At 44.5% G+C, this 288,358-nt stretch overlaps 1 protein-coding gene across 1 annotated transcript; it reads left to right on the top strand.

The window, feature by feature from the left end:
• Positions 1-151,182: 151,182 nt before the first annotated feature.
• On the top strand, positions 151,183-285,234 carry IBTK (inhibitor of Bruton tyrosine kinase). The gene is made up of 29 exons (XM_040428692.1): positions 151,183-151,344; positions 152,717-153,347; positions 165,127-165,223; positions 166,588-166,712; positions 168,063-168,173; positions 170,105-170,275; positions 178,454-178,571; positions 178,657-178,837; positions 178,931-179,054; positions 180,092-180,269; positions 181,951-182,104; positions 184,872-185,480; positions 187,829-187,915; positions 206,970-207,052; positions 207,144-207,181; positions 208,940-209,036; positions 209,609-209,710; positions 222,835-222,952; positions 225,390-225,450; positions 226,905-227,032; positions 236,587-236,693; positions 237,193-237,341; positions 238,611-238,774; positions 239,198-239,290; positions 246,827-246,952; positions 262,112-262,258; positions 274,027-274,089; positions 280,491-280,623; positions 284,808-285,234. Exons 2-29 carry the CDS (start codon positions 153,027-153,029, stop codon positions 284,931-284,933), a joined length of 4,011 nt encoding a protein of 1,336 aa, XP_040284626.1. The 5' UTR covers positions 151,183-151,344; positions 152,717-153,026; the 3' UTR covers positions 284,934-285,234.
• The last annotated feature ends 3,124 nt before the right edge of the window (positions 285,235-288,358 follow it).

The raw sequence follows: 288,358 nt of genomic DNA, 5'->3' as shown, positions 1-288,358 counted from the left end.
AACCATCAGTTTTGTCCTAATGCATTCTGAATGGAAAGCAATCCGTTCAGTATGCATCAGGATGTCTTCCGTTCCTTCCTTTGTATGGTATTTGACCGGAGAAAATACCGCAGCTTGCTGTTGTATTTTTTCCTGACCAAAAGCCCGGAACACTACCGCACTTGCCGGTCGGATCTTGCAGCGTTGCCAGTTTTCCGGTCTGTGCCTGTGGCGGGACATAGGAGGACAATAATAATGAAGAAAACTCCAGCAGTTATGATGCAAAAGGGTGAATTTTTATTGAAGTGCAGCCTTTACATACAGTGACGTTTCGGCCTGATATGGCCTTTATCAAACTGTTGCCACTTAGAGGAGATAAGGAGGTATATAAGATATCTGCGCTCAAAAGACAGGAGTAGCGTGCAATTGCATGGGTTAGTAGATGTGGGACATAGGAGGAGCTATTTTTGCTTTTGATCGTTGAAAAAATTAAATACCGGATACGATTTTCCGGATGATACCGGATGAGACGGATCCGGTATATAACTATCGGAAAAAACAAAACTAACGGAACCGGAAAAAACAGATTTCCGTTTGCATATGGTTTGCATGAACTGCCTGCCGGATCCGAACAACGCTAGTGTGAAAGTACCCTTAGGCCTCTTTCACATGGGCGAGATTTCCGCGCGGGTGCAATGCGTTAGGTGAACGCATTGCACCCGCACTAAATCCGGACCCATTCATTTCTATGGGGCTGTGCACATGAGCGGTGATTTTTTACGCATCACTTGTGCGTTGCGTGAAAATCGCAGCATGCTCTATTTTGTGCGTTTTTCACGCAACGCAGGCCCCATAGAAGTGAATGGTGCTGCGTGAAAATCGCAAAGGATCCGCAAGCAAGTGCGGATGTGGTGCGATTTTCACGCACGGTTGCTAGGAGACGATCGGGATGGCGACCCGATCATTATTATTTTCCCTTATAACATGGTTATAAGGGAAAATAATAGCATTCTTAATACAGAATGCATAGTACAATAGGGCTGGAGGGGTTAAAAAAATTAATAATAATTTAACTCACCTTAATCCACTTGTTCGCGCAGCCCGACTTCTCTTCTGTCTTCATCTTTGCTGTGCAGTAGGAAAAGGACCTGTGGTGACGTCACTGCTCTCACCACATGTTCCATCACATGACCCATCACCATGGTGATGGATCATGTGATGAGCGCAGTGATATCATCAAAGGTCCTTTACCCAGGTCCTGAAGAAAGAAGAGAAGCCGAGCTGCGCGAACAAGTGGATTAAGGTGAGTTAAATTATTTTTATTTATTTTTTAACCCCTCCAGCCCTATTGTACTATGCATTCTGTATTAAGAATTCTATTATTTTCCCTTATAACCATGTTATAAGGGAAAATAATAAAATCTACACAACACCGAACCCAAACCCGAACTTCTGTGAAGAAGTTCGGGTTTGGGTACCAAACATGACGATTTTTCTCACGTGTGTGCAAAACGCATTAAAATGTTTTGCACTCATGCGGAAAAATCGCGCATTTTCCCAAGATGCACCCGCATCTTATCCGGCCCAAAAATATGACGCCCGTGTGAAAGAGGCCTTAGACTGTTCTCTTCCTTTCCATTAACTGCCCTTTTCATAATCCTTAACCAGTCTCCAGGTAATTTTATCCAAGTGTTTGATCCCCTTCCAAGGAGTACATGAATTCTGTCATGCGGCTCAGACCAGAGTGGGAGTAAAACACTATTCCTTGTCCATGTAAGAAAAGCCCACCTCTATGATTTGTGCAGCAGACACCAGCATCCTTTGTCCTCCTTGCATTTTATACAATGACATTTTCCTGTACTTCACTCCCCTCTAGTGGAACAAATATGTGACAGAAATGTATTCAGAGTGTACTTCTAATGTAGAATTCCTGCACTGATTAATAACTCCCTGTTAAAGTGTGTTTCTTCACAAAGTCATAGATTTTCTGTTTCTGTACTTAATTTATTTCATATTGTTTTCTCCATTTAGAGATGTAGCCACTTTAAAAATTCAGTTACAGTTGGAAACAGCGGCTTAGGCTACTTTTACATTATTGTTTTGGCATTCCAGTTTTGAGATCCGGCAGAGGATCTCAAAACCGGCCCAAAATGGTTCCGTGTAGGGCCAATGCATTGTGAATGCTGTAAGCTGCTGTTTTCTTTCCGGTCATTGAAACTGAACAAACCAGATCCATACCTAAAAACAATGTAATTCAATGGTGCCAGTTCCGTTTTTTGGGGGGGATCCTAAAAAAAATGGATCCGTCACCCATTGACTTACATTGTTTTTAGTAATTGAACCGATTTGTTTCATTTTCATTTAACACAACTGCATCCTAACGGAACAGATGCATCCTGATGTGTTAAATCAAACTGAACCATTTTGGTCTGGTTTTGAGATCCTCTGCCAGATTTCAAAAACCGGACATCAAAGTGCATATGTAAAAGTAGCCTTAGCTCCACTCCACTAGCATACGTGATGCAAAGGTGTGGTCCACTTACTGACGAAATTTCAGAAATGGCATAACCTGATGTATAATGCCATAAAAATCGATACCTCAGCACAATGAATAGCAATTGATACTGATTGTAAACTGGGGCCACAGTTCCCAAGATAGTGGTGGTGCAGAGATTTACCCATGTGAACACCTCCTCAGCTGCGTTCTCTTCTGTGCACATGCTGACAGCATTCACCACAGGTGCAGATGCAGAAAATCTCCTCTATCTGTGCATGCACTGAGAACGTTCAAGTGCCTGTGCCAAAGAGAGCACAGCCAGGCAGTCATATGGGTAAATCATGTGACCGTCGTTATCTTGGCCGCTATGGATGTGGCAGATGCCATCTCTAGTGTTTACACTTGGCACCTATAGGCAACGCTGTCGAGACTTTACATACAGCTTTCTAAAAAAAAAAAAAAAAAAATACCTAATAAAATATATTACAAAAACACCCTCACTGTCCCTAATAAAATATATTACAAAAACACCCTCACTGTCCCTAATAAAATATATTACCAAAACACCCTCACTGTCCCTAATAAAATATATTACAAAAACACCCTCACTGTCCCTAATAAAATATATTACAAAAACACTCTCACTGTCCCTACATATTAAAATAAATGTTTCACTTTAATAATATTATTTAGTTCTATAACCTCAAATCTATGTTATTTTATTTCACCACAGTCCTTTGGTTTAAATTGCCAATTAAAATTTACATACAATAAGAAAAAACTGGCCATAAGTATCATATGTATCATATGGACCCAAGATGTAGTTTTAACCTGCAACAGTGTCTAAAGTTCTTGCTAGCTGGGGTTTCATGTCAAGTATTGTATGACTTTGCTTTCCATAACACAGTCTCTTCAAGAAACCTTGATCGGGGATCACCAGTGGTTCAGATACTGAATTTGATCAGGCCTTCTTGAGTGTTTATCTAAGGTTACGATAAATGAATAACGTGCAAATTATGTTTTACGTGTAGAAGAGTTTTGAGTAAAGTTGTATTTAGTTGCAGTGCCAAGTTCAAGCTCCTATCCTCAGAAGGAGACGTGGATGACAGCCTGGGCATCCATCCAAACAATACAACTGTCATGGTTTAGTCTTATTCGACAAGTCATGGATAGTGTCAAGACCAAATAACAAAGTGAAGGAGAGTTACTGCTTATCTTATGAGGAGTGGATGGTACTGTACTCAAAGGGCTCTCTCCATTTTCCACAGAGTGTGATATCTGTTAAATTGCTAAGAGACCCAACTCCTCACCAACAATTTGAGGAATAGCTGCGTACAGTGGCGTGTGAACTTCTACACTGCCACTTCATATAACTCTACGTGACATACAGAAACAGGAAAGTGAGTTCCTCCAGCTGAGAATGTTCTAACCTTTATTCCCTAAAGATTCCCAACATGGAACTGCAAAAATAAAACTCTCAGGATGCTATGATAGTTATAGGCTTGGAGTTGTAGTTTTGTACCAGTCAGAGAGTTACAAGTTGGAGACCAGTGCTTTAAAGCAGTTCTTCTCAGACTCTGTGGCAAGTCTCATTGGAGTATTGGCCACCAAATTATGTTAGGGCTCAGCTGTGGAGCTACACTTCTAACTGGAGTAATTCATAACTGCTCTTTCTCTTTGGCAGGATGTATACAGTTGCAATAAAAAGTATGTGAACCCTTTGGAATTATATGGATTTCTGCACAAATTAGTCATAAAATGTGATCTGATCTTCATCTAAGTCACAACAATACACAATCACAGTCTGCTTAAACTATTAACACACAAAGAATTAAATGTTACCATGTTTTTATTGAACACACCATGTAAACATTCACAGTGCAGGTGGAAAAAGTATGTGAACCCTTGGATTTAATAACTGGTTGAACCTCTTTTGGCAGCAATAGCTTCATCCAAACGTTTCCTGTAGATGCAGATCAGACGTGCACAACGGTCAAGAGTAATTCTTGACCATTCCTCTTTACAGAACTGTTTCAGTTCAGCAATATTCTTGGGATGTCTTGTGTGAATCGCTTTCTTGAGGTTATGCCACAGCATCTCAATCGGGTTGAGGTCAGGACTCTGACTGGGCGACTCCAGAAGGCGTATTTTCTTCTGTTTAAGCCATTCTGTTGTTGATTTACTTCTATGCTTTGGGTTGTTGTCCTGTTGCAACACCCATCTTCTATTGAGCTTCAGCTGATGGACAGATGGCATTAAGTTCTCCTACAAAATGTCTTGATAAACTGGGGAATAAATTTTTCCTTCGATGATAGTAATCTGTCCAGGCCCTGATGCAGCAAAGCAGCCCCAAACCATGTTGCCCCCACCACCATACTTCACAGTTGGGATGAGGTTTTGATGTTGTTGTGCTGTGCCTCTTTTTCTCCACACATGTTTCTTCCAAACAATTCAACTTTGGTTTCATCTGTCCACAGAATATTTTGCCAGTACTGCTGTGGAACATCCAGGTGCTCTTGTGTAAACTGTAAACGTGCAGCAATGTTTTTTTTGGACAGCATTGGCTTCCTCTGTGGTATCCTCTCATTAAATCCATTCTTGTTTAGTGTTTTACGTATCCTAGATTCGTTAACAGGGATACTAGCATATGCCAGAGACTTTTGTAAGTCTTTAGCTGACACTCCAGGATTCTTCTTCACCTCATTGAGCAGTCTGCACTGTGCTCTTGCAGTCATCTTTACAGGACGGCCACTCCTAGGGAGATTAGCAGCAGTGTTGAACTTTCTCCATTTATAGACAATTTGTCTTACCGTGGACTGATGAACAGCAAGGCTTTTGGAGATACTTTTATAACCCTTTCCAGCTTTATGCAAGTCAACAATTCTTAATCGTAGGTCTTCTGAGAGGTCTTTTGTGCGAGGCATCATTCACATCAGGCAATGCTTCTTGTGAAAAGCAAACTCAGAACTGGTGTGTGTTTTTTATAGGGCAGGGCAGCTGTAACCAACACCTCCAATCTCATCTCATTGATTGGACTCCAGTTGGCTGACACCTCACTCCAATTTGCTCTTGGAGATGTCATTAGTTTAGGGGTTCACATACTTTTTCCACCTGCACTGTGAATGTTTCCATGGTGTGTTCAATAAAAACATAGTAAAATTTAATTCTTTGTGTGTTATTAGTTTAAGCAGACTGTGATTGTCTATTGTTGTGACTTAGATGAAGATCAGATTACATTTTATGACCAATTTGTGCAGAAATCCATATAATTCCAAAGGGTTCAAATACTTTTTCTTGCAACTGTATATTTACCCTAACATAGATCCTAATTTTCTCCACATTTGGTATGGTAATTTATGAATCCCTCACCATTACATTAACAAATACAAATACTAAATATACGTATGAAGTGCCATCAAGACAAAATTGACCTCTAACCAAAAGATTAATAGACTTTTCTTTCATTATTCAGATTTCTCTGCTTATATCCATTGTATTAAAGTATTACAGTCCTCTACTTGTTCAATATTCAGCTTTTATAATCATATTTTTCATTTTCTTCTAATTTATTGGGTCACCTCATAATAGGCCAAAGATATAATAGCTTCAGTCTGGTCATTTGTGCTTGAAGTAAGAGGTCATGTCTAAAATGAAACATGTTTCTTTATCACATAACTGTAATTTCAACAATTACATGAGAAAAATTCAGACCCTGGAAAACTCTGATTCTTGTTCCTATAGAATGATTAGGACCTTTCACCGCTCCTGACATGCCAGTTTTAATAGCTTCATGCATTCCCCATGTAATAACAATTCCAGACCATATATTCTTATGGCTCTATGTTGTGCCATTCCTTTGTTATTTCTAAAAGAAGTTATAAATACATTTCTAGCATTCTGCAGTAAGGGTACAGAGGGGTGGTAACCTGTTGTGGGTGTGTACCTGCACAGTCTGACAATGGCAGAACTGATTGGATAGCGTGAGACTATGCATGTATACCCCCCCAACAGGTTACCACCCCTCTGTACCCTTACTGCACACTGCTTGCAATTCATTTATAACTTCTAGTAGAAATAGTAAAGGAATGGCTCAACATAGAGCCATAAGAATAGATGCTCCGGGAATTGTTATTACCAGGAGAATGCATGAAGCTATTAAAAAAAAGCTTTTCACTTGCTGTCTGTATGGTATTTCTTGTCTGCTAAATCCTTTATTCTTAAAAAATATGCCAAGAAAGTTGTCTACTGCTTCACTATCAGGTCTAAAGTTAGATGTTTGATGTTGCCAAAAGCTTCTTTTAAGGCCGCAAACAGCGGGTCAACAATATACTGGCAGTGGCTGTTTGTGCACCGCATGTAGTGCGGAATGGAGGCACGGAATCCCATGGAAGGACTACGGAGTGCTTCTGTGGGCTTTTTGTCCGTGCCGCCGCACCTCAAAATGGTAGTGAATGCACTACTTTCTTGCGGTGAGGACATTCGGATGCAGATCACGGTAACCATTTAAGTGAATGGGTTTGCATACGGCGGGCACTTGGTAGGGAACGTGCACAGCCAACAATAACCGTGTCCATGAGGCCTTACTCTTTGGCCTCTTTCACACAAGTGTATTGAAATCTGTCTATATTCTGGCTCCAGAATATGCACAGATTCCAGATGTTATATCATCAAGATGGTCATCAGTATTGCTTCAGTAATTCATGTGGATTTACATGCGTATTCCTCCTTTCCTTTATTTTTGATGCACCCCGATAGACTATAATGGGCAAATTTGGAAGCAAAGACACAAAAAACAAGGGCATGCTGGACAATTCAAATATTAATGGAAATTATACACCCATGTGAACAGTCCTATTTATTACCATTAGCAGTGGAAATACGTACCATACAGTATATGGTTTTCAAATACACTTATGTGAGAGACCTTTCTTCTAGTTTTTGTTATACATTTTTCAACATTGGCATGACAAGGACTTATGTATTAGGACTATACAATTTGTATTAAAGGAATTGTTCAGCAGTATTACAGTACTTTATATGTCTCACAGTGAGTTAAAAATAAAAAAAGAAGCCATCCTCACCGGAAGATCGATGAACAGAACCAGGGAGCCAGAACAGAGTGGTTGGCAGCAGGTTAATATGACTTTTTCAATAGGTACAACATGCTACAGTTCATAAAATCTGTTGTGCCTTTTCATAGGTAAATACATTCATATCCAATTCATTGCCTTTAAGAGCCATGCTCGACTATAGTTGCAATTTTGTATGTCTTGAGTAGGCCAAATTAAGGTCACACAAAGGTTTATACTCTTCAGTGTTATTTTTCTGGTGAATGTACCAGTCTGAGAAAAGGCCTCCTTGTTTACTTTTAAATTTATGACGGCAGATAAAGATAAGCTCTATGCAGCTGGTGATAATTACCTATACAATTAGGCATTTATTAATGAAGCAAAATATATAATATGTATGTATTCATTTATTGAGCCTTAGTTAGTCCTTAGCATAAGACAATCAGTAGGACATATATATATATTTGTTTATATTATATTGTTATATGTTACGAAGACAACATGTATCCAGTATATTGTATATATTTCTCATTAGAAGAGTGTCTGTGAAGATGTGTGTTTTGTAACCATTAATCACATCTTTAGTATGACAGAGGAGGTACTGATATCTCTGTGAGAAAACAATGCCATTTACGATCCATAAATCAACAGTGTGAGAAACATTAAGTGAGACGCCTAGAGGTCTGTCTCTAATTGCTACAAGTGTCAGAATTAATCTCTATAGCTTTGAATTAAAGCTTGTAAGGTCAAAATGTATATTCAGACTTACATAAGTTAACCCTTTATACTATGATGCAAATAGCTTATACAGTAGTGCCACCTAGGTATCAGTAGGTGACATTACAACAGTAGCAAAAGTGCATTCTGGGTAATGTTATGATGTCACATTTTTTATCAATGATCACGCCCATCCGACAATGATTGGAAAGTTCCAAACTAGGAAGGTGTGTCTAACTGATAAGTTTATGATCATAAGCCATACACAGGAGCAGAAGGAGAGAGGAGAAAAAGAGGAGAAGGAGAAAGAGAAGAGAAGTGGAGCTCTCTAGAGGGGTTTATCAAGATGAAAGCCATGGTGAGATGTGCTATGATGGACCACTCAGCTTTCCTAGGAGCAGAAGTGAGATTTCTATTAGGACTTGGTAAGAGACACAGAAAATGATATTTCATTTTATTAAGACTAATTTGATAGTGTGGGTGAAATTATACCATCTAGATTGGCGAATAAATAAATAATTAAATAAATTGATCATCTCCATATTGAGATGTAGTCTTAGGATATTGTGAGGCTTCATTCTGCCTGCAGAAGAATCTAGACTCATAATCTAGCAAAGCATTAAATGATTGCTTTTTTATATATATATATATATATATATATATATATATATATTGATAGAACATTCTTTGCCAAGCTAAGTGATGGATTCCCACAGGAAAGATTTATTTCAAATCCTTTCCATTTAAGATCCTAGATCCGTGTTATTTGTCTTAATAGTCTTACCAAAGTTATATGTGTGAAAATAGTCCAGGATGGGGCGGAAGGATACAGTTATCTCTTCTAAGTTATATCCTTGAATGGATTTGCCCATCTTGAAGTCATATGATGTGTAGTTGGTTAGGGGGGGCAGAATGTATTTAGCATTCTATATTGATGTCTAGGATTAGACATGCCCATCTTGATATCATAAGGTTTTCTCTGAACAGAAGTAATATATATAACTTATGTTCATATTTTGATATCCTAACCTAATAATAGCTTGGTTATAATGTGACAAGTTATTTCCACTCACATGTATTGTTAAGCTTGTAATGCTTTATATTAACGCTATATATATTCATTTGCATGTATCATTGTGTTTATTTACTTATATATGTTTATAACCTTGTAACCAATAAATCTGCATATTTTTATAATACCTGTGTATTATTGTATAATGCAGAACTACATTTTATCATTAACATCATCTCACATCAAAAATAACTTATTTATCTGAGGAAATAGTCTGACTCAGAGGTGAATTGTATCAATTAGGTTGTCTACAATTCACCAGGTCATGATTTTAAGAATTTATGACAAATTTTATAAATTTAATTTTTTTATGGTTAATTATTTTTATGACCATAATTAATAATTCTTAATTGAATTATTACCCACCGACAAATCCCTAAACTCAGGAAGCAGCAAATTTGGGACATTTCATGTTAATTTTTTTCCTCCTCAAATTCTAAGGGCCCTACATTTATTTATTTTTTTCATTCCATATGAGGGATTGTTTTTTGAAAAATGAGTTGTACTTTTTAATGACACCGTTCAATATTCCTTATAATGTATTTTGAAACTGTCAAAAAATATTGGTGGGGTACAACATAAAAACATGCAGTTCTGCCATAGCTGTTTGTATTTATGGGGTCATTTATCAAACTGGTGTAAAGTAGAACTGGCTTAGTTGCCTATAGCAACCAATCAGCTTCCATCTTTCATTTTGGACAGCTCCTTTGGAAAATGAAAGGTGGAATCTGATTGGTTGCTATAGGCAACTAAACCAGCTCTACTTAAATTACACCAGTTTGATAAATGACCCCATTAGTTTTTACTGATCCCAGCCACTGAGGGCAGGTGTAAGCTATATAATACAGCTGATGCCTGCTGGGTTTGGAGCATACACAGACCATGAGCCCACCTTGAGCATACAGGTACACAAGGGAGTTAAGCACAAAGTTAGGTGCCGTCTTTAAGTGTTTAAAGAACACCAGTCAGCATTCCTGACGTCTGTTTTAGTAAACCCTTGTACTTTCCATAATATATAATTCTGGATCATGTTTTATGTTAAACTCTTCATTCTAGTATTCTGCTATTATTCCTATTAGGAATTTATGAATAAATTAACATCTGGGTGGTTTCAATTGTCAAATAGCAGCATTCCTAGGAACCAATCTTCTTGGTAATTGCCCTGTCTACATATGCCAGCAGTCACCCAATGAACGAGCAAATACTCGGCCCTAGCTTTTTCATCATATTTATGTCAGAAACTAGTGTAAATAATGGCTGAACTCTACAGGCGCTCTGAGTTTGGCGCATGAAGAGCTGGAGGAGACATTGTGCTTCTCCGGCAGCACAGGCGTTATCAAACAGGGCCTTAGGGCCCTATTAGAATGATTTTTGAGGCAATTATCTGGAACAAGTGTTCATAGGAATGCTCATTCATGATAATTGGCCTCTATAATTGAGCTAGTGATCAGTTGATAAACCAGCAAAAACTTCTTTGTCGGCTGATTTGCATCTTTCATCAGAATAAAAGTTGTACGATTATCGGCAGAACATCTTCCTGTGTGATCAGGGATGTGCTGCTGATAGTCAATAGAACTGAATGAGGGAGGAACATCTGCAGTAGCAATAATTCCTCCCACACTCACTTTGCATCGACCTGTCTAATAGGTCGATTGCTCGCAAGCATCCTATCCTAAGGCCCCATTCACACGACCGTATTTTTACTCCGCATCCGATCTGCATTTTTTGTGGATAGGATTCAGACCCATTCATTTCAATGGGTCAGCAAAAAATGCGCACAGCACACAAAAATGTTTATCATCCACTGGCTCTTGTCCTGCCCAAATATCGGGCAGTATAATAGGGCCCTTAGGGTGCATTCACACGACCACAAGTGTTTTGCGGTCCGCAAATTGTGTATCCACAAAACACAGATACCGGCCTTGTGCGTTCCGCATTTTTCGGACCGCACAAGGCCAGCACTATATAGAGAATGCCTATTCTTGTCCGCAACCGCGGACAAAAATAAGACATGCTCTATATTTTTTGCGGGCCGCGGAACAGAACAACGGATGCGGACAGCACACGGTGTGCTGTCCACATCTTTTGCGCCCCATTGAAATGAATGGGTCTGCACCCGTTCCGCAAAATTGCGGAACCGATGCGGATCCATTTATACGGTCATGTGAATGCACCCTAAGACTGTGTTTGGACAACCCTCCAACTGTTAATTTATTGATGACCAGAGAAATTGAAGTTCACAAAGTGGACTTTGATCCTAATTTCAGGGAAAATTCGATTTGCCACAAACCTGAATTTCCCCACGCTTCGTGACAATGAATAGATTTTTCCTGAAATGGTGGTAAAAAAACAAACAAATCATACTTACCTCATCCATTTGAGCGCAAAGAGTCCGCTGCCACCATCTTGATTGAAGGCACTCACTGAGGCATTTAAAATGGCCAAGGGGAAGAAGGTCAACATCTACACAGACTCAAGGTATGCTTTTGGTATTGCACATGACTATGGACCTATTTGGTGGGCCAGGGACTTCCTAACATCTGCAGGCCAGCCTATAAAGAATAAAGACTCTGTACTAGAACTTATGAACTCTCTTTTGTTACCAGAGGAAGTTGCCATCATCAAGGTCAAGGCACACACACTGTAAGTATGCTCAAAAAAATGACTGGTCAAGCCCCTCCTGAGGAACAAGAACTTTGGGCAAAGCACGGGGCCAAGGTTGATGAACAAGGAATCTGGAGAAACAAAGAAAGGACTTGTTTACCTCGTCCAATGTATCCTGCTATGGCACAGGAGGCCAATGGGCCTACCAATCTGTCTAAAGGTGCTATGATAAGTGTTGTAAATGCTAGTTGGATTGCAACAGGGATTGCGTCGGATCCTCAATCACCTGCTCACATCCATTGGGCCTGATGAAGGGCTACATATAGCCCGAAACGTTGGCTAAAATTATGTTCAGCTGAAAAAAATCACATAATACTTCACCTGCAACTTTGGAGTGCTGTAAATTTGTTTATACAACAAGGGTTTTTCACAGTAGCAACTCGGTTTGTACAAGGGTGCATGATTTGTGCATTGAATAATCCCAGTCAAGTGGTGAAGACTCCAAGCAAGCACACCCCAAGGCCATTTTACACCTTTCAGATATTGCAGATAGACTATATACAGCTACCTAAGGTAGGTGTGTATGAGTTTGTTCTTGTGTGTGTTGATCTCTTTCAGGATGGCCGAAAGCCTTCCCAGTAGCAAAAGCAAATGCAAAGAATACCGCAAAGAAATTGGTCAGTGAACTGATATGCAGGTACGGTGTTCCTGAAGTCATTGAGTAAGATAGGGGGTCCCATTTCACAAGAGAAGTAATGAGGGAGGTCATGCAGGCGCTAGGGGTCACTCAAGCGTTTCACACGGCCTACCATCCCCAAAGCAGCGGCCGAGTTAAACGCCTCAACGGCACATTGAAGTTAAAGATCCAGAAAGCCATGCAGGAAACCCAAAGACCTTGGCCAAAATGCCTGCACCTCGCCCTATATTCTGTTAGGACCACTCCCAACTGAAAAACAGGACTGTCTCCTTTTGAGATCTTAATCACTGAGACAAAAATATTCATCCTTCTTTTTTTAATGAGATGGGACATAAGTTTGTTTCCTTTGTCGCCATGTGCATACATTTAGTATTTTAGGAGTTGCAAGGATTTAGCGGCTTTGATATTGAGAAGGTCTTTGACCTTCTGTCTGAGTAAGGTTAAGGCTGTCCAGTGAGTCTCAAATTGTGTGGTTTTTATGGAGTTTTTCCTGTGCTTGAATCTGGGCCATAAGGGAATTAAGTTCTTTTGTGTATTGTTTTTTAACATGCGATCCTAAAGCGATAAGTTCACCCCTAATAAATGTTTTGTGTGCTTCCCATGTTATAGGTATAGAAACATTAGGGGTGGTATTGAGGTCAAAGTATTCCTCCAATTTTTTGCTTAGTTTTTATATATGAGTTGGGGATTCTAGGAGGGTATTATTGAGTCTCCACGTCCATGCTTTGGGTGGGAGGCATTTTAGGGACAGTGACATCACAATTGGGGCATGGTCTGAAATTACTATATTTCCAATATCAATTCTGCTAACAGATTGTATGTGTGATTCTGATAGGAATATGTAATCTATACGGTGGTATGTATTATGAACTCTGGAGAAGTATGTGAAGTCTTTTGTTGTAGGGTGTATGAGTCTCCACATATCAGTTGAATGCGCATCCGCAATTGCCATTATAAGTTTTGACATTTGTCTTTTTGAAAATCTATTTGTTTTACCTTCCGTTTGGTCCAAGGAGATATTAAGATCTCCTCCCACTATTATTACCCCTTCTGCATAATCTCTTAATTTTTTAAGAGCTTTAATGATCCACTGAATTTGGTTCTTGTTCGGCGCATACATATTTGCAATCGTAATTTTAGTGTTCAGTAACCCCTGAATAATTAGTAGCCTACCTTCTGGGTCTATATATGATTTTGCAAGTTGAAATGGTATGGAATCTCTGATAGCTATAGATACGCCCCTTGAAGCTGATGAATGTGTTGAGTGAAACCACTGAGAGTATCGCAAGGAGGGTAATTTTGGTACGTGATTGTGGCGGAAATGAGTTTCTTGCCAAAGTATTATGTCAACCTTCTGTTCATCTTGATCATATTGTAGCTGATTAGAGCCTGTTATGCTGGTATAGGCAGCTGCTTCGTTGAGGAGCTCTTAGATCAAGCGTCCATCTCGGCTCGTGGCTAGCTCCGCCCCCCGCCTTTTGAGATTTTGTTTGGGTGCGCTCCCAGGCTTGGGTTGTACTTCCCCCAGCAGTTACAGATGAACAATAACAATCTCGCTGGGTATGTCCAGGCCCTCACAAAATGGCTTGAACATACTCATAAACAAGTGTTTGCTACACTTCCAGATCCTGACTCAGTAGTAGTAACTCACAGCTTGCAGCCCGGAGACTGGGTGGTGATAAAGAGGCATGTGAGAAAAGGACTAGATCCAAAATTCGATGGTCCCTTTCAAGTACTGTTGACCACCCACACTGCTGTAAAGGTTGAAGGAAAACGCAACTGGATACACGCTTCTTATTGCAAGAAAGTCTTGGAACTACAGGATGAAGATCCTCCTGCTGACAGTGGCTCTGACCCTGAGCGTGTCAGCAGGATTTCGTCCACTGAATGATGAATGGGACAATGCTTTGATACTGCACCATCAGGTGCTGTTTGAAGGACTGAATGACATTGAAAAATTGAGGGACTGTTGGATCTGTACTCACAGTCCTGTGAGTTCAGCCAGTATGCCCTATTGCGCCGTGCTCCTCAATTTTTCTGAATTGACTGAACTGGTCAACTCTACTATCTTTTTCTCAGGCATGAAGCAGGTTAGTCTAAAACTAGAGACAGGGAAGCACCCTTACCCGTTGCAGGATGGGCTGAGCCCCCCTGGCTCATGGTAAACAGATCAGGGCCACCAGTTGATTATAGCTCTACCTCCTGGAACGAGAACATATGGTGCAATGTGTCATGCTTTCCAAGTTGGACACCCGCGTCTGCCGGCTCCGGCATCTTTCCGGAGCCCTGGCTAAGCACGCTTTACCCCTAGCTCCCCTGCAGGTCTTGCTCCGCCCATTAAGCCTATTTAAGATGGCGTCCTGCATCCTTTCATCACAGCGTCGGTGTCCACAGGATTGCAATTATATACCAGGGTAAGCTCCTTATACTTTTGGCTTTCTCAACCTTTCTTCATTTATTATCAATGGTCTCTGTTGTTCTCTGCCGCCTGCTCCATCCCTGTACCACCCAGGGCTCTGGTCTTGATTATGTCACTTCTACTCACTAATTTCTATTTATCTATTCAGCCTGTGTTTTTAGCCACTCTTGTGGTTCTAGTATTTAGGGTGGTGGTAACCCCCTAATTGCATACCACATACTTCTGCACCTATGGCATGCTTTATTGCCCGATTATGTATCTGTTATCATGTACTTAGATTTTCTGTATGAATATGAATTATTTACAATCATGTATTCTTGCAACTAATTGTAAATTATTATATTACAATCATGTATTGTTGCATTTGATTCAATCATGTACCACATTTAATTAATTGTAAATTATTATATTTTCTTATTAGCCCGACGAAGGGCTACATATAGCCCGAAACGTTGCCTGAATTTATTATAACCATGTCCGGCTGAATAAAAATCACTGATTATTTCACCTGCAAGTCTGAAGTGCTGTCGATTTGTATATTTACATTCCAAGTTGGACTCACTATTATTGTTTGCAAATACAGTCGAAGGGTATGTCTTTTAGTCCTCATAACAAATTCGGCTGCAATGACTCTAACCCGAACAGCCTGGTTCAGTGTGTTGGTATAGATCCTGTAAAGGGTAAGAATCTGGCCTGAAACAACCATACCTTAGTTGATTTAATTGCTGGAATAACCTCTAACTCCTCAGAGGGTCAGGAAAAGGAACAAAAACTGGCAGAAGGTGTCCGACTGGCCAAATAGATAACTCATTTGTTTAATAGTACAGTGGTTGCAGTCCCAGAAGATATATTCCTGGTCTGTGGGCATAAGGCATACAAGTGGTTGCCCAGAAATGTCACTGATCTATGTACAATTGTCCTGCTTACTTCTGCAACTTTTATAATACCCCATTCCAACAACGCTGTACCTAAACATACTCTGTATCGAAGGGCCAAATACAATACACCCAGACTAAATGGTAAACCTCACGTAATAGAGATGAGCATCTCCAATAAGATTTTCAGTACCGTGCTCTTGTACCCATGGTAATGCAGATGTGGGACAAGCTAGTGGTGGCAACTGATTATTTGTATGATCAGATTTGGGAGGTGTTAGAACTCATGAACACCTCTAACATTGTCCAGAACCAGATAATCATTGTCACCAATCAACACACCTTGGTTTTAGACTACCTGACAGCAAAGGAAGGAGGTATGTGTCAGGTTGGACCTGCATATTGCCATTATATAGATCCCCCAAGGTAACCTACAGGTAAAAACTGGAATAGAAAAGGTGAAAGCCATGAGAGACAAATGGTTACAGGAAAATAGTGCAGACAAAGACTCATGGTGGGGAGGCACCTTTTCCTTCCTCAACCCTGCCAACTGGTTCAAAACTTTGGGAGGGTGGTTCATGGGAATTCTTCAAACAATTGTCCAAGTCGCCATAGTGATCCTCATAGCATATGTATTGCTTAGGCTACTGTTTATGTGCACAAACAAAGTATGTACCAAAAGAAGACATTATAGAGACTATTGAGAAAATCTTCTGTCCTGCGCCAGCTGCAGAACTGAAGATATCTCAAAATGGGGGATTTGTGTGAGATGGAGGTCAGTGTCTTAAATGGAGCTTACAGGGTTAATCTAAAACACGGCATGAAAAGGTCGGCTCATGTGTGCACCCACATCCCCCCCTTCCCCCCACAGTTTCCTCCTTCCTTAGCAGAGGTATATGTCTGTGTCTCAGGAAGTGCGGGGGAGAGGGGGAGGAATGGAAACCTACATATGGTCTTATATGGTCTTGTATGGTCTTATGACCTATATCTTATAACCGCAAATGTCATGTTTGTCATGTGATGGTTTTTCTTTTTAGAACCTATATATTGTGAGCTTGTCTTTAGAAAAAGAGAAATCTGATACAACTACATCCAAAGTATGTATCAGTTTCTCCGAGCCCTAGTATTTCTTTTCATTTGGATTCCAACAATTATAGGTAAAGGGATATTTCCCTAACAGCGGAATTTGGTCAGGAACACATAGTATTATAAATCATTGACATGCCGTAAGGTCCAGTTATAAGAGCAGAGTTCAGGACAGGAAATCACACAGTCAACTCGATCATCTGAATCTTACCTAAGGCTCCATTCTGAACAGACCATAGTCCAGTGATGGCTAACCTCTGGCACTCCAGCTGTGGTGAAACTACGACTCCCAGCATGCTCCATTCATTTCTGTGTTCTGAGTTCTGAGAATAGCCAAACAAGTGGGAGTCATAGTTTTACCACAGCTAGAGTGCCGGAGGTTAGCCATCACAGCCATAGTCCAACAAAATAAGCAGCTATTAGGCCCCATTCAGACAACCGTATGGCTGCAGTGCCTGTGTTGCAGACCGCAAACCGCAGGTACGCAATACACGGGCATCGGCTTTGTGAACTCCATGCTGCAGTGCGGACCCATTGACTTGAATACGTGTGCGATCCACAACATATGACAAAAAATAGCACATATCCTATGTGCAGAGGCACAATATCGGAAGCCCACGGAAACACTCGGAAGCCTTTCTGTGGGATTCCGGGTCTGTGCCTCCACATCGCAAAAGATAGAACATGACCTATCTTTTGCTGTATGTTGTGGATTGCAGACCCATTCAAGTCAATGGGTCCGCAGTGCAGCACGGAGTTCACATGGCCATCTGCGGTCCGCAATAAGGACATGGCGGACATACTGTTGTCTGAATGAGGCTTCCTTAATTAGTTATATCTGTGTGTGGTATCTGGGGCAGGGGTTGTATTCACAGTACAGCTATGAATCCTCCATAAACTGTGCTGCCTATAATAAATATAATATTATAACCTACGTATATTAAATAGCTTTATAAAAACCTCACTTGATTTTCTGACCTTTACATAGCTGACTTTTCATACTATTTATCCCGCACCATCACCTGTCTATACTGTTCACACAAATCATTTCTATAAATGCTCAGTCAGTAGTGTGCAGGAAATATCATGTAACTCACTTCAAAACAAACAAAGTTGAAAGGTCTTTTGTAAGCACAACCCTTGAATAAGAAAACTATCTGGAGGGTTGTATTACACTACTCAGGTACTGTGACGGCAATCGTATACTGCGCTTTTCACTTTCAAGCTTAACAAAGACTTGTGCTCCTCTGTTTTAATTAATAATTGCTCTATAGGTGTTGTCTGACGTAAACTTCACAATGATGGCAAAGTGATTCTGGTAATCTCATCAAAGTAGCAACCAAACCACATGGTGACAAACAATAAACATGACCGTATTCATGATGTTTCCCTGTGATACAATGACCTGCATAGGTGTAGTAAATCTAATAAAACAAATCATTTTACAGTGTTACAGACTGTTCAGAGCAGTGGAGGTCAACCTGTAATATTATTGGAGCCTCAACTATGGCCATTGACTCCATCAAAGAACATAACCTCCTAACCCCCTCAAGACCAAGGCAGTTTTCACCATAACGAAGCCACACTTTGCAAATCGGACATGTTTCACTTTATGTAGCAATAACTCTGGAATGCTTTTATTTATCGAAGCGATTCTGAGATTGTTTTCTCGTGACATATTGTATTTCATGTTAGTGGTAGATTTCAGTCAATATGTTTTACCTTAATTTGTTTAAAAAAAATCCCAAATTTATGGAAAATTTAAACAAATTCACTATTTTCTAAATTTGAATTTCTCTGCTTTTAAGATGGATAGTGATACCTCATAATATAGTTATTATGTCAAAGTGTGGTTCTCTGTGACACGAGTTGCCTTCTTGCTCACTATTGTGCTCTGGCGTACTGGCTACGGTGGATTCCGTGTAGGTTGGTTGCCAGGGGCAACGTGTAGTGGTGGCAACCTGTGTGTGTTCTGTCTCTTCATTGCTTTCCCCTCCCTTTCTCCTGGTTTGTGTGGGGTTAATGTCTTGGTCTGAGTGTGGTCACTAGGTGCTTTATTTTCCTGTTTCCTGTAGTCCTGGGGGTCAGTCTGTCTACAGTCTTGTTGGGTGCTGGAGCTATGCACCTGACATGGGTTATTCCATCTGCCCTGTCTTTGTGGCCACCTAGTAAGACATCAAGGTCACCTTGTCTAGTTCCATGTCTGGTCTGTGACCGCCATATGTCGCTCCGCATGGGGTCCAGACTTCTGCCTGTCTGTGCAGCTCTGCCTTTGACCGCCATGTGTCGTTTCCGCATGGAGTCCAGGCATCTGCTTGTTGCTTCCGTGTCTTGTCTATGACCACCATGTGTCATTCTGCATGGGGTCCAGACTTCTGCCTGTCTGTGCCTTGTGTGAAGCTCTGTCTGTTCGCCCATGGACTAACTCTGCATGGGGAACAGACATCTGCTAGTCTGTGTTTACGCCTTCGGTGAGAGGGCTCCTGGGTTCTCCTGAGGGAGGACATCTCTGTCTCATCTGTATTTGTTTAGTGTCTAGGTCTATGTTAGCCTGGCAGTGCTTAACTGCTTCTGATCCTGTCTTGTATGTTCGTCCTTTGGGTAGACGGCTCCTGGGTTCTCCGGAGGGAAGACATCTAGTCTGTGGGCAGCTCTGCCTGTGACCAACATGTTTCATTCCGCATGGGGTCCAGGCATCTGCTTGTGTGCCTGTTTGGGTAGCTCTGCGTGTGACCACCATGCATCCGTTCAGGGGCGTAGCTAGAAATGACTGGGCCCCATAGCAAAAAAAAAATTATGGGCCCCCCCTCCCGGATCTCCCACCCCAACATCCCCACACCACACTAAAGGGATTCTGTCATCAGATTTAACCCCTCTAACCTAAACATATGCTCATGTCCAGACTAATAAGAAGAATCCTAAGCTGGCCTTATTAAACCTCACTGTGGCTCTATTTGCCCAAAAAACTGGTTTTTATAACCTGTCAATCACTTACTTAAGGTGCCCAAGGTGAGGTCTGTTAATACAGGGTGCCCGGCCGCACCCCTTGCTGTCCGTTGCCCAGCGCCGCCTTCCCTGTCTTCAGTGCCGCCTTCTACAGCTCAGCGCCGCCTCCGCAATCCTCCCCGTCCCAGACGGCAAGGGGTGTGGTCGGGCACCCTGTATTAACGGACCTCCCCTTGGGCACCTTAAGTAAGTGATTGACAGGTTATAAAAAACAGTTTTTTGGGCAAATAGAGCCACAGTGAGGTTTAATAAGGCCAGCTTAGGATTCTTCTTATTAGTCTGGACATGAGCATATGCTTAGGTTAGAGGGGTTAAATCTGACAGAATCCCTTTAAATAATGCAGCTGCGCCTCCCAGGCTTGAGCAGGTAAATGTGTGAATATGGATTAGGGAAGATGCTGAGATCTGGCTGTACCTCACTTTGAGGTACAGCCGGATCTCAGCATCTTCCCTATTCACACATATACCTGCTCAAGCCTGGCAGGCGCAGCTGCATTATTTAATAGTGTGGTGTGCGCCCCCCCCAACATAATAAACATTGGTGGCGCAGTGCGCCCCCCCCAACATAATAAACATTGGTGGCGCAGTGCGCCCCCCCTCCCTAGTATAATAAACATATAAACATTGGTGGTGCAGTGCGCCCCCCCAACACCCCAGTATAATAAACATTGGTGGCGCAGTGCGCCCCCCCCAACACCCCAGTATAATAAACATTGGTGGCACAGTGCGCCCCCCCCAACATAATAAACATTGGTGGCGCAGTGCGCCCCCCCTCCCTAGTATAATAAACATATAAACATTGGTGGTGCAGTGCGCCCCCCCAGTATAATAAACATTGGTGGCGCAGTGCGCCCCCCCCCCCTCCCTAGTATAATAAACATATAAACATTGGTGGGCAGTGCCATGAGGGTTAAAAAAATAAATAAAAATTAACTCACCACCTCCAATTGATCGCGTAGCAGCCGGTCTCCTGTACTTTCTTCAGGACCTGTCAAAGGACCTGTGGTGATGTCACTGAGCTCATCACATGATACATCACATGATCCATCACCATGGTAATGGACCATGTGATGGAGGCTGGAGCTCAGTGACGTCACCACAGGTCCTTAAAAAGAACAGGAGACCGGCAGCAGCTACGCGATCAATTGGAGGAGGTGAGTTATTTTTTTGTTTTTATTTTTTAACCCTCATTGGCACTGCCCACCAATGTTTATATGTTTATTATACTGGGGAAGGGGGCCGCACTCAATGTTTATTATACTGGGGGGGCCGCACTCAATGTTTATTATACTGGGGGGGCCGCACTCAATGTTTATTATACTGGGGGGGGCCGCACTCAATGTTTATTATACTGGGGGGTCGCACTCAATGTTTATTATACTGGGGGGGGGGCGCACTCAATGTTAATGAAGATAACTGACCTGTTAATACAAATACAGGAGGCGGGTGCCGGAATCAAATAGCGGCACCCGACCTCTATGACAGGGAGCGGCACCTGAGGGGTTAACTGCTGCTGATCGCAGCTCCCTGTCATAGAGGTCGGGTGCCGGCTATGTGATTCCGGCACCCGCCTCCTGCATTTGTATTAACAGGTCAGTTATCTTCATTGGTGGCGGCGGCGCAGTGGCCACAGCCCCTCCCCCGGCCCTGTCCCTCTTCTTATTAGCCGCGGCGGCAGCAGCACAGGGGGGAGGGAGAGACCATCTGGAGCCCTGCCCATATCACAGCGCCACGCCTTGCCCACTCGCCAAATTTTATTTTTTTTATCCTCAGTCGCGGCGGGCCCCCAGTGGCGTAGGGCCCCATAGCCATTGCTATGGCTGCTATGGCGATCCCTACGCCACTGCATCCATTGTATATGGGGTCCAGGCAGCTGCTTGTGTGCTGGTTCTCGTTTGTCTTGTCTGTACTGTGTCCTGTGTGGTTTGTTGGGGTTCCAGTACGTGTGCCTGGGTTCCAGTCCTTGTTTGTGTGGACTGCTGCTGCTTGCACCATCAGTCTCTGCAGGTAAGTGGCCAAGTGCACCGGGACCATCCTGAAGGTGCGACCAGTGATCTCTAGACTAAGTTCCTCCCACCATCTGGGCTCTGTGAAGAACAGGGCTCACTGAGTCTCTGCCTTCTGGGTTTGGCCCCAAGTTAAACTGGTGCACTTGGTCCAGTTGTTTTTTCTGCCACTGGTCCCTTACCTGCTGATCCAAATTTCTCCCATGTCTGTATCTTGGTAAAGGGAATCTGTCACCTGGTTTGAGCATATTCAGCTGTCACCATTGGCATGTACAATAAACTACCTTATTTCCTGCAGTGGTCTTCTTTCTTCTTTTCATGGTTTCATTTTGATAAAAAAGCGCTTTTTGTGTTATGCAAAAGCGTGCCCAGAGGGGCGTTATTCTTCATCTCTTGAGCCCAGTAATGCTCCCCTGTAGTGCCCATCCCGCCTTAATTTCTAGCCCAAGCTACACCCCTGGCTTCTTTCTTTCGGCCGCCGGAAATCTCGTGCAGGCGCAGTACCGCCGACTGCCTGCGCCTGTGCGATCAAATAGCTCCTGAGGGCAACAGCTTTAAAAGTGTCACTGGGCTGCACGCTTTTTTATCAAAATGAAACCATAAAAAGAAGAAAGAAGACCACTGTAGGAAATAAGGTAGTTTATTGTACATGCCAATGGTGACAGCTGAATATGCTCAAACCAGGTGACAGATTCCCTTTAATGAAGAATTCATTTTGGTCACTGTCAAGTCTTTGTCTCTGCTTATTTTGGTGTGCTTGCCTGAGATGTTCTAGCGGTCGGTAGGCCCCTCGGTAGAACATGACATTTTACTTTACATTCCCCATAAGTCTACTTTATGTTGGCATCATTTTGTAAATGTAATATTATTTTTTGGGATGATAGAAGACTTAGAATTTTAGAAGCAATTCAGTTAAGTCATTTTGTGGGGCTTACATAGTACCCATAAATGACTCAATTTTAGAACTTACTCCCCTCAAAGTATTCAAAACTGATTTTACAAAGTTTGTTAACCCTTTAGGTGTTCCACAAGAAAAAGCGAGGTGAAATTTAAAAATTTCTCTTTTTTTGGCTGATTTTTTCCTGTAAAACAGCAAGGGTTAACAGCCAAACAAAACTCAATATTTATTACCCTGATTCTACAGTTTACAGGAACACCCCACATGTGGTTGTAAACTGCTGTATGGGCACACTGCAGTGCGCCGAAGGGAAGGAGCGCCATATGGATTTTGGATGACAGATTTCACTGGTATATTTTTAAGTTGCCATATCGTATTTGAAGACCCCTTGATGCACCCTTACAGTAGAAAGTTCCAAAAAGTAACCCCATTTTGGAAATTAAAGGATAAGGTGAAATTTTTTATTAGTGCTATTTTGGGGTACATATGATTTTTGATCGCTCGATTGTGAGGCAAGTGAACCACAAAATGTAGCACTGTTTTTATTTTTTGTTTTTTAACGGAGTTCTCCTGACAGGATAGATCATGTGTTGCTTTTATAGAGCGGGTTGATACGGATGCGACAATACCAAATATGTAGAAAAAGGGGGTCAGTCAGCACATCCCAATGCGCAGGGGCACGTTGCTATGGCTGAGAACAACACAGTAAAACAAAACATGCAATGCAACAGCTCTCTGCAAACCAAATAAAGTACAAAAATGCATAATAATTGCTAATGCTATACTTATAAATTAGAGATGCTTGACAAATCATTTTGTACAAAATTATCTGAGCCCGTCTGCCGCACGTCAAGGCGATCTCTGTAAGACGGGAACCTAACACTAAATTCTACCAGTTATGTGCCATGACGGCTACCATACAATTCAGGGAGTGTAGGTTCCACATGCATGCTGGGCCTGCTTTAATTTCTGTCATCTTTGGTGCCAAAATGGCCTCCATTATATCCAAGGAATACAGGTACCAACGTGCATGCCGGGCCCACTCCACACCACTCTTGGTGCCAAATGGCCACCAAAGAATGCAATGAGAGTCCACAACTATATCTCTCCTGGTGCCAAATGGCTTCCAGTGAGTGAGGGGGAGCAGGCCAAGCTACTGTATATACTCACACTAATTAAAATCAATAATAAATGAAATGTGGAGGGGCACTCGCTAGATGGGAATAGGTAATAAAACACTTGCATAAAATAATCGCATAAAATAATTATTTAATACTCTATATATAGTAGTACATAAATGCTAAAATGACATAAAACCAGCAATATAAAAATATCTGACGTATAGTGGTGTAGCTAATTGGAATAAAAATCTTGCAGACCCCCGTATCTCTCACAAGTCCGCAATCACCACATATAACCACAAAAATGCCACTTGATGGTAGGACATTACCATAGATATTGCACAAGCCCGCTATGTCCCATAGTGTCACGACCATGGTTATGGTCGTGACTCTTTGCATGCAGTTGTCAGCGGTTTGTTCTACGTTGTCAACCACAGGTGAGGGCTCTGAGTTTGTTGCCCCACGTGTAGTTGCCGTTGGCAACATAGTGTGTTTGGCAGTGTAGCAGCTGGAGCTGGTGGCTAGGCGGCTCGCTGTCACGGCATGCGGTTGCTTCTGGCAACGTGTGATTTTAAGTGTTCGCTTTCTATGTTTGGTGTTAGGGAGTTTGTTCTGTGTACACTTCTCCTTTAAGTGACACTTACCTTGTTTGGTGATGAAAGGGTTAACTCCTTTCCTGGTGGCTGTGGCTGCTTGGGCTATTTAGCTCCTGCTGGAAGCCAGAAGTCTGAGGGGTACTCCAGCCATGCCTTATGCTGGAGTCATCCTCCTGGTCTTATACCATCTGTCCAGTGAGGGCCACCCTTGTGGTCATAAAAGTTATGCATGATGTTAAGTTGATGTTGTTATCCTTTTTATGTGTATTGCAGCTATGGATGTCCTGGTTACCTGTGTATTTAATGTGTGTGTGCTGTGTCCTTAGTGTTTGTGTGGACAGCAGTACTGGTGCATGGGTTCCAGTCAGCGAGGCTGTGGCAGGTAGGTTTGGAACTGGTGTAGTTCACCTGCCATATATCTATATGTCTGTATATGTTCCCCCTTCCTTGCAGCTTGGCCAGTGAGACCCCTGTTCGTCCGTGTCTTGGAGGAACAGGTCGTCTTACCCTGCTCCTTGCACAGGGCTTTTCCTTAGGGATAGTAGGGACCCTAGGTTCCAGAGTATGAGCCCTCCTACCATCTGGGTTGGCTCATACAGTTAGGAGTAAGGGTCAGTATTAGGGACGCGATAGGAGGTGACCTGCTCCCTGATCCTGTGGTCCTGGCCTAGCAGCTACCCGATTCCATAACATTGCACGGATGAGGGTTTCCCCCACTCTCATCCGTGACACATAGGTAGTATGGTACACAGAATCCGGATGAATGAAAGCAGGTTAATAACAGCAGGATCGTAATCCTAAATGGTGTATTTGATGGAGGGTATACTCCTCTTCAATTCAGGTACACGGTATCTAATAAGCAGTACTATGATGGTACATTACCGCTCCTGAGCTCTCCAGTTATCGGTTGTGGAAGTTCCTTAGTTTGGCTTACCCAGCGCAGCGTCCCGTGTGGTTTCTGAGTCAAACGTAGCGTCCCACGTGACTCTGCAGCCGCTTTCTGAAGTTGGTCTTCAGTTTCCTTGGTCCTAAATTCCCTCCACCTCCGCTACCATTAACTTGGAGGTAAAGATATCAACGGGAATGTAGCATCAAATGTCCATAAATAAATTCATGAGCAAAAAGTCTAATGTCTAGGCAGCATTCAGTTAACGGGGTAGATCATGTGACATTTTTTAGAGACAGTTGTTATGGATGCCATTTTCTGAAAGTCATATTTCTTATATTTTTATAGCGATTGTCTTATCTGGGGGCTTTTTTTTGCAGGATGTGGTGATGGTTTCATTGTTACCATTTTGGGGTGCATATGTCTTTTTGATCGCTCGCTATTACTCTTTTTGTGAGTCAAGGTGACAAAAAATGCCACAGTTTTTATTTTTTTTATTTTTTAACGGCGTTCATCATGTGAATTTTTTTATATTTTTTTTCAACTTTTATATTTTTTTTATTATTAAAAAACACTTTTTTTTTTAACTTTTTTTTTTTGTCCCACTGTGGGACTTTTACTTTTCAGGGTTTGATCCCTGTTTCAATGCAGTACAATACTTGCTGGATCTCCTAGGCACCTGTAGCTGGCAGACTCCGATGCCTGTATATGGCATCGGGGCTGCCATAGCAACCATGGTTCCCCTGTCAGCGTTGACCATGGCATGTGAAGGGTTAATCTTATGGTATCTGCGTTTTCAGCAATGCCAGTGGATACAACAAAGGCCCGGCTGTCAGTAACAGCCAGGCCCATGCTGATGATCGTGTGGGTGCAGCTCTTGCACCCGCCCGATTACATTACGTACAGTCGTGGCCAAAAGTTTTGAGAATTACATAAATATTGGAAATTTGAAAAGTTGCTGCTTAAGTTTTTATAATAGCAATTTGCATATACTCCTGAATGTTATGAAGAGTGATCAGATGAATTGCATAGTCCTTCTTTGCCATGAAATTAACTTAATCCCAAAAAAACCTTTCCACTGCATTTCATTGCTGTCATTAAAGGACCTGCTGAGATCATTTCAGTAATCGTCTTGTTAACTCAGGTGAGAATGTTGACGAGCACAAGGCTGGAGATCATTATGTCAGGCTGATTGGGTTAAAATGGCAGACTTGACATGTTAAAAGGAGGGTGATGCTTGAAATCATTGTTCTTCCATTGTTAACCATGGTGACCTGCAAAGAAACGCGTGCAGCCATCATTGCGTTGCATAAAAATGGCTTCACAGGCAAGGATATTGTGGATACTAAGATTGCACCTCAATCAACAATTTATAGGATCATCAAGAACTTCAAGGAAAGAGGTTCAATTCTTGTTAAGAAGGCTTCAGGGCGTCCAAGAAAGTCCAGCAAGCGCCAGGATCGTCTCCTAAAGAGTATTCAGCTGCGGGATCGGAGTGCCACCAGTGCAGAGCTTGCTCAGGAATGGCAGCAGGCAGGTGTGAGCGCATCTGCACGCACAGTGAGGCAAAGACTTTTGGAAGATGGCCTGGTGTCAAGAAGGGCAGCAAAGAAGCCACTTCTCTCCAAAAAAAACATCAGGGACAGATTGATCTTCTGCAGAAAGTATGGTGAATGGACTGCTGAGGACTGGGGCAAAGTCATATTCTCCGATGAAGCCTCTTTCCGATTGTTTGGGGCATCTGGAAAAAGGCTTGTCCGGAGAAGAAAAGGTGAGCGCTACCATCAGTCCTGTGTCATGCCAACAGTAAAGCATCCTGAGACCATTCATGTGTGGGGTTGCTTCTCATCCAAGGGAGTGGGCTCACTCACATTTTTGCCCAAAAACACAGCCATGAATAAAGAATGGTACCAAAACACCCTCCAACAGCAGCTTCTTCTAACAATCCAACAACAGTTTGGTGAGGAACAATGCATTTTCCAGCACGATGGAGCACCGTGCCATAAGGCAAAAGTGATAACTAAGTGGCTTGGGGACCAAAACGTTGACATTTTAGGTCCATGGCCTGAAAACTCCCCAGATCTTAATCCCATTGAGAACTTGTGGTCAATCCTCAAGAGGCGGGTGGACAAACAAAAACCCACTAATTCTGACAAACTCCAAGAAGTGATTATGAAAGAATGGGTTGCGAATGCGATCAGTCAGGAATTGGCCCAGAAGTTGATTGAGAGCATGCCCAGTCGAATTGCATAGGTCCTGAAAAAGAAGGGCCAACACTGCAAATAATGACTCTTTGCATAAATGTCATGTAATTGTCGATAAAAGCCTTTGAAACGTATGAAGTGCGTGTAATTATATTTCACTACATCACAGAAACAACAGAAACAAAGATCTAAAAGCAGTTTAGCAGCAAACTTTGTGAAAACTAATATTTGTGTCATTCTCAAAACTTTTGGCCACGACTGTAGTTGCTTACTAGCATCTAATACAGCTGTTTTACCAGAGAAGTGGCCTTGATTGGTTGGATCTGGAGTCTGAGACATTGTATGTTGAGTCTAGTTTCAGCATACAGTCAAGTAATGCCGGCAAGGGACCAATCAGAGTGGTCCCTTGTCGACGATCACTCCGATTGGTTAGTCTGTGCAGACTAACCAATCGGATCGCTGCAGTGTTAAAATGCCGGTTTCAGGCTCTGATCTGCACTCTGCAGATCAGAGCCTGAAATCAGGTACCATATCCTTCGTGCCCCCAATCTGTGCCCCCAATATGTGAGCCCCCTGCCCCGATCTGTGCCCCCTTCTGTGCACCCTGCCTCACCCTTTGCCGGCCGTGCACTGTGTATGTGCCGGCCTGACCCCATCCATGGCCTCTGCGACTGCCCCATCTATGTCCCCTGCACATCTGTTTCCCCTCCCCAGCCCTCGTCTGTGCTCCCTTATGTGGTCCCTCTTCTGTATCTGATGGCGGCGGCTCTGTTCCTGAGCCGCCACCATGAACAGCGAGTGTCAGCTGTATGCTGACACTGCTGTAACCCCTTAGATGCTGTCAGCAGCATCCAAAGGGTTAGCAGAGGGAGGGGGCTCCCTCTCTCAACCATCGGGCTGCCGCACTGCGATGGCAGCGGCCCGATGGTTGCCATGGCAACCGGACACCTTGCAAAGGCATCCAGTGTTGCCATCTATCATTGCAAAGTATAGTAGAGCCATTAAGCACAACCGGATCTTCAAGATCCAAGTGGGACTTGATAAAAAAAAAGTGTAAAAATAAAAAAAGTTAAATAAATAAATAAAAAATGTAAGTGAAAAATAAAATAAATTGCCTTTTCCTATATCCTTTCATTTATAAGAGATTAAAAAATGAAAGAAAAAAAACTACACATATTAGGTATCACCACATCTGTAAAGATCGGCTCTATAAATATATCACATGATCCACCCTGTCCGATAAACACCTTACATAACAAAAAGTGCAATACCAAGCGATCAAAAAGGCGTATGTACCACAAAATCATACCAATAAAACTGTCACCTCATCCCGCAAAAAATGAGCCCCTATATAAGAAAATCGCTTAAAAAATAAAAAAAACTATAGCTCTTAGAACGTGGAGACACTAAAACATCTTTTTTTGTTGTTGTTTCAAATATGCTATTATTGTGTTAAAGTGAAATAAATTTAAAAAGGATACATATTAGGTATCACCGCATCCGTAACAACCAGCTCTATAAAAATATCACATGACCTAACCCCTCAGCTAAAAAAATTCTAATAAAAACAGTGCCAAAAAAGCCATTTTTTGTCACCTTACTTCAAAAAAATTGCAACATCAAGCGATCAAAAAGGCGTATGTAACTATGTACCACAAAATGGTACCAATAAAACAGTCACCTCATCCTGCAAAAAATGAGACCCTAACTAAGACGATTGGTCAAAAAATAAAAAAGCTATGCCTCTCAGACTATGGAGACACTAAAACATAATTTTTTTGGTTTCAAAAATGCTATTATTGTGTAAAACTTAAATAAGTAAGAAAAAGTATACATATTAGGTATTGCCATGTCCGTAACGATCTGCTCTATAAAAATATCACATGACCTAACCCCTCAGGTGAACGCTATAAAATTAAATAAATAAAAACTGTTCCAGAACAAACAATTTTTTAGTCACCTTGCCCTATAAAGTGTAATAATGAATGATCAAAAAGTCATATGTACCCAAAAATGGTACCAATAAAAACATCAACTTTCTCTGCAAAAAACGAGCCCCTGCACAAGACGATCGGCAGAAAAATGCTTTATTATGTAAAACTGAAACAAAGAAAGTAGACATATTTGATATCATTGCGTCTGTAACAACCTGCTCTATAAAAATAGCACATGATCTACCCTGTCAGATGAATATTGTAAAAATTTAAAAATTTAAACGGCGCCAAACCATTTTTTGGTTACCTCGCCTCACAAAAAACGTAACATAGAGCAATTAAAAATCATATGTACCCCAAAATAGTACCAATAAAACTGGCACCTTATCCCCTAGTTTCCAAAATGGGGTCACTTTTTGGGAGTTCCTACTGTAAGGGTGCATAAGGGGGCTGCAGATGGGACATGGCATCTAAAAACCAGTCCAGCAAAATCTGCCTTCCAAAAACCATATGGCGCTCCTTTTCTCCTGTGCCCTGCCATGTGCCCTTACATCAGTTTACGACCACATGTGGGGTGTTTCTGTAAACCACAGAATCAGGGTAATAAATATTGAGTTTTGTTTGGTTGTTAACCTTCGATGTGTTAAAGAAAAAAATGGATTAAAATGGAAAATCTGCCAAAAAAGTGAAATTTAGAAATTTCATCTCCATTTTCCTTTTATTCTTGTGGAACATCTAAAGGGTAGTATTGATCGAGCATGCTCGGCCGAACACCTGTTCAGCTTGAGCATCTCAATGCTCGGCACATGGCGGTACTCGGTTGAGTACCGCATGTGCTCGAGCACCATGCTCGAGTCCCCTCCCCGCACGTTTCTTGGCTGCTACGCAGCCAATAAACATGCAGGTAAGTACTGCCCTCACTGTAATGCTAGTAGCAATGTTGGCTACTGGTATTACAGGGATTGGCTGGCCGGAACGCGTCCTGGAGTGCTATATAACACCCAATGTCGCATGTTTGGCTCATTCGTAGTCAGGGAGAGCTAAGCATAGGAAGGGACAGAGAGTGTAGGGAGTGTAATTGAATATTTTTTGTACAAAAACGTTTCAGAGACCCAAAATTCCTTGTAAGGACTATTGTGTGTGACAGCAGCAATACATGTTTGTAGCGCAACCTGCGCTATATTGCTCAGTGTTAGGGTGAGCTGTGCATAGGAAGGGACAGACAGTGTAGGGAGTGTAATAGGAAGATTTTTATACAAAATCTTTTCAGAGACCCAAAAGTCCTTTTAAGGACTACTGTGTGTGACAGCAGCAATATATATTTTTAGCGCATCCTGTGCTAAATACCGTGAAATAGGCCGCTGCGGACAGTTAAATTATTCACACCACATCTCCTGTGTAAAGTGTGCTCATTCCTAAAATATCAGTGACATCCAGTGTACTTTTTCCGTAGACGGTGTCCGCTGCGGACAGTTAAATTATCAGCGCCACATTTCCTGCTTAAAGTGTGCGCATCCCTAAAATATCAGTGACATCCAGTGTACTTTTTCCATAGGCGTTGTCCGCTGCTGACAGTTAAATTATCTGTGCCACATCTCCTGTGTAAAGTGTGCGTATCCCTAAAATATCAGTGACATCCAGTGTACTTTTTCCGTAGACGGTGTCCACTGCGGACAGTTAAATTATCCACGCCACATCTCCTGTTTAAAGTGTGCGCATCCCTAAAATATCAGTGACATCCAGTGTACTTTTTCCGTAGACGGTGTCCGCTGCGGACAGTTAAATTATCAGCGCCACATTTCCTGCTTAAAGTGTGCGCATCCCTAAAATATCAGTGACATCCAGTGTACTTTTTCCATAGGCGTTGTCCGCTGCTGACAGTTAAATTATCTGTGCCACATCTCCTGTGTAAAGTGTGCGTATCCCTAAAATATCAGTGACATCCAGTGTACTTTTTCCGTAGACGGTGTCCACTGCGGACAGTTAAATTATCCACGCCACATCTCCTGTTTAAAGTGTGCGCATCCCTAAAATATCAGTGACATCCAGTGTACTTTTTCCGTAGACACTGCGAACAGTGTCATTACCTGTGGTACCTGTCCTGAATAACGTTTCCTCATCACAAATACCTTTGTACATTTTTTTGCGCATACACTTCCAAATCCTACGCTACTGTACGTGTGATATACTTTCAAGTATATATCACATTTAAAATGAAGAAGGTGAGCAGTAAGGGACGGGGAAGTGGCAGTAATACTGATGGGGCACGCAGAGGCCGTGGCTCTGGGCGCGGAGAAACTGTGCCTGCTGCCAGAGCACAAGAACCTTTCAAATTAATGGTATTCTTAGATATTAATTCAGGTACATTATAGTTGCATCACATAAACCAAGAAGAAAGTGCGTTACCTTTAGAACATAACTTTTAATGATAAATAAAATGCCCATATGTGAATAGTGCAAATTAAATGAACAGGGTATAACTTACCCCAATTTTGGTAGGTTTGTAGTGGTCTAGGGAGGGGAAAGGATAGTGGGGGACGGGGGCTGCTGGGTCTCTGCCACTACTATGCACCCTACTTATAGAATCCCTATCCTAACCACCGCACACCTCCTGTACCGTCCCTATATGCCTCCCTGAACAGTGCAATGACTGCCCAGCTTTGTCCTGAAGGGGAAGGGAAGAGGGGGGTAGGAGACCCTAAATCACAAACCCTTCACCAGATGTTGTGTACCCAGGTCCCTGGGACACAACCAATCTAACACAACGCTTGGATTAGAAAAAAACATGCGTCCTGCATATCCAGGCACTCAGGCGTCACAGATCATGTGGATACCCATATTCAGTGGTATGAATAGATGCTGGACTCTATACTTGAAAGACACCATATGACAACCCGAAGCGTTTCTCTGGTCTTACCAGTTCATCAGGGGCCTTGACACATTGGTCTCAACAACAAAAATGGACTATCCCTCCAAAGGAGGGGTCAACACAAGCATCACAACAAAGTACACAGTAACCAGTAACGATAACTGTCTCGGTATTAATGTCAATTCACAACCTCCCAGTGTATTGGCGATGTACAGATATGCCAAAACTACATAGGGCGATTTGAACAAGAAGATTACTTATCTTAGGCTTATTGCACACGACAGTATATTTTCACGGTCCGCAAAACGGGGTCCCGTTTTTCCGTGATCCGTGACCGTTTTTTCGTCCGTGGGTCTTCCTTGATTTTTGGAGGATCCACGGACATGAAAAAAAAGTCGTTTTAGTGTCCGCCTGGCCGTGCGGAGCCAAAGGGATCCGTCCTGAATTACAATGCAAGTCAATGGGGACGGATCCGTTTGACGTTGACACAATATGGTGCCATTTCAAACGGATCCGTCCCTATTGACTTTCAATGTAAAGTCTGGAGTCCCTTTTATACCATCGGATCGGAGTTTTCTCCAATCCGATGGTATATTTTAACTTGAAGCGTCCCCATCACCATGGGAACGCCTCTATGTTAGAATATACTGTCGGATATGAGTTAGATGGTGAAACCTCATTTCCGACAGTATATTCTAACACAGAGGCGTTCCCATGGTGATGGGGATGCTTCTAGTTAGAATATACTACAAACTGTGTACATGACTGCCCCCTGCTGCCTAGCAGCATCCGATTTCTTACAGGGGGCCGTGATCAGCACAATTAACCCCTCAGGTGCCGCACCTGAAGGAGTTAATTGTACTATCATATCCCCCTGTAAGAGATCAGGGCTGCCAGGCAGCAGGGGGCAGACCCCCCCCCCCTCCCCAGTTTGCATATCATTGGTGGCCAGTGCGGCCCCCCCCTTCCTCCCTCTATTGTAATAATTCGTTGGTGGCACAGTGTGCCCCCCCCGCCCCCCTTCCTCCCTCTATTGTAATAATTCGTTGGTGGCACAGTGTGCGCCCCCCCCCCTTCCTCCCTCTATTGTAATAAATCATTGGTGGCACAGTGTGCGCCCCCCATTGGCCCCCCTCCCTCTATAGCATTAACAACATTGGTGGCCAGTGTGCGGCCTCCCATCTCCCCCCCCCCCCGATCATTGGTGGCAGCGGGTTACTAGCAATAGTACAATAGTAAAAGATTCATACTTACCTGGGAGCTGCGATGTCTGCTTCCGGCCGGGAGCTCCTCCTACTGGTAAGTGACGGTTCATTTAGCAATGCGCTGCACAGACCTGTCACTTACCAGTAGGTGGAGCTCCCGGCCCGACACGAACATCGCAGCAGCAGATAAGTATGAATCTTCTACTATTGTACTATTGCTAAGTAACCATGGCAACCAGGACTGTAGTAGCGTTCTGGTTGCCATGGTTACCGATCGGAGCCCCAGCGATTAAACTGGGACTCCGATCGGAACTCCGCTGCCACCAATGATGGGGGGGGGGGAGAGATGGGAGGCCGCACACTGGCCACCAATGTTGTTAATGCTATAGAGGGAGGGGGGGCAGATGGGGGGCGCACACTGTGCCACCAACGAATTATTACAATAGAGGGAGGGAGGGGGGGGGGGGGCGCACACTGTGCCACCAACGAATTATTACAATAGAGGGAGGGGGGGGCCGCACTGGCCACCAACCTATTATTACAATAGAGGGGGGGGGGGCCCCACTGGCCACTAATGATATTCAAACTGGGGGGGGGGGGGAGGGTCTGCCCCCTGCTGCCTGGCAGCCCTGATCTCTTACAGGGGGCCGTGATCAGCACAATTAACCCCTTCAGGTGCCGCACCTGAAGGGGTTAATTGTGCTGATCACGGCCCCCTGTAAGAGATCGGGTGCTGCCAGGCAGCAGGGGGCAGTCTTGTACACAGTTTGTAGTGTATTCTAACTAGAAGCGTCCCCATCACCATGGGAACGCTTCTGTGTTAGAATATACTGTCGGTTCTGAGTTTTCACGAAGTGAAAACTCAGCTTTGAAAAAGCTTTTATGCAGACGGATCTTCGGATCCGTCTGTATAAAAACTAACCTACGGCCACGGATCACGGACACGGATGTTAATCTTGTGTGCATCCGTGTTCTTTCACGGACCCATTGACTTGAATGGGTCCGTGAACCGTTGGCCGTGGAAAAAATAGGACAGGTCATATTTTTTTCACGGCCAGGAAACACGGATCACGGATGCGTTGCAAAACGGTGCATTTTCCGATTTTTCCACGGACCCATTGAAAGTCAATGGGTCCGCGAAAAAAAACGGAAAACGGCACAACGGCCACGGGTGCACACAACGGTCGTGTGCATGAGGCCTAAGAGAGACAGGCAGTGGACATGTTCCCAAGATTGCAGGCCTAGCGATATGTTTCCCGCTGGCCCGGCAGCTGGATCCCGCGTATGGCAGCACCGCTCCAACAGCCGGCACGGCCGCACTATTTAAAGCCGCCCGCGCTGTCCAGAGACCGCCCATCTTTCCGATCACATGACCCATCGCGTGACCACAAACGTCATGGTCACGTGGGGTGTCATGTGATCGCAGGTCCTGCGACCACACTGTATCGGAATAAGGTATGCGGGGAGGCTGCCAAATGAGGGGCGGGCAAGAGATGTTCAAGCCCCGCCCACCTCTCCCACATACAAGAGAGACCCTACTGAGGTAATAGATATTAACCCCCGTAGGGATAGAGCGGTAACTAATGTGCGGGGGTTAACTTAAAGGGCAATGTATCCCCACATCTTATATTAAACTAGGATGTCAAATCCATCTATAGGGGCAGCTTTTCAACACCTAGTAGTGTCAGAACAGTTGCCCAGAGTATTTAACGCCAGTGGAGGATTCAAAGGTTCTGAGCTGAAATCATTCACATCGCCCCCCACCAATCACCTTACTGATGCATTCACTAATCATGAAAATGTCAAAGAATGTAAATATGTGTCTGCAGCAAGATAGACAGAGTAATCTGAGCCTATGTTGAGAGTTGCGCAGGGGGCTTTGGGTAATTTCAAATGAAACAGCCAAATGAAAGCTGTTCATTTAGACCTCTCGGTTGGACACTTTTTAGTTTGAAAATCCACCAAGTTTCTCTTCGAAGGATTTTTTGGTCCTAATCTCCCCCCCTGGACAGGGGTAGGACTACTTCAATGCCCATAAACCGGACCTGTGAATAGTCCCCCCCATGGGTCGATGTCACATGGCGCACCAGGGGGGTATCTCTTCCTTGGCGTAGATCCCCCAGGTGTTCCCCTATCCTCCTGCGCAGCTCCCGTCTTGTCTTGCCCACATATTCCAGGCCACAACCACATTGTGCCCGGTATATTACCCCTCTTGTACGGCAATTCACGAATTGTTTAATATCATATGTTTTGTGGGTCACATGGCTCCTGAAAGCGTGGCCCTGCCTAATATACGGGCATGCGATACATCCACTACAATGGTACGAGCCACGAGGTGGTCTCAACCAAGTTGTTGGTACTGTAGTTGTCCCAGAGTAGTGGCTATGTACCACATGATCCCGTATATTGCATCCTGTGCGGTAAGTTACTTGAGGATTGGGGGTCACCACTTTGGCTATATCTGAATCCAGCAAAAGGGTTTCCCAATGTCTTGTCAGAATTCTTTTGATCTCCTACGCCCCCATATAATAAGTGCCAATCAGGCGTATCACATTTTTTTCGCTACGGGGTCCATTCGGATGCAATAGACCTGTGCGATCAGAAATGAGTGCTCTTTGGTACGCCTTTCTCAACACATAGTCCGGGAAACCTTTTGCAAGAAACCTCTGACGGAGGTCCCCTGCCTATTCCTTAAACTGCCGGATGGTAGAACAATTCCTCCTCATGCGGAGGTATTGTCCCATGGGGATCCCTCGTTTGAGTGGCTCCGGATGATAACTCCCCCAATCAAGAAGGGAGTTAGTGGCCGTCGGTTTTCTAAACGTTTCCGTGCACATTTCCCCCTCAGGTCCTCTATCAATATGAATGTCCAGGAACGGCAGGGACTGTACAGATGTCTCATATGTGAACCGCAGACCCAAGTTGTTTGCATTAAGGTCTCCACCAGTTGTGAGAAGGTGTTCACCGACCCCCGCCAGATAATAAAGATGTCATCAATATATCTGGCCCACTGTCACGGCTGTATGTGAGCAACAAGAGCATGCACAGAAAATAGAGCTACTGATCGGACCCAAACTAGGGAGGATAAAGGTTACCCCTGTCAGACCCTCGAAAGCTCTCCCTATGCTGCTAAGCCCATGCCCGGATCCAAATGGTGGAAGGAGGCATGCCCGCGTACCTAAGACTGATGAGCACTGTAACCCCTACAATAGTGGAAGGGGCACGGCCACCGGTGCCATGCTCAGTATATGGAGGAAACCGTGGTCGCCTCGGATCCAGTCAGAAAACACACAGATACACAACAATGTCTGCACACTGAAGAGGATGCAGCCGCAGTGAAGACAGATCCAAAGACAGGCTGGCAATATCCGGAGTACTTGCTGCAGCAGAACACAGGTCCAGTGAAAGGATAGCATGCAAGGGAAGATACTCAAGCAAGAGCTACAACCCAAATGAGAAATATAATCCACACCTACAATAGGAGGAGGGGGAATATAAAGGCAGGGAAATCAAACGCAGCTGGGAGGAAGGAAACAGAAAACTCCTCCCAGCTCTAGTAGTGACATCATCACAGGGGTGGAGAAACAGAGCTGTGAGAACGTCCCAAAGCTCTGGTAGTGACAGTACCCCCCCCTCTACGGGTGGACTCCGGACACCCAGGACACACCTTCTCAGGATGAGCCCTATGAAATGCCCTGATGAGGCGAGTGGCTTTAATGTCCGACACCGGAACCCACATCCTCTCCTCAGGACCATAACCCTTCCAATGAACGAGGTACTGGAGAGAACTGCGGACAATGCGAGAGTCCACAATTCTGGAAACCTCAAACTCCAGATTGCCATCAACCAAAATCGGAGGAGGAGGCAAAGAGGAGGGTACCGTGGGCTGGACATATGGTTTTAAGAGAGATCTGTGAAATACATTATGTATCTTCCAAACCCGTGGAAGATCAAGACGGAAGGCAACAGGATTGATGACTGACAAGATTTTATAAGGCCCAATAAACTTGGGACCCAATTTCCAGGAGGGAACCTTCAGTTTAATATTTCTTGTAGACAACCACACCAGATCACCCACACTCAGGTCCGGACCAGGCACACGTCTCTTATCAGCCACACGCTTATACTTCTCACTCATCTTTCTAAGATTACTCTGAATCTTTTGCCAAATGGTAGACAAAGACGAGGAAAATCTCTCCTCCTCAGGTAAACCAGAAAGAGCCCCTCCCGAGAATGTCCCAAACTGCGGATGGAACCCATATGCACCAAAGAATGGCGACTTATCAGAAGATTCCTGACGACGGTTGTTCAGAGCAAACTCAGCAAGAGGGAGAAATGAACACCAATCCTCCTGGTTCTCTGCCACAAAACAGCGCAAATATGTCTCCAGATTCTGATTGAGGCGCTCAGTCTGACCATTCGACTGCGGGTGAAAAGCAGAAGAGAAGGACAGCCGAACCCCCAGGCGAGAACAGAAAGCCTTCCAGAACCTGGACACAAACTGCGTGCCTCTATCGGAAACAATATCAGAGGGAATGCCATGCAATTTAACAATATGGTCGACAAAAGCTTGTGCCAACGTTTTAGCATTGGGTAAACCAGGGAAAGGTACGAAATGAGCCATCTTGCTAAAACGGTCCACCACCACCAGGATCACCGACTTCCCTGAGGAACGAGGAAGATCCATGATAAAGTCCATGGACAGGTGTGTCCAAGGACTGGAAGGTATGGGTAACAGGAGAAGGGAACCTGAAGGCCGTGAACGAGGGACCTTAGCGCGAGCGCACGTCTCACAAGCAGCCACAAAACCCTCCACCGACTTACGAAGAGCCGGCCACCAAAATCTCTGAGCAATGAGATCTTCCGTGGCTCTACTCCCGGGGTGACCAGCAAGAACAGTATCATGATGCTCCTTGAAGAGTTTGTGACGTAGCTCAGGAGGCACAAACAACTTCCCAGAAGGACAACGGGCAGGTGCCTCAGTCTGGGCAGCCTGGACCTCGGCCTCCAAATCCGAATATAGAGCAGAAACAACTACCCCCTCCGCCAAAATGGGACCCGGGTCCTCTGAGTTTCCTCCTCCCGGAAAACAGCGAGAGAGAGCATCAGCCTTCACATTTTTGATCCCAGGGCGGAATGTGACGACAAAATTTAATCTGGAGAAGAACAGAGACCATCTGGCCTGTCTCGGATTCATACGCCTGGCCGACTCCAAGTATGCCAGATTCTTATGGTCGGTAAAAACGGTGATAGGGTGCCTGGCCCCCTCCAACCAATGGCGCCATTCCTCGAAAGCCAACTTGATGGCCAACAACTCCCTATCTCCCACATCATAGTTTTTCTCTGCCGGGGAGAGTTTTTTAGAGAAAAAGGCACAGGGTCGCCATTTGGCAGGAGAAGGGCCCTGGGACAAAACCGCACCCACACCCACCTCGGAAGCATCCACCTCAACAATAAAAGGTAAGGAAACATCGGGATGCACCAAGACGGGAGCAGATGCAAAACTCTCTTTAATCTTAGAAAAAGCTGCAAGCGCCTCCTCCGACCAAGAGGAAAAATCCGCCCCCTTTTTTGTCATGTCAGTGAGGGGTTTGACAACAGAGGAATAATTCAAAATGAACTTTCTGTAATAGTTCGCAAAACCCAGAAAGCGCATCAATGCCTTCTGATTCTCAGGAAGCTCCCACTCAAGTACAGCACGGACCTTCTCCGGATCCATGCGAAAACCAGAAGCAGAGAGGAGAAAACCCAGAAATTGAATCTCCGATACCATAAAAACACATTTCTCCAGCTTGGCGTACAATTTATTTTCCCGCAGAATCTGCAGAACCTGAAAAAGATGATCCTGATGGGTCTGAACATCAGGGGAAAAAATCAAAATATCATCAAGATACACCAATACAAATTTCCCCATTAAATGGTAGAAAATACTGTTAACAAAATGCTGAAAGACGGCCGGAGCATTCATCAGGCCGAAAGGCATAACGAGATTCTCGAAATGCCCATTAGGGGTATTAAAGGCTGTTTTCCATTCATCCCCCTCTCTGACCCTGACCAGGTTGTACGCGCCCCTCAAATCCAATTTGGAAAAAACCTTGGCCCCAACAATTTGGTTGAAGAGGTCCGGGATCAGAGGAAGGGGATAGGGATCGCGAATCGTGATACGGTTCAGCTCCCTAAAATCTAGGCAAGGTCTCAGAGAGCCATCTTTTTTTTTAACAAAAAAAAAACCAGCGGCAACAGGTGATTTTGAGGGACGAATATGCCCCTTATCGAGACTCTCGGAGATATAGGTTTGCATTGCGATTCTTTCCGGTTGTGAGAGATTGTAGAGGCGAGCTTTTGGCAGCTTGGCGCCGGGAATGAGGTTAATGGGACAGTCAAACTCCCGGTGAAGAGGTAGCTCCTGAACACCGCTCTCGGAAAACACGTCCGAGAAATCAGAGAGAAATGATGGCACAGTTTTAGTAGACACCTCTGCAAAAGTCGCTGTAAGACAATTCTCTCTACAAAAGTCACTCTACTCATTTATTTGCCTTCCTTGCCAATCAATAGTGGGGTTATGTCTAGTGAGCCAGGGTAACCCCAAAACTAGAGGAGAAGGCAATCCGTTAAGGACAAAACTAGATATATCCTCCACATGAGTGTCACCTACAGCTAACCGGATATTGTGAACAATGCCCTTCAGAGATCTCTGTGAGAGTGGAGCAGAGTCAATAGCAAAAACAGGTATATCCTTTTCTAATGTGCAAACCTGAAAACCATGCATGGCTACAAATTGAGTATCAATAAGATTGACGGCCGCTCCACTATCAACAAAAATCTCACAAGAAATGACTTTGCTCTCTAGCGCCACCCTGACAGACAGGAGAAAACGGGAACTGCAGGTCAGAGGAAAAGCATCAATTCCTACATCAACTTTGCCCAAAGTAGCAGATGAAGCAGAGTTTGATGATTTACCTTTTGAGTTTTTTCTCTTATTATCGCTCTTAGTACAGTTCAAGAATCTCCTAGACGGACAAACATTTGCCAAATGACCTATGCCCCCACAACAAAAACACACCATACTCTGAGGACTAAATCCTCTTTTATCAGGGGCAAGTCGACCTAGCTGCATGGGCTCCTCCTCAGAGGGGAGCGAGACAGGATGAGGCCCCTGCACACTGAATGAGTCCGCACCACTGCCCCTAGACTGACAATGGCTCGACAGAGAGGTCTCGTTTCTTTCTCTTAGACGCCTGTCAAGGCGTACCGCCAATGACATGGCAGACTCTAAGGACGTTGGTCTCTCATGGAAAGCAAACACATCTTTCAATCTCTCTGAGAGACCATGACAGAACTGACTCCGGAGTGCAGCATCATTCCAACCTGAATCAGCTGCCCATCTCCGAAATTCAGAACAATAAAGCTCCGCAGACAGTTTGCTCTGGCTTAAAAAACGTAAGTTAGATTCGGCCAGAGCAACACGATCCGGGTCATCATATATCTGCCCCAGGGCCACAAAAAATCCTTCCACGGATCGAAGGGAGGGATCCCCTGATGGCAGCGAAAAAGCCCAAGTCTGAGCATTACCCCTGAGCAGGGAGATGACAATCCTCACCCTCTGCTCCTGATTACCAGAGGAATGTGGACACAAGCAAAAATGGAGTTTGCATGCCTCTCTGAAGCGAACAAAACTCTCACTGCCCCCGGAGAACGTTTCCGGAAGTGAGACCTTTGGCTCGCAACAGACTCCATGGGCCGGAGCAGAGCCCAATGCTTGAAGCTGAGTCATAGATTGACGGAGATCCGCTACCTCCAAAGAAAGACCCTGCATGCGGTCAACCAGGCCAGAAAGCGGATCCATGTCAAAAAAGACGGTTTTGGTGGATTATAATGTCACGGCTGTATGTGAGCAACAAGAGCATGCACAGAAAATAGAGCTACTGACCGGACCCAAACTAGGGAGGATAAAGGTTACGCCTGTCAGACCCTCGAAAGCTCTCCCTATGCTGCTAAGCCCATGCCCGGATCCAAATGGTGGAAGGAGGCATGCCCGCGTACCTAAGACTGATGAGCACTGTAACCCCTACAATAGTGGAAGGGGCACGGCCACCGGTGCCCTGCTCAGTATATGGAGGGAACCGTGGTCGCCTCGGATCCAGTCAGAAAACACACAGATACACAACAATGTCTGCACACTGAAGGGGCTGCAGCCGCAGTGAAGACGGATCTAAAGACAGGCTGGCAATATCCGGAGTACTTGCTGCAGCAGAACACAGGTCCAGTGAAAGGATAGCATGCAAGGGAAGATACTCAAGCAAGAGCTACAACCCAAATGAGAAATATAATCCACACCTACAATAGGAGGAGGGGGAATATAAAGGCAGGGAAATCAAACGCAGCTGGGAGGAAGGAAACAGAAAACTCCTCCCAGCTCTAGTAGTGACATCATCACAGGGGTGGAGAAACAGAGCTGTGAGAACGTCCCAAAGCTCTGGTAGTGACACCCACATCATCACTGGTACGGTGAGCGGGCTAGGGGGGTCAGTGAACACCACCTCCTTTTCCCACCAGCCCAGGGACAAATTAGCATACGATGGGGCACAGGGACTCCCTGAGATGGTGGTAGTAGGACCCATCAAAGACAAAATAGTTACATGTCAAAGTAAAATGTAACAACTTCAAGACGAACGCATTATGATTGGCAAACTGGCAGCCCCTAGTGGTCAGGAAGTATTCCACTGCCCTAAGGCCCAAATCGTGCGGAATGGAGGAGTATAAAGCTTCCACGTCTATGGATGCTAAAAGACAATCATCTTCCAGCATTACTCCCTCCAATCTTGCCAATAGGTCACTGGTATCCCTCGTATAAGAGGGTAGTGCCTTAACAAAGAGGGCCAATATCTGGTCCACATAGACACCCACGTTTTGGCTGAGGCTGTTGATTTCTGAAACAATCGGCCGTCCTTTAAGGGGGGATGTTCCCTTATGAATTTTTGGTAGTGAGTAGAAAGTTGCTACTATATGGTACTGACATTACAGGAATACAGATTCATCCTGAGATATGAGGCATTGATCCTTCGCCTCTTTTACTATTTGATGAAGTTGTAATTGATAATGTTTAGTCGGATTTTCCTTCAGTCTCTCATATGTTTCTGAATCAGACAACAGCCTCAGACACATGTCCTTATATTGTGGGGTATCTAGGACCACAACATTGTCCCCCTTGTCAGAGGGTTTGATCGACAAATCTTTATATTTTTCAAGATTCCTTAGCGCCAGATGTTCCTCTCTAGTGCAATTAAATGCCTTTCTAGGTATCATCAGATGATCCAAATCTGTGAGGACCTGATGTAAAAAAACATACATACAGGTGGCATCTTAGTGCTTTTATTTCTTAACGATGTAAAGGGGCCTTTGCCGTCTAGTGGGTTGCTATCAGTCAGGCTGAAGAGAAGACGCACGTCCTGCAGAATATCCTGGGAAACACCTAATTCCCTACTCTCCTGTTTTTCAATCAAGGAATAATGTTTAGACCAGCGGAGCTTCCTTACGAACAGGTGTAAATCTTTCACCCAATTAAATAAGTTAAAAGATGGTGTTGGCACGAAGGAGAGGCCTTTATTGAGAATATCAATTTCCATTGATGAGAGAGTTCTTTCGGACAGGTTCAGGATCTGTGTGGAGGATTCTGAGGAATATTGGTGTCCGGGGGTGATTTTCGTAGCCGCAGATGATAGGGCACTGTTTGATATAAAAAACCCTGACTACCACTATCTTGACTCCCTCTGCCACCCCTTCCTCTGAACCTGCCCCTTCCTCTTCCTCTATTTCTATTCCCTCCGTCCCTTACCCCCTCTGAGACCTCAATATCACTTAAATAAACATCAGAATCTACCTTTTTATGAGGATTAACAGTTACCTCCAGGGTTGTATATACACTGTTATCTCGAAAATCCTGTAGGTCACAATTAAATTGTTTATGTTCCCGTTCCTTCAAGTAATTCAAATTAGTCTATTGTGTTTTTCAATTGGAGCTCCTTACTTACAAAGTCGGGCTCCTGTTTAAATTTGTTTATCGTCTCAATTAAGCCTTTCAGGGAAGAGTCCAGTTCTTCCAATTTGAGTTTTTCCTCTTCCAGTAGCAGGTTCATAAAACGGAGGGAGCTCTTAGTGGCATCCTCCTCCCACTTAAGGGTGAGTCTAGAACTTCTACACCTGCTTGCTGGTAATAGAGGGATCCGCAGGCCCCGGGGGACTATTTTCTGTCTGATGTAATTCTCGAGGGATTGTACCTCCCACCAAGAAGTCACCTGTTCCTTATATGCTCTAGTCAGCATCTTGAATGCCGCTTTAAACGAAGGAGTATACTTGGTTAATGTGAGGGCCTTCTCAGAGAATACATCATTAACTGCATTCAGCCGTGATGCCTGCTGCCAGAGCACAAGAAAAACAATCATCCACGATACCTAGCTTCATGTCCCAGTTTGCAGGGCGGCACAGGACAACGCTCACAAAGTCAGTCCAGTGCGAGCAAGTGGTCGGTTAGATTGCAGCAGATAATGCTTCCAGTTGGTTAAGCACCACCCTGTCTTTCACCAAGTCCAGTCTCAGTAGCCAGGAGTCTGGTCAACACAATCCTCACCCTGATCCTCCTTCCTCCCACCATGTACAGTCTGGCCAAACAAGTGATCCCTCAATCAGATATTCCGAGGACCTCTTTTCATCGCCATTACTTGATTTGGCCCTCTCGCCAAGCACGCTTGAAGAGGCACATGAGATCTTTTGCCATGATTCCCAACCTCTTGAGCATCCACAGTTACAAGAACATGACGGTGGGGAATAGCAATTAGTGTTTAATGAGGTGGATGATGATGAGACACATTTGCCAATGAGTCAACCGCAATTACTGTCTCAAGAGGTTGATGAAGAGGATGAGACACAGTTGTCAATCACTGAGGTTGTGGTTAGGTCAACAAATCAGGAGGATGATCAGAGTGAGGAAGTGGAAGAGGCTGGAAGAGGCAGTGGGGTGCCAAAAGGTAGAAGGCGTGCCAAACAGGCCCGCAACTGTTCCACGGAGCACCCCCTTGCGGAAATCTCCCTTGCCAAGGGTTAGATGTTCCGCAGTATGGCGCTTTTTTGAGGAAAGTGGGGACGACAAAAGACTAGTAGTTTGAAACCTGTGCCATACGAAAATTACCCGGTCCGTGAACACTAGCAACCTTACCACCACCAGCATGATCCGCCACATGGCTTCCAAGCACCTCCTCTTCCCCTGTGTTATGTGCCGGCCAATACCCTGTCGAAGGCGCAGGCCGGATGCCTCCCATCCTTCACCAGCACCATCAGCGACCACATCCACTTCCATGTCCCAGCGAAGCATCCAACTGTCATTACCCCAGGCCTTTGAACGCAAGCAAAAATACCCAGCTACCCACCCACAGGCCATAGCACAAAATGCGCAGCTTTCCAAATTACTGGCCCTGGAAATGTTGCCATTTAAGCTTGTGGACACTGAGGCCTTCCGCAGCCTGATGTCGGCGGCCGCCCCGCGTTACGCAGTCCCCAGCCGCCACTATTTTTAAAGGTGTGCCGTGCCCGCTTTACACCAACATGTGTCCCGTAACATCACACGTGCCCTGACCAACGCAGTTACTGGGAAGGTCCACTTAACCACAGACACATAGAAAAGTGTATTCGGCCAGGGACACTACATTTCCCTGACGGCACACTGGGTGAATGTTGTGGAGGCCGGGAGCGAGTCATATCCTGGGATGGCATAGGTGCTACTGACGCAAAGGATTGCGGGCCCTATGTCGATCAGGGTTTCCGCCAGCACCTACGTTAGTGGCTCCAAACCCCACTTCTCCTCCTCCACTTCCACCTCCGAATTATCCGCGTGCAGCACCAGTCAGTCATCAGTCGGTAACTGGAAGCAGTGTAGCACTGCAGTGGGGAAGTGGCAACAGGCCGTGCTGAAGCTGATATGCTTAGGGGACAAACAGCACACAGCCGCAGAGCTGTGGCAGGGGATACCTACAACCAGGCATGGTTGTGTCTGATAATGGACGTAACTTGGTGGCGGCTTTGGAGCTCGGCAAGATCAGACACATCCCATGCCTGGCCCACGTGTTCAACCTTGTGGTTCAGCGGTTTATCAAAACCTACCCCAATTTGCCTGTGTTACTGGTGAAGGTGCACCGCGTGTGTGCACATTTCCGCAAGTCATCAACAGTTTCAGCCGGTCTGTCAGCGCTGCAGCAGTGCTTGAAATTGCCAGCTCTCCAGCTGTTGTGCGACGTGAGCATGCGCTGGAACTCCACATTCCACATGTTGGCCAGGCTTTGTGAGCAGCAGAGGGCAGTAGTGGAATACCAGCTGCAACTTGGTGGTCGCCTTTCCAGTCAGCTTCCGCTATTCACAAGCGAGGAGTGGGCATGAATGTCTGACCTCTGTGAGGTTTTAAGAAACTTTGAGGAATCAACACAGATGGTGAGCTGTGATAACGCTATTATCAGCGTAACTATCCCACTTCTGTGTCTACTCAAACTCTCGCTGCTCACAATTAAGGATGACGCTTTGCATGTGGAAGAGGTGGAAATGGCGGAAGACATTACACAGGGTGATAACCAGACCACTCTTAGTTTGTCTTCTCAGCGCGAATTGGACGATGAAGAGGAGGAGGAGCAGGAGACGGTTGCCTCCGCTACAGAGGGTAGTACCCATGGAAGTTTAATTCCATCTGTTCAGCGTGGGTGGGCAGAAGAGGAGGAATAGGATGAGGAGATTGAGAGTGATCCTCCTGATGATGACGGTGAAGTCTTGCCTGTTGGTACTCTGGCACACATGGCTGATTTCATGTTAGGCTGCCTTTCCCGCGACCCACGCGTTATACGCATTTTAGACAACATGGATTACAGGTTGTTCACCCTTCTCAACCACCGCTACAAAGAGAACTTCTCATCTCTCATTCCTCTGGTGGAGGGGACGAGCAAAACGATGCAATACCAGAAGATCCTTGTTAAAAAATTGCTCCAAAAATTTCCATCTGATAACGCTGGCGGCAGAGTCCGTAGTTCCTTTGCCAACCGAGGAGGAGAGACAAGGGGAACACACAGCAGTTCCAACAGAGGGAGGGCAACACTCTCCAAAGCCTGGGACAGTTTCATGACACCCTGCTAGCACCCTCACCCTGATGTGCGGCCTAGTGTCACAAGGAGCAAAAAATTTTGGAAGATGGTGAAGGAGTACATAGCAGACCATGTCAGCGCCCTCAATGATCCCTCAGTGCCTTACAACTACTGGGTGTCCAAGCTGGACACGTGGCACGAACTGGCGCTCTACGCCTTGGAGGTGCTGCCCTGCCGCCAGCGTTTTATCTGAGTGGGTATTTAGTGCTGCTGGTGGCATTATAACAGATAAGCGTATGCACCTGTCAACTGAAAATGCTGACAGGTTGACTCTTATAAAAATGAATAAGGCCTGGATTGACCATTACTTCTCAACTCCACCAGAGGAAAGCTAATGAACATAAAGGCATTTTAAATGTGTTGTTTATAATGTACTGAATACACTGTATTCCCATGCCCCCTTTCCACCACAAACAAGGGTATATGGTTGAATCTTCCTTTTCTCATCCTCCTTCTACTTTTCCATCATTAGAGATGGCTTTGTGGTTCGCCCGGCTGTCGTTTTGCAGCAAACTTTGCGCGTTTGCGATTCGCCGAACATGCAAACATATGGCGATATTCTTGCCCGCCATATTCTTTTACATTGTGAAGAACTTTGACCCATGACACATCCATCAGGTGGTAGAGGACAGCCAATTGAGACGTTTCAGCACATGGACACAACCCCACCCTCTAAAAAATACCCGAGCTGGCAGACATTTTACATTCAGTCTTTTGCCAGTGTAGGGAGAGGTTGCTGCGTGGAGCAGGGACAGGCTGTTAGGGACACAAAACGCTATCTAATAGGGCCACAAAAGTCCTTTTAAGGACTAGTATAGGTGTGCTATCGATAAGTGTGACTTACTGAGGGGTGTAATATACTTATAATATACTTTCTAACATAGAAAGTAAATTATAGTGGAATTGTATTGTGCAGCAGTTGTGTGCGGTTCTGCTGCGATACTGCAGCCACACAGAGTGCCAAACGCTATTGGAACAAATAATTTCTACTGGTGTGATTTACCAGTTGCCCCCCCAAAATACTGATTGAGGCAGGGGTGTTATATACCAATAATATACATTATATATAGTGCATTTAGTTAGTGCAGCATTTGTTTGCGGTTTTGCTACATTACTGCAGCTACACAGAGTGACAAACGACATTGGAACAAATAATTTCTTATGGTGTGATTTACCAGTTGCCCCCCAAAAAAACTGATTAAAGCAGGGGTGTTATATACCAATAATATACTTTCTATATAGTGCATTTAGGTTGTGCAGCATTTGTTTGCGGTTTTTCTGCGTTACCGCTTCTACACAGAGTGACAAACGCTATTAGAACAAATAATTTCTACTGGTGTGATTTACCAGTTGCCCTCCCAAAAAACTGATTGAGGCAGGGGTGTTATATACCAATAATATACTTTCTATATAGTGCATTTAGGTAGTGCAGCATTTGTTTGCGGTTTTGCTGCATTACCGCATCTACACAGAGTGACAAACGCTATTGGAACAAATAATTTCTACTGGTGTGATTTACCAGTTGCCCTCCCAAAATACTGATTGAAGCAGGGGTGTTATATACCAATAATATACTTTCTATATAGTGCATTTAGGTAGTGCAGCATTTGTTTGCGGTTTTGCTGCATTACCGCTTCTACACAGAGTGACAAACGCTATTGAAACAAATAATTTCTACTGGTGTGATTTACCAGTTGCCCTCCCAAAATACTGATTGAGGCAGGGGTGTTATATACCAATAATATACATTATATATAGTGCATTTAGTTAGTGCAGCATTTGTTTGCGGTTTTGCTACATTACTGCAGCTACACAGAGTGACAAACGACATTGGAACAAATAATTTCTTATGGTGTGATTTACCAGTTGCCCCCCAAAAAAACTGATTAAAGCAGGGGTGTTATATACCAATAATATACTTTCTATATAGTGCATTTAGGTTGTGCAGCATTTGTTTGCGGTTTTTCTGCGTTACCGCTTCTACACAGAGTGACAAACGCTATTAGAACAAATAATTTCTACTGGTGTGATTTACCAGTTGCCCTCCCAAAAAACTGATTGAGGCAGAGGTGTTATATACCAATAATATACATTCTATATAGTGCATTTAGGTAGTGCAGCATTTGTCTGCGGTTTTGCTGCGTTACCGCATCTACACAGAGTGACAAACGCTATTGGAACAAATAATTTCTTATGGTGTGATTTACCAGTTGCCCCCCCCCCCAAAAAAAAAAAACTGATTGAAGCAGGGGTGTTATATACCAATAATATACTTTCTATATAGTGCATTTAGGTAGTGCAGCATTTGTTTGCGGTTTTGCTGCATTACCGCTTCTACACAGAGTTTCAAACGCTATTGGAACAAATAATTTCTACTGGTGTGATTTACCAGTTGCCCTCCCAAAATACTGATTGAAGCAGGGGTGTTATATACCAATAATATACTTTCTATATAGTGCATTTAGGTAGTGCAGCATTTGTTTGCGGTTTTGCTGCGTTACCTCTGCTACACAGAGTGCCAAACGCTATTGGAACCAATAATTTCTACTGGTGTGATATACCAGTTGCCCCCCAAAAAAAACTGATTGACGCAGGGGTGTGATATACCTTCTTCCACAAATACTGCTCTTCTATCGGAAGTTGCAGAAGGTGCGTGCAATTACGTCAAAGGACGCACCAGACTTGGTTGAGTGGCTCACTCAGCCTTCCGCTTCTGCACCCTCCTCACCCACTCTATCTGCACCCTCTTCACTCTCTGCTGTGTGCACCCCCAAAGACACCACCACCACCACCATAGCCCCTCCACTCGAGTCAGAGGAATTATTTTCCCATCCATTCCCAGACCTTACCGATGCGCAGCCATTCTTGGCATCGGATGAGGAAGAAGAGGTAGCAACGGCCACCACCCAGCGGTCTGACGACAGTACCTAGATCAGCCCAAGGAGGGTGGTCCCCGCTGTTGCTGCCTACTAATGTATTTATTTATTTATATTTACTATGCGAAGATTTTTGTGCAATTTCTTTGGTGATAGTTAAGGCTCCTTGTGGGTCCGCAATTCTTTTTTTTTATGTCCGGTAACAATTTGGTAGCCCCCTTACTAATGTATCTGGAACGAGCCATCCACCATGCACGGTCACATCTGGCGCTCCCAGGAAGCCGGCACATGGCTCCGCAGTGTGGGCTTTTTTTTAATGTGCTGCCATATGCAGCCTGTGCTGTCAAAGCATAAGTCGCGGTAAGTCCAACACGCACCTAGGGACGACCGCCTTAAGAAGGCACCTGGCCTCCCATCACTACACCCAGTGGGAGCAACACTGTCAGAACCCACAAAGACACACTCCTGCTGCTCCACGTCCTGCCTCTTCTTCTTCTCCTTTCTCCTCCCATTTGTCCTCCACTCCACCGTTCACCATGCTGTTGTTGCGTTCAACTGGCAAAAGGCAGGCTTCCGTGGCCCAAATGTTTGAGTGAAAAAAGATGATGACGCCAGATAACCCTCTTGTCCAACTGCTAGCCCGCCAACTACTGTCATATAAACTGGTGGACTCGGAGGCCTTTAGAAAATTTGTGGCCATTGACACACCGCAATGGAAGGTCTCCTTAAGGAAATATTTCTCCCAGCAGGGCTTCCCACAGCTATATGGCCACGTTCAGCGGCAAGTGAATGTATCTCTGACACACAGTGTTGGTGCCAAGATACATCTGACCACAGACACGTGGTCTAGCAAACACAGGCAGGGAAGGTACATAACTTTTACTGCCCACTGGGTGAACCTTCTGACGGCCGTCAAGCATGCAACCCGTGGCACCCGTGTGGATTTAGTGTTACCGCCACAGATTGCGTGCAGGCCTGCCTCTTCTTCTCCTCCTCCTACTCCATCCTCCGTCTCCTCCTCGGCTGACTCCTCCTTTTCCACTGCTACCGCCTCTTCCGATGCACCCCCCAAGCTCCCCAGAACCTATTCGACGTGCCAGGTGAGACGTTGCCATGCTGTTGTCATGCCCTGCTCAGGTTATGTGCGGAGGTCTGCCAGGTTAGCAGCACGTGTGTAGTTTTTTGTTTTGGTTTTGGAGTTGAGCTCTATCCGCCTCCCTTCAGGTGCACTGGGTGGGGTCGTTTGTATGAGTTTAAATTACGCCCCTTCCCAGTGTCCTTTGTGGGATATAGCTTCTATATTGCTCAGAGGAAGGAAGGAAGGATTTGCTGTTTCTGCTCAGTAACAAGATAAGTTGATTTTGTTTTCTTTTGTTTTCTGTCTAGGCTGTTAGTGTCACGGCTGAGGATGGGGGAAATCCTCAGCCGTGCGCTGCCATGTGCTGTAGGCCTACTCGGCCAGGAGAACGGGATAGGGAGCAGGTCACCTCCTACAGCGTCCCTACCCTGACCCTAACTCCTAACTGCATGGGCCGACCTTAAAGGTAGAAGGACCCATGCGCAGGAACCTCGGATCCCTAACTCACCCTCCGTCCGGTCCCTGCGCTAGGAGTCAAGGTAAGACGACCTACTCCTCCTAGGCATGGAGGAGCAGGAGTCTCAATGGCCAAGCTGTTGGGAAAAGGGGAACTCATACAGCCTTACGGAAATGACAGGCGAACTATTAGTTCCACCAACCTGTCACAGCCTTGCTGACTGGATCCCTGCGCAAACAGGAATCCAGAACCGTAAGCTGCACCAAACACATAGAAAGGTCCCAACAGAACATAACATACAACATCAACACACAGCAGACATAAACATAAGGACAATATCTTTATGACCACAGGGGTGGCTCTCACTGGCAGATAGTAACACAGGAGGCTGCTCCAGCAAGCATGGCTGAAACAACCCCCTGAGCCATGCTAACAGTGAGGCTTTATAGGCCAAGAAGCCACACCCCACAGTCAGACACACCCAGTGACACACACACACACACACACACACACACACTGGGAAGGGAGTTAACCCTTCCAGCACCACAGAAGGGAAAAACACCACTTAAAAGGGAAGTGCACACAATACATAAAACACAGTGTACACCATACACACACACCTAACATAAAGGTTGCTAGGTGTAACCCCATGCCAAAGCAGCAAGCTGCCTAGCACCGCTCAGGCTGCTTAGCTGACAATGCTGAACACAACTAGTTGCCCGCGGCAACCACAAGTGAGGCCACAAAGAGCGACCCTCACCTGTGGTTGAACACACAAACTAAAACCGCAGGCAACCCCATGCGGTAAGGAGTCACGAACATAGCCATGGCCGTGACAGTTAGAGAGACACCTGCCCCCTCCAGGACCTGAGGAAGAAGGTTGTCTCTTTCCCCCTTTCACTATCTTATGGATTTTAGGGAATCTTCAGCCTTAGGCACAGGGGCACGTTTATTTCCACCTTTAGCGTCTGAACGTGGGCACAGAAGTCTAGGGAGAGCTGGTAGGGATTAGTCAGGAGGTGACCTTTATCCCCAGCTTCTGGCCTAGACACTTTTTTGTGGTTTTCTGTTGTATCTTGTATCCTGTCCAGCGTGACAGCTGTGCTGCGGCTGTTGTGCCTGGAAGCCAAGAGCCACACCGGTCCTGCACTCCTTTCAGCTTTGCGGTCACAGACCGATCAGTGGCTAACCCTGCTCAATTTGACACTTGGTAAAGTGGTGTGCGACAACGGTGCAAATCTGCTGAGCGCGCCGAAACAGGGAAAAATGACACGTCCTGAACTTAGTCGTGCATCGATTCATTGCCAAATACCCCAGGCTCCAGGACATCTTGCGGCGAGCCAGAAAAACCTCTGGCCATTTTAGAAGATCTTACACGGCAATGGCTTGCCCGTCAGACATCTGATTTGTGACTGCCCGACGCGCTGGAACTCCACCTTGTATATGCTTGATAGGCTGCTCCAGCAGAAACGTGCAGTTAACGACTACCTGTACAAACTCTGCGGCAGGACAGGTTCTGGGGAGCTTGTTTTTTTTTCACTGCGCCAGTGGCTTCTCATATGCGACACATGCAGACTTCTGCGGCTATTTAATGAGATCACCAAGCTGGTCAGTTGCAGCCAGGGCACCATCAGTGACATCATACCTTACGCCTTCTTTCTGGAGCATGCATTGCGTCGTGTCATTGATCAAGCCGTCGAGGAGCAGGAGCAGGAAGATAAGGAAGTCGCAATGGTGGATGAATTCCCAAGGGTGGCTACTCCATCTGAGACAAGTCAACAGGAGTCTGAAGAGGAGTCAGAGGAGGATGGTGCTGGGGCGGAGGAGGAGCAAGAAGAGCATGCTTTAAACGTTTCTGGGATCCCTGGTATTGTCCGTACCTGGGGGAAGGAGACCGAGGACGACATTATCCTAGACGATGAGCAGGAGTCAGGCCACTCCACCGCTTCCAGTTTAGTGCAAATGGGGGCCTTCATGCTCCAGTGTTTGAAGAGGGACCCCCATATAAAAAGCATAAAGGCCAAGGACCAGTACTGGGTGTCAACGCACTTAGACCCCCAGTACAAACACAAAAAGGCGGACATGTTATCAGCATCACAGAGGGCTGTCAGAATGGAGCACTTCTAGGCCTTGCTTCGAGAAATGCTGCATTCTGATTTTGGGGGCACTGGCAGAGGAATTTCCACTCACAGAGAAACAGATGCGGGTACCAATCCAACAGTGCATGCAAGAAGAGGGAGGTTTGAAGATGTGTTGGTCACTTCGGATATGAGATCATTCTTGCAGCCAACCCATCGAGAGCTGCCCTCTGGATCCAGCCTCAGGGAACGTCTAGACCGACAGATGTTCGACTACATCGGGTAACGGCCGGTGTGGACGCTCTGAGAATCGAGGAACCCCTGGACTACTGGGTGTGCAGGCTTGACCTGTGGCCAGAGCTGGCACAATTTTCCATGGAACTGTTGGCTTGTCCCTCATCCAGTGTTCTGTCCGAAAGGACGTTCAGCGCAGCAGGGGGGATCGTGACCGAGAAGCGCACTCGCCTAGCTCACAACTATCTCACATTTCTAAAAATGAATGAGGCATGGATCTCGGAGGAATTCAACACCTGTGACGACCACATTTAATTGAATTTCCTCATGCCAGCCCACAAATATCCGCCACCACACAAAACAAATATTGGTCCCTGTCTTAGGTAAATACAGCGGCATAAAAGGCCTTTTCTGTCCGTTGAATGCCTAATTTTTTGAGCCTCGGAGGAATTCAACACATGTGACTACCACATGTTTTAACTATTATCATTAGGGTTTTTTTCAAAAGGGGGGATTTCGTTAGCCATGTTTTAATCCAATTTTATATTTTTAGTTCTTTTAAACATATGTATTTCACCTGTATTTGTACTGGCCTTCAGTAAAATTGATATCTATTGACAGTCTAATAGACCTCTAGCCACATACTTACTTGTTCTTTTATGTATGCTGAATGCATAATTTTTGGGGCCTGTAGTACACGGGCCTGCTGGAAAATTGATATCCAATGACCGTGTAATCTACCTTCAGCCACATACTTACTTGTTCTTTTATGTACGCTGAATGCATAATTTTTGGGACCTGTAGTACACTGGCCTGCTGGAAAATTGATATCCAATGACCGTGTAATCTACCCCCAGCCACATACTTACTTGTTCTTTTCTGTACGCTGAATGCATAATTTTTGGGACCTGTAGTACACTGGCCTGCTGGAAAATTGATATCCAATGATCGTGTAATCTACCTCCAGCCACATACTTACTTGTTCTTTTTTGTACGCTTAATGAATAATTTTGTCGGCCTCAGAGGAATTCAACACCAGTGAAGACCACGTGTTATCGAATTTCAACTATTATCATTAGGGTTTTTTTTCAAGAGGGGGGATTTCGTTAGCCATGTTTTTAATCCAATTTTATATTTTTAGTTCTTTTAAACATATGTATGTGACCTGTATTTGTACTGGCCTGCAGTAAAATTGATATCCATTGACTGTGTAATTTACTTCCGGCCACATAATCATTTGATCTTTTCTGTCCGGTGAATGCCTAATGTTTGGGGCCTGTAGTCCAGTGCCCTACAGTAAAATTTTTATCCATTGACCACATAATGTACCTCGAGCCACATAATCAGAATTTCTTTTATGTCAGGTGAATGCCTAATTTTTAAGGCCTGTACTCCCGTGGCCTAAAATAAAAAATTTCTAGGCTCCAACAGTGCACATTTCAGAGAATTTCCCTTTAAGACGCATAAAAATGTACTCTGATTAAGATACATATTTTTTGTTGGAATTTCTGTGAATTAACGTCCCGGCCGATGTTTGTCCATCACTATCGATCATATCAACACATGCTTATTCGTCACATATAATGCCCTCGCATATAATGTTTTACAGGGTCAGCTTACCAGCAGGCCCTCGCATATAATGTTTTACTGGGTCAGCTCACCAGCAGGCCTTCACCTACAATCATTTACAGGGTCAGCTCACCTGAAGGCACTCACATATATTGTTTTAGAGGGTCAGCTCACCTGCATGCCCTCACCTACAACCTTTTAGAGGGTCAACTCACCAGCAGGCCCGCACCTAAAATATTTTACAGGGTCAGCTCACCAGCAGGCCCTCGCATATAATTTTTTACAGGGTTAGCTCACCAGCAGGCCTTCACCTACAATCTTTTACAGGGTCAGCTCACCAGCAGGCCCGCACCTAAAATCTTTTACAGGGTCAGCCCACCTGCAGGCCTTCACCTAATTATACCTAATAGGTAATTTGCGCGCATGCTGCCTTGCTTGGATGTGGTAGCCGTAGCTGTTTCTCAGGCTCCCTCTCCGGAATCAAACCATAATTCCCCCATTACCCATGGTCACCATGGTTTGCGCTTAAAATAACAGGCAAACATCCGAATGGATCGTCACCGTCATGGGGATCTGCGATCAGCCCCAGGTTATCTAGAGTCACCAAAGCGGAATCTCAGAATGGTTTGGATAAGTAAAAGATTCCAAAGTTATTACCACATAGAGTGACACATGTCAGATTTGCAAAATTAGACATGGTCACAGGGGTATCAATGACACTTGGTCATGAAAGGGTTAAAAAGGTTTACTGATTTTTCCACATTCCCGTCTGCCTGTGCCTGGCAGTGTACTGCATATGAGAAGTCAGGTAAGCAGTCTTATCAGTGCAGAGGATATATTCTGGTACTACACATTAGACATCCAAACAGCACAAAAATGATAAAGCACAGAATATTTTCATATTCAAGGCTATGAAATAATATATGAAGTACATTGCAGAATTGTTGCTGATACTTGATACACAGATTGATTCTGTTCAAACAAGGTTCTACATGACATAGGCACAAGGATAGAGATGCAGATATAAGGAAATCAGGGGAAGCAATGTGACATGCAAAGCCTAACAACCACACGGAAGTAGCCTTAAATAGCAAACAAATCACATACAAATGTAGACTTCTACTAAGACTCTGGTGTGTCCATGATAATAAAATTTAAAGGGGTTGTGCAGTGGGTAAATGTTGATGATCTATTATCAGGATTGGTCATCACTATCAAATCGGTGGGGGTCCAACTACTGGCACCCTCTGCTGATCAGGTGTTTGAAGTCGTAGTGGCACTCATGCCGCCATCTCGCTTGCAGGGGCAGCGCAGTGTAATTACAACGGCTCCATCCCAGATATGACATTGATGACTTATCCTGAGGATAGATCATCAATATTTACTCACTGCACAACCCCTTTAGCATTGTAGTGTCACATATCTTCAACTGAGTGTGCATATGAAAGGTAATGTACTAATCTACAGAAATGTATCTCCTGACGAACAGTCATGATGCCATGGATGTTGATAAACACTGAAGAGTGACTCTTTAAGGAAACAGCCAGCTTGGTAAACTCAATGATACATGGAGATTGGTTGATTGCATATGCTGATGACAATTCACAGACTTGTAAAGATAGTTTTTCTCATGAGAAAGAACAATGGCTAGTCAAGGGAATGTCCCATGCATATCATTTTGAGTTTAATGAGGCAGATTTACTGATAGTAGTACAGATTACACTGTCTACATGGGTCGAGAATCCGTCAGATAAATGCTAATGAGCATTCATAGGAACGCTCGTTAGAAATTTCAGTTGTGTTCAAAATAATAGCAGTCAGACATCACTAACCCGATCAATTACTGTTTTTGGTAGAAATGATATTTCTACATGGCAAATAATTTACTAGCAGGTGTAGTAGAGTAATAGAAATCCAACAGACCCAACAGTCATGACATGCATGCTGCTGATTCTGTGTAATTGAATCACTAATTGAAAGGGGCATGTTCAAAATAATAGCATTGTGGAGTTCAATTAGTGAGGTCATTCATTCTTTGAAAAACAGGTGGCAATTATTGCCCTTATTTAAGGAAGGAAGGAAGGAACCAAATGTTGCACATGCTGGTTACAGTGCATTTCTCTCTGAAATTCTGAGGAAAATGGGTCGTTCCAGACATTGTTCAAAAGAACAGCATACCTTGATTAAAAAGTTGATTGGAGAGGGGAAAACATATAAGGAAGTGCAGAAAATGATAGGCTGCTCAGCTAAAATGATCGCAAATGCTTTAAAATGGCAACCAAAACCTGAAAGACTTGGAAGAAAGCGAAAAATGACCATTCGAATGGATAGAAGAATAGCCAAAATGGCAAGGACTCAGCCAACAATCAGCTCCAGGAAGATCAAAGAAGGTCTAAAGCTACCTGTGAGTACTGTTACAATTAGAAGACGTCTATGTGAAGTCAAGCTATCTGCAAAAAGCCCCCGCAAAGTCCTACTGTTGAAAAAAAAACGCGTTGAAGAGGTTACAATTTGCAAAACAGCACATTGACTGGCCTAAAGAGACATTTTGTGGACTGATGGAAGTAAGATTGTTCTTTTTGGGTCTAGTGGCCGGAGACAGTTTGTCAGACGACCCCCAAACACTGAATTAAAGCTACAGTACACTGTGAAGACAGTGAAACATTGTGGCACAAGCATCATGATATGGGGATGTTTCTCATACTACGGTGTTGGGCCTATTTATCGCATACCGGGGATCATGGATCAGTTTGAATACATCAGAATACTTGAAGAAGTCATGCTGCTGTCACTACCAGAGCTTGGAGGAGTTCTCACTGCTCTGTTTCTCCGCCCCTGTGTTGAGCTCTTTACTTTCTGTTTCCTTCCTCCCAGCTGTTCCTCCTGCGTTTGATTTCCCTGCCTTTAAATCACCCCTCCTCCTTTTGTAGTGTGTGGATTATATTTCTCATTTGAGTTGTAGCTCTTGCTTGAGTATCTTCCCTTGTATGCTATCCTTTCACTGGACATGTGTTCTGCTGCAGCAAGTACTCCGGATATTGCCAGCCTGTCTTTGGATCCGTCTTCACTGCGGCTGCAGCTCCTTTAGCTAAGTGTGCAGACATTGTTGTGTATCTGTGTGTTTTCTGACTGGATCTGAGGCGACCACGGTTCCCTCCATATACTGAGCAGGGCACCGGTGGCCGTGCCCCTTCCACTATTGTAGGGGTTACAGTGGTCATCAGTCTTAGGTATGCGGGCATGCCTCGTTCCACCATTTGGATCCGGGCATGGGCTTAGCAGCATAGGGAGAGCTTTGAGGGTCTGACAGGGGTCGCCTTTTATCCTCCCTAGTTTGGGTCCGGTCTGTAGCTCTATTTTCTGTGCATGCTCTTGTTGCTCACATACAGCCGTGACAGCTGCCTGTATGTGAGGACCTATCCTGGCGTCCCAACATCTCGTCTATCATAAAGAAGGCTCACCAGCAGCTCTTCTTCCTTCGACAACTGAAGAAGTTCGGCATGGCACAGGACCTACTGAAGTCCTTCTACTCCTGCACCATCGAGTCAGTCCTGTGCTCATCTCTCCTGGTTTGGTATGCCGTCTCATCAGCCAGTGACAAGCGCAAACTACAAAGGGTCATCAGCTCGGCGGAGAGAACTACCCGACTGCCACTACCATCCCTTGACTCTATCTTCTCCGACAGACTGCGCTCCAGGGCTCTGAAAATATCCAATGACCACTCCCATCCGGGCCATCATCTCTTCAGACGTCTAAAGTCCAGCCGCAGGTATCAGGCCATCCCTGCAAGGACATCGAGGAGGCTGAACACTTTCTTCCCAACGGCCGTCAGACTGCTGAACTCACCACGCCCCATCACCCGCTTATAACCCCTCGCCCCTGCTGTGCCCATCGCAGAACCTTATCCCCCCCCCCCGTGTGTTCCCCACCGACTCTTGTCAACTACTAGTACTATGCCTGTACCTGTGCCTAACCCAATTCCGGACACGATCGATTGTGTCGTGTTTGGCGAATAAAGCTGATTCTGATTCTAGAAAAGTGTGTAAAACTGTTGGTAAATGTGATGCATAGCATACACAGCATTTTTTTTGCGCAAAATGCACCAAAAAAGTGACACATTTTCAATGGTAAATCTGTCCCAATGTTCCTAAAGTGTACCTATACTTCTCATATAGTGACATATTAGAGGATTTGATCGGTAGGGGTCCGAGTGCTAAGCCACCCACCGATCGCTAACACAAGGAGAAAGAAGTGCTCACACAGATCACTCTCTCCCTTTGCTAAAAGAGATGGATTGGAGACAGGTTCATAAACTTTCTACTCACCCTTGAGTGCCATCACTGCTCTAGGGGTAACGATAACGCCCCCATTGCTCCTAGAGGCTAATTTGCATATTTCTCAGTAGTGATGGACGAACATCTGCCGGGACGGTTCGCGATCAAATGTTCGCGAACCGCAAGTTCGCGGCAGGTCCCATTCATTTTAATGGCTGGCGAACCTGAAAAACCTTCAGCTCATATTTGCAGCCAAGAAATAATTACTAGAAGTGCACAAATAATCCCACAACATGGACAGTGACATACCAGATGTATTATTCGAATTTGTGATCTCCATAAAAAAAAATTTTCAATGCGAAATATCGGCAATATAATTTTCGCCTACGCGCATGCGCAAATGCACTATACAGTACCCAAATGCACTATAAAGAAAGTATATTGGTATATGACACCCTGCTTCAATAAGTTTTTTGGGGGGATGACTGGTATATCACACCAGTAGAAATTATTTGTTCCAATAGCGCTTGTCCCTCTATATACCTGCAGTATTGCAGCAGAAGCGCACACAACTGCCGCACAATACAAATGCACTATAATATACTTTCTAACATAGAAAGTATATTATAACATTGTACAAGGAAGGCAATCCATTAGAATATACATGAAGATAAAACATAACCTTTAATGATTTTACTATGAGGGTCCATTCACACGTCCGTAAGTGTTTTGCGGATCTGCAAAACACGGACACCGGCAATATGCATTCCGTAATTTGTGGACCGCACATCGCCGACACTATAATAGAAAATGCCTAATCTTGTCTGCTATTGCGTACAAGAATAGGACATGTTCTATTTTGTTGCGGAAACGGAAGCACAGATGTGGAAGTGCGGATCCGCAAATGCGGACCCATTTTGCGGACGTGTGAATGGAAAAGATATTCTTCAAAATGAAAATAAATTAAATTATTAAAGTTAAGCAAAAAGCATAGATGTGGTAGGCAATAACAAGTGCTCGGCGGCACCAAATCAGAAACCATATGTCTTACCACAATCCGGGGGGTTCCAGTGCACATCGATGAATCCAAGAGGGAAAGCAAAAAAAACATCCATCCCTGGGCTAGATGATGATGTGGTATGAAGGACAGGGTGGGCAAAGAACTGTCCCTGATATTGCCCTACAAGGGGGTGCTATTCTGGCCCTGATAGCCTAACCACAGACCACCCGCCCTGATTACAGCGACCCCGTCCGGAACCTCACCCTATATAAAAATGGCCCTAGTAAGCCCCTAGCCCCTAGGCCCCTGACTTCCAGGTGATCACCATATAGATCTATGTTTTTGACTCATTATAAAAGTATAAGTATATCACACACCTCTGTGTATCACACCTATTGATAGCACACCTATACTAGTGCTTAAAATGACTTTTGTGTCAGCTAGCGTTTGGTGTCCCTAACATCCTGTTCCTGCTCCACACAGCAACCTCTCCCTACACTGGCAAAACACTGAATGTAAAATGGCAGCCAGATCAGGTTTATTTATAAGGTAGGGGGTATGTCCATGTGCTGAAATGTCTCAATTGGCTGTCATGTACCACCTGATGGATGTGTCATGGGTCAAAGTTCTTCACAATGTTAAAGAATATGGCAGGCGCGAATATCTCCATATGTTCGCATGTTCGGCGAATCGCGAACACGCAAAGTTCGCCGCGAAACGACCGCTGGGCGAACCGCAAGGCCATCTCTATTTCTCAGCAATACAGGCACAGATGAACATGAGAACAACACAGATGCCTTCAGCTGCCAAGCGCACATGTAACAGGTCAACCAGTTTCATAGGTACAAAACTGCTGACAGATGTCTTTTAAGATATATGTTCATAATAAAAGCTGATGTAAATATTCCAGTTTCTGGTGATACGTTTGTTGCACATGTTCTGAGACACTGTACTGTAGCCATCTGTTGAAGCTAGCAGTGAGGTATTCGTCGAGGTATTCTAACAATATTAAAACATTAAATCAAAAAGAAAAACTTACTTTAGTCTTATAGTTGCATGTAGGTCTCTGTGTTTTGTAAGCCAGAGGTTTTGGTCACAATTAGTTATTCAGTGAGAATTAATATAGGGAATTATATGTATTCTCGACTCGACTTTGTCCATTTTCATTTGGAAATTGCTGGATACATAGCTTTTCATAGCTTTTTTTAGTCTGTATTTATGGTCTATGGTATTTTGTGGTACACAAACCACGGATCCTAAAAATATGTATACTGACCGGGTGCATGCCGCATTTACATAATAGAACTGCCTATTCTTGTCCACAAAACGAATAAGAATAGGAAATTTTCTATAATTTGCGGAACGGCAGCACCAATGCATCCATGTGCTGTCCACATTATTTACTGCTCCTAGAAATGAATGCAAACAATGCGGATCAGACATGGACCGAAAATACGGTTGTGTGAATGAGGCATTAAAGAGCTTAAAAATCTAAACACAACTTGTTATTTTTATGTCTATTTTATCCATACAAGTGACTGGTCAATAGGAGAATATACAGCTAAAAAAAACACAGACATGATGCTGGCATGAACTTTAAAGCGAACCTTTCACCTCATTTTCACTTTATAAATTAGCAACAGTACCTTATAGATTATCTTCAGTGTGTTCTTATACATGTTAGTGCCGCTTTCCTGCGATGTTTATTCTTGAAAAAATCGTCTTATAAAGTTCACATTTCCAGCTCCAACAGTCACGCAACAAGTCAAGGGGGTATCCCTTCCCTCACCTCTGGCTGTACCTCCCCTGCCCTAACCCCGCCTCTATGCTCTGTAATTGACAGCCGACTCAGTCGCCGGGACCGCGCTTGTGAATCCACAGGAAATGACTGTGATGCGTTCCACAGTGGAACGCATTAGAACTCTATTATAGGATTGTTACTATGCGTTCCGTGGATTGAAGCAGGGGGAGGTGTGGACTCTTGAGGGGCCGCTGTGTGCTGGTGAGTTTGGGCAGACAAGGGAGTGGAGGCGTGCTTGATGAGAGGGCAGGGTATACTGGGAGGCGCTAGTTCCAGCATGTAAGCTGGTGGGTGGAGCGCACCAGGGAAGGTAGTGCCGATGCGTTCCAATGTGGAGCGCATCGGGAAGGAAAGGGGGCGGGGTGTGGAAGGCGGACTTCCTATATGGGCGTTACTGTAGATAGGGGAGCGCGCGGACGGGAGGGAGAGCAGACAGGCAGGCATTGCGTACGGCGCATGCGCGATTCTGTTACAGGATCGCGCTTGTGTCTGCAAAAAAGACGGGCGGCGAATGAGGAGGACGGCGCATGCGCAGGATTCACAAGCGCGGTCCCGGCGACTGAGCCGGCTGTCAATTACAGAGCATAGAGGCGGGGTTAGGGCAGGGGAGGTACAGCCAGAGGTGAGGGAAGGGATACCCCCTTGACTTGTTGCGTGACTGTTGGAGCTGGAAATGTGAACTTTATAAGACGATTTTTTCAAGAATAAACAGCGCAGGAAAGCGGCACTAACATGTATAAGAACACACTGAAGATAATCTATAAGGTACTGTTGCTAGTTTATAAAGTGAAAATGAGGTGAAAGGTTCGCTTTAAACAATCCAGTCTCTGTTTAATCTCTGTATTTCATTTTTACAACATTATTTTTATTGGTTTAAAAGGCAAATAACAGAGTGAAAATATTACATACCATTATATGTATACCTTTGTGCCCTTTTGTTAAAGTGGTTGTCTGGGATTTTTATATTGGTCCAGGATCAAATGTTACCACTTGAATGGGACTAAGCTGCACATAAGCCATGTGACCGATGGACATGTCATCACAGGCTGAAGAAGAGTGCTGTCACCTCCATGTTTTAATTCAATATGTGAGAGAGAAACTAAATGCCTCTTCAAGTGGGGACCTACTCTAACTTTGGCGTGGCACTGTGCGGCGACTATCGTGCCCCCACACTGCTCCAGCAGGTAATGGGACCCAGCAGCCACACAGCGTCCTCACTGTGCGGCAAAGCCACCTAGGCTCTGGGCCCCATCACTCCACCAGCACAGCACAAAAGCAGTGACGGCCACCGTCCAGCACCGCATAATGTGAACAGGTGCAAAGAGCTCACCTGTTCACAGCCTCTCAGGAACACCAACTGAGAGGTGGTAGGAATTTATAAACCCTTTGCAGACTTCTGCTAGTTAAAAGCACCTGAGCCGAATGGGGAGGAGTGCTGATCCAGAGGGGGTAAAAAGAGAAGTCTATACAATGTATTCAATATGTGAGAGAAAATCTGAATCGCACATCCCCAGTTGGTGTTCCTGAGAGGCTGTGAACAGGTGAGCTCTTTACTTAGTACTTAGTTGAAGCACCTTTGGCAGTGATTACAGCCTCCAGTCTTCTTGGGTATGATGCCTTAAGGTTTGCACACCTGGATTTAGGGATTTTCTGCCATTCTTCTCTGCAGGTCCTCTCACTCTCTGTTAGGTTGAATGGGGACGTCGGTGGACAGCGACTTTCAAATCTCTTTCGAGATGTTTGATTGGGTTCAAGTCAGGGCTCTGGCTGGTCCACTCAAGGACATTCACAGAATTGTCCCTAAGGCACTCCTGTGTTGTCTTGGCTGTGTGGTTAGGGTCATTGTCTTGTTGGAATGTAAACCTTCGGCCCAGTCTGAAGTCCAGAGCACTCTGGATCAGGTTTTCATTAAGATTATCTCTGTACTTTGCTCCATTCAGCTTTTGTTCAACGTTGACTAGTCTCCCTGTCCCCGCCACTGAAAAACACCCCCACATGATGCTGCCTCCACCATGCTTCACTGTTGGGATGGTATTGGTCAGGTGATGAGCAGTGCCTGTTTACTCCAGAAGTGACTCTTAGAATTGAGGCAAAAATGTTCAATCTTGGTTTCATCAGTCCAGAGAATCATGTTTCTCAGAGTCTGAGTTCTTAGGTGCTTTTTTGCAAACATCAGGCTACTCTGCCATAAAGGCCAGATTGGTGGAGTGCTGCAGTGATGGTCGACCATCTGGAAGTTTGTCCCATCTGTACAGAAGATCTTTGGGGCTCAACCAGAATGACCATTGGATTCTTGGTCACCCCTCTTGCCAAGGCCCTTCTACCCTGATTACTGTGTTTGGTGGGGAGGCCAGCTGTAGGAAGAGTCATTGTTGTTCCAAACTTCTTCCATTCAAGAATTATGGAGGCCACTGTGCTCCTGGGAACTTTCAGTGCAGCAGAATTTTTGGACCCTTCTCCAGATCCACAGTCCTGTCTCTGAGCTCTACAGGCAGTTCTTTCATCATGGCTTGTTTATGGCTCTGATATACATTGTCAGCAGTGAGACCTTATATAGACAGGGGTGTATCTTTCCATGTCCAATCAACTGAATTTACCAGAGGTGGACTTCAATCATCTCAAAGATGATAAAGAGAAATGCGAGGCCCCCGGAGCTAAATTTTAAGTGTCATAGCAAAATGCCTGAATAAATATGTCTATTCCTTTTTTATAAATGGGGAAACATTTTTTTTTTTTTTTAGCACAAGGCCGCAACATAAGAAAATGTGAAAAAAATGAAAGGGTCTAAAGACTTCACATTTGCATTGTATAATGATAAAACTGCTCGGCAAGATCCATATCACCATCCAACAGCAGGGCACAGAATCCTGTATATCTTAGACTTTAAAGGGAACCTGTCACACTGTACATGCAGCCTGATTTCCCAGCAGTAGGTTATAGAGCAGGAGGAGCTGAGCAGATTGATATATATACAGTTGCAAGAAAAAGTATGTGAACCCTTTGGAATGTATGGATTTCTGCACAAATTGGTCATAAAATGTGATCTGATCTTCATCTAAGTCACAACAATAGACAATCACAGTCTGCTTAAACTAATAACACACAAAGAATTAAATGTTACCATGTTTTTATTGAAAACACCATGTAAACATTCACAGTGCAGGTGGAAAAAGTATGTGAACCCCTAGACTAATGACATCTCCAAGAGCAAATTGGAGTGAGGTGTCGGCCAACTGGAGTCCAATCAATGAGATGAGATTGGAGGTGCTGGTTACAGCTGCCCTGCCCTATAAAAAACACACATCAGTTCTGGGTTTGCTTTTCACAAGAAGCATTGCCTGATGTGAATGATGCCTTGCACAAAATAGCTCTCAGAAGACCTACGATTAAGAATTGTTGACTTGCATAAAGCTGGAAAGGGTTATGAAAGTATCTCCGAAAGCCTTGCTGTTAATCAGTCCATGGAAAGACAAATTGTCTATAAATGGAGAAAGTTCAGCACTGCTGCTACTCTCCCTAGGAGTGGCCATCCTGTAAAGATGACTGCAAGAGCACAGCACAGACTGCTCCATGAGGTGAAGAAGAATCCTAGAGTGTCAGCTAACGACTTACAAAAGTCTATGGCATATGCTAACATCCCTGTTAGTGAATCTACGATACGTAAAACACTAAACAAGAATGGATTTCATGAGAGGATACCACAGAGGAAGCCACTGCTTTCCCAAAAAAAAAATTGCTGCACTTTACAGTTTGCACAAGAGCACCTGGATGTTCCACAGCAGTACTGGCAAAATATTCTGTGGACAGATGAAACCAAAGTTGAGTTGTTTGGAAGAAACACACAACACTATGTGTGGAGAAAAAGAGGCACAGCACACCAACATCAAAACCTCATCCCAACTGTGGTGGTGGGGGCATCATGGTTTGGGGCTGCTTTGCTGCATCAGGGCCTGGATGGATTGCTATCATCAAAGGAAAAATTCCCAAGTTTATCAAGACATTTTGCAGGAGAACTTAAGGCCATCTGTCCACCAGCTGAAGCTCAATAGAAGATGGGTGTTGCAACAGGACAACGACCCAAAGCATAGAAGTAAATCAACAACAGAATGGCTTAAACAGAAATAAATACGCTATCTGGAGTGGCCCAGTCAGAGTCCTGACCTCAACCCGATTGAGATGCTGTTGCATGACCTCAAGAAAGCAATTCACACCAGACATCCCAAGAATATTGCTGAATTGAAACAGTTCTGTAAAGAGGAATGGTCAAAAATTACTCCTGACCGTTGTGCACATCTGATCTGCAACTATAGGAAACGTTTGGTTGAAGTTATTGCTGCCAAAGGAGGTTCAAACAGTTATTAAATCCAAGGGTTCACATACTTTTTCCACCTGCACTGTGAATGTTTACATGGTATGTTCAATAAAAACATGGTAACATTTAATTTTGTGTGTTATTAGTTTAAGCAGACTGTGATTGTCTATTGTTGTGACTTAGATGAAGATCAGCTGTAAAGGAAGGACCGGCACTCGCGCTTGATTTTAGATGCAGAATTTAATTTCCAGTCACATATTAATTCATAGTGACGCGTTTCAGCACTCAGAAGTGCTTTCATCAGACTATGCACAAGTATCCTCATGACATGTCTTAAATAACAAACAAATGCAAAGGAACTGACGTCACATCACTGACTCCTCCCCCTGACAAGATACATTAATAGATAGGGAAGCTCCGTGAGTCTCCATATGTTGCAATGGAAAAAATCCCATAATTAGTTCCACTGAAAAGGAAGAAAAAAAGGATTTTAAGTATCAGATCAGACTGCTTATATTGTATTCATGGTTCAAACCTCTTGGCTCCATTGTTTGCAAACGATGGATCCAATACGCTTCTTTTTTCAAAAGCAATTTATTTCGATCACCACCACGGCGGGATAATGGAACACTTTCAATCACCTGGTAGCGTAATTGTGCTATGGTATGCTATTGTATTGTATGCTCTCATGAAAATAGTATGGTACGGGGAGCAATAAATTACCCTTTCTGATGGTGGACTTTTGTTTGCTCAGCCTATCTTTAATTCTCATAGAGGTTTCACCCACGTATAGTAGTCCACATGGACATTTCAGGATATAAATGATAAATCTGCTATCACACGTGAATACACCTCTTATGTGATCTGATCATATCTTAGATGAAGATCAGATCACATTTTATGACCAATTTGTGAAGAAATCCATATCATTCCAAAGGGTTCACATACTTTTTCTTTCAACTGTATAGTTTTGTAGGAAAAGATTCCTCATAATCTCCTTCTAGACTTAGGAGTCATGTGGGTGGTCCTATCAGTGACTGACATACTTCTCTGTATAAAGCAAATAAAAAACGTATGGCAGCACACCATTACGCATGCAAACAATAAAACTAATGATTAGGGATTATTCTGGATTAAAGTGGTATTATACCTACTATACATGAAAATGGAAGCTCTTGCACACATTTTTGATCAAACATGTGTCGGGCCCATCTACCGGCATCAAGGTGGCTTCCGAAGATGGGTACCTAACGCTAACAGAACTGCCTCTCCTGGGCCTAACCTAAGCCTACAATGTTCAGGGCGGTGTAGGAACCAGTTATATATGCTCAGAAACCCTGGGCAGATGGGCGGGGGTGCTCAATCTAAAGGAGGGAGCTCCCCTCCAAGCATACTACAAGAAAATTTAGACTATCACATCAGAAGTCACAGGTCCACATCCATAAAGCTAGCATGCAGGCAGCTAACCAAAAACATAAGGTAGCACACCATTACACATGCAAACAATAGAACTAATACTTCTCTGTATAAATATGTACACAGAGATTGTTGTCAATCACTAATAAGACTAAGCATTGAATGGGTAGAGATATAGGGGGTCAGTTATTAAGACCAGCGAGTTCCATCTTTTCACTTTGCACATACTCAGTTCTGGTATCAACATGAAAAGGTCTCTATACATGATATGCAGCAGTGAAATGATCTCTAAAGTACATATGCTGATAGGGAACACTTTTCTTTAGATTTGGACAAAAAAAACGCATGAGTTCGCCAAAAACAGCATGGAAACTGCAAGCAAAACGCACATGCGTTTTTTTGCTTATTTTTCTTTTCTTGATTATGTATGGATATATGTATTATTGAGGATATTCAGTATATGATGTATATCGATTTTCATTTGAATCGAATTAATTTAAAGGGATCTTAAAGTTCCAATTGTGAAAATCCAATCCGGAGATTATTTTAAACCTTAAAGGCAGAGTTATGGGATATATAAGGGGTACTCTTGGCAGCAACATTATACCACTGAAGAAGGAGCAGACACAATACAGCTCCGAAACGCGTCTGGTTGCCATTAAGTATCCCAATATTCAGCAGAGGATCGATTATATTATGCTGGCATAGACAATCATTTCGAAAATTACCAAAGCCACCTCAACACAAAAGGAAATCGATGTATAAATTCCTACTTCCTTCACTTCTCAGTCAGTAGCGGAGAAGCACAGCAACAACAAATCCCACGAGATGACAACGGGATCTTGAAGTTTGTAGCAGAGCCGCACGGCAGCGGTAACCTCACGAGACATCAACGGGATCTCGGAGGTAAGCGCAGACTAGCTGTTCAACATGTGGGACGCATGACACCCAGAGAAACCCTACTATTAGTGAGTACCGCACAAGTTTGTGAAGGTTAAAGAACTAAGTTGTGTTGTGTATATATTCCAAAAACAAGTACAGTGGGATATTCCACAATCGGATTAACATTATGAACATCATAATTATGGGCATACCTTATCATTTATGACATTGATAATTTTTATGTGGGACTTTGCACTGCGGTTATTTGCACATATGGACAATTCCTGCAATATTAGCCTAACCATTGCTTTGTTTTAGGTATATATTGGTTTTAGCCTAACATCCGGATTTTATTAATAAGTGTGTGATTTTTACAAACGTGTAAATTTTATCGAATCTTACCACCATTGTTTTATCGATTATTAAAAGTGCATTCAGCATGAAAGAAAGATAGTGAGTGCCGATCGTCTATTTTTACTGCATTTATTTACGTGATTGGAGGTGTCATATCGATCTGAGCACCTACCATTTCCTCTGGGTCAGTTGTGCCACCCTAATATATACAATCTAATTTATAACAGTATTCTATTACAGCCTATCCTTTCCTAGACTGCCATCTAGTGCCCTCAAAAAAATTACTACTTACCATTAGTGTCAGTTTTAATATAAGGGTTTATTGTAACTCTTATTAGAATAGGTCCTTCTTTAGTTATATATATTTAATTTCAATAATATTCATAGATAATAATCATTAATATTTATAATATTATAATATTATTTATAATATAGATATAAATTATCTCTTCAAAACATGTCTGATGAGGGCATGGAAATGGGGATAGAGCAGGAAATTCCTACACCTGCATTTCCTGAGGGAATTTCAGCTAATACTATTAAAGATTTAGTTGATAAATCTATACAACAAGCTCTTGGATCTGCTATAGCATCGCTTGACGACAATATTAATAAATCCGTGGCCATGGCGATGTCAAAAGCTAAACAGATCTCTGAACCCAATATCCATCCTTCGACGCCTTCCGACCAATTTTGGTCGGCAGATGATTTGGCCACACACAGACCCGGGAAGTCCACCCAGTAGCATCATAATGTGGACAATGATGACTCTCCTGCTAAATATATGGCAGGAGAAAGTGTAAATATTTCTAAGACCCCGTCTCACCACGGTGGTCCAGCCAAACAATCTTTCCACGCACGTTCACGACCCTCGGCCCAGGAGGAAGAATGTCTTAAACGGACACATACAACCTTTAGATGCAATAAGCCAGATTCATATGTAGACTACTCTAGCCAAGAGTCATCCGAGGCGTTTAATTCCTCAGATGCTGAATATGCATATGATAGTGAGGAGGCTGAATATGATTGTTTGGATGAAGAATCCCCTATACAAGATAATTCTGTATCAATTATATTGGATACTCAGGGTTTACCTTTCTTTACACCAAGCCAAATAAAACACCCCAGATAAGGGGATTGGGCTCCGTTACCCCAAGTAGCAAAGTATGTGGCATCCCTAGTAAATAAACCTTTGGATAAGGTTGATTGCAATAAACTTAGGGTGGAATTCCCTCGCCCTTCTTTGCCTTCTAAAGCATCTGTTACTCCAGATATTGAATCGACCCTCTCAAAGTATTTATTAAAAACAGGGAAGCACCCAGAAAAGGGGATAGATAGATCTTTCAAATCTATCCAAGATAAATTATTAGATTTATTGGGTCCATTGACCAAAATAATAAACATGTCAGAACAATCCACATCTACTGGTGAACCAGTTAACACAGAGGTGATTGGGCACAGAGAGCTATGTGTATACTAGGGAATACCAATGCAGCAATCTGCTCTGAAAGGTGTAAGTCTGTGTTGATACGCCTAGACCAGGCATGCTCAACCTGCGGCCCTGAAACTGTTGTAAAACTACAACTCCCAAAATGCCCTTCTGTAGGGTGATAGCTGTAGGCTGTCTGGGAATGATGGGGGCTGTAGTTTTGCAACAGCTGGAGGGCCGTAGGTTGAGCATGTCTGGCCTAGACCCACAGCTCGTCCACCTGGCACATAATGACCCAGACCCTACAAGTGAAGGTGTTTTATTTGAAGATTCTTTTCTAAAAGATCTCAATAAATATGTAGGGCTTTTTAATTCCCTTGATAAGGCCCAGACATCTCTAAAAAGGATTTTTAATCCTCGTGTTTTCGGAAAGGCCGGGAGAGGAAAGGGCCCTAACATGCCTCAAGAGAGGGTTCAATACCAACCAGCACCCTACCAACCTCCCCCATTCTTCCCAACCAGAGGAAGACCTTGGCGAGCACGTGGTAATAGAGGATTTCCCAAATCTCGCCCTCTCACAGGTAAGCCTCAATGTTTCTCATCTATCTATGATACCGCTAAAGGGCAGGATTCAGTATTTTCCCCATGTCTGGTCCACGATAACATCCGACCAATGGGTACTCAATACTGTATCGGGGTATCACCTAGATTTCATTAAAAGTCCAATACAGATACTGTACATCTGTCAAGGCGGGGAGTGGGGGAAACCCCCCACCATACAATGTAACAAGGATAATGGTAGCAACTAGGCCAGGACGCCGGGATCAGGGCGCAGGTCACCTCCTATTGCATCCCTATTCCTCTCCCGAACTCCTAACCGTATGAGCGGACCCTGATGGTGGGACGGCTCATACACTGGATACCTAATATCCTGAGTCGCCCTGGAAACTCCTCACTTAGGAGCAGGGGAGAGACGACCTGTTCATCCACAACATGGAGGAACAGGAGTCTCTAAAGGCCAAGAAGCAGGGAGAGGGAAACACATACAACTTAGGAGATGGCAGGTAAGCGAAACCAATAACACACTTACCTGCCACAGACACACTGACTGGAACCCGTGCACAAGTGCTGGTGTCCACACCAACATTAAAGGACACAGCACACACCACAAATCACACAGGAACCCAGGACACCATAGCTGCAATGACATGGGACAGTTGAAAGTCTAGTAAACATGACACTAAACACCACCAGACATGTAACACCAAGCTAGACATACAAACTGAACATAACCCACTCCATACAAATAGGGACAGGAAGGGAAGGAGACACCACGATGACATAGAACATCTATGACCACAAGGGTGGCCCTCACTGGAAAGATGGTAAAGCCAGGAGCAGTGAACCACCAGCACACACCAAGCCTGGAGGAACACCCAGCTTCAGACATCCAGCAGAGGCTAAATAGCCCAAGCAGCCACAGACACAAACCCAGTGTTCACAAAACACTAGGAAGGGAGTTAACCCTTCCAACACCAGACAGAGGAAGGAAGCCACTTAAAGGGGAAGTGCACACACAAGCATGCCAAACCACACGCTACCACCGGCAACAGCATGCGTGGCAACCATGTCACGGCAATCACCCAGAAGGCCAAGACACTGCCACTGCATGCTTTCACAGCAACACGTTGCCGCGGGCTACCGCAAGTGTGGCAAAAGTATCACAGCTCAAGCAAAAGGCCGTGACAACATCTACCTCACCAGATACTTTTTTCCAAAATAGACGAACATCTGGTTCAAACAGAAATAGAGGAATTATTTTAAAAACGAGCGATAATTCCTGTCCCATACTTGACACCAGGTTTTATAAGCAACATCTTCCTGGTCAAGAAAAAAGATGGCAGTCACAGACTGGTGATAAACTTACAGAATCTCAACTACTTCCTTACATTTCACCATTTCTAGAGGGTATCCATCTTTTGCTGGACCTTTTACTTCACAATTATTGGTTAGTGAAGATAGACTTAAAAGATACATATCTTACTGTCCCCATTCACCCTTCTTTCCACCAATTTCTCCAATTTGTCTGGAAAGATCAAAAATGGCAATTTACTTGCCTCCCATTCGGCCTTTCTTTGGCCCCATGGTGCTTCACCAAACTGATGAAACCCGTGGTGGCACTTCTCAGAAGTCGAGGGGTTCGTCTGATCATATATCTGGACGATATATTGATCATGGCTTCTTCCCTCGAACTCATTTATCGACATCTACATTGGACAATAACTCTTCTTACAGACTTAGGTTTCCTTATAAACTACAAAAAAATCAGTTCTGATTCCTTCAAAAGAACTGGAATTCTTAGGATTTCTTATAAATACTCAGTCAGATCTATTGAGCCTTCCTGCTCGGAAGTTGCATACGATTCACAAAGAAATTCGTGCTATACTGTCCAGAGAACTAATATCTTTAAGAACGCTTGCTCGCATCGTAGGGTTTACTTTCTGCCTCGATCCAAGCAATTCTCCCTGCACCTCTTCACTACAGGGCTCTCCAGAGACTAAAGTCTCAACATCTCAGGGAAGGTCAGAATTATTCAGATCAGATTCCGCTATCTGCAGACGCCAAAGAAGAATTGACTTGGTGGCTCCATCACGTTCAGGACTGGAACGGGAAAGTGATCTTTTCTTCCAATCCAGACTTAGTGATAGAATCGGAATGCGAGTCTTCTCGGCTGGGGCGCTCATTGCGGCCCATTATCCACAGGAGGGAGATGGTCAGAAGCCGAATCTTCCCTCCATATCAATTGCCTAGAGCTTTTAGCCAGCTCTTTCGCTTTGAAGAGTTTCACAAAACACAAATCCAACTGTTGTGTTCTTCTCAGATTGGACAACATATCGACGGTTCAATACATCAACCATCTAGGGCAGCGGTTCTCAACCTAGGGGTCATGACCCCTTTGGGGGTCGATCGGCCATTTCTGGGGGGTCGCCTGAGGCTTCCTATTGTGGGTCGCCCGCACAATGGCAGCGGCCCCTTATCCTCGCGCACAGGAAGTGATGTCCTATCACTGCCTGTGCTTGAAGGAGCCTGACGTCTGGACGGGTAAGTCAGGTCGCCTGTCTGCTGAGGTCCGAGTTTTTTCGTTAATAACACTGCCGCTGAGCACCACTGCCACCAATGATTTAATCGAGCCTGGCTGAGCCTGGCTAATTTTATTTTAATTATTTGGCTGAGCAAGGCTTATTTTATTTGGGGGGACATGAAGCACCGCTGATTTATTTATTTGGGGGACCCTGAGCACTTCTGATTTATTTATTTGGGGGACCCTGAGCACCATTGATTTATTTATTTGGGGGGGGGACCTGAAGCACCGCTGATTTATTTATTTGGGGGACCCTGAGAACTTCTGATTTATTTATTTGGGGGACCCTGAGCACCATTGATTTATTTATTTGGTGGAACCTGAAGCCCCGCTGATTTATTTATTTGGGGGACCCTGAGCACTTCTGATTTATTTATTTGGGGGACCCTGAGCACCATTGATTTATTTATTTGGGGGAAACCTGATGCACCACTGATTTATTTATTTGGGGGTACCCTGAGCACCGCTGATTTATTTATTTGGGGGAGACCTGAAGCCCCGCTGATTTATTTATTTGGGGGACCCTGAGCACTTCTGATTTTTTTATTTGGGGGACCCTGAGCACCATTGATTTATTTGGGGGAAACCTGATGCACCACTGATTTATTTATTTGGGGGTACCCTGAGCACCGCTGATTTATTTATTTGGGGGAGACCTGAAGCCCCGCAGATTTTTTTATTTGGGGGACCCTGAGCACTTCTGATTTATTTATTTGGGGGGGACTTGAAGCACCACTGATTTATTTATTTGAGGGGTACCCTGAGCACCACTGATTTTTTTAAAAAATTTTTGGGGGGGGGTACTGTGAGCACCACTGAGTTATTTATTTGAGGGGTACTGTGCGCACCACTGATTTATTTTTTAGGGGGTATTTGTTGTTTATTATTTATTTTAAAGTTATTTATTTGGTTTACAAATATTTTGTATTTATGCTAAAGTTCTGTGGTTATGAATGAATACTTGTGTATTTGAATTAACATTTGGTGTATTGGTGTCTGTGCGTGTTTTTAGTGGGTCATCATAACAGTAGCAAAATTCGTTATGACGTAGCAAGGAAAAAAATTTAATGGTTGGGGGTCACCACAACTTGAGGAACTGTATTAAGGGGTCACGGCTTTAGAAAGGTTGAGAACCACTGATCTAGGGGGTTCCAAATCCAAAATATTAGCGGATATTGCCAGAGATTTCTTGGCATTTTTGTTTGGACAAGAACATTGTCCTGAGGGCGAAATATATTCCAGGAATTTCCAATTCAGTGGCGGATTGGAATTCCCGTTATCTATCCGACTCCAGCGATTGGAGATTAGATCCACTGATTTTCAAAGAGATAGATGCTCTTTGGGGTCCTCTCCAAATAGACCTATTTGCGTCCCGACTCAATTGCCAGATCCCTTATTTCTTCAGTTGGCGTCCGGATCCGGACACCCTGGGAGTGGATGCTTTTCGTCAATCATGGCCTCAGAAATTCTGTATGCTTTCCCTCCTTTTTCTCTCATACCGAGAGTTCTTCTTCAGGTTCTACACCAGGACATTCCGTGGATCCTTCCATCCCACCAATCCAGTCTTACAGACCCATCGGGAATGATCACCCTCTCCTTCTGTCGGGTCTTCTTTCTCTAGTGGTTTGGTTGATATCCGGCCAACAACATCTAGTTCAGAACTTTCACAGTCCGCTAAAGATTTTCTAACAGAAGCTTGGGCTCCAGGTACCAGATCTGCTTACAGATCAGCCTGGAAAATTTGGGTTTATTGGTGCTCACAGCGGCATCTGGATCCCGTATCTGCCTCTTTATCCAACATCTTAAATTTTCTGTCGGATTCTTTTGAATCCGGCAAGGCTTATCGAACAATAAACGTTTATCGTTCAGCCATCTATTCTACCCATTAATTCTATTCCTGTGAGTAAACACCCATTAGTATGCCGTCTCATGAAGGGTATTCGTTTCAAAAGACCTCCTTTGCCCAGATATCAGACTACATGGGATGTATCTATTTTACTTGTATCATCTTGGCATGATAATAACGATCTTTCTCTTAAATTTCTTTCTTTTAAATTGACTGTCCTTCTATGTCTTGTATCTTTTAAACGAAGGTCTGACATTTGGGCATTAGATATATCACATAGGCAATACTCACCTCAACGAGTTCTTTTTTTTCTTATCTCGCCGTACCAAAACCGGTCTTCACTCTATATTTTACCCAGCTTTTACTCTTCAACCAAAGTTGTGTGTAGTCAGATGTTTGAAAGCTTGCAAACTATTGACTGAACCTTACCATTCTTCTTTCTCTTCTCGACTCCTGATTTCCTTTTGCCACCCTTATTTGCCAGTATCCTCGTTCACTCTTGCCAGATGGGTTAAACAAACCATGACATTAGCTGGCATTGACACTTCTATATTCGGTGCCCACTCTACTCGGAGCGCAATGACAACTAAAGCAGCCCAATACTTAAGACAGCAGACTGGTCATCTGAGACTACTTTTAAAACGTTCTATTTTAGACCTTAAAGGGACACTGACAGGGCCAATAAGCATATTGAGGTATATATATGGCAGTACAGGTCTTATAATGGGTATTACAATCATCTAAGTATCCCCCCTGTCCACATTATACATACAGTAAACTTAAGTTTTATAACCTGCTCCAACGGTCTTCAATCTGCCCAAGGGGCGGCGTTTCACCTCTCTTGCGCCCAGCCAGCCTCCCCCAACTGCCGCTTTGAAGCGCCGCCCAGCTCATGAATATTCAGTTTGCTGGGCGGCTTCTGCGGTCCCCGCTCTGAAGCGCTGCGCTTAACAGTGCCCTGCGCATGCGCCGGATCTTGTGAAGTCGGGGACAGTAAGCGCCGCCCAGCGAAGTGAATATTGATGAGCTGGGCGGCGCTTACTGTACCGGACTTCACAAGATCCAGCGCATGCGCCGGGCACTGTTAAGCGCAGCGCTTCAGAGCGGGGACCGCAGAAGCCGCCCAGCAAACTGAATATTCATGAGCTGGGCGGCGCTTCAAAGCGGCAGTTGGGGGAGGCTGGCTGGGCGCAAGAGAGGTGAAACGCCGCCCCTTGGGCAGATTGAAGACCGTTGGAGCAGGTTATAAAACTTAAGTTTACTGTATGTATAATGTGGACAGGGGGGATACTTAGATGATTGTAATACCCATTATAAGACCTGTACTGCCATATATATACCTCAATATGCTTATTGGCCCTGTCAGTGTCCCTTTAACCTCACATTTCTATGTCAGTGATATCATAATATTTAACTTGTCTTAGATCGTCTTGCATTATTGTAGCTTTAAAATTGCAATGATACGATCCTCCCGTCTACTATAAAATTGGTGATTTTCCTAATCTTATGACGGAAAATATTGATTTTATAAGGACGAGAGGCGAGTATCATCCCTCCCAAATACCCCACCCTACACTTGTTTTTTCTCTCGTTACAGGATACTAAAGATTTACACTTCAAAGGATTTTCCCATTTATTTCCTATGATCGACCGATAGTCTCTTCTAATCTCATGGTTTCCAGTTCCAGAAGTTTCTCTTTAATTGGTTTATTATCTCCAAGTTTTTGGTGTTCTTTCTGATTCGCCTGTCGAAAGAGGTGGAGCTATGCAGCACAGCAGTTTATATAGACTAAGGTTCAAGCGGTGATTAGACACCTCAGCTCCTCATTTGAATATTTATTTCTAGGCAGAATATGATATATTATTTTTATTTTTCTCTTAAAATATTCTATTATATGTAAATTTAATATTGCTATTTGAGCATTAAAGAAGGTTTAATGCAATGATACTCGCCTCCCGTCTTTATAAAATCAATATTTTCCGTTATAAGATTAGGAAAATCACTAATTGTACGGATGTGGTAAACTAAAGCTACCACTAGGTGGTGCGCTAACGAACTGGAATGTCTGTGTAAGAGCGCCTCAACGTGGGTAAAAACTGAACCTGCACGATCTATAGAGACACGCCTTCTATAGCAGTCATTATCCAATGAGCTTTTACAGCCGTTTTTCTTTTTTGTAACGTCATCACGTTCTGCCGTCACTCCCGTACAGAGCTCAGGACGGTGGGTGGGAGGAGTTGAGTTCTAGAATGTGAGTCTTTGTTTTGATCGATGGCGCAGTTGGCCAATCAGGGAACATAGAGTCTGTCTTCTCAGCCAATAAGCAGAGGAGTTTTATACCCCGGACTACGCTATTGGTGCTGGAGTTTTCATCTAGCTCTGCCCACCTCAGACTCCTAGTTTTAGTGACAGGCAGCAGCCAATAGTACGGATGCTTACTGCCAGTGTTCTGCCAGATTCCTATACCTTGCCAGAACGCTATACCGGAAGTGACGCGGCCGCACAGGAATCAGCTGAAGGAGGGCTTCATGCACATGCGCAAAACCGTACACCGTGTGTGCGCACTTGGGGGTAAGTAGATTTTCCAGCGCAAAATGTTCCATCAGATCTTCCTACCCCTGAGTGAGCACGCGCTCACAAATCATCAGGAGCAGTTCATCCTTACCGCAGAGCTGAGTGCAGAATATCGAGATCACCACATAGCAGAGCTGAGGGACACCAATATCCAGCACTCAGCTCTGCGGTGTCCCTCAATGTCCCGCACTCAGCTCTGCTATGTAGTGACCTTGATATTCTGCACTCAGCTCTGCGGTAAGGATGAAATGCTCCTGATCCCTACCCTACGCACTCAGGGGTAGGGGGATCTGATGGAACATTTTGCGCTGGAAAATCTACCTACCCCCAAGTGCGCACGCACGGTGTACGGTTTCACGCATGCGCTTGAAGTCCTTCTTCCGCGGCGCTGCAATGATTTTTTGATAATCCAGTGGATGTGCGCTTGCGCAGTGCCACACACACCCTCCTCCAGCTGATTCCTGTGCGGCTGCGTCACTTCCGGTGTGACCGTGTCACTTCCGGTATAGCGTTCTGGCAAGGTATAGGAATCTGGCAGAATAGTGGTGATTTGCTAGTCCTGAGCCTGCCGGTGTTCCATGAAAATCTGCTACCCGTGAAAATCTGCTACCCTCGTCACTTCCGGTAGTGGCGTAGCAGCATCGGAAGGCTGAGAAGAAGGTGTGTCTCCGAGATCGCCACCTCAGTGGCTGAAAAGAAGGTGTGTTGGCGCCTGCACAGAACCAACTAGGGTAGCGAAATTTCACGGGGAGTGCATGTGAACGCGCCGAGGGAGGGTAGGTTAGATTTACGGCCCACTGCGCATGTGCCCTGCCCGCAACCCTATTGGCTGGGGAGGTAGGGACATGTAACAGGTAACTCGAACAGCAGCATGTGAATGCGCTGAGGGGGGGGGGGCGGTAGGTTCGATTTACGGCCCACCACGCATGTGCGCTGCCCGCAACCCTATTGGCTGGGGAGATAGGGACATGTAACAGGTAACTTGAACAGCAGCATCTGAACGCGCTGAGGGGGGGTGGTAGGATAGATTTATGGGCCACTGCGCCTGCGCGCTGCCCGCAACCCTATTGGCTGGGGAGATAGGGACATGCAACAGTTAACTCGCACAGCAGCATCTGAACGCACCGGGGGGGGGGGGGGGGGGGGGGCGGTAGGTCACAACGCCTGATGGCGCTTCCCACAAGCTCATTGGCTGGGTAGGGAGATTTAATAACTGGTGACTAACGGTCATCCTTTGCTGAAGGTGGCTACTTTAGTGGAGCTAGTCTCAGCTGCCCTGATTGATCTCATCTGATCCATTCATCAGATTGCTCATCTGCTTGGTCTCTGACAGTGCTTACTGCAGTACGTTAGAAGGCTTACCAGGACACAAAGTAAGGATATATTTTTTTTTTTTACCAACTTTACAATCTCTGCCCCCTCAGTTCTCTATACCATCAGTGCCAGTCTGTATAGCATCAGTGCCAGTCTGTATAGCATCAGTGCCAGCTTGTATAGCATCATTGCCAGCTTGTATAGCATAATTGCCAGCCTCTATAGCATCAGTGCCAGCCTGTATAGCATCAGTGCCAGCCTGTATAGCATCAGTGCCAGTCTCTATAGCATCAGTGCCAGCCTGTTTACCATCAGTCCCAGCCTGTATATCATCAGTGACAGCCCAACTGCAGCTGGTGGTGCAGTGGTCGCAGAGTTGGTATTGACAGGCGCTGTGCTGGGGGCAGTTCTCCCTGCGGTACCGCTGGCCACCCTGCTCAGATTTGTGGAGTAGCCTGCATTCATCATGACGAGAGCTGTTACGGCAACGCAGTTGTTCTGCCAGCACAGGGAGCCGCAGTAACACTGCCAGAGCTATTCCTGCAGTCTCCGGGAATACTCCGCAGCGCCCATGTTTAGAGTAGTAGTCGTAGGATGTCTTCCTGCAGCAACTTCCCCCGCAATGTGCAGTTTCCTTTCCCGCAGCTCTGCAGCTACTTGTGGTGCCTTCAACATGAGTCGTTACACAGAATCCGTGGACATCTGCGTCATCAGCACTGCCAGAGGAGTCTGACTGCGCGCGCTGACCAGAGCAGTCTCCCCCCTCAGAAAACCCCCCCTCCCCACAACTCCCTCAGCTCTGCGCTATATACCCCCTTAGCCATATACCCAGTAAGCTACCACCGGCTGGGCTGCACTGTACACCCAATTGTCTGTGTTTATCCAGCTTTGCTGCATGATTTACCTGTGTATATGGTTGCCAATGACCAAAGCTGTCTCCCCGCGTCGCCTGAAATTGACTGGATGGCTGAGAGTGCTGGTGAAAGGGAGCCCTCTTATTGGTTCCAGACATCCAGTCACTCACTTCCTATGGATGGTTTAGTTAAAAGTTAGCTAATACAGCTGATATTTATTCCTTATTAATAGCACAGCACCAGGCACCCCTCTTATCAATCACGGCAACCCAGTTTCTTATCAAGTTCTGTAATTGTTTAATAATATTTAGTAAATAGACCCGTGCAGCCTCCTATCAAGTCACAACATTCCACTGACAATGATAGCAGATGTAGTCCATAGCAGCACTAGATAGGATGTCCTTTTCTTCCACTCTAGAATTATTCGTTTTAAGCTCTATATGCATATTGATATAGTGTACATTATCCAATTCCAAATTTGTGGATTTGTCTTTGTATAAGTAGTGTTTAGACCCCCTTTCACTTCTATCCCATATGAAGATATTTGAAGTGTTTGCAATATCTTATCTTCGTTTAAATGGGTTTGCCATTCTGAGGCACAGTGTTTTATAGATTCCCCCCTGGAGTGCAGGTACATTTTCTCTAACCACTGTAATCAAATGCTAGTCAACATCAATCATCAGACAGGGGAAAAACTATGAATCCAAGAAACAGACTCCACTCTGAATCCCTAACTATTCACTAGCATTTGATAACATTGTCTAATACAAACAGTTCTGTGTTGTAAATGTACAATGTAGACACTGTGCTGTGTATTACATTTTTCAGTACACAAAATATTGTTTTATCCTTAGAAACAATGCAGTGTACAATATACTGAGTGTTAAAGGGATCTCAGTTGCATAGCAATCTTGTATTTGTAGAGACTCCATGAAGGTGAATAATACTCCTCTCGAGATGAGAAAACAATTTTACTTAATTTATCCTTGTGTCCTTATTGTCCACTCACAGGCTTTGCATTTGATTTAGTCACTTGCCAGAGCAGTGTCCTGTCTTTTCTGACTCCCTGGTGGTGAGTAGAGATGTCGCGAATATAAAATTTTCCGTTCGCGTAGTAGGCAGACGAATTTCAAAACCCACAGGGACTCTTTCTGGCCACAATAGTGATGGAAAAGTTGTTTCAAGGGGACTAACACCTGGACTGTGGCATGCCGGAGGGGGATCCATGGCAAAACTCCCATGGAAAATTACGTAGTTGACGCAGAGTCGGGTTTTAATCCATAAAGGGTATAAATCACCTAACATTCCTAAATTGTTTGGAATAACGTGCTTTAAAACATCCAGTGTGTGTATATGATCAGGTATGATGTTGTATCGATCAGGTACTGCAAGGGTTACGCCCGCTTCACAGTGACAGACCAAACTCTGACAGACCAAACTCCCCGTTTAACGCACCGCAAACAACCGCAAACAGTCCATTTGCACAACCGCAAACTCCCCATTTGCACAAGGTTGGATACCAAACTAGCCATGTCCCGTTCCTTGTCCTCACTGACGTCATTGGAGGTCTCTTCCTCCACCCAGCCACGTACAACACCAAGGGTCCCCGAAAGGTGACAACAAGCCCCCTGGGATGCCTGCTGGGGTTGGTCTTCCACCTCCTCAAAGCCACCTTCCTCCTCTAACTCCTCTTCTTCAGACTCCTCTCTCTGCGTTGCCGCAGGTCCAGCAATCGACGACGACAAGGCTGCTTCTGGTGGTGATGGTGACCACAACTCTTCCTCTTCATGCTCATCTACGGCCTGATCCAGCACTCTTCGCAGGGCACGCTCCAGAAAAAACGCATATGGGATGAGGTCGATGATGTTGCCTTGGGTTTGACTGACCAGGTTTGTCACCTCCGCAAAAGGATGCATGAGCCTACAGCCATTGTGCATGAGCGTTCAGTAACACGGCAAAAAATCAGGGGCCGGTGTATGGAATAAATTTTAGGAACCGGGAGATGGAAAAAGATGCTTGGTCGGTCCTCTTACTTCCAATTTGGGGCACTGTGCGTACGCCTTGCAATGTACTGTGCCACCAGATATGAGTGGTGTGTTTAAGTAGTACTATTCCTATCAGTTTAATCCCTGTTACGTCCCCTATCAGGGGATGTGTATGGAATAGATTTTAGGAACCGGGAGATGGAAAAAGATGATTGGTTGGTCCTCCTACTTCCAATTTGGGGCACTGCGCGTGCGCCGTGCAATGTACTGTGCCACCAGATATGAGTGGTGTGTTAAGTAGTACTATTCCTATCAGTTTAATCACTGTTACGTCCCCTATCAGTGGACGTGTATGGAATAGATTTTAGACAACCGCAAAGAGTTGTCAATAGTTGACACACTCATGACATAAATTTTATTCCTCTATGCGTCAATCTTGGTGTAGTGATGACTGTGCTCGTGCGCACGTTTGGGAGATTGCAGGCGATGGGGGTTTTTCAAAGCCTATGGTCGTGCTGAGGTAGTTCAGTAACAGTTAAGTGACCCAGAAAACAATGATTCTGCAGTGTGGGCCCATTGTTGGCCTAGTAGGCTTTAATGATCACCTTAGATGATCACAAAGAAAATTAATGTTTTTCCTATGCAAAATTGGTCTGTTCACAATGAAGCAACGACCTTATCATCTGGGGTGTGCCAACATTGCCATTGCCAACACACTCATAGAGGTGGTCGCTTTATTGTGATACGCAAGCGCCTTCACCACAACAAGGTAACGATCACGAAGGGGAATTGACACATGTATGTGCATTTTTTTTTTGTTTTGTTTTTGCAGCCACAGTGCAGCACCAGCGGCCAGAAAAATCGATGTTTTCCAGGCGGAAAGTGCACTAAAACATTGCGGCTTGAACCCTAGTTGGTGGCGGATAAGTCATGCAAGTCATCCGGCATGCAGAGATAAAATACAGCAGCGTGTGGACCATTTTTAGCCCAAGGCAGCTCATCTCATCACCAGGCATTTTTTAGTCAAATGTATCGCCCACTGTCAGTCCCTTCGGGATCCATGCCTCATTCATCTTAATAAAGGTGAGGTAATCTAGACTTTTTTGACCTAGGCGACTTCTCTTCTCATGTGTTGATCCCATAGGCGTTTGTGATTTGAGATCATGTGCCTTCGCAAAGCAGTTGTACCTAGGTGGGTGTTGGACTTCCCACGACTCAGTTTCTTTTGGCACAAGTTGCAAATGGCATCGCTGTTGTCAGAGGCAGACACACACAAAAAATGCCACACTGCTGAGCTCTGCAATGACGGCATTCTGGTGGTGGCAACAGCATGCGTTGATTGGAGTGCTGTCTGGCTGACACCGGGTGCCGATGCATGCTGTCTGACTGGGCCACTAGATCCTTGCGACGACCTCCCCCTGCTTCCAACTCGTCTCCTCCTCCTCTCTGTCTCCCCATCTGAACTTTCTGTTCTTCTTCTCTTCGAGCGGGCACCTACGTGACATCCACGGACACATCGTCATCATCAACCGCTTCACTTGTATCTGACAACTCACCAAAGGAAGCAGCAGCGGGTACAACATCATCATCATCACACCGTACATCCATATGTGTAATGCTGCCTGACTGAGACATATCCCTGTTATCTACATCCTCTGGCAATAGTGGTTGCGCATCACTCATTTCTTCCAACTGATGTGTAAATAAACAATAGAATGGAGTGGCTCACTGCTGATTGTGGGTGGTAAGGTGCTGCAAACTCAAATTGAGGACACCCAACCTCAATTGATGAAATTAAATAAATGTCCCATTGGACATTGGACTCTCTGGTAAAACCTCCACTACAACCAGTTTTTGCATGGCCATGCTAGACTCCACATTTGGTATATACTAAATCGGAACATTCTGGATATAATTAACTGATCAAATTGAGCCAAGTGATTCGGCTTACCGGACGGAAATCCTGCTTGTATCACCGCGAGATCCAGGTGAGAGCAGTGTACAACACGAACAACGAGGCCGTATTGGCGTCTCCAGAGTACTATCGGCACATAGCCAGAAGCTTTACCCTGAACCAAACGTGGAAGGAGGTAAGAATTTTCTCCTATTCAAGGACTCTATATAATCCATGCATTCAGCTCGACTGTCCGATATGGACTGCTGATTGGGATCTTGTCTAAAAAAAACACGAGTCCTTCAAGCAGCGTATATTCATCATCCTGTGTGGATGAGTTGATAAAACGGGACAATTCAAGTGGTGTGACAATCCTTTATAGCCGCAGAAGAGGCTGTTTTTACACTTATTTATGTGGATTTTATCACTGGTTAAATCACAGTGACACAAAGCTTCACAGAAAAAAACTTTTTTCATTATTTCTTTACTATTATCGAGACACTTTCATCTGATTTGGATTCCAGGACTGAGTGACATCATCACTATTTTTGCACTTTGGCACTTTATATTTTTATCTTTATATTTATATCTTTATTCAATAGCACATTGCACCATAATAGATACAGTCTCTATTGGTGGCGCACACCACTGGCTACTATTATACCATTAATTGTTTCCATTCATCAGAAGTTACTTTGTTGCTACTTGCTGCTAATCTGTTGCGGTCCATTGCATATTCCTATTGCTTATATTGTTGCGGTCTATTGTATATTACTATTGCTTATATTTTAGCCTTGATTTGATCAAATCTTATGCATTTTATTCTATGCTATTATATGTTTTCATGTGCTAGTCTATTTTAGCCAATAGACAGATCTATTTTATCCTATTTCATTCCAATAAATATTAGTAGATGCCATAGTGTGAGTGCTCGCTCTTCTAATTTGCCTTTTATTTGATGTGTAAATAACTCCTCTGACAGATCAAGTGAAGCAGCTGTGGTGCTAGTTTTGGTGCTGGCGGCAGGCGGGCGAGTGGTAACTTGAGAGGTGCCCGAAGCTGAGCTGGAGGAGGATGGTGTGTCAAGGTTCCGAGCGGAAGCTGTAGAAGATTGGGTGTCCTGTGTTAGCCAGTCAACTATGTCCTCAGAACTTTTCGAGTTCAGGGTATGTGGCCTCTGAACACTGGGCATTATTCTAGGGCCAAAGGGAATCACAGCACCACGACCACATCAGCCCCTGCGGGGTGGCCTGCCTCTGCCTATTATTTTTTTTAGATTATTTTAGTTGTACTATGCGTGCAAGCTACTGTGACACCAGATATGAGTGGCATTGTGCACTGGCAGAAGTTGGCAGAGTAGATGCTGTAGGCCTGACAACTAACTGCTATTCAATCTATTACAGTCAAAATTTTTATTTATTTTTTAAATGTCATCTACTGTGACACCAGATATGAGTTGTGCTGGTGACACTATGCCCTTGCAGGGCCTGAAACACACACGTGTGCAGGCAACTGACTGCTATTATTTTACAGTCAAAATTGTTGTTTTTTTTTAAATGTAATCTACTGTGACACCAGATAGGAGTTGCGCTGGTGACACTATGCACTTGCAGGGCCTGAAACACACACGCGTGCAGGCAACTGACTGCTATTATTTTACAGTCAAAATTGTTGTTTTTAAAAAAAAGTAATCTGGTGACATTATGCACTTGCAGGGCCTGAAACACACACGCGTGCAGGCAACTGACTGCTATTATTTTACAGTCAAAATTGTTGTTTTTAAAAAAATGTAATCTACTGTGACACCAGATAGGAGTTGCGCTGGTGACACTATGCACTTGCAGGGCCTGAAACACACACGCTTGCAGGCAACTGACTGCTATTATTTTACAGTCAAAATTTTGTATAATTTTTTCTAATTTGCTAATTATTGTCCCGTACAGGATTTACATTTGATTCACTTGTCTACGAGTGTCCGGTCTGATCAGACTACGTAAAAGCCATATCCTTGTCTGTCATTTTTAACACTTTAAAATTTAGTAGATTTTCAACTGTACACTTTAGTGTCCAGTGTTAACGGACTTGTACATAGTTTTGCGGTTCATGTTACAGATCGCCTGATTATCATTCTTTGTTATTATTGGCAACATCGGTGTGGGCCAATAAATATACCGATATTGCTGATCATGACCGCCTTGCCCATGACGAGCCCTGCTGCCCTGGTGGGCCCACCAAGCTCTTTCTTACCTTCCCTTCATCTCCCTTGTCAAAATCTCCTGAGTCCTGCGGCCATCAGAGCGTTGCCACGGATTCACATGCCAATGCTCTATATGGCAGGCAGGCCATGAGAATTATACAGCAGCTGGAGTTAGTTGCCGGGTTCCCCCTGCACAGTCCATGCCCCCAGACCACCAGGGAATCCAAATATTCCCACTACCAGGGCATGTAAAAAGCAGGGAGTGTTTTAAAAAAACAAAATAATATTTGGTTTTAAAAAATACTAAATGTTTCAAGTTCTAAAAATTTTTAATGATCGCCACCCCATGTAACACACAATACTCCAACACACACACACTCTGCATTACATACACACCCGCTACACCAACACACACTGCATTCATTATATACACACACTACACAAACACACATACCCTACATTTACTAATGAGATACTCTCACTGCATCCATTCCACACATAGATATTTTGTAAATCCGAAAATGTTAATGGCATATATATTGTGTGCTTTTACCTTAATTTCTAAAAATAGTTATCCAAATATTGCACTTGAGGGAAGTGTTATATTTAAATATATAGGTATATATGCCCTGACATATATGCATATATATGGGCCCTTTTTATGGGCCCGTCCAGGTAGGATGTATGTGTATACATGGAGATGTACAGTCAGGTCCATAAATATTGGGACATCGACACAATTCTAACATTTTTGGCTCTATACACCACCCAATGGATTTGAAATGAAACGTACAAGATGTGCTTTAACTGCAGACTGTCAGCTTTAATTTGAGGGTATTTACATCCAAATCAGGTGAACGGTGTAGGAATTACAACAGTTTGCATATGTGCCTCCCACTTATTAAGGAACCAAAAGTAATGGGACAGAATAATAATCATAAATCAAACTTTCACTTTTTTATACTTGGTTGCAAATCCTTTGCAGTCAATTACAGCCTGAAGTCTGGAACGCATAGACATCACCAGACGCTGGGTTTCATCCCTGGTGATGCTCTTCCAGGCCTCTACTGCAACTGTCTTCAGTTCCTGCTTGTTCTTGGGGCATTTTCCCTTCAGTTTTGTCTTCAGCAAGTGAAATGCGTGCTCAAACGGATTCAGATCAGGTGATTGACTTGGCCATTGCATAACATTCCACTTCTTTCCCTTAAAAAACTCTTTGGTTGCTTTTGCAGTATGCTTTGGGCCATTGTCCATCTGCACTGTGAAGCGCCGTCCAATGAGTTCTGAAGCATTTGGCTGAATATGAGCAGATAATATTGCCCGAAACACTTCAGAATTCATCTTGCTGCTTTTGTCAGCAGTCACATCATCAATAAATACAAGAGAACCAATTCCATTGGCAGCCATTCATGCCCACGCCATGACACTACCACCACCATGCTTCACTGATGAGGTGGTATGCTTAGGATCATGAGCAGTTCCTTTCCTTCTCCATATTCTTCTCTTCCCATCACTGGTACAAGTTGATCTTGGTCTCATCTATCCATAGGATGTTGTTCCAGAACTGTGAAGGCTTTTTAAGATGTCGTTTGGCAAGCTGTAATCTGGCCTTCCTGTTTTTGAGGCTCACCAATGGTTTACATCTTGTGGTGAACCCTCTGTATTCACTTTGGTGAAGTCTTCTCTTGATTGTTGACTTTGACACGCATACACCTACCTCCTGGAGAGTGTTCTTGATCTGGACAACTGTTGCGAAGGGTGTTTTCTTCACCAGGGAAAGAATTCTTCGGTCATCCACCACAGTTGTTTTCCGTGGTCTTCCGGGTATTTTGGTGTTTCTGAGCTCACCTATAACGGGGTGCCGAAGGCGCACTCGGTCTCCCATCAGCCGCAGACCTGCTGCTTAGATTCGGGAGCGAGGATCTGTGTTTGACCTTGTTCCCAGGGCAGCTTTGCTAGCTGGGAGGCTCCCTGCTCCTAGGTCTGCCTTGAGCGCCGAGCTGATCACTCGGTGCTCGACTGGTCGGTCTGTCGGTCATGTGATGCTGGCCACGTCACATGACCCTCACTCCCCACTATAAATACAGGCAGCCTGTTGGCCACAGGTTGCCTGTTAATTTTAGGTATCTGGTGATTGTTTTGTTCCTGCATACTTACCTGATCCTGTGTTCCCTGATGATTCTCTGCCTGCTCCTCCTGTACTGTGCATCTCTCCTGGTATCCTGACCGCGGCTTCCACCTGACGATTCTTTGCGGACTCCTGTTGTACTTCTTTTCTCTCCTGGTATTTGACCTCGGCTTTTCCTGACTATTCTCTGCTCATTCCTTAGTACTGCGTAGCTCTTTAGGTATTGACCCGGTCCGTTCACGTTCCGTTATTTGTCTTGTCTGTCTTCCCAGCATGTATCCTAAGTTAGGGACTGCCGTCTAGTTGTCCCCTGTCATTAGGACTTGCGAGGCAAGTAGGCAGGGCCAGGGGTGAGGGTGGAGCGCAGTGGTCACTATCCTCCCCCCTGTGTGTAGTGTACGTTACCGTCACATCACCGGTGCGTTCCTTCTTTTTAAGAATGTTCCAAACAGTTGTTTTGGCCACGCCTAATGTTTTTGCTATCTCTCTGATGGGTTTGTTGTGTTTTTTCACCCTAATGATGGCTTGCTTCACTGATAGTGACAGCTCTTTGGATCTCATCTTGAGAGTTGACAGCAACAGATTCCAAATGCAAATAGCACACTTGAAATGAACTCTGGACCTTTTAGCTGCTCATTGTAATTGGGATAATGAGGGAATAACACATACCTGGTCATGGAACAGCTGAGAAGCCAATTGTTCCATTACTTTTGGTCCCTTAACAAGTGGGAGGCACATATGGAAACTGCTGTAATTCCTACACCGTTCACCTGATTTGGATGTAAATACCCTCAAATTAAAGCTGACAGTCTGCAGTAAAAGCACATCTAGTGTGCTTGTTTTATTTCAAATTCATTGTGGGGGTGTATAGAGCCAAAAATGTTGAATTGTGTCGATGTCCCAATATTTATGGACCTGACTGTATGTATGCCCCCTTGGCAGCATGCATCTCTATGTATTTAGTATATTATATGGGTGGGTTTATTGGTATGTGTACATATATATCTATGGATGTGCCCCGAACATCTATGGATATATATGTATACCTCTATGTATATAATATATGGTATAGGTGGGCTTATTATAATAGGTAACTGCCCCCTATATGTATGTTGGGTCCACTTATATATGTTTATAGATGTGCCCCAAGTATCTATAAACATATATGGCAAAGGAATTATGGCCAGTCTTCCCTGCCCCCCCCCCCCTCTGAAATGCGCCTGCTGGGGGGGGGGGGGGGGTGGAAGAGACTGACAGCTGGACAATTATGTCCGGCGTCGGCCTCTTCAAAGAACAGAGGATCAATAAGATCCTCTGCCCTTTGTCACCATCTCTGGCAGAGTTCCCATGCCCCTGTGTGTGTGGCTGACCTCCAGCGCTGTAATTACAGTGCCGGAGGTGTGCATCCGCTCCACAGGCGGGAGGATCAAAGGATCCCCCCGCCTGGAAGAGCGCTCCAGGATGCGCGGGCCGGCGTCATATCACCGCGCCAGCCCACGTGTTCAGGCCGGCGGCACACATGCGCGCTGCGGCACTGGGGGGGGACGGGAGCGAGCGCCACCGAGCTTAAATAGTCTGGCGGCTCTACGCTCAGCAGTTCAGTCAGACCACCCCATCTAAGAGAGGATCATCCCCTGGAGACACGAACACCCCCTGGAAAACGAGCACATCGGCTAAGTATCATTATTAACCCTCCCTATACCACCAACGATCCCCTGCATTACCCTGTATTATTAACCCTCCCTATACCACCAACAATCCCCTGCATTAACCCTCCATATACCACCAACGATCCCCTGCATTGCACTTCCCTCATTCCAATATAACCCCTGCTCCCCTGGATTCTCTCCTGCTATTTAACCCTGTAATACCTCCCCTGCTCTGCCCTAACACCCCTGCATCAACCCTGCAGTCTCTGCCCTGCAAGTCCCTGCAGAGCATTAACCCCTTCAGTGCCCTGTTCCCCTGCTCTGCCCTGTAAGTCCCTGCAGAACATTAACCCCTGTATTGCCCTGTTACTGCAGAGCATTACAACCCTGTGTACCCCGGCCTGCCAGTATTTACCCCTGCAGTGCCACAATTGTATTTAACCCCTTGTCCCTAGTAGGCACAGTGAGTTGCCAGGCGGGTGGGTTACCAACATTTGTGTGTATGTAAGTGTATTTTTGTAACTGTAGTTAGATCCTGGGGAAGACTTGGGACTGTGTTAGCGTAGCTAGGACTGTATTAGTGTGTTTGTTTACTTATATTGCTGTGTGCTGCTATAAATATATATATATCTATTCCACTGATATAGATATATATAATTATAAGCAAATATTAGACCGTGAAGTATAGTGTGTTAATAAATACCTTTTATTTAAGCACACTGTGTAGTCTTTTGTTGTAGTAGACGCCACAGAAATAGCCGCAGGTAGTTCAGTGTAGAGTAAGGTAATCAGTAGTGTTTTTTATTTTAGGCATAAATAGGCGGAGTCATCACTAGACGACTCACGCCTATTTATGAATATTAATTATTGCGATTTGCATAAATATCAATAATTAATACTAGCCCACTGCTAGGAATTTGTTTTCTATGTTTGATTTTAGTGGGGGGAAAAAACGCTTACGCGGTGAACTAGTCAGGCGGGAGGGACGTGGTCAGTGGATTCTGAGCGTCTATAGCCTGATAGTTCGGACAGGTAGAGCGTTTTGTTCAATCAGGACCAAACACAGAACAATCTCTACAGCAGTGAATCTAAAATCTTTTCTGATTTTTGTGTATTAATATTTTCTGATTCCCTTACACGCCCACTGAAGACTGGAGAGAAGTCATTACCTACAGTCGTGGCCAAAAGTTTTGAGAATGACACAAATATTAGTTTTCACAAAGTTTGCTGCTAAACTGCTTTTAGATATTTGTTTCAGTTGTTTCTGTGATGTAGTGAAATATAATTACACACACTTCATACGTTTCAAAGGCTTTTATCGACAATTACATGACATTTATGCAGAGTCAGTATTTGCAGTGTTGGCCCTTCTTTTTCAGGACCTCTGCAATTCGACTGGGCATGCTCTCAATCAACTTCTGGGCCAATTCCTGACTGATAGCAACCCATTCTTTCATAATCACATCTTGGAGTTTGTCAGAATTAGTGGGTTTTTGTTTGTCCACCCGCCTCTTGAGGATTGACCACAAGTTCTCAATGGGATTAAGATCTGGGGAGTTTCCAGGCCATGGACCCAAAATGTCAACGTTTTGGTCCCCGAGGCACTTAGTTATCACTTTTGCCTTATGGCACGGTGCTCCATCGTGCTGGAAAATGCATTGTTCTTCACCAAATTGTTTTTGGATTGTTGGAAGAAGTTGCTGTTGGAGGGTGTTTTGGCACCATTCTTTATTCATGGCTGTGTTTTTGGGCAAAATTGTGAGTGAGCCCACTCCCTTGGATGAGAAGCAACCCCACACATGAATGGTCTCAGGATGCTTTACTGTTGGCATGACACAGGACTGATGGTAGCGCTCATCTTTTCTTCTCCGGACAAGCCTTTTTCCAGATGCCCCAAACAATCGGAAAGAGGCTTCATTGGAGAAAATGACTTTGCCCCAGTCCTCAGCAGTCCATTCACCATACTTTCTGCAGAAGATCAATCTGTCCCTGATGTTTTTTTTGGAGAGAAGTGGCTTCTTTGCTGCCTTTCTTGACACCAGGCCATCTTCCAAAAGTCTTCGCCTCACTGTGCGTGCAGATGCGCTCACACCTGCCTGCTGCCATTCCTGAGCAAGCTCTGCACTGGTCGCACTCCGATCCCGCAGCTGAATCCTCTTTAGGAGACGATCCTGGCGCTTGCTGGACTTTCTTGGACGCCCTGAAGCCTTCTTAACAAGAATTGAACCTCTTTCCTTGAAGTTCTTGATGATCCTATAAATTGTTGATTGAGGTGCAATCTTAGTAGCCACAATATCCTTTCCTGTGAAGCCATTTTTATGCAACGCAATGATGGCTGCATGTGTTTCTTGGCAGGTCACTATGGTTAACAATGGAAGAACAATGATTTCAAGCATCACCCTCCTTTTAACATGTCAAGTCTGCCATTTTAACCCAATCAGCCTGACATAATGATCTCCAGCCTTGTGCTTGTCAACATTCTCACCTAAGTTAACAAGACGATTACTGAAATGATCTCAGCAGGTCCTTTAATGACAGCAATGAAATGCAGTGAAAAGGGTTTTTTGGTATTAAGTTAATTTTCATGGCAAAGAAGGACTATGCAATTCATCTGATCACTCTTCATAACATTCTGGAGTATATGCAAATTGTTATTATAAAAACTTAAGCAGCAACTTTTCGAATTTTTAATATTTATGTAATTCTCAAAACTTTTGGCCACGACTGTACACCACTGAAGAGAGAACCATCATCATTAAAGCCGAACAGAAGTCGTCTGGCTCAAGCCGAACAGAAGTCGTCTGGCTGGTCGGGAGAAGGCGTTCCAAATATTGAAGGACCTCCTCCACGCAGCAACACAGTACAACGAACAACGGCACCAAAGAAATTGGCCTCTCGTCAAAAAGTGAGTATGAACTTCTCCACACTGCAACACCTCAGCAAACATAGCACATACAACCCCATCATCCCCACCACTTACAAATCCACTGAGCTGCTATGGTCCACTTTATTGGACCAGGCATACGCTCATGATAAACTCTGCATTAATAATAGTGTGTTAAAAAAAAAAAAAAAAAACGGCTCCAAATGTTAGCCAAATTGGTTCACAGATTTGAGGATATCATTTGGAAGCCAGAACATCTTGAAACACGGCAAACTTTCACTGCAATTGTTGTGTTGAGAACATTAAACAGTTACACACATTACAAACACAATTACAAGAGAAGTCCCAGTGTACGGTCGAGAGGGGCAGGCAGATTTGCGTGTTAGAGTCTAGACTCTCGGACAAGTAGAGTTTCTACTCTGACATGGACAAGGAACTGCTCAGACTGTACACTGAGATAAATCAGTTTAGGAACAATGCGGTATCTATGGATACCATGATTGTTCAACTTCGAGGACCTGGCTGCGAAAACGCAAACCATTGCGGATTTACAGCAGGTCATTTCGAATCTGTCACGGCCTGGTGCTAACAGCATGTTGCCCACGAAACAGGTTTGTGTTTCGGGAACGGCACAGGAGGAGACAGCGGCGACGGCGCCAAGGTCTCCCACGGATCAAACATCCGACGCAGTAGACACTAGGGGACAGAAGGAACGGACGCTACATTTCACCCAAACACCCAGGGAGAACAGGTATAGCAACCGATTCCAGGAACAGGACAACAATTGGGGAGAGGAAAGCGGTTGGCCATTTACCACTTCCAATCAGCCCCTATGAAGCGACAGGTCTCTAACCTGTAAAAATGCATTCAGACTCTTGCAACATCCCTATCCATCAATTGGCAGATCCTATAGCTCCTCAACTGTCATCCCCATGGAAGATCATCACGGGGACAAAATTCGTCCTATTTACTTGGAGAATTTCCGTAGATGACTTCAGAGTTGATCAGTGGGATCACAGATGTGGGGAGTTTGTGAGGAACCAAACTGACATGATAAGAGGTTGGATAGAGGCGGGGCAAGAGGTAAGAAAGGACGATCTCATACATAAGAATCACAGGAGAAGAAGAGATCTGATAGCCATGGGACTAGGCAGAGGTGCGTTGGGAGTGGGCGCCCTGAACACTATGGATATGGAAGTCCTGAGAGGTAAACTTGGGGATGTTGCGCGACACGCCGGGGAAGGATTCGAAACCCAGCTTGATGTAAACCACGTCTTAGAGGGTTTGCAGCATTCGCACATAGATGCCACTACCTCTCTATCTTCTGCTCTACGAGAGAAGTTTAGAAGGTTAGTTGTGGGTCTCTTGGAGGAACAGGATAGAGCTCAGCTTGCTCTGGCGTGTACGCAAGTCCAAAGTGAACTCTCGGACAACTTTAAACATATTGTATCATCATTGTACGGCGGCCACTTCCCATTCAACCTCCGCTAATGAGTAAGTCCTCTTATATCTCCTTTTTCAGCCAATCACACCAACTGGTGGGTAGTCCAGTGGCACGGATGTAGGAATCTCACTTGCACTGCTTCGTCATTGGCTGCTGTATCTGGCCATCTTAGACAGGGTTACAGTGCAGTTACCCTAGGGATTGTCATAAATAACCGGACGGTACTTCATCCACAGCTCCCCTCGAGAGTTCTAACCTATGAGGGAGGCCATCCTTATCTGTTAGACACATAGGGATGTTGGAAGAAAGAGGATGCTATCCTCTGTCAAGGTAGTCAGGATCGGGTGCTTAGACACCAGTGTTGGAACACCGAGGGGTCCTGTGAGATAAAGGTCAGCCCAATACCCTCCTCCCCTAAATACTTGGGACAGGGGTATTGGTGTTGGTACCAAAGGCAAAATATGTCTTATGCAATTTATGCGACTAATTGCACCAAGAGAGAACTCCTCCCTGGAGCGTATTGCACCCGTAGTCCCATCCTAGGTTTAGATGTCGCAGAGCTACAAGGAAGGACACCAATCACCCCGGAGAAGAGACTCGACATCCGCCCTGACGTTCCCGTGAGACTCCAGAAGATTCCTCTTGGCTTTGGAATAGAACTCAAACATCTCCTGCTAGACTTCAGCCAACAAGACGAAATACTTCAGAATCTTCGAGAAATAGGCCACCATCGAACTGTCGCACGACAAGAACAATATAACGGCAATCACTAACGCCTTAGACAAGGACTCCAAGGTTTCCTGGTGGGAAAGTCTGTTCGGCTACAGTCCAAAGGCAACATCCTTCTTCAACCTATTGATACACCCGGTGATAGTTCTTCTGGTTCTAGTAATCGTCATGTACATGGCACTATGTCTAATCTACAGGAGGGTCAAGAGACTTGCGGACCATCTAAACCAGAACCAGACAGAACTTCACGAAGTTAATCGTAGGAGGCTCAGGACATAGCTCCAACAAAGTCCTGAAGCCAGAGATCGCATAGACATACTGTTTCCTATGAGGGTTCAGGATGAAAATCCAAAGCCATCCTGTGACCTCATAGTATTGTGTGTATGTATATATTATATTGTAGTAGGTTTTCCTATGAGGGTTCAGGATGAACATCCAAAGCCATCCTGTGACCTCATAGCATTGTGTGTATGTATATATTATATTGTAGTATATTTTCCTATGAGGGTTCGGGATGTACTCCTAGGCCATCCTGTAACCTCATAATATTGTGTGTAGATATATTGATTATTTGCATATGAGTTCCTTGTGTACCCATGGACACTCTAGGTGCAAGTGTGTGACAGCCATACTACAATATGGAAATGTCCAGCAATGTTGACCCTTTAAAACGTAACTTTTACTTACTAATACTATATAAAATAATACCACTGTGGTGGTTCACCAGTGAAAATTGTGAAACAAACAGACAATGAAAAACTATAAAATATGTTCCTACAGGGTAGCCAACCGTTGATGCGGTTTTCGAGGTGAGTGAACACAGGGCAGCAATGGGGAGTGTTGGGATATGTCTAACCTATCCCTATACTCACCCTGATTTATTCCTCAGCCCAGGGACGTCCCCTGATGGTGGAGACTCCCTGTCCTCGTACCTGGACTGACTGCCCTCCGTTTACCCTCCTCTTAAAAGGACAGTGCCACGGCACCCCATGAACCGACGGATACTTATCTGTGTCCCAGGTAGATCAATAACCACACGGACAACAGCCCACAAAACTGGATGGACAAGAGGATGTATATATGTAGATGTACAGATGTACGTATCACCTACAGCCTCGTGTTCAGCAGGAGGAACAGGATGGCACCAGGACGCAACCTACATCTTCTTGAATAATATGTTGGGCTTTATCTGACTGTGCCCTCTAGTCACTTGACTGCCTAGCACAATAAGTGGGGTATATCTAATGGTCCCCTGGGTCCTACACACGTTTCGGTTTGCGTCTTTGGTCCTGTGTCCTCTACTGCACCATGAGTATCTATAACTTATCTATATTTATCCATGTGTTTATGACGGTTTACCCATGACTGTTAATACCCCCTGATGAACCTAGCGATAGGGGAAACGCGTAGCGGTTTTATGAGAACCAACCTGGGAACGCACCGTTATTGATGCCCCTGTGTTTGGTTCCTTTCAAATTAAGGCTGTAGGTGATACGTACATCTGTACATCTACATATATACATCCTCTTGTCCATCCAGTTTTGTGGGCTGTTGTCCGTGTGGGTATTGATCTACCTGGGACACAGATAAGTATCCGTCGGTTCACGGGGTGCCGTGGCACTGTCCTTTTAAGAGGAGGGTAAACGGAGGGCAGTCAGTCCAGGTACGAGGACAGGGAGTCTCCACCATCAGGGGACGTCCCTGGGCTGAGGAATAAATCAGGGTGAGTATAGGGATAGGTTAGACATATCCCAACACTCCCCATTGCTGCTCTGTGTTCACTCACCTCTAAAACCGCATCAACGGTTGGCTACCCTGTAGGAGCATATTTTATCGTTTTTCATTGTCTGTTTGTTTCACAATTTTCACTGGTGAACCACCACAGTGGTATTATTTTATATAGTATTAGTAAGTAAAAGTTACATTTTAAAGGGTCAACATTGCTGGACATTTCTACATTCTATGATCCTTCTATAAAATATGTATTGATTTAGCTGGACATTCATACTACAATATGGCTGGATGCACACTTGCATCCTATAGTCATTTCCCATTGACACGGGGGTCTGTTACCTACCGGCGTCTTTGGAGGTGTAGAGAGATAGGCCAGGTTGCATGAGTCTCTATGGGTACACACTAAATTAAATTTGGCTGTATTGGGAGGGATGTGACCTGTTTGTGTGAGTGGGGAAGAGTAGATTCCCTTTACTAAGGTATTTGCAACTTTAACATCGACAATGGTGAAGTTTGTAAGGGTTGGACTGAATGGTGGTAGTTCGGGGTTCTTTCCCGCAGTTAGAATTTAGGTACTATGACATCACCTCTTACCAGAAATTCTGACCTGCCTTGTAAAGACCTACGTATCTGTCTATGGGAGAACCTCTCCAACAACTGGGTCTTCAATCAAGATGAAAGTCGTACTTGTGTTAAAAGGCCAGCCTACGGCAGTCCGTACCCTGAAGGGGGTGCTACATGGATTTAGGGTATAGTCATTCTGGAATCATTGGGAGTGACTGACACCGAAAGACTGGCACTGACATTGGGGGTGGCTGACGCCAGAAGAGCAACACTGACAAAGAGAAAGAAAGAAGTACAGTCTACGGTCGCTAAGTGGAGTGACCTAAAGACGGCGAGGGTGAAGCCATTCCGGAGTCAGGAATAGACTACTTTGGGAGTGGCTGATACCTGAAGATCATAATGAAAGATGCCAAGAAAGTTATCCATCGAGAAGAAGACGGTGTATTCGGTGAATGGAGACGTTTGATGAAGGGCAGGTCGGAGATGTTAGTCGCGATGGGTGATGTCTAGGTACCTAAGGGCCATATTACTTCAGTCCTTCCTGAACTGTCACCAAGAGTGCGATTGAGGGGACAAATACATCCAAACCCTTCCCCCAAAACGTTTATTGTCGTGTTCCCGACAACAGGGGGATTGTTGAGGGAAGTGTTATATTTAAATATATATGTATATATGCCCTGACATCTATGCATATATATAGGCCCTTTTTATGGGCCCATCCAGGTAGGATGTGTGTGTATGCATGGAGATGTATGTATGCCCCCTTGGCAGCATACATCTCTATGTAAATAGTATATTATATGGGTGGGTTTATTGGTATGTGTACATATATGGATGTGCCCCAAACATCTATGGATATATATGTATACCTCTATGTATATAATATATAGTATAGGTGGGCTTATTATAATAGGTAACTGCCCCCTATATGTATGTTGGGTCCGCTCATATATGTTTATAGATGTGCCCCAAGTATCTATAAACTCTGAAATGCTCCTGCTGGGGTGTGTGGAAGAAACCGACAGCTGGACAATTATGTCCAGCGTCGGCCTCTTCAAAGGACAGAGGATGGTGTGGCCGGAGATGGTGTGCCTAACAGGGACATGGGAACAAAGAGTTCCCATGCCCCTGTGTGTGTGGCTGACCTCCGGCGCTGTAATTACAGTGCCGGAGATGTGCATCTGCTCCACAGGTGGGAGGATCAAAGGATCCCCCCGCCTGGAAGCGTGCTCTGGGATGCGCGGGCCGGCATATCACCGTGCCGGCCCATGTCTTCAGGCCGGCGGCGCGCATGCTCAACAGTTCAGTCAGACCACCCCATCTAAGAGTGGATCATCCCCTGGAGACACAAGCACCCCCTGGACAACGAGCACATCGGCTAAGTATCATTATTAACCCTCCCTATACCACCAACGATCCCCTGCATTACCCCTCCATTGCACTTCCCTCATTCCAATATAACCCCTGCTCCCCTGGTATTTAACCCTGTAATACCTCCCCTGCTCTGCCCTAACACCCCTGCATCAACCCTGCAAGTCCCTGCAGAGCATTAACCCCTTCAGTGCCCTGTTCCCCTGCTCTGCCCTGTAAGTCCCTGCAGAACATTAACCCCTGTATTGCCCTGTCCCTGCAGAGCATTACAACCTTGTGTACCCCGGCCTGCCAGTATTTACCCCTGCAGTGCCACAATTGTGTTTAACCCCTTGTACCTAGTAGGGACAGTGAGTAGCCAGGCGGGTGGGTTACCAACATTTGTGTGTATGTAACTGTATTTTTGTAACTGTAGTTAGATCCTGGGGAAGACTTGGGACTGTGTTAGCGTAGCTAGGACCGTATTAGTGTGTTTGTTTACTTATACTGCTGTGTGCTGCTATAAATATATATATCTATTCCATTGATATAGATATACACTGCTCAAAAAAATAAAGGGAACACAAAAATAACACATCCTAGATCTGAATTAATTAAATATTCTTCTGAAATACTTTGTTCTTTACATAGTTGAATGTGCTGACAACAAAATCACACAAAAATAAAAAAATGGAAATCAAATTTTTCAACCTACGGAGGTCTGGATTTGGAGTCACCCTCAAAATTAAAGTGGAAAAACACACTACAGGCTGATTGAACTTTGATGTAATGTCCTTAAAACAAGTCAAAATGAGGCTCAGTAGTGTGTGTGGCCTCCACGTACCTGTATGAGCTCCCTACAACGCCTGTGCATGCTCCTGATGAGGTGGCGGACGGTCTCCTGAGGGATCTCCTCCCAGACCTGGACTAAAGCATCTGCCAACTCCTGGACAGTCTGTGGAGCAACGTGACGTTGGTGGATAGAGCGAGACATGATGTCCCAGATGTGCTCAATTGGATTCAGGTCTGGGGAACGGGCGGGCCAGTCCATAGCATCAATGCCTTTGTCTTGCAGGAACTGCTGACACACTCCAGCCACATGAGGTCTAGCATTGTCTTGCATTAGGAGGAACCCAGGGCCAACAGCACCAGCATATGGTCTCATAAGGGGTCTGAGGATCTCATCTCGGTACCTAATGGCAGTCAGGCTACCTCTGGCGAGCACATGGAGGGCTGTGCGGCCCTCCAAAGAAATGCCACCCCACACCATTACTGACCCAATGCCAAACCGGTCATGCTGGAGGATGTTGCAGGCAGCAGAACGTTCTCCACGGCGTCTCAAGACTCTGTCACGTCTGTCACATGTGCTCAGTGTGAACCTGCTTTCATCTGTGAAGAGCACAGGGCGCCAGTGGCGAATTTGCCAATCTTGGTGTTCTCTGGCAAATGCCAAACGTCCTGCACGGTGTTGGGTTGTAAGCACAACCCCCACCTGTGGATGTCGGGCCCTCATATCACCCTCATGGAGTCTGTTTCTGACCGTTTGAGCAGACACATGCACATTTGTGGCCTGCTGGAGGTCATTTTGCAGGGCTCTGGCAGTGCTCCTCCTTGCACAAAGGCGGAGGTAGCGGTCCTGCTGCTGGGTTGTTGCCCTCCTACGGCCTCCTCCACGTCTCCTGATGTACTGGCCTGTCTCCTGGTAGCGCCTCCATGCTCTGGACACTACGCTGACAGACACAGCAAACCTTCTTGCCACAGCTCGCATTGATGTGCCATCCTGGATAAGCTGCACTACCTGAGCCACTTGTGTGGGTTGTAGACTCCGTCTCATGCTACCACTAGAGTGAAAGCACCGCCAGCATTCAAAAGTGACTAAAACATCAGCCAGGAAGCATAGGAACTGAGAAGTGGTCTGTGATCACCACCTGCAGAACCACTCCTTTATTGAGGTTGTCTTGCTAATTGCCTATAATTTCCACCTGTTGTCTATCCCATTTGCACAACAGCATGTGAAATTAATTGTCACTCAGTGTTGCTTCCTAAGTGGACAGTTTGATTTCACAGAAGTGTGATTGACTTGGAATTACATTGTGTTGTTTAAGTGTTCTCTTTATTTTTTTGAGCAGTGTATATAATTATAAGCAAATATTAGACTGTGACGTATAGTGTGCTAATAAATACCTTATATTTAAGCACAGTGTGTAGTCTTTTGTTGTAGTAGGCGCCGCAGCAATAGCCGCAGGTAGTTCAGTGTAGAGTAAGGTAATCAGTAGTGTTTGTTTATTTTAGGCATAAATAGGCGGAGTCATCACTAGACGACTCACGCCTATTTATGAATATTAATTATTGAGATTTTCATAAATATCAATAATTAATATTCCCTTTAACAATTGCAATAATCAATATAGGTAAAACCATAGTTTATTTACACTGCACGGTGTTTAATTTGACATTTTTCAGTGTGAAATGGATTTCATCAACTGTAGATCCAAGGGGGTCATTTATAAAATCACTTGCTCCTGTGGCAAAGAATATATTGGGAAGACTATACGGGAGTTGAGGCGGAGGGTGGTGGAGCATTTGGGAGATGTAGCTATCTCCAGGGACACTACGGTCGCACGACATATCAAGAATGAACATGAGGGGAGGCCTGAGTGCCTCTCATTCATGGGCATTGAGTTGGTTCAAAAACCAGTGAGAGGAGGTAACTGGGATCAGAAAATTCTACAACGTGAGGCTAAATGGATTTACTATCTTAAGACTGTACAGCCTAACGGATTAAATGAACAGCAGAATTTTAGTTGTTTCATATAAAGGTATGGTAGATTGACCAATGTGCGTGTAAAAAAGTCCATTATCTAAGTAATAACTAGATAACTACATTCCCCTCCCCCCCCTATGGCCTCCCAGATCCCCATTACATAGCTTACGTAGCTGATCAATCCGATGCGCGAGGGTCTATTCTTGCTGCATTGGGGAGGGTGAATAGGGCTGGTCCAATCTCTATCATATAACTATTTGATGGTCTAAATCAGTTTGCTACCCCTGGTAATAACTATTAGCTTATGCGCATCCTCTTTAATATACAGTCCTTATTTATACTAAAATGAGTGTATAAGGAATTTAGGGGGGCGCTGTGAGGCGGTAGTGGGAATGCGCCGTGCGTTCCACAGGCGCATTACAGGAAGGAGGGGAGGGGTGGAAGAGCGAGGCACATTTGAAAAGGGAAGAGATGTAGGGCTGTGCTCTCCCCACTTGTTTACACCAACGGTGAGACAGCAGGATGTATGGGACACTTCTCATCATCTGAATACAGTGTGATCACTGTCTGACTGTACCTTCTCTGAGTTAGGAGTGGATATGCTACCTTACTAGTAAGTAAAGGGCTGCTTAATGGGCACTATATCTCTGGTGCTCACTGACTGAACCCCTTTTAAGTATGGATAGTAATTGTGGTTGTTTGTCTTTTGTGTTTTTCAGTATAACTTCACTATGACACTCCCCTGATCAGTCCTATGATGAGGACGAAATGTGGCATGTAGGGATTAGTGAGGGCAAGCATAGGGAATAGGTCCCTAACTAGGGACAGGTTCCGTACGGGGGTCGCCCCTATCGGGGCGGGTGCTCTGTGTCTGCTAGGCAGCCAAATGTACTAGTCCCCTTCCTAGTATAACTGTGAGGGAACCTATGTTAGGGTCACTAGTTGTTGCTGCTTACGTACAACACAGCACCCGTCCTTATCATCCTTTGCCACTGCACTGAAGGATATCATACACACCGTACATCCATCTGCAATCGACATGTCTGGAGGCGGTAGGACTGTATATTACCCTTTTTTTTTTTACTATCTTGGGCAATAGTTGGATGTGCAGGTAGTGGTTCAGTTTAAGTGCTCACTGTCAGTTGGTGTTTTTTAACCCTTCTATATTTTATGGCATATCCAGTAAAAGTTATGTTTTAATGTACTAATATACCCAGTCTACATTGGAAATTGAGCGAAATGGATAGTTAGACTTAGTAGTTACATATTTTAACTAGTTGTTAATTAAGGCAGTTAGGGTCCTTTTTTTTTAAACAGTTGTACAATGATAATTGTGTTTTATTTTTATAGGTATGTTGAAAAAGTACAACGAAATACTCAAATTCCTATGTTTTGGAGAATACCTATCCAGGTATCCGCTGATAAATTCACTTTAAAGGGTGAGTATTATAAATACAGTCATTCTTATTAATTTGTACATATAGGTTAGCAAAGAATGTAGCTCTTAATTTTCCATGCACATCAAAGATGGAGAGCTCTTCTTTGGAAATAGAAGATTTATTAAAAACGAGGAAGAAGCCTGGAGGATCTTCGTCCAATTTCATGCATCGTCCATCGGAGGACATTCAGGAATCAATAGAACACAATCGGCCATTTCCTCGAGATTCTTCTGGCATGGAATGGCCATTGATATTGCTAAATGGGTACACAATAATTATCTGTCTCGTTTGCGATAACAATGAAAGCTGTACACAGGTTAACATCTCAATTCTTATAGATCCAGGAATGTGATCAATGCCAGAAGTCTGGAAAACCAATATCAGCTCCACAGCCGTTACAGTGTATTAAGGTAAATATCTACTATAGTATAACATACCCAAGGTATTAAAAGATTGTTAAATTGCAAATTAAATATATTTGTTTCTTTAAATTAGGCATCCACTGTCTGGGAGCTTGTTGGGATTGACTTAACCGGTCCTTTCCCCAAGACAGTGGATGGTTTTCAATACATTTTGACGGCTAACGATTATTTTTCCAAGTGGGTGGAGGCTTTTCCACTGCGAACAAAATGTGCTGCTGAGGTGGGACGCCATATTTGCTCCATGGTGTATCGACATGGTTGTCCCAAGCGAATTCTTTCCCACCAGGGTAGAGAATTTGTAAATCAAGTATGTGTAATTCCCCTTTACTATTGTTTGTAACATTTATTTGGTAATTTGTTAGTTGATTGCAATTATGTTGTACAATTTTTTGGTTTTTTATTTTATTTTAGCTCAACGACCACTTGTGTACTATTCTTGGAATCGAAAGAACAGACCAACGGCCTGGATGAAAAGACTAATCATAGCATCAAAAGGCAAGTTTAATTCGATGTCTGTTTTCATTTCTGCTTTTATTAGCACTTTGATCCATTTGGTCAGTTAAAGAAACAGTAAATAGTTCTGAATACAAACCTTTTCCTTACACTATAGGGTTAACAAAACATTTTTGGTTCCAGGGCCCTTCTGCTTACTTTTAAATAGTTATTTTTACTCACATTTTCTTAAGTAATGTCGTCTTTTTGCGGGTGGACCTGTTCATGCACCGTATCCTTGACTGAGATGATCAAATCTAAACATCTCTTAAAAATCTATTCTTTTTCATATGAAAGTATTGGGAGGCTATAGGACATATGTTGGAAAACGCAGCATGGCACAAATCAACATCTCCTCCGGTGGATTTCGCAGTGCACTTGTTTCTATCGTTTTCTGCTGCAACCAGTCAATTCTGCATTACTTATAATAGCCTTTTTATAATAGCCTTTTTAATAAGTGTATCTTGTATATTTTCTTCAGCTCTAACAAAATTGGTGAATGAGAAGCAAAACAATTGGGACGTCTATTTGGACGCTACACTATTTTCCATAAGATCCAAGGTCCAATATACTACCAAATATTCACCATTTCTTTTGATATATGGGAGAGAAGCAGTATTCCCCGCCGAGGTTCCCGTTGAACTGCCGGTGAGTTTTTTTATGTGTCACCTACAGTTAAATATTATGATATAGCATCCATAAAAAATATTTATTATGCACATATCTATAATCGTTCTGCTTGCTTTATTCTACATAAGTGCCACATAACATTGTTATAACCTTAGACAGTAATTTGCTCGTTAACTATTATCTGATCAACTTTTCTGCCAAAACCGTATGTAATGATTGTGTTGACATTTAACTAATCAAAATATATGGTTATTCATAAACATAGTAATCTTAAACATTAACTGTCCTGTTTTCCATTAATAGCTGTCTGCAAATACATCAAAAGTCACTATCATTTATCTGTATAACATTTAAATCATACTCTTTTTATCTTCATAGAATGTGTCGGCAGATAAGAACCATTTGGCCCATCTAGTCTGCCCAATATACTGAATACTATGAATAGCCCTAGGCCCTATCTTAAATGAAGGATGGTCTTATGTCTATCCCATGCATGCTTAAACTCCTTCACTGTATTTGCAGCTACCACTTCTGCAGGAAGTCTATTCCATGCATCCACTACTCTCTCAGTAAAGTAATACTTCCTGATATTACTTTTAAACCTTTGCCCCTCTAATTTAAAACTATGTACTCTTGTAGCAGTTTTTCTTCTTTTAAATATTCTCTCCTCTTTTACCTTGTTGATTCCCTTTATGTATTTAAAAGTTTCTATCATATCCCCTCTGTCTCGTCTTTCTTCCAATCTATACATGTTAAGGTCCTTTAATCTTTCCTGGTAAGTTTTATCCTGCAATCCAAGTACTAGTTTAGTAGCTCTTCTCTGAACTCTCTCCAAAGTATCAATATCCTTCTGGAGATATGGTCTCCAGTACTGAGCACAATACTACAAATGAGGTCTCACTAGTGCTCTGTAGAGCGGCATGAGCACCTCCCTCTTTCTACTGGTAATGCCTCTCCCTATACACTCAAGCATTCTGCTAGCATTTCCTGCTGCTCTATGACATTGTCTGCCTACCTTTAAGTCTTCTGAAATAATGACCCGTAAATCCCTTTCCTCAGATACTGAGGTTAGGACTGTATCACTGATTTTATATTCTGCTCTTGGGTTTTTACGCCCCAGGTGCATTATCTTGCACTTATCAACATAAAATTTTAGTTGCCACATTTTTGACCATTCCTCTAGTTTTCCTAAATCCTTTTCCATTTGGTGTATCCCTCCAGGAACATCAACCCTGTTACAAATCTTTGTGTCATCAGCAAAAAGACACACCTTACCATCGAGGCCTTCTGCAATTTCGCTGATAAAGATATTAAACAATATGGGTCCCAGAACAGATCCCTGAGGTACCCCACTGGTAACAAGACCATGGTCTGAATATACTCCATTGACTACAACCCTCTGTTGTCTGTCCCTCAGCCACTGCCTAATCCATTCAACAATGTGGGAGTCCATGCACAAAGACTGCAATTTATTGATAAGCCTTCTATGTGGGACAGTATCAAAAGCCTTACTAAAGTCCAGATAAGCAATGTCTACTGCACCTCCGCCATCTATTATTTTAGTCACCCAATCAAAAAAATAAATAAGATTAGTTTGACATGATCTCCCTGAAGTAAACCAATGCTGTTTTTCATCTTTCAATCCATGGGATTTTGGATGTTCCACAATCCTCTCCTTAAGTATGGTTTCTATTAATTTCCCCACTATTAATGTCAGGCTTACTGGCCTATAGTTGCCCGATTCCTCCCTACTACCTTTCTTGTGAATAGGCACAGCATTTGCCAATTTCCAATCTTCTGGGACGACTTCTGTTGCCAGTAATTGGTTAAATAAATCTGTTAATGGTTTTGCTAGTTCGCCGCTGTGACTTATTTGTATTAATTTTAGACAGCGGACTTAGAAACTCTTCCTCTGTAAAGACACATGCATCAAAAGATTCATTAGTCTTCTTTCCTAACTGAGGTCCTTTTCCTTCATTTTCCTTTGTAAAAACTGAACAGAAGTATTCATTGAGGCTGACTGCTAGTTCTTTATCTTCTTCCATATACCTTCCTTCTTTTGTTTTTAATTTGGTAATTGCTTGTTTCAGTTTCCTTTTTTCATTTATGTATCTGAAGAATGTCTTATCGCTCTATTTCACTGACTGAGCAAATTTCTCTTCTGCCTGTGCTTTAGAAGCTCTTATAACTTGTTTGGCCTCTCTCTGCCTAATCTTATAAATTTGCCTGTCATCCTCGTTTAGTTTTTTTTTATAATTACTAAATGCTATCTTTTTGTTTTTAATGATTTTGGCCACTTCTGCTGAGTACCACAGTGGTCTCTTCCTTTTTTTGTTTTTACTGACAAGCCTAATGAAATTTTCTGTTGCCTTCAATAGTGCCACTTGTAAGTAGCCCCATTTCTCCTGGACTCCATTGAAACTGTTCCAATCTGATAGGGACTCGTATACCACTAATCTAATTTTAGAAAAGTCAGTTTTTCTAAAATCTAAAACTTTTGTTTTTGTGTGGTGTGACTCAGTCACTGTACTTATAGTAAACCACACTGACTGGTGATCACTAGATCCCAAGCTTTCCTCTACAGTAATATCAGATACCAAATCCCCATTTGTGAATACTAAATCTAAAATGGCCTCCTTCTGGGTTGGCTCCTCAACTACTTGCTGTAGAGATAATCCCATTAGGGAATTTAGAATATCTGTACTCCTGGCAGAACTAGCTATTTTGGTTTTCCAGTTTACATCAGGAAGATTAAAGTCTCCCATAATGATAACTTCCCCCATCAATGTCATTTTAGCTATTTCCTCAACTAGTACATCATCTAATTCTTTGACTTGGCTAGGTGGTCTATATATCACACCTACACGAGTTACCTTAGGATTATCAAGCTGCAAGGTAACCCAAACTGACTCTAAATTTGTCTCGCTAACTTGTATCAAATTAGATTTCATGCTATCTTTCACATACAGGGCCACCCCTCCCCCCTTCTTTGTCTTTCCTGTATAGAGAGAACCCTGGTATTGTTATTTCCCAGTCATTACTCCCATTGACCCACGTCTCAGTAACAGCCACTAAATCTATATTCTCAGATGCCATTATAGCCTCAAGTTCATTTATCTTATTCCCTAAACTGTGAGCATTTGTAGACAAGAATCTTAGCTTGTCATTTCTTAACCTTTGTGCTACTGGCATCTTCTGGCATTGTTCCGGGGGGCAGTCGGACTGCTGGATTATCACTCTTTTGCCCCCCCTTTCCTAGTTTAAATGCTCCTTAGCAAATACTTGGAACTGTTCACTGAGGGCATTCGTTCCCTTGAGAGAAAGATGCAAACCATCTTTCTTGTACAGTTCTTTTACATTCCAACGAGAGCTAACATGAGACACAAAGCCAAACCCTTGGTTCAGACACCATTCACCAAGCTATACATTGAATTCCTTAATGCGCATCTTCCTATCATGCTGAAGGTTATGCACAGGCAAAACTGCAGAGAATGAAACAGTTGATGCAACCTCCCGTATATCATTTCCAAGTGTGTGAAAAGCTTCCATTAAACCTCATTGCAAGCCAGATTATTTGTCCCAAGATGGACAATAACATCCACCTGCCTTTCCTGCTTTGCTTGCCTAACAATATTAAGGATCCGTCGTCTATCCCTGCTAGTGGTAGCACCAGGGAGACATCTCACAACACCATTTTCCTCAAACTTCACACCTCTTATGATGGAATCGCCCACCAACAGCTGCTTACTATCAGTCCTCACCTTCTCCTTTTTGTCTTTGGCTGCAGTCTTGCATACTTTAGGCATGGGAGATGATTGTTTCTCACCCACTGTGCTTGAGCCATCCTCCATGTTGCTCTTGCACTCTGAAAGTGCTGCAAATGAATTATGGAGAGCCACAGACTGTGGGACATGTCTTCTATCAACAACTCTCAGTCTACCAGAACCTGCAGTAACCAATCTTCCATTTCTAGGGGGCCTCTGTGGCAGTGGCATTGCAACTTTCTCAGCCTGAGTTTGTTTAACGGTTAATTTACAAATCTCAGATTTCAAAAATGCGATTTCCTGCTGCATTATGGAGAGCTGTCTACAGATCAGACAGCATCCAAACCTCTGAAGAGTGGAACCTGAAATAAAAGCACAACAACATTTTTTTTATTTTTTGGGTTAAACATAGAAAAATTTTTAAATGTTTTTTTCTTTTCTCATAGCTTTAGAACATCATTCTTCCAGAGGAGAATACTTATGCTTCCTTTGTAGACGAAACGAAAACATCAATGGAGAAGATTAAGAAAACAACCAAGGAAAACATCGAAAAATCACAGGAAAAACAGAAGATGAAGCATGCGAAGAAAGTGCTGAAGAAAAACAAGGTTGTGGTGTACAGTGTCAGCAATGAGGTCCTTCTTTACAATATGAGAAAGAGTGGTAGAAAAGGGGGAAGGATAGAGTGTGACTTCTCTGGTCCTTACTTTATCACGGAGCTGTGCGGCAAGGTGGTGAAACTGGCAAAGTCAGATGGGGTAACCCTTAAGAATAAGATAAACGTCGACCACATCAAGCCGTACAGAAGTGAGAGAAGCGCACTTGACATGCAGGAAGGTGATGTCGACAGGCCTGAGGCAAACAACACCTGCGTATCCTCCTTACCAAAAAGGGCCTCTGTCATCTGTTGGGCAGGACCGAAAAAGGAAAGCACTTATGAGGTATGACAACATTGAATACCTGTCTGTACAGATATATATATATATATATATATATATATAAAAGAGAGAAAGTAGTTATTTATTTTTAGATAGCATTCAGTGTGAGGGAAAAACTCCACACTGAACATAGGAGGGAAGGGGAACAGTAACTGGGCCTGGGAACTAGGGATACAACAGGTCACCTCCGAAACATCCATAATCCGGCCCCTAACTACCTATCAATATGAATAGACCTAGAAGGTATGAGTATTAATATGCAGGATACCAATAACCTGATTTCCCTATATAACCCTGGAATACGGTTCGGACCAGACAACCCATTCCGCCCGACATGGACGAATGGAAGTCTCAGGCCCAGATACAAACAACAGGGAATATAACAAACACAATACACTGAGAACATGCTTACCTTGAAGTACAGAACTGGCAACTCGAACAGTATAACTAGCAATTTGAAGCCAGGAAGAAAACCTATCAACCGAACCTCTATAAGTGAGAAGCGGGCAATTTATGTGAAACATAAATTACCATCAAGCAACACCAGTAGCAAGGGGTGTGACCTTCACCAAATAAAAGACACAATAAGATCCACAAGGAACTTGTCAATTTAACAAACGAGTTGCCAGTGTCTCAGATGTCCTGGTACCTTCCACTGGAATGTCCGTGGCACTTGTTCTATTTCTTCTTCCAATATGTACTATTGCAGTGTAAAGTAATGTTACCTGTAAGTGAATAATATTAATCTTGAATTTTTTTTAAAGCCATCAGTATATCTGAATGTCAGGCAGAGCTTAGAAGACAGAGGTAGCAGTTACTGGCTTTTAAATATTTTGTTTGACCCTGTTGGTCATTTGTTCGGCCTTGCCCTGTTGGTGTTGCCTTCCACTCTGTTGCCGTTTTTGGCATTATATTTTTTGGTATGTATGAATTTGCCACTGTTTGGCAACATGTTTTATCCATTTCCTGTTAACATGTTTGAGATTATAACAAAGAACCTATACAGGTTGAGTGGTTCCCCTTTTCATAAATGATGCATAACATAAGTGAATTGCAATTAGGGAGATTAGCATATGTAATGCTTTTTATTTCTGTTTGGGGGTTATATTTTAATTAATTATTTACTCAAATTGTGTACTATTACAATACTTAATTTTTATGAGTAGGCATACTCAACCTGTATTAGGTATGGCTCCGAAATGTATATTACCGACACAGATTTAATATTTTAATTTTTTTGTCTTAGTTCGAATGCTGTGGGAAGCTGAGGATGACGGCTCTGTGAAAGCAGTTGTGGGACCCTACAAGCTATATGTTTCATCGTTTCATACACTGCACGGGAATAATTGGCTGTTTGATGAGGTAAGAATGTACTTTAGTAATAACGGAAAGTTCAAATACCTAATAAGATTATATATGCAAGAAATATATTTTTTTCATGCAGGTGATTGATGCATACATTCATCATCTGATTGCGAAGCATCAGGCAAGTGTTAATGACATTCATTCTTGTGTTATGTTCCTTGTGTTGTTATTTTGCGTGAAAGCTTTTAACAGAAACCTGTTCGACAGTTTGATGAAGTCCTATCATCAGTGTTATTTTACGGTAAAATAGAAAAGCTTGGCAAGGTTAGTGACTTGTTAGAAATCTATTTATACATAATATATACAGTACAGACCAAAAGTTTGGACACACCTTCTCATTCAAAGAGTTTTCTTTATTTTCATGACTATGAAGGCATCAAAACTATGAATTAACACATGTGGAATTATATACATAACAAACAAGTGTGAAACAACTGAAAATATGTCATATTCTAGGTTCTTCAAAGTAGCCACCTTTTGCTTTGATTACTGCTTTGCACACTCTTGGCATTCTCTTGATGAGCTTCAAGAGGTAGTCTTCGAACAGTCTTGAAGGAGTTCCCAGAGATGCTTAGCACTTGTTGGCCCTTTTGCCTTCACTCTGCGGTCCAGCTCACCCCAAACCATCTCGATTGGGTTCAGGTCCGGTGACTGTGGAGGCCAGGTCATCTGGCGCAGCACCCCATCACTCGCCTTCATGGTCAAATAGCCCTTACTTTCAAAGTTTTCCCAATTTTTCGGCTGACTGACTGACCTTAATTTCTTAAAGTAATGATGGCCACTCGTTTTTCTTTACTTAGCTGCTTTTTTCTTGCCATAATACAAATTCTAACAGTCTATTCAGTAGGACTATCAGCTGTGTATCCACCTGACTTCTCCTCAACGCCACTGATGGTCCCAACCCCATTTATAAGGCAAGAAATCCCACTTATTAAACCTGACAGGGCACTGTGAAGTGATGATCACAACCCCATTTATAAGGCAAGAAATCCCACTTATTAAACCTGACAGGGCACTGTGAAGTGAAAAACATTTTAGTGGACTACCTCTTGAAGCTCATCAAGAGAATGCCAAGAGTGTGCAAAGCAGTAATCAAAGCAAAAGGTGGCTACTTTGAAGAACATAGAATATGACATATTTTCAGTTGTTTCACACTTGTTTGTTATGTATATAATTCCACATGTGTTAATTCATAGTTTTGATGCCTTCAGTGTGAATCTACAATTTTCAGTCATGAAAATAAAGAAAACTCTTTGAATGAGAAGGTGTGTCCAAACTTTTGGTCTGTACTGTATATGTATTTTTCTTTTGGTTACATAAATTAACTTAGCTATTTGGGTTTCTAACTTTTCTTCAGAAAAAGTTTCCTGTAGAAGATCTGTGGGTATGCCCTGTGAACGTTGGAGCGCACTGGATTTTGTTGGTATTTATTATTGGAATAATTGTAGTTAACTTTTTTTATGGTGTACTCATGTTCTATTATATTTAATGTAATTATGATAGACATCTTGATGTATCCAATTACAACCTACCGCTGTAGTAATTTTATGTAGACAGGGTTGGGCAAAAGTAGGTATACCATTGAATCTATTAAACTGATGCATAATCCACTGTTTACATCCACACTACACTATTCTTTACAAATGGCCCACTAATTTTTTAATACATGAAATATAAATGACACTTTATTGTGTTGTGAAGTTGATTGATTCCACTGTATGTCTAATTTTGGTTCAACTGGTTCTTTAAAAAAAATTCAATGTCATCCACCAAACTTGTGTTATTTCTCTACATATTTATTAGGTTGTCATCATGTCCAAGAAGGTCCTTGCATTGATGGATCCCCTGGGAAATGAAAACAGCTATATTTTAAAAGTGCAAGGGAACTGGAAGTATGGTTGTTTCTGTTAACACTTGTACCGCTGCTCAAGCTACTATTGAGAAGTTAATTCATTTTTAGTTTTTTATTAACAATATTTATGTTGAAGTATCTTCTTGAGGATGTACAAGCCAGAAGAACAAACAGCACAATGGAGCACATGGATCATGTTTCACAGCAACCAGCAGGATTCCAGTAGCTGTGGTGTTTTAATTTTGATGGTAAAAAAATTTCCAACATACTAAAAGCCAGTGCTAACAAATGTAAACTGCGCTTAAAATTTTTTATTATTATTTTACAGTTTGCCAAAGAGTTTCTACGCACACGGACTATCTCGGAAGTCAAGACATCTGAGGAATATATAAGGGATGCATGACTGGAAATAGCTTGTAGTGAAGACAGGGCGGCACTACCTTCTTGAATTCGCGGTTCCAGCGTCATAAAGGGTTCATGTTTTTCCCACCCTCACTCAGGTGAAAATATTCCAATAAGGGGCATGTTCACCTGTGATAGTAGATTTGTGGTTTACATTCTTAAGTGTCCATGTGGATTATTATATGTGGGGGAAACCTCGATGAGAATGAAGGACAGACTAAGTAAACACAAATCTACTATCCGCAAACAGAATTTATTACTTCCAATACCCCTTCATTTTCATGATAAAAAACATAATATCTCGCAGTTGAGGTATCAGATTATTGAAGGTGTATCATTACCCCGTCGAGGGGGTGATAGAAATAAATTGTTATTGAAAAGAGAGGCTTACTGGATCCATCGTCTTCAGACAATGGAGCCCAGGGGCCTCAATCGTGAGTACAATGTGTCCTGCTTCCTATAAGGCATTCGGCTTTATGCAATTAGATAAATATATTTCTTTTTTTCTTCAGCGTGATTAATCACTGCCAAAATGGACTATTGGACTGAAAATCTTCGCCAGTATAGAGTGGATATGTTTTTGCGAATTTTTTTATGCGATTTTTTTTTGCGAATTTTCTAATGCGAATATTTCATTGCGATTATTTGATATGCAAATTTTTAGTTAATGAGGGAGGCGGAGCTCCTCTGATGATGTCAGTTCCTTAGTGTCTCATTTATGTATAAATAGCTGGAGTGTAAGATGTTTCATTGCAGTCTGATGAAAGCACACTTGTGCTGAAACGCGTCACTATGCCACTTGAACTATGCCACTTGAATATGTGACTGAATAAATCTACATTGTGATCTACATCTGCGAAGTGCCGGTCTTCTTCTTGGAAATAGCTTGTGTCCTACTCCAGTACAAAGGTCTGGTATATCACACAATGGCTCAAAGCTTTGTCTTCAAACATTTTATTCATACTCAATGTGCACAGATAACATTACACCGTAAGCCTGTCTATTAGTATTAATTCACTGCAAAAACACTACATGTGAAAAAACCCATCACATGCCAATTTAACATGCTGCACCATAACATCAAATGTCTTGTTTAGTTTTTGTAGGTGCTGTATGAGTCACATCCGGATGGCCCTTCTTTTTGCCACCATAATCAAAAGAGGTGAAATCATGCAATAAGGTGAGTATATTGTAAGTACATTTTGGAATAGAACGTTTCGAAAATTATTACACCACTCCATTTACTCTTACATTGTATTGAGCGGTTCGTGTGTGCAGAATATTTTAAAGACAGTCCAGCAAGACAGACAAACTTAAACACATCCATTCGACTTTTCATGATCTGCTAGTTTTCTTTTTAAATGGTCTCCTTTCCTTTTATGCTGTATTTAGTTACTATAATGTTTTGCTTGTCATTGACTCCTGTATCTACATGTATTCACACTAACTTTGTAAATTTTTCTGTTTGTGTCAACTGTGAGGAGCACTGCGGCCTGCGGCGGAGGAGGGAGATTAAGGGGTACATGTAAGATATTCACGGAGATGGTATAGTATTGATTTTCTGTTTAATTGCCACATCTTCTACTATCTCTTTCCAACCTTTTTTAATGTATTTTTTCTGATAGTGGAATACTTTGGTACTTGTCATGGGTGACTGTAACGGTATTCTCTCTGCCTTTTATTTTTCTTTCTTCCCATCAGCCAGTTGATTGTACACTTGGCTAAAAATTCGGATGCTTCAGACAGGATGAATAGGGTTAATAGCCGGCTTCGTTCCTAGTGTGGTTATTAAATCTTTATTTTTCTACTTATCTATAAAATCCTTTTCTCGTAGCATGCATTGGGGGACACAGCAGCATGGGTATATGCCCAGTTACCACTAGGAGGCGACACTAGAAAAAAAAATAAGTTGGCTCCTCCCATCTGGGCCATACCAGGCAGGAGCTAACCACGTTTGTAAAAAAGCAGTAGTAGGAGAACCACTGACAAAGAAACAGAGAACAACAAGTCCAAAAACAGAGAAGACTGAACTATCCTGTGGGTAGGATCTGTTTCCCACAATGTATCCTAAGACAAAAGTCGTTCGATCTCCTTCGAAAATTTATTGAATTCTGGTACTTTGTTCTCTATGCGGTATGCATGCGTTTTTTCATGCATTCATGCGTTTTTTTTCTTGTGTTTGCAAAATGGTAATTTATATCCTCCCTATATGTTAAGAAATTCATAATGCTAGCACAATCAAAGATAAAAGATAAAATCGTAATACAGTCCATGAGATCTTCTAGTTTACCCATTTCTGTATATTGTCCCTCCATTCCACTGTATAAAAATGTATTTAAAACATTCTAATATAAAATGTATCAATATATAAATATATAAATATGTAAAATATAAAAACATATAAGAAATAGTACAGGGTTTATTAATTGGTGTATGGGGAATGTAGTGTGAAGAGTGGGGGCGTGGGCCCCATACACCAATTAATAAACCCTGTTGTTTTGAGGAGAGTCACGTGAACCGCCAACAACAAACATAGCGTGAGAGGCCGAGGCACAGCGTGAGAGGCCAAGATCGCATACCATTGCACCATAGGCTGAAACTCTATGCTGAAAACGCGACTTTACAATTCGATAATAAAGCAAAGGCGATATACAGGGTCAGGTAAGCCCCCAGCAGTGGGACTCCACAACGGGCTTGACCGACTGAACTGTAAGTAACCATTCAAGCGGGTACTGATTCATTTAAAGGATAACTGTCGTATTTTTATTTTTTGAAGTATTGGATTGTGGTGATTAATATCACCTTGGTGACCCTATTTCAACTTTTCACTGTGTATTCAATTACCCCTTAATTCCACATTTTTGTTCCCTGTTCTGCCTACTTTTACCTGTGCTTAAAATAGGGTTGCTAGGCATGGTCCGTCTATCTGTTAAAGGACGGAGGACGGAGAAGCAGGCTGTGTGCAGGGTCAGATTACTGACAGCCAGGGACTGTAAGTAAATGACTAAAGCCAGGTCCTCCCCAGCAGCTGATAACAGTGCCTGGGCTGTGTGCACTTCTCCCTGTCCCTGCACTTGGCAGACGCTCCTTCACTCAGCAGAGCTGGAGAATGCAGAGTTGGAGCAGCGCACAACAGGGAAGAAAGCAACATGTGGTAAGAGGACCCCTTTGTGCTGCAGGAGATTAACCCTTTAGCGGGGAGGGCTCTGGTTACTGACACTTTTGGGGGGCTATTGTTACTGGCTAGTGAGGGCAGGCGGGATTAGCCTCAGGGTGAGGGCAGTGGCGGCCATCTTAACTGAATAGTGAAATTGCAGTTTTATGCAGACTGGTTGCTAAGGGCTGAATCTTATTAAATATGGGGTAAGTCAGTCTAATAGTATCTGATTCTGGAATATCATGTTATTAGTAACTACATATATGAAAATTGAAATTAGGGTCTAAATGTGACAGTTATCCTTTACGTTATATACAAATACCAATATCAAAATTGAAAGCCTAAGCCATATGTTTGTTCTAAATATGAGCCCCATATAGCAGAATTGCCTGACATGAACTGTGTACAACCGATCTCATTATAATATCCTGGTCTACATATGAACTTGCTACAACTGGATTTATTGAAATACCTATATATGGGACTTTTGTGAAAACACGGAACATATGTGGAGTGACTTTGTGGTTTACCTACCTTTCCATGCGTGTTTTTATGGTTTTATCATTTGCTTTTAGTGTGCAATATTTTAGCTGTACAATTCAGCTCTTTTAGGCCTCATGCACACAACAGTATTTTTTCACGGTCCGCAAAACGGGGTTCCGTTGGTCCGTGATCAGTGACCGTTTTTTCGTCCGTGGGTCTTCCTTGATTTTTGGAGGATCCACAGACATGTCCGCCTGGCCGTGCGGAGCCAAACGGATCCGTCCTGACTTACAATGCAAGTCAATGGGGACGGATCCGTTTGACGTTGACACAATATGGTGCAATTGCAAACGGATCCGTCCCCCATTGGTTGCCATGGTTACTTAGCAATATAAGAAGCATCATACTTACCTGCTGCACTGTCTGTGACCGGCCGGGAGCTCCTCCTACTGGCAAGTGACAGGTCTGTGCGGCGCATTGCTTAATAATCTGTCACTTACTAGTAGGAGGAGCTCCCGGCCGGTCACAGACAGCGCAGCAGGTAAGTATGATGCCTCTAATATTGCTAAGTAACCATGGCAACCAGGACTACAGTAGTGTCCTGGTTGCCATGGTTACCGATCGGAGCCCCAGCGATTAAACTGGGACTCCGATCGGAACTCTCCGCTGCCACCAATGATCGGGGGGGGGGGGGGGGGCCGCACACTGGCCACCAATGATATTAAAACAATAGAGGGGGGCCGGGGGCACACACTGACCATCAATGATATTAAAACAATAGAGGTGGGACCGGGGGGGCGCACACTGGCCACCAATGATAATACAATAGAGGGAGGGAGGGGGGCCGCACTGGCCACCAATGAAATTAAAACTGGGGACATATTGTAACATACATTTTGTACAAGTTATTAGATAAATAGCATAGGTAGTGTTACAATTCAAAAAGGATTTTATCCTAAAAACCTGACCATTGACGCTGGATTCAAAGGTTTGAGAAATTTTCATGTGTCTACAACAGGTGCATATGGAATGCCCACATTTATAATTTCCTTTCGTCGACAGCCATGTACCCTGTAAGGTTCGTTTTTTTACTCTGAAACAAGCTGGGACTCACAGTGTTTGCTATAGTGGGCGCCTTTCGTGCTGCACACTTAATACCATTCTGTGCTATTGTTACCCAATTTTTGTCACACGCTAACACTGGAAAGTGCTTCTTAACAATGTTGCAAATTTGTGAATATTCATTGCTATATTGTGTGACAAAAATATTTTTCTTTTTATATTGCATGGTCTCGTCCATCTCTTTTCCCTTTGTTTTAACTTGTGCAGCAAGCAGCAAGACATCTCTATTCATGCTGAGAACATTTTTATTGCTTTTTAACATGTTTTTTTTTTTCAGAATAAGCTCTATATGTCAGTCTCTTAATGATGTTTTGTGCCTCAATTTCATAGGTTGATTTTTGGCTACAATTTCTTCTAGCCCTAATCAATTCCCCTTTGGGTATGTTCCTAATGGTATGAGGAGGGTGACATGATTGAGCATGTAGTAACGTGTTGCCTGATGTGGGTTTTCTATAGGTACCGGTGTATATGGAGGCTGTGGTGGAGTCCCCTACGAGGTGCAAGTCCGGGAACTCGATGTTGGTAGCACCGTGCTGAACGGTAAATTGGATACCGTTCACACATGCATTAAGATATTCCGCAAAAGATGGTATGGCCGCCACTTCTCCAGACCAAATAAAGATCAGGTCATCGATGTAACGGCCATACCACCTTATGCTGCTGAAATGTGGGTTGGTGTCGATGAGGAGAAAGCCTCTCTCCCACCATGCCATAAAAGTGTTGGCTATGGAGGGAGAGAACTTAGCCCCCATCGACACCCCCGATGTCTGAAGGAAATACATTCCATCGAACATGAAAAAATTGCGCCTCAGAAGGAAGTCCACCACAGCCACCACATACTCAGTTAATACGGCAGAAAAGTTTCCAAAGTTATCTAGAAACCAAATTAGGGAGATATTAACCAAGTTGTGTGGAATGCTTGGATATAGCGCAATTACATCCGCCGTTACCCATGAATATTATGAAGACCATTCCAAATCTTGTACTGCCTGGAGAACTGATTTAGTATCCCTCAAAAATCCAGGAATGTGTGGGATCAATGGTTGTAACAATTAGTCCACCCATTGGCATAGGCGTTCCAAATATGACCCTATGCCCGAAACTATGGGTCTCAGAGGTGGAGGAAAAATTAATTTGTTAACTTTTGGGAGGGCATGTAAAATAGGAATAACGGGAAACTTAACAAAGATGTAATCATACTCTTTTTGATTGAGAACACCTATGTCAAGTCCATGGAGTAACAAAGCTTCCAATTCCTTCTGAAAAGGGTGGAGCGGGTTACCAGATAAGGACTTATAGGTTTTATCATTATGTAGCATTTGGTGGATAAGAGACCTATATAATTCACTGTCCATAATAACCACAGCTCCCCCCTTGTCAGCCTGTTTCACCACGATATCCTCTCTATTACCTAGATTCTGGAGTGCTATAGACTCCTTTTTGGATAGATTTTTTGAACTGGCATTTTTATGTTGTAGGATGATGGTATTATTCAAAGAAACTAAATCCCTTTCAACCAGTTCTTGAAAATCTATCCAGTGCATGCGACCTAGATTGCACTGGATAGAAATCACGGTTGGAAGGGTTAAAGTTCAGTGAACAGTGAACTGGATCCGTTGGAGGAAACATATTTTTTAAAATCCAGCAAATTGTACACCTGTGACATTTCAACAAAAGACATACTAACAGGATTTAGGGTATGGTCAAAAACCGAGATTATGTTGGGAGACACTGGAGACGTATCTACATTAGAGGTAGACAGGCTGGCCGCAGCATTCCCAGTATTGCATGAATGCGAATCAATTGATTTAAAATGCTGCTGAAGGGTTAAGCTGCGAGCCAGTCTGTTCACGTCCAATATACTGCGGTATAAATCAAAATGATATGATGGAGAAAAAGATAAACCTTTACCCAATACATTTAATTCATACTGTGATAAAAAAAACTGGCAGATAAATTAATTATTTGTAGTTCATTCTCCCCCTCCTGGATCTCGCGGGGTAGCGGCGAATTACGGTGTCGTCGACCCGCTCTGCGTTTTTTGCCGCTTGCCTGTGTGTACTGAGTCCTTGTACAGGAGGGTTTCTGGCTGCCTCTGTTTGTGTCTGATTAACTTCACCTTCAGACTCCGGTGAATCAGCCTCTGTAGAGCTGAAGGAGACCCTGCGGCGGTAAGCTTTCTTGGAGCGTAGGCCTCTTAGTATTGATCGCGGTGTATGTGCTCTCATTTCTGAGCATGGGGTATATTTCCTTGCGGCTGTAGTCCAGCAAATCTCGGTTGAACTTTGATTGCTTCATTTGCATGAGGGCTTCCTAAGTATGAATAAGATCATCTTTTAATTTATCATCAAATTTGAGGAAGGCAGGATTATTGATTTGGTTAAGTAATAAATCTTGCGTAGTTTTAATTTCTTTTCTCAGGTTCTCCAATGCTTGTCTTTCGTTGCAAACAATTAAGTCCATTAATTTTAGGGAGCAACTAGAAAAAATGGATTCCCATTCCTCTAGAAAAACATCTGAGTAAATAGTAGACGGTTTCTTTTTTAGGCGTAAGCCCCGTGGGATCATTTCTTTTTCAATATATTTCTGTAGTGATGTATAGTCCCACCACGTGCGGAGCTCTTTTAATAGTAGTTTTTCCAATGTAGACATTAGTGTATCTGATAGCAAACTGTCCTGGATGTCCTGCTGTGGTCTTTCAAAAATGGCATTGATTTTAAGAAATCTTTCTTGTTCATCCTCCATCGGACGTAATGAGACATGCGCCATAATATTACCAGTTCACAGGAAGGTTATTGCAAGTGCAGGGCTAGGGAGTGCAAGCTCCACGAGTTGTGAATGTTCAAAGCAGTAAGTGTTTGCTATAGTGGGCGCCTTTCGTGCTGCACACTTAATACCATTTTGTGCTATTAAGTGCTTCTTAACAATGTTGCAAATTTGTGAATATTCATTGCTATATTGTGTGACAAAAATATTTTTCTTTTTATATTGCATGGTCTCGTCCGTCTCTTTTCCCTTTGTTTTAACTTGTGCAGCAAGACATCTCTATTCATGTTGAGAACATTTTTATTGCTTTTTAACATGTTTTTTTCAGAATAAGCTCTATATGTCAGTCTCTTAATGATGTTTTGTGCCTCAATTTCATAGGTTGATTTTTGGCTACAATTTCTTCTAGCCCTAATCAATTCCCCTTTGGGTATGTTCCTAATGGTATGAAGAGGGTGACATGATTGAGCATGTAGTAACGTGTTGCCTGATATGGGTTTTCTATAGGTACCGGTGTATATGGAGTCCCCTACGAGGCGCAAGTCCAGGAACTCGATGTTGGTAGCACTGTGCTGAACGGTAAATTGGATACCGTTCACACATTCATTAAGATATTCCGCAAAAGATGGTATGGCCGCCACATCTTCAGACGAAATAAAGATCAGGTCATCGATGTAACGGCCATACCACCTTATGCTGCTGAAATGTGGGTTGGTGTCGATGAGGAGAAAGCCTCTCTCCCACCATGCTATAAGTTTCCCGTTATTCCTATTTTACATGCCCTCCCAAAAGTTCACAAATACATTTTTCCTCCACCTCTTAGACCCATAGTTTCGGGCATAGGCTCATATTCGGAACGCCTATGCCAATGGGTGGACTCATTGTTACAACCATTGATCCCACACATTCCTGGATTTTTGAGGGATACTAAATCAGTTCTCCAGGCAGTACAAGATTTGGAATGGTCTTCAAAATATTCATGGGTAACGGCGGATGTAATTGCACTATATCCAAGTATTCCACACAACTTGGTTAATATCTCCCTAATTTGGTTTCTAGATAACTTTGGAAACTTTTCTGCCGTATTAACTGAGTATGTGGTGGCTGTGGTGGACTTCCTTCTGAGGCGCAATTTTTTCATGTTCGATGGGATGTATTTCCTACAGACATCGGGGGTGTCGATGGGGGCTAAGTTCTCTCCCTCCATAGCCAACATTTTTATGGCATGGTGGGAGAGAGGCTTTCTCCTCATCGACACCAACCCACATTTCAGCAGCATAAGGTGGATGGCCATTACATCGATGACCTGATCTTTATTTAATCTGGAGATGTATCCAATTTACCGTTCAGCACAGTGCTACCAACATCGAGTTCCTGGACTTGCGCCTCGTAGGGGACTCCACCACAGCCTCCATATACACCGGTACCTATAGAAAACCCACATCAGGCAACACGTTACTACATGCTCAATCATGTCACCCTCCTCATACCATTAGGAACATACCCAAAGGGGAATTGATTAGGGCTAGAAGAAATTGTAGCCAAAAATCAACCTATGAAATTGAGGGACAAAACATCATTAAGAGACTGACATATAGAGCTTATTCTGAAAAAAAAAAACATGTTAAAAAAGCAATAAAAATGTTCTCAGCATGAATAGAGATGTCTTGCTTGCTGCACAAGTTAAAACAAAGGGAAAAGAGACGGACGAGACCATGCAATATAAAAAGAAAAATATTTTTGTCACACAATATAGCAATGAATATTCACAAATTTGCAACATTGTTAAGAAGCACTTTCCAGTGTTAGCGTGTGACAAAAATTGGGTAACAATAGCACAGAATGGTATTAAGTGTGCAGCACGAAAGGCGCCCACTATAGCAAACACTGTGAGTCCCAGCTTGTTTCAGAGTAAAAAAAAACGAACCTTACAGGGTACATGGCTGTCGACGAAAGGAAATTATAAATGTGGGCATTCCATATGCACCTGTTGTAGACACATGAAAATTTCTCAAACCTTTGAATCCAGCGTCAATGGTCAGGTTTTTAGGATAAAATCCTTTTTGAATTGTAACACTACCTATGCTATTTATCTAATAACTTGTACAAAATGTATGTTACAATATGTAGGCTGTACAACCAATGCAATCAAATCCCGAGTTAGAAAGCACATCTCAGATATACCGCATCATGAAAACCGCAACATATCCGCGGCAAGTCTTCTTTTTGCAATAGTACATGATGCCGATATTTCTGATATGTGGGTACAAGGCATTGAAAAGGTTGATAGACCAGTGAGAGGTGGTGACAGAAAAAGGAAACTCTTGAACAGAGAATCATATTGCATTTTCCAGTTAGAAAGTCGCCAACCCCAAGGTCTGAATAAAAGATTGGACTTAATCTTGCAATATTAATATCCTGTTTTCTTTTCTTTTCCCTACTTCTTAGATATTGTTTTGAATGACTATATATATTAATTCTAGTATGTTTTTACCTGTGTGCACCTTTGTTGAGGGGAGGAGTTTCCTCTTACCTGATTATCTCAGGTGGGACGCCTCCTCCCTCCTATAAAGGTAAACCTTGCAGTGTATTTGAAACAGTCATGAGTAAGGGCTAATATTTCCCTGCCCGAAACGCGTAGACTTTGCCTTCTGTACCTGGATGATTTTATTTTGAACATTAAATAAAGTGCTTTTGGATTTCCATCAAGACAAGCTGGACATATCTTCCTTCTTCTACATATTGTCTATTGGCTCCTATTTCGGGTGAGGAGCTGTTCCGTGCTACATTTTCTACTAAAATATATACTTCCTGCCCGTACCTGGTTGTCCCTACCTGGAAACTGCACTTAGTGTATAATGCTTTAAACAGCCTCCCTCAGCAAATGGAAACTTCATCTAGAATTTAGAAAACAGTCTCACATATAATGATTGAAACCTGATCAGACGAGGGTGCTATATCTAGAACCCTTTATTACCTTACCACCCCACTGCGATTAAAGTGGCATGGTGTATAGAACACCAGATTTAACCATTGATGAATCCCCGTAAATATAAGCATTGTTTAGGAGACACAGTTACAGTGTAAGCGGTGTTTAGGAGACACGGTTACAGTATAAGCGGTGTTTAGGAGACACGGTTACAGTATAAGCGGTGTTTAGGAGACACGGTTACAGTATAAGCGGTGTTTAGGAGACACGGTTACAGTATAAGCGGTGTTTAGGAGACACGGTGTAATGACCGGCATTACACACACAGGGAGGGAAAAGGGAAAGCCCTGCCCAAGGGAGAGGGAAAGGTGGTGACCCCTGACTCACCTTGCGGCTGGCACCTGACTGCCCTGACGTCCCTAGACGGGTTCCTCACCCGTGCGGCGATCACGTGCCTAAACCCTGGTTTTCCCTAAAATGAGCCCTAGATAGTGAACGGGCCGGTGGGATCGCTAGTCCGCACCACTGACACTAAGAGGGAAACACCAGGGAGAGGACAGACAATACAGACAAACACATACACCCAGGTGGGCAACCACAGCAGACCACAAAGGTCCAACAGGGATCCGGAGGGTAGCGTTCTGGACAAACAACCAGAGAACGCAGCAACACAGCTCCAGAGGGTCAGAATAGATGTCCAGGCAGGAAGCTCTATATCTGGCAACCAGAGAAGTGTGAGAGGGGAATATAAGGAGGTTGGGAGTGGCTGGACAAGGAACAGCTGAAAAGAAGGAGCTACGGATCCCTGAGTGAGCCAAAAGGGTTTGCAAAGCAAACCCAAAAAGCTACCATAAGGAAACAGCCCTATCTTAGACAGAGCGCGCAGCCAACCGCTGCGACTTCCTGACCCCGGGTATAACGGAGTCAGGCGTGGTTCTTGACACCCTCGTGACAGTACCCCCCTCTCTACGAGGGGCCTCCGGACACTCAGGACCAGGTCTCTCAGGATGAGAGGCATGAAAAACCCGAACTAGCCTGTCGGCGTTTACCTCAGACGCAGGAACCCACATTCTTTCCTCGGGACCGTAACCTCTCCAATGCACCAGATATTGAAGAGAGCGGCGGACCCGATGAGAATTAACAATTTTGGATATCTGAAATTCTAGATTACCATCCACAACAACAGGAGGGGGTGGCAGCGGTGACGGTTCTAGAGGTGGAACATATTTTTTGAGTAACGACTTATGAAAGACATTATGGATTTTAAAAGTCTGAGGTAACTCCAGGCGAAAAGCCACGGGGTTGATGATGGCTACAATTTTGTAAGGCCCAATAAACCTAGGACCCAGTTTCCAAGAGGGAACCTTCAATTTAATATTCCTAGTAGACAACCACACATAGTCATTCACTCCTAGGTCCGGACCTGGCGACCATCTCTTATCAGCCATGCATTTGTATTTACCTCCCATATTTTTCAAGTTAGCTTGCACCTTCTGCCATACCGATGAAAGAGATGACGAAAACCGTTCCTCTTCGGGAACCCCAGAAGACCCCCCCTCTTTGAAAGTACAGAATTGGGGATAAAAACCATATGCACCAAGAAATGGTGACTTGCCAGTGGATTCCTGACGACGATTATTTATGGCAAACTCAGCTAACGGTAAATATGATGACCACAACTCTTGGTTTTCAGACACAAAACATCTTAGATATGTCTCCAGGTTTTGGTTGGTACGCTCAGTCTGTCCATTCGACTGAGGATGGAAAGCTGAGGAAAAGGACAAGTGTACCCCCAAACGGGAACAAAAAGCTTTCCAAAATTTAGAAATAAACTGGGTACCCCGATCCGAAACAACATCGGAGGGGACCCCGTGAAGCTTCACGATTTCACTGACGAATACCTGAGCAAGAGTCTTAGCATTAGGTAGTGCGGGTAACGCAATGAAGTGTACCATTTTGCTAAACCTGTCCACTACTACCAAAATAACTGTTTTACCCGCAGACAAAGGTAAGTCAGTGATAAAATCCATTGACAGATGTGTCCATGGTCTATTGGGAATGACGAGTGGTAATAGAGACCCTGCAGGACGTGTATGTGAAACTTTTGCGCGCACAAAGGTAGAACAAGAAGACACAAAATCCAATACATCCTGACGCAACCTTGGCCACCAAAAACGACGAGACAATTGCTCCAAGGTTGCTTTACTACCCGGGTGCCCAGCAAGTGCCGAATTATGATGTTCCTTTAATAATTCGAAACGCAGGTTCAACGGTACAAACAATTTCTCTGAGGGCCTCTAACACCTTCCCCTCCAGAACAGAGTGTACCGCAGAAACAACCACTCCTCTTTGAAGAATGGGCACCGGATCACTCACATTACCCCCTCCAGGGAAACAACGAGATAGTGCATCAGCCTTGGTATTCTTTGCCCCAGGACGATAGGTAATCACAAAGTTAAACCTGGTAAAAAATAGCGACCACCTAGCTTGTCTAGGGGTGAGACGCTTAGCTGATTCGAGGTACAGAAGATTTTTGTGGTCCGTAATCACAGTGACGGGGTGGACTGCCCCCTCTAAAAAGTGACGCCATTCTTCAAACGCTAGTTTAATAGCAAATAGTTCCCTATTGCCAATATCGTAGTTATTTTCTGCTGCAGATAGTTTTTTAGAAAAGAAAGCACAAGGACGCCATTTGCCAGGAGACGGACCCTGAGACAGCACCGCCCCCACTCCCACCTCTGATGCATCAACTTCAACAATAAAAGGCTGAGAGACATCAGGTTGGACTAGTACAGGTGCTGAGGTAAACCTCTCTTTTAGAGAGGAAAAAGCAACTTTAGCGGCGTCAGACCATTTAGAAAAATCAGTCCCTTTCCTAGTCATGTCAGTAAGGAGTTTTACAATAAGTGAATAATTTTTAATGAACTTTCTGTAGAAATTCGCGAAGCCCAAGAACCGTTGTAGTGCTTTGAGGTTCTCAGGAAGATCCCAATCTAGAATTGCCTGGACCTTCCTAGGATCCATACGGAAACCTGAAGCAGATAAAAAATAACCTAGGAATTGTATCTCCTGAACGGCGAAGACACATTTTTCAATTTTAGCATATAATTTATTCGTCCGTAGGACCTGCAGTACTTGTCTGACATGCACCTCATGTGTTCTCAGAACAGACAAATAAATTAAAATATCATCTAGGTATATTACCACAAACCTGCCGATTAGATGACTAAAAATGTCATTAACGAAATGTTGAAAGACGGCAGGAGCATTGGTCAGACCGAAAGGCATAACTAGATTTTCATAATGCCCCTCAGGGGTGTTAAAAGCTGTCTTCCACTCATCCCCCTCCTTAATACGAATCAGATTGTAGGCCCCCCTAAGATCAAGTTTGGAGAACCACCTAGCACCCGCAGTCTGGTTAAACAGGTCAGGAATGAGAGGAAGAGGGTATGGGTCTCGGATGGTTATCCGATTTAATTTGCGAAAATCTAGGCAAGGACGCAGGCCCCCATCTTTCTTTTTAACAAAGAAAAACCCTGCAGCCACGGGTGAAGAAGAGGGTCTGATGTGTCCCTTAGCCAAGCTCTCGGAGATATAATCTTTCATGGCTTGTCTCTCTGGACCTGAAAGATTATATAACCTGGTCTTGGGTAATTTTGCGCCGGGAATAAGGTTAACCGGGCAATCATAAGGACGATGAGGTGGTAACTTCTGACAACCCTTTTCAGAAAAAACATCCTCAAAATCCGAAATAAATGTAGGTAGGGTAGTTATGGAGGCGACTAAGCAATTGCTATTTAAGCAATTTTCTCTGCACTGCTCACTCCACTCCAATATCTCCCTGGCCTGTCAATCCACCACTGGATTGTGCGCTACCAACCGGGGAAGACCCAGAACTACCGGAGTGGGAAGCCCCTCCAGAACATAACATGAAAGCATCTCGTTATGGTGGTCCCCTACCCGAAGGTGTAAATTATGAACAATGTGGGTGAGGTTTCTCTGAGACAGAGGAGCAGAATCAATAGCGAATATGGGAATAGGTCTCTGTAGCGTACAGAGAGAAAAACCCATAGTGCGGGCAAAATGGGCATCTATCAAATTTACCCCTGCTCCACTGTCTAGAAAGAAAGAAATAGTCTCCGTCTTATCACCAACAACAATAACCGCTGGCAACACAAATTGCGATGTACGTATGGAGGAAACGTATACCCCCCGGCTGACATCCTCCACACAGCCTGGGGTTAGTAGTTTTCCGACGGTTTTTTGTTTCTGAGGAAAGAAGGACAGACATTAATGAAATGACCCCTCTCCCCACAAAAAAAACAAACCCCACGCCTACGGCGAGCCTCAGGAGGACGGACCTGACGAGTAGTTCCTCCTAGCTGCATAGGCTCGTCTAAGTCCGTACAGACTAACTGCTGCTTGGGAGGGGTTACCAATGGCTCCGGTTTTTTCGACCTGTCCCTAAACCGCATCAAGGGAAAAGGGGGTCTCATATAATGCAAGCGCATCCTTAACCCTTTCGGATAACCCAGAGCAGAACTGACTCCTGAGAGCCGGGTCGTTCCATTGGGTATCCGTAGCCCACCTACGGAAGTCAGAGCAATACTCCTCTACCAGCCGCTCTCCTTGTAGGAGTCTCCGTAATCTTGATTCAGCCAGTGAGACTCGGTCAGGGTCATCATATATGAGACCCAAGGCCCCAAAAAACTCATCCACTGACCGAAGAGCCTGGGAATCAGTAGGTAAAGAGAACGCCCAGGACTGCGGGTCCCCCTGAAGCAGGGAAATAACAACCCCCACCCGCTGTTCTTCATTACCAGAGGAGTAAGGGCGCAGTTTAAAATATAATTTACAGGCCTCACGGAATGTCAAAAACTTGTCCCTTCCCCCAGAAAATCTGTCAGGGAGAGGGACCTTGGGTTCCGCAACAACCTGGTTACCAGTAGCAACCGCTGGGCTTGAGGTCAGTTGTAATTGCTGCTGTTGCTGGAGGACCGACGCCTTCAATCCTGCCACCTCCAAAAACAGGCCATGAAATTGTTTGGACAGAGCAGCAATTTGATCCATACTGGATTCTAAGTAGGTAAAAAAAAATATATATATTTTTTTTTTACCTACAGAAAATAAGGGCCAGATATAATGTAATGACCGGCGTCACACACGGAGGGAAAAGGGAAAGCCCTGCCTAAGGGAGAGGGAAAGGTGGTGACCCCTGACTCACCTTGCGGCTGGCACCTGACTGCCCTGACGTCCCTAGACGGGTTCCTCACCCGTGCTGCGATCACGTGCCTAAACCCTGGCTTTCCCTAAAATGAGCCCTAGATAGTGAACGGGCCGGTGGGATCGCTAGTCCGCACCACTGACACTAAGAGGGAAACACCAGGGAGAGGACAGACAATACAGACAAACACATACACCCAGGTGGGCAACCACAGCAGACCACAAAGGTCCAACAGGGATCCGGAGGGTAGCGTTCTGGATCAACAACCAGAGAACGCAGCAACACAGCTCCAGAGGGTCAGAATAGAAGTCCAGGCAGGAAGCTCTATATCTGGCAACGAGAGAAATGTGAGAGGGGAATATAAGGAGGTTGGGAGTGCAGGACAAGGAACAGCTGAGGAGAAGGAGCTACGGATCCCTGAGTGAGCCAAAAGGGTTTGCAAAGCAAACCCAGAAAGCTACCATAAGGAAACAGCCCTATCTTACACAGAGCGCGCAGCCACCCGCTGCGACTTCCTGACCCCGGGTATAACGGAGTCAGGCGTGGTTCTTCACACCCTCGTGACACACGGTTACAGTATAGGGCGGTGTTTAGGAGACACGGTTACAGTATAAGCAGTGTTTAGGAGACACGGTTACAGTATAGGGCGGTGTTTAGGAGACACGGTTACAGTATAAGCGGTGTTTAGGAGACACGGTTACAGTATAAGCGGTGTTTAGGAGACACGGTTACAGTATAGGGCGGTGTTTAGGAGACACGGTTACAGTATAGGGCGGTGTTTAGGAGACACGGTTACAGTATAGGGCGGTGTTTAGGAGACACGGTTACAGTATAGGGCGGTGTTTAGGAGACACGGTTACAGTATAGGGCGGTGTTTAGGAGACACGGTTACAGTATAGGGCGGTGTTTAGGAGACACGGTTACAGTATAAGCAGTGTTTAGGAGACACGGTTACAGTATAAGCGGTGTTTAGGAGACACGGTTACAGTATAAGCGGTGTTTAGGAGACACGGTTACAGTATAAGCGGTGTTTAGGAGACACGGTTACAGTATAAGCGGTGTTTAGAAGACACGGTTACAGTATAGGGCGGTGTTTAGGAGACACGGTTACAGTATAAGCGGTGTTTAGGAGACACGGTTACAGTATAAGCGGTGTTTAGGAGACACGGTTACAGTATAAGCGGTGTTTAGGAGACACGGTTACAGTATAGGGCGGTGTTTAGGAGACACGGTTACAGTATAGGGCGGTGTTTAGGAGACACGGTTACAATATAAGCGGAGTTTAGGAGACACGGTTACAGTATAAGCGGTGTTTAGGAGACACGGTTACAGTATAAGCGGTGTTTAGGAGACACGGTTACAATATAAGCGGAGTTTAGGAGACACGGTTACAGTATAAGCAGTGTTTAGGAGACACGGTTACAGTATAGGGCGGTGTTTAGGAGACACGGTTACAGTATAAGCGGTGTTTAGGAGACACGGTTACAGTATAAGCGGTGTTTAGGAGACACGGTTACAGTATAAGCAGTGTTTAGGAGACACGGTTACAGTATAAGCGGTGTTTAGGAGACACGGTTACAGTATAAGCGGTGTTTAGGAGACACGGTTACAGTATAAGCGGTGTTTAGGAGACACGGTTACAGTATAAGCGGTGTTTAGAAGACACGGTTACAGTATAGGGCGGTGTTTAGGAGACACGGTTACAGTATAAGCGGTGTTTAGGAGACACGGTTACAGTATAAGCGGTGTTTAGGAGACACGGTTACAGTATAAGCGGTGTTTAGGAGACACGGTTACAGTATAGGGCGGTGTTTAGGAGACACGGTTACAGTATAGGGCGGTGTTTAGGAGACACGGTTACAATATAAGCGGAGTTTAGGAGACACGGTTACAGTATAAGCGGTGTTTAGGAGACACGGTTACAGTATAAGCGGTGTTTAGGAGACACGGTTACAATATAAGCGGAGTTTAGGAGACACGGTTACAGTATAAGCAGTGTTTAGGAGACACGGTTACAGTATAGGGCGGTGTTTAGGAGACACGGTTACAGTATAAGCGGTGTTTAGGAGACACGGTTACAGTATAAGCGGTGTTTAGGAGACACGGTTACAGTATAGGGCGGTGTTTAGGAGACACGGTTACAGTATAGGGCGGTGTTTAGGAGACACGGTTACAGTATAGGGCGGTGTTTAGGAGACACGGTTACAGTATAGGGCGGTGTTTAGGAGACACGGTTACAGTATAGGGCGGTGTTTAGGAGACACGGTTACAGTATAAGCGGTGTTTAGGAGACACGGTAACAGTATAAGCGGTGTTTAGGAGACACGGTTACAGTATAAGCGGTGTTTAGGAGACACGGTTACAGTATAAGCGGTGTTTAGGAGACACGGTTACAGTATAAGCGGTGTTTAGAAGACACGGTTACAGTATAGGGCGGTGTTTAGGAGACACGGTTACAGTATAAGCGGTGTTTAGGAGACACGGTTACAGTATAAGCGGTGTTTAGGAGACACGGTTACAGTATAAGCGGTGTTTAGGAGACACGGTTACAGTATAGGGCGGTGTTTAGGAGACACGGTTACAGTATAGGGCGGTGTTTAGGAGACACGGTTACAATATAAGCGGAGTTTAGGAGACACGGTTACAGTATAAGCGGTGTTTAGGAGACACGGTTACAGTATAAGCGGTGTTTAGGAGACACGGTTACAGTATAGGGCGGTGTTTAGGAGACACGGTTACAGTATAGGGCGGTGTTTAGGAGACACGGTTACAGTATAAGCGGTGTTTAGGAGACACGGTTACAGTATAGGGCGGTGTTTAGGAGACACGGTTACAGTATAAGAAGTGTTTAGGAGACACGGTTACAGTATAAGCGGTGTTTAGAAAACACGGTTACAGTATAAGCAGTGTTTAGGAGACACGGTTACAGTATAAGCGATGTTTAGGAGACACGGTTACAGTATAGGGCGGTGTTTAGGAGACACGGTTACAGTATAAGCGGTGTTTAGGAGACACGGTTACAGTATAAGCGATGTTTAGGAGACACGGTTACAGTATAGGGCGGTGTTTAGGAGACACGGTTACAGTATAGGGCGGTGTTTAGGAGACACGGTTACAGTATAGGGCGGTGTTTAGGAGACACGGTTACAGTATAGGGCGGTGTTTAGGAGACACAGTTACAGTATAAGCGGTGTTTAGGAGACACGGTTACAGTATAGGGCGGTGTTTAGGAGACACGGTTACAGTATAAGCGGTGTTTAGGAGACACGGTTACAGTATAAGCAGTGTTTAGGAGACACGGTTACAGTATAAGCAGTGTTTAGGAGACACGGTTACAGTATAAGCGGTGTTTAGGAGACACGGTTACAGTGTAAGCGGTGTTTAGAAGACACGGTTACAGTATAGGGCGGTGTTTAGGAGACACGGTTACAGTATAAGCGGTGTTTAGGAGACACGGTTACAGTTTAGGGCGGTGTTTAGGAGACACGGTTACAGTATAGGGCGGTGTTTAGGAGACACGGTTACAGTATAGGGCGGTGTTTAGGAGACACAGTTACAGTATAAGCGGTGTTTAGGAGACACGGTTACAGTATAGGGCGGTGTTTAGGAGACACGGTTACAGTATAAGCGGTGTTTAGGAGACACGGTTACAGTATAAGCAGTGTTTAGGAGACACGGTTACAGTATAAGCAGTGTTTAGGAGACACGGTTACAGTATAAGCGGTGTTTAGGAGACACGGTTACAGTGTAAGCGGTGTTTAGAAGACACGGTTACAGTATAGGGCGGTGTTTAGGAGACACGGTTACAGTATAAGCGGTGTTTAGGAGACACGGTTACAGTATAAGCGGTGTTTAGGAGACACGGTTACAGTATAAGCGGTGTTTAGGAGACACGGTTACAGTATAGGGCGGTGTTTAGGAGACACGGTTACAGTATAGGGCGGTGTTTAGGAGACACGGTTACAATATAAGCGGAGTTTAGGAGACACGGTTACAGTATAAGCGGTGTTTAGGAGACACGGTTACAGTATAAGCGGAGTTTAAGAGACACGGTTACAGTATAGGGCGGTGTTTAGGAGACACGGTTACAGTATAAGCGGTGTTTAGGAGACACGGTTACAGTATAAGCGGTGTTTAGGAGACACGGTTACAGTATAGGGCGGTGTTTAGGAGACACGGTTACAGTATAGGGCGGTGTTTAGGAGACACGGTTACAGTATAGGGCGGTGTTTAGGAGACACGGTTACAATATAAGCGGAGTTTAGGAGACACGGTTACAGTATAAGCGGTGTTTAGGAGACACGGTTACAATATAAGCGGAGTTTAGGAGACACGGTTACAGTATAAGCGGTGTTTAGGAGACACGGTTACAATATAAGCAGAGTTTAAGAGACACGGTTACAGTATAAGCAGTGTTTAGAAGACACGGTTACAGTATAGGGCGGTGTTTAGGAGACACGGTTACAGTATAAGCGGTGTATAGGAGACACGGTTACAGTATAAGCGGTGTTTAGGAGACACGGTTACAGTATAAGCGGTGTTTAGGAGACACGGTTACAGTATAAGCGGTGTTTAGGAGACACGGTTACAGTATAGGGCGGTGTTTAGGAGACACGGTTACAGTATAGGGCGGTGTTTAGGAGACACGGTTACAATATAAGCGGAGTTTAGGAGACACGGTTACAGTATAAGCGGTGTTTAGGAGACACGGTTACAGTATAAGCAGTGTTTAGGAGACACGGTTACAATATAAGCGGAGTTTAGGAGACACGGTTACAGTATAGGGCGGTGTTTAGGAGACACGGTTACAGTATAGGGCGGTGTTTAGGAGACACGGTTACAATATAAGCGGAGTTTAGGAGACACGGTTACAGTATAAGCGGTGTTTAGGAGACACGGTTACAGTATAAGCGGTGTTTAGGAGACACGGTTACAATATAAGCGGAGTTTAAGAGACACGGTTACAGTATAAGCGGTGTTTAGAAGACACGGTTACAGTATAGGGCGGTGTTTAGGAGACACGGTTACAGTATAAGCGGTGTTTAGGAGACACGGTTACAGTATAAGCGGAGTTTAGGAGACACGGTTACAATATAAGCGGAGTTTAGGAGACACGGTTACAGTATAAGCGGTGTTTAGGAGACACGGTTACAATATAAGCGGATTTTAGGAGACACGGTTACAGTATAAGCGGTGTTTAGGAGACACGGTTACAGTATATAAGCGGAGTTTAGGCGACACGGTTACAGTGTAAGCGGTGTTTAGGAGACACGGTTACAGTATAGGGCGGTGTTTAGGAGACACGGTTACAGTATAGGGCGGTGTTTAGGAGACACAGTTACAGTATAAGCGGTGTTTAGGAGACACGGTTACAGTATAAGCGGAGTTTAGGAGACACGATTACAATATAAGCGGTGTTTAGGAGACACGGTTACAGTATAAGCGGAGTTTAGGAGACACGGTTACAATATAAGCGGAGTTTAGGAGACACGGTTACAGTATAAGCGGTGTTTAGGAGACACGGTTACAATATAAGCGGATTTTAGGAGACACGGTTACAGTATAAGCGGTGTTTAGGAGACACGGTTACAGTATATAAGCGGAGTTTAGGCGACACGGTTACAGTGTAAGCGGTGTTTAGGAGACACGGTTACAGTATAGGGCGGTGTTTAGGAGACACGGTTACAGTATAAGCGGTGTTTAGGAGACACGGTTACAGTATAGGGCGGAGTTTAGGAGACACAGTTACAGTATAGGGCGGTGTTTAGGAGACACGGTTACAGTATAGGGCGGTGTTTAGGAGACACGGTTACAGTATAGGGCGGTGTTTAGGAGACACAGTTACAGTATAGGGCGGTGTTTAGGAGACACGGTTACAGTATAGGGCGGTGTTTAGGAGACACGGTTACAGTATAAGCGGTGTTTAGGAGACACGGTTACAGTATAAGCGGTGTTTAGGAGACACGGTTACAGTATAGGGCGGTGTTTAGGAGACACGGTTACAGTATAGGGCGGTGTTTAGGAGACACGGTTACAATATAAGCGGAGTTTAGGAGACACGGTTACAGTATAAGCGGTGTTTAGGAGACACGGTTACAGTATAAGCGGAGTTTAAGAGACACGGTTACAGTATAGGGCGGTGTTTAGGAGACACGGTTACAGTATAAGCGGTGTTTAGGAGACACGGTTACAGTATAAGCGGTGTTTAGGAGACACGGTTACAGTATAGGGCGGTGTTTAGGAGACACGGTTACAGTATAGGGCGGTGTTTAGGAGACACGGTTACAGTATAGGGCGGTGTTTAGGAGACACGGTTACAATATAAGCGGAGTTTAGGAGACACGGTTACAGTATAAGCGGTGTTTAGGAGACACGGTTACAATATAAGCGGAGTTTAGGAGACACGGTTACAGTATAAGCGGTGTTTAGGAGACACGGTTACAATATAAGCAGAGTTTAAGAGACACGGTTACAGTATAAGCAGTGTTTAGAACACACGGTTACAGTATAGGGCGGTGTTTAGGAGACACGGTTACAGTATAAGCGGTGTATAGGAGACACGGTTACAGTATAAGCGGTGTTTAGGAGACACGGTTACAGTATAAGCGGTGTTTAGGAGACACGGTTACAGTATAAGCGGTGTTTAGGAGACACGGTTACAGTATAGGGCGGTGTTTAGGAGACACGGTTACAGTATAGGGCGGTGTTTAGGAGACACGGTTACAATATAAGCGGAGTTTAGGAGACACGGTTACAGTATAAGCGGTGTTTAGGAGACACGGTTACAGTATAAGCAGTGTTTAGGAGACACGGTTACAATATAAGCGGAGTTTAGGAGACACGGTTACAGTATAGGGCGGTGTTTAGGAGACACGGTTACAGTATAGGGCGGTGTTTAGGAGACACGGTTACAATATAAGCGGAGTTTAGGAGACACGGTTACAGTATAAGCGGTGTTTAGGAGACACGGTTACAGTATAAGCGGTGTTTAGGAGACACGGTTACAATATAAGCGGAGTTTAAGAGACACGGTTACAGTATAAGCGGTGTTTAGAAGACACGGTTACAGTATAGGGCGGTGTTTAGGAGACACGGTTACAGTATAAGCGGTGTTTAGGAGACACGGTTACAGTATAAGCGGAGTTTAGGAGACACGGTTACAATATAAGCGGAGTTTAGGAGACACGGTTACAGTATAAGCGGTGTTTAGGAGACACGGTTACAATATAAGCGGATTTTAGGAGACACGGTTACAGTATAAGCGGTGTTTAGGAGACACGGTTACAGTATAGGGCGGTGTTTAGGAGACACGGTTACAGTATAGGGCGGTGTTTAGGAGACACAGTTACAGTATAAGCGGTGTTTAGGAGACACGGTTACAGTATAAGCGGAGTTTAGGAGACACGATTACAATATAAGCGGTGTTTAGGAGACACGGTTACAGTATAAGCGGAGTTTAGGAGACACGGTTACAATATAAGCGGAGTTTAGGAGACACGGTTACAGTATAAGCGGTGTTTAGGAGACACGGTTACAATATAAGCGGATTTTAGGAGACACGGTTACAGTATAAGCGGTGTTTAGGAGACACGGTTACAGTATATAAGCGGAGTTTAGGCGACACGGTTACAGTGTAAGCGGTGTTTAGGAGACACGGTTACAGTATAGGGCGGTGTTTAGGAGACACGGTTACAGTATAAGCGGTGTTTAGGAGACACGGTTACAGTATAGGGCGGTGTTTAGGAGACACAGTTACAGTATAGGGCGGTGTTTAGGAGACACGGTTACAGTATAGGGCGGTGTTTAGGAGACACGGTTACAGTATAGGGCGGTGTTTAGGAGACACAGTTACAGTATAGGGCGGTGTTTAGGAGACACGGTTACAGTATAGGGCGGTGTTTAGGAGACACGGTTACAGTATAAGCGGTGTTTAGGAGACACGGTTACAGTATAGGGCGGTGTTTAGGAGACACGGTTACAGTATAAGCGGTGTTTAGGAGACACGGTTACAGTATAGGGCGGTGTTTAGGAGACACGGTTACAGTATAAGAAGTGTTTAGGAGACACGGTTACAGTATAAGCGGTGTTTAGGAGACACGTTACAGTATAAGCGGTGTTTAGGAGACACGGTTACAGTATAGGGCGGTGTTTAGGAGACACGGTTACAGTATAAGCGGTGTTTAGGAGACACGGTTACAGTATAGGGCGGTGTTTAGGAGACACGGTTACAGTATAGGGCGGTGTTTAGGAGACACGGTTACAGTATAGGGCGGTGTTTAGGAGACACGGTTACAGTATAAGCAGTGTTTAGGAGACACGGTTACAGTATAGGGCGGTGTTTAGGAGACAGTTACAGTATAGGGCGGTGTTTAGGAGACACGGTTACAGTATAGGGCGGTGTTTAGGAGACACGGTTACAATATAAGCGGTGTTTAGGAGACACGGTTACAGTATAAGCGGTGTTTAGGAGACACGGTTACAGTATAGGGCGGTGTTTAGGAGACACGGTTACAGTATAAGCGGTGTTTAGGAGACACGGTTACAGTATAGGGCGGTGTTTAGGAGACACGGTTACAGTATAGGGCGGTGTTTAGGAGACACGGTTACAGTATAGGGCGGTGTTTAGGAGACACGGTTACAGTATAAGAAGTGTTTAGGAGACACGGTTACAGTATAAGCGGTGTTTAGGAGACACGGTTACAGTATAAGCAGTGTTTAGGAGACACGGTTACAGTATAAGCGGTGTTTAGGAGACACGGTTACAGTATAGGGCGGTGTTTAGGAGACACGGTTACAGTATAAGCGGTGTTTAGGAGACACGGTTACAGTATAGGGCGGTGTTTAGGAGACACGGTTACAGTATAGGGCGGTGTTTAGGAGACACGGTTACAGTATAGGGCGGTGTTTAGGAAACACGGTTACAGTATAAGCGGTGTTTAGAAAACACGGTTACAGTATAAGCAGTGTTTAGGAGACACGGTTACAGTATAAGCAGTGTTTAGGAGACACGGTTACAGTATAAGCGGTGTTTAGGAGACACGGTTACAGTATAAGCGATGTTTAGGAGACACGGTTACAGTATAGGGCGGTGTTTAGGAGACACGGTTACAGTATAGGGCGGTGTTTAGGAGACACAGTTACAGTATAGGGCGGTGTTTAGGAGACACGGTTACAGTATAGGGCGGTGTTTAGGAGACACGGTTACAGTATAAGCGGTGTTTAGGAGACACGGTTACAGTATAGGGCGGTGTTTAGGAGACACGGTTACAGTATAAGCGGTGTTTAGGAGACACGGTTACAGTATAAGCGGTGTTTAGGAGACACGGTTACAGTATAAGCGGTGTTTAGGAGACACGGTTACAGTATAGGGCGGTGTTTAGGAGACACGGTTACAGTATAGGGCGGTGTTTAGGAGACACGGTTACAATATAAGCGGAGTTTAGGAGACACGGTTACAGTATAAGCGGTGTTTAGGAGACACGGTTACAGTATAAGCGGAGTTTAAGAGACACGGTTACAGTATAGGGCGGTGTTTAGGAGACACGGTTACAGTATAAGCGGTGTTTAGGAGACACGGTTACAGTATAAGCGGTGTTTAGGAGACACGGTTACAGTATAGGGCGGTGTTTAGGAGACACGGTTACAGTATAGGGCGGTGTTTAGGAGACACGGTTACAGTATAGGGCGGTGTTTAGGAGACACGGTTACAATATAAGCGGAGTTTAGGAGACACGGTTACAGTATAAGCGGTGTTTAGGAGACACGGTTACAATATAAGCGGAGTTTAGGAGACACGGTTACAGTATAAGCGGTGTTTAGGAGACACGGTTACAGTATAAGCGGTGTTTAGGAGACACGGTTACAATATAAGCAGAGTTTAAGAGACACGGTTACAGTATAAGCAGTGTTTAGAAGACACGGTTACAGTATAGGGCGGTGTTTAGGAGACACGGTTACAGTATAAGCGGTGTATAGGAGACACGGTTACAGTATAAGCGGTGTTTAGGAGACACGGTTACAGTATAAGCGGTGTTTAGGAGACACGGTTACAGTATAAGCGGTGTTTAGGAGACACGGTTACAGTATAGGGCGGTGTTTAGGAGACACGGTTACAGTATAGGGCGGTGTTTAGGAGACACGGTTACAATATAAGCGGAGTTTAGGAGACACGGTTACAGTATAAGCGGTGTTTAGGAGACACGGTTACAGTATAAGCAGTGTTTAGGAGACACGGTTACAATATAAGCGGAGTTTAGGAGACACGGTTACAGTATAGGGCGGTGTTTAGGAGACACGGTTACAGTATAGGGCGGTGTTTAGGAGACACGGTTACAATATAAGCGGAGTTTAGGAGACACGGTTACAGTATAAGCGGTGTTTAGGAGACACGGTTACAGTATAAGCGGTGTTTAGGAGACACGGTTACAATATAAGCGGAGTTTAAGAGACACGGTTACAGTATAAGCGGTGTTTAGAAGACACGGTTACAGTATAGGGCGGTGTTTAGGAGACACGGTTACAGTATAAGCAGTGTTTAGGAGACACGGTTACAGTATAAGCGGAGTTTAGGAGACACGGTTACAATATAAGCGGAGTTTAGGAGACACGGTTACAGTATAAGCGGTGTTTAGGAGACACGGTTACAATATAAGCGGATTTTAGGAGACACGGTTACAGTATAAGCGGTGTTTAGGAGACACGGTTACAGTATATAAGCGGAGTTTAGGCGACACGGTTACAGTGTAAGCGGTGTTTAGGAGACACGGTTACAGTATAGGGCGGTGTTTAGGAGACACGGTTACAGTATAGGGCGGTGTTTAGGAGACACGATTACAATATAAGCGGTGTTTAGGAGACACGGTTACAGTATAAGCGGAGTTTAGGAGACACGGTTACAATATAAGCGGAGTTTAGGAGACACGGTTACAGTATAAGCGGTGTTTAGGAGACACGGTTACAATATAAGCGGATTTTAGGAGACACGGTTACAGTATAAGCGGTGTTTAGGAGACACGGTTACAGTATATAAGCGGAGTTTAGGCGACACGGTTACAGTGTAAGCGGTGTTTAGGAGACACGGTTACAGTATAGGGCGGTGTTTAGGAGACACGGTTACAGTATAAGCGGTGTTTAGGAGACACGGTTACAGTATAGGGCGGTGTTTAGGAGACACAGTTACAGTATAGGGCGGTGTTTAGGAGACACGGTTACAGTATAGGGCGGTGTTTAGGAGACACGGTTACAGTATAGGGCGGTGTTTAGGAGACACAGTTACAGTATAGGGCGGTGTTTAGGAGACACGGTTACAGTATAGGGCGGTGTTTAGGAGACACGGTTACAGTATAAGCGGTGTTTAGGAGACACGGTTACAGTATAAGCGGTGTTTAGGAGACACGGTTACAGTATAGGGCGGTGTTTAGGAGACACGGTTACAGTATAGGGCGGTGTTTAGGAGACACGGTTACAATATAAGCGGAGTTTAGGAGACACGGTTACAGTATAAGCGGTGTTTAGGAGACACGGTTACAGTATAAGCGGAGTTTAAGAGACACGGTTACAGTATAGGGCGGTGTTTAGGAGACACGGTTACAGTATAAGCGGTGTTTAGGAGACACGGTTACAGTATTAGCGGTGTTTAGGAGACACGGTTACAGTATAGGGCGGTGTTTAGGAGACACGGTTACAGTATAGGGCGGTGTTTAGGAGACACGGTTACAGTATAGGGCGGTGTTTAGGAGACACGGTTACAATATAAGCGGAGTTTAGGAGACACGGTTACAGTATAAGCGGTGTTTAGGAGACACGGTTACAATATAAGCGGAGTTTAGGAGACACGGTTACAGTATAAGCGGTGTTTAGGAGACACGGTTACAATATAAGCAGAGTTTAAGAGACACGGTTACAGTATAAGCAGTGTTTAGGAGACACGGTTACAGTATAAGCGGTGTATAGGAGACACGGTTACAGTATAAGCGGTGTTTAGGAGACACGGTTACAGTATAAGCGGTGTTTAGGAGACACGGTTACAGTATAAGCGGTGTTTAGGAGACACGGTTACAGTATAGGGCGGTGTTTAGGAGACACGGTTACAGTATAGGGCGGTGTTTAGGAGACACGGTTACAATATAAGCGGAGTTTAGGAGACACGGTTACAGTATAAGCGGTGTTTAGGAGACACGGTTACAGTATAAGCAGTGTTTAGGAGACACGGTTACAATATAAGCGGAGTTTAGGAGACACGGTTACAGTATAGGGCGGTGTTTAGGAGACACGGTTACAGTATAGGGCGGTGTTTAGGAGACACGGTTACAATATAAGCGGAGTTTAGGAGACACGGTTACAGTATAAGCGGTGTTTAGGAGACACGGTTACAGTATAAGCGGTGTTTAGGAGACACGGTTACAATATAAGCGGAGTTTAAGAGACACGGTTACAGTATAAGCGGTGTTTAGAAGACACGGTTACAGTATATGGCGGTGTTTAGGAGACACGGTTACAGTATAAGCGGTGTTTAGGAGACACGGTTACAGTATAAGCGGAGTTTAGGAGACACGGTTACAATATAAGCGGAGTTTAGGAGACACGGTTACAGTATAAGCGGTGTTTAGGAGACACGGTTACAATATAAGCGGATTTTAGGAGACACGGTTACAGTATAAGCGGTGTTTAGGAGACACGGTTACAGTATATAAGCGGAGTTTAGGCGACACGGTTACAGTGTAAGCGGTGTTTAGGAGACACGGTTACAGTATAGGGCGGTGTTTAGGAGACACGGTTACAGTATAGGGCGGTGTTTAGGAGACACAGTTACAGTATAAGCGGTGTTTAGGAGACACGGTTACAGTATAAGCGGAGTTTAGGAGACACGATTACAATATAAGCGGTGTTTAGGAGACACGGTTACAGTATAGGGCGGTGTTTAGGAGACACGGTTACAGTATAAGCGGAGTTTAGGAGACACGGTTACAATATAAGCGGAGTTTAGGAGACACGGTTACAGTATAAGCGGTGTTTAGGAGACACGGTTACAATATAAGCGGATTTTAGGAGACACGGTTACAGTATAAGCGGTGTTTAGGAGACACGGTTACAGTATATAAGCGGAGTTTAGGCGACACGGTTACAGTGTAAGCGGTGTTTAGGAGACACGGTTACAGTATAGGGCGGTGTTTAGGAGACACGGTTACAGTATAAGCGGTGTTTAGGAGACACGGTTACAGTATAGGGCGGTGTTTAGGAGACACAGTTACAGTATAGGGCGGTGTTTAGGAGACACGGTTACAGTATAGGGCGGTGTTTAGGAGACACGGTTACAGTATAGGGCGGTGTTTAGGAGACACGGTTACAGTATAGGGCGGTGTTTAGGAGACACGGTTACAGTATAGGGCGGTGTTTAGGAGACACGGTTACAGTATAAGCGGTGTTTAGGAGACACGGTTACAGTATAGGGCGGTGTTTAGGAGACACGGTTACAGTATAAGCGGTGTTTAGGAGACACGGTTACAGTATAGGGCGGTGTTTAGGAGACACGGTTACAGTATAAGAAGTGTTTAGGAGACACGGTTACAGTATAAGCGGTGTTTAGGAGACACGTTACAGTATAAGCGGTGTTTAGGAGACACGGTTACAGTATAGGGCGGTGTTTAGGAGACACGGTTACAGTATAAGCGGTGTTTAGGAGACACGGTTACAGTATAGGGCGGTGTTTAGGAGACACGGTTACAGTATAGGGCGGTGTTTAGGAGACACGGTTACAGTATAGGGCGGTGTTTAGGAGACACGGTTACAGTATAAGCAGTGTTTAGGAGACACGGTTACAGTATAGGGCGGTGTTTAGGAGACAGTTACAGTATAGGGCGGTGTTTAGGAGACACGGTTACAGTATAGGGCGGTGTTTAGGAGACACGGTTACAATATAAGCGGTGTTTAGGAGACACGGTTACAGTATAAGCGGTGTTTAGGAGACACGGTTACAGTATAGGGCGGTGTTTAGGAGACACGGTTACAGTATAAGCGGTGTTTAGGAGACACGGTTACAGTATAGGGCGGTGTTTAGGAGACACGGTTACAGTATAGGGCGGTGTTTAGGAGACACGGTTACAGTATAGGGCGGTGTTTAGGAGACACGGTTACAGTATAAGAAGTGTTTAGGAGACACGGTTACAGTATAAGCGGTGTTTAGGAGACACGGTTACAGTATAAGCAGTGTTTAGGAGACACGGTTACAGTATAAGCGGTGTTTAGGAGACACGGTTACAGTATAGGGCGGTGTTTAGGAGACACGGTTACAGTATAAGCGGTGTTTAGGAGACACGGTTACAGTATAGGGCGGTGTTTAGGAGACACGGTTACAGTATAGGGCGGTGTTTAGGAGACACGGTTACAGTATAGGGCGGTGTTTAGGAAACACGGTTACAGTATAAGCGGTGTTTAGAAAACACGGTTACAGTATAAGCAGTGTTTAGGAGACACGGTTACAGTATAAGCAGTGTTTAGGAGACACGGTTACAGTATAAGCGGTGTTTAGGAGACACGGTTACAGTATAAGCGATGTTTAGGAGACACGGTTACAGTATAGGGCGGTGTTTAGGAGACACGGTTACAGTATAGGGCGGTGTTTAGGAGACACGGTTACAGTATAGGGCGGTGTTTAGGAGACACGGTTACAGTATAAGCGGAGTTTAGGAGACACGGTTACAGTATAAGCAGAGTTTAGGAGACACGGTTACAGTATAGGGCGGTGTTTAGGAGACACGGTTACAGTATAGGGCGGTGTTTAGGAGACACGGTTACAGTATAGGGCGGTATTTAGGAGACACGGTTACAGTATAGGGCGGTATTTAGGAGACACGGTTACAGTATAGGGCGGTATTTAGGAGACACGGTTACAGTATAGGGCGGTGTTTAGGAGACACGGTTACAGTATAGGGCGGTGTTTAGGAGACACGGTAGTTTAATTCTCCATCGTCACAGTATTTATGGTTACCTCATCAGTATTACAGTCACTCACATTGGTTGAATTGGCACATGGATACACATGTGAGCAGTAATGCCATGTCAAGGCTTCAACCCTTGTTACTGACCATTCGCACACACCATACTTTTCATTCATACGCATTTGGTATTCCAGATGTTTGGACTACACCTCCCATAATGCTTTGCCAGCATGATGGGAGATCTAATTCACAGCATCTGGACTGACTAAGGTCACCTACCTCTGAACTAGCGGTGATCACAGTACACTATGGTGAAGTAGCAGGGCTCCAGACAAAAAAAAATATCAAGGAGCCATTGGCTCCTAACCTGAAAAATTTAGGAGCCAAATGAAATTTTTAGTCGCCAAATTTAAAATGCATATAATATAGCTGGGATGCTTAGGACTAGGAGCATGGGGTTTTCTAGGTTACAGCCCACGCAGTTAAAAGGGGTTGTGCACTCATTCCCATGACCTATCAGACTAGGCAGATTCACGTTGGTAATCCCTAGGGGCTGGGTCCCGGCTCATTCGCTTCCCGGCCTCCGCTGCTTGTCTTGGGTTTTTCTATGAAAACGTTAGACTGCAGTGCCATCAAGACGATTACTGGTCACAGTGGAGATCTGCTTCCCTTGCATCACATGACCATTTAACATAATGCAAGGGAAGCAGACAGGAGTCCATGTGTGCAGCCACTGGCATCTAATGTGTATGAGGACCTTAGTCCTGAAGAGGGGCGTCACCCGATACAGCGACTGTGACCAGACCATCAGACAGGGCAGAGGGCGGCTATGGCTGTGACCGGACGATCAGACAGGGCAGAGGGCGGCTATGGCTGTGACCGGACTATCAGACAGGGCAGAGGGCGGCTATGGCTGTAACCGGACTATCAGACAGGGCAGAGGGCGGCTATGGCTGTGACCAGACGATCAGACAGGGCAGAGGGCGGCTATGGCTGTGACCGGACGATCAGACAGGGCAGAGGGCAGCTATGGCTGTGACCGGACGATCAGACAGGGCAGAGGGCGGCTATGGCTGTGACCGGACGATCAGTCAGGGCAGAGGGCGGCTATGGCTGTGACCGGACTATCAGACAGGGCAGAGGGCGGCTATGGCTGTGACCGTACTATCAGACAGGGCAGAGGGCGGCTATGGCTGTAACCGGACTATCAGACAGGGCAGAGGGCGGCTATGGCTGTGACCAGACGATCAGACAGGGCAGAGGGCGGCTATGGCTGTGACCGGACTATCAGACAGGGCAGAGGGCGGCTATGGCTGTGACCGGACTATCAGACAGGGCAGAGGGCGGCTATGGCTGTAACCGGACTATCAGACAGGGCAGAGGGCGGCTATGGCTGTGACCGGACTATCAGACAGGGCAGAGGGCGGCTATGGCTGTGACCGGACTATCAGACAGGGCAGAGGGCGGCTATGGCTGTGACCGGACGATCAGACAGGGCAGAGGGCAGCTGACTGTAGGGACTGTCACCAGGTCCCCAAACGCAGCGAACACTCCTGACTGAACGTCACCTCCGCCCCACTGGCCGTATCCAGCACGGTAGGGGTTGTCAGAGGCGCCTTTCAGAGAAAACTTTAGTGGGACACTTTACCTAGCACTGTGGCCCCTTGGGTCTATGGACTGGTGGGGACCCCAGTGTGAGAAAACCCCTTCTTTGCTGTAACACATGGCAGTTATGATGCACCCAGGATTGTAAAGGGGTACTATAAAATAAAAATACACTTAAGATATAGTAAAATACAAAAAAAAAAGTTACATCTCCAGGAGAGCAGAATTACATACATAAAAAAGTGTAGTTATAATTAACCACTCAACAACAGCCGTCCCCCCCAGCAGCCTCTGCAGTACATGGTCTAAACCTGACCTGGAGATCACACTGCTGTCATGTGGGAGGTTTCACAGGATCCATTCATCTTCAGCTACAAGGCAGACTTACTATGTGACATCAGCGCTGAAAGTTAAAACCACCGTGTCAGAGCCAGCATGAAATCTATATTGAGCGGCTTCATGACATATTTCAGGGCAGAGGAGACAGAGATTCCATTAAAGAGAGCCCAGCCTCTGCTCGCCAGTCTCGTTACCTGGTATGTGGAGGCCGCATCGTGCTCGGCAGAGGCACAGTCCTGAGGCAATGTGTCAGGGGGAGCATTACACTATACATGAATTATAATGCACGGCGCAGAGTGAACACAGGACTCCGGAGCTCCCTGACATGTCTCCAGTGAACGGGCGGCTCTGACGAATCAGTGGGAGGAGCTCTCCTCACCTACTAACTAGACCAGCAGATTGTAGTTCCCGGGTTATACCTGGCAGCCAATGGCGAAGTGGGTAGGCGGGGCTTTCTCCTGAGACCAGAGAGCGTCGGCTAAGTGTAAAAGGAACCACAGAAGAAAAAGCCGGCGCGCAGCCTTAAAACGACAGAGCAGCAGAGGGTTTAGGCGCAAATGGCGACAAGACTACAAAGTCTTGTCGCCATTTTCTAATTCTAAGTCGCATTGGCGACCATTTTGGTCGCCATCTGGAGCACTGAGTAGCTGTGCAAACAGGAGCAGCTTGTCTCGTGACATTGATTTCTTTATGTACTTCGTGTGGCATAAGCTTGTCAGAGTGGCGTCACACAAAAAAAATATAAAATCTTAGATTAAATGGCATATCAGACAGTGCATGCAGACTGGTGGTCCCCATATATTAGAAACATAGAATGTGTCGGCAGATAAGAACCATTTGGCCCATCTAGTCTGCCCAATATACTGAATACTATGGATAGCCCCCGGCCCTATCTTATATGAAGGATGGCCTTATGCCTATCCCATGCATGCTTAAACTCCTTCACTGTATTTGCAGCTACCACTTCTGCAGGAAGGCTATTCCATGCATCCACTACTCTCTCAGTAAAGTAATACTTCCTTATATTACTTTTAAACCTTTGCCCCTCTAATTTAAAACTGTGTCCTCTTGTGGTAGTTTTTCTTCTTTTAAATATGCTCTCTTCCTTTACCGAGTTGATTCCCTTTATGTATTTAAAAGTTTCTATCATATCCCCTCTGTCTCTTCTTTCTTCCAAGCTATACATATTAAGGTCCTTTAACCTTTCCTGGTAAGTTTTATCCTGCAATCCATGTACTAGTTTAGTAGCTCTTCTCTGAACTCTCTCTGGAGTATCTATATCCTTCTGGAGATATGGCCTCCAGTACTGCGCACAATACTCCAAGTGAGGTCTCACCAGTGTTCTGTACAGCGGCATAAGCACTTCACTCTTTCTACTGCTTATACCTCTCCCTATACATCCAAGCATTCTGCTGGCATTTCGTGCTGCTCTATTACATTGTCTTCCCACCTTTAAGTCTTCTGAAATAATTACTCCTAAATCCCTTTCCTCAGATACTGAGGTCAGGACTGTGTCAAATATTCTATATTCTGCCCTTGGGTTTTTACGCCCCAGGTGCATTATCTTGCACTTATCCACATTAAATTTCAGTTTCCAGAGTTCTGACCATTCTTCTAGTTTTCCTAAATCCTTTTCCATTTGGCGTTTCCCTCCAGGAACATCAACCCTGTTACATATCTTTGTGTCATCAGCAAAAAGACAAACCTTACCAGCGAGGCCTTTTGCAATATCACTTATGAAGATATTAAACAAAATCGGTCCCAGTACAGATCCCTGTGGAACCCCACTGGTAACATTACCTTGTTTTGAATGTTCTCCATTGACTACAACCCTCTGTTGTCTGTCACTCAGCCACTGCCTAATTCACTCAACAATATGGGAGTCCATGCTCAATGACTGCAGTTTATTGATAAGTCTTCTATGTGGGACAGTGTCAAAAGCCTTACTAAAATCTAGATATGCGATGTCTACTGCACCTCCACCGTCTATTATTTTATTCACCCAGTCAAAAAAATCTATAAGATTTGTTTGACATGATCTCCCTGAAGTAAACCCATGTTGTTTTTCATCTTGCAATCCATGGGATTTTAGATGTTCCACAATCCTATCCTTTAATAGGGTTTCCATTAATTTGCCTACTATTGATGTCAGACTCACTGGTCTATAGTTCCTCGATTCCTCCGTACTACCTTTCTTGTGAATGGGCACGACATTTGCCAATTTCCAATCTTCCGGGACGACTCCTGTTACTAATGATTGGTTAAATAAATCTGTTAACGGTTTTGCCAGCTCACCACTAAGCTCTTTTAATAATTTTGGGTGTATCTCATCAGGCCCCTGTGACTTATCTGTCTTCACCTTAGACAGCAAACTTAGAACATCTTCCTCTGTAAAGATACATGCATCAAACGATTTAATAGTCATTCTTTCTAGTGGAGGTCCTTCTCCTTTTTCTTTTGTAAAAACTGAACAGAAGTATTCATTAAGGCAGTCGGCTAGCCCTTTATTCTCTTCTACATACCTTCCGTCCTTTGTTTTTAATTTAGTTATTCCTTGTTTTAATTTCCTTTTTTCATTTATATATCTGAAGAATGTCTTATCCCCTTTTTTCATAGACTGAGCTAGTTTTTCTTCTGCCTGCGCTTTAGAAGTTCTTATAACTTGCTTGGCCTCTCTCTGCCTAATCTTGTAGATTTCCTTATCTTCATTGCTCTGGGTTTTTTTATAATTACAAAATGCTAGCTTTTTATTTTTAATGATTTGGGCCACTTCTGCTGAGTACCACATTGGTCTCCTCCTTTTTTTGCTTTTACTGACAAGTCTAATGCAATTTTCTGTTGCCTTCAATAATGCACCTTTTAAGTAGTCCCATTTCTCCTGGACTCCATGTAATCCGTTCCAGTCTGATAAGGACTCACTTATGACTAATTTCATTTTTGAAAAGTCTGTTTTTCTAAAATCTAAAACTTTTGTTTTTGTGTGGTGGGACTCTTTCACAGTTCTTATATTAAACCACACTGACTGGTGATCACTAGATCCCAAGGTTTCGCCTACAATGACATCATATACCGAATCCCCGTTTGTGAATACCAAATCCAAAATGGTCTCCCTCCGGGTTGGCTCCTCAACCACTTGTTGTAGAGATAACCCCAGTAGGGAATTTAGAATATCTGTACTCCTGGTAGAACTTGCTATTTTGGTTTTCCAGTTTATATCTGGAAGATTGAAATCTCCCATAATGATAACTTCTCCTTTCATTGTCATTTTAGCTATTTCTTCAACTAGTAGATCATCTAGTTCTTTAACTTGACCAGGTGGTCTATATATCACACCTACACGAGTTACTGCATGGTTAGCAAACTGCAACGTAACCCAAAGTAGACAGACACGAGGATTGTGGGAGACACCGTATTAAATATAAGAATTGGGAGTACTAGACATTAACAATGCGCACAGAGATGGAGATGACACAATTCACTGACCGACTGATCTGGTTGCAGATGTGGGGCCGGCTGGGGTGCGGTTTCTCATCCTTCTCTCAGTGACTAGATGGCTGCAGTTTCGTAGCAAAAAGCATGTAATGGCATATGAGGTCTAGGAAATTAAGATTTGTTAGTGAAACTACAACTGGTGACATCTATCACAGAGGCCACACGTACTGCACAGCTCCCCATCTAACGCACAGCCCCGAAATATAATACACTGCCCCCCCACATGTAACTTACAGCCCCCTTTGTAATAATACTGCCCCCCATCTACCCTCCAACAGCTAATGCACAGGCCACCCCTATATACTTCACAGACCACCAGAATATACTTCACAGACCCCCAATATACTGCGCAGACAAGGCTGTCACTGACGGTATAGAGGACTGATGGGGCAGAGATTGTAAAGTTGGTAAAATAATATATCCTTACTTTGTGTCCTGGTAAGCCTTGTAACGTACTGCAGTAAGCACTGTCAGAGATCAAACAGATGAGCAATCTGATCAATCAGCGCAGCTCAGACTAGCTCCACCAAAGTATGACCGTTAGTTTAGTCACGCGATTACAACAGCTCCAGAAATGGATGACCATTAGTCACGCATGCGCAGTGGCCCGTAATTTTTGGCTACCCTCGGCGTGCATGCGCATTGGCCCGTAAATCTCACCTACCCCTCGGCGTGTTCACATACAGTGCAGAGAACTGTGAAATGTCCCTACGTGCCCAGCCAAGGATGTTGCGTGCAGTGCGCAGTTGCCCGCAATTGTCACCCCCCCCCCCCCCCCCCCCCCCCCGGCGCATTCAGATGCTGCTGTGCGAGTTAACTGTTACATGTCCCTACCTCCACAGCCAATAGGGTTGCGGGCAGCGCGCAGTGGTCTATAAATCTAACCTACCGCCCCCCGGCGCGTTCAGATGCTGCTGTGCGAGTTACCTGTTACATGTCTCTACCTCCCCAGCCAATAGGGTTGCGGGCAGCACGCATGCGCGGTGGACCGTAAAACTAACCTACCCTCCCTCGGCGCGTTCACATTAACTCCCTGTGAAAATTCACTACCCTAGTTGGTTCTGCGCAGGCGCCAACACACCTTCTTTTCAGCCACTGAGGTGGCGATCTCGGAGACACACTTCCTACTCAGCCTTCCGATGCTGCCACGTCACTACCGGAAGTGACGAGGGTAGCAGATTTTCATGGAACACCGATGTTCTGTTTCCCTACCCCATGAGATTTCTCTACCCTCATCACTTCCGGCCGCACCGGACATGACGTGAGGAGGTGTGCCGCGCCGGCGCACAATGACCGGGTAGGGAAATTTCACAGCAGAGTAAGGGTAGGGAAAAATTACGGGCCAGTGCTTTTTCCCTACCCTAACCGCTGGTGAGGCTCCCGGCGCATGCGCAGTGTCGTCCGGTGTTCTGCCAGATTTCTATACCTTGCCAAAACGCTATACCGGAAGTGACGCGGCCGCACAGGAATCAGTTGGAGGAGGGTGTGTGCGGCGCTGCGCAAGTGCAGATCCACTGGATTAGCAAAAAATCATTGCAGCGCCGCGGGAGAAGGACTTCATGCGCGTGCGCACTTAGGGGTAGGTAGATTTTCCAGCGCAAAATTTTCCATCAGATCTCCCTACCCCTGAGTGCGCACAAATCATAAGGAGCAGTAAGTCCAGAATATCGAGGTCACCACATAGCAGAGCTGAGTGCGGGATATTACCCCAAAATCCAGCACTCAGCTCTGCCATGACCCCAATATCCCGCACTCAGCTCTGCTATGTGGAGCGGTTAGGGTAGGGAAAAAGCATTGGCCCATAATTTTTCCCCTTCCATAACCGCTGGTGAGGCTCCCAGCGCATGCGCAGTGTTGGCCAATGGCCGGTGTCCAGCTGAGAACATCCATGCTATCACCGCGCCTGCGCATTGGCCCATAATTTTTCCCCTACTCTAACCGCTGGTGAGGCTACCGGCGCATGCGCAGTGTCGGCCGGTGTCCAGCTAACTGCTGTGAAATTTCCCTACCGCGTCGTTGTGCGCTTGCGCGGCGCGGCACGACACGTCACACCTCCCCACGTCATGTACGGTGCGGCCGGAAGTGACGAGTTAGGGAAATCTCACGGGGTAGGGAAATCTAACGGAACCCCGGTGGTTTCCTAGTCCTGAGCCTGTCGGCTGCCGTCCTGTGTGTCTGCTCCGTGGCCACGTCATGAAGAACATATTGTGTGTCATGTCCCCGTGCGCCCCCAGCTCTTCAGTCTTCAACTAGCGACCGGTGAGAGGCTGTAGTCCTGCAGAGGGGAGACAGGCTTGTCCTAGGCTGTGCAGGGGCTCGCTCAGCTGCCTGCTGTAGAGAGGTGCTCAGCCCTGCAATCAGCATAGCACATAAGGTCCATGTGACCTGTCACCCGTCAGGGGCTGTGGTGTCGGTAGAGATATGATATATAATATGAATGTATTAAAGGCACAGCTTGTAGAATAGGGACATACTTTAATCTACTGTTCTATCAGTCTGGGACCCCTGTGGGGTTGGATCTGGCAGGTGGCGGTCAGGCTGGTACTAGGAGATGGCCTCCATGAGCCATGTCATATGTCAGTCCCTGTGTTGTCCCTGAAAAGCTTGTACTGTCCGTATGACCTGCAATCTGTAAGAAACGACACCGATCCCAGAGCTTATGGATTCTATAGGGTATTGTAGGCCGTAGCAGTCCCTGAGGAGACCTAGTTCATCTCTACAGGTCGTGCATATTTATAGTAGACGCTATAGGGCGGATTTAATAAGGTCGCGTGCTTGTTTTCTGTTGTAGTTTACATGCCAAAAAGAATGCCGGTGTCCTGTCCGCGCTGCTAGTGTAATGGGAACATTTGCTCTTGTTCCCTGTACTTGGCTTGCACCTCCGTTTTGGCTCACAATCACTGACCAAATACTGATATTACGTGAATTCTAACTGACAATGGGTCCCAGAACTTCCGCATCCCTTACTCTCCTCTCCCTATTGAGTATATATGCGAACTTGACCACGCTGAGTGTCCATATGTTCTCCACAGGGAGAGGGGAGTAAGCGCCAGCCAAACTTTTCTGGCAGCAGCTTACCTTCATTGAGAACTTAAAGGGGTATTCCCATTATTCGCTAGGATATGTCCCCATTGTCTGATAGGTGCGGGTCCCAGAGGTGAAAACCAAACGCTTTCCTCATACATGTGAACCGGAGTGCACTGCGCTTGCGCGGCCACCGCTCCCATTCATTTCTTATGTAGTCCGACGGAAATAGCCGAGCCAGCACTCAGCTATTTTCAGCACCCCCATAGAAATGAATGGAGAGCATGCATGGTGTGCCCTCCGGGACTTTGCCAGCTGCCTTTATGAGGTAGGTGCGGGTCCCACCTCTGAGACCCACACCTATCAGACAATGGGGACATATCCTAGTGATATGCCCCCATTGTCTCAGATGGGAATACCCCTTTAAGGACATGTTGCAGTGATAATCACGTACTCTCCATTAGATTAGGACATTTTTGGTTGGCATAAAGTATACCGCTCACGTGCAGAGCCATAATACGGTATAAGTGCAGGTTTGTTAGCAAGTAGTGCTGCATCCGTCTTTTTGCACATACTAACGGCTCACTTTTTGTTTTGTCATGCACAGGGGGACTGCGCAATCATGGAAATTTAAAGGAAGGTGACGTCCTCAGAGAGGGGGGGTGGACCCCTCCCTCTGCCCTATCTGCCTTCTCTCTTGGTGCTGGACTTATGGCAGGAACGTAATAAAAGACTATATCTCAGAGGTCTATTTTTGTACACACCCGGGGTTGGGGACAGTATTTGTACGGATATTTATACTTAATGTTACAGTGCCCAAGGGTTTTGGAAACCTTTTGCTGTCCGTCTGAGCCTCACTTTTTTTTTATTTCTTTGGTACATTGTGAAGGATTTCTCGGCATTGACGAGCGCCAAGTATGGATGTGGTATGGCCAGAATGTACGGTACGCTGCCGCTCCCTTCAGCACGCGCTGGATGTCATCTCCGCGGTGACTAGAGGAAGTGAGCAGCAAATCAAGGCCTTCCTCTCTTCTTATTGCTGCAATGCCACCACCTTGAAGGATGATTTTGGGCGCAATGCCGTTCATATTTCGGCGTCCTGTGGTAAGAAAAGTGTCTTGGATTGGCTGGTTGCCAAAGGTGTAGACCTGTCTGCCAAAGACAAAGAATCTGGATGGACAGCGTTACACAGAAGCATCTTCTATGGCCATATAGATTGTGCCCTGACTCTATTAAAGGTAAGCCTGTTGAAGCATATGTTTGACCACGTGGTGTGGTAATGTCACGGTTGCAACGTGGCCATGCAGCGGTCATACACTCCTCAGTGGGCTCTAATTAATTAAAGACTGCAATGTTTAGTTGGTCTGCATTGTTAATGGACGTGCAGTATTGAATGTGCTGTGCGGCCGTTAACAATGCAGACCGACTAAACAGTGCAGTGTTTAAGTGGAGGCCACTGTCGCCTGTGCGGCTGCGTTACAACCGCGGCACGACAGTGCCATGTGATCATACCCTTGAAGGGGTATTCCAGGCAAAAACATTTCTGGCCTATTTCTTCAATAGATCTGCTTACTGTAACACCCAGTGGTTGCCAGAAAGCCTGTTTGTTTTCCTTAACTCCGTAGACCAGGAATGGCCAACCTGTGGCCCTCCAGCTGTTGTAAAACTACAACTCCCACCATGCCCTGCTGTAGGCTGATAGCTGTAGGTAGACTGGGAGTTGTAGTTCTGCAACAGCTGGAGAACCGCAGGTTGGCCATCCCTGCCGTGGACCGTCGGGTAGCAACCTTTAACACTCCAGCTCCGTGATGCGGAATGCCCACGGAACAGCACCCGTGTATTGCGAATCCGCAAATGCGGTCCGCAATACAGCAACAGGGCGCACACGTTCGTGTGCAGGAGGCCTAAGAGGGATGTATGTGTTTACTACAATAAGCAATAGTTATTCATTTTCATTTGTTCACATGCACCAAATTAGTTGTTGACATTTTTGCTACTGAAATTTGGTTTCATTCATCTGAATGTCTGCAAACCCCGTTCAGATGAATGGGACTACGCAGAAATGTCTGCCCTGTGTGATTGCACCCTTCTGTAAAATCCATTTGTGCCTCTGTGTAAATCTATGTGCCATACCTTTGTAAACAGTTTATCCACTTCTGAATTTAATTCCGTGACATTTTATTCTCCTGCTGGATTCCTGCTACCAGAGAGCAGTGCATTGTGGGCCATCACCGTGACGGCGGAGCTGTTAAGGCTCCATTCATACGTCCGTGGTGTGTTGCGGATCCGCAACACACCTGCCCGGAACCCCTATGGAAATGCCTATTCTTGTCCGCAAGCTGCGGACAAGAATAGGACATGTTCTATCTTTTCCGGAGATGCGGACAGCACACTGTGTGCTGTCCGCATCCATTCCGTCCCCATAGAGAATGAATGGGTCCGCACCCGTTCGGCAAAATTGCGGAACAGATGCGGACCCATTTGTGGACGTGTGAATGGAGCCTAAATGTCTGCTGGATGCTGATAAACTGCATACAGATTGCAGGAACCAGCAGAATTTCTGCTTCCTATATTTTTTTTTCTATAAAATAGTTGTAAAGGGGTTGTCCGTATGAGGTACTGAACCTATTAAAATAAGAAAAATAAGGGCTCTTTCACACTTGCGTTGTTGTGTTCCGGCATAGAGTTCCGTCGTCGGGGCTCTATGCCGGAAGAATCCTGATCAGGATTATCCCCATGCATTCTGAATGGAGAGAAATCCATTCAGGATGTCTTCAGTTCCGGAACGTTTTTTGGCCGGAGAAAATACTGCAGCATGCTGCGCTTTTTGCTCCGGTCAAAAATCCTGAACACTTGCCGCAAGGCCGGATCCGGAATTAATGCCCATTGAAAGGCATTAATCCGTATCCGGCCTTAAGCTAAACGTCGTTTCGGCGCATTACCGGATCCGACGTTTAGCTTTTTCTGAATGGTTACCATGGCTGCCGGGACGCTAAAGTCCTGTTTGCCATGGTAAAGTGTAGTGGGGAGCGGGGGAGCAGTATACTTACAGTCCGTGCGGCTCCTGGGGCTCTTCAAAGTGACGTCAGGGCGCCCCACGCGCATGGATGACGTGATCACATGGATCATGTGATCCATGCGCATGGGGCGCTCTGACGTCATTCTGGAGCGCCCCGGGAGCCGTACGGACTGTAAGTATACCGCTCCCCACTACTACTATGGCTACCAGGACTTTAATAGCGTCCTGGGTGCCATAGTAACACTGAACGCATTTTGAAGACGGATCCGTCTTCAAATGCTTTCAGTTCACTTGCGGTGTTACAGATCCGGCGGGCACTTCCGGCAAATGGAGTGCACGACGGATCCGGACAACGCAAGTGTGAAAGAGCCCTTACTTAAGCTCACTATTTCAAAACTCCTCCTGCTGCAGCAAGTCACTTGCCTCAGCTGTATATAGCTCAAGACTGCTCAGGCCAGTGATTGGCTGCAGCGGTCATGCGCAGTATATAGGCACGTCACCACTGTAGTCATGAATGCAAATCCTGGTGGAGAGGATTGAAATGGCAGTGCTGGAACAGAGTGGAGGGTCCAGAACCGTGAGTATAAATCTTTTTGGTTTTGGTAAGTTTGCATCGGTGCCTTTAAAACTAAAATTAACACTGACAATCCCTTTAACGCCTTCCCTACATTTGACATACTATTACTTCACAACGGGAAATGACTTCCTGCAAATTGTCCTACTGATCAGACGGGCACATGAGCCACGCGCACCCGATCAGTGCAGTGGCCTGGCTGGGACAGTTGGGCACCTGCTGTATCCGCCGGCATTGCTAGCAGTTTCAATGCAGTACAATACAGTATGTATTGTTACTGTATTGGAATAGGGATCAGACACCCAAAAGTTGAAGTCTCATAGTGGGTGTAAAAAAGTAAAAAAAAAAATTTTTTTTTACATAAAGTGCTCCTTTCCCCTTATCAAGCCATTTTTAATTATAAGAAAAACAACAACAACAAAAAACATTAGGTATCGCTGCGTCCGTAACAACCGGCTCTATAACATTATCATATGATCTATCCAGTCAGGTGAACCCTGTATAAAAAAACAACAACAAATAAAAATTTAAAACTGTACCAAACAGCCTTTTTTTGGGGGTCACCTTGCCTCACATAAAGTGTAATATCGAGCGATCAGAAAAATCATATATACAGCAAATGGTACCAATAATAACATCAACTCTTCCCGCCAGACTCCTCACACAATACCATCGTCAGAAAAATTTAAAATACAGCTTTCCGAAAATGGCAACGAAAAAACATGATTGGAAAAATAGAATAGAGTATCTGTGGATCACTGCAGCTAGACAACGTGGAACAGGTGCTCTTGGTCTTTGTGGCCCACCCAGCCACAAGAAAATAGTCAGAAAGTAAAAAGATAGACCAGGCACTCTATATATGTAGCCAAAACCGAGATGATAATTTGTTAAAATATTTAATTGTTTAATAAAAATATCTATTATAACATAGCAACATAAAGGATAAATGGCAGCAACATCTGATGTGACAAAGCAGCGTAAATAATCAGTGACAGTAATGATACAGTTATCAGCATATAAATAGCATAATTTTTTTTTAGCAGCAACAGATATCCAACAAATAGTGCAACGATGTAGTCAATAGCAGCAATGAGAAAACCGCAGTATGGTATGAGTAATAGCAACAATGATTAAAATCCAGCCATAGAAAAACCGCAGTCCATAGATGGGTCTTTACATATAATATTCCTCCTATATCCCGGCAGGAAGTGCAAAGGTGCAATCACTAGCAGCAATAATTAAAGTCCAACCATGGGAAACTGAGCCATGGGACCCCTTCCTCCACTGAGGAAGGGGGTCACTTCTACATCCCCGAAACGCGTATGGGCTATACCTTGCACCGGCATGCTGGCAAAAGAATCTTCCCTGGATTTGAATCGAAGCTTTTGAAATAAAGCTCTGCCGATACGCAACTCCACTGAACGCACAACCCGCTGAATGCACAGTCAGTAGACATCTGTTCTACTACGAATCATCAAGCCCGCATTTAGACAGGTGAACAGCGACCAGACAAAGGTAATATTGACACAGTAACTACAACCAGGTGGGACGCCACCGCGGTAAGTCACCGCTCTGTACCTTCTGGTCTTTCCTGCCTCATTGAAAAGACTGGTGATATGCGGGTATGCGCTGTTTTAGAAAATCAATAGTGGAATTGTGAATATTTAAGGATACTCGGACCCGAGATATAGGAGGAACATTGTATACAAATACCTGTGTATGGCTCACAGTTTCCCATGGCTGGCCTTTAATTATTGCTGCTAGTGATTGCACCTTTGCACTTCCTGCCGAGATATAGGAGGAATATTATATGTAAAGACCCATCTATGGACTGCGGTTTTTCTATGGCTGGATTTTAATCATTGTTGCGATTACTCATACCATACTGCGGTTTTCTCATTGCTGCTATTTGACTACATCGTTGCACTATTGGATATCTGTTGCTGCTATAAAAAAAAAATTATGCTACATATATAGAGTGCCTGGTCTATCTTTTTACTTTATGATTGGTAAAATGTAAAAAAATAAAAATAAATAAACGTTATAAAATTGGTATTTGTGTAATTGTACTGACCAGCAGAATAAAGATAACGTGTCATTCTTCCCACACGATGTTTGCCGCAATAACAAAACCCAAAAAGCAACTGCTTTTTCTTTATCCTGCTTCCCAAAAAGCGAAATAAAAAGCAATCAAAAAGTCGTATGTACCCCAAAATAGAACAAATGGTGATGGCAACTCATCCCGCAAATAATAACAGAATGGCTGTACTTGGTACCCCAAAGGATGTTGAAAAGCAACATGGTGCCCGTAAATCTTCACTGCAAAAGCCAAAGTGGTCTTTCCCTTTTAAACCCTCTAATGTACCAAAACAGCAGGGTCCTTTCACATTTATGGCATTTCCGTACCCAATTGAACCCGCCTAACCATTTGCAGGGCCGGGTGATCGGAACGGGGTGCCTGCTGATATCAATCAGCAGGCACCCTGGGTCAATGCCGAGGGGGATCCTGACCCCCCCCCCCCCCCGCCCGTATCAGCGATCTCTGCGGATTAACCCCTTCTATGCTGCTGACCGTGGCATAGGAGTTTGTGTTTAAATGAGCCCATCAAGTCCCTGAGCTGCTGTGGCGGGGACTCGATGTCTCAGAAGGCAGCCCGATGCCGTGCAGAGGCTGCCCAATGCCTTGCACGGCAACGGGACATGCCTTCTACGGGAGCCAAGGAGATCCAGCCTCAGGCCCGTCTCCTAGGCAACCTGTTAGTGTATGACTCAGTGTCATACACTTACAGGCAATGCATTGCAATACAGATGTATTTCTGATTTACTTTATTAATTTTATTAAAAACACTTTTTTTTTACTTTACTTTATTTCTGATGTTCACTTTTGGGGGTCTGATCCCCTCTGCAATGCATTACAATACATCTGTATTGTAATGCATTGCAGAGGGGATCAGACCCCCAAAAGTGAAGATCAGAAATAAAGTAAAGTAAAATTTAATAAAGTAATAAAATTAATAAAGTAAAAAAGAAAAAAAAAAAACGCCCCTTTCCCCTTATTTTATAATAAAAAACAGGAAAAAAAACACAACACACATATTAGGTATCGCCGCGTCTGTGAAAACCTGCTTTATAAAAATATCACATGACCTAACCCCTCAGATGAACACCGTAAAAAAAAAAAAATGTAAAAAAAGCAATTTTTTTGTCACCTTACATCGCAAAAAGTGTAATAGCAAGCGATCAAAAAGTCATGCGCACCCCAAAATAGTGCCAATCAAACCGTCATCTCATCCCGAAAAAAATTAATACCCTACCCAAGATAATCGCCCAAAAACTGAAAAAACTATGGCTCTGACTATGGAGACACTAAAACATGATTTATTTATTTTTGTTTCAAAAATGAAATCATTGTGTAAAACTTACATAAATAAATAAGAAGTTGACATATTTATTAGGTATTGCCGTGTCCGTAAGAACCTACTTTATAAAAATATCACATGACCTAACCCCTCAGGTGAATACCGTAAAAAAATAACAACTGTGTACAAAAAGCTATTTTTTGTCACCTTACATCACAAAAAGTGTAATAGCAAGCGATCAAAAAGTCATATGCACCCCAAAATAGTGCATAATTTTTTTTTCTTTAACCCCTCCAGCCCTATTGTACTATGCATTCTGTATTCAGAATTCTATTATTTTCCCTTATAACCATGTTATAAGCAATTATTTTTTTTACTCCATTTTAGCAGTGTCATGAAGTACAATATGTGACGAAAAAACAATCTCAGAATGGCCTGGATAAGTCAAAGCGTTTTAAAGTTATTCACACATAAAGTGACACGTCAGATTTGCAAAAAATGGCCTGGTCCTTAAGGTGAAATATGGCCGTGTCCTTAAGGGGTTAAATGGTACACTATGGGCACAGCGTATTGGGCACTGAAATGACATTTCTGTGGAAAACTTACATTATTAATTTTGCCAAGTCCTCATTATTTCTGAAAAACACTTGTGGGGTCCAATACTCCCTACTCCTCTTAATAAATACCTTGAGGGGTGTAGTTTCTATAATGAGGTCACTTAATAGGGATCCATTTATTATTTCAGCCCAGAGCCTCCACAGTTGTCGGCACAAGATGCGTAAATCAACGTACCTCAAATGTACCTGGTGCTGTTATACTCCTGGGCCCTGTTGTATGTCCAGCCAGAAGAATAGGGCCACGTGTAGGGTGTTTATAAAACCAGGAAGCCCGGCATAATAATAAGACAATTTACATTTGTCTTGCAAAGGGATGCCAAAATAAAGTAGACATATGGGGAATATAAAGTAATAACTATTTTGTAAGGTATCGCTATCCATCTGAAAAGCAGAGAAATTCGAATTGTGAAAATTGCAATTTTATATATTTTTTTTTTAGTAAATAAAGGTGAAACACTTTGTACTTCATGACAGTGGTACATTTTAGTCTGTGTCACAAGAAAACCATCTAAGGGTCCATTCACACGTCTGCAAAATGGGTCCGCATCCGTTCCGCAAATTTTGCGGAATGGGTGCAGACCCATTCATTTTCAATGGGGCTGGAATGTGCTGTCCGCATCCGCACTTGCGGATCCGCACTTCTGCATCCGTGCTTCCGTTTCTGCAAAAAAATGTACCATGTGCTATTCTTAGGCGTTTTCTATTATTGTGCCGGCGATGTGCGGTCCGCAAATTGTGGAATGCACATTTCCAGTGTGCGTGTTTTGCGGATCTGCAGAACATTTACGGATGTTTGAATGGACCCTTAGAATGGCTTTTAAATGTATTACCACATAAAGTGACATATGACTTCATCGCTTAGAGTGAGATTATTCGCACCAGATTTGCACAGAAAGGTTTCCCCTCTGGGATAATAGAAGCGGCCTTTAATAGAGCCCGTGCACTTACACAAGAAGATTGCCTACCGGATAAAAGAAGCTTGACCGCCAAGAAGGACCCGCCCGTAGGAGGTTTTAGTACCAACTTTTTAACCACTTTTAATAGCAATCACACCACGATTAAAAAGATCCTTTCCAAACACTGGTTTAGCCTCAAACGAGACCCCATTCTAAATAAGATTCTACCAGAGAGACCCCGTATGACATTTAGGAGGGCCCAGTCGCTAAAGAACCTATTGGCACCCAGCCAAATTAAACCAAAATTGAGTCTGGATTTATGCCCGGGCGGCGCTGGTCCAGTTGGAAGCTCTAAGTGTAAGCAGCCCAAGTGCTTGTGCTGCAATAGTATACGCACTACAACAACGGTTCACAACTCCAGTGGAAATACCTTTCTGATCAAAGGACACTTGAACTGCGGCTCGTCCAATATAATTTATGTACTCGAGTGCCCTTGTGGCCTGCAGTACGTGGGGCGGACCATCCAGACTCTCCGCAGTAGACTGAATAAACATAGATCCAATGTCAAAAAAAGATTTCTCCAACAGTGTCTCTAGGCACGCCACTGAACACCATCAAGGCTCATTCCTTGGATTTACTATCGCCCCGATAGAGCAGATTAAATCCAATGGCTATAACATAATCAAAATCTTACGGAGACGAGAAATGTTTTGGATCTAGAAGCTTAAGGCTGCGTTCACACGGGCGAGATTTCCGCGCGGGTGCAATGCGGTAGGTGAACGCATTGCACCCGCACTGAATCTGGACCCATTCATTTCAATGGGGCTGTTCAGATGAGCGATGATTTTCACGCATCACTTATGCGTTGCGTGAAAATCGCAGCATGCTCTATATTCTGCGTTTTTCACGCAACGCAGGCCCCATAGAAGTGAATGGGGTTGCGTGAAAATCGCATGCATCCGCAAGCAAGTGCGGATGCGGTGCGATTTTCACGCACGGTTGCTAGGTGACAGTCTATACACTGTATTATTTTCCCTTATAACATGGTTATAAGGGAAAATAATAGCATTCTGAATACAGAATGCTTAGTAGAAGGTCAATTGAGGGTTAAAAAATAAAAAAAATTAACTCACCTTGTCCTCTTGTTCGCGTAGTTCTCCCGGTCTTTAGTTCTTTAAAAAGATGAACTATGGGCTAAAGGACCTTTGATGACGTAAGATCACATGCTCCAATCACATGGTCCATCACCGCGGTGATGGACCATGTGATTGGAGCATGTGATCTTACGTCATCAAAGGTCCTTTAGCCCATAGTTCATCTTTTGAGAAGTAAAGAAGAGACCGGGACTTACGCGAACAAACGGAGAAGGTGAGTTAATTTTTTTTATTTTTTTTAACCCTCAACTGATCACCTACTAAGCATTCTGTATTCAGAATGCTATTATTTTCCCTTATAACCATGTTATAAGGGAAAATAATAACATCTACACAACACCGAACCCAAACCTGAACTTCTGTGAAGAAGTTCGGGTCTGGGTACCACAGTCGGTTTTTTATCACGCGCGTGCAAAACACATTGCACACGCACGATAAAAACTGAACAACGGAACGCAATCGCAGTCAAAACTGACTGCAATTGCATTCCTACTCGCGCGGGTTTGCCGCAACACACCGGGACGCATCCGGAACTAATCCGGACACGCTCGTGTGAACCCAGCCTAATAGTCTGAACCCACGCGGTCTCAATGAAGCTTTTGAGATCAATTTATGATCATTTTTATTTTTTTCCCCTTTTCTCCCAATGCCGCGTCACCATACCCCTTAATTTTACTATATTCTGACTTTAGTGCTCCTATTGCAGCCCTGCACTGAGATATTTTACTCATTTCACACATTACTTCTTTATATATTCCAGTTCGCTCCTTGCAGTCACCACCAAACTGATACTGTCACAGTTCATCATGTTCTATGCGTATGTCACCTTTATGGACTAGCTTATTCTGTCCTGTGATTATGATTATATTGTTAATCCGGGTAATCAATTTGATTATATAGATGTTTTTAGTTACATTCCAAGTGTTGAGGTTATTGATTATTTATTTTCATTTAATATCAATTAATATTATACGTATGTTACCTCTATAGACCTGCTTAGTCTGTCCTATGATTATGATTATATTGCTAATCCGGGTAATCAATTTTATTACCGTATATAGATGATTTTAGTTGTAATCCAAGAGTTGAGGTCATTGATATTCATTTTTTATTATTAATATCAATTAATATTATGCGATTTAATTGTATAATTTTTTTGCCTATTTATTATCATTATTTAATTATTATTTTTTTTCTCTATTATATTGATTCATTTGTTTACATTAATATTCATATTTATTGTTACTTATTTATTTTTGTGTGTCATAATATGGCTGGCGTTTTTTATCCCCAAACGCTTTATCTTTCCTTGGCAGCCCTGCCTCTTGTCTTTCCCCCTCCACCTCCTATTTTAGTATAGGAGTGTATCCTTGACCTCCCTCTCTCCTCTTATTTAATTTCCCCCACTCTCCATCCCATTCACGAGCAGCATCGGAGTTACCAACAGCGCTTGCTTCCTCCGATGCGCTCCTCCTCCCGCCCATACATTCTAACAGGGCAGGAGGAGTAGCGTCCGGTTGCTAGTTGATGGAGCGGTCATCTGACCGCCGCTGCTATCACATGACCTCACCCAGCAGAGCGTTGTGTTCCGGCTTTCTCATTCAGCCAGACACCGCTCCAACATCCCCAAATAAGTTAGTTTGTATGAAATTTCTTCATTTACTCCACACTGACCACCAATGTTTTATTCAACAATGAGCCCTATTCAAAGATGGGATTGATTTTGTAAGCTGAATTGTATATTCAACATTTGACATGTGGAGGGGTCAGGACCTCCCCCTCCACTCCCCTTCCTATGCCATTTTGATGGTTTTTTATGTATTTAAGTGTGTCTTGTAGTTATGTTCACTGTATGAGCAGTCTGTACCCGATGAAGGGGTGTTTTCTGCCCCGAAACGCTTTGTACCAGCTGCCAAATTATTAAATAAAGTTTATATCGTTTTTGGGAAACAGAGAGGGTACAACAGGACGTCTGCTGGTGTGACAAAAATGTGCCCTGCTATTGATGCACTAAAATATGTTTATTTGTGCACTTATAAATGCTAGAAAAATTGCAGCAGGTCTTGCGAAACAGCAAGAGGCAATTTGACGCTCCTGGGTGCGACACAAATATACAATACTATGCTGTGGGTGACGCACTAAAATACACTTGTTGCACATTTATAAACGTAGATTCTTTGCAACAGGTTTTTGGAAAGAAAAATGCACAGTTGCGTCGCTGTGTAGTGAAATATATTCTGCTGGTCATGCTGGGAAATATGCCTTATGAACTGTAAAAACTTTGCAACAGGTTTTTGGAAAGAAAAATGCGCAGTTGCGTGGCTGTGTAGTGAAATATATTCTGCTGGTCATGCTGGGAAATATGCCTTATGAACTGTAAAAACTTTGCAACAGGTTTTTGGATTAAAAAAGACTGGCTCATAAACGTAAAGAGAGTACCATCTATTTGAAAGCTCTTGTGCAGTGAACACATGATGTTATCAACAGCTTCTGCCCTGTCTACAGACAGCTAGGCCCTGATTTATCAAGGCTGGCGTGTGCTAACTTGGCTTTGATGGGGCCTGCGCTGGCGGACAAGGTGCAGGCTTCATCATATATTAAATGGCTCCTCTTGCTCTCTGTGTGCCAGCGTGAAATCTACGACGGCTCTGAACAGCCATGGATTTCATTCATTATTTGCGGCAGTTTCTGGTGTAAATAATGACCGAGCTGCCCTGCCCTCGTCTAGTTGTGGCGAGGGTGGTGTGAAATGCATATTGCGACTAGAAAATTAAAAAGTCAGGAATCCTGTGGACTTGGAACTTTTCTACGACAAAAGATAGTGTAGGGCCAATAATAAATCAGGGCCTTATCCTGTCCCTAGTGGTAAAACCTGACTTTCTACTTAGGTTTAATTAGGTAGATTGATTTACTATCCTTTACAATCCCTAAACTACAGAGAGAGAACAAAAGCAGATCCTGAATCGTTATTTCATAGGGAATAGTATTCACTACAACACACTTGTTCGGAGAGGTGATAGGACCTTTTTAAGAAACACCACTTTGGCTGCAATCTGTAATCAAAGTACCTAGTCATTTCCCAATTTCACACCTGTTGTATACTGTCATCTTTCTCTTCTAAGAGATTACATACATGCTGTTTTATTTCATTCTTCCTGTGGTCAGCTAGTTATATATTGGGCAGACCATGGCCCATGCTGATCAGCTGAACGTCTTTACCACGTGTGCAGTAGTTCATGCCCATTGATTACATACTTCCCAGTGCCCGCTGACCTAGAGAAGAATGGCTGAGGAGATATTTACACCTTCTCATGTTCCTTGGGTAACCTCTTCAGCCTGTATTGCTGTATGCCCCAGTGAGAATCGCTAAGTCATATTCTGTGTATTTTGTCTTCAAGCATGGCAGTAATCTCCACACCCAAGATAAAGATGGATTCACTGCCCTGGACCTTGTCATGAAGGACCGTCCTTCTCATATCGTTTTCCAAGCCAGTGGTAAGAACATAGATCTTTCTTCCTTCAGAACTTTGACAGCTTTGGTAGCACTGACATGTCTCACCGTGACCCATGTTACCAAATTGTGATGTGCCGTTTGTGTTAATTGTATATAATCAGTCTTGACTTGCTGCTGTTGTGACGGCGAGCAGGTAAACAATAAAGAGAAGGCAGCGCTCTCTACAACCAGCTGATTGGTGGGGGTGTCGGACCACCGCCGATCTGATATTGATGACCTATCCTGAGGACAATGGGGACAAAACGTAACTGAACAGAATGCTCCAAAAAGCATTCAGTTCTGTTTGTTTGCATTCCCATACCAGAGAGCAAACCGCAGCAGGCAGCGGTTTTCTTTCCGTCCAGGGATGCGGAGTAAAACGGATCCATCATGGCCCACAATGCAAGTCAATGGGGACAGATCCATTTAACTCTGACACAATAGAAAACGGAACCTTCCCCCATTGTCTTTTTAACGGATCCGTCTTGGCAGTGTTAAAGATAATACAACCGGATCCGTTCATAACGCATGCAGATGGTTGTATTATCAGTAACGGAAGCTTTTTTACTGAGTCCTGCTGAATCCTGTGAAAATGCTCGTGTGAAAGCTGCCTAAGAGGTCATAAACCCTTATTTAATCCACATTCTTATCAGCCATCATTCACACAGTGAAAAAAAAAACTGCCGTTCTGCATCCTTTTTCTGGTTGTTTGTCTATTTTTAATGGCCACGTTGCTTCCGTTTTTCATAGCTGTTAAAAATGGCCATGAAAAATAGATGAATATCATTTTTTTTGAACATCCAAACCCTTTCAGTGCTTGCAGTGTATATATTATACACCCACATGGTGCCCTCAGTATCTATAATGGCCTCCTGTAGTGCCTCCAGTGTGTGCAATGCCCCCATAGTGACCCCTGTCTGTATAAGGCCCCCTGTATATAAAATGCCCCCAATAGTGCCCTACAGTATAAATATAACCCCCAATAGTGCCCCGCATTCTGCTGGGTCAGAAAACAAAAAAACATTCACCTCATCCATTTAAACGTGAGGAAGCATGTCCTGGCACTCCCATTGTTGTGACGTCACATGAGACATTGCGATGCTGGCTGCGTCAGGTCGTGCTCCCTCCATTGCAAAGCGAGTATTCTGTCTTTTTCAAGTGGGTGAGGTATTTTTTATTTTAACCCCTGAAAGGCATTGCCGGAGATGTGCCTACATTAGGATGAGGACTGCGTAAAACACCAGTCTTTGATAAATCTCCCCCATGAGACCTAGAAGGCATTGCCCGTATTCATACTTTGCCTAAAACAAGCTCTGCAGTCTATAGAATATCTGTAATTTATACTTTCCATTTCCATTTTTTTCAGATCTGACAGAATTATACACCTGGGGAAATAATGTTAATTTTACCTTAGGGCACGGCAACCAACAAAGCAAACATCACCCTGAACTGGTTGATATGTTTCCTCGCTGTGGCATATATATCAAACAGGTAAAATTGGTGCTCAAAATAGTGTTTGAAGGGTTTCTCCCATGATTGATGTAAAGAACGAAAATGTGACATACACAGTCTTTCTAACAATGCCCTGTCCCTCACATGGATCCAGAGGCCTCATCATTCATTGCTCCAATTGCTCTGGCAGCTCAGGGTGCGTGTCATTTATTGGGGGGGTCCTTTCTCTACCTGCAAGGCTGCATTCACAGCTACAGTATGTACGATCCACAAAATGCGGTCTGTGTGGTGGCCACATTTCCTGGACCGATGCCGAACTCACTGCATCTATGATCGTGTGAGTTCCAGCCCCACGCAGGTCTTCTGCCCCAGACAATAGGGCCACAGTAGGGCGGTCACTCTAATGCAATGAGTTCAGCTCACATGAGCCGTGGTCAGTCCAGGAAATGTTGCCGCCACATGGACTGCATTTCACGGACCACACACGGCCATGTGAATGCAGCCTGTCACAGCTTCTAACAGTAGCTAAGGATGGAGCGGAGCATGTGTGACCTTACTCATCCAGCTCAGTAATGGATGCGCGCATTACTATACATATGAATCACTACGGGCGGCATTACAATGAATGTCAAGAGAATATCTCACAACTGGAGCATTTTTCTAACGGAAAGTAAATGATTAAACTAGTTTTTCATGCACAATTACGGTATATTAAAATAACGGTTGGTAGAGGCACAACCTCTTTAGGGCTCTGTTCACATCTGTGCAGATTCTGTTATGTTTGATGGGAAAAATAGCTCTAAATTCAGTGCTAGTGTTCCCCTCAGGAGGAGGGCTAGCTCAGTGGCACCCCATCATATGCCAGGGTCTGCTGGATGCCATCACTTTTTGTTCCTTTCTGTAATACATTTGGATGCGACCTTTCTTTCCTCCAAGTCCACTGGTGAAAGTACAAATGGCAAAAGAACATAGCGGGTCACTGTGCTACGCCAGTTTTGGGGAGTAAAAAAGCCAAAAGTGATGGCCACGGGTGACATTTGGGGCATATATTTTGCGACATTTGGTCAAATTTTGCAAATTTTAGAAGTGGAGACAAAAGTAGGTCAGGGTTTCTGATTAGAACACTTTTATGTCTCATTTATGACGTGCAACGTTTTAAAAAGTTGCACAAAAGTTTTATCTTCTCTTCATGCCAGGCAATTGCTGGTGTACTTTTACAGACATAATACTTTGCACTTGCGCCAAATATATTATTACTGCGTGCCAGTTCATCAAGTTGACGCAGCCTCACAAAGCGAAGACTGACTTAAAACTGACACCAAAAGCACTGCAAATGATACATACCCCCCCCTCATGATGTTTCATTTTATTTAATTTCTTTTAATATAGATGGTACTGTGTAAATTTCACTCGGTCTTCCTGTCTCAGAAAGGGCAGGTTTACACCTGTGGGCATGGTCAAGGTGGTCGGCTTGGTCATGGAGATGAACTTACATGTCTGGTAAGTTCTAAGCATTAACATTCTACATAACATTTTGTTCTGTATAAATGTCAATTATTATGACATATTTGATGCACTTTCACCCTGTGTTTAGCCCTCCATTGGACTTTGTCAGGAATATACCCAAAATTGAATTTTGGTGTATACTACAGTGGGTGCATTCACTTCAACATGGCAAAGAACCGCATACTCTACCACTCAAGCAAACTGCAAGCGGGTCAAGTCGATTCCAGATAGCCGTTTAGACTCTATTTGCCTCATTGAAGTGAATGGATCAGTTGTGGTAAATGTTTGAATATAGTTTTCAGGTAGTCAAGCATTTACCCCTGATAGACACCCCAGTGGGGCACTAAGTGGGCTGTTAACCCCTTAGTGACCACCCATACGCCTTTTTACGGCGGTCACTAAGGGGTCTTAGCCTGGGCCGCCGTCTAAGCCGCGCAGTGGGGAGCGGGAACCCAGCTCTCACATGAGAGCCGCGGCCCTGCTCTAACAGCCCGGACCGGCAGAAGTGCCGATCCGGGCTGTTTAACACTGTACATGCCGCGGGCAACGGCACCCGCCGCATGTAAAGTGCTGACAGAGGGAGCGGACTCTCTCTGTGAAGGCTGCCTGAAGTCTGATGTAGACCCCAGACCAGCCTTGAGTAATTTCCTACAGGCTGCGTCAGAATAACATTGCCATTAAAATGCAATGCACTATAGGGATAGTGCATTGCATTTTAAAAGCAATCAAAAATCTGTCTGTTAATAGTCCCACAAGGGGACTATAAGTGGTAAAAAAAAAAAAACATTTATTCTATTTAAAAAATCCCATTAAAAAAATTATGCATTTTTTTTCCATTGAAAATACACTTTTCAATAAAAAAAATTGCAAAAATAATCCTTCCCCATATGTTTGGTATTGCCGCGTCCGTAATGACCCAGACTACATAAATATCACTTAAATTATCCCCTTCGGTGAACGGCGTAAAAAACAAAACAAAAAAAAAACACGGAATTGCTAATTTATTCTTGGTTGCCACCAAAAAAACATAATAACAACCGATCAAAAAGCGCCATTTACTCCAAAATGATACCAATGAAAAATACAAGTCGTCCCCCAAAAATCAAGCCCTCACATAACTCCATATAACGACAAATAAAAAAGTTATGGGTCTTGGGAAGTGTCAATGCAAAAATATTTTTTTCTTTACAAAAAAAAAAGAAAAGGTTTTATTGCAAAAAAGTAGTAAAACGTAAAAAAACTATATGTATTTGGTATCACTGTAATCATACTGACCCATAGAATAGATATGTTATTTATACCGAAAAATTAACGCCGTAAAAATGCAGTGGCAGTATTGCTGTTTTTCCCATCCCTCTCCCAGAAAGAGTTAATAAAAGTTAATCATAAAGTTATGTGCACCCCAAAATGGCGCCATTAAAAACTACAACTTGTCCTGCAAATAACGATCCCTCATAAAGCTATATAGATGGAAAAATAAAAAGTTATAGCTCTTGGAACGCGACAATGAAAAAAGGAAGAAAAACGCTTGGTCAGTAAGGCCTAAAACAGGCTGGTCACTAAGAGGTTAAACCATTTTAGGCCTTATTCACCCAACCATTATTTTGTCAGTGGTTTTGAGCCAAAACCAGAGTCTAAACCACAGAACAGGACCAAATCTTTCCATTGTACCTCTGTGACTGTCTGTAGGCTGACAATTACTGATGGAAACCACTGACCATTCATTGACACTGTGAGTGAGGCCTCACTCGTGGTTGAGTTTACCTGTGGGTTTGTATATAGCTTGCCTAGTCACTGTTACAGACAGAGCATATTGGTGTAGGAGTAGAGTTCTTCTCCAGGAAACTTCCATCCTGACATGGGTCATCATAAAGAGAGCAGTGCGAAGTTACATTTCATTATATATAATTTTGTTTATTTAATAGGTTCCAAGATTGGTGGAAGGTTTGGCCACCCATTCATGCAGTCAAGTGGCTGCGGCCAAAGACCATACGGTGGTACTAACAGAAGATGGATATGTCTACACTTTTGGCTTAAACACATTTCATCAGCTAGGCATCCTCCTTCCTCTTTCAAACTGTAATGTTCCAAGACAGGTATTCCTACAGCGTTGTATATAATGTACTACTTTTAACCCCTTTCAGCCCTGTCCTGTAACAGTATATACGGTAGTGGTGGGAAGGTAGTTCCCGCAAGCCACCGTACGCTTACAGTACATTGATGGCGCAGCCTTAGGAGTTGTAACCATGCTGTCATGTTAAATAGCAGGGACCTTGCATTAAAGAGGACCTTTCATCACTCCTGACATTCCTGTTTTATTAGCTGTATGCATTCCCCACGTACTAACAATTCTGGAGCATCTATTCTTGTGACTCTGTCGTGCCATTCCTTTATTATTTGCACTAGAAGTTATGAATGAATTGCTATTAGCCTTCAGTAAGGGTACAGAGGGGAGGTAACCAGTTGGGGGGGGGGGGGGTACCTGCACAGTCTCACTCTATTTAATCAGTGCTGCCATTGTCAGACTGTGCAGGGTCACACCGCCAACTGGTTATCTCCCCTCTGTACCCTTACTGCAGACTGCTAGCAATTCATTCATAACTTCTAGTAGAAATAATAAAGGAATGGCACAACACACAGACATAAGAATAGATGTTCCAGAATTGTTACTACATGGGGAATACATGAAGCTATTAAAACAGACATGTCAGGAGAGGTGACAGATCCTCTTTAACAGCCGGGATTGGAGATAACTTTCATCCTGGTTGTTTAAACTTATAGATTCTATAGTTAATTCAGGACCTGGCAGCTAAGTTGGTAGAGAAAAGGAGAGGGACTGTTTTTTTCACCTCCTCACTCTCCCCGAGACGTGATTGTGAGGTGACGAGGGGTTTCCATGGCAGTCGGGGCTAAACAAAAAGCCTCCAGGTTTCTTGTGCACACATACTTATTATGCAGAACCTAATAGTCCTCCAGTCAGATTTACGGTCACTGACATAATACACTGCATTACACTCATATGGGCCACTGGAGGATCATTGGTTCAAATATGGACCAAACATTTTTTTGGGGAAAAAAGAAAGTTAAAAAGAAATTGTTTTTGCTTGTGAAGGCCTTTTTTTGTAATTTTTTATTTTTTTTTTAGAAAAGGGTTCATGACCTGTACAATAAAATTAACACATTATTTATCCTCACAAAGAACTGACATGGTACAGATTTAAAAATTCGCACGGCAGGTCAACGAAAAAAACAAGGTGTAAGTGGCATTTATCATGTAGAGAATGGTAATACAAGGCACTTACTAATGTATTGTTATTATCCATATTGCTTCCTTTGTTGGCTGGATTCATTTTTCCATCACATTATACACCTCGTTTCCATGGTTACGAACACCATTCAAACCGTCGTAGTGGTCGTGCTTGCACACTATAGGAAAAAGCGCCTTCCTCTCTAGTGTCAGCAACTGTGGGAGTGCACATAGGCTGGTGCTTTTTCCTATAGTGTGGAAGCATGGCCACCACTGATGGATTGCATGGTGGTCGTAAGTCTAGGGGTGGGCGATATGGCCTAAAATCTATATTGCGATATAATTTGAAGCATGTGCGATATATATTGCGATATATTATTTTCTTCTGTATGTATACAAAAAATAAAAATTACAAAACCCCCTTAGAGCCAGTGCCATCGGCCCCAAGCCCCATGGCATTTGACATCTGCCATCAGACATGTCCCTCAGAGCCAGTGCCATCAGCCCCAAGCCCCATGGCATTTTCCATCATCTGCCATCAGACATGTCCTTGTCCCCCATAGCTAGTGCCATCAGCCCCAAGCCCCATGGCAATCCTTTGCAAATAGATCCCCCCCCCCGATGCTCCAGCTACCCAGAAGAATCACTATACTTACCTTTCCTGCAGGGTGCTCGGCAGTCCGCAGGTGTCGCGTCTTCTTCCCAGCATGCATTGGGAGGGACCTGACGTCACACACCGCGTCAGCCAGCGGGCTGACGCTGTGTGCACTCCAGGCCCTGGCCACTCCAGTACAGCGTGGTGTGGACTGCGGAGTCGGGAGCCGGAGCCACGGAGCGATGGGAAGCTTCTTCAATTCACTACCGCTCCGTGGTCATATCGCGGCCCGGCGATATATGCGATATAGACAAAATCTGTATCGTTGCACAGATTCATATCGTGCATATCGCATATATCGCCCACCCCTAGTCGTAACCATCGAAACGAGCAGTGTATAATGTGATGGAAAAATGAATCCAGGAAGCAATATGGACAATTACATTAGTAAGTGGCTTGTGTCATCTTCCCTCTACCTAATAAATGCTATTTGCTGAAGTGAGACAACCCCTTTAAGGCTGCCTGCACGCAAGTTGGGTAAACCCGTATAAGATCTGCACAGATTTCCGTGCTGTTTTATGTGAATATTTGCACTATATTGGCACAAAAATCCGCGATTTTAACTGAGGTTTTCGGTGCGCATTTGATGCAGTTTTCACCTTTCATTGGAAAAGGGAGAAATCCGCCGCTAAAAGCGCAAATGCAATTGACATGCTTAGTATTTGGAAAACTACAATGCAGGTAAATTTTTGCGCAGAAAAAAAATCTGCAATGTGTACGAGATTTTGTATAATCTCATACACTTTGCTGGTACTGTACTACGCTGTGGGTTTTCCACGTGGGAATCTGTGTGGGAAAAAAACGCAGGTGGCCTAAAGATACAGGTCACCCTACAAAAAACAAGATTTTTGTAAAACTTACCAGTAAAATCTCTTTCTCGCTCTTCATTGGGCGACACAGAGACCGTGGGTATAGCTATGTCCTCTAGGAGGCGTTGACCCTAGTGAAAGCTGTTAGCTCCTCCCCTGGCAGCTATACCCCCTCCAGCCTGGAGAGAGAGCTTCAGTTTGTGAGAAACAGTAGGAGAAGCAAGAAAACAAATGAAAAAACGTGTAACAGCAACAATGCCGAGAACCGAACCAGGTTCTAACCAGCAACAGCCACAACTGTGGCTGAACTACAATACTGGGTGGGTGCTGTGTCCCCCAATGAAGAGTGAGAAAGAGATTTTACTGGTAAGTTTTACAAAAATCTCGTTTTCTAGCCCATATTCATTGGGGGACACAGAGACCGTGGGACGTCCGAAAGCAGTCCACAGTTTCTTCATTGAAATGGAAATCAGAGACCACCGTTGGAGAAAGAAATGAACGGGCAGGGAAACCGCTTATCCCTGTTAGAACCAGGAGGTTCTCTGCAAGAGAGCGCCCCAACCCGGACACTTATCTGATGGATGAGATAGCCACAAGAAAAAAACACCTTCCAGGACAGGAGCCGGAGTGACATCTCCCGCAAGGGTTTAAGGGGAGAATTCCGGAGCGCTGAAAGGACCAAGTTCAGATCCCAAGACGGTAAAGGAAGATGACATGGAGAAACCGTATGTGCCCTTCCCTGAAGGAAGGTATTATGGGCCCCGGGTGAGTCAGTGGACGCTGGAAAGGATACACAGAGCCGAAACCACCCCAGCAAGGAACTAATGGCCAACCAAAAAACCCAGGACCGCAGGATCCACCCCTGCTGAGGTGAAGCGCTCCACGGAAACCGTAAGTGGTCCACCAATGTCCCCCGAGCCGAAGAGGCTTGTGGGGAGACTGAGAAGCTGGCTGATAAACTACCGAGAAAGGAGCGCCTGATGAGACATGTCCAACCGCAAGCCAAGGAAACAACACATTGGATAGGAAGAAGTAGAGACGATATGAGAATCGCCAGCGGTGGTGGAGTTCCGTCAACGACCGTGTATTGACAGAGGAGCAACACTGCTCGACGAAATTTCAACCAGACCAAGATGAGATCAAAAAACTCCTGCCTCGAGGAGGCAGAATAGAAGGGGTGTTCCCGTTCCAGGAACGAAATTCCATCCACAGTCGTGACAGCACCCCTGCTCAGCTTCGCGTGGTGAGTCTCATAGCCTAGTCACGGAACGTGCAGTGAAAAGGCATGACTACATCGGACTGACATGGCAGTCACTAGTCAAGTCTTGAGAGAGGTAGTTGTAGATACAGGTAGTACACCCACGACCAACGGGTAGGAGTTGGAAAAAAACGTCACAGGCAGCCCAACAGTCTGTCCGGAACAGGACTTGGATGAAAGAATACACAGAACCAATACCCTGCATCAACATAGATGAGGGGGAAGTGGTAACGTAGGAGCTACCCCGGTTTGCAGAGTGGCTGTGAACCCTGAGCCAGAGAAGGAAGAGAAAAAACGGAAGGAAAAAATGTCAGGGCGAAGCCCATTCCCCATCTGACACTGCCACTACACAGAAGTAGCCACCGGATGAAAGTGACTGTGCCATACTCCGCCTAAGGAGGAGGCCATGCAGCGTACGCCACTGAATTTAGCGTTTAGAAGAATTCGTCATCTGACGAAGGAGCCGTGCAGGAGCCAGAGTATGTAATGGCTACTCTAGGACCCCCATAACGTAGGAGCTGCAGCGCCCCTCAGCACAAACTGAGGGGCAGACTAGAGAAATCCGGTAGAGGCCATGGTACCATACTGCCCCAGGAAAGGAGAGCTAACCCAAAACACTCCACCTGGGAAGGGCGTTGGACAGGAACAACCGCCATGCCAGCGTCAGGGTAGAACCACTACCTGAGGGATTGCCCCACTGCGAACGCTAGTACCAGCGTAAAAAATCTGCATCAGCGGAGGAGAACACTCTGCAATGCTAAACCAGAGTGCTAGCGCAACCACTTCCCACATCAGAAATGGTGGATACTATAGGGAACATAGAGTCAGTGTAACACTCGACTTGCTGGAACGTAATCAAAATAGTACGTGCTACATATTGTTGAAGACACATATTAGGACAGTGGTGGACCATGGATATAGGGGACGCAAGGACACATGAGTGACGCTGGGCAACCCCGTGAGGAGAGAGGTTGTTATATTCATGCCCCAAACCGGCACCGAAGGAAAAGGACACAACATGGAAATACCATTAGAAGAAGAGTATAGGGCACCAGCTCCACTTGTAGAAGAAGCTAAGGCATCTATAGCCGTGGCGTAGTTGAAGTGCAACATCAAAGATGTGTACTTATTCCCCACTGTAGTGGATCATTTGTGGAAGGGGCAATGTTGCAATTATCCCACCAATGAAAGGGGGTAATGGTTGCGGCAAGCACTGCACTCAGTGGTAGTGCAGGTACTCCACCATGAAGGGTGGCAATGCAGTAATGCATCTAGCAGGAACCGAATCCAAGTAGAGAGAATACGCTTCTTACGGAAAGGGCAAGGCATATGGAGAGTCCCGTATCAATACCCCACCTACGTAAGGGGGTAAGACATACAGTAAACACTGAACCAGGGATAATGCCATAGCGCCACCTATGGAAGAGGCTAGTGCATACAGTAAGTACTGTCCCCAGTGGGAATACAGTTCCGCCACCTACCAAAAGGGGGAACGCCTACTGCCGGCACTGAAAGAGTTCTAGTGCGGTTAGACCCCAATGGAGGGAGGTAATATCCAAGGGAGTACTGCCTCCAGTAGTAGTGCAAATACTCCGCCAGGGAGGGGGTAATGCATACGACAAGTACTGCTGTCTACCTCGGACGCCATCTTGGAAGTTCGCACCGGGATCACGGCAGAGACCGAACTACTGATCCCCCCGCCCCCCCCCTTTGGACCGAACCTCTCCAGGGAGGGTGCGTATGAGCGTGACCCTAGGGAGGAAGGGTGGGGGTGTGGAGGTGACCGAAGAGGAAAATAACCTGCTCTGGCCTGTTGTGTGCAGTCTTAACTCTCAGAATCTTGTCCATGGCAGTCGCAGGCTCGCCGGTAGGAGTTATCAACCAAACTACCCGGGGGTGGAATGGGAACTTCTAGAGGTTCACTCACCGGATTGTGCAGGCGGTGCTTTATCAACCAAACTACCCCAGAGGGAGATTGGGAAGTCCGGAAATCCACTATTGGAGTGCGCAGGCGGTGCTTATTCAACCAAACGACCCCGGAGGGTGTTTGGAAAAATCCAGAGGTCCACCATTGGATCGTGCAGGTGGAGGATTATCAACCAGACAACCCGGGAGGATGGAATGGGAACTTCCAGAGGGTCTGCGCTGGATGGCGCAGGTGGATTTTATCAACCAGACGACCCCGGAGGGTGGAATGGGAATTTTCAGAGGTCTGCACCAGATCGTGCTGGTGGCGAATTATCAACCAAACGGCCCCGGAGGACGGATTGGGAATCCAGAGGTCCTGTACTGGAGTGCGCTGGAGAACTATCAACCACACGACCCAGAGGGTGGATTGGGAATACTTCAGCTGTCCTCCCTGGATCTGTGCAGGAGGAGGAATTTCAACCAACGACCCAGGAGGGCGGATTGGGAACTATGAGAGGTCCTCCTTAGTCCGAGATAGGACGCGGGCCCAGCCTGGTACCACACAGACGGTAGGGCAGGGGGGCAGTATGAACGCACATTTTTCTCTCTCTCCTTTTTTTTGTTTTATTTTATTTATTTATTTTTATTGAAATTAAGATGGCCAGTGTCAAGTGGGCAGAGAGGCAGGAAGGGGTTAACTGTGTTAACCTTAGGGCAAACTGCGCTGGAGATAAGATCTCAGATAATCTGGTGCCGGCTTCAGAGGTGGCTGGCCAGAAGGGGTTAAGCTGTCTTGCGGATCGGGGTCGGGGCCTAGCAGCTTGTGGGAGAGGGAAAGTGAGGCAGGTAGCATTCGTGCCACAGCGCACCCCCACCCCCTGTCCAGGGATGTGCATAACCCCTTGAGTGCCCTGAGACGAGTGGATCCGCTCCCTGCCTTGCCTGTCGACCGGTGCATGGTCCCGGTCTGCGGTGGATGAAGCTGCGGCCGGGCCTAAGTTTTCGCGCACGGCCGACCGCGAACTGTCGGTTGGCCGGGGCGCAGAGGGACCAAACAGGGAACGGAAGCGCCGCTTGCGCCCACCGGCCGGGAGAGGTCACCCCGGACTGGAAGATCGCGGGCCGAATTCTGCGGCGGCCGGCGTCATAGGGGGTTAACCCTTCCGGAGTGGTGCTTGTTTTTCTGGCGCTCATAGAGAGACATCTGAGATATCTGAGGACGGGAGCTGGCGCTGGGCGCTGTACTTCCATTGGTGGAAGTAGAGTTCTGTTCGCTCTCAGTCTGCAGGTTGAATCTCGGATCCCGAAAGGGTGGATGGTGGTAGCTGCGGACATCTGCCTAAGAAGACCAGCCGGGAGATCACGGGCCGCGAGTAAGCAACGCCTGCGATATTGTTAACCCCCTAAATGGCCGCGTAGCCGACGGCCTGGAGGGAAAGTGAGAGGGGGTCCTGGTGCTAGAAAAATAGTGTGGCCAACCTAAAATCTGAGGGCACCCTCAGATCCTGTCCTCTGTTTTCTGGCAGAACCTAGTGAGGCCCTATTAACAGCCGCAAGTCAGCCCAATATCCTGCGTCTATTTTCCGGTGCCTAACCCTAGGAACTATGGAAGGGGAAGAGGGATAAAACATACTTACCTAGTCCCGTGTACTCACCTTATCTTCCTCCTTTCACTTCACCCTCCCTAAGTGGGCCTATAAGGTCACCTTCTCCAGCAAGGTCACCTCCTCAGCAGCTGGCACCGGAGTGGCAGGAGTCTGGTATGGCGGGAGGGTCTTCTCTTTGGCGGACCTAGGTGACCCCTTGGCTGGCGGGATGCAGGGGAGTGAGGCTGCCCTGGTCCACCTTGTCTTCTGTGGGGGAGGCAGCAGTGCGGATGACCGGTACTGGCGCAACTCGACCCTGGGAGAACAGGGAGGCGAGGCGACCACTGTTGTCCCATCTGAAAAAGAAGGAAGAAAATAAACTAAAATAAAAATTCTTCAGGAGATCCCTGCAGAGCAGGGAGGTCTTGCCTCCTATTGACACTACAAAAAAACCTGAAGCTCTCTCTCCAGGTTGGAGGGGGTATAGCTGCCAGGGGAGGAGCTAACAGCTTTTACTAGTGTCAACGCCTCCTAGAGGACATAGCTATTCCCACGGTCTCTGTGTCCCCCAATGAATATGGGCGAGAAAACAAGTTTTCTTGGCTATGTCAATGGAAAAATAAAGCAAGATTTTTGAAATGCAAATATGAAAAAAAAAACTAAAAGTGAAGTGAGAAATGGGCCTTATTCACTCTTTGAGCTGTCCATTTTAAAACCAACATCATAAAGCATTATCTGGCTGATGTTGAATATGATAATTTAGTCACTTCTAGGTCAATGGATCATTTTACCATTTTTCTCTCTTGAACAGGTTCAGGCCAAAACTTTGAAAGGCAAGTCTGTGATAGGGGTTGCTGCTGGAAGGTTTCACACAGTACTGTGGACTAAAGATGGTGTTTATACCATGGGACTTAATGGTGGTCAATTAGGTACGTATTGTAGTGGGTGCATTTCTCTATATCCACTTTCATGAAATCCTTAAGACATTGTAATTGTTGTTTCTCCTTTAATTAGGGTATTTGCTTGATCCTAATGGAGAAAAGTATGTCACTTGTCCTCGCCAAGTGTCTGCTCTGCATCATAAAGACATCAGTATATCTCTTGTGTCTGCCAGTGATGGAGCTACTGTTTGTGCCACTGAACGTGGAGATATTTACCTCCTGACGGAGTACCAGTGCAAGAAACTTGCATCAAAGTAAGATGTAATATATTCTTTCATTCTCAGAACATTTCCATTGTTTCCATGTTGTGAAGAAATTAATAAAAAAAATTTTTTTTACTAACTCAGGCAACTGAACTTAAGGAAGATCCTTGTGTCTGGCGGATTTCTAGATTGCAAGGCAGATCTACAAAATCTTAAAGAAAATGGAGGCCAGCCTGTTCGATTCCTTTCTTTGGATCAAGCTGGAAGGGTATGTTTGCCTTGATACATGTCATAGATATTTATAATAATAAATTTAATGGGTTTCTGCAGGTAAAGTCTCCCGTCTAATCGGACATTAGAAGTAAAGAGACACCACTGCACTCAGGGTGGGACAGGTACTCACGCTCTGGTTCTGTTAATGTCAATAGGACCTGTGCATAATATTTGCTGGCAGTAGAACAGACCTATGTTTCACAAAGTTGCAGAAATTATTTTGCTTGCCCAGTAAATATAAATGTTAGGGCTTTAAACCACCGTATGGGCTAAATCGCAAAAATGTGTATGATCGTTAACTTTTTAATGCATTATCACGTACGTGTATAGGATGTGTGAGAGCTTGTATGGAGCAGGCTGCTGTGGAATAATACAGCAGGCAATGACTGGGAATGGCGATCGCACCAAACCACATCATTTAACCTCTCAGATGCCGCTTTAAAAATTAAAAAAAAAACACTGTCTGTGAGGTAAGACAGAGGGATGCGGCTCCATCCAATCATAGCCCCCACAGTGAAATCGGAGGGCTCTGATTGGTTACCATGACAGCCTGGGCCCTGCTGGAGGTTCCAAGGGCAGTCATAGTAATCTGCCTGCTGAACTATGCACGCGGCACAGCTCAGCAGGGAGTGCATCAGAATGCCGTTCACTACAGGCAATGCAGGGAGGCAGGGGAACTCCTCTACTGTATATACCAGGGATGCTCAACCTGCGGCCCTCCAGCTGGTGTAAAACTACAACTCCCACGATGCCCTTCTGTAGGATGATAGCTGTAGGCTGTCAGAGAATGATGGGAGTTGTAGTTTTGCAACAGCTGGAGGGCTGCAGGTTGAGCATGCCTGGTATATACCATGTGGAGTCCCCCTGAAATGGACGGAGTGACTGGTCGGAAAATCGCACCGCTGCTCCATTCATTTCTGTGAGATCGCCAGAGATAGCCAAGCGCTGTACTGAATTTACTTTCGTAGGTCTTTGTGGTTATACGTAAACTTAATGCCGCACTAACTATATTACAAATTGGTGTGTTCAAAGGTTTTTTGCTGGAAGTCGACCAACAGTTCTATGAAACCGTGCCGCTGGGTGTATGGACGCCAAGTGTTTGTGTCGGATTTTGCCTTAAATAAGAATGAAATGCTTTTTATTACTCATGATGGTGAAGGATTTAGTGGAAGGTGGATGCCTGAAAAGAAAATCTCTGCAGATAAAAAGGGTATTCTCTTTCATATCAATGTGATTTTTTTTTTTTTTTCGTTTTGTTTTGCTATGCATGTCTGTCTGTCCATCTAATCTATATACCAGTTGGATATTCTGATCATGATAAGCAGGATGACAATTAATGTGAAATTTTCAGTTTTCCTGCAGGTCTGTCATCCTACTACTGATTACTGAGAGCATGTTGATATTTCCAATAGAAATCCCTTATGCTTATACCCTTGGGTCTTGTTAAATCCTCCCTCCCTCGGTTGCTTCATCAGTATATTTCTTGTCAAGAATTGGAATGGACCCATTAGGCTAAAGTATTTAAAGAGTTATTTTGACCTTAAATATAGATAGGTCATCAATATCAGACTCCGTGGAAAAAATGGCCTTTCAGGGGTTAAAAAAATAATACCTTGTCCACTTGTACTTGCCAGGGCACTCGCTTCTGACAGGTTGCAGAAGGACCTGACACTCCCATTGTGGTGACATCATCATGCAGGGAGCACCAGGTCCTTCTGTCTTCAGTGAAGAGTGAGTATTTCCGTGTGTGCAAGTGAAAAGGATGCTGCACCTTATTACTACTGGGGGCAACTCTTGCAACATTATTACTGATAGTGTCCTTTTTCATGGCTTTTTTTTTTTTTTTTTACGTTCATGTGAATGTAGCCTAAGGGTTTGACATATGAATTACTAATCTGGAGTCCGTGGCAGGTGTTCTCTACCTGTATTATACTTGATGGGGCTTGATGACCGCTTTCCTTTAAAGAGGTTATCCCCAGTATAGATTGTCATTATCATATCAGTGGGGGGTCCAAGCCCTGGCATCTCCACTTATCAGCTGTTTCAGGGAGCCACTGTGCTCACCGGGTCTTTGGTGAGTGATGCAGGCTCCCGGCAGCTTTCTGTTAGTGTTAGGTACCCATCTACGGAAGCCACCTTGATCCCGGTAGATGGGCCCGACACACGTTTGATCAAAAATGTGCGCAAAGAGCTTCCGTTTTTTATGTATAGTAGGTATAATACCACTTTAATCCATAATAATCCCTAATCCTTAGTTCTATTGTTTACATATGTAATGTTGTGCTGCCATATGTTTTTGTTTGCTGTTTGCATGCTAGTTTTATGGATGTGCACCTGTTACTATGGATGTGCTAATGTAAATTTTCTTGCGGCAGCTTTTCACGGACAGCGCCGTACATCATATAACCGCTGTGCTTGGTATTGCAGTGCAGCCCCATTGACTTGAATGGGAATGAGCTGCATGTAGGCCACGTGACCGATGTACAGTGATGTCACTGGCCTAGGAAGAGGCTGCAGCCCTCAATGCCTCTTCTAGCAGCTGATCAGCGGGGGTCTCAGATGTCACACCCCCTTAAATGTGATACTGATGATTTGAATAAGTTATAAATATCTTTTCCCGGATAACCCCTTTAAGTCTTGGAAAGCCTTGTAAAGGGTATCCACTGCATACCTCTCTTGACCTCTGCTCCATGCAAACACTTTCTCACCATGAAGGAGAAAAAGGGCACTTTAGTGCTTGTGGTGGAGGTCTTGGTGCTGTTACACCAGTCATCCTGTGTATAGGGGATGCATTTTCTGATGCTGTGATGGTGGCTACTGGTTGTGTAAGTTTCCCCTTCTAATGCACTTCCAATAATTTGATGGTGAATACTTTCTTGCTCTCTCCTCAGAACACTCAATGCCTGATTCTTTGCACTCTGATACCCATGGTGTGTATGAAAGGATTTGTCTGCAGAAGCTATCTTTCGTCCACAGGGCGGTTAGTGTCGCAACAGATCCCAACGGATGTAACTTTGCAGTATTGCAGTCAGACCCCAAAACCAGGTAACTTTTTGTCATAGGCTTGATGTGAATTTTGTCTGATTTTGTTTGAAATCCAACGTCCATCCAAAATATGTAAACTTGCTACCATTGTAACTTCGAGGAAAGTGTGTAGGTAAACTGACTACTCTGTGCAGATTTCTTGTGTTTTGTTTTTTTCCTCTCTGCTTTTTAGATATTTTTTCATTAGCCATCTCATGAAACTATAATTTTTTACACTGTGCAGTATTCTAGAATGTAATAGTATTCTTCTGTTACATAGATGTGGAGTTCAGGCTTTGTGTTGTTAAGCCCTTTTGTGTAGAGTGAATACCACAGCCTCCTGATGTCACATACATGTCAATAAGGCCACATGGCAGTTTCATGGTTAGTGTATTGCGGCAGTATTTATAAGCCAAAACCAGAAGTGGTACTTACAGAGAAAGTGTAATGGGAAGATTTGTGCCTCTTCTGTGTTTTTGGACTTGCGTCTGGTCGTGGCTTACAAATACTAGTGCAAAATATTGAGCTTAGTGCTGCCATAAGAACGTGGCCTAAGGCCTCTTTCACACTTGCGTTGTCCGGATCCGGTGTGTACTCCACTTGCCGGAATTACACTCCGGATCCGGAAAAACGCAAGTGTACTGAAAGCATTTGAAGACGGAACCGTCTTCCAAATGCGTTCAGTGTTACTATGGCACCCAGGACGCTATTAAAGTCCTGGTTGCCATAGTAGTAGTGGGGAGCGGGGGAGCGGTATACTTACAGTCCGTGCGGGTCCCCGGGCGCTCCAGAATGACGTCAGAGCGCCCCATGCGCATGGATGACGTGATCCATGTGATCACATGATCCATGAGCTTGGGGCGCCCTGACGTCACTCTGGAGCGCCCGGGGAGCCGCACGGACGGTAAGTACACTGCTCCCCGCTCCCCACTACACTTTACCATGGCTGCCAGGACTTTAGCGTCCCGGCAGCCATGGTAACCACTCTGAAAAAGCTAAATGTCGGATGCGGCAATGCGCCGAAACGACGTTTAGCTTAAGGCCGGATCCGGATCAATGCCTTGCATGCTGCGGTATTTTCTCCGGCCAAAAAACGTTCCGTTCCGGAACTGAAGACATCCTGATGCATCCTGAACGGATTTCTCTCCATTCAGAATGCATTAGGATAATCCTGATCAGGATTCTTCCGGCATAGAGCCCCGACGACGGAACTCTATGCCGGAACACAACAACGCAGGTGTGAAAGAGCCCTAAGAGGTGTAAGACTCTTTCACACCTTGCATATGAAAAAACTTTCTTTTTTTTTCTGCACATTTTAGGGTACTTTCACACTTGCGGCAGAGTGATCTGGCAAGAAGGTCCGTCGCTGGAACTGCCTGCCGGATCAGGCAATCTGCATGCAAACGGACAGCATTTGTAGACTGATCCGGATGCGGATCCATCTCACAAATGCATTGCAAGAACGGATACGTCTGTCCGTTTGTCATATGGACAAACTGATCTGTTTCTATTTTTTTCACATTTTTAAAGGTCTGTGCATGCGGTATTTTTAATGCCGAATCTAGCACTAATACATTTTAATGTAAATCCGGCATTCCAGCAAGTGTTCCGGAATTTTAGACGGAGATAAAACCGTCTAAAATTCCGGAACACTTGCTAGAATGCCGGATTTACATTAAAATGTATTAGTGCTAGATTCGGCATTAAAAATACCGCAATGCAATGCCCTGTAAGCCTCTTACGTCATCCAGTGTACTGCCCGATATCCCGCCGGCGCATGCGCACTGTGATGACCATTGTGGGTAGCAGAATGATTCCATGCAGTGCGCATGCGCCGGCGGGATATCGGCCAGTACACTGGATGACGTAAGAGGCTTACAGGGCGGGCCAAGCAACAGGCTGGGGAGGGGTTATGTGAGAAGGCGGCAGAGCGGCCTGGGCACTTACAGCTCGAACGCCGCCCCTGGGCACTTGCGAGCCCTCATTTACATATGAATAAAGCTCTGTTTTTGCCCCTGGTGAACATCCAAACAAAAAGACAAAGGTACCATTTGACTGATCTATAGTTATGCTATAGTGCTATGTAAGTGTCTATAAGGGCAAATTGTGGTGACAGACTCCCTTGAACTGAAGACATCCTGATGCATCCTGAATGGATTTCTCTCCATTCAGAATGCATGGGGATGAAAGCCCCTAGGACGGAACTCTGTGTCGAAAAAGAAAAACGCTAGTGTGAAAGTAGCCTAAGACGTAGCCTCATTGTGATTCTTATTTAGCTGTCTGATGTGTGGACGCTATGACTGCGTGTGATTTCATCCATGTGCTCTCGTATGTAACAGCACACGTGTCCAGTGCAAATCGAAAGAAATATTTACCACTGTTCAACAGTTGGGCCCAGCTCTGTGTGTGGGTTGAAATGTTGTTGTGTGATGAATACATATTTATTTTGCTTTGCTCTGGACATGTATGGTGTCTACAAGATTGGAAGTATTCATAAGGACCAGAGAGGGTCTTATCTGGTTACGCATGAATTCAAAACCAGTCCAAAGCCCATGCGTTTGTCCTGTTCCACCTCTTATACTACTCAGATTTCATCCACGTGGTCAGAATTGCTTCATACAATACACGGGTGCATGGGAGCCAAGAATGGTGGGGTTTGTCCTCTGCATGGCTGCATGGGCGGGAGGAATAACCCATCATGGCAGCGTCACAATGGGGATAAATGCTGTAAAGTCCCTTTAATCATAACTCTTTTGTCATATGTTTATTTTATTTTTTTGCCTGATAGCCTTTTTGAAATCCCAGTTGTGTCTGCATCCATTTTTGACGAAGATTTTGGGAAAATACTGAAGGAAGTAGATGAGATGGACTCCATCCATGATGTGACGTTTTTACTAGGTTCCCAGGCTTTCCCAGCACATAGGTGCATTCTGGCCATGAACTGTGACTTCTTCAGAAAGCTGTTTTTATCTGCCGGCAGCAACCAAGCTGTCCTCCCAGATATTTACCAAAATGGGGAGGATTCGTCAGGATGTGACCTGTTTGTCATTGAAAAAGTATCTCCTGTTCTGTTCTCCTACATCTTGCAATTTGTCTACACCGACACGTGTGATATGTTAGTCCCTGGTCATAAGCCAAGATGCATTCAAAAAGAAAAATTTGATGAAAATCAAGACGCCATCATTACACATTTTCAGAAGATAAGTTTTCATGAAGATGTTAAAGGTAGATCTGCCTATGAGGTCTATAGGAACAACCAGATCTGTGCAGACAATGAAAAGAAAAAGGGCAAGATAAAGCCGTCCAAGAAAAGTAAATGTGTGAGCGAAGAAAATAGCCCTGTAAAAATGCTTCAAAATCTGGCCAAGAAATTTGGTCTGAGTAGTCTGAGTTCAAGGTATGTTAAGTTCTCTTTTGCCATTTCTAAATACAAGCGGCAATTTATCAAAATGGGTGTAAAGGAAAACTAGCTTGGTTACCCATAGCAACCAATAAAATTCCACCTTTCATTTTCCAAAGGAGCTCTGAAAAACGAAAGGTGGAATCTGATTGGCTGCTATGGGCAACTAACCCAGTTTTCCCTTGCATTAGTTTTGATAAATGTCTTTCACAGTGTACAAAATGTGTGTGACTACCACTATCATTAGAACCTTGGGCCTCATTCAGATGACCATCAGTGGCCTAAGGCAGGTTTCACACTTGTGTTTATGTCTCCGGCAGGCTATTCCGGCAGAGGAGTAGCCTGCCAAAGACATCTAGATCCGGCACTGCTGGATGCTACCTGACACCCGCTGGCCCTATTCACTACTATGGAGACCGGCGGAGATCCCGCCGCAATCTGGCAAACATGCTGAGAAGCGGACAGACGAAAACTGCTGCACACAGCGGTATTTGTCCAGCCCCTTCTAAGCGTATTTGCTTGGTTGTTGTCCCCGTTATAGTGAATGGGGACAGATAGTGATGCGGTTGCTTTCGGCAATGCCGGAATGCAGAGAGATCAGTCAGGCTGTTGCCTGCCGGATCTCTTTAGCGCAAGTGTGAAATAGTTCTAACACTACTAATCCCAAGTGAAACAGACACGAGTTGCTGAAATTTTAGTGTTTGCCTAAAAGCCATAAGACTCCCCCCCCCCCCCCCCCCCCTTCCCCCCATGATTTAAATGCTCCATTAATGGGGTTCTCCAGGAATTAAGAAAAGGAAAATACTTAAATATGACTTTATTATAAATATATTTCGAAATACCTTTCATTATTATAATGGTTTATTTTGTCTGGGGAGCAATCATTAGGAAAAATAAAATGGCCGCCATCCTATTCGTACACACAAAACCTGTCCTAATCACACAGGAGGACGTTACTTCACAACACTGAGCTAAAGAGTTGCCTCGTCCTCCTCTCTGCTCTAGTTGTCAGGGATTATGATCCTGAATACAGATAAGATTTCAACGGAATCTCTGTAGGAAAAGAGTTCATGAGGAGATATGAAGAACAGAGAGGAGGTGGGGATGTGATAATGAGCATCCCCATTACAGTCTCCATTACTAGAGCCCCACATTACCACAGTCTGTCCTGTCCATACTCTCTGCACTTCATGTCTCCTCATGAACTGCATTCCTACAGAGATTCAGCTGAAGATCTTATTAAACTATATTCAGACCCATAATCCCTGACAAGCAGAGCAGAAAGGAGGATGAGGCAGCTCTTTAGCTGTGTCCTGAAGTAACTTGTCCTGCTGTGGGATTAGGACAGGTTTTGTGTGTACTAATAGGACCGCAGACATTTTATTTCTCCTAATGATTGCTCCCTAGACAAAGCGAGCCATTATAACTAGTGTTGAGCGAACTTGTTTTTTAAGTTCTGCGTCCAAAGTTTGGGTTATCGAAGAATCCCGTTATGGATTCCAAATTCCGTTATGGCCCGTGGTAGCGGAATCCATAACGGGATTCTACGATAACCCGAACTTTGGACACAGAACTTAAAAAACAAGTTCGCTCAACACTAATTATAACTAATGAAAGGTATTTTGGAATATATTTATTATAAAGTAATATTTCAGTATTTTCATTTTCTTAATTCCTGGAGAACCCCTTTTAGGCTGGTTTACGTGAACAGAGGTCTAGATCTTGTTGACTTAATATGGATTCTTAGAGAGACTCATGTCAGCTTAATTTCATGATCGGTCCATTGAATTTAATTTTCCAATGAAATCATTCCATGGTAAAACAGAGCAAGATCAATGTGAGCTGAAGGAGCATCACCACTGTTAAAGGGGTATTCCCACCAACTGTGCAGGTGAAATTGAGCTTAGGTGCCCATTTTTCTCAGCATTGTTTGGGTCAGATTGAATTCTGTCCAGTCATTGGACAACCCTTTTAATGCCTGATGTTGAATTCATATACTGTATTTAAAAATTTCAATATGTAATGTGAATATACTGTGTGTGTGTGTCAACATTGTCCAATTTGATGAAGCAGAACCATTTTTCTATAATTTCATCTTTTAATGGTGCCAATTTAAGATTTAATACTTTGGCTCCTGCTGGGCAAGACCAGGTTGATTTTTAAAAAAAAAATTTAATTTTTTTTTTTCCCCTTTGAGATCATTTCATGTGAAGACTACCTGCCAGTCCTTTAACATATTGAGTCAGAGGTCTGAGTTTTCTATGACCATCAGAGATGGTGGCTTATATGGTTTTCATTCTGGCTTTCCCCTTTTAACTGTATTTTTATATTCCCTTGTGTTGAAGACTGGATGGAGTCAGATATGAAAATGGAACAATTAATGTTGTTCACAAGAAGACTGGAAACGGGACAAGGCTCAACCTGAACAAATGGTATGTACCACGATATCATATGGTGTTTGTTCTACCATAACATGTATAACAGATGTGGCCATTCATGATGCAAAGTAGTGAATAAAAAATCTTGATACATGCAATTATAATTTTTTCAACAGCTTTCACAATGGCGTGGACAATATTATTGGGTCTCTTTACAGGAAAAAAAAAAATGTTTTGTAATGATACTCCAATTAGCCAGTCTCCTCTTAATGACAATTTTTTTTATTATTGCATTTTACTCATTTTGGCCAAAAAAAAATGGTCTTTATTAAAAATATATTGAGCCATTCCGTCACAAAGGGTTAACATTTTTTTTTTTAGCTGTGTGAATCATACTTTTTACTTTCACTTTGTTCAGAAACATTTAAAGGGTACCTGTCACCTGGATTTTGGGTATAGAGCTGGGGACATGGGCTGCTAGATCGCCGCTAGCACGTCCGCGATATCCATTCCCCATAGCTCTCAATTTTATATATAGTAATTTTATATAGAGTATGCGCAAGATGACAACGAAAAAAACACTTAGTCAACCATCATGGTGTGTTTTTTTCGTTGTCATCTTGCGCATACTCTCGCTATTATATATGAGGACAATACACTATATTGCTTTGTTGATGCGGTTTAGTGGCTGCGCTTTTTTCCATTTGAAAGTTTCTGTACATCTTTCAAAATGGCCGACAAAGCGTTTCCAGACTAGCGCGCATGCTCCGGCTACGTCATTTGAGGAAGCCACATCATGATCTTTATGCGACTTGGCGCTTGCGCACTGTTTCCATCTGAACGCCGGACGTGGCGGTATACGACATGTGTGGCACGGATAATGGCACCGGGTATGTCATCGCTCCCCCCTCCCTTTGGCAGCATTATTTCTTCTCGTCCCTCCCACTATTTGTGCACCTGGTATTTATTGATTGATTAATACACTTTTATGCTATAATGCACTTTTATGCTATAATACATTCACTTTACAATGTATTTTGTACACATTAGTGATGTATTTTTGTATATTACACTGCTATACATACATTCCGATTTTTTATATATGCACTATTTGCACTTTATTGTATATGTTTGCTAATTGATTATATTGTGATGTCATAGGGGTTGGACTATATATACCCCACTTTGCGCTGCTACATCCCTGGACCTAGCACCCTCCTTGTGTTTTTCCAGTGCCGACATTATTTTCATACATACATATATATATATATATATATATATATATATATATATATATATATATATAATATTAGAGAGAGTAAGGAGCTGTTACTACTGTTTCCGGAGCCCAGCACCGCTCCGAATCTCCTCCTTGCTCCCTGACGTCACAAAGCTAGAGCACCGTAATATCGTGATGCGCGATCTAGCGCATGCGCAGTGTCGGCATGGTGTTCCTTCTCTGTACTGGCATCAGCCTTAGGCCTCATAGATCATACGAGTGTATCACTGTACAGCAGCGGCGGCATGAAGCACACGGCGTCATAGCAACCAATGACGCCGTGCGCTCCTGCTGTCAGCAGGAATCCCGGCCGGGCTACCACAGACCGCTCTCGGCCGTGGAACACGGCCGTGTGCATGAGGCCTTATGGAACAAACTGCGTATGCGCTAGCTCGCGCATCGCAAGATTACTGCGCTCTAGCTTTGTGACGTAGGGGAGCAAGGAGGAGATTCGGAGGATGTGGGCGGTTCTGGACTCCTTCACAGTGGGCGTGGCTGGGCTCAGAGTCAGAGAACGCTGGACTCATCTCTGAAGCATGGAGGAGACTGGACTCATCTAAGGTTAATTTGTGTGTGTGTGTAATATATAATATAATATATATATATATATATATATATATATATATATATACACAGTACAGACCAAAAGTTTGGACACACCTTCTCAAAGAGTTTTCTTTATTTTCATGACTATGAAAATTGTAGATTCACACTGAAGGCATCAAAACTATGAAATAACACATGTGGAATTATATACATAACAAACAAGTGTGAAACAACTGAAAATATGTCATATTCTAGGTTCTTCAAAGTAGCCACCTTTTGCTTTGATTACTGCTTTGCACACTCTTGGCATTCTCTTGATGAGCTTCAAGAGGTAGTCCCCTGAAATAGTTTTCACTTCACAGGTGTGCCCTGTCAGGTTTAATAAGTGGGATTTCTTGCCTTATAAATGGGGTTGGGACCATCAGTGGCGTTGAGGAGAAGTCAGGTGGATACATAGCTGATAGTCCTACTGAATAGACTGTTAGAATTTGTATTATGGCAAGAAAAAAGCAGCTAAGTAAAGAAAAACGAGTGGCCATCATTACTTTAGGAAATTAAGGTCAGTCAGTCAGCCGAAAAATTGGGAAAACTTTGAAAGTAAGGGCTATTTGACCATGAAGAAGATGGGGTGCTGCGCCAGATGACCTGGCCTCCACAGTCACCAGACCTGAACCCAATCGAGATGGTTTGGGGTGAGCTGGACCGCGGAGTGAAGGCAAAAGGGCCAACAAGTGCTAAGCATCTCTGGGAACTCCTTCAAGACTGTTGGAAGACCATTTCAGGGGACTACCTCTTGAAGCTCATCAAGAGAATGCTAAGAGTGTGCAAAGCAGTAATCAAAGCAAAGGGTGGCTACTTTGAAGAACCTAGAATATGACATATTTTCAGTTGTTTCACACTTGTTTGTTGTGTATATAATTCCACATGTGTTAATTCATAGTTTTGATGCCTTCATAGTTATGAAAATAAAGAAAACTCTTTGAATGAGAAGGTGTGTCCAAACTTTTGGTCTGTACTGTATATATATCAGGTTTTTTGACACAATGAAAGCACAGAGAGCTATGGGGACTGGATATTACGGATGTGCTAGTGGCGATCTAGCAGCCCATGTCCTCAGCTCTATACCCAAAATCCAGGTGTCAGGTTCCCTTTAAGCACTGCTACATTCAGTGTAGTGGCACTATAGCAAGGGAAGACAACAAACACAATATTGCAAAACCCTCTTATTCTTCAAAAACACTTCTTACAAACCCTGGTGTTTTTGAATACATCCTAATAGAATATTTTATGAACAGTACAGCTAGTGTCTGTCTGTATACATTATTTTGTGATATGTATAGAAATATACCCTGGAGAAGACTATGGGACTGGATATTGCGGATTGCGGATGTGCTAGCGGCCATCTAGCAGCCCATGACCTTAGCTCTATACCCAAAATCCAGGTGACAGGTTCTCTTTAAGCCACATTCTCATCAGTAAATTAACCACTTCACATCCACCTATAGCATATAAACATCCTATGGGTGGATGTTTATCTCTGAATGGACGTTCTGGAACATCCATTCAGAGATGGCGGCTGCACGCTAATCATGCAGCTGCTTGAGCGGGGAGCCTGCTGTCAGTGACAGCAGGGCAACCCAGAGAGAGGGCAGCAGGGACAGTTCCCAGGTGTCTCTGCCTTCTAGATCGCAGCACTCAACGAGCGCTGTGTATACAGATCAGTCTGTCCCGGCCCAGTGGTCATGTGACCGCCGGGGCCGGGAGAGTGCAGGAGCTGTCGGGTCTTTCACAGACCTCGATCAGCCCTGCACTGAGGCTGTATTTCCCCTGTAACTGGGGCTACTGTCAGCCCCAGTTACAGGAGAAATCAATAGTGGGGAAATTTTTTTTTAAGTTAAATGTCCCCCCAAATAAAGTGTTTTATAAAAAAAAAGTTTCACATGTAAAAAAAAAAAAGATATAAAAATATTACCCAATTAAGTAATAAAAATAAATTAAAATTAAAATAGAAAAAAATTAATAAAATAGACATATATTTGTTAACGACCAGCTCTGTAAATATATCACATGATCCACCCTGTCCGATAAATACCATAAAAAAATAAAAACTGTGTCAAAAAAGCCATTTTTGTCACCTTCCATCACAAAAAGTGCAACTCCAAGCGATCAAAAAGGCGTGTGCCCCCCAAAATAGTACCAAACTGTCACCTAATCCCGCAAAAAATGAGACTTTACCTAAGAAAATCGGTCAAAAAATAAAAAAAACTATGACTCGGGCAATGGAGACACTAAAATATGTTGTTTTATTTGCTTCAAAACTGCTATTGTTGTGTTAAAGTGAAATAAATAAATATACGGTATCGCCGGATCCGTAACAACCAGCTCTATAAAAATATCACATGACCTAACCCCTCAGATGAACACCGTAAAAAAATAAAATAAAAACAGTGCCAAAAAAGCCATTTTTTGTCACCTAACATTACATAAAGTGATCAGAGAGATCAAAAAGTCGTATGTCCCCCAAAATAGTACCAATCAAACAGTCACCTCATCCTGCAAAAAATGAGACCCTAACTAAAAATCTAAAAATAAAAAATATAATAAAAAAGCTATGGCTCTCAGACTATGGAGACACTAAAACATCATTTTTTGGTTTCACAAATGCTATTATTGTGTAAAACTTGAATAAATAAGAAAAAGTATACATATTAGGTATTGCCACGTCTGTAACGATCTGACCTAACCCCTCAGGGGAACGCTGTAAAAATAAATAAAAACAACCAATTTTTTGTCAACTTGCCCCATGAAGTGTAATAATAAATGATCAAAAAATCATGTACCCAAAAATGGTACCAATAAAAGCGTCAACTCTTCCTGCAAAAAACGAGCCCCTGCACAAGACTATCGGCAGAAAAATAAAAAAAATATGGTGTTCAAAAACATAATTTTTTTTTGAAAAAAATGCTTTATTATGTAAAACTGAAACAAACAAACAAACAAACAAACAAAGTAGACATATTTGCTATCATTGCGTCCGTAACAACCTGCTCTATAAAAATAGCACATGATCTTCCCTGTCAGATGAATGTTGTAAAAAATAAAAACTGTGCAAAATCATATGTACCTCAAAATAGTACCAATAAAACTAGCACCTTATCCTCTAATTTACAAAATAGGGTCACTTTTTTGGAGTTTCTACTGTAAGGGTGCATCAGGGGGGCTTCAAATTGGACATGGCATCTAAAAACCAGTTCAGCAAAATCTGCCTTCCAAAAACCATGTGGCGCTCCTTTCCTTCTGCTCCCTGCTGTGTGCCTTTACATCAGTTTATGACCACATGTGAGGTGTTTCTGTAAACCGCAGAATCAGAGTAATAAATATTGAGTTTTGTTTTTTTGTTCTTTTTATGTTCCTAACGAAGCAAATGTAACAGCTTTCCAATTAACTCACTTTATCTCCAGTGGCTGGTTTCTCAGATTTCACTGAGGGTCACATGACCTGTGATGTCAGCTTCTCTCCCTGCTCTGATAAAGGTCGTTTACAAGCCTGTAAATGAGACGTCACTGTGCTGGCCACGCCCCCCCTTTACTGCCTTCTGCTCTCTCTCCTAAGATTCTTAACCCCTTCAGCTGCACATACTGGCTAGCTGCAGCAGTGACAATTTTGGGCACAGGATCTGACAGACTAGAGAGAGCATTGCACAAGAAGGTAGGGGGAAGATCCTGTGTGTATTTGCAGTGTCATTATACAAGTGGGACTTGTAGTTCTACACTGACAAGTTGCTGTTGATTCTCCCAGCACTTAGGGCAGCTCCCTTAGCAGTGTCATTATACAGATGGGACTTGTAGTCCTACACATACAACATGCTGCTGAGTCTCCCAGCAGGCAGACATGTCACTCAGGGCAGCTCTTGTATCCACTACCTTAGCAGTGTCATTATATAGCTGGGACTTGTAGTCCTACACATACAACATGCTGCAGAGTCTCCCAGCAGGCAGACATGTCACTCAGGGCAGCTCTTGTATTCACTCCCTTAGCAGTGTCATTATACAGCTGGGACTTGTAGTCCTACACATACAAGATGCTGCTCAGTCTCCCAGCAGGCAGACATGTCACTCGGGGCAGCTCTTGTTTAAGAACCTCCTCCCCTTTTACCTAGTCAGTCGTTGTTTCCTGTCCGACGGAAGACGTGGAAGCCGCTCCTGTAGCAGGAGTAACTTTTCTTCCGCCCAGCCTCACCTCGATCCTGGGGTTCTCCCCACTTCATGTGGGAGGACTGGAGCAGGGAACGGGCCCGCGGGGACGCATTGCCTCCCTTCCTGTTCCTTGGAGTAAGTCCTGGTTGCAGGCATCCCCGGGCGCATGTGCGGTAGTTGCCAGAACTATCGCGGGGTCCGGCGTGTGACGTCAGCGGGTGAGATTCTCCTTGGGCAAGAGAATCTCGCGAGAAGGCGGAGCTCCAGCGGCGCGGATTTTAAAAAGATTTCCTCAAACACAGCGTCCTCGTGCTATGAGGACGATGCAAAGCCCTGGAGATATGGACACCGCCAGAAAACCCGTGGATCCTTCAGCCTCTGCCCTCAGCCCGGTAAGCCTCCTCCCAGAGGAGAGATATGCTTAATAGCGTGTGTTTCTGTTCTTACCTAGAGAGTATGTACACACTTGGTGCTTGCTGCTTCCACCACCGGTGAAGGGTCTGGCCTCTTAAATGATTTCTAAAGCCACTGGTCTCTAAGTATGCCCCATTCTTTTGTGTAATTGATCTTAGGCCAGAGAGACCGCGACCCTGAAGCCGCCTGGTGGAGATTTGGCACGGAAAAAATGTGGCATTTGTCGCAAAGCACTCTCCTCCAAGTCAAAAAAACCTCTGTGCCCCAAGTGCACAGAAAAAATTGTCTCAGAGGAATCCCCTTCCCTGCTCGAGTCCATGAGGTCAATAATTAAGGAAGAAGTGAATGCGGCAGTAGACCTAAGAATGCCGTCATCCCCAAGACCATCCACCTCTCAAAGATCCCTAGCCTCTGACGCCGGGTTTGAATGGGATGAAGGGGAAGTCTTTTCTGAGGTAGTCTCCTCCTCTGAAGACGACTCAGGTAAACCCCTCTTTCTGCCGGAAGAGACAGATGGATTCTTAAAAATCATCCGAGCAACTATGAACATCGAGGAGGTGAAGGAGGCTCACTCTGTACAAGACCGGATGTACCAGGGGTTAGGGGAAAGGAAGAAAAGAACCTTCCCCATTCACAATAATGTCAAGTCCCTTATTGCTAGGGAATGGAAAGATCCAGAAAAAAGGGTGGCTATATCGGGTGCCTTTAAACGCAAATACCCCTTTGATGATGCTGATTCTAACCTGTGGGAAAAAAACCCAAAGGTAGATGCACCAGTAGCCCGGATCTCTAAAAGAACCTCGCTACCCTTTGAGGATACTGGCCTCCTCAGACCCCATGGACAAAAAGTGTGAGAGCCTCCTAAAGAAATCATGGGAGACTAACACAGCTATGCTGCGACCAAGTACAGCTTCCACCTGTACTGCAAGAACACTCTCAGTCTGGCTGAACCAGCTAGAGGATCATCTGGCGGCGGGTACCCCGCGGGAAGAAATCCTAGCTTCCCTACCAGCCCTAAAGAAGGCGTCTAATTTTCTTGCCGATGCATCTGCAGACTTGGTAAAGCTTTCTGCCCGGTCAGCGGCCTTATCGAATGCCACAAGAAGAGCTGTCTGGCTCCGCACCTGGTCAGGGGACGCGAGCTCAAAGAATCGCCTATGCTCCATCCCATGTGAAGGCGATAGACTATTTGGGTCCACCTTGGATGATATTCTGGATCAGGCGGCAGACAGGAAGAAGGGCTTCCCTATAGAGAACCGCTATTTCCATCAGAGGCGTTCCTTTTGGAATCAAAGAAAGCCCAAAGGAGATCCTAAGAAAAAAGAGGGTTCAAAGAGGTGGCAGCCCTCCAGAGGTAGGGGTAGAGGGTTTCTCTTTAACCCCGAGAATGCTTCATCCTCAAAACAATGAAGCTATACATCAAGTGGGGGGCAGACTAATCTACTTTGCTGCCGTCTGGGAAAATATAGGAGCATCTCCCTGGGTAGTGGACACCCTAAGTCATGGCCTAAAGTTAGAGTTTCTGTCAATACCCACAGATCATTTCATGATCAACAAAATCCTACCTCATCAAGAAAAACAATCCTGCCTAGAGTCAGAAATTACATCACTCATTCAGAAAGGAGTAATCTGTCAGGTTCCTGCGGAAGAACAGGGAAAAGGGTTTTACTCCCCTGTCTTCTTAATCCGAAAACCCAACAAGACCTATCGACTAATAATTAACTTAAAAGGTTTAAACAAGTTTATCATTTACAAACGCTTCAAGATGGAGTCAGTGAGATCCACCATAAATGTCCTGCCCCAAGACTACTTCATGGCAACCATGGACCTTCAGGGCGCCTATTACCACGTCCCGATTGCTGTGGCCCATCAAAAGTTTTTGAGAATCGCTATCTATATAAATAACCGGCTCTGTCATTTTCAGTTCATAGCCCTTCCCTTTGGGCTTTCCTCAGCCCTAAGGGTGTTTTCAAAAGTTATGTCTGATGTCGTCAAAGCCCTTCACCTAAGAGGCATCCAAATTATACCGTACCTGGACGACTTTCTGGTAGTTGCTCCCTGTGAAGAGACCCTTCTGTCGCACCTAGCAGATGTTCAGAAATTTTTTACCACCCTAGGGTGGATAATAAATTTCAAAAAGTCAGACTTAAATCCAGCACAAAGCAAAACCTTTTTAGGGGTAACATTAGATTCCCATCGATTAATGTCTTTTCTTCCACAGATCAAACAGATCGAGCTCCAGGAAAAAGTCTCGCTTTTCTGCAGCCAAAAATCCACAACGATAAGGAACCTCATGACCATTCTAGGTATCCTTACGTCCACGATCCAGTCAGTAAGGTGGGCCCAACACCACACAAGACCACTTCAGGCGTTCCTCCTATCTTCCTGGAATGGCACCTCCTCGGCCCTAGAAAAGCGAGTATTGATTCCGAAATCGGTAAAAACATCTCTTCTGTGGTGGAGAAACAGAAAACACCTTCAGACGGGTGTTTCCTGGAGACAAGGAGATCAAATGATCATAACCACAGACACCAGCAGCATCGGCTGGGGGGGTCACTCAGTCGGGAAAGTGGTCCAAGGCACTTGGGGAGCGGATCTACTACAAGCCTCCTCCAACTTAAAAGAACTCTCAGCGGTATACAAAGTCATAGTCGCTCTCTTTACGCCTACATCACCAAAAAGTATAAAAGTCTTCTCAGACAATACTACCGCGGTCGCCTATTTAAACAAACAGGGAGGAACCAGGAGTCGCTCCCTAGCAGCCGTAAGCGAAAAAATCTTCTCCTGGGCAGAGAGCAACCTGATTTCCCTTACAGCCTTACATGTCAGAGGAGAAGAAAATACTTTAGCCGACTTCCTCAGCCGTCAAACTCTGAAAGAGGGAGAGTGGTCCCTAAATCCGCAAATATTTCACCAATTGTGTCTCAAGTGGGGGACTCCAGAAATAGATCTGTTTGCGACAAAGTCCAACAAACAGACCAAACAGTTCTGTTCCCTCTCCCAAAAGGACCAGCCATTATGGATAGATGCCCTATCCCGACCATGGCCAAACTGCCTTCTCTATGCCTTTCCTCCCTTCAGCCTAATACCGAAGTCTCTGATAAAGGTACAGGAAGAGAAGGCCAAGGTAATCTTTATAGCCCCTCACTGGCCGAGAAGATCCTGGTTCCCCTTACTACTTCACCTTTCAGCAGGGGAATCCTGGGTCCTCCCATCCATTCCGAATCTCCTTCATCAAGGCCCAGTAGATCACCCAAGCGTCAAAAACTTGAACCTGAGGGCCTGGAGACTGAACGCAACACTTTAAGAAAAAAGGGACTCTCGGATTCAGTTATGTCTACTCTTATGCTCAGCCGGAAACCCATAACATCCAGAATTTATATGCGGACCTGGAAAGCCTTTCAGAAATTCGCGGGTGACGCGAGTTTGCCCAACATTCCTAAAATTCTGCAGTTCCTTCAAGCCGGACTTGACAAAGGCCTCAGGCTAGCAACCCTCAGAGTGCAGGTATCAGCCCTTAGTGTGTTTTTGGACGTCAAGTTGTCAGAATCCTCTTTAATAAAGCGTTTTCTCAAGGGCGCAACGAGAAAGACTCCTGTAGCCCGTCCTACCATTGCTCCCTGGGATCTTAATTTAGTACTGTCTGTACTAATGTCTCCCTCGTTCGAACCTATAGAAGATATATCCCTGAGACTTCTGACGTTGAACACAGTATTCCTTACAGCCATTACAACGGCTAGAAGAGTCGGGGAGATCCAAGCCTTTTCATATAAACCTCCTTATCTGACAATCTTCGATGATCGCATAATTCTGAAACATTGCCCAGCCTTCCTACCTAAGGTAGTGTCTAGATTTCACTGCGAACAAGAAATATCACTGCCCTCGTTCTGTCCTTCACCAACCTCGGAAAAGGAGAAGAATTACCACAACTTGGATGTAAGAAGGGTGGTAATCTGCTACCTCAACAGAACTTCATCGTTCAGGCACTCAGACCAACTGTTCTTACAGTACCAAGGGCCCAACAAAGGTCACGGGGCAAGCAAACCTACGATATCCAGATGGATAAAAAAATATGATCCAGTTAGCTTACCTGCAGAAAGACCTCCAACCCCCGGTTGGAATAAGGGCTCACTCCACCAGAGCGGTATCATCCTCATGGGCGGAGGCAGCATCTGTATCATTAGAACAGATATGTAGAGCCGCAACCTGGGCCAATCCTATGACTTTTTTTCAATCACTATAGGCTGGATATCCTTAAGAACCAGGACTTATCATTTGGGCGCAGGGTACTTTCTGCTGCTGTCCCTCCCTAGATCCTATTACTCTGTTAATCCTCCAATAAGTTCCGTTGTGGAGGCGTTAGGGAAAATAAATAATTACTCTTACCGGTAATTGGTTTTTCCAATAGCCTCCACAACGGCACTGGGATTCCCTCCCTAAAATATTATTACATGGGTCTAAGTTTGTAAAGACTTATTGTTTTCCTTCTAATGATGTAATTGTCCTTGGTTATTAATACATAATTTATCTTGGCATCACTTCCGTGTCCTCTCTTATTGACTGACTAGGTAAAGGGGAGGAGGTTCTTAAATCTTCTGCTTCTACGTCGTTGTTTCCTGTCCGAGGCGGGGACACTCCTCCAATAAGTGCCGTTGTGGAGGCTATTGGAAAAACCAATTACCGGTAAGAGTAATTATTTTTTTTTTTTTTTTTTGCATAAAACTTGCTTAGCTTAGTTACATATTGCTGCCCATCAGATTTTCAGTGCTATATTATTTTTTTTCATAACTCTGACAACCTCTTTAACACTCGATATGTTAAAGAAAAAAATGGATTAAAATGGAAAATGCCCAAAAAGTGAAATTTAGAAATGTCATCTCCATTTTCCTTTAATTCTTGTGGAACACCTAAAGTGTTCACAAAGTTAGTAAAATCAGTTTTGAGTAATTTGGGGGGTGTAGTTACTACAATGGGGTCATTTATGGGGGGTTTCCACTATGTAAGCCCCACAAAATGACTTCAGAGCTGAACTGGTCCTTAAAAAGTGGGTTTTGGAAATTTTCTTAAAAAATTTAAGAATTGCTTCTACAATTCTAAGCCTTCTAACGTCCTAAAAAAATAAAATGACATTTCCGAAATGAGGCCAACATAAAGTAGACATATGGGGAATGTTAAGTAACAAATATTTTATGAGGTATCACTTTCTGTTTTAAAAGCAGAGATATTGAAATTTTGAAAATTGTGAATTTTTCAAAATATTTGGTAAATTTGGGATTATTTTTATAAATAAAAGTAAAATATATTGACTCAAATTTACCACTGTCATGAAGTAGAATGTGTCACGAGAAAACAATCTCAGAATGGCTTGGATAAGTAAAAGTGTTCCAAAGTTATTACCACATAAAGTGACACATGTCAGATTTGCAAAATTAGCTCTGGTCAGGAAGGTGGTAAATAGCCCAGATGTTAAGTGGTTAAGCACTGAGCTATAATAAGTGTTCATAATCTCAGAGAGCAGAGATAAGGAGCCTGTCAGAGAGAAAATTCATATCCCTCTATTAGAATATCTCAACCCTGTACAGAAAAATGGTTCAAAAATAATTTTTTGTTCAAAATGAGTACAATGCAGGAAAAAAAAATATTGTCCTCATAGGTGTACATAGCCTTTAATATCACAGACGGCAAACCATAGAATTACTCACTGTAGGCATGTCGTTTAAGGCACAAGTGTGAAGAAGGCTAGACAGAGATAATAGCCTAGCATGCTCCATTTAAAAATAGGTTTTCTGGGATTTAAATATTGATATACTATCCTCAGGAAAGATCATCGACATGAGATCGGCGGGGGTCTGACACCCAGCACTCCCTGCCGATCAGCTATTTGAGGAAGCTGCAGCGCTCACTCATAGCTTACCAAGCACTGCGCCATCCAGTGGCTGTGCTTGGTACCCCAACCCCATTCACTTGAATGGGGCTGAGCTGCGCCTAGGCCATGTGATCGATGAATGTGATGTCACGTGGCCTAGGGAGAGGCCTAAATGGTCATGGAGCACCATGGGCTCTTCATTCAGCTGATCAGCGGGGGTGCCGGGAGTGAGACCCCAGACGATCTTATATTGATGACCTGAGGATCGGCCATCAATATGTAAATTCCAGAAAACTCCTTTATCCTCCACGTTTATAGCCCATGGTTCTGGAACATTGCTACAAGACTAAAGGATGTCTCATTTCTCGCACATTCCATTGGGGGACACAGACCATGGGTATAGTCGGCCCTAGGTCATTACTAGGAGGAGACACTATGCAAATAGAAAAAGAAAGCTCCTCCTCCCTGGGATATACCCCCCATGTTCCACCGGGAGGACCCCAGTTCTTGCTTAGTGTCGGATAAGGAGGATGACATTCTCTCTACTCCAGTTTATTTTTTTCTGCAGTGGACGCAGGGTCGCTGTCTCTTGGTGGAGCAAGCGTCGGGGTCGAATTGACGTCCCCGGCTACCTCCCACCCTCCCCCAGAAGTTAAGTGGAACCGGGCTCAATCTGCAGCTCCAGCGGCCTACTAGATTCGGGGTCACCTTCCTGCCCTCCTCCAGATCACTGCCACTCCTTGTGCCAGCTGACTGAGAGGTGACCTCCGCTGGTGTGGATTTGAGGGTGAAGACTACAGGACGCAGATAAGTACACTGCCTCCCCTGTCTCCCGGTGTGACGCTAGGGCCGCTTGGTGGGGGGTTTGAAGGGGGAGAGGATACCTGTCTGGGGCATCGCTGCATAAGCGGCAACTTCCCAGGTTCCCTCGGCGGTGTCTAGGGGGCGGACCCTCCTACCCTTCCGGCAGCCGCGTCGTCTTCTTTTCATATTTCCCGCGCGTGTTTCGCGCCTCCTGACACGATTTGTGGGTGGCGCTCTGTCTTCTGCTACTTCTGGCTAAGCGCTCTAGGCTGTTCCCGGCTCCACTCTGTCCCGGTTGCGTGCTGCAGGAACGGTAGGAGACCCTCGCCCCTTCCATTGCAGGATTACCGCCATCATGCCAAAACCTGGGGCCTCACAAAAATCCAAGTCGGCCCTCTGGCCCCACTGGGGCTATGTCAAGTTTGCGGCTTGCCACTTTCGGTCTCTGGGTCCTGTGACCCTTGCCTTGCCTCTGGATATGATCATCCTCTTCCCCCCTCCTCCCCCTCTCACTCAGCCCAGTCCTCTCTCGGCCCTGTCGGAGCCCGCGGAACCCGCTTGGGCCTCTGCCATTTCTAGGGCAACCGCTGACTTAGCCCAAGTCTCTCGGGCCGCCATGGCCTTCATGGAACGCATGGCTTCTACGGATCCTGCGGCTACCACCATACCGCTTCCCAGTGGTTCCCACAGAGGACGCTCAACCACTAAGAGGCAGCGTACACGGGTTTCTGCGCTTCGCTGTCGGCGGGCAGCATTACCAGTTTGTCGCCCTGCCCTTTGGGCTGGCTATGGCCCCTCGAGTATTCGGCGCCAAGATCTTGGCGCCGCTCTTGGCGCTCCTCCGTACCAGGGGCATATCTCTGTTGCCCTACCTGGACGACATACTGATAAAGGCTTCCTCCCTTCCCCTGGCCAGGGACAGCGTCCGGATCACTGTTCAGACTCTGGAGCTGTTCGGCTGGCTGATCAATGTCCAGAAGTCATCTCTTCTCCCCTCACAGAAGTTGACCTTCCTAGGGATGGTTCTGGACACCACGGCAGCTCGGATATTCCTGCCGAGTTCCAAGTCCTCTCGAATTCAGGAGTCTGTATCTCTCCTACTGCGCTCTCGACGACTCTCCATCCGGGAGTGCATGAGGGTTCTGGGGCTGATGGTGGCCTCCTTCGAGGCCGTCCCCTTTGCCCAGTTTCACACTCTGCCTCTACAGCGGGTGATTCTGTCCTTTTGGGACAGGACGTCACACCCTCTGGCCTCTCGAGTCCGTCTGCCTCCTCTGGTTCGGGCGGATCTCTTGTGGTGGCTTTCCCCCCAAAACTTGATTTCAGGGAGGTCCTTTCTTCCGATCTCCTGGACAGTCGTCACCACCGACGCCAGCCTCCTAGGTTGGGGTGGTGTTCTACAGACCCGGACGGTGCAGGGGCTTTGGTCGGCGGCGGAGGCCCACCTTCCAATCAACGTGCTGGAGCTCAGAGCAATTTTCCTCTCCCTTTCTCACTGGACTCATCTCCTGGCAGGTCTCCCGGTAAGGGTCCAGTCAGACAATGCTACTGCCGTGGCTTACGTCAACCACCAGGGCGGGACCCGCAGCCGGACGGTGATGCAGGAGGCGGAGAGGATCCTCCAGTGGGCGGAGACTCATGTTCCAGTACTGTCGGCACTGTACATCCCGGGGATCGACAATTGGAAGGGCGACTTTCTCAGCCGCAACACGGTGGATCCAGGAGAGTGGTCCTTAAATCCAGAAGTTTTCGAGGACATCTGTCGCCGTTGGGGCCGCCCGGATGTCGACCTGATGGCGTCCAGGCTCAACAACAAGGTTCCCACGTTTCTGGCTCGTGCTCGCGACCCGGAGGCGTATGGGGTGGACGCGCTGGTGTCTCCGTGGCGAGGCTTCCCTCTCCTTTGTCTTTCCACCTCTGCCTCTACTACCGAAGGTCCTTCGCAAGATCACGTTGGAAGATTCCGACCATTCTCATCGCCCCCGATTGGCCGCGCCTGGTTCTCGGACGTCACTCGTATTCTGGCAGACGTGCCATGGCCTCTTCCTCTCAGGGAGGACCTACTGTCTCAAGGACCGCTCTTCCACCAGAATTTACGGTCACTGTGTTTAACGGGGTGGCTGTTGAGACCGCCATCCTGAAGAAGAGGGGCTTCTCTGACTCTGTGGTGAAGACCATTATCAAGGCCAGAAAACCAGTTTCATCCCAGATATACTATCGTACCTCGAAGGCTTTTCTTGCCTTTTGTAATAAACTGGGCGTTTTTCCCCTCCGTTTCTCGGTTCCGGTGGTCCTCTCCTTTCTCCAGTCTGGTCTTGAGACGGGAATGTCATTGAGCTCTCTGAAGGGTCAGGTCTCTGCTCTGGCCATTTTCTTTCAGCGATCCCTGGCTCTGCTCGGTCCATTGAGGACCTTCCTACAAGGGGTGGCGCATTCGGTCCCTCTGTAGGTTCCTCCCCTGCCCCCTTGGGACTTGAACTTGGTTCTGTCTTCCCTCCAGGCGGCTCCCTTTGAACCTTTGAGGGAGGTTTCTTTGAATCTTCTCACCTGGAAGGTGGTCTTTTTAGTGGCGATCACCTCGATCAGGAGGGTATTGGTGCTGGCCGCGCTTTCCTGTAGGGAGCCATTTTTGTCTTCCATCAGGATAATATAGAAGAAATCCCAGCAGTCGTCGTGTCTTGATAGTATGATGTTTTTTATTGCATCAAATCGATGTGTCCTACACCCAGGACGCGTTTCGGCAAGCATGCCTTCATCAACAGGTGAAAATAAACTCAGACAATACAGGTATATATAGGGAAATAATGTGCCGCCTCTCATGACGTCTTGCCCAAAAGGGCGGAACTAATTAATTAAACACATCATGTGATTAACTCAGCAGTATATAGAAGGACAAAAGAAACAAATGAACCAAAATAACCTGAGCAAATATATATCCAAATACCATATTATCAGGTGTGGGATCCCTCAATGGACCATAGATGTCTGAAAAAAATATAAATATAATGTGATAATAAATCACATCTCAAATATGCATGATCTCATAATCCCCATTTAGGCCCCTTGGATACAAAGTGTCCAACGTATGAATCCAGTAAGCCTCTCGATGTCGTAATAGCCTCTTAATGTCTCCACCTCTCCTTGGTCTTTTAATCTGTTCAAGTATCTGAAATCTGAGTTGGGCTATAGTATGCTTGCACTGATCAAAATGAAACGGGATAGGTAACATACGATTTTTTGTTCTAATTGTTGATTTATGTTTTCCAATGCGATCCCTTATTGTTTGTGTCGTCTCCCCTATATATAACAGGCCACAAGGACATTTTATCAAATAGACCACATTAGTGGATTCACAAGTGAAAAAACCCTCTATGGGGAATGGTCGTCCATTATGTGGGTGATGGAAAGTGGAACCCCTAATTATATTGGAGCACTGAAGGCAGTGCAAACATGGAAAAGTGCCCTTCATACTCCCTAAATCCGCGTGCACAAGTTTATCCCTATAATTAGGGTTTCTTTTATTACATTTCAGAGGTGGATTTTTAAATTCCTCAATCGAGGGGTATGCTTTCCCCAACCAGTGCCAATGCTTGCGTATGATATTATCGAACCTCTGATTACAGGGATGATACTTGTGCACAAATGCTAATCTAGATGGTTTTATGACCACAGTTTTATCTAATTCTTTGTTTGTTTTCCTCAAAGTTGAGGGAAGGTATCCCCTTTCCTTAAACCTACTGGTCATTTCTTTTATCCTAGTTGTTTGTACATTCGGATCCGTAACAATTCGTTGCACTCTCTGGAATTGAGATTTTTGAATTTCCCTCTTTAGGGATAGTGGATGGAAACTGGAGAAGAAAAGAATGCTATTTCTATCTGTTTCTTTTCTGAATAAGTCAGTTGATAAATTACCCATTTGATCCTTAATTACTACTGTATCTAGAAAGCTCACCATATGATTATCACAAATTAATGTGAACTACAACTCATCATATACATGGTTCAAATGGTCAAGGAAGGTTAATAGGGTCTCACGTGGCCCTGCCCATATGCAAAAAATGTCATCAATAAATCTTTTCCATACGAGGATATTATTTTGGTACCATTCAGTATTATATACAATCAGGATCAGGCGGTGCTGAGCCCGGTCCCTTCATTTTTGCCCAAGGTGGTCTCCGCCTTCCACCTTAATGAAGATATAGTCCTGCCCTCTTTTTGTCCATCTCCGGCGAACCGCAAGGAGCGCGCTCTCCATTCCCTGGACGTTGTCCGGGCTCTGCGTGTGTACCTGTCGGTGACTGCCTCTTTCCGCCATACAGATTCTCTTTTCGTGATTCCGGAAGGGCCTCGTAAAGGTCTGGCGGCTTCCAAGGTCTCGGTAGCCCGATGGATTCGGACGGCTATTGGGGGGGGGGCCTCCTGGGCTAGGCGTAATCGAGTGCCATCCACAGACGCTCATAACAGTGCCATCCACAGGCTACCATTAGTTCAAAGCTCAACAAAAGCACAGCTTTTGGTTCAAATAGTTTTTTTCTTATTTTCCTCCTCAAAAACTTAGGTGCGTCTTATAGGGCGAAAAATACGGTAATCGGGGAAAAACGGCAAAATGACAAAAAAAGGGGTTTATATTTTACTTGAAAAATGATGTTCAAATTAAAACAAATTGTGGATGGCACTGTCATGGAGGATCTGTGGGTGGCACTGTCATGGAGGATCTGTGGGTGGCGCTGTTACGGGGGGGATCTGTGGATGGCGCTGTTACGGGGGGGGGGATCTGTGGATGGCGCTGTTACGGGGGGGATCTGTGGATGGCGCTGTTACGGGGGGGATCTGTGGATGGCGCTGTTACGGGGGGGGGGATCTGTGGATGGCGCTGTTACGGGGGGGGGGGATCTGTGGATGGCGCTGTTACGGGGGGGGATCTGTGGATGGCGCTGTTACGGGGGGGGATCTGTGGATGGCGCTGTTACGGGGGGGGGGGGGGGGATCTGTGGATGGCGCTGTTACCGGGGGGGGGGGGGGGATCTGTGGATGGCGCTGTTGTGGAGGGATCTGTGGATGACCATGCTATGGGGGGGATCTATGGATGACACTATATAGCATCTTATGCTATATGTGTCATCCACAGATCCCTCTTCCCATAACAGTGCCATCCACAGATCCCCCTCCTCGTAACAGCCCCGGCCCCGCCGCTCACAGCAGTATTCCTTAACCGGCAGTAACTTTTACTTTAAATCACTGCATCTTTATTACCTTACAATGAAGCTCCAGTAACAGGCAAAGTGGGCGGTGGCATAACGTCACTTACTTAAGTGACGCGCCTGCTACGCCCACTTTATGAATTAAGCAGGCGGAGCCTGCGCGTCACGTGAGTAAGTGACGTTACGCTGCCGCCCGCTCTGCCTGTTACTGGAGCTTCATTGTAAGGTAATAAAGATGCAGTGATTTAAAGTTCAAGGACCCGCAGGCATATCGCCTGACCTCCCGCCTGCATAGCAACGAATCGGCCGATTATTCGATAACTGGATTAGTTAACAACGAATCCTGTTATCGAATATTATCGATAACGTTGATTAATCGTTGCAGCTCTAATGACTCCTAACTTTTGCGGGGTCACGGAACAGTGCAACGGATGCGGACAGCACACAGAGTGCTGTCTGCATCTTTTGCGGCCCCGTAGAAGTGAATGGGTCCGCCCCCAAGCCGCAAAAAATGCGGCTCGGATGCGGACCAAAACCACAGTCGTGTGAACGAGCCCTAATTCAGCAAAATACAGAGCAGGTTTGGATTTAAAAAAATGCTGCAGTCTACAAGAGAACCGCAGCATGAGATGCATTCTTCAGAAGGATAATTTCTTTTTTACTGAATTACTTTATTAATATGTATAAATGAGATGCGCCAAATCGTGCCAATGTTTGGAACAAATTACGCCAAAATTCTGCTGCAGCCAGAATAGAAAACGTGGGCCAGTATGTCACACTGTTTCATTTCTTTTCTTTTAAGCACTTCTCTTTGTGATGTAACTATCAGATCTGAAGATGGGAAAGAATTCCCCTGCCATAAATGTGTCTTATGTGCGAGACTTGGTATGTGTTTTTTCCATTCAGATAAAAAAAAAAATAATAATCTTAGTTTTCCTTCAAATTCACAATTTTTGTTTTTTTCTTTATATTGTAGAATATTTTCACAGCATGCTTAGCAGCTCTTGGATTGAGGTAAGACAAATATGGAAGATGTGTGTCGTAGCCCTGTCTTAAAGGGAATTTGCTTGAGCCGTTCAGGCATGCATTGGACAGCAGTGTAGGATCTCCATCATGTGGGATTTGACATTGGCCCTCCAGGCTGTTTCTTGCGCTATGTAGATAATATGGGTATAGCTTTAAACTCTCCATCCCTAGAGCTCCTAAACACATGAATCTAGTTTAGCATTTTTTATTTTTCGTCACCAAAAAACCCCCATGTGTTTTATTTTTTTTTGGTTTTTTTGCATGTCCTGTGTGCTATTTTATGCAATTCTATTTGTAGTGGCGTTTTTCTCTTCAGAAATGTTGGAATTGCATTGACAAAAAAGGCATTCCTTCAACATGCTGTTTTACAACAAATGCATGTCTGTCCTGCGTTTCACAATTCACATAGACTTTCAGATAAAGTCTGGAGCTCAGGCAGACGTGGAGGGCTGCTTTAGCTGCTGATATCTCCTGAATAGTACCAGCTACAATCATGGAACTGGTCTTGTTTGAAAACATTTGGCATTCCAGGCTTTCATACAAGACCAAAATAACAGCTAAAGTCCAAGCTACACAGAAGATGTCACTGTTAGAAATTGAGTCGGGAATAATCGCAGGTAAAACCTACTTTTACTTTTACTTTCACTTTCAGCTGTATTGACTGCTTCCCGATTTCTAACAGCGATATCTTCCCATGTATTGAAGATATTGCTGCCTGGTGTTTGAAAGCTTGGAATGCCAGCTTTCAAACAATGCAAAGCCCATATTTCTATCTGGTACCAAACCAGAGATATGAGCAGCTAAAGCAGCAGCCCCCTCCCTGTCAGTCTGGAGGAGAATGAGGGAGCAGCTGCAGAGCTGACAGGAGGAGCAAAAAATTATCAAACATATATAGAAATGTGACATTATCATCATTGTAGTGACCCACATAATAAAATTGTTATTTTTACTATACAGTGAATGCCACAAATAAATTAGACAAATTAATGTAAAACGTGCTTTTTTTTTTTTTTTTTTTATCTTTTCCCCCTAAAAATAAAATAAATGTTATTTATTACATTATATGTACCCCAAAATGGTTCCTAAAAACATACAACTAATCCTGCAAAATAAAATGAAAAAAAATCTAGAAGGAAAAATTTAAAAGTTATGACGGCTGGAACACAAAGGGGGAAAATGTTATTGGTCCTTAAGGCTAAAATTAATTATGTCACCAAGGGGTTAAAAATGCAATAGTGTCCCCTGAGTTGTGCGCCAACAAGATTGACTGCAGACACACATTAAAAATCTACAATAAAAAAGTGACATTTTTTGTAGGGTATTTCCAATTTTAACGTGACTGTTAAGAAGTTTAATAAGCTCCATTATAAACTGCAATAAAATACCATACAGTAAAATGACCAGCATTGCTTACCCGTTACATCCTGGTCACGGCTGGTTATTGCTTATTATCCTGAAGTGATGACTTAACATAGAGCAACGTGACCGCTAGCACATGTTTGGCTAGTATTTGGATCGTGCAGTATATTAGTCAGTACAAATGTATGCCACATGGCACATCTTTTTTTATAGCAATAGCAGATTTATGCAACTGTACATGTGTAGAGTTGCTTGTCTGGGCATACGTCACCTGAGGTACTATCTGGGGTTACCATGTGGGTCTTGGAACATACGTAGTAGATGCGATGCAGGGAGAAAGAGGAAAAGAAAATCAACACCTGGATGACTGCTATTCTCTTTCTGCAGGCAAGCTGCTGTTCCGCTTTACAAATGCCTGTTCATTCTGAAGTTTTAAAAGTTATTCTTGATTATATCTACACCGATGAGGCCCCAGCTGTAAAAGGTAGGTGGTTTAGATCTGCCCAGATATTTCAGATGAAGGGCCAAACCAGGCTATGTGTCTAAGAGGGCACAAAGTGCCTGGAGACTTCTGCTGATCATTGGACCTCCGATGTACTTTGGTCAACAACCCGTAAGCTAAGAACATTGTCCTTCCTTTGTCTATGAGAAAGATTGGGACTCAGATCTTCCAGCATGTCCTATGTTATTGTGCAATAATAATTGCTTCGAATGGTTGGAAAAACACTTCAATTAAACCCAACCAAAGTGTGAGTTCTGTTTATGTATTGATGAAGACCATGTTATTTGTTCTGTCTGAGATAATGGCACGGGGTCAAATTTCCAGATCTTCTCATATATCTTTATTTGTAATATTCAGTAATGTCGGCTTGGCCTTGCTGTAAGTCGTGTTGGCTGAGATCATGACTTATTTCTCATGAATATTGACTCAAAATGTTTGTGTTTTCCATGTGCAAAGAACATCAATCACAAAATAAACCATGATCTCACTTCCAAAGTGGTGCTGTCTTCAGAGCTATTCATTTCCATGTTTAAAACCTTTTTTTCCCCCCTCAGAGTCTGCAAATGTGGAATTTGTTTGTAACGTCCTGGTGATGGCAGATCAGCTGCTCATTGTTCGATTGAAGGAGATATGTGAGGTCACACTTACCGAAAGACGTGAGTACGAGAGCAAGTATTTCTGAGAACGTGCACATTTGTGATTTTATTTTAATTTTTTAAATCAAAATACGGTTTATGAAGAAGGAAAGTTGTATATACAAGCAAGATTCCACAAAGTCTCGCTGACATCTGTGATCTATTACCACATAAGTCACAAGAAGTCGTATGAAAAAACAGATTTCTGTATTGTAGAATTGTGTGCAAACGTCGGGAAAATCCAACATTTATTTGCTGTGAAATCCGCAGCAGAAATATGATGTTTAGGCCTCCTGCACACGACCGTATGGCTTTTTCAGTGTTTTGCAGTCCGTTTTTCACGGATCCGTTGTTCCATTTTTTTTGATTCCGTTTAATTTTTCCGTTCAGTTTTTCCGTATGGCATATATAGTATACAATAATTACATAAAAAAATTGGGCTGGGCATAACCTTTTCAATAGATGGTTCCGCAAAAACGGAACGGATACGGAAGACATACGGAGTACATTCCGTATGTGTTCTGTTTTTTTTTTGCGAACCCATTGACTTGAATGGAGCCACGGAACGTGATTTGCGGGCAATAATAGAACATGTTCTATCTTTCAACGAAACTGAAAAATGGGAATACGGAAACTGAATGGATACGGAGTACATTACGTTTTTTTTTTGCGGAACCATTGAAATAAACGTCCTGTAAACGGGAAAAAAAACGGTTGTGTGCAGGAGGCCTTAGCCTTGGTTTTCAGCTGTGGATTTGTATTTATACATTATAGAGATTTAGCCCCATTCAAAAGGGGTATACCGCATTTGGCCGCTGGCATGTTATCTTCTTTTACGCAACACAGATTTTAATCTTCTTTTCAGTTTTTTTTTTCCATGAATTTTGGCATGAAAGATGCCAAGTAAACATACCATAAAAAGGCAACACCTTCTACAGAGGAATTGCAGTGAATGTCATTTTATAATCAAAACTTTATAAAGGGGCTGTCTGAGATTTTGATATTGATGGTTTATTCTCGGACCCGCGCCGATCTGATATTGATGAAAACTCTAGCAGTGGGTAGGTCATCAGTATTAAACGCCTGGAAAACCCCTTTAAATATTTTGCTGCTGAGACCATTTCCATGCCATTTTGTATCAAATCACAATGTTTTGTAAAGACTGTACAAAAAAGAAATCATGCTTTTGATTAAAAGTCTGACCCAAGCAGGGCCTGAGAACCACCTAACCTACCAAAAATAAAACTTGAGTGTGAATTCTGTATAATGGATGTGCTTCTTTGTACTGTAAAGGAATAGTTCTTTTTTTGGGCTTACTTATTGTGCCTTTCAGCCTAATTTGTCGCTCGTATCATGGGGGGACACAGAAGACCATGGGTATAGCTGCTGCCACTAGGAGGCAACACTAAGTGTTAGCTCCTCCTCTCATCTATACCCCTCCTGCAGACACTGAGCTAATCCGTTTGTACAAAAGCAGTAGGAGCAGCCAGAAGAAGCCAACAGAACACAATAAAAAGGAAGAAAACCAGAGATGGGTCATCATCAAAAAGCAGACGGACCCATCTAGGAGAACCAGCAATGTACATACAGGGTGGGAGCTGTGTCCCCCAATAAACTCAGCGAGAAAAGGATTTTACAGGTAAGCACAAAAAATCCTATTTTCTTGCTCGTATCATTGGGGGACACAGAAGACCATGGAACGATAAAGAGCAGTACCATTGGGAGGGAACAAGAACAGAAAAAATCCAAGGCCAGTCATAAGGCCCTGCACAGAAATGCGGGGGAAAGACACACCAGGAACCCTGAAAAGGGACAGGAAGACCCATTCTCCAGAAGGCCAGCTAGTGAGCGGCTGAATACGCTGAGGCTCCGGCTGGGCAGAAGAAAGAACAGCCCAGGGAATATAAGTCACGGCTTAGGAGACTAGTGGCAGCAGCTATACCCATGGTCTTCTGTGTCCCCCAATAAACTCGGCGAGAAAAGGATTTTACAGGTAAGCACAAAAAAAAAAACTATTTTCCCCCCTCTTTAGCAGCATAGCTAGATTCTCTTTTCTCAGAAGCGGGGGGGGGGGGGGGGGGGGGGGGTTGTTTCTCTTCTATGGAATCTGCCAGCACTGTGCTGCTGTGACGACATCATTTCCCAGGGGCGGGCTGGGCCGGGGGGCAGGGAGGCAATTGCCGCCCTAAATAAACGGCCGCTGGGCCGCCCGTCTTAAAAAAAAAATTTCTGGATGTCATTGCGGCCGTGCTGTGTGTGTGCTGTGGGGCAGGGGAGGGAGAGGCGTGTCCCTCCCCTGTTCTTCTGATAGGCCGCAGGCACTAATGCCTGCAGCCTATCAGAGGCCGGCTCAGGCAGAGCGATGACGTCATTATCATCGCGACGCCTGAGCCCGGCAGCACACAGCAGGGACACAGGCCAGAAGAGGCTTGCATCGCTGCTGATGGAGGTAAGTATTAGTGTTTTTTTTTTCTTCTTTGCGGGGGGCTGGCACTATGGGGGGGGGATCTGGCACTATGGGGGGGGATCTGGCACTATGGGGGGGGATCTGGCACTATGGGGGGGATCTGGCATTATGGGGGGGATCTGGCATTATAGGGGGGATCTGGCACTATGGGGGGGATTTGGCACTATTGGGGGGGATCTGGCACTTTGGGGGAGCTGGCACTATGGGGGGGGGGATCTGGCACTATGGGGGGGGGATCTGGCACTATAGGGGGGGCTGGCACTATGGGGGGGGATCTGGCACTATGGGGGGGATCTGGCACTATAGGGGGGCTGGCACTATGGGGGGGAGCTGGCACTATAGGGGGAGCTGGCACTATAGGGGGGCTGGCACTATGGGGGGAGCTGGCACTATGGGTGAGCTAGCACTATGGGGGGGCACTATAGGGGGAGCTGGAACTATGGGCGGGCTGGCACTATGGGGGGGAGCTGGCACTATGGGGGGGAGCTGGCACTATGGGGGGGAGCTGGCACTATGGGGGGGAGCTGGCACTATGGGGGGCTGGCACTATGGGGGAGCTAGCACTATGGGGGAGCTGGCACTATGGGGGGGCTGGCACTATGGGGGAGCTAGCACTATGGGGGGGCTGGCACTATAAGGGGGCTGGCACTATGGGGGAACTGGCACTATAAGGGGGATGGCACTATGGGGGGGGAGCTGGCACTATGGGGGGAGCTGGCACTATGGGGGGAGCTGGCACTATGGGGGGAGCTGGCACTATGGGGGGGGGGGGCTGGCACTATGCTGGGGGGGAGCTGGCACTATTGGAGGAGCTGGCACTATGGGGGCATTTCTTGCTGGCACATTATGGGGGGCCCCCATGGGGGAGAGGAGCACTATGGGGGTATCTAGGGGCTCTAAAGGGGCTTTTTTTTTATTATTGGCACATTCTGGGGGGCACTATAGGGGAGAGCAGCACTATGGGGCATCTGGTGTTACTATAGGGGCATTATTTGGGGGCACTATGGGGAAGTGGGGGCTCTAAAGGGGCCTTTTGTATTGGAACATTATGGGGGGCACTATGGCATTTGGTAGCACTAAGGGGGCATTTTTTACTGGCACATTATGGCAGGCACTATAGGGGAGAGCGGCACTATGGGGCATTATTTGGGGGCACTATTGGGGCATATGGTGGCACTAAGAAGGGGAATTTTTTCACTGGCACATTGTTGGGGAGAGGAGCACTATAGGGGCATCTGCTGGGGGCACTAAGGGGCATTTTTTTACTGGCATATTATGGGGGACACTATGGGGAAGGGGGAGAGGAGCAGTATGAGTGCATTTACTGGGGCACTATATAGGGGTATTTTATACTGGCATACATTATGGGGACATTAGCTCAACTGCAGGCACTAAGCGGGGGTATTTCATGTACTGTCATATTATAGGGAAAATTAGTACTACTAGGAGGTATTATGGGGAGCTTTACTACTACTGGGGGGCTATGAGGAACATGATTACTAGGGCACTATAGGGGCATTATTACTACTAAGTGTGCTCTGGCAGAGAATTATTTCTATTGGTGGGATTTTGGGGGGCACTGTTACTTTGGGGGCACCCTGGCATAGTATCAGCTTAGCACAATTATTTTTGGGGGACATTATCTTTATACTATTAGTGTCTGAGCGCAGTTATTTTTTAGAGCACTGTATGCCAATAATTGTTTAAGGGGGCACTATCTGTGTGGTAGTAGTATTCCCAGGGGTACTGTTTCTGCAGTATAGTATTGGGGGTGGCAGGAAACCAATGTCTGTTTCTCAATCTCTGCAGAGACGGGAGATGGCAGAAAAATCATCATGGCAGTCTGGTCTGAATGGAGAAGATGAGGAAAGAGAACGTCTACATCAAAGGTGACATCACTGGATGTAAGAGGTAGGGGGCGCTATGTAGGAGAGGAGATGCTCTGGCTCCTCCCCCTGCCATTTGCAGAAGGAGGATTCAGAGCTGGGTGAGGACGACGAAAGGGGGCAGCAGGCCATGGGTGGGTGGCAGATGTTGGGGGGGAACCACAGGCCTTGAGCAGGATCTGGGAGGGAGGAGAGCGGAGGAGCTTCCTGGCTGTAGCTTGTTGTATAAGCAGGCAGTGCAGCCAGGACAGGTCCTCCCCTCTCCGTATGATGTGTAGACAGGCCGCAACTATAGAATGTCAGCTGTACAGTGTGTGTTGGGAGTGGCCTATTATATGTAGGAGGGGCTTCTAATAATGAGCGGGGCTAAAAATTGGCCACTTGACTGGATTTGCCCCCCAGGACTAAGGCTGCCAGCCCTCCCCTGTCATTTCCCTTACTTCCCACTATGTTTGTTTTCAGCTCTGGAGCTCACGGAACAGATAAGGAGGGGGAAATCACACTTGCAGAAAAGCAGGAGGCTCCTGTGATTTCAGAAGCTGTGTAGTAGCAGGTTCACAGTCTCAGCTAGCTCTGACACGCCCCCGCTTCCTCTGACCTCTCCTGTCTGTGTTACTAGGGATCTTGCTGACAACAGGCAACTTAGGTGGAAGTGAGACCCATAGTGGCCATGATTTTAAAGCTTTTGTTAACTGAAGTGATTTAGAAATGTACTATTCTACATTAAATTAAATTAAATTAAATTGTGTGAAAGTACAGTGACTCTTTAAAGATGGTGCCGTTCAGAGGCTGAGCGGGCACCATAGACCCCCGGGGCATGGTGCGTGCAGTGGCCGCCATAGCCAGCGGGTCTCTGCTGTTTCGAACAGCAGAGGCCTGCAGCTAATGTCTGCTACCAGCAGTAATACCGATTGCAGGCATTTAACACTTTAGATGCCGTGGTCAATCGCAGCCACTGCATCTAAATAGCGAAAAGACTGGCTCCCCTGTGTAGCTATCTTGGAATCCGTTCCTTATATCTAATACGCTGAGTCTCTCCGCTGAGACCCAGCGTATTAGGGCTGCGCTACCTATTTTGGCCTGCAGGTTGTAGGATAACAATGCACTGTCTAAAGAGATAATAAATACTTTATTTCAATACCTATATTATAATGTAGGGACAGGGTCCTTGATAGTACAAAAGGCAGACAACCTTACTTGGGGTATAGCTGCAAAGCCCAGTCTATATCGGGCAGCTACAAATCTGTTATGTGGTGCAATGTCTATCCCTAGGTGTGGGACAGCTATGTAGTTGCACTGATTGCTATAAATGCACCATACCCTGTAGACTGGTCAGTTAACCTACAGAGCGCCCTCTAATGCCAGGGTCAATGTAAATTCTAAACCCTATTGTAACGAATACGTCTGTGATTCAATAGACATCCTTAGAAAACTGGATGGGATTTTCTTTTGTCTAAACCTATGGTGCGTCTTATAGTGTGGGAAATACAATAAGTCCTTCTTATAACCTTACAAACTGTTAGCACAGTATGTCTGCAGTACAGCGTACCTCTAAATGCTGCATTTACAAAATAGAATAAAAAATCTATAATTGGAAAAAAAAAATTGGCATCTAATTTTATTTTCTAACAAAAAGCGGGGATACATCGTTTGGACAAGCCAAATGGTATTGACCGCTGCCTATAATTGGGATCTGATTAAAGATAAAAAAGGAGTGATCCTTATCAGTCATGATACCTATGGCTACTTTTATGTCTGCGTTGTTGCTGGATCCGGCAGGGATCAGCAAAAACGCTTCTGTCATGATAATACAATCGTCTGCATCCGTTCTGAACGGATCCGGTTGTATTATCTCTAAAATAGCCCTGTCGGATCCAGCACTAAAACCATTGTAAGTCAATGGACACCAGATTCTTTTTTTTTTCTTGTTAATGACATTGGGGGACACAGCACCACAGGTATATGCCTAGCGAAAACGAATCCGGCACCATTGACTTGCATTGTGTTTCATGCCCGATCCTTCTTGCTCCGCATCATGGGAACGCAACCAAATGCAATGGAAGGCATTCTGGTGCTTTCAGTTCAGTGTTGTCCCCCATTTACAATGAATGGGGACAAAACTGAGGCATTTTCCTCCAGTATTGAGATCCTATGACTGATCTCAATATCGGAAAGGAAAACGCTGATGTGAAAGAAGCTCATCTTATCACAAGTTGGACTTCCCCAGAATGGCAGTCTGTAGTGACCTGTATGAGAACGCCTTCTCAGTGCCGTGCACGGCTCAGCTGGAAGGAATCCTGATCAAAGATGACTTTTGTGCTGTTTGTTTGCTCTGTAATACTGGACAAATAGAAATACTCCAAGATCCACAGAGATAATCTGTATGTAAACGGGACTCTGTTTGCCGTCTTCATGACATTTACAGTAGGGGAGAAGAAAACGTGTTATGTGATTAGAGGCCCACAATGCACTGCTGCAGTGTGAAGGTGTATATAGGAAATAATGCTGTCTGGGCTGCTTAATTGTTCTGAATATATTGTGTGCCACCCCATCTATACATTTTCTGACCAGTCGGGCACTTGTCAGCACCTGATGCATTGATGTAATTGGTCAGTTCACATTGTGCAGCTGGCTATACACAATCCCGCTGTTAGCAGAACGCTCTAAGGCCTCATGCACGTGGCCTTGTCCGTGTATCTGTCCACAAGCCATGGATCCACAAAATACGGACACCTTCTATGTGCACTCTGCATTTTTCTCACTCCCATCACTACAAATGACTATTCTTGTCAGCAATACAGGCAAGAATAGGTCCTGTTCTGTAATTTGCAGAACAGACCTACGTATGCGGACGGCACATGGATGACCTGAATGGGTCTGTGTGCGGTCTTAAAAAAAAAACGCGGATTGGATCCAGATTCAAGATACAGTTGTTTGCATGAGCGGAGTTTTTGTTTTGTTTTTGCTTTTTCATTTTTCTTCCCTATTTTCCGTGAGCCATAACATTTTTATTGTTCCGGTCACATAGCTGTATGAGGGCTTATTTTTTGCGGGACAAGTTGTATTTTCTAATGCCACCATTAATTATGGCATAAAATGTTGTGGGAAGCGGTAAAAAAAATTACAAATGGGGTGGAATTGGTAAAGAAAAACGCTGCGTTTTGTTTACGGCAAAACTGACCCATGCCCTTTATTCTCTGGGTAAGTACGATTACAACGATACCCCATATGTATAGGTTATTTATGTCTAAATAGTGTAAAAATAAATGTAAACTTTGAGAACTTTTTTTCCTTCTTTTTATATCACCATATTCTGACCCCCATATCTTTTTTATACTTATGTCTTCCGAGCTGTTTGGGGGCTCATTCTTTGCAGAACAATCTGTACTTTTTAATTGATACAATTTTGGAGTATGCATGATTTTTTGATCCCATTTTATTACATTTTTTTGGGTAAGAGAAGCAATGAAAAAATGGCAAATCGGCCATTTTGACCATTTTTTCCATTACGCCATTCGCCGTATTGGAATTTTTTATTTTTTATTTCAATAGTATGGGCATTTTCGGTCACGGTGATAACCATGATGTTTATATTTATTGTTATTTAGGTATTTATTTTTTAATTATGCGAAAAGGGGGTGATTTAAACTTTTATATATTTTAAAAAAGAATTATTTATTTTTTGTGATCATTATGTGCCTCATATAAGCTTATACATTTTTTTATTTTATTTTTGTTTTGTTTTATCAGGAATTTATTATCAACTTATTTTGCTCACTTTTGCTAATTTCTCATCCTGGCCTGCCATCTGGCGGCCAAAATAAGAATTGCAGTTTGAATACTGTTAGCTTACTCAGTGAAGCTACCAGTATTCAGCGCAACTACCTATGCTCGGATTGGACACACGTTTTTTGCGAGTTTAGGTGCCGTGATCTCACTTGATCACTGCATCTAAAGCATTTAATTACCGTGATTGGCATTATTGCCGGTCACGGTAATTAGCCGTATGTCTCTGCTGTATGAAGCAGCAGAGATCTGCCGGCCATGACGCCCACTGCACGTTGCTGGTAGCCTAAGGGTTAAACCATCCTTGGCCTTATTTGAGTGTGCATGGTTATTTAATGAGGAGAGGGCAGTAAGCCTCTCTAACACACGCCTGTGGTCAGAGTATAGTATATAAAGGATAGTATATTAAAACCCAGCATTCTAAAGCCCTCTGTCCTCCAGCATCTCCTCTTGTGAGGCCCCCATACATGTAAGGCTGGCGGGGTTCAAATTGTGTTTTTGTCCAGCGTTTTACATCGATACCAGAAAACTACCTGACCTACATGCTTTACGCGTCCATAGGCTTCCATTGCCAGACTGACCAGTATATGTCAGTAAAAAACGTATGAAATAGCATAGTAAACCATAGTAGCAGTTTCCAGAGTCCCGTGAAAAAGCATATATGTTTAACTAATGCCATAATAGCCAGTAGGTAACCGATGCAACTGTATAGGTATCTGGCACAGGCACCCATTAAACATGCATCTGGAAGCTCCTGTGATGTCATAGTCCATATACGGCCAGTTATCACTGGAGCTTCCATGTGTGAATAAGAGTCCTCCATCACCCCACACCTCTGCTTCTAGCTTCCTCTCCTGTACTCCTGCTTCTACTGAGCCAGCTGTACTTGCCGAATTACCGGCACAGCTGCTGTGGCTCCCCTTTTCTCCAGTCACCTCTCTTCTCTCTACAGCCCAGATATGGAAAGTCACGTCATTGGAGGCAGGTAAGCCCTGTCCATATATGGTAATTCTCCATATATGGATAGTGGCGTCATTGGAGCCAGGGAAGCCCTGTCCATATATGGTAATTCTCCATATATGGAAAGTCACGTCATTGGAGGCAGGGAAGCCCTGTCCATATATGGTAATTCTCCATATATGGATAGTGGCGTCATTGGAGCCAGGGAAGCCCTGTCCATATATGGTAATTCTCCATATATGGAAAGTCACGTCATTGGAGCCAGGGAAGCCCTGTCCATATATGGTAATTCTCCATATATGGAAAGTCACGTCATTGGAGGCAGGGAAGCCCTGTCCATATATGGTAATTCTCCATATATGGATAGTGGCGTCATTGGAGCCAGGGAAGCCCTGTCCATATATGGTAATTCTCCATATATGGAAAGTCACGTCATTGGAGCCAGGGAAGCCCTGTCTATATATGGTAATTCTCCATATATGGAAAGTCACGTCATTGGAGGCAGGGAAGCCCTGTCCATATATGGTAATTCTCCATATATGGAAAGTCACGTCATTGGAGGCAGGGAAGCCCTGTCCATATATGGTAATTCTCCATATATGGATAGTGGCGTCATTGGAGCCAGGGAAGCCCTGTCCATATATGGTAATTCTCCATATATGGAAAGTCACGTCATTGGAGGCAGGGAAGCCCTGTCCATATATGGTAATTCTCCATATATGGATAGTGGCGTCATTGGAGCCAGGGAAGCCCTGTCCATATATGGTAATTCTCCATATATGGAAAGTCACGTCATTGGAGGCAGGGAAGCCCTGTCCATATATGGTAATTCTCCATATATGGATAGTGGCGTCATTGGAGCCAGGGAAGCCCTGTCCATATATGGTAATTCTCCATATATGGAAAGTCACGTCATTGGAGCCAGGGAAGCCCTGTCCATATATGGTAATTCTCCATATATGGAAAGTCACGTCATTGGAGGCAGGGAAGCCCTGTCCATATATGGTAATTCTCCATATATGGAAAGTCACGTCATTGGAGCCAGGGAAGCCTTGTTTATGGTAATTCTCCATATATGGATAGTCGCGTCATTGGAGCCAGGGAAGCCTTGTCCATTATTGGTAATTCTCCATATATGGATAGTCGCGTCATTGGAGGCAGGGAAGCCCTGTCCATATATGGTAATTCTCCATATATGGAAAGTCACATCATTGGAGCCAGGGAAGCCTTGTCCATATATGGTAATTCTCCATATACGGAAAGTCACTTCATTGGAGCCAGGGAAGCCTTGGCAGCACCTGATCGGGTTAATTGTGCTTATCATAGCCCCCTGTAAGAGATCAGGGGCTGCCAGGCAGCAGGGGGCAGACCCCCCTCCCTCCCCAGTTTGAATATCATTGGTGGCCAGTGTGCGCCCCCCCTCTATTGTTTTAATATCATTGGTGGCCAGTGTGCGGCCCCCCCCTCTATTGTTTTAATATCATTGGTGGCCAGGTGTGCGGCCTCCCCTCTCTCCCCCCCCCCCCCCGATCATTGGTGGCAGCTGAGAGTTCCGATCGGAGTCCCAGTTTAATCGCTCGGGCTCCGATCGGTAACCATGGCAACCAGGACACTACTGTAGTCCTGGTTGCCATGGTTACTTAGCAATATTAGAAGCATCATACCTGCTGCGCTGTGTGTGACCGTCCGGGAGCTCCTCCTACTGGTAAGTGACAGGTCTGTGCGGCTCATTGCTTAATGATCTGTCACTTACCAGTAGGAGGAGCTCCCGGACGGTCACACACAGCGCAGCAGGTATGATGCTTCTAATATTGCTAAGTAACCATGGCAACCAGGACTACAGTAGTGTCCTGGTTGCCATGGTTACCGATCGGAGCCCCAGCGATTAAACTGGGACTCCGATCGGAACTCTCCACTGCCACCAATGATCGGGGGGGGGGGGGTAGAGAGGGGAGGCCGCACACTGGACACCAATGATATTAAAACAATAGAGGGGGGGGCGCACACTGGCCACCAATGATAATACAATAGAGGGAGGGAGGGGGGGCCGCACACTGGCCACCAATGAAATTAATACAATAGAGGGAGGGAGGGCCGCACTGGCCACCAATGAAATTAAAACTGGGGAGGGATGGGGTCTGCCCCCTCCTGCCTGGCAGCCCCTGATCTCTTATTGGGGGCTATGATATGCACAATTAACCCTTTAGGTTCAGCACCTGAGGGGTTAATTGTGCGGATCACAGCCCCCTGTAAGAGATCGGGTGCTGCCAGGCAGCAGGGGGCAGTCATGTACACAGTTCTTAGTATATTCTAACTAGAAGCGTCCCCATCACTATGGGAACGCCTCTGTGTTAGAATATACTGTCGGTTCTGAGTTTTCACGAAGTGAAAACTCATAGTAACATAGTACATAAGGCCGAAAAAAGACATTTGTCCATCCAGTTCGGCCTGTTATCCTGCAAGTTGATCCAGAGGAAGGCAAAAAAAAACCTGTGAGGTAGAAGCCAATTTTCCTCACTTTAGGGGAATAAAAAATTCCTTCCCGACTCCAATCAGGCAATCAGAATAACTCCCTGGATCAACGACCCCTCTCTAGTAGCTATAGCCTGTAATATTATTACACTCCAGAAACACATCCAGGCCCCTCTTGAATTCCTTTATTGTACTCACCATCACCACCTCCTCAGGCAGAGAGTTCCATAGTCTCACTGCTCTTACCGTAAAGAATCCTTTTCTATGTTTGTGTACAAACCTTCTTTCCTCCAAACGCAGAGGATGTCCCCTCGTCACAGTCACAGTCCTGGGGATAAATAGATGATGGGAGAGATCTCTGTACTGACCCCTGATATATTTATACATAGTAATTAGATCTCCCCTCAGTCGTCTTTTTTTCTAACGTGAATAACCCTAATTTTGATAATCTTTCGGGGTACTGTAGTTGCCCCATTCCAGTTATTACTTTAGTTGCCCTCCTCTGGACCCTCTCCAGCTCTATGTCTGCCTTGTTTACAGGAGCCCAGAACTGTACACAGTTCTCCATGTGTGGTCTGACTAATGATTTGTAAAGTAGTAGGAATATGTTCTCATCACGGGCATCTATGCCCCTTTTGATGCAACCCATTATCTTACTGGCCTTGGCAGCAGCTGCCTGACACTGTTTTTTGCAGCTTAGTTTGCTGTTTATTAAAATTCCTAGATCCTTTTCCATGTCAGTGTTACCGAGTGTTTTACCATTTAGTATGTACAGGTGACTTGCATTATTCCTTCCCATGTGCATAACTTTACATTTGTCAGTGTTAAACCTCATCTGCCACTTCTCTGCCCAAGCCTCCAATCTATCCAGATCCCTCTGTAGTAGTATACTGTCCTCTTCAGTGTAAATTACTTTACACAGTTTAGTGTCATCTGCGAAAATTGATACTTTACTATGCAAGCCTTCTACAAGATCATTAATAAATATATTGAAGAGAATAGGGCCCAATACTGACCCCTGAGGTACTCCACTAGTGACAGTGACCCAATCTGAGTATGTACCGTTAATAACTCACTATGAATGTAGCGTGCGGTCCGGCCGGCGTGTGACTGACGTCACTCAGTCAGTCACGCTCCTCCTACTTCATTAATGAAGCAGTATGAAGTCATGCGCCGGAGGGACCGCACGCTACATTCATAGTGAGTACTGATGCAGGCGATTAGGCTAGTTTATCAATAGGAGAGCGATGGATTCAGGAATAATGAAAGATTTTACATACAAGAGACTTCTGTGCGCGGGGCCCGGTGTAATACAGTGACTGCACCGGGCCCCGCTGTGAGTTGCCTCCAGCGCCTCCTCCCTCCCCGCACTGTAACTGATGTATCGCCGGCCACGCTGTGCAGCATAGCGGCCGGCGATATATCAGTGTCAGCCCTGTAAAAAAAAAAAAGTCAACCATCGTTTTATAAGACGCACTGTCATTCGCCCCCCCCCCCCCTCTTTTGGGGAAAAAAAAGTGCGTCTTATAAAGCGAAAAATACGGTACTTATCTTCATTCTCACTTTCATTCCAGTTACTTTGAAAAATGCTGCAGAATTATTGGAATTTGCTGCCTTATATAATGCTGACCAGCTAAAGGTTTCCTGCTTCCAGTTCATAGGGCTAAATATGGCAGCTTTATTGGAATCAAGGTACTGTATGTAGATGGCATTGTGTATATCATGTCTTCATCTACACATTTCTGTGTTCAGATTTACTGTTTGAATTTGGTTTTGGTTTATTATACTGATGTGGTGGACATTTAAGGCCTAGTTCACACTTCAGTGTTTGGTCAGTGATTTTCATCAGTGATTGTGAGCTAAAACCATGTGCGGTTCAAAAACACAGCACATGTGCAGATCTTTCCATTATACCTTATGTATAGCGTAGGCTCCACTCCTGGTTTTGGGGCTCACAATCACTGACCAAATCACTGAAGTGTGAACTAGACCTAAAGGAAGATGCATTTGGCTATGCTGTTAATGGGCTGACTGTTGTTTTTTTTTGGTTTGTTTTTTATATTGGTGACCTATCCTCAGGATAGATCCTCAATTCAATATCAGATTGGTGGGAGGTGACTCCTGGCACCCTTGCCGATCAACTGTTTGAAGAGAAAGCAGCATTCGTACGAGTGCTGACTTCTCTTCATTGTTTACCTGTTCACCGTCGCAACTGCAGCGGTGAGTAGGTGTAATCACAACTACTTTCACACTCTCGTTTGGTGCGGATACGTCATGGACCTGCACAGATGGATCCGTTCAGATAATACAACCGTCTGCATCCGTTCAGAACGGATTTGTTTGTATTATATTTAACATAGCCAAGACGGATCCGTCATGAACACTATTGAAAGTCAATGGAGGGCGGATCCGTTTTCTATTGTGCCAGATTGTGTCATAGAAAACGGATCCGTCCCCAATGACTTACATTGTGTGTCAGAACGGATCTGTTTGGCTCAATTTCGTCAGACGGACACCAAAACGCTGCAGGCAGGTGTCCGCCTCTGAAGCGGAATGGAGATGGAACGAAGGCAAACTGATGCATTCTGAGCGGATCCTTTTCCATTCAGAATGCATTAGGGCAAAATTGATCCGTTTTGGACCGCTTGTGAGAGTCCTGAACGGATCTCACAAACGGAAAGCCAAAACACCAGTGTGAAAGTAGCCATACTTTCACTTCAATGGGATGGCTGCTTTCTATTTACCTGAGGATACAGTAGGTCATCGATATGAAAAAAAAAAAAAGCGGACAACCCCTTTAATATAGCACATCACTCATTCACTTTGTATTGGAGCGGTCAAGATGCACAAATGCCATATGAATTTTTGATTGACATCTGCTGCAACTTTAGTGTTGTGTGATGTTGGCCATAGAGTTTTTCCTCTTCATTCTTTGCATGTATGCAGTGGAAAATTGTAGACACTAAAGTTTGTTCAACTTTTGCCTATTTTTATACTATGCTGTGAAGAATTAAAGGATTTGGACACCTTTGGGGGCAATTTTTTTTTTTAATATTGCATTCAACTCATTTTGGGCTAAAAATCTTTTTTTGATTTGGTCTTTCTTAAAAAATTTCAGCTGTTTTCCTTGTATCTCTGAACTCCTAACAGCTCATAGACACTTATTTAAGCCATATTCCTATTACGCCGTTAATAACTGAGCTACAAGGATTGTTTATGAGCTGTCAGGAGTTCAGAGATTAGGGCTTCACATAAGCCGTCAGAGGTGCTGTTTGACGGGGCTGAAAATTGGACTAATTGAAAAAAATAATTTTAGCCCGAAATGAGTAGAATGCAATAATTGAAAAAAAAATTGCCCCATTAGTGTCCATAGCCTTTAAAGTGGTTTTCTCACCTATATCCATGTACCCCATTCAAGCATGTGGCTATCATAGATGGGGGTTCCCCAATCCAGACTCCCCTCTCTCTTACCCAGATCAGATAGTTGCTGTGTAAGGGTCCATTCACACGTCCGTTGTTTCTTTCCTGATCTGTTCCGTTTTTTGCGGAACAGATCTGGACCCATTCATTTTCAATGGGTCCTGAAAAAAATCGGACAGCTCAATGTCTGATTTTTTTTTTTTCAGGACCCATTGAAAATGAATGGGTCCAGATCTGGTCCAGATCTGTTCCGCAAAAAACGGAACAGATCAGGAAAGAAACAACAGACGTGTGAATGGACCCTAAGTGTGGCTCTTGCTCATGCAGACCCTGAGTATCCTTACAGGGAAAATGTTACACTTCCCTTGCCGCTCCATTCATCCCTGTGTGAGTTCTGGAGACAGCCTAGAACAGTGCTCTGCTATTTCTGGAACTCCGCAGATGAATGGAGGTTCAGTGCACATGCCCATCCTGCCACTCCAATCATTCCGGGGGTGGAGTACGATGTCCCAGTCTTGATAATGGTGGGGGTCTCAGTAGTAGGACTCCCACCCATCTAATAGTTATCCCTTATCCTGTGAGATAGGATATAACTTGCCACAACTGAAATACCAGTTTAAATCTTGTTCATGGTTTCCAAATTCTGTGAAAGTTTGCAATGGATGCATTCTGTAAAAATATATTATAACTTGTTATTATTATTATGTAGGACTTTGGATGTTTTGAGTGACGATGTGGTGAAGGAACTGGCTTCTTATTACAGAAAAATGGTAAGGATAATTAGTTTATATGGGAAAAGGCACTTTTTGAGTGTGAGCGCCTAAAATGTCAGTATGAATAAATCTTGTGTGCTCTCAGGCTTACTGCTTGTTACTGTACTCCATTTAGTTATTGATTTCTAATCTGTGTCACTGTTAATAGCGATGAAATAATACTCGTTCTTAGGCCTCATGCACATGACCGTAGTTTTATGGATCGCACGCGGACCAGTTCATTTATATAGATCCACAAAAAAATGCAGACAGCCCACAGATCACGTCCTATTCTTGTCCATTTTGTGAAAAAGAATAGGTAATTCTATTAAAGGGAGAGAGAAAACTGTACACAGACAGTATCCGTTTTTTTTTTTTTTTTTGCAGATCTGTGGTTTGCGGAATGCAAAATGGATACAGTCCATTAGGCCTAACATGCATGCTTAAAGGGCATCTATCAGACAATTTGTACCTAATAGAACTGGCTGACCTGTTACATGTGCACTTGGCAGCTGAAGGCATCTGTGTTCGTCCCGTGTTCATATGTGAGAAAAATGATGCTTTAATATATGCAAATGAGCTTTTAGGAGCAATGGGGGTATTGCCCTTACTCCTAAAGGCTCTTCTCTCTGCAACCGCTGCACCCTCTCCACTTTGATTAACAAGGCCAAGCAGTGAAATCGTCATCATGCCTGGCCCTGTCAATCACAGTGGAGAGGGCACGGCAGTTGCACAAAGAGTGGAGTCAGAGGAGTAACAGCAACGCCCCCGTTGCTCCTAGAGGCTCATTTGCATATATTAAAACTTCATATTTCTCAGCAATGCGGGCACATATGAACATGGCACCAACACAGATGTCTTCAGCTGCCAAGTGCACATGTAACAGGTCAGCTAGTTTCATAGGTACAAACCTGCTGACAGATGCCCTTTCAGGTATTGTAAACAATATGGGTGACCAAAACAAGGACATCTGTGAACAAGGGCACATAACAGAAGAAACAGGGGACTGATGTTTTCTAAAAGTAAGACTGTGTTAAATGGCACCAGATTTATCATAGTGTCTGATGCCTGTTATAAACATGTTGCATTTCTAGACTGTGTACTCTAACTTTACACCATTTATAAGTTGGCTTAGTTTTACTCCAAAAAAATGAGCCAAAATTTCGGCCCATTTTTTGGTCCACAGAGATCCAATTAAACAACACTGCCTTTACATAAATCCATGTGCCCTTGATAGGCAAGGTGTAGAAAGTTGGCACAAACTTCACCAAACAAATAGTGCATTTTCAATAGTAATAGTGTTTGTTAGCCAAATGGCACAAGGCATTTTGTGCAGTTTTGGCTACTGGGAGTACCAACCTGTGACTAATACGTGACCTTACAATAGAGCGGCATGTTAATCCGATCCGCGTTCATACCTGTTCATGACATTACATGGCTTTAATGGTTTTTACTTTCTAACTAAATTACAGATTCCTGCGATGGACAAGAGACTGATCACCCCATACTTTCATGGACCAGACATTAGCACTTTAGAGTATGAAGATAGTGAAAGTTTCATGTCTACTAAAGGTGACAGTTTTTCTGAACAATCAACTCCGTAAGTAATGCATAAAATAAGTTGCCTGTCTTTCTCCATGTTCACGTCCATTTTATTGCGTTGCCAGCAGCTATATATGTTGTTATAACTAGGGATGGGCAATGAATTGAATTTGATTAATTAGCATTTTTAAGTAAACACTTTCATCTGATTTTGATCAGGATACGTCATCAATATCAGATCAGCAGGGGCCCGACGGCCTGCACCCCCATCGATCAGCTGTATGAAGAGAATGCAGCGCTCGTACGAGCTCTGTATCCTTCTCACTGCTTGCCATCAGCTTCTCCATTCCATTTATTTCACTGGGACGGCTCCCTCCTAGTCAACTGTTTTGGGGACTGTACTGTGATCTGATATTGATAACCTATCCTCAGGATAGGCCAAGTGGAGAACCCCTTTAAGCTTCCCTTTATAGGACCCTCTCCCTGTCCGTTGAGTGCATAAATGAATGTCATCCATGTATACAGTAGTACTTTCCAAATTGCCCCTTCTGTATGTGTTTGGCGTCCACAGAAAAGCTCCACATTCTTCAATGCAACATATTACAGTTGTAGCAACATTTCTGACCTACAGTTCTTCAATTATGTGTCACTATAACAGCAAAGTTAAAAAATTTTTCCTGCCAGTTAAAATCAGATAGTCACACATCTCCTTTTTATCTAATCTGTTTTTATTTTCTGATTACAGATTTATTTATTCTGTTTCCTGAACTAAATTATAGAGGCAGCCGTCTTGCCCGAGTTGTTCTTAAAGGGGTTGTGGAGGCAGTGTACATAGAATGACCTATCCTGGTGTCAGACCACCGCTAATCAGCTGTTTGAAGAGGAGGTGGCGCTCCATGCCAACGCTGGTTCCTCTTCATTTCACTGCGGGTCATCTCCCTTTCAGCAGGGGATTTCAAGGGAATGAAGCGAGTAGTTGTACTTACACTGCGTTTCTGAGACGGCGGGCAGCGTAATGAAGTGGAAGTAGCTCTCACATGGAGCGCCGCCTCCTCTTCAAACAGCTGCTCAGCGGGGGTGTCGGGTGTCAAACCCCCACCATTCAGGTATTGATGAGCTATCCTGAGAGTAGGTCATCAATATACAGTGGGGGAAATAATTATTTGACCCCTCACTGATTTTGTAAGTTTGTCCAATGACAAAGAAATGAAAAGTCTCAGAACAGTATCATTTCAATGGTAGGTTTATTGTAACAGTGGCAGATAGCACATCAAAAGGAAAATCGAAAAAATAACTTTAAATAAAAGATAGCAACTGATTTGCATTTCATTGAGTGAAATAAGTATTTGAACCCTCTAACAAAAAAAGACTTAATACTTGGTGGAAAAACCCTTGTTTGCAAGCACAGAGGTCAAACGTTTCTTGTAATTGATGACCAAGTTTGCGCACATTTTAGGAGGAATGTTGGTCCACTCCTCTTTGCAGATCATCTCTAAATCCCTAAGGTTTCGAGGCTGTCTCTGTGCAACTCTGAGCTTGAGCTCCCTCCATAGGTTTTCGATTGGATTAAGGTCCGGAGACTGACTAGGCCACTCCATGACCTTAATGTGCTTCTTCTTGAGCCACTCCTTTGTTGCCTTTGCTGTATGTTTTGGGTCATTGTCGTGCTGGAACACCCATCCACGACCCATTTTCAGTTTCCTGGCAGAGGGAAGGAGGTTGTCGCTCAGGATTTCACGATACATGGCTCCGTCCATTTTCCCGTTTATGCGAATAAGTTGTCCTGTGCCCTTAGCAGAAAAACACCCCCAAAGCAAAATGTTTCCACCCCCATGCTTGACGGTGGGGACGGTGTTTTGGGGGTCATAGGCAGCATTTTTCTTCCTCCAAACACAGCGAGTTGAGTTAATGCCAAAGAGCTCTATTTTGGTCTCATCAGACCACAGCACCTTCTCCCAGTCACTCTCTGAATCATTCAGGTGTTCATTGGCAAACTTCAGACGGGCCTGCACATGTGCCTTCCTGAGCAGGGGGACCTTGCGAGCCCTCAGGATTTTAATCCATTGCGGTGTAATGTGTTTCCAATGGTTTTCTTGGTGACTGTGGTCCCTGCTAATTTGAGGTCATTAACTAACTCCTCCCGTGTAGTTCTAGGATGCTTTTTCACCTTTCTCAGAACCATTGACACCCCACGAGGTGAGATCTTGCGTGGAGCCCCAGAGCGAGGTCGATTGATGGTCATTTTGTGCTCCTTCCATTTTCGAACAATCGCACCAACAGTTGTCACCTTCTCTCCCAGCTTCTTGCTAATGGTTTTGTAGCCCATTCCAGCCTTGTGCAGGTCTACAATTTTGTCTCTGACATCCTTGGACAGCTCTTTGGTCTTTCCCATGTTGGAGAGTTTGGAGTCTGCTTGATTGATTGATTCTGTGGACAGGTGTCTTTTATACAGGTGACTAGTTAAGACAGGTGTCCTTAATGAGGGTGACTAATTGAGTAGAAGTGTCTAACCACTCTGTGGGAGCCAGAACTCTTAATGGTTGGTAGGGGTTCAAATACTTATTTCACTCAATGAAATGCAAATCAGTTGCTATCTTTTATTTAAAGTTTTTTTTTCGATTTTCCTTTTGATGTGCTATCTGCCACTGTTACAATAAACCTACCATTGAAATGATACTGTTCTGAGACTTTTCATTTCTTTGTCATTGGACAAACTTACAAAATCAGTGAGGGGTCAAATAATTATTTCCCCCACTGTATACTGCCTGGACAACCCCTTTAACAGCATTTAGAAAACATTTAAAAAAATGCTTGATAGCAGCCCCATGGGCCATAGACACAATGGTCAGGAGGGGACCTCATTCACTTCTATAGGAGAGTTTTCTAGGCATGCTCTGTGACCTGTGCAGAGGTCATTGTACAAGGAAAGAATATATAAGCTTTGACAATAACATATTGTTAATGGTGAATTATGTCTTATCTATACACAGGTGATATCATTATAGGCAGGATTAGAATGACAGATAAGCAGGTAACTGCAGTAAAGTGATCTGTACAGACCAAAAAGTGATGCCTATTATTAAACTTAGTGGCCAGTGTGAAAACTGCAGGATTTTATGTTTTTTGTTTAAATATTCTTTAAAAATTGGGTAAAAAAAAAAGTGATTTAAACAATAGGCCATTTACTGATGACACATTCCCTTTAACCTCCTCAGGACCGCCGTACGCAGGATTGCGTCTTTGCGGCGGTCCTGTTGTTCTGGGTGGACGCGCCGGTGCGTCCTCTCGCGAGACGCGAGATTTCGTGCATTGCCGGCCCGCGCATGCGCATCGCGGGCCGGCAAAAGTTAAAGAAGTATTTCGTCACCAGCCTGCCAGCCACGATCATTGGCTGGCAGGCTGGCGATTTTCAAAAAATCAAATCAGAAGCCAGATAACAGATCATATTAGTAAATATGATCTGTTATATGGCTTCTCTGCTCCTCTGCTGGTCCTTTTCGTCGGTTGGATCCAGCAGAGGAGCAGAGATCACTGTGAGTACCCACCAACACTACACCTTAGCCCCAGATCACCCTCCATCACCCCCATCATCCTAATTAACCCCTTAATCGCCCCCTGTCAATCACTTAGTGAAAGACAAAAAGTGATCAGTGTAAACTGTCACTTTTTTTTTTTTCACTAGTATTGGCTGTTAGGTTTTAGGATTAGTTTAGGCCCCTTGGTTAGGTAGTTTAGCGTCGGTTAGCGCCCAGCCCACCGCACCGCAGTCACTTATTCGCTGATTAGCGTATCGCTAATCAGCATTTGTACTTTTATAGTATCTGTAAGTGATCAAAACTGATCACGGTCAGATCTATAATAGTATTAGTGTCACTTTAGTTTGCCCTCCACCCAAAACGCAGTGTTTGCCCGATCAGGCCTGATCGGTCGCCCACACGTGCGTTCACCCACGCCCGCCCCACCGCAGTGACAAAAAAAAATTAGTTTTTTGATCACTGCACATTCACTTTACACGCACTGCGGCGATAAAAAAATCAGTTTTGATATTTTTTATCAACCGCAGCGGCCTCCGGTACTTCGCTAGCCTCCCCTTTGTAAGACAGGCTTGCTTTTTTTCTTGGGTAGTCTCAGGGAATACCCCTAAATTTAGTAGTCCAAATGTCAAACAGGGGGTATTCTTCTGAAGAGGCCTACAGGATTCTGACCCAGTCGGATGAGGAATGGGAACCCTCATCTGACGAATCTAGCGGGTCAGAATATGAACCTGTGGAAAGCAGTGGCTCTCTGACCCAAAGTTCGGACGAGGAGGTGGAGGTCCCTGGCAGCACCAGGCGTACCCGGCCCCGTGTCGCTAGACCACAGGTTGTGCAGGATCCGTTTCAAGAGCAGCAGAGTGGGGCTGTCGCTGCCGGATCACGTGGTGAGGCATACACCAGCAGCGCAGCCCTTCCTGGACCTAGTACCAGCACTGCCGTACAACATGGTGACGTGGCGAGCACCAGAAGGGCAGTTGAAGCTGGTACGGTGGCACGTGCATTAGTTACCCCGTCGCAGCCACCGCGCAGACAGGCCCGTAGAGCCCCTAGAATCCCTGAGGTGCTGGCAAACCCTGATTGGCAGTCACCAACTTCAGCCGCACCTGTAGTTCCCCCTTTCACCGCCCAGTCTGGAGTTCGGGTTGAGACGGCTCAAATCGGTTCGGCCCTGGGATTTTTTGAGCTGTTCTTGACTGCGGAGCTCTTGGACTTAGTCGTGGCAGAGACAAACCGGTATGCCACACAATTTATATCCGCCAACCCGGGAAGCTCTTATGCCTAGTCTTTCCGGTGGAAACCAGTCCAAGTTTCCGAACTTAAAATTTTTCTGGGCCTTCTCCTCAACATGGGTCTAACTAAAAAGCATGAATTGCGGTCATATTGGTCCACGAACCCAATTCATCACATGCCCATGTTCTCTGCTGCTATGTCCAGGACACGATTTGAGACCATCCTGCGTTTCCTGCATTTTAGCGACAACACCACCTCCCGTCCCAGAGGCCACCCAGCTTTTGACCGGCTCCAAAAAATTCAGCCCCTCATAGACCATTTCAACCAGAAATTTGCAGATTTGTATACCCCCGAGCAAAACATCTGCGTAGACGAGTCCCTAATACATTTTACCGGGCACCTTGGCTTCAAACAATACATCCCAAGCAAGCGTGCCCGGTATGGGGTCAAATTGTATAAGCTCTGTGAAAGGGCCACAGGCTATACCCACAAATTTCGGATCTATGAGGGAAAAGATCAGACCCTGGAGCCTGTCGGTTGCCCTGACTACCTGGGGAGCAGTGGGAAGACAGTCTGGGACTTGGTGTCACCCTTATTCGGCAAGGGGTACCATCTTTATGTGGACAATTTTTACACAAGTGTTGCCCTCTTTAGGCATTTGTTTCTAGAACGGATTTGCGCCTGTGGCACCGCGCGAACTAGTCGCGTGGGCTTCCCCCAACGGCTTGTAACCACCCGTCTTGCAAGGGGGGAGAGGGCTGCCTTGTGTAACGAAGAACTGCTCGCGGTGAAATGGAGAGACAAGCGTGACGTTTACATGCTCTCCTCCATTCACGCAGACACGACAATCCAAATTGAAAGGGCAACCCGTGTCATTGAAAAGCCCCTCTCAGTCCACGACTATAATGCGCTCATGGGAGGGGTGGACTTCAATGACCAGATGTTGGCTCCCTATTTAGTTTCCCGCAGAACCAGACGCTGGTATAAGAAGGTGTCTGTATATTTAATTCAATTGGCTGCCTATAATAGTTTTGTTCTCTACAGTAAGGCTGGGAGAACAGGATCCTTCCTCAAATTCCAGGAAGAGATCATCGAGAACCTCCTTTATCCAGGAGGTTCCGTGGCCCCATCCACCAGTGTAGTTAGCCGTCTACACGAGCGACATTTCCCCAGTGTCGTTGCTGGTACCTCAACCCAACCGCCACCCCGAAAAAAATGTTGTGTCTGTAGCAGGAGTGGAATAAGGCGTGACACCCGCTATTTCTGTCCTGACTGTCCTGACCACCCTGCCCTATGCTATGGAGAGTGTTTCCGGAAGTACCACACACAGGTACACCTAGCATAGGGATCACATCTCACCAGGACAGGCACACAGGGCTATTAGGGCCCATTCACTCACAGCTGCTGCAAACCTCTCCTTTCACCTGGGATAAAGTGCATAACGCACTTCGCCACATCTTTGGGCGATTTGTGCTTTGCACATTGTCCCATGGGGAAGAAGAGGTTTGTTCTATAAAGGTAAAAAAAAAAAAAAAAAAAAAAACCAGTAAGCAAAAAGGTTAATGTTCAGTTCAAAAAGTTAAAGTTTAGATGTTCTCTTCCAAAGTTAATCAAATTATTGTGTTGCGGCCTGGTTTTTTCTTTTTTTTTTTTTTTTTTTTACCTTCCAGGTGGACCAACCGATCGACTAGCTGCAGCACTGATGTGCATTCGGACAGAAGCATTGTGCTGCTGTAGGATTACACGCAAGTCGGTGTATGCGGCGCTGCAAGACGAGATTTCTCCTCTGCAGTAAAAGATACGTTTGCCGAGGCATATGAGCTGAGGAGGTGGCTGTGTTCATATACTTTGGCAAACACTTTGTATATATAAAAAAAAAAATCCCAGCAATGATTTATTCATCCACATCGATTGATGTGAATGGAGAAATCTGGTTTGCCAGGGCATACGAGCTAAGTGGGTATGGATGTTGGGCGGAGCTCCTATGTCCCGGCAGACGCCTTTCCCCTCCTTTTTCTTTTTTTGGCAGAGATTTTTTCATCCACATTGATCGATGCGAATGAAGAAATCTGTGCCATTCATTTTTTTTCTTTCAGCCCAGAGGCTGAATGGAAAAAAAAAATCGCATTACCCGTATGCTCAATATAAGGAGAATAGCAGAAACTCCTAATGCTGGGCATACATGTAATGATTGCGGAGACCCTCAAATGCCAGGGCAGTACAAACACCCCACAAATAACACCATTTTGGAAAGAAGACACCCCAAGGTATTCGCTGAGGGGCATATTGAGTCCATGAAAGATTGAAATTTTTGTCCCAAGTTAGCGGAAAGGGAGACTTTGTGAGAAAAAAAATCAAAAAAATCAATTTCCGCTAACTTGTGCCAGAATTTTTTTTTTTCTATGAACTCGCCATGCCTCTCATTGAATACCTTGGGGTGTCTTCTTTCCAAAATGGGGTCACATGTGGGGTATTTATACTGCCCTGGCATTTTAGGGGCCCCAAAGCGTGAGAAGAAGTCTGGTATCCAAATGTCTAAAAATGCCCTCCTAAAAGGAATTTGGGCCCCTTTGCCCACCTAGGCTGCAAAAAAGTGTCACACATGTGGTATCTCCGTATTCAGGAGAAGTTGGGGAATGTGTTTTGGGGTGTCATTTTACATATACCCATGCTGGGTGAGAGAAATATCTTGGTCAAATGCCAACTTTGTATAAAAAAAATGGGAAAAGTTGTCTTTTGCCAAGATATATCTCTCACCCAGCATGGGTATATGTAAAATGACACCCCAGAACACATTCCCCAACTTCTCCTGAATACGGAAATACCAGATGTGTGACACTTTTTTGCAGCCTAGGTGGGCAAAGGGGCCCACATTCCAAAGAGCACCTTTTGGATTTCACCAGTCATTTTTTACAGAATTTGATTTCAAACTCCTTACCACACATTTGGGCCCCTAGAATGCCAGGGCAGTAGAACTACCCCACAAGTGACCCCATTTTGGAAAGAAGACACCCCAAGGTATTCGCTGATGGGCATAGTGAGTTCATGGAAGTTTTTATTTTTTGTCACAAGTTAGTGGAATATGAGACTTTGTAAGAAAAAAAAATAAAAAATCATCATTTTCCACTAACTTGTGACAAAAAATAAAAAGTTCTATGAACTCACTATGCCCATGAGTGAGTACCTTAGGGTGTCTACTTTCCGAAATGGGGTCATTTGTGGGGTGTTTGTACTGTCTGGGCATTGTAGAACCTCAGGAAACATGACAGGTGCTCAGAAAGTCAGAGCTGCTTCAAAAAGCGGAAATTCACATTTTTGTACCATAGTTTGTAAACGCTATAACTTTTACCCAAACCATTTTTTTTTTACCCAAACATTTTTTTTTTATCAAAGACATGTAGAACAATAAATTTAGCGAAAAATTTATATATGGATGTCGTTTTTTTTGCAAAATTTTACAACTGAAAGTGAAAAATGTCATTTTTTTGCAACAAAAATCGTTAAATTTCGATTAATAACAAAAAAAGTAAAAATGTCAGCAGCAATGAAATACCACCAAATTAAAGCTCTATTAGTGAGAAGAAAAGGAGGTAAAATTCATTTGGGTGGTAAGTTGCATGACCGAGCAATAAACGGTGAAAGTAGGGTAGGTCAGAAGTGTAAAAAGTGGCCTGGTCTTTCAGGGTGTTTAAGCACTGGGGGCTGAGGTGGTTAAAGTTTTATTTTATTTTATTTTATTACTTTATAGCATCCAATTGTGTTTTTTTATTTTTATTTTTATTTTTTACATATTTCCAATAGTAGTCTTCACTTCTGTGTGCTTTCCCTGCATTTTGTTTTCTTGTAGACCTCTACAATTGTAAAATGCTACTGTAGAACCAATGAACAAATTTTGCATAAATTATTTTTTTTTGCCCAGGACTTATCTGTTGATGCTCTGTTCTCAGGATAGGCCATCAGTATCTGATCAGCAGGTGTCTGACACCTGATCAGCTGTCACTTTGTAGCTCCAGCACAACTCCATGTACTATGTAGTTTGGGCACTGGATGCAGTGCTGCAGTTACCAGCTCTGCCCACTACACAATCGGGGTCCTGAGGATATGCACTGAGTGTGTATGTTCTTCCCATCTTTGTGTAGATTTCCTTCCTTCAAGTTTCCTTCTACACATTTTCTTAGGTTAAAGGGGTTGTCCGCAGTTGTTTGCAGTTTCAAGTAAAGGCTTATTCTGATTTTGATGAGGATAGGTCATCAATATCCGACTAGCGGGGACCCGACTCCCAGCACCACCGCTGATCAGCTGTTTGAAGAAAGCACAGCTCTCGTACGAGTGCTGCCTTCTCTTCACTGTTTACCTGCTCACCATTGCAACGGCAGCAGTGAGCACATATAATTACAACTGCTCTGTCCCATGAATAGGATGAAGCCGTCCCATTGAAGTGAATGTGGACGCCATAGTTGTAATTATATGTGCTCGCCACTTCAGTTGCATTGGTGAGCAGGTAAACGGTGAAAAGAAGGCAGCACTCGTACGAGAGCTGTGCTTTCTTCAAACAGCAGTCGGGTCCCCCGCCGATCTAATATTGATGACCTATCCTGAGGATAGGTCATCACTGTTAAAAAGTGGAGAACCCCTTAATTGGCTTCCTGTAGAATTGTCTTTAGTGATGGGGAAACTAGATTTAGTGAGATCAGGGGCTAATGTGAGGAATGACAATCTCTGTACAACACAGGTACATATATAAGCAGTGGAAATTTAACTGCCGATATTTAATACTTAAGTTTGCATAGCTCTAATTCTTTGACGTGTTACGTGTAGAACATATTAGTTCTTTTTTTTTTTCTAGAGAAGCTCTTTCCAAGAAAACCAAAGCAAAAAGGAAGCCTAGAAAGCGATCCGACAGCTCTGGAGGATACAACCTTTCTGACCTCATTCAGAGCCCACCATCATCTGGTATGTAATGCATTCATCTTGTGTTTCAATGCTCTTATCTTAAAGGGTTATTCTGGTTATAACAAGTACACACGATAGGGGATAGCTATCAGATTGGTGGGGGTCCTACCACTGGGACCCCCACCGATCACGAGAACCGGGGCCCGTAGCGAGTACAGCGCTCAGCTATCTCCAGCACTCCCATACAAATTAATGGAGCAGTGAAGTCCATTTCAGGGGGGGGCGCCACAGAGTATGGGGCCCCCGTTCTCCTGATTGCGGGTCCTAGCGCTAGAACCCCCACCATAAATCTGATACTCATCTCCTATCTTCATTATAACAGGAATACCCTTTAAGTTACTGATTCATATTGAAATTACTACTAGTGCCTTATGCACACGGCAGATTGCAAATGGTTAGAAGGATTTTGATGGAGAGATTTTTGCCTAACTTTTTTTTTTCAATTATTTCTCATTATTATTCTATTTGGGCTTAAGTATTTGCAACCTTTAATTTGTAGGATTTTTCAAATCTGAAAAAAACAATTCTGTTGAGTCACTCCAGGACTTGTTAGCATCCGACTCAGAAGGAAGCTTCGTTGGTGCGAGCAGCCCAAGAGATTTACAGTCACCTGACTTCACTGCCACCTTCAGTCCACCAAAAAATGAGGTTTGTTACTGACAAAAACACAAAGGTCTTCTTCCATTTCCTTGTCTCTCTTTGCCACATATCTACAGAAGAGATATGGCTTTATACATGCCACTGTATCACCACTCTGCTGGGGCTGTATACTTGGAGACAAGGATGTGATCGCATCCTCCGTCCCTGCATGCTGGGGCTTTGTGTATGTCTTGTACTTGCACTGAAATTCAGCAATTCACATGGTTATGTATGTATAGATTATACTATTTATTAGAGTGCCATCAACATGGACCAGAAATCCTGATAATTCAGCATGCAACAGACTCGATCCCATGCCAAATTAGTGTGGTGGTCTGCTCTAGTAGGTCCTTATCCTCTGTGGAGGGCAGTGGTAACTGTTTAGGTTCAAGCTTGGACTTCATTCAGTAACCTCAGAACTCGACATAAGCATGTGGAGGCTCCATTCAGCTCTAGGTATCAGGATGTCGACCCATCCTGTGTTTGAGGCTTGGAATTGCTTTGAAGGAGCTCCAGCAGAATATTGGACATATTGATATAATTATATGAAACAATTGGCAGAATTGGTATCAAACACATTACCTTGTACTGTAGCCTCAATAAATGTGGTTACAGCTTTGATCATTTGGTCCTTTCTTGATTGATTCATTGTTCTCCCATGTGACATATAAAATGTCTCATCGATGAAGACCCATGCAGGATTCCAGTTCAGTCTTCTATAGTGTCCAATTGATTGTCCACTGGACCTTTCTTGCTGGAAATAGCACATATGTTCATCTATTAATAATCACCAATATGCCATGGGTTAATACACCTAATTAATGTTTAGTAGCAGGTCCTCTTACCTGCTTGCTGGTGATGTGGTCCCGGAAAATAGCCACCGATGGAGAATCGTGTGACCAGTCCCATCCCTCAGCAGCCTTCATTCTCTCACACTGAGGACTGACTGTGCACGAGCTAGTTCCCCTGTCCATCACCATTGCAAGAGAAATATGGCTGCAGATGGATAGGACTGGTCACAAGGCCATTTTAGGATTGCAGCTCCAGCACACTTGCTACTAAACATGAATTGGACGTATTAAACCATTGGCGCCGATGGTTTAATAATGCCTATTACTAGCTGCATGTAAAGTGCTATTCCCAGAACATGTGCAGCTAGTAATATGTAGTGGGCAAGGATAAGAGATTTTTATACTGTATGTAAACTTCAGGTTTGATAACAAATCTTTTTACAGTGTCAGGAAAAGAATTGTTCAACATGTTCTTTTTCTGCAATAGGAAAAAAGTCTGATTTTTGATGCAAGCTCTATCGCCTCACCTCCAGCAGTGACCAGATCTACCAGTATAAAGATGCCACAACACGTGGCTTCGTCTCCCAAAGCCATTCCCAGCACAAGGGCTTCTCCTGCTACTTCTCCAAACTGGGTTGCTGTAGCATTCAGGTAAGGACGTACTTTTAATATAGTAACTTGCAGGATAACAGGCCGAACTGGATGGACAAATGTCATTTTTCGGCCTTATATACTATGTAACTATAGTGTTGGCATTAGCAAAGTGTGTAATAGTTTTTTCATATGTAGATTCCCTGTAGAGAAGGCATGTGGAATAAGTCTCATCTACTCTTAAAGCTATATTATGTGACTCATAGTTAGGGATGAGCGAACCTGTGTTTTTAAGTTTGGCGTACAAGGTTCGGCTTATCTAAGAATTCCGTTATGGATTCCTCTACCACGGACCATAAGTTATGAACCTTGTACGCCGAGCTTTAAAACATAAGTTCGCTCATCACTACTCATAGTGCTTGTCAGAGGTTCCAGTCTTTTTTCTGTAAACTGAAGTTTTTCTGTCGCCCTATTCTTATGCAGCCCTGTTAGTCCTCCTGCTATGGACCTAAGAACCATTATGGAAATCGAAGAAAATATACAAAAATGTGGAGCTACACCAAAACTTGTGACTGGGTAAGTTACCATTATTGTTCTGAATCCTATTGAGTGTTTATCAATCCTCTTACAGTAGCTCAGAGCAGCTCTGCCATAAGACAGGGGCATAATACCCTAGGGCACCTTGAAGAGGCTAAGCTAGTGGGTGCTGAGCTCTCACTGTGTGCCTCCAAGAACCAGAATTTGAGGGGGCTGTACACTGTGAAAGACATGTGGGAAGAGTACTAAGGGCTACACCAAAAGATTGTCTGACAGATTTTCTAACCAAATCATTGGTCAGATGGCCAACTACAAAGATCTTTTGTTATACACACCAACTATTGGTCCAATTGGACAGAAATTGTCTTTGACGTCTTTGTTCATTCAGTGGATAGAGAGGAGAAAGCTGCTGCCAGACATCTCTTGTGGCAGCTTATCTCCTGGGAGAACAAAAGGGTGAAAATATCTCAGGAGAGAGTCGGAATGGAGATCCCAACAAACATTAGATTGTCAGCTCAACTCTCAGTTCCTGGCAGGTTCAGACCGACAATACATTAATGTGTGTGAGGGCCTTAAAGGGGTTATCTTATCTCAGACAATGGGGGCATATCGCTAGGATATGCCCCCATTGTCTTATAGGTACGGGTCCCACCACTGGGACCCACACCTATATCGAGAACAGAGCCCTGAAAGTGGTGGATGGCGCACTGCACATGCGCAGTCGCCCTCCGTTAATTTTCTATGGGGCCGCCGAATATAGCCTATTGCTGGCTCAGCTAAGTCCGTCAGGCCTGTAGAAGATAATGGGAGCGCTCCGATTCACTTTTATGGGGAGAACGACTTTGTGGGGCTCCGTTCCCGACAAGTGATATGCCCCCATTGTCTGAGATGAGACAACCCCTTTAAGCTGCTGACACTCTCCTTGTTCCCAGCACAGCTTGAAGACTCCTCACAATGCTCCTTCCAGATATCCTTTTACTCTGGGTAAACAAATCTTGGGTTTATTCAGACTCCTTTTTTTTTTTTTCTTTTTTTTTTTTTTTTTTTTTTTCTGGCAAAAACTGTGACATGATTGCAACTTGTGAATAAACCCTTATATAGATGTTTGTTAACCACCTCCGGACCGCCTAACGCAGGATCGCGTTCCGGAGGTGGCAGCCCTGCGCACAGTCACGCATATATGCGTCATCTCGCGAGACGCGAGATTTCCTGTGAACGCGCGCACACAGGCGCGCGCGCTCACAGGAACGGAAGGTAAGAGAGTTGATCTCCAGCCTGCCAGCGGCGATCGTTCGCTGGCAGGCTGGAGATGTGTTTTTTTTAACCCCTAACAGGTATATTAGACGCTGTTTTGATAACAGCGTCTAATATACCTGCTACCTGGTCCTCTGGTGGTCCCCTTTGTTTGGATCGACCACCAGAGGACACAGGTAGCTCAGTAAAGTCCCACCAAGCACCACTACACTACACTACACCCCCCCCCCCGTCACTTATTAACCCCTTATTAGCCCCTGATCACCCCATATAGACTCCCTGATCACCCCCCTGTCATTGATTACCCCCCTGTCATTGATCAACCCCCTGTAAAGCTCCATAAGACGTCCGCATGATTTTTACGTATCCACTGATAGATGGATCGGATCCGCAAAACGCATCCGGACGTCTGAATGAAGCCTTACAGGGGCGTGATCAATGACTGTGGTTATCACCCCATATAGACTCCCTGATCACCCCCCTGTCATTGATTACCCCCCCTGTAAAGCTCCATTCAGATGTCCGCATGATTTTTACGGATGCACTGATAGATGGATCGGATCCGCAAAACGCATCCGGACGTCTGAATGAAACCTTACAGGGGCATGATCAATGACTGTGGTTATCACCCCATATAGACTCCCTGATCACCCCCCTGTCATTGATTACACCCCTGTCATTGATCAACCCCCTGTAAAGCTCCATTCAGATGTCCGCATAATTTTTACGGATCCACTGATAGATGGATCGGATCCGCAAAACACATACAGGCGTCTCCCTGGAGCCTTCCAGGGGGAGTGATCAATGACTGTGGTGATCACCCCATATAGACTCCCTGATCACCCCCCTGTCATTGATCACCCTCTGTAAGGCTCCATTCAGACATTTTTTTGGCCCAAGTTAGCGGAATTATTTTTTTTTTTCTTACAAAGTCTCATATTCCACTAACTTGTGTCAAAAAATAAAATCTCACATGAACTCACCATACCCCTCACGGAATCCAAATGCGTAAATTTTTTTAGACATTTATATTCCAGACTTCTTCTCACGCTTTAGGGCCCCTAGAATGCCAGGGCAGTATAAATACCCCACATGTGACCCCATTTCGGAAAGAAGACACCCCCAGGTATTCCGTGAGGGGCATATTGAGTCCATGAAAGATTGAAATTTTTGTCCCAAGTTAGCGGAACGGGAGACTTTGTGAGAAAAAAATTAAAAATATCAATTTCCGCTAACTTGTGCCAAAAAAAAAAAATTTCTATGAACTCACCATGCCCCTCATTGAATACCTTGGGGTGTCTTCTTTCCAAAATGGGGTCACATGTGGGGTATTTATACTGCCCTGGCATTCTAGGGGCCCCAAAGCGTGAGAAGAAGTCTGGTATCCAAATGTCTAAAAATGCCCTCCTAAAAGGACTTTGGGCACCTTTGCGCATCTAGGCTGCAAAAAAGTGTCACACATCTGGTATCGCCGTACTCAGGAGAAGTTGGGGAATGTGTTTTGGGGTGTCATTTTACATATACCCATGCTGGGTGAGAGAAATATCTTGGTCAAATGCCAACTTTGTATAAAAAAATGGGAAAAGTTGTCTTTTGCCAAGATATTTCTCTCACCCAGCATGGGTATCTGTAAAATGACACCCCAAAACACATTCCCCAACTTCTCCTGAATACGGCGATACCACATGTGTGACACTTTTTTGCAGCCTAGGTGGGCAAAGGGGCCCATATTCCAAAGAGCACCTTTAGGATTTCACAGGTCATTTACCTACTTACCAAACATTAGGGCCCCTGGAAAATGCCAGGGCAGTATAACTACCCCACAAGTGACCCCATTTTGGAAAGAAGACACCCCAAGGTATTCCGTGAGGGGCATGGCGAGTTCCTAGAAATTTTTATTTTTTGTCACAAGTTAGTGGAAAATGCTGATTATTTTTTATTTATTTTTTTCATACAAAGTCTCATATTCCACTAACTTGTGACAAAAAATAAAAACTTCCATGAACTCACTATGCCCATCAGCGAATACCTTGGGGTCTTTTCTTTCCAAAATGGGGTCACTTGTGGGGTAGTTATACTGCCCTGGCATTCTAGGGGCCCAAATGTGTGGTAAGGAGTTTGAAATCAAATTCTGTAAAAAATGACCAGTGAAATCCGAAAGGTGCTCTTTGGAATATGGGCCCCTTTGCCCACCTAGGCTGCAAAAAAGTGTCACACATCTGGTATCTCCGTACTCAGGAGAAGTTGGGGAATGTGTTTTGGGGTGTCATTTTACATATACCCATGCTGGGTGAGAGAAATATCTTGGCAAAAGACAACTTTTCCCATTTTTTTATACAAAGTTGGCATTTGACCAAGATATTTATCTCACCCAGCATGGGTATATGTAAAAAGACACCCCAAAACACATTCCTCAACTTCTCCTGAATACAGAGATACCAGATGTGTGACACTTTTTTGCAGCCTAGGTGGGCAAAGGGGCCCATATTCCAAAGAGCACCTTTCGGATTTTACAGGTCATTTTTTACAGAATTTGATTTCAAACTCCTTACCACACATTTGGGCCCCTAGAATGCCAGGGCAGTATAACTACCCCACAAGTGACCCCATTTTGGAAAGAAGAGACCCCAAGGTATTCGCTGATGGGCATAGTTAGTTCATGGAAGTTTTTATTTTTTGTCACAAGTTAGTGGAATATGAGACTTTGTATGAAAAAAAAAAAAAAAAAATCATCATTTTCCACTAACTTGTGACAAAAAATAAAAAATTCTAGGAACTTGCCATGCCCCTCACGGAATACCTTGGGGTGTCTTCTTTCCAAAATGGGGTCACTTGTGGGGTAGTTATACTGCCCTGGCATTCTAGGGGCCCAAATGTGTGGTAAGGAGTTTGAAATCAAAATCTGTAAAAAATGACCTGTGAAATCCGAAAGGTGCTCTTTGGAATATGGGCCCCTTTGCCCACCTAGGCTGCAAAAAAGTGTCACACATCTGGTATCTCCGTACTCAGGAGAAGTTGGGGAATGTGTTTTGGGGTGTCATTTTACATATACCCATGCTGGGTGAGAGAAATATCTTGGCAAAAGACAACTTTTCCCATTTTTTTATACAAAGTTGGCATTTGACCAAGATATTTATCTCACCCAGCATCGGTATATGTAAAATGACACCCCAAAACACATTCCTCAACTTCTCCTGAGTACGGCGATACCAGATGTGTGACACTTTTTTGCAGCCTAGGTGGGCAAAGGGGCCCATATTCCAAAGAGCACCTTTCGGATTTCACTCGTCATTTTTTACAGAATTTGATTTCAAACTCCTTACCCCACATTTGGGCCCCTAGAATGCCAGGGCAGTATAACTACCCCACAAGTGACCCCATTTTGGAAAGAAGAGACCCCAAGGTATTTCGTGATGGGCATAGTGAGTTCATAGAAGTTTTTATTTTTTGTCACAAGTTAGTGGAATATGAGACTTTGTAAGAAAAAAATAAAATAAAAAAATCATCATTTTCCGCTAACTTGTGACAAAAAATAAAAAGTTCTATGCACTCACTATGCCCATCAGCGAATACCTTAGGGTGTGTACTTTCCGAAATGGGGTCATTTGTGGGGTGTTTGTACTGTCTGGCCATTGTAGAACCTCAGGAAACATGACAGGTGCTCAGAAAGTCAGAGCTGCTTCAAAAAGCGGAAATTCACATTTTTGTACCATAGTTGTAAACGCTATAACTTTTACCCAAAGCATTTTTTTTTTACCCAAACATTTTTTTTTTATCAAAGACATGTAGAACAATAAATTTAGAGCAAAATTTATATATGGATGTAGTTTTTTTTGCAAAATTTTACAACTGAAAGTGAAAAATGTCATTTTTTTGCAAAAAAATCGTTAAATTTCAATTAATAACAAAAAAAGTAAAAATGTCAGCAGCAATGAAATACCACCAAATGAAAGCTCTATTAGTGAGAAGAAAAGGAGGTAAAATTCATTTGGGTGGTAAGTTGCATGACCGAGCAATAAACGGTGAAAGTAGTGTAGGTCAGAAGTGTAAAAAGTGGCCTGGTCTTTCAGGGTGTTTAAGCACTGGGGGCTGAGGTGGTTAAAGAGGACCTTTCACCCATTATGACAATGTGAACTAAGTATACAGACATGGAGAGCGGCGCCCGGGGATCTCATTGCACTTACTATTATCCCTGGGCGCCGCTCTGTTCTCTCGCTATGCCCTCTGGTATCTTCGTTCACAAAGTTATGGTAGGCGGAGTATGCCCTTTTCTGCTGTAGCGCTGGCCAATCGCATTGCAGAGCTCACAGCCTGGGAGAAAAGAACCTCCCAGGCTGTGAGCTCTGCGCTGCGATTGGCCAGCGCTAGAGCAGAACAAGGGCAGACTCCGCCTACCATAACTTAGTGACTGAAATCTCCGCCTACCATAACTTAGTGACCGAAGATACCGGAGGACATAACGGGAGAACAGAGCGGCGCCCAGGGATAATAGTAAGTGCAGTGAGATCCCCGGGCGCCGCTCTCCATGTCTGTATACTTAGTTCACATTGTCATAATGGGTGAAAGGTCCTCTTTAAAGAAGACCTTTCATGGTTGTTTATTAATTGAGATAAATACCTTTACTTGCTGCCACCCTGCCTGATTTTTTAAAATATCGCTCCTGCTCCGCTCTGTGTTCCCCCCTAGTTTTCACGCTCAGTATGCTAATACTGAGCATCGGTACAGGAAGGAGGAGACGCCAGGGTTTCTAAATGGGCGTCTCCTTCTCTCTGGCTGTGCCGTGATCCAATCACAGCCAGGGAGAAGGTGAGCTTTTTTTTTTCTCCCTGGCTGTGACGCTCTCCCCTGTGATTGGATCGCATGGTCGCAGTACCCCGCAAGGAAAGGTATTTATCGCAATTAATAAAAAAACATGAAAGGTCCTCTTTAATGACAGAGCTGCTTTATTTCAAAGTACGTTATCTAACTACCTTTCATTGCAGTTGGAGAAAAATCTATGTGGTGCTAGCCATCAGAACCCAACATCTAATATATAAAGCTGAGTGTATGTATGTGTGTGTGTGTGTGTGTGTATGTCCGCTAAAGGAATCCGCACTGTCACATTTACAATAAATTGGCGCACAGGTACATCAGGTGTCCGGGAAGGTTTTAGACCAGATCTCAGCTCTCTAGTATGTACTGTTCCTGAGATATTCCCCAAAAATGCATTAGCCAATAGAAGCTTGGTCACATGACCCGTATCAGCCAATAGAAGCTTGCAGGTCCTCTAGCCTCCACATACACAGTTTTACTCCAGGTTTCCATAACAACCCAGACATTTTTCTTCACTGCTGTAGGTCAGCTTTAAAGGAAATCTGTTTTCAGGATAATCGCAACTAAAGTAAAGCCTTGGCCTAATAGCACTTAGTACCTTATTTCAAGATGTGCCTTTGTTCCAGCAATAGATGTTTTTATCCTCTGAAAATCCAGTTTATTTGGTATGCAAATGAGCCAGTAAGGTGCCCAGAGGGGCATCACTCTTGCAAGAAGGAGCCCAGAAACCCCCCTGCCACAATGTGTCCACTCTCAAAAGTCGAACTTAGAACCCCGCCCCCAGGTCCCACTAAGTCACGCACAGTGCTGCTGTCTGAGAGTGAGCTATTCAAAAGGACATCCTTGTGTCCGTCCAGGCCCTGCGCCAGACGGAGGACAGGAGTCAGAAAACCGGACTGTCCGGCCTAAAACTGGACCGCTGGCCACCCTAGGGGCAGTCTGCTGTGGAGGTCACAGTTAAAGGGATGGTCCGCTATGGAGGTCAGTGTTAAGGGGGAGATTGCTGTAAAGGCCACTGTTAAGGGAATGGGCCCCTGTAGAGGTCACTGTCAAGGGGGTGGTGTGCTGTGAAACTCACTGTTAAAGGGGAAGGCTGCTGTAAAGGTCAAAGTTAAGGGGTTGGGCTACTGGTGCTACTGTGGATGTCCAATTTTAAGGGACGGGGCACTGTGGGGGGTCAGTGTTAACAGGTGGGGGGCTGTGGAGGTCACTGTTTTGGGGGCGGGGTGCTGTAGATGTCACTGTTATAGTGGATAGTGTTGATATCTTTTAACGACACACACAAAAATTTAATGAAATAGACTAAATATACCAGAGCGAAGCCAGGTCCTTCTGCTAGTAAAGGATATATTTATGTCATTGTGTTTGAAAATGAAGTATTTCTGCGATGAAGTTGTCATGGTGGCTTTTTGTTTGTCAGTGATTGTTGGTGTACAGCGTGGGTAGTTTTGAGCTGTATAATGTATAGTATCTGTGGAAAAATGTAATAATGTGTTGATTGTTTTACAGAACGCAAAAGTCTGCTGCTCATGGGATAAAGCTCTCTCAGAAGCAGAGGAAAATGATGGCCTTATCTAAAGAGAGTAATAACAATGCCGAAAGTGCTACTAATATCAAGAGCCCACCAAAAACATGGTAAGGAAGCCCCCATAAGATGCGCCTGTAGAATAGGCAGTTGTTTTCCATTTGTTCTGTCAGTTTAGTCAGAGAATTGCTAGTTGCTTGGTTTGTACACACGCATCAGTGTTCCTACATACAGTATGTATATGTGTTTGCCACTATATAAGCCAGTTAGCATTTAGATCAGGGGTGCACAACCCACGGGCCGCATACAGCCCCCAAAGCCAGGGTTTGCTGCCCCATCCTGCTGGTCCGAAACACAGCTGATCCTGCGATCAGCTGTGTTTCTGCCCGGAGCGCCGCACAAATGCAGGATTACAGCTCCTGCTCCCGCAATATAGCAGGAGCAAGACGGTCCCCGGCTGTCAGAGACAGCGAGGGAGATGAGGAGAAGGCAGAAGAGGCTTATCAGCACATCTGCCTTCTCCTCAGATAGGTAAGGCTACTTTCACACTCGCGTTTGGTGCGGATCCGTCATGGATCTGCACAGACGGAGCCGTTCAGATAATACAACCGTCTGCATCCGTTCAGAAAGGATCCGTTTGTATTATCTGTAACATAGCCAAGACAGATCCGTCTTGAACACCATTGAAAGTCAATGGAGGACGGATCCGTTTTCTATTGTGCCAGATTGTGTCCTAGAAAATGGATCCTTCCCCATTGACTTACATTGTGTGCCAGGACAGATCTGTTTGGCTCAGTTTCGTCAGACTGACACCAAAACGCTGCAAGCAGCGTTTTGGTGTCCGTCTCCAAAGCAGAATGGAGACGGAACGGAGGCAAACTGATGCATTCTGAGCGGATCCTTTTCCATTCAGAAAGCATTAGGGCAAAACTGATCCGTTTTGGACCGCTTGTGAGGAGCTCACAAACGGAAAGCCAAAACGCCATTGTGAAAGTAGCCTAAGCGGCTCGTTGAGCAGTTTAGACCCGTCTATCACGTGATCGCCGAGTGTCCGGGACAGCGGAGTGCAGAGCCTGATCAGCCCCCCCCTCAGCAGGCTGGTTTTCCCTGTAACTGGGGCTCCTTTGGATAAAAATCTGCAGAATTTATCATGGTAGTTCGACAAATAAAAAAGTTACAAGTGTTTGAACAACGTGCGCTATATCACAAAAGTGGCCATTAAGGCCTTTTCAGGCCTGGTCATTAAAGGCTTAACCAATAAGTGTTCCCCACTGGTAAGGCCCCATACATACAACCGTGTTGTGTTTTGCGGTCTGCAAAACACGGATACCAGTCACATGGAGTGCTGTCTGCAGCTTTTGCGGCCCCATTGAAGTGAATGGGTCCGCATCCGACCTGCAAAAAAATACGGATCAGATGCGGACCAAAACATTGGCCGTGTGCTTGTGACCTCAGGGAAAGTGATTACTGGTTATTGCAGGGCACCTACAGTATATCTGGGGGTGCAGGAGACAGTAAGAACCAGTGAGCGCCGTCCTCTGCTGAGAAGGAATGCGCTTATTTGTGAATAGGAGGCAGGAAAGAAATGTCGCCACTTAAAGGGGTTTCCCAGTAAAAATGATTTTAACAAGTTCCTGCAGTATGGTCCCTGACATAGAAGAATCCTACTTTCTCGCCCAATTTCCTTGGGGGACACAGAAGACCTTGGGTATAGCTCAGCTCCCTAGGAGGCGTGACACTAAGTGAAAACTGTTAAGCCCCTCCTCCACAGCTATACCCTCAGCCTGGAGAGAGAGACTGACAGTTTTTTGCTTAGTGTCCAAGGAGGCAAGACACTCCCTGCTCTGCAGGGCTGTTTTCTCCTTGTTTAAATTTTGATTTTTACTTTTTCTTTTCTTTTTGTTCCAGACCATCAGGGACAACAGAGACGCACTAGACCTCTCTGCTTCTCCCGGGGTTGAGCTGCGCCAGTGACGGTCACCCGCACTGCTGCCTCCCCCACAGAAGGCAAGGTGGATCAGGGCAGCCTAGCTCCCCTACATCCCGCCAGCGCAAGGGTCGCCCGCACGCCAAGTCCCTCTTCCAGCGTCCTGCCACTACGGTGCCAGTAGCTGAAGGGGCGACCCTGCTGGAACGGACCGAGGGTGAAGACGGCTATGGTGAGAGAGTGGCTTCTCCAGCCCTACGTCCCCCACCCCCCCACCCTGGTCTCCTGCGTGCCTGACCCCCATACTGGGCCTCTGGACCCTTCTGTCACTGCTGGACCTAGGCTGGCCCCTGGGGTGCCGCAGGGCGACAATCTACTCCCTGCTACCTCTCCTCCCTTCCTGGCCTTCATAGAACATTGCAGCTCCCACGCTAGCTGCAGAATGCTGCGAAAAGGTTCAGCCACATCACCTATCGGCGTCCCTCCTGGGAACGCTGCACTCGCATCCGCACGGGCACCCGGTCTCAGGGTCCCCCCATCCCCTTACCGATGCGCTGCTCTGGGCCGGGGGCCCGTTCCTGACAGCAGTGGCGTAAATTTTACAGTCTTCCCGGCCTGCTGGGCCGCACCTCCGGCACTCCTTCCCGGCCCAGCCCCCAGGGGATCGCGGCGCCGCCTCCTCCCCAGGTCGGATCCCTGTTAACCCTTCGGGTACCGGCGGCTCCCGATGGGCCTGTATGGCTGCCCCCCCCCTCTGTTTTCCCCCCCCTTTCTGCCTCAGAGAGGCTGTGTTTTTTAAAAATAAAATAGATAACTAACGGATTTCTTGTGAGCTGCGCAGGACGCTGCAGCCTTATCCCAGTAGTGCTGCCTGTATGCATGCTCCTTCCATAGGCGGCATGGTGTCGCACTCCCCGGCTGGTGCATGTTTCCCTTCTAGGTGGTTCTTGCCCTCTCCGGGATACAGCGCTGGCCAAGTGCATGCGGCCCCTTTTTTTCTGTAGGTAGAATTCGTCGCCCTCCAGCTATGGTGCCTGCCATGTGCATGACAACCCCTTCCTAGGCGGGATACTGCACTCTCTCTGGCTGCGGGCTTGCCTGGTGCATGACCCCCTTCTTAGGCGGAATACTGCACTCTCACCGGATACGATGCTGGCCATGTGCACGAGAACGCTGCACTCTCACTAGATTCGCTGCCGGTAATGTGCACAACCCCCTTCCTTAGGCGGAACGCTGCACTCACTGGATTCACTGCCGGTCTTGTGCATGTCCTCCTTCCATAGGTGGAATCTGCACTCTCACCAGATACGGTGCTGGTCTGGTGCACGACCCCCTCCCATAGGGGAATGCTGCACTTTCACTGGATCCGCTGCCGGCCATGTGCGTGATCCCCTTCCATAGGCGGAACGCTGCACTCACTGGATTTGATACCGGCTATGTGCATGACCCCCTTCCATAGGCGGAACGCTGCACTCACTGGATTTGATACCGGCCATGTGCATGACCCCCTTCCATAGGCGGAATACTGCACTTCATTGAATATGGTGCTGGGCATGTGCACGACCTCCTTCCATAAGGAAAAGCTGCACTCACACTGGATTCGTTGCCGGCCATAAGGCATGACTCCTTTCCGTAGGCAAAATTCTGCACTCACTGGATTTGCTGCCGGCCATGTGCATGACCCCCTTCCATAGGCGGTATGCTGCATTCTCATTGGATTCGCTGCCGGCCTTAGGCATGCCTTCTTCCCTCAGGCGCCATGCATACACTCTCACTGACTGGGGTCGTTCTCTCGCCGGTAAGTTGCTGGCCATGTGCATGACCCCCTTCCATGGTGGGGTGCTTGCAACTCACTGGATCCGCTGCCGGCCATATACATGTTCCCCCTTCCGTGGGCGGTGTACTGCACTCTCACTGGATTCGCTGCCGGCCATGGGCATGTCTCCTTTCCTCAGGCAACATACACACACTCTCACTGACTGTGTTTGTTCTCTCGCCAGTACGCTGCTGGCCAGGTGCATGACCCCCATCCATGGCGGGGTGCTCGCATTCTCCCTGGTTGCAATGCTGGCCATGGGCATGACTCCCCCTTCTGGGCAGCATACTGCACTCTCACCAGATACGTTGCTGGCCTCTAACATGGGTGGAGTGCTTGCACTCCCATTGGATACGGTGCTGGCCTTGTGCGTGACCACCCCTCATTCCATGGGCGGAATTTTGTACGCTCACAGGACTCACGACTGTCCTTGTATATGCTCTGCTGGACTTGTACATGTCCCCATTCATTGGCGGAGTAGTTGTACTCTCACGAAATTCAGTGTTTGGTGGATTATTGCACACTCACTTAATGCTAGGATAACCCTGTGCATGTCCCCATTTCACTAGGTGGACCTCCTGCGTCCTGCTGGATGCTGTGTGGCCATGTGCATGGCCCTCTTCTGGGCGGAATATGGTATGTCCTACTTCTCTGAAGTAGGTACTGGTCTTGGGCATCACCCCCTTGTGGGGCGGGCTTTGCACGCTTGCTGTCTGCAATGTTTGCCAAGTACATTTCCCCCTCTTCTGGGCGGACTGCTTGCGTTCCATCGCATGCCATTCTAGTCTTGTGCATATCCCCCTTTCCGGTTGCACTTTGCACTTCCGTAGATTCTGTGGGACTCTGTGGCTGGCCCTCTTCGCTGAGTGACTATTTTGCAGTGAGCGGACGCTCTTGTGCGCTCTGTGCGTTGTTGAGCCGTGTATGCCTTCTCCTTCCGTAGGTGGGTTGGCTTTCTCACTGCTTACGGGGCTGCTCGTACGTATGCCTCCATTCTTCCTGCGACATACCGTTTTTCTCTTGGGATACGATGATTGCCGCAAGCCTGGCACTCTTCTCTGAAGAGATCTTTCTGTTCACCTGACCTGGACGGGCTCTATTTGCTCTCTACTGCAGCGAGCTGGGTGGTATCCATTCTCTGTTCGGAATGTATATTGCGTTTCCGTTGTGACGGTATCCACCATGTTCGTTGGACCTTCCGCCTGGGGAGTGTTCGTGGTTCCTAGATGCGTACCCATTAGTTCCCCCGCGGCATTGCTTCCCTGCGCAGCAGTCACATGGTCGAGAGTGCTGTCTCCAGCGCCCCTCGAAGTCTACGTTGGCTCTGGCGGGATTATGGTTCCCTCGCCTATTGCCATTCCTCCTCTTCGGATGCATTTTGGTATGAGTCCTTCCTGTTGGCACCCTCTGTGCTTCAGTTTGTTCTGCTACCACGTTCGAGCCGCTCTTCTCGAGCAGGTCACCCAACTTCTCTTGGGTGCTCCATTACCCAGGTCCCAGGGACCTCCACTTTCGGTTCATTAGGGCATTCGCCTTCTGCGAATTGGTGAGTCGGACGTCTCGGAGTAGCGGAGCTCTGCTTTTGAGCGGTCCTATGGCTTCCCTGTTGCCCACTCCTCCTTTCGGTTGGAGGGTGTCATCCGGTCGTCCCTGTTGCCCACTCCTCCTTTCGGTTGGAGGGTGTCATCCGGTCTTCCCTGTTGCCCACTCCTCCTTTCGGTTGGAGGGTGTCATCCGGTCTTTGTCTCGACTGTTTTTTCTCGCCGACTCTGTTTTGGCTTCCGCTGGGACAGATTTACTCCGATGTGGCTTCTGCCCCGGCCAGGCTTCAGGGGCTGTTCCTTCACTGCCCTCCCCTCTGGGGAGAACATGGTTGTTCACATGGATGGTTCCGGTGTTCCTTATGGCCTCGTACTGTCTCCATTGTTCACACTGGCTGTACTAGCTGTGTGCCTATTTACCGGGTTTGCCGCGTTCTGTCCTCCCGCTGGGTGCAGATTACTTTTTCCATTCTGGGCAATGGTCCTGCTGTGGACTTACCTTCTCGGTAACTTGGCGGGACTACTTCTTCTGTCAAGATTATCCTTAAAGCCCCCACACCGGGACTGTAGAACACCTTCCTGTGGTGGCTACAACGACAGGGACTTTAGCCTGACTTGTCCTGGCATCTGTTGGATGCTGGCCGGGCCCTTTTCGGTTCCTTCCGTTTGTCCTTCTGCTCCCCCACTCCATGTGGATACGGACGACTTTGCTCGGGGGCTGACGGGACCAGTTTTACCAACCTTTTTGCCCGTGTCACTGATCTGCGCCTACTCACATTGGGTTTTCTCCCGCCTGCCCAGGCGAGTCCAGCGAGCACACTAGTGTTTGCTCCCGGCCGTGCTTCGTCCAGGTTCTGTTGTCTGACTTAGGATCTTACCTGGGGTTCTTTAGGAAGCTGGGCATTCCCCCACTCTGCCTTTCTCTTCCCAAAAAAAAACCTTGTTCCACTATCCTCAAAAGCGTTGATGACTATGCTATTCAATACTGCTTAAACCCCATCTTTTTATATAGAAGCTGTGGCAAAAGGACTCCTGGCCTGCATTTGGCTATGAAAGTCTATGGGATTGTAGTACATTGCAAAATAAAATTAATAGAGCATTATTTAAAGGGTACTGATCGTTTTGGAATACTTCTGATGTATCATAGTTGCATCAGAAATTTTGATTGATGGGTGCTGAGACCCCCATTGATTGCTAAAACAAAGGGCAGAAGCGCTCAGCTGAGCACTGTGCCTCTTCGGTTGTGATCAGCCTTGCTCAGCTCTCCTCAGAGTCTAGTTAGTGGTGTACAGAATTTCTATGAGCATGATCTGAACAGAAGGGGCACAGTGCCCACTAGGTCCTTGTATGGAGCGATGGTGCGCATTTGTGACCACCTCTCTGTTCACTGCTTACGGTACTGCCGAGTACAGCAATAGGCTATCTCAAAGAGTCCCATAGAAGTGAGAGAAGTAGTGATCACGTGTGCACACCACTGCTCCATTCACACAGGGGAGTCGGACCCCCAGTTGTCATACTCTTATCACCTAATCCTTGTCTGTAGCCCCCGAAATGTGCTTCTCACAAAGTGAATTTCTAACGACATTGAGGAGGGTGAAAAAGTGTTAGGATTTGAAGAGTTACTCTACATTCTATCAAGGCACAAGGGTAATCATAAGGCATCAGGCGACAGTAACGTCTACCTGGACTGCACCTACATAGTACATGGACCCATTGAGGTAAATCGTTCAGTTCAGTTTTTTGGCATGGCCTATGCCGGAAAACTCAGCATGCACCATCCTTGTCTGGTTTCTGTCCGTGATTCGTTCATTCAAATGAATAGGTTAGGTAAAAAAAAAAAATGGACACACCTGGACTCCACACAGATGTCCACATACATTCATGTTTTGTGGACATGGATCAAAGGGGCCTTCTGAATCCAGCCTTACTGTAAGGGTTTAGCCAGATCTTGTTAGATTATGTTAACATTTCTTGAGCTGTAATAGATGACATAATGAATGGACAACTAAGAGAAACAGCTGGCACTCCACAATTCATGCACGGTGCACGTGTCAGGGTCGGCGTCCTGCAAATACACAAAGGAGAAGACCGGCGCTCGCTGAAATAGATGCAATGCTTCTTTCTTTTTTTATTGCCACATGGAGGAACCAAGTAAGTGACGCGTTTCGACTCTGTAGTAGAGTCTTTGTCAAACAAATAGGTGTACAACAAACAGGATTTAAATAGCCCGCCGGATCTGGCGTCATAGAATATGTCGGGCGATAATAATTCAGTTAAGAATTATTAATTATGGTCATAAAAATAATTAACCATGGAAAAAATAAAATGTATAAAATTTGTCATAAATTCTTGAAATCATGACCTGGTGAATTGTAGACAACTTAAAGCGAACCTTTCACCTGGATTTCACTTAATAAACTATTACCAGTACCTTATAGATTATCCTCATTCTGTTTCAATGTATTCTTGTGCCGCTTTCCTGGGATGTATATTCATGAAAAAAACGACTTATAAAGTCCTCGTCTCCAGCTCCTGAAGTCACGGTAGAAGTCAAGGGGGTAGCCCTTCCCTCACTCCGGGCTGTAACTCCCCTGCCCTAACCCCTCCTCTAAGCAGTGTAACTGACACCCGGCTCAGTCGCCGGGACCGCGCTTGTACAGGCGGCGCATGCGCCGTCGGACTCAAGCGCAATCCTGTAACTGAATCGCGCATACGCCGTCCCCGATGCCTGCCTGTCTTCTCTTCCTCACGCACGATTCAGTTACAGGATCGCACTGGAGTCCGTCGGCGCATGCGCCTCCTGTACAAGCGCGGTCCCGGCGACTGAGCCGGGTGTCAGTTACACTACTTAGAGGAGGGGTTAGGGCAGGGGAGTTACAGCCCGGAGTGAGGGAAGGGCTACCCCCTTGACTTCTACCGTGACTTCAGGAGCTGGAGACGAGGACTTTATAAGTAGTTTTTTTCATGAATATACATCCCAGGAAAGCGGCACAAGAATACATGAAACAGAATGAGGATAATCTATAAGGTACTGGTAATAGTTTATTAAGTGAAATCCAGGTGAAAGGTTCGCTTTAATGAATACAATTCACATCGGAGTCCGACTGTTTCCTCAGATAATAAGTTCTTTTGACGTGAGATGACGTTAATGATAAAGGTGTAGTTTTACATTATACAATAATACACAAGTATAAAAATATGCAGATTTATTGGTTACAAGATTATAAACATAAGTAAATAAACACAATGATACATGAAAATGAATATATATAGCATTGATATAAAGCATTACAAGCTTAACAATACATGTGAGTGGAAATAACGTCACATTATAACAAAGCTATTATTAGATTAGGATATCAAAATAGGAACATAAGTTATATACATTACTTCTGTTCAGAGGAAACCTCATGATATCAGGATGGGCATGTCTAATCCTAGACATCAATATAGAATGCTAAATACATTCCGCCCCCTTCTAACCAACTACACATCACATGACTTCCAGAATGGGCAGATCCATTCAAGGATATAACTTAGAAGAGATAACTGTATCCTTCCGCCCCATCCTGGACTATTTTCACACATATAACTTTGGTAAGACTATTAAAGGGATCCTGTCACCTGGATTTTGGGTATAGAGCTGAGGACATGGGCTGCTAAATGGCGCTAGCAAATCCACAATACCCAGTCCCCATAGCTCTGTGTGCTTTTATTGTGTAAGAAAAACGATTTGATACATATGCAAATTAACATAAGAGTCATATCTTACTTGTGTGACCAGAGAAGAGTCATATTTTCAAGCTCTGACTCATCTCAGGTTAATTTACATATGTATCAAATCAGTTTTTATACACAATAAAAGCACACAGAGCTATGGGGACTGGATATAGCAGCCCATGTCCTCAGCTCTATACCCAAAATCCAGGTGACAGGTTCCCTTTAAGACAAATAACAAGGATCTAGGATCTTTTCTAGACCATATCTTATATGGGAAGGACTGGGAATCCATCACTTAGCTTGGCGACGAATATCACTATCAATATACAATATATAGGCAATCATTTAATGCTCTGATAAATTGAGTCTTGATTCTTCTGCAGGTAGAATGAAGCCTCACAATATCCTAAGACTACATCTCAATATGGAGATGATCAAATAATTAATTTATTCGCCAATCTAGATGGTATAATTTCACCCACACTATCTAATTAGTCTTAATAAAATGAAATATCATTCTCTTTGTCTCTTACCCAGTCCTAGTAGGAATCTCACTTCTGCTCCCAGGAAAGCTGGGTGGTCTATCATAGTGCATCTCACCATGACCTTCATCTTGATAGTCCCCTCTTTCTTTCTTTCTTTCCTTCCCCCCCCTTTCTCTAATGTGTACTTAATTATCCAAAAAACGTATCAAATGATCAAACCCTTCCAGATTAACCTACATCTGTGGTAATAACTTTTCTCGCTTATATCATTGGGGGACACAGACCATGGTATAGCTGCTTGCTGCCGCTAGGAGGCGACACTAGGCTGAAAACTGTTAGGTCCTCCCCCGCCAGCTATACCCCCTCCGGCCAGGAGAGAGCCTTCAGTTTTTAGCTTAGTCTCGTAGGAGGCAGGGTGGCTGCTATTTTATTTTTTAAAGTTTTTTTTATTTTCTGGCTCCCTGCCTCCGGTCATGTCTGACCCAGCGGATCCCACACCCCAGGTCCTTGGTAGGGCTACCCATTAGGGCTGCACGATATATCGCAAAAATAATCGAATCGCGATAATCGGCAAATGCGATATGGCGATTCGGCCGACCCGAAAATGCCGCGATTATATATGAAGGGGCCCCTATTGATAAAATGGCCAGCCTCTGTACTTACTAATTGTTAAAGGGATAATGCACAATGATAAAAAAAAACTGAAAGAGTAGTTTCAATATTCATCACGTTTTCTGTAAAAAACAAATCTGTTTAGTGATAGACGCTCAGCGTATAAATAATAAACTATAAATCCATATAGGGGGTCATGAAATGTTCATGAAGTAAGGGGAAACTACCTCACAAAAAGCAATTGAGCTCATATTTGCGATTCAGGTTCTTTGGATCCTATATCAGCTCTAATTAAGGTATCTCTAAGGCCCCTTTCACACGGGGCGAGTTTTCCGCGCGTGTGCAATGCGTGAGTAGAACGCATTGCACCCGAAATGAATCCGGACCCATTCATTTCTATGGGGCTGTTCACATGAGCGGTGATTTTCACGCAATACTTGTGCATTGCGTGAAAATCGCAGCAAGCTCTATTTTGTGCGTTTTTCACGCAACGCAGGCCCCATAGAAGTAAATGGGGCTGCGTGAAAATCGCAAGCATCCGCAAGCAAGTGCGGATGCGGTGCGATTTTTCACGCACGGTTGCTAGGAGACGATCGGGATGGGGACCTGATCATTATTATTTACCCTTATAACATGGTTATAAGGGAAAATAATAGCATTCTGAATACAGAATGCTAGGTAAAATAGGGCTAGAGGGGTTAAAAAATAAATAAAAAGGAACTCCCCTTAATCCACTTGTTCGCGCAGCCGGCATCTCTTCTGTCTTCATCTGTGAGGAATAGGACCTTTTGATGATGTCACTGCGTTCATCACATGGTCCGTCACATGATCCATCACCATGGTAAAAGATCATGTGATGGACCATGTGATGAACGCAGTGACGTCATAAAAGGTCCTATTCCTCACAGATGAAGACAGAAGAGATGCCGGCTGCGCGAACAAGTGGATTAAGGTTGAGTTAAAAAAATATATATTATTTTTTTTAACCCCTCCAGCCCTATTTTACACTGTGTGCTGTCCGCATCCATTCCGTCCCCATAGAGAATGAATGGGTCCGCACCCGTTCCGCAAAATTGCGGAACGGATGCGGACCCATTTTGCGGACGTGTGAATGGAGCCTTACCAATTCCTTTTCATTTTGAGCAATGTCGCCATGTTTCCCAGCTATGTTTTCAAATTATAGAATAAGTATTGCCACCACGGAGGGGTGGCAATAGGATCCATAAGTTAAAAAAAAACTCGAGGCCTTTTGGATCCATAGGTTGCAGACCTTGGATCCCGAATATCAGCTCAATTGGTTTTTGTGAGGTAGTTTCCCCTTACTTGATGAACATTTCATGAACCCCTATAGGGATTTATATCGCCATAAAATGCAGTGTTAGAGACGCCTCACCTGTTCACTCTAGTGTGGTTCACACACATTGTCTCCTTCTGCGTCTGCCTTCCTGCTAACAATTCTCCCTCTTCCAATCCTGCGGCATAGTATCTGAAGAAGGCCTGCGTGCCGAAACGTTATACGATATGAATATTGCCGCAAGTCAAATAAAAACCTGAATCAACATAATTGCAAACCAAATAAGTTGTAGTTGTATACTTCATTGGAAACCGGGTTGAAACCCCACCCAGAGTGCGACAAAGATTTATCTGAAGTCATATTCTATGACGCCAGATTCGGCGGGCTATTTAAATCCTATTTGTTTGACAAAGACTCGACTACAGAGTCGAAACGCGTCACTTACTTGGTTCCTCCATGTGGCAATAAAAAAGAGAAACATTGCACCTATTTCAGCGAGTGGTGGTCTTTTCCTTTGTATAATGAATGGACATTGACAGAAACTTGGCAACAATTTTAAAATCAAATGGGGAATAAGACCATTTAATACTTTTCATTGAAATGGTAATTTCCACCTGTTTCAGATAAAACCTTGGCCCGAGTCGGGGACCACTCTCCAAAATTAGCCGTGCAGTCCGCTATAAAGAGCAGTAGAATGTACTATTGTGTCGGCTGACATTCTTTATAAATAGCATTGGCCTTGTGCTTTTCATACCGATTACCCCGACTATATTTTATAGTGACATCCATCCTGTTTTTTTGCTTGAGTTTGTATGTGCATTAACAATCAATGGGTTATTTTGGCCAGGGCCTTTGGTTTCCATTCATAACTTAAGTGGTCTGCAACTTGTGAAATCCATTGCAATGAAATACTTGGTATGGAAATCCAGCAGTATTTCTGGCTGTGTTGTCTGCCAGAAGGGTGGGAACTTTTCTGGCCCCTTACTTCAAATGAGAACGGACTAAGAATACCTCAGACTTCCCATTCCAGCAGAAACCTCTGTTTTTCTTCCATCTTTTAAGCTATGAAATAAATTCTTGTGAAGCTAGTAGGTGAATCAAATTTCTGTTTCCGAGAGGGCTGCAGAATATAACTCAGACTGAAATGTATTTACAGGGCTTAAAGTCTTGCTCTAGTCACTGTGATCCAGTGAAAAAAGATGTATGCTACTTAAGAGCACCTGTCACCAGGATCAACCCTATTAAACTATGCATACTGCCTACTGGCAGAGTTGATCCTGCTGAATAAAGTGATACCTGTCTTGTAAAAATCAGCTGTGACATACATGAGGAAAAAAAGATTTTTATTCTTGCAGAGGACAGTACACTGAGGGGTGTGACCTAGTGCCTCTCTGCACCTCAGCCCAAAACCCAAGTATAGAATTAAAGTCTCCCCCCCCCCCCCCCCCCCCACACAAGACAGGTATCATTTTAATTAGCGGGATGAACCCTACCAAGCAGTGATTGTAATTTGTACAGACAGGTGCTCTTTAAAGGTCTGGACACAGATGGGTCATTTACTAAGACTGGCATTTTAGACGCCGGTCTTAATAATCCCTGCACTGGCGGTGGATCTGCTGACGTTATGAAGAGGCGCCGGACTCTACATAACTTCAGGGCAACCAACATAGGTCCAAAGGAAACCAGCGTCTTTGCTGGCCTAAATTTAGACCATTTTCTCATCTGTATCATTGGGGGACACAGGCTTGACCATGGGAATAGCTGTTGCCCCTAGGAGGCGGACACTAAGCACAAATGTGTGAGCTCCTCCCTTCAGCTATACCCTTCCTACAGGGACTAAGCTAATCAGTTTTAGCTTAGTGTCTGCAGGACACAAGGTCGAGGACTTTGTTGCGTGGTCCAGGGATCCCATGGCCCTGACGTGCACCACTCTAGTGATTCCGTGGAGTCAGTTCACGTTTCTTTACGCGTTCCCGCCTCTTCGTCTCATTCCGCGTCTCCTCCAGAAGATCAGGTCCAAAGGTCTGCCCGTCATTCTCGTGGCCCCCGATTGGCCACTCCGAGTGTGGCACGCATCTCTAGTCACCCTCCTCACCGACGAACCCTGGCGTCTTCCTCTTCGGGAGGACCTCTTGTCGCAGGGACCGATTTTCCACCCGAATTTAGGGTCGCTACATTTAACGGCATGGCTGTTGAAGCCGCCGTATTAAGGGCGGAAGAGAAACAGATTTTACGGTAAGTACAAAAATCTCGTTTTCTACGCCTAAAGCATGGGTGGAAAATGATAAATGGGACAGGCCTACCGGCCTGTTCCCCTTCTGTGCCCATGCCATGCCCTTTTTTTTTCTTTTTTTTTTTTTTAAACACTTGGCTTGATCGGGGAAATGTGACAGATTTCGGTGCAAATAACCTTTGCACCAAAAAGGTTAGGTCAGAAAACTGGCATCTATCATTTAGTAAATGACCCCCAGAGTGTTTGGTACAATATAATGGTCCTTCTTTACAGATCTCACTATATAAGTATAATGTTATTCATACGGCGGTGTGCAGTGTAAGAAAACAGAAAAAGCTTTCATTTCTGAATTGCTGGTGAAAACTTGAATGCTGCATTGCATCATTGGTTACTACGGGCAACAAGATCAGTTTTTTTTTGTTTTTTTGTCAGACAGTACTGGAGTCCATGTTTATGTCCTACTATGCAGTTTCCATTTACCTGCTGGAGCTAAACCGGTGTTTTTGTATGGTGAACCTGATTTAGCTCAGCTAAGGCTACTTTCACACTTGCGTTTTTCTTTTCCGGCATAGAGTTCCGTCACAGGGGCTCTATACCGGAAAATAACTGATCAGGCATATCCCCATGCACTCTGAATGGAGAGTAATCCGTTCAGTTTGCATCAGGATGTCTTCAGTTCAGTCGTTTTGACTGATCAGGCAAAAGAGAAAACCGTAGCATGCTACGGTTTTATCTCCGGCGAAAAAAACTGAAGACTTGCCTGAATGCCGGATCCGGCATTTTTTTCCATAGGAATGTATTAGTGCCGGATCCGGCATTCAAAATACCGGAATGCCGGATCCGTCCTTCCGGTCTGCGCATGCGCAGACCTTTAAAAATGAAAAAAAAAAAAAAAAAACGGATCCGTTTTGCCTGATGACACCGGAAAAACGGATCCGGTATTGCAATGCATTTTTCTGACTGATCAGGCATTTTTCTGACTGATCAGGATCCTGATCAGTCTGAAAAATGCCTGATCAGTCAGAAAAAATGACATCCGTTTGCATACAGTTTGCCTGATCAGGCAGTCAGTTCAGGCAACGGAACTGCCTGCCGGAATCAAACAACGCAAGTGTGAAAGTACCCTAAATGAAACCTTGCTAAAGACGTGTACAGGTAGCAACAGATTTGGAGACATCTAACCAATTACAGTGATACATTTGTTGTTATTGTATGTTATACATTGTCACAGCCATATTCAAACAGTGGGGAAAAAAGAGGAACATGCATGATATACCTTTGCATTGTATTGTAAGAACTGAAGAAAGGTAATTCATACATAGGGGAGGGTTCTTTACAGCTGGAGCAATGAAGTTGAGGAAAGCCTTACAAGAGGTAGTAATGGCAGATGCTAGATGCTCGGTGCTTAGCTTGCATATGGCTGTGAGGGATATATTTACTTTAGTAATAAATAATCCAAAAATTGATCTATGGCAATCAGCCAACTGTGAAATCAATTTGGGAGAAGTTGGCCAAGGTCTAAAGCCCTGGCTAGAAAGAGGTTGGTTCTTCAGACTAAGTAACTAAATAACCACCTGGGAGTGTAGGACATTTAGTCATTGTCCGTGACTGTAATTTGTGTTATATGCTCTTCTTCTGCAGGACAACCTCTTTACATTATGACGGAGAACCAAAGTCATTTCGTGACCTCATTCGTGAAGAGCAAAAAACTATTGTTTTAAATACACTAGGAGATACTGGAAAAAAATCCACCCATGTAACAGAAGTGGGTCCTCAGAAGTCTGCAAGGTGAGCGTGCAGGACATATGGGTGAATGCCACTCTGTCATTTGTACATCTGCCAGAGTGCAAATCTATGGTATCCATTTTGTTGTTGGCACAGGTTTTGTTCAGGCTTTTAAAATTGATGGTCTACCCTCTTCTACTTTAGCCTTTATTAATTTGGTAGGCGTCAGACTCTCAGCTGTTTCAAGGAATCTCCAATATTAGAAGCCTAAATAACTCATCAATAAAAGAGTGGTATATTTAGGAAAATGTGTAGAAAAAAAAGTCGTATTTTTTTTTGCCCATACCAACCAATGAGTTTTATCCATAGCCTTAGACGTAATGCTGACTTAAGGAGCTTTAACCTATCCCCATCCCTAGTTTCTATAGACCCTGCACCAGGTTCCTTGTCTTCCAGGAACCCAACTCCCTTATAGACAACCTATTGCCTTGTGTGGGGCTACTAAGCCACCAGAATCTTGTTATGCAGTTGGGGTTTAGGGTCCCAACACTGTCCATGGCAAATCCCTTTTTCCAAGCAAAGACTACTAAATGAAAATCAGACTTAGGGCTCGTTCACAAAAAACATGCGTTCTGTATACGAGACGTTTTTTGCTTTCCGTATACGGAACCATTCATTTCAATGGTTCCACACAAAAAGCGGAACAACAGATCCGTGAAAAACGGTCCGCAAAACACTGAAAAAGACATACGGTTGTGTGAACGAACCCTTCCCGGGACTCTTGTGCGTCGGCACAAGCACACTTGCCTGATAGTGTACAAAGTTAGAAAGCCCTAGTGATAGTGGTGTAAATTTAGGTGTGGTGGCAAATAAAATTGCTGAGTTTCAACACCTGAAGCAGCTTATTAGTTTCCGATCGATGACAACCAGCGGCTTTATTAGTTTATGGTAGTAATTTGTGTGACCACCAGGGTGCACTGATGTACCAGTTTGTGCCTTCATCCTGCAGTAGCAGTGTAATTTTTCCATTCGTCACTGCTCTCAGCTTCTGTGTATCTGCGATCAGTGTTGTTCTGACGGTATTCAGTGAATACAAAGAGGGATGACGACGATAATAGGAGTTGTAGAAATTAGGATGATTAACAGTAAATAGTAAGACTCTTTGGACAATGCCGTTTTGTTAAAATCCTTTCCTGATAAGCTGAACACAGGGTCCGTAGAAGCGGAGTCTCTCAGCAATCAGCTGCAATCTCCTGAGACAGCCCTACGGCAAGTGTCACATTACACAGTTCATATTAACATCAATGGACTGTCTCTGTAATGCATGGACATGCCAAGCCTTCCAGGGCAAGGGGCATTCTTTGAGGCCTCTCTCCATCCCTGAACAGTTGACACTCATAAAACCTCTTAGCATTTCCTATTACCACATTTGACAATTGGATTCTAAACCAGTACACCACATCAACTCTGTATAAATCAGTCTCCAAACTCAAACGTCCATACACAGATATGGTTGGGGACTCCTCTCAAGCATAAGGGTTAATGCACACGTGCAGGATCCGCACTGAAATCCGCAGGTGTTCGCAGGGAAATCTGTGTGGACCATCCACATCAATTGGTGCAGATTTGGTGTGAGTTTTTCGGTTCCGGATTTGACTCTCCCCATTAAAGTCGATGGAGAAAATCCGGTCAGTAAAAATAAAATAAATTTACGTGCTATGGATTAAAAAATCCGCACTGAAAAAATCTGCATCGTGTACATGACAATTTCAAATTCTAATAGAATACAATGTGCATGACCTACGGTACTGATTCTCCGCATGCAATCCTGATCGTCTGCATTTAGCCTAAATGCAATGTTACTGCATCAATGTCCTGTAGTCATCCAACATGTTATCACCAGCTAGTTCCGATCTCAAACCACGCATGCGAAAACAACTGCTCATGCAGCTTCTCTGATCATAAACTTTGCGAACGGAATAGGTATTTGTGCTAAAAAAAAAATTTGGTCAGAAATGCGAAATATTACTGCTGGCTATTTTAGTAACCAGTGCAGGTTTTTATTCTCCCATACTCCCAAACATCAACTTCAAAATCAAGCGCTTTACATTTAACAAGGCAGCCAATCGCCTGACCCTGGGTTTCACCATGTTGTCTTCTTGCAGGGCATGGAGACGTGCTCATAGATAATATCTATGCGTCCTGCCTTATTTAGATATAAAGCGCGGACAAGAATAGGACATGTTATATTTTTTTGCAGGGCCACGGAACGGAGCAACGGATGCGGACAGCACACGGAGTGCTGTCCGCATCTTTTGCAGCCCCATTGAAGTGAATGGGTCCGCACCCGAGCCGCAAAAAATGCCGCTCTGATGCGGACCACAACAACGGCCGTGTGCATGAGGCCTTAGGCCTCTTTCACACGGGTGTTGCGGGAAAATGTGCGGGTGCGTTACGGGAACACCCGCGATTTTTTCCGCGCGAGTGCCAAACATTGTAATGCGTTTTGCACTCGCGTGAGAAAAATCACGCGTGTTTGGTACCCAAACCCGAACTTCTTCACAGAAGTTCTGGCTTGGGATCAGTGTTCTGTAAATAGTATTATTTTCCCTTATAACATGGTTATAAGGGAAAATAATGGCATTCTGAATACAGAATGCATAGTAAAACATCGCTGGAGGGGTTAAAAAAAAATAAAAAAAAATTTAACTCACCTTAGTCCACTTGTTCGCAGCCCGGCATCTCCTTCTGGCTTCATCTGATCTCTGTGCAGCAACAGGACCTGTGGTGACGTCATTCCGGTCATCACATGGTACGTCACATGATCTTTTACCATGGTAAAAGATCATGTGACGTACCATGTGATGACCGGAGTGACGTCATCAAAATTCCTTGAACTATAATTAATGCTCACCACAGGTCCTATTCAGTAAAGGGGACAGAAGGAGATGCCGACATCGCGATCAAGTGGATTAAGGTGAGTTAAATGGGGGGCGTGGTCTGGCTGCCGAGGCGCGCGGATGTAGTGTGCTGTAGCTCCGGAGTTAGCACTACACATAGCGACCTAAAAAGCGACTATACCCTGGGTGAACACACCAAAACCAGGCAGACAAGGCACCGAACACTCCCTGAGCATGACCGGGAAGAAAAGAAAGGGACAGAAGTACCCGCAACTGTCGAAGTTTTACTTCACCCGAGAGGCGGGAAGGCTCCAAGATGGCGCCGGAGAGGAAAGCGCTGCGGACAGCGACAAAGAGGAAGACGCTCAAGCAGCTAGCAATCCAAGCTATGTGGAAGAACTTACCACACCGAAATCCCCAGGTCCCGCATCCGGGAACAGAGAGGTACATGCTGGGCAAGAGGAAACCTGCGACACAGCAGCGAGACACTGGCCACATGGGAGAGAAGCGACTTCTGAAGCAGGGGAATCCCCGCACTCCACTCCTCTGAAAGGCTCTCCTGAAGAAGAGACAGCCAGCGCAGGTACTCTAAGATATAATGAAAACCCACAGGTTATGGGGGAAGCAGAAATTTTAGCATTGCCAGTAGCCAACATAGCCTTGACAGACACCGCTATGAGAGATATGCTTTTGGTACAGAGACGCTCCTTCCTACATGACATGCGTTTAATAGTGGCTCCCATGAGAAAAGAGGTGGAGGAGCTTGGGGCCAGAACAGACCATATGGAACGCAAACTTGGGGAGTTTGCAGGCTCTCATAACGACCTTATAGATGCTCATTATGCCCTGGAGAATGAGGTGGAGGCACTAAAAAGCAAAATGGCAGATCTGGAGGATCGCAGCAGGCGCAATAACATCAAGCTAAGGGGCATCCCAGAAAATGTGGGGGCCAAAGATATTCCTCTATATGTTAAAGAACTGATCAAATGCGTTCTGCCCCACTGCAAAGAAGGAGATTTAGAGATAGACAGGGCACATAGAGTCCCGCGTCCCAGACATATGGACGAATCAGTGCCAAGGGATGTTCTGGCTAGAGTTAATTTCTACACTGTAAAGGAGCAGCTGATGTCTTCCGCCAGAAAAAATGGTGGTCTACCTGCACCGTATCACAAAATATCTCTATATGCTGATTTATCGGCTACCACGCTCAGGCAAAGAAGGGCCCTGATACTCATTACATCTGCCTTACAAAAAGCCAAAATCCAGTATAGGTGGGGATTCCCTGTACGCCTTCTAATATATCGCATGGGAGAACTTTCTGCTATTAAAACAGTGGAGGAAGGGAAGAAAATCCTACAGAAATGGGACATTCCTATTGATCCGCAGTTGGAGCAGCGTCGGGGTCATCCTGAGAAAATCCGGAGAGAGTGGGACACTTGAAGAGGTTCACCAAGGGTGATCTAATCTTTAGTGCAAATGGCCGGAGAGGTGATCCGCCGAACAGGCTATTACCGAGGCTTCAGACGGGACTTAGATACCCCAAGTTATAGGTTCACGTAGAGCCTGTTGGTTCTCACGAATATACCTACAAGTTATGTTTTTTATTACATGTTATTATTATTTTTTTTACCTCTTTTTAGCAGTGATATGGGAGGATATGTCCACGAATGGTGTTAAACTTATGCCTGTATTATGCTCCACCATCTTCGTACTATGGTTGCAGGCGCGCTGGCTGGGAGGCGTCTTGCACCTTTTTTATAGTTTATTGTGCGACTTTCATACCTTGCGTTTTAAATTGCTTTATTATGGTAATAACCTTTGCAAGTATTAATGCTAATGGTTTGAATGGCCCAATGCGCAGATCGCATTTATGGAGAGAGGTCAGATCCCTTAACTGTGATGTATTGGGAATACAAGAAACCCATTTAATGGAAAAGGATGCACACAGATTACAAAATAATCAATTCCCCCATATCTTTCAAGCTCATTCTAACTCCAAAACTAGGGGAGCGCTAATAGCTATAAAAAATACCCTGGCATTTAAATTGGTAGAACATGTAAGTGACTCAGTGGGTAGATATGTAATGCTGGTATGCACCTTGAACAACTCCCCCTTCACTCTGGTTTCGATATACGCACCTAACAAAGGCCAAGCGAGATTTGTGAGGAAAATATTAAAAATAGTCAACAGGAAAAAGCAGGGACAGTTACTGATATTTGGAGATTTCAATCTGACTGTAGACCCGAAAATAGACTCGACATCCTCCTCTTGCAGACCAGTTCAGACTTTAAGCGATGTTATTTGGAAGGCGGAGTTGTTTGACGTATGGCGTATTAAGCATCCTACAGATAGAGAGTTCACGTTCCACTCAGGGGTACATAATGTATACTCACGTATAGATATGTTCTGGGGAGACAGGATGATATTACCCAAAGTGTTGGAAGCGGAAATAGGGCAGATTAAATGGTCTGACCATGCTGCTATTACAGTGAAAATATCAGAAGATAACAATTATTCCTCAAAATATCTTTGGAGGAGCAATCCTATTCTTTTGTCTTGTCCACAGCATGGTCAGCGCATTGAATCAGATTTGAAAGAATTCTTCCTTCTCAATAAGCAAGATTCTACCAACCCTGCGATATTATGGAACGCTCACAAGGCGTGTATAAGAGGGTCATTCATACAACAAGGAGCGGTGAGGAAAAGGAAACTGGAAGAGGCCATGTCACAAATGCTCACAAAACTAAAATTATTGGAAGAAAGGAATAAAAATGACCCTTCCCCCCTTAATGCAGAGGCACTAAAACAAGTTAGGCAAGAGTTAAGGAACCATATGCTAGACTCTTATGAGAAGGGTCTTAGGAGAATCAAAGCAAAATACTACTCTCAAGGGAATAAGGCGGGGAAACTCCTGGCGGCTAGCCTAAAGGCCAAAAGAACAAAAAGTAGGATACATTACCTTCTACACCCTAAAACGCAAACCAAACTGTATGCCCCACAGGACATAGCAGAAGGCTTCCAGTCATATTACCATGACTTGTATAATCTGAGGAACTCCATACCTACTTCCCCAACATTAAAAGACATAGTAAGCAAATATCTTAGTTCCCTAAATCTACCCACATTAACTGACACTCAACTTCATTTCCTTAATACCCCGATAACAGAGGAGGAGATTGTGAAAGTGATTAAATCTTTGCCCCAAGATAAGGCCCCCGGCCCAGACGGCTTTGCAAGCCACTACTACAAAAAGTTTGGGCATATACTGAGCCCATTCCTGAAAGATTTTTGTCAACATGCTTTGTCCTCTGGAAATTTCCCTAAGGAGAATCTACAAGCAATTATAATTACTTTACCTAAACCAGGCAAAACGGCGGACAGACCGCAAAATTTCAGGCCCATATCGCTATTAAACCAGGATATAAAAATATATGCCAAACTCTTGGCTCTTAGGATAGCCACAATACTCCCTTCTATAATTCATAAGGATCAGACAGGTTTTGTCCCAACTCGCCAGTCATACTTTAATACTAGAAGAATGCTGGGCATTTTCCACCAAGTCAGGCAACAAAACACCCCTCTATTGGTGCTGGCCTTGGACGCCGAGAAGGCATTCGACCGAATTAGGTGGTCGTTTGCCTTCTCGGTGCTCTCGGCGATGGGATTCAGGGGCCCTATCATGTCCGCGATTGAGGCCTTATATAGTGACCCCACAGCTAGTGTTTATGTCAATGGAGCCCTGTCAAAGATGTTTGAGCTGACCAATGGTACCAGACAGGGCTGCCCGTTGTCGCCTCTGATCTTCATCATAGCAATGGAACCACTGGCTCAGGCGATTAGATTGGATCCATCAGTCTCAGGGATTAAAATTGGAGGACAAGAGCATGTAATTTCGCTTTACGCGGATGATGTATTGCTGTCATTATCTAGCCCAGAAAAATCACTAGAAGCAGTTATGAACCAAATAGACCTATATGACAACCTTTCATATTACCACCTTAATTCCTCCAAAACACAAGCACTGCCGGTACATGTCCCAAACACTCTGATCCAATCTTTCAAAGACAAATGGGACTTTGACTGGTGCACAGACAGTATCCAATATCTAGGCACTAGCATGTCTGCATCATTGTCAAAATTGTACGACCTTAACTATGAATCTCTATTGGCAAAAGTAGGTAAAGACATAGAGGAGTTCCATAAACATGATACTTCATGGGTAGGAAGGATTGCGGCCTTTAAAATGTTCATACTTCCTCGCTTCTTGTATATATTCCGCACGGTCCCAATTTTGCTGCCAAAAAGGTTCTTCAGAGAGGTGCAACAAATACTCTCCAAATACATTTGGAGAAATAAGAGGCCGAGAATAGCAAGTAGTATAATTCAGAGACCCCGGGCAATGGGTGGTCTGGCGGTCCCAGACATGGAACGATATTATATTGCCACGTTAGTGTCCATGATTAGGAGTTGGTACAAAGAAAAGGTCGAGATTCCCTGGGTTCAAGTGGAGCAAGCGCAAGTTGCACCTTTTACCTTACCAGACTTAGTGTATCTGCCTTTTTGGGCTATTCAGACCCCTAAAAACCTAAATCCAGTAATTTTGGCATCGGTGATGGCGTGGAAACAGTTCCATAACATGAGTGAAGAGGGGTACAAGCCAAAATTATCGTCAATTCCATTCTCTCTGATCAGAGCATTACTCCCACATGCGGATCTTTCAGAATGGAAGACAGAGGTCAAAAGTAACATAGAATGGCTTTTTGAAAATGGGGTGATGAAATCTTTCCAAACTTTGCAGAACCAACTGATGATACCCAAGTCAGATTTTTTTAAATACTTACAAATTCGGCATTTGATACAATCACTAACTCCATCAAAGGTGAGATGTAATCAAGAAGGGATGTTGCACCTCTCTGGAGAATCCAAAGGAATCAAAAAGTTGTATGAAGCATTACTCCAACCAACTCAGTTCAGGAAGTCCCACCCTATGCGTAAATGGGAAAGCTCCCTGAATATCACTATAACAGAAAATGAATGGCAAAAAACAATAAAATTGATCCACTCCCACTTACATTGCTCTAGCCATGTGGAATCGGCTTTAAAAACTATTCTACAATGGTATTACACGCCTGAAAGATTATGCCACATGTATGTAGGGGTGTCGGGAGAGTGTTGGAGGGGATGTGGAGGGAGGGGTACACTTCTTCATATTCTTTGGAAATGTCCCATGATCTCTAAGTACTGGGAAGAATGTGAGGAATTGCTGAATAAGCTGCTTCAAGGGAGGCTTAAGTGGACACCACAACTTGCCCTACTTCTAATTGGAGTGACACATCTTCCGTTGGAAGATAGAAAATTGGTTGGTGTTATATGTGTTTTAGCAAAACTAATGGTACTGCAGAGATGGAAATCCCAGGAAACTCCTAGGTTAAATGATTTAATAGCAGCTATCAATACCACTGTTGCTTATGAGAAAATCATAGCTTTAGGGAATGGTTCCTTCCAAAAATTTTCAAAACAGTGGCAGTTGTGGGAAACTTCTAATTATTGTGTCAAGGGATAGGAGCTAATAGATCAAAGTTGATTGGAAATGCGCCCTCAACAAGTGGGGATATGTAGTTGTGCATAGGATTACCAATAAATGTACCTTTCGAGTAAAAGAGCACTACCATTAGTTAAAACAAATAAGATGACTCTGCAATTGTTAATTGGAGAGGTGGTTTGTTTTCAAATTCAATGGAGAAAGATGAAAACATATATGTACAAGGCTTTTGATGAAATATCAAGTATTACACAGCGGACGTTGGCACCAAACGTGGATGATGTCTAAAATATTCAATGCTTTAAGTGTAAAACTGTTATGTTTCTACAGTTAGTTGTTGTTTTTAATGACTCGACTGATAGAGAGCAGATTGTACTGCGTCTTTATTGTAATATGTAAAAATACCAATAAAAACGATTGAAACAAAAAGGTGAGTTAAATGATTTTTATTTATTTTTTAACCCCTCCAGCGCTGTTTTACTATGCATTCTGTATTCAGAATGCTATTATTTTCCCTTATAACCATGTTATAAGGGAAAATAATAATGATCGGGTCTCCATCCCGATCGTCTCCTAGCAACCATGCGTGAAAATCGCACCGCATCCGCACTTGCTTGCGATTTTCACGCAACCCCATTCATTTCTATGGGGCTTGCATTACGTGTAAAACGCACAAAGAGGAGCATGCTGCGATTTTCACGTAACGCACAAGTGATGCGTGAAAATCACCGCTCATGTGAACAGCCCTATAGAAATGAATGGGTCAGGATTCCGTGCGGATGCAATGCGTTCACCTCCTGAAACGCATCCGCGCGGAAAACTCGCTCGTGTGAAAGGGGCCTTACTGCGAGTATTAGTGCACGCGCAGATGATATGCTTTCAAAAGCAAAACAGTGATTATGCACATGTTGCTAAAATTCGTTTACCGCCTCATGCAAATTTGTTGATGCAGATTCGTAGCTTATCATTTCTGCATGCTCCTCACAAGTGTAAATTCATTCAGATGAAGGAATCGATTTGTACTAATTGATTCGCTCATCTCTAATTATGTGATAATGGGAGTAAGGCCCCATTTACATGGGCTGATACACAAGGCAGTAATCGGGAGCGGACTGTTAGTTCCTGATCTTTGCCTGCTTGTTAAAGCTGCATTTAAATGCAGCAATCATCCGCTTTGTATAGAGTTGAACGAGGGCTACCGTGATCATTCCTCCCCATAGAATTTCACTGTTTGTCTCTAGCACATCCCTTTTTACATAGAGTGAGGAGCCAGCGACAAACAAGGATTTTAGGCTTTGCATAAATGATGGATCACGAGAAAAACAAGCGCTTTACTTGTTTGCCGGTTGGTCTACGGCACCTTTACGCGTGGCAGCTAACAATGGACATATTGGTGGACTAAAAGAATATACCGTAATCTATATACATTCATTCCCTATATTGGATATATTTGGATATCTGCAGTAATATTCTACATTTGCATCCTTATAAGGAAAAATATTTGCCCCTCTTGGACAAACCTGGTTTCTTTCCATATCTTCTATTGGTGTTGTTAGATATATCAATGTGTGTGCAGTATGTCTGTCCCGAGCTGTCATTACACACAGGCTGCTCTCACTTCAAAAATCCTTTTGTTGGAAACAACTGGGGTTTTAATGGTTGATTTAGGAAGAAATTTACATTTTTGTTAAAATTATCTTAAGTGTAATCTTTCCAAACCACAGTCAGCCTGACCTCATCATATAACCTTTTCCGCATAGAGAAAAAGTGCGTGTCTGAGCTGTTAAAAGGAAATTACACACAAATCAAAGCAAAAATGAAACTTTGTGACATACTGTATGAAAGTTCTTATAAAAATTGGGGGGGAAAAGTTTTCTTTGTTTTCAGCAATGGGTTAATGATTGCCAGTCAAGGGATTTGTAGTGTCAGCTCCTTCTCATAAGACTACAGTATACTGCTTACACTATGTAAGGGTGCTTAACCTGTGATCAAAAGCTGAATCCGCAGCAGACCGTGGAACTGCAGCTAGCTATAGGGATTTCTAGAACTGTAAGGCCTCTTTCACACGGCCGTAGTGCTCCTGTGGCCGTATGTCGGGCCGCATTCGGCGGTTCCGCAATACACGGGGCACCGGCCGTGGGCATTCCACATCACGGATGCAGACCCATTGATTTGAATGGGTCCAGAACGGACAGATCACTGACCAATTCAAGTTGAACGTTGCCCGTGCATTGGGGACTGCAAATTGCGGTACCCAATGCACGGAACCAATACGTTCGTGTGAAAGAGGCCATAATACTGATGGCCTGTTTTTAATTATGCTATTAAAGGGAACCTATCATTATGAAAATGCAGTGCAGTCTGCAGGCTACATGTTATAGAGCAGGAGGAGCTGAGCAGATTGACCCTTTGACTTCAAAGCCCTGAATGAGCAGTAAAATAAATGAATGAAATACAAGTTTTACTGAATCTACAGTATTCCCATAAAACTATAAATCAATCTGCTCAGCTCCACCTGCTCTATAACATGCTGCCTGCAGATTATACAGTATTTTCATGGTGACGGGTTCCCTTTAGTATTTGATTTGTACCCAGCGATCAGCATTCTCTGACACACTGCCCCTTCCTACAGCTAATTGACAGCAATTCGGGGAGCACAGTGACATACATCTGGTTGTGGCTATGCCTGGTACTGCAGCTCACAGCAGTTTAACCCTAAGTGCAGTACCAGACACCCCCACAACAAGATGTATTGTGCTGTGCTGGCCTGCAGGGGTGACAAGGAGTTGGACTGCCACCAGTCAGGTCTTGATGGCCTATCCTATTGAAAAGCCATGAATATTTTACAGTCCCAGAAAACCCCATTAGCCAGTTCCTCACCGCCCATTTACTGCAAGCGTCCAGGCGTTCAGAGATTGCAGCTGCTGTCAGTGACATCAGGGCACCCCATAGAGAAGGCAGGGATGCTTCCTCAGTATTCCTTCCTTCTATATGGCTGTATACACAGCGCTGAACAAGCATTGTGTATGCAGCTATGGAAGCGCAAAGCCACTTCCTGTTCCGGCCCCACGACCATGTGGTTGCCTGGTCTTCCTAGACCTCGATCAGCTCTGCAATAGTGCTGTACGGCCTCTCTGGGGGCTGTATCACCCCTGTAACTGCTTGCAGCGTTTTTCTGTCCGCAATGGAGACACAATAGAACGGAATGGTGCATTTTTGAGCATTGCGTTTCGTTCAGTTCAGTTTTGTCCCCATTGACAATAAATGGGGACAAAACTGAAGCGTTTCCTTCCGCTATGACGGATCTCAATAGCGGAATTGAAAACGCAGATGTGAAAGTAGCCTGACTTTCCACTGGTAATTTGATGTAACTTTTTTGTCTTATCAGAAAACCATCTGAAACTGCAACTCATGAATCCAAGTGGAAAAGTAATGTGCCAGAGTCTTCCAAGTAATGTATTTATTATGCTACATGTAATAGATGTATAGAAATGTAGCAGAGTTAAATTAGTTATTGAACTGCTTCTTGTGTGTACCATTGTGACTCGCTAAGTTAACATAACCCCGTTGAGTTAGTTACCTGCACTCCTATGACCAACAAGAAATAATCCATTTTGAGAATACAGTGAGCTGTTCAATGACCAACTCTGCCGTGTAGCACCGCTCTTACGGTACAGCCAAAGCATATCTGGCGGCATTCCACAGCAGAAATCTGCAGAACTTACAGGTTATAACTACTAGAGAGGGGTCGTTGATCCAGGGAGATATTCTGATTGCCTGATTGGAGTCAGGAAGGAATTTTTTATTCCCCTAAAGTGAGGAAAATTGGCTTCTACCTCACAGGGTTTTTTTTGCCTTCCTCTGGGTCAACTTGCAGCATAACAGGCCGAACTGGATGGACAGATGTTTTTTTTCAGCCAACTATGTGACTATGTTACTAATTGTATGTGCCACTGCATTTAGTTTCAGGCTGCATAGAATAGCCTGAAAAAAAAGAAATTAAAGGGGTTGTATGTAGGGGTGGGCGATATGGCCTAAAATCTATATTGCGATATAATTTTAAGCATGTTATTTGGGGGGGGGGGGGGGTGTTTAAACTTTTTTTTTATTTTATTTTTTTACTTTTTATTTAATAACTATTAGCCTCCTTAAGGGCTAGAACCCTTGTCATATTCACCCTAATAGAGCTCAGAGACCATGGCAGCCAGCCTCTCATGTGCCCCCCAGCCTCTCATCCGCCCCCCCCAGCCTCTCATCCGCCCCCCCAGCCTCTTCTCCGCCCCCCCAGCCTCTCATCCGCCCCCCCAGCCTCTCATCCGCCCCCCCCCCCAGCCTCTCATCCGCCCCCCCCCAGCCTCTCATCCGCCCCCCCCCCAGCCTCTCATCCGCCCCCCCCAGCCTCTCATCCGCCCCCCCCCCCCCAGCCTCTCATCCGCCCCCCCCCCAGCCTCTCATCCGCCCCCCCCCCAGCCTCTCATCCGCCCCCCCCCCCCAGCCTCTCATCCGCCCCCCCCCCAGCCTCTCATCCGCCCCCCAGCCTCTCATCAGCCCCCCAGCCTCTGATCAGCCCCCCAGCCTCTCATGTACCCCCCAGCCTCTCCCTCTTATCAGCCCCCTCTGGTAACTCAAACCCACCCCCCCTCTCTCCCCAGTATTAATCATTGGTGGCAGTGGCCACAGGGTCCCCCTCCTCCCCCCCATCATTGGTGGCAGTGGGCAGTTCCGACCGGAGTCCCAGCATTGTAATGCTGGGGCTCCGATCGGTAACCATGCAGGCCAGGAGTCACGCTACTGAAGTCCTGGCTGCCATGGTATGTTAGTGAGCAGCATTATACTCACGTGCGCCGTGGCCGCCGAGCGCTCCTTCTTCTCATAGGTCTGTGTGGCGCATTGCTAATGCTATAAGCATTAGCAATGCGCCTCCCAGACAGAAGGAGGAGCGACCAGCGGCCACAGCGCACGTGAGTATAATGCTGCGCACTAACATACCATGGCAGCCAGGACTTCAGTAGCGTGACTCCTGGCTGCCATGGTAACCGATCGGAGCCCCAGCATTACACTGCTGGGACTCCGATCGGAACTGCCCACTGCCACCAATGCAGAGACTGAAGAACATTCCCAGCACCTGACCTCTGACAGGATGCTGTGATCCGCTCGATTAACCCCTCAACTGAGGGGTTAATTGCGGCAGATCGATGCGTGCAGTCAGGGGCCCGGGATATGGCCGGCACATGAACGCTACGTTGGTATTCAGGCATTCATTGGTGGCGCAGTGGCCACAGTCCCTCCCCTCCTCCTCCTACTCTGTTCTTATTGGTGGCCAGCGGCAGCCGCGCACAGTGGGGAGGGAGGGACTCCCTCCTTCTCCACTGTGCCGACTCAGGAGAACATGGGGCGTGCCGAGAGCGCGATCATTCACTACCGCTCCGTGGTCATATTGCGGTCCAACGATATGCACAAAATCCATATCGTGGCATAAATTTAGATCTCATATCGCCTATATCGCCCACCCCTAGTTGTATGAGTTAGGCTACTTTCACACTAGCGTTTTTACTAGATCCGGCAGGGTTCAGCAAAAACGCTTCTGAAACTGATAATACAACCATCTGCATCCGTTATGAACGGATCCGGTTGTATTATCTTTAACATTGCCAAGACGGATCCGTCATTAACTCCATTGAAAGTCAATTGAGGACGGATCTGTTTTCTATTGTGGCAGAGAAAACAGATCTGTCCCCATTAACTTGCATTGGGGGTCATGCCGGATCCGTCTTGCTCCGCATCCCAGGACGGAAAGCAAACTGCAACATGTTGCGGTTTGCTCTCCGGTATGGGAACGCAACTAAGGGCTCTTTCACACTTGCGTTGTTGTGCTCCGGCATAGAGTTCCGTCGTCGGGGCTCTATGCCGGAAGAATCCTGATCAGGATTATCCCTATGCATTCTGAATGGAGAGAAATCCGTTCAGGATGCATCAGGATGTCTTCAGTTCCGGAACGGAACGTTTTTTGGCCGGAGAAAATACCGCAGCATGCTGCGCTTTTTGCTCCGGTCAAAAATCCTGAACACTTGCCGCAAGGCCGGATCCGGAATTAATGGCCATTGAAAGGCAATAATCCGGATCCGACGTTTAGCTTTTTCTGAATGGTTACCATGGCTGCCAGGACACTAAAGTCCTGTTTGCCATGGTAAAGTGTAGTGGGGAGCGGGGGATCAGTATACTTACCGTCCGTGCGGCTCCCGGGGCGCTTCAGAGTGACATCAGGGCGCCCCACGCACATGGATGACTTGATCGCATGGATCACGTCATCCATGCGATGGGGCGCCCTGATGTCATTCTGGAGCGCCCCGGGAGCAGCACGGACTGTAAGTATACTGCTCCCCACTACTACTATGGCAACCAGGACTTTAATAGCGTCCTGGGTGCCATAGTAACATTGAACGCATTTTGAAGACTGATCCGTCTTCAAATGCTTTCAATTCACTTGCGGTGTTACGGATCCGACGGGCACTTCCGGCAAATGGAGTACACGCCGGATCCGGACAACGCAAGTGTGAAAGAGGCCTAAACGGAATGCATTCTGTTCAGTTCAGTTTTGTCCCCATTGACAATGAATGGGGACAGAACTGAAGCATTTTCTTCCGGTATTGAGCCCCTATGATGGATCTCAATAGCCGAAAACTAAAACACTAGTGTGAAAGTAGCCTTATGTAAAAAAAAAAAAATATATATATATATATATATATATATATATATATATATATATATATCATTGTAAATCTGATGGTCAGCAATATATACATAAGATAAGCAAGTTGTAGGCAAAAAAATCTCTGAAGTTTTCCTCATGAATATCTGTGCCGCCTCTTCCCCCGTCTGCTCTGCAAAGGTAGTGAATACAAGAGCTGCCCCGAGTGACATGTCTGCCTGCTGGGAGAATCTGCAGCATGTTGTATGTGTAGGACTACAAGTCCCAGCTGTATAATGACACTGCTAAGGTAGTGAATACAAGAGCTGCCCCGAGTGACATGTCTGCCTGCTGGGAGAATCTGCAGCATGTTGTATGTGTAGGACTACAAGTCCCAGCTGTATAATGACACTGCTAAGGGAGAGAATACAAGAGCTGCCCCGAGTGACATGTCTGACTGCTGGGAGACTCGGCAGCATGTTGTATGTGTAGGACTACAAGTCCCAGCTGTATAATGACACTGCTAAGGGAGTGAATACAAGAGCTGCCCTGAGTGACATGTCTACCTGCTGGGAGACTCTGCAGCATGTTGTATGTGTATGACTACAAGTCCCAGCTGTACAATGACACTGCTAAGGGAGTGGATACAAGAGCTGCCCTGAGTGACATGTCTGCCTGCTGGGAGACTCAGCAGCATGTTGTATGTGTAGGACTACAAGTCCCAGCTGTACAATGACACTGCTAAGGGAGTGGATACAAGAGCTGCCCTGAGTGACATGTCTGCCTGCTGGGATACTGTGCAGCATGTTGTATGTGTAGGACTACAAGTCCCAGCTGTATAATGACACTGCTAAGGGAGTGAATACAAGAGCTGCCCTGAGTGACATGTCTGCCTGCTGGGAGACTCTGCAGCATGTTGTATGTGTAGGACTACAAGTCCCAGCTGTATAATGACACTGCTAAGGGAGTGGATACAAGAGCTGCCCTGAGTGACATGTCTGCCTGCTGGGAGACTCTGCAGCATGTTGTATGTGTAGAACTACAAGTCCCAGCTGTATAATGACACTGCTAAGGGAGTGAATAAAAGTGCTGTCCTGAGTGACATGTCTGCCTGCTGGGAGACTCTGCAGCATGTTGTATGTGTAGGACTACAAGTCCCAGCTGTATAATGACACTGCTAAGGGAGAGAATACAAGAGCTGCCCCGAGTGACATGTCTGACTGCTGGGAGACTGTGCAGCATGTTGTATGTGTAGGACTACAAGTCCCAGCTGTATAATGACACTGCTAAGGGAGTGGATACAAGAGCTGCCCTGAGTGACATGTCTGCCTGCTGGGAGACTCTGCAGCATGTTGTATGTGTAGGACTACAAGTCCCAGCTCTATAATTACACTGCTAAGGGAGTGAATACAAGAGCTGCCCTGAGTGACATGTCTGCCTGCTGGGAGACTCTGCAGCATGTTGTATGTGTAGAACTACAAGTCCCAGCTGTATAATGACACTGCTAAGGGAGTGAATAAAAGTGCTGTCCTGAGTGACATGTCTGCCTGCTGGGAGACTCTGCAGCATGTTGTATGTGTAGGACTACAAGTCCCAGCTGTATAATGACACTGCTAAGGGAGTGAATACAAGAGCTGCCCCGAGTGACATGTCTGCCTGCTGGGAGACTCTGCAGCATGTTGTATGTGTAGGACTACAAGTCCCAGCTGTATAATGACACTGCTAAGGGAGAGAATACAAGAGCTGCCCTGAGTGACATGTCTGCCTGCTGGGAGACTCTGCAGCATGTTGTATGTGTGGGACTACAAGTCCCAGCTCTATAATTACACTGCTAAGGGAGTGAATACAAGAGCTGCCCTGAGTGACATGTCTGCCTGCTGGGAGAATCAGCAGCATGTTGTATGTGTGGGACTACAAGTCCCAGCTATGCAAGGGGGTGTGGCCAGCACAATAACGTCTTGTGCGCAGACACAGACTAGGCTTGTGAATGAGACCTCATCAGATAAGATGACACTGTGTTTCATCTGCAGTGGTGAGCAGTGTACTTACACCTCGGCCATCAGTGGGACAGCTCCTTACTATTCACTTGAACTGGAAGAAGCAGTCCCAAACAAGTGAATGAAACGGCTAAGGCTGAGTTCACACTGCAGTTATTTGGTCAGTTACATTTCGATCAGTAATTTTAGCTGGAAATAGGGCATGCAGTATTATCTTCTGTTGTACTAATTTAACCCCTTAGTGACTGTCCTGTTTTGGCCCTTTCAACATCACATTCCAAGAGCTATAACTTTTCTTTATTTTTCCATTGGTGCAGCCTTATGAGAGCTTGTTTTTTTGTGGGACAAGTTGTAGTTTTTAATGGCACCATTTTGAGGAACATATAATTTACCGGGTAACTGGGGGGATGAGGAAAAACAGCAAAAACTTAAGTGTTTATATTGACAAATTTTGCTGTGTTAATTTTATTGCATACAATTTGTTATTGCATATAATGTAGTGGGAAGCTGGAAAATTTCAAATGGGTTGGTATTTGGAAAAAAACCACAATTCCATCACAGCTTTATAGGTTTCGTTTTTACATTTATAACTAACCTGTTACCTTCATTTGTATTGTTTTTTTTGTGTTGTAATACTTAAAAAAATAAAAATGTTCACCCTGTCAAATCCGTCCTGCCGCTATTTCGCCCTGCCGCTCCGTCCCCATTGACTATAATAGGGACGGAGGCGGAGCTCTGGCGCAGCACGGCAGTGCACAGGGAAAGGCCGCCGGACTAAAAGTACTGCATGTCCGACTTTTTAGTCCGGTGGCCTCTCGCCATGCTGCGCCGGAGCTCCGCCCCGTCCCCATCATAGTCAATTGGTACGGAGCGGCGAAATAGCGGCAGGACGGATCCGACAGGGTGAACAGCCTGTCAGATCCGTCCTGCCGCTAGTGTGAAAGTAGCCTTATATACATTTTTGCATATGTTAAACGTATGACAAAAACGTGTTGTGAACCCAGCCTAATATACACAAACATGCACCGTAAATTGTGGAGCAAAGTTAGAAGTGTCTAAATATGCACCAAATCATTTTAACTTCTAACATTCTTTACACTGCAGCATTGATTTAGCTTTTGCTGTCTGCCTTTAACATTTGTGTTATATTGTTATATCGCTCTGCAGCCCCTGGCTTTTACCCTTAAATAAAAACAAGCCTTCAGTGGTGCCAGTCACTTTTACTAAGATCGTTGAAGAAGAGAAGAAGCAGGAGGCTGCCCTCATTTGGAGCCGGGAGAAACCTCTGGCTCTCATCCAGGTAAGAGAACTATTAGAAATATTTTCTCCTTGAAGCTGAGGCTATTGCATGTTTAACCCTTTTAGGCCCAGAGGGTTGTTTTTTGTTTTTTTGTGTTTTCGTTTTGTGCTCCCTGCCTTCCCAGAGCCATAAAAAAGTTTTGTCTGTTCACATAGCCATATGAGGGCTTGTTTTTTTTGCGGGACAAGTTAATATTGCATATGATGTAGTGGGAATGCGGGAAAGAAATTCCAAATGGAGTGAAATTGCAAAAAAAAAACAATTCCACCACAGTTTTACGGGTTTTTTATTTACAACCTTCGATGTACGATAAAACTGATCGGTTACTTTTATTCTACAGGTCAGTACTAATCCTCGCGATACCTTTTATATGTTGTTTTTCTAGCGTTTTGATAGTGGTAAAAAAATCTGTTTTATTTTTTTGTCGCCATATTTTGACCCCTATAACTTTTTTGTAATTATGTGTATGGAGCTGTAGGGGTGCTCATTTTTTGCGGGGCAATCTGAACTTTCCATTGATACCATTCTGGGGTGTGTATGACTTTTTATTTAATTGTTTTGTAGAAAATGAAACAACCAAAAAACGGCGAATCGGCCATTTGGACCCTTTTTTTTGTTTTGCTTTTGCCGTGTGGGGAATATATTTTTATACTATGGGCATTTTCACACATCGCGACACCCATGATGTTTTTTTTTTATTTTGAGAAAAGGGATTTTTTTGTTTTTTACACTTTTTTTTTTTATAGTTCCCATAGGGAATAGGGGATAACCATCGGGCTGCTGTGGCAGCGGTCCGATGCTTGAAGAGTAAACTGAGGGAGGAAGCTCCCTACCCCATCGGGCCGCTGCGCTGAGGCATCAGATCCACTGGATAAAAAAAAAAAAAAGTAAAAACAAAATCTTCCTATATCCGCACATATAATTGGTTAAAAATGTAAAAAAAAAAAACAATAAACATGTTTGGTATCACCGCGTCCATAGCGATCTGATCTATAAAATGATCATATACTTTTACCGCACGGTGAACGCCATATAAAAATAAAAAGTAAAACTATAATGGAATTGCAGTTTTGCCCACCGCACTTCCAACAAAATGGTATAAAAAGTGATCAAAAGATTTATATGTACCCAAAAATAGTACTACTCAAACCATCATCTCATTCCGCAAAAAGAGAGTCTCTACCTTAGACAATTGGCTAAAAAATAAAAAAGATATGGCTTTCAGAAAATGAAGACCCTAAAGCATGATTTATTTTTTTTTGTTTAAAAAAAATGCTCTTATTGTGTAAAACCAAAATATATTTACATATTAGGTATCGCCGCATCCATTGCAACCTGCTCTATAAATGTGTGATATGCGCTAACCCGTCTGGTGAACGCCATATATATATATATTTTTTTTTTAAAGTGCCAAAAAAGATTTTTTTTTATCACCTTACAACACATAATGTAATACCAAGCGATCAAAAAGTCATATGTGCCCCAAAATGGTACCAATCGAACCGTCATCTCATCCTGCAAAAAATTAGCCCCTACAGAAGACAATCGTCCAAAAAATTAAGAAAAATATGGCTTTCAGAAAATGGAGACACTAAAACATGATTTTTCTGTTTCAAAAATATTTTTATTGTATAAAATAAAATGTAAAAATGCACATATTAGGCATCACTGTGTCCACAACAAACTGCTCTATAAAAATAGCATGTGATCCAACCCGTCTGGTGAACGCCGTAAAAAAATAATGTGCCAAAAAAAGCAATTTTTCACCTTCACTTTACATCACAAAAAGTGTAATACCAATCGATCAAAAATTCATATGTGCCCCAAAATGGTACCAATCAAACCAGCATCTCTTCAAACAAAAAATGAGACTCTACCTAAGACAATCGCCCAAAAAATAAAAAAAATATAGCTTTCAGAAAATGGAAACACAAAAACATGATTTTTTTTCAATTTCTTTTTATTGTGTAAATGCAAAATAAAATAAAAAAAATAGACATATGAGGTATCGCCACGTCATTACGACCTACTCTATAAATGCTCTCAAATTATCTACTCTGTCAGGTGAACATTGTAAAAAACTAAAAATAAAGACTGTGCCAGAACAGCCATTTTTGATTACCTTGCCTTCAAAAAAGATTGTATGTATGTGTATATATATATATATATTTAGCAAAAGATTTATATACTGCAGGAATAACTCTAATATATAACAATGGCAGCACATCAGGCCAAATATCAATATGAGGACAATATAAGAATTTAAAAAAATGGCAGCACTCTCACAAAAAATTATTGAAAATAAAAACACTCTATTCACCCCTGTGGTCGCAACTAGGGATGAGCGAACTTGTGTTTCAAGTTTGGCATACAAGGTTCAGGTTCGGGTTATGTAAAAATTCCATTATGGATTTTGCTACCATGGACCATAACTAAGGGTCCATTCACACGTCCGCATGAATGGGTCCGTATCCGCACTTTTGCGGAAGGGGTGCAGACCCATTAATTTTCAATGGGGCCGCAAAAGATGCATCCGTACTTCCACAGCCCAGCCCAAAAAATTAACAGGCAAGAATAGGCATTTCTGTCATAGTGCCGGCCATGTGCGGTTCACAAAATGCGTAATGCACATGGCCGGTGTCTGTGTTTGGCGGATCCGCAATTTGCAGACCACAAAACAGTTGCAGATGTGTGAATGGACCCTTGATCCGTGTTAGCGGAATCCATAACGAAATTCTTAGATAACCTGATCCTTGTACGCCTAACTTGAAACACAAGTTCACTAAACACTAGTCGCAACGTTTTAGCTCATAGCTTGAAAAAAGACTGTGAATGAGCTGAAAACAGTGCGACCACAGGGGTGAATAAAGTGTGCGGACATTTTTATATTTATATATATACATATATATATATATATATATATATTCATTTATCAAACTGGTGTAAAGTAGAACTGATCTAGTAGATCAGATTGCACCTTTAATTTTTCACAGCTTCATTGGAAAATGAAAGGAGGAATTTGGTTGCTATGGGCAACTAACTCAGTTCTACTTTACACCAGTTTAGATAACTCTCCCCCCTGTGTACTTATATGTGTACATAGCATTGTGTGTCATCACATTGTACTAATCTGTGTGGGATAAGTGACTGCTCAATGTGCGGACTGCACACAATACTGTATTCAGAAGAGAGCACATGTAGTGAGAGCGTCAGTAATGAGATCTATATCCTGCCTATAACGCCATGGTTCTGACTGTAGATGGCTGCACTAACGTTATCAGCAGAAATATCTATTGTGTCTGCAATTAATGGACTTTCACAGAATGGAAAGTGAGAAATAGATCTGCTGATTACAGGCTGTAGCATACTGTTAGACTCACCATGTTGTGGATTGGAATGAAATCTTACAAGTTCCAGCAGCCTATATGTAAGTGGCTGAGAGCTGTACTGTGTAACAGGATGTGGGGGGGGGGCAGCAGAGCTTGTGCTGGTGCATGTGAAATCCACAGGAACGCCCACAGAGCCTGATGAGACATCCGAACAGTGAGTGAATCTCACAGAAGATCACTTCTGAGGGCATGTGAAGCAAAGCGAATACCAGTAAACAAACAAGTGCAATTTTTTTATGTGCTGCGTTATGGTAAGATATGGGGTTATTGATTTGCACAAAGGTGTCCATAGCCTTTAAAGGGGTTGTTTCACTTCAGCAAGTGGCATTTATCATATAGACAAAGTTAATACAAGGCACTTACTAATATATTGTTATTATCCATATTGCCTCTTTTGCTGGCATTTTTCCATCGCATTATACGCTGCTCGTATCTAGGTGTTAGGACCACCCTGCAATCCAGCAGCAGTGGCCATGGTTGTACACTATAGGAAAAGGTGCCGGCCTCTTCAGTGGCCGGAACCACGGGAGTGCACATAGGCTGGTGTGCAAGCACGACCACCGCTGCTGGATTGCTGGGTGGTTGTAACCCCTGGAAACAAGCCGTGTATAATGCAATGGAAAAATGAATCCAGCCAGCAAAGGAGGCGATATGGACAATCACATGACATTAGTAAGTGCATTGTATTAACTTTGTCTACATGATAAATGCAATTTGCTTAAGTGAGACAACCCTTTTTTGAGAATGCCTGTCTATAAATGACAAAACAACAACATTTTGTTCTATGTTTCTTAGATTGAAGAACGTGCGATTCAGGATCTGCTGGTACATTACCAAGCAATAGACAACCCAGAAGAATATATAACAGTTGAGCGATCAGCACAAGAGCCCATGGCAACACCAATGTGGAACAAGCATTGACTATGACATGGTTATTTTCTGAATCCTATAAACGTGCACACATTGATGTAATGTTTGGGCAGTGTGTTTGCAGTTAATAAAGGCCCACGCATGTTTTGTAGATTTTGGTCTGGATTTGCTAATCAGGGTTGAATGGACTAATTTCAACTTGTATGCCATATACACATTACTTATGGACTTTTCATGTTCTCAGTTTTGACAAATTTAATAATTATTGTCTAATATAGAATATTTAATATGGTAGTTGTGTATTCTGTTACAGTGTAATGAGTTTCTGTTGCAAATAAAAGTGTGCAATTATAGTTTTCAGATATTTTTTTTTCCAGTTTACAGTGTGTGATTGCAAGAACTCTGTATTTCTGGTTATCCCTTAAAGGGTATGAACATGGAAAAGTGTTTTTTTTTTTTACATATTTAATAAGTTTGAGACTGCAATCTCCATCAATTATTTTCTAAACCCACTGATTATGTAGTTTACAGCCTTCTCCCAGATTCAGACTTTTCCCGTGTGATCACTTGCCTCAAAGTAATACATGCTGTATATGAGATCTGTGTGTCCAGGATGCTGATGCCTTCACTAGCTCTCATGTACTAGCACAGCTTAATTTCTGTAATGCTTTTCCTTTATAGAGACACTTAAAGGACATCTGTCAGAAGATTTGTACCTATGAAGCTGACTGACCTGTTGCATGTGCACTTGGCAGCTGCAGGCATCTGTGTTGGTCCTATGTTCATATGTGCCCGCGCTGCTGAGAAAAATTAAGTTTTAATATATGCAGATGAGCCTCTATGAGCAACGGAGGCGTTCTGTTACACCTCTAGAGGCTCTTCTTTCTCTGCAACTGTTGCTTCCTCTGCACTCTTGATTGACAGGCATTATGATGTTTTCACTGCCTGGCCCTGTCAATTAAAGGGGAGAGGGTACGGCAGTTGCAGAGAGCTGAGCTTCTAGAAGTACAGTAACTACAAAGCCCCCGTGCGATCAGCTGTGTTTCTGACCGTAGTGCCGCTTAGCACTGTAGCAGTAGGTCTTGTCCTGCACTTACTTTGGGGAACCCGTGGAGAGCATAGAAGCAGGTTAATACCTCCTCTGCCTTTTCCTCATATAGTTGCATAGCGCTCAATAAGCGATATACAGTAGATATAGGTAGTGGCGGGTGTCTCAAGGGCAGAGTGGAGCTGCAGGGTCTTAGCAGACCCGGATCCGCTCTGCCTTGTAGAAATCACCCACAGGGAGCTGTTTCCCCCTTATAACTGGGACTCCTTTGGATCTCCCACTTACTGTAAAAATAGAGTAAAATACAAAAAGCAGTGTCAGTGGCCCCAAGAGGTATTTTAATGACCTTTAATATATAAAAAAAATAAGTTAAAAAATTAATCCTAAAAATATAATGCAAAAAATATATATAAAAACGCCAACCAGAACTGTCACCATTATCACCCAGTTCACCTGCAACTATGCATATTATATATCAAAATGACTGACACAAAATAGAGAACTCATTTTAATGTATTTTGGGGTCTGTATATTTAACGTAAATGTGGAGTTATCGTTTGGGGAACAAAGTGACTTTTAAAAAATGTTTTGCACAGTTTTCCTCAAGTAAAACTAAAAAAGAAAATGTTTAAAAAAGTATATTAAAAAGCCCTAGGTGTCACGTCAAAATAGTTGCATAAATTATTTTGGCAGTCTAAAAATTAAGTTGCAAACACTAAATCGCCATGTTTGCTAAATCACAAAGAAACTTCTGTTCATTAAGGCCGTTTCTAGCCTGGTCGTTAAAGGGTTAACCAATAAGCCCTTTCCCTGCTAGTAAGTGTTTTGTGGTCCATAAATCTCGGATCCACAAAACACTGATCCCTGCCGAGTGCATGCCACTATTTATTTTTTAACTTCTGTAGAAATGTCCTATCCTTGTCTGCAAAACGGACATGTTCTATTTTTTTTGCGACCCGCGGAGTGGACGTGCGGATGCAGGCTGTGTGCTCTCCTCATTTTTTGTGGCCTCATTTAAATGAATGGATCCGCTTCTGATACGCAAAAAATGTGTATCAGATGCAGACCGAAATTACAGCCATGTGCATGAGCCCTAATGGAAAGCGCTTACTGGTTATCGCAGGACCTATAACTGGAGGCGGGGGAGCAGGAGGCAGTGATAACCAATGAGTGCTGTCCTCTGTAGTGAGGGAAAGTGCTCATTTGTCAATAGGAGGCAGGATGGCAGGAAATGTTGTAACTTAATCCCACAATAATAATGCACAATTTTCGGGGCCAAATACTGGAAAAAGTGTTCATAGGAACGTTCATTCCTGACAACTGGCCCATATAATTGCACCACCAATCAATCATTAAACAAGCACTTGTTTGTCAGGTGATTTGCATCTTTCATCAGAATGAAAAATGTACAAATATTGGCAGCACATGTGTAATCAAGGATGTGCTGCTGATAACGAGGTGGTAGCGATCATTGCTCCCCACGAGCAACAAACAACTTTTTTTTCTTTTTTCTTTTTTTTTTTGCGGCCCCTTAAAATAGCAGTGTGACAATAATGCAGCTCCCAGACCAAGAAAGGTTGTGCACCCCTGCTTTAAACAGTCCCTGTGCATCTCCTCTCATTTCTCATGGACACTGATGTTGCCTGTGTGGGACTCCTCCCTTCCTGAACATCGAATGAAATCATACATTTATTGGTACGGTAGTTAACTAAAAATAACTCTAAGGCATGATTAAAACCTAAAGAAGTGGATATTTTCTCAGCTTCCCACTTCACAAACAGTCACACCTGCACTAGACCCTCAAGAGTGAGGCAATGCTGAAAGACTAAATACATGGACTAGTGTGGGACATGGTTTGATTGTTTGCGAACGTTTGTGTGGCCATTTGGAGAAGTGTCCTCCGCTGTTGGCCTTGGATCATAGGTTAACAGGTTTTATTTTTAACTCCCAATACATGTGTTTATAATCATTATTCAGCCTAGACACTATATTGCGCGTTCTTTCCGCCTATCTGTGCTGCGATACAGGTAATCTGACCCTGCTGTAGGCTCTCTCCACCATATGTCTAGCTTGTGCGTTCCCCTCCCTCCCCTACTGCAATCTGTTCTCTCGTCATACAGTTTTCTCTGCTATGTAGATCTCCCCCCGCCCTCCCTGCTGATAAACTGTACTACTCTGAGAGATGGGAAATATAGAGTAGAAAGATGATTTGGCCTTGATACAAATGCAGCCAGAAATTATTTGTCGGCATTATGTCAAAAGCACAAGTACTGTAAGTTGTGAACAGGAGTTGCGCAGACTCTACAGAAGGCATGCTCAACCTGCGGCCCTCCAGCTGTTGTAAAACTACAACTCCCACAATACCCTTCTGTAGGCTGATAGCTGTAGACTGTTTGGGCATGCTGGGAGTTGTAGTGTTGCAACAGCT

This window comes from Bufo bufo, chromosome 4, assembly GCF_905171765.1.
Source record: "Bufo bufo chromosome 4, aBufBuf1.1, whole genome shotgun sequence".
Taxonomy (NCBI): Eukaryota; Metazoa; Chordata; class Amphibia; order Anura; family Bufonidae; genus Bufo; species Bufo bufo.
The sequence above is the reverse complement of the archived record's forward strand: the minus strand, read 5'-3'. Positions and strand labels throughout refer to the sequence as shown.

Excerpts from the sequence above, each read along its gene's own strand:
- IBTK (XM_040428692.1), top strand. The coding sequence starts at position 153,027 with ATGGATGTGGTATGGCCAGAATGTACGGTACGCTGCCGCTCCCTTCAG. Across the intron at positions 262,259-274,026 it reads GGTCCTCAGAAGTCTGCAAG|AAAACCATCTGAAACTGCAA; the intron begins GTGAGCGTGCAG and ends TTGTCTTATCAG. Across the intron at positions 274,090-280,490 it reads AATGTGCCAGAGTCTTCCAA|CCCCTGGCTTTTACCCTTAA; the intron begins GTAATGTATTTA and ends ATCGCTCTGCAG.